This window comes from Bubalus kerabau, chromosome 16 (genome assembly GCF_029407905.1).
Source record: "Bubalus kerabau isolate K-KA32 ecotype Philippines breed swamp buffalo chromosome 16, PCC_UOA_SB_1v2, whole genome shotgun sequence".
Taxonomy (NCBI): domain Eukaryota; kingdom Metazoa; phylum Chordata; class Mammalia; order Artiodactyla; family Bovidae; genus Bubalus; species Bubalus kerabau.
The window spans coordinates 76,121,439-76,389,223 of record NC_073639.1 but is presented as its reverse complement, the minus strand read 5'-3'; the positions used below and the strand labels follow the sequence as shown (position 1 = coordinate 76,389,223).

Here is a 267,785-nt window from a genome sequence, read left to right as displayed (position 1 = left end):
CGTGAACCTATCATGAACATTCACGGAACACACCTGTGGTTGCCAAGGGGACGAGTGGGGGAGGGAGGGACTGGGGGTTTGAGGTTAGCAGAGGTAAGCTGTTACAGGATGGATAAACAACGAGGTCCTACCTTATAGCACAGGGACCTATATTCACTATCCTTATACACCATCATGGAAAAGAATATGAATAAGATTGTATATACATGTATAACAGAGTCACTTTGCTGTACGCAGAGATAAACGCAACACTGTAAATCAACTATACTTCAGTAACATTTCTCTAAAAAGTTCCTCCTCCCGCTCCTTCTTGCCTGCACAAGCCCATCCTTGAGCCGCTTTCCCAGGGTCTTATTCTTCAGGGTTCCAGGCTGTCCTTCCCCTGCCCCAGACGGAAAGCAGGACTGGTCTAAACCCACAGTGGCTTTTAGCTCCCTCGTAGGATCGCCTGGAAAATCCCATGGACGAAGGAGCCTGGCAGGCTGCAGTCCATGGGGTCGCAAAGAGTCAGACACGACTGAGCGACTTCCCTTTCTCTTTTCACTTTCATGCATTGGAGAAGGAAATGCAACCCACTCCAGTGTTCTTGCCTGGAGAATCCCAGGGACGGGGGAGCCTGGTGGGCTGCCATCTATGGGGTCGCACAGAGTCGGACACGACTAAAGCGACTTAGCAGCAGCAGGATTCTGCCAGTGAGATTCAGGGGCAGAGGTCAGCTGGATGTGGGTTTCTGGCAGGTGTGCCCCACTATTAAGGCAGAGAGGCCCTGAGGTGGGTGTTGAGATGGGGGGAACTGGGCACCACTGATGCTGCGCCCACCCAGGGTCCTGCCCCCACCGCGCCGCCTGGTCCACCGGGATGGAGCCTTGTCAGTCTGTGCTGGTGGACGTGTTGGCGTGAGCGCCCCCGAGCTCTGCACCTCAGGTTCTGCATCTGTCAGGTGGAGCTACCTCCCCCCACCCCACCCCAGGTTGCTTTTCTGCAACTTCCAAGGGTGAGCTAAAGGGCACCTTGACCCCTCCCCACCCCTGGTCTTTAGGAGGAGAGCCTCCACGGGGAAAGACTGGGGCAGACAAAGCCTCCGGGGAAATGCAAGCCACTGCCTGGGCGGTGGGGCCCGGGGGCGGCAGGAGCCATGGCAACAGACCCCCAGCCAGTGCTCCTGCCCTTTGCTCCCAGCAGACCCGAGGACAGAAACACCTGCCTGCCTTCCCACCCTGCCCGCTGGCCCGGCTCTGCCCCTCCCCCAAGGACTCAGGTTCAAGGTCCTCCTCTGGGGCCTCCCTGCCCACCCGGGGGCCCCCACCGAGGGGCACAGCCCAGGAAGCGGGTGGTGCAGGGCTCCCCACCCTGTCTTTAGGACTGAGTCCAGCAGCTGCACACTCCGTGCACCGTCAGCTGAGGACTGTGTGGGATGCCAGGGACTCAGTAAGTGTCTGATTGGAGAAAGAATTAGTGAATCAGCATAAAGCCCAGGCCTGTGGGGTTTTGTTTTTGTTGCCATATGTGAAACAGTTTTTGCCTGATGAGAGAGAAAAGGGGAATCCCCGTGGTTAGGCCTCCACGCTATCATTGCCAGGGCTCAGGTTTGACTTCTGGTCGGGAACTAAGATCCTGCAAACCTAAGTGACGCAAAAGTCCCTCAGTCGCATCCGACTCTGCGACCCCATGGGCTACACAGACCATGGAATTCTCCAGGCCAGAATACTGAAGTGGCTAGCCTTTCCCTTCTCCAGAGGATCTTCCCAGCCCAGGGATCGAATCCAGGTCTTCCACACTGCAGGCAGATTCTTTACCAGCTGAGCCACAAGGGAAGCCCCCCTGCAAAACTAGCGGCACAGCAAAATAAAAAAGAGAAAGAGGGTTTATATAAACCCTGATGTATCACACAGTGGACGACAGAGTCCCCACGACGTGGGCCCACCAGCCAGCACCCGGCGTGTCTCCCACTCCAGCCATGGGGCAGTTGCCTCAGTCCCGTAAACAGACCACGTGCTCTGAGGCCTCCGCTGTTGGCACAGGCTGTTCCCTACACGTGGGCGGCCCTGCCTGAGCGTGTGGCCTGACCAGCTCCTCACAGCCCTTCAGCCACCCGTTTACCGGGGAGCCGCCCACTTCCTGTGACTGTGAAGAAGTCTGCGTCCCCATCAGGAAGGAGCCCTCAGGGCGCGTGCGGATAGACACTGGCCTGGTCTCTGCCCAAGTCCTGGGAGGCACCCCCAGGGCCCGGAAAGGCTGCCTGTAGCATCGTAAAGATTGAAGGTTCTGGGGGCCCCAGTGCCAAACGAGTCCTGGTGCCTTGGGCTCCCGGTGGCCACGACCCAGCCCGCACCACACGCCTCTGCCGGGGCCTGTGGCCAAGACAGCAGCACAGAGTGGATGGTGATGAGACCTTCTGGAAGGACGGGGGACGCGGGAGGAGCCTCGCCAGTTCCTCGGGGGTGGGGGGCGCACTGTGGGGGGTGACGCAACCCTATCCATGCAGGGCAGTGGGGGCCTGTGCCCTGAGGCAGGAGAGCGGACACTAACCCTGTGAGTGGGGCCCACGCTGCGGGTGATGCCTACACAGACCGAGGGCTGCTTGGGCCCCTGCAGCCACACGTGGAGGCCTGTGTGCCCCTTGGGGTGAAGCGTGCCCCCCAGCATCTCAGAATGTGACTATGTCTAGAGATGGATCTCTAGGGTGGGCCCTAACCCGATCTGACCAGGGTGCTCCTTCAAAATTCCCCAGGAAAATGATGTCCAACCCACAATTCCACACCCAACCGAATGGTAATCATAAACTCCATGTCATTTAAACATTTTTAACATTTTAAGTCTCAAAAACCTACTTCCCACGTGTGGTCAGGAAGGTCCTGGAGGAAATACACGTCACCCAAGGGAGAACACCTGGGAGCCAGAAGCCAGGACCGCGGATGCCGGACAGGGAGGCAGGACCTCAGCCCAACCTGTGCGGAACAGCAGGCTCGGGAATCGTGTCCGAATCTGTGGAAAACAGGCCCGGGAGGCATTTCAGGGCGAAAAGGTGGAGAATTGAAAAAATACGATCATTATTAAGCCTCCAGAAAAATAAAAAGGGCCGATATACTCGCTGGCCCAGGAATAATCAAATGTGCGCCGTGATGGCCATCACGCATGCGCACTGCTCCACCGTGGGTGAAGGACCACGAGCATGGCCACGCCCGCTTTGGCTGCTTGTGCTCTGGCGCCTTTCTGGGGAGAGTTTGCCAAGCCCCAGATCACACTGCACATCTGGTAACTTACTCAGGGATGTGGGGAAGGGAAGAGGGTAGAGGGATGACCCACAGTGATCACCTACCCTGCGGCCAGCGTGTGGCTGTGGGTTTGGAAAGACGAGAAACCATGCTTAGTTTTAGGCCTTTTTAAGAGTCATTTGATAATTCAAACTATCTTTGAGTACCGCCTTTGATAAACCAAAAAAAATAAAAACCCTTTTTTAAACAGCTGAACGGGTACAGCAGCAATTGCCATGCCGTTCCGGGGACCGGCGACTGCGGGCCTGCAGCGCCTGCCGCCCCTGGAGTCCGGGGGCTGAGCTGGACGGACACCCTCCCAGCCCCAGGCCGTCCTTCCTCCTGGGTCTGTCTCCGCCTGGGACGCCCACCTGGGTTCAGGTGGGACAGTCCTCCAGGAAATGGGGCCTACTACATCGACCCTGGAGGCTAAGCTCACCCACTCTCCTACCAAGTGACCAAGGAGGGGTGGAGAGGAAGGAGTCAGCCCCTCCCCCAGCCTGATCCCACTGCCCCAAAGGTGGTGCTGGGCACCGGCCAGACCTCCTGGCATCCTGGCCACCAGGTCCACAGCCCGTCTACACACCCCATGCTTCCCAAACCACCTCAGCCGGCTTGAGCCAACAGTGCAGACCCTACTGCCCAGCTCACCTGCTACCAAGCGAGGACCCAGGCCCCTCTGAAACTCACTCTTAGGACTGAGGTGGGCAGATCCCGCCCAACCCTGCAACCCAGCTCCTGAAAGCACTGGACGGAGAAAGGAAAGCAGTTGGTCATTTAGCAAAAACACAGCCAGAAAGCAGAGACCTCACACGAGTTTCGAATCAAACTTTTAATGAAAAGATCATAAAATAACAGTATCTCGTCACTGTACATTAAGACTGCACGCTCTGAATGGAGACATCAGTGACCAGCTTTATGATACTGGAGGGCTGCGCACCCCCAGCTCTGACCTGAATTATCCAGACTCTGGAAGCAGGTGAGGGCAGTGTGGTGCCTGACAGTGGCAGTGGCCAGCACAGGAGTGCGATCGCGCGCCCCCTTCCTGGGAAGGGCGCCTAGCGGGACGTGAGTCCGCCTCCAGTTCCCGGTCAAGAAACAGCGAAACCCCATCCCCCCTATCCGACGAGGTATTTGTGAATGGGCCAGCGCCCAACCTGGGCTCCCCCAATGGGGGAGAGGGAAGCAAGTGGTGGGTGGGGGCAGGGGGTCCCCTCAGCACCTGGCCCCATGGGGCCCCGCCGAGCGGCGGGGAGGAGCCCCGGGGACCCTCCCTGCCCGAGTGAGGTCTGTTATGCAGCATATTTGAGGTCAATAAATTACAGCAATAAATAGCAAGGTGAGGTAGGGGGAGGGGCTCCCGGTAGAAAGTCGCAGTGGGGTGACAAGCCAGGGGTCCCGGGCAGCCTCGACTCCCATGGCGTACCCCCACCCCCTGACGTGGAATGTCAAACCGGGCTCTGGGCGGGTCTGCTCCACCCCTCCAGGCATCAGATTTGCGGGCTCGGTGACCACCGCTGCCCGGGGGAGCGGGGGCCTTGGTCCCTGCACGGGGCACCGCCAAAGGCCTGGAGCCTCTGCTTTCGTCCCCAAGCCGCAGGGAAGGGTGGGCGGCCCTGCCCTCCTGGCTGCCCAAGCCTCGCCCCGGCCCGGGATGGCTGCCGGGGTCCGCCCGCCCCACGGTCGATCGCACTCCTGTAGCGGCCAGTCCAGTGAATACTGACGGGTGGGGCTGGCGGACAGCCGGCGCCCCCGGGTGGCGGCCGCCGGGAACACACCCGGCTGCGTGAGGTTCTGGGTCGAGTGTCCGATTCACAGGCTGAGGTGTATGGCTATGCTGCGCGTCTCTGAGATTCAGATCTGCTTAACGGTCCGTCTTCTTTTTTTTGCAATCCTGGAGGAGCCTCGGCGGCAGGCTCGGTCTCGCGGGGGAGCGTGCGTGGCGTGGCGGAGCCCGGCCTGCCGCTCGCCCCAGTCTGAGAAATAAATACATTCATCACTGCACAAACATATTGATACAAAAGCAACACTGTCCCGAGTGTTCGCACCGTCTGTGTCGGTAAAGACCGGCCCAGTTAGCCTTCCCACAGCCGGACCGCCAGAGTCGCCGCGGAGCCGTGCGAAGGTCCTGGCTTTTTGGCTTGAGAGGGACCCTCACATCAACCCACCGGGGGTCTCCCGGGCAGAGCAGCGGGACGGGATGCACCTCCATCCCAGGGCCCAAGCCCAGACTCAAGTCCTGCGGCCACAGGCAAGGTCGCCCTGCCGCGCGAGCAGGCCGGGACCGCTTGGCCTGGCCAGGAGGCCCGGGGGCCGGTCGGCACCGGCCCCGGCTCTTTGGTGCCAGCTGGGCTGGGAGGAGGGCTCCGCGAAGACGGGGCCTCCAAGCCGCCCGCCCCCTCCTCCCCGCCGGTGGCCCCCCTGCCCGTGAGCCCTCCGGGCCGACTCAGGGCCTCGAGCGGAAGGTGGGGACTCACTGGGACTGGCCTTACAGCTGCTGAGGTCTGAAACTGTAAAAGTTTATGTAAACAATGAGATAAATATATTAGTATCTTTTTTTCTGAGCCCATTGAGGTTCCATATGCATTCAAAATGTGCTTTGGTTTAAAAAATAGCTTTTGTGAATTTGGGTGTGAGCTTTTTTTTTCTTTTCTTTTTTTTTAAATCCTTTCCTACATATCTGCTATTGTTTCCTGTTCTCCGAAACATTCAGGAATTAAGTGACTAAAGCAGAGAACTGTAAGCCGCCCTGGGCCTCCAGTGGCCTAATCTCCTGGTGAGGCTCTGACACGCATCCACACACACGCACGAGCACACACTCCATGTGAAACCAAGGGAAAAGGAGAGCAAGTCAAGCGTCCTGTGAACCCCACCCCGCCCCACAAACCCTTAATGTCTTAAATAAGAAACTAGTGTTTTGCTTTCTTGTTAAAATACAGAGAAGGCTCGATACAATACTCAGGTGGGTACAATACTACGTCGCACGAAGGTCGCCTGAGGGCCTCTATGCCCCGTCCCTGAAGCTCTGCCCTGAACCACCTGCTTCACCGGGCCGCGCCCACGGGCCTGTGTGCAGCTCCCGCTACAGACTTTTGTCGTGTGGCTTAAGTGCTGATGGGGGGGGGGGGGGGAGGGCGAGCAGAGAGGCTGGGGGGTCCTGCCTGACTTGCTGGAACAGGCGTCCCCAGAGGGGACGGCAGCAGGCTCAGCAAGGCCCCACGTGGCCCGAGCCCCCTCACTCCCCACGCCCTCCACCCGGGTCCCTGGTTTCAGCTGGAGGGTCTCTGGAGGGGGGAAGGGATGACTGCGGAATTTTTGGTCTGAAATTAAAGTAGAAAGAAAAGAGAAGAAATAAAACCAGGAAGCAAAATGAAGGAGATAAAGCCGCTGGTCCAGCCCTGTGGCTGCAGCTGGCTGAGGACAGTGGGCCGACCTCGTGACCTTGGCCCGGCCTTGTGAGCGAGCCTCTAGAGCCCTGGAGACGTCTGAGGTTAACAGAGCCCAGGGCAGGGGTGGGACTCAGGGTGAGCCCATGGTGGCTGCCAGTCCGCCCAGAGGTGCCAAGGTGAAGGGGGCCAGGCACCGGCCAGGTTGACTGTGCTGCTCTCCGGAGGGCAAGCCCTCCGGGGCTTGGGACCCAGGCGGGGAGGGGCCCTGCTCCTCAGGCGCGGAGCGCCCATGCCCACTGAGCCGGGTCAGAGCGGCGGCGGGCCAGACGCCCACGAGACACGCAGGCGCCCCTGCTGACAGGGCCCAGAGGAAAAAACAAGTGTCATGGCCACGACTGCCATCACCAACCACGTCCTGTTCAAGTCAAGAGGTAGCAAAGGTCAGAAGTCTCTCCACCTTGATGGGGGGGGGCATGATCCACACGCACGCTGCACACGCACACACACGGAGAAAATGGAAACGTACCGACCCCGCCCCGCGGCCAGCCCCCCCGCCCCCGCACCCCAGACCTTCCAGTTCCCACACTCACATACACGTTACACGGGGTTTTCGTGTCATCAACACAAGTACCTCTAAACAAAGAAGATTCCTGGGCAACTATGGGGAAGCACTCTCTCCTGAGGCGGCCAGGGGGGGCTCGAGCCCAGGGGAGCCTTTGGCCGAGAGGGGCTCCTGGGCCCGGAGGGTGGGCCCTGGCCGCAGCCGGCGGGGTGGGGCGGAGCCCCGTACATTCAGTCTGCAGACCCAGGTTCAGCCCCGAAGGGCCGGGAAGAAAAGAAACTCTTGTTGGTTTTGGTTTAAAAAACAAAATTCAAAACGAAGAAAAGAACAGATCAGTAGGAATAACAGCCACACTGGCCCGGAGGGCTCTCTAGCTGTGGAGAGGTAGGCGGTGGGGGCCCGCTGTCCCAGCGCCACTGAGCGGTGACCCCTGGCTCGGGGAGGGAAGGCGCGGACCCCTCCCTCCGGCACCGCCCCCCGCAGAGCCAGGCCGGCCCCGCAGCGCCGCCCCGCCCGGCGTGCAGACCCCGTGGCGGCTCCGGGGCTGCGGGCCCGGGTGGGCGGCAGGACCGTGGATTAAAGCTGTGTGTGGGGGGGAGGGGCCCGCCAGGGTCTTTGGCTTCTAGGAGGGGGAGGTGTGCATGCGCAGGTGGCTGATGAGGTTGCGCTGCTGCGTGAACTTGCCCCCGCACAGCTGGCACTCATAGGGCTTCTCGCCCGAGTGCACGCGCATGTGCTCGGTGAGGCGGTACTGGCGTGTGAAGCGCATGCCGCACTCGCCGCACGCGAAGGGCTTGAGGCCCAGGTGGCTGCGCATGTGGCGTGTCATGGTGCCGCGCTGCGTGAACATCTTCCCGCAGATGCCACACGGGAAGGGCCGCGCCAGCCAGTGCGTCTTCTCGTGCTGCCGCAGCGTGGCCGCGTCTTTGTAGGTCTTCTCGCAGGCCGAGCACTTGAAGGGCCGCGGCCCGGCCGCCAGGGCCGCGCTCGGCGCCGACAAGTCCTCCGCCTCCTCGTCAGCGCCCGCGCTGCCTGTCTCGTAGGCGCCGCCCTCCTCCTTGAGGAGCAGCTCCTCCTCCGCGTGCGTCTCCACGTGCGCGTTGAGCTGCTCCGAGCTGGGGAAGCCCTTGGCGCAAGGGATGCACACGTACAGGTTGTCGCCGTAGGGAACCGGCTCGAAGCCCTCCTGCCGGTACACGTAGGGCGCGCCGGCCGGGCCGCCCTCACTCCCGCTCTGCGCGCTGTCGTCGCTGCCGTCCTTGCCGTTCTCCTCCTCCTCCTTGCAGGCGTGAGGGGGCTCCCCGAAGGGCCTGCCAGCCGCCGCGCTGCCGGCCAGGAGCCCGTTGGGGACCCTGTCGCCCAGCCCTTCGGCCTCCTCCCCCGGGCACGGGCCCTTGGGCGCCACGTCCCTCCGCTCAAATGGGGAGGCGGCCGCGGGCTCCTTCTTGGCCCACTCCTTCTTGCGGGCCGAGTGCCGGAGGCTCTTGCGGGGCGGTGGCCCGCCCGGCCCCTCCAGCAGGCACAGCGGGTGGTCGTCTGCCCCCTCCAGATCCATGGGCTCACTGAGGGCCCCCCCCAGCTCGGTGTAAGAGGCACTGTTGGCGACGGGAGGGGCGGAGGTCGAGAGGGGCGAGCCCTCCTGGCTGTCGCTCAGCTGGGCTGGGTCGTCGGGGGTGAGGGAGGGCCCGGGGGTGGCAGGGGGCAGCGGGGGGCTCTTCTTGGACAAGTCCAGGCCCAGCTCCTGCTCGCAGCTGCCGCCGGCCCCGTTGGTACTGCAGCCGCCCAGGCCGGCCTCCCCGCTGCCGGGACAGATGGGCCGGCCCAGGCCGTGCGCGCCCTCCTGGCTCAAGCCGCCCAGGAAGAGCTCATCGTCGGAGCCTTTGGCCTGGGAGAGCTCCTGGGGGGCATGGGCCCCTTTGCGCCCGTCCACAAGGCCTGGGTAGCGGGTCTGGATGACTGAGGCCGTAGACAGCCGCTGGCTGCGGGGGTGCCGCCCCAGGCCGGCGCCGCCCCGCCCAGAGCCGAAGGGCTTGCCAGCTCTCTTGAGCTTGCGCCGGCAGAGGGCCGCCAGCTCAGGCAGCTGGAGGTAGCTGGCGGCGGTGAGCAGCGTGCTGAAGTTGGGCTCAGCCGGCGGCTCACCGGGCAGCAGGCGGCCAGTGTAGATGAAGTCCAGGATCTGCTGGAACACCGCGGAGCTGACCATGTCCGTGTCCAGGCTGATGAGGTTGTCATGCAGCACCAGGGACTTGAAGTAGACGCTGCTGGCGGCCAACACGTTCTTGTGGGCGCGGAAGACGGCGTTCTCCACCATGACGATGACGTCACACAGGAAGCCCTGCGTGCGCTGCTGGTTCAGCTGCAGCAGGAGCTGCTTGGAGTGGCTGGGCAGCTCCATGTCGGGCCCCATGTCCCCGCGCCCTGCCCACACGCACCACCTGTGGGCACGAGCAGACACACCCGTCAGCGGGGACCCTCCTGGGGCCTCCCCCCAGGCCGCCCACCTGCCGCCAGCCCATCTGTACGCTTGAAAACGCAGCGACGATGGGGGGCACATGTGCAGGGCAGACAAACCAGAGCTCTGTCCCCTAGAGGAAGGTGACCCCATGCCCAGATGGACCTGTGGGTGAGCAGCGGGGACAGAAGCCCCTGGTGGACACATAGCCCACATGGGCGTGCAAGCGGCCCAGCTTTCCGGTCCAGCCGGAAATTGGATCTGCACACGGAGTTGCCCAGTGCGCAGCGAAGCCACCTTCTCCTCGAATACCACGTGGGCAGGTCGGACCCGCAGCCTCCAGCAACGGCCAACCCATGTGACGATGCGGCCCGGCCATTCCCCCCACCCTCCCCATCCCCCTGGCCTGTGCCTCTGGGTGCCAAGCAGGAGAGGTGGCCTGGCCAAGCCTGGTACTGCAGGCCCCAGGGCCTTTCTGGACAGGGCAGGTTGTCTGAGCCTGGGAAACCCCGCAGACTGGCCAAAACGCGCCAGGAGGAATTCTCACTGGGGGAACGACCGTGCACAGAGCCCCACGGCGGCTGCGCGCGTGCCCACCCACAGGGGCCTTCATGTCCCTGCGCTCAGGGCCCGACCCGGGAGAGGAGCGCACTGCCCCAGGCCTCCCCCAGCAGGGATCCAGGGTCCCCACCCTGCCCCCTCGGGAGGGGTCGTGCCCGCCCACCTGCTGTCCCACCCTGGCCCGCACTTGCCCTTGTCTACAAAGACACAGAAGCCCCCATGCCCCTGTCCACCTGGGAAGGCTCTGCACACAGTGCCCACGTGGGCCGGCACTTGGCCCCGCGGGAGCCAGTCCCCCTCCTGGCCCTGGCCAGCCAAGGGGGACAAAGAGCCCTAGACGTGGAACACCTGGCTGGGAACGCCAGGCCCGGGAGCCACAGCCCCTCCTCCCCCACGCTGCCAACGCTGCCCGCACACAAAGGCTGGGGCCAGCACGCAGGCCAGGCGCTCAGCTGCCCGGAGTCCCCAGGAGGAGGAGCAGACCCCGCCCCCCGCCGCACCCCCAGCCCCCCCAGCCTACCGGAGTGCCAGGGGCCCAGAAACCATGTGAGCAGCAGCCAGGGGGGGTGGCCTCCTCTAGTGTGCGGCCTCCCTGGGGGTGCATCAATGCCTGGTCACCTGCGGAGGAGAAGGTGGACACAGTCAGCACGCGGGCCTCGCAAGGGGGGAGGAGCGGCTCGAGGCTGGAGCCAGGCTCCCGTCTGCGACAGGGTCGGGACGTCCGGACAGCTGGGCAGGAGGCAGCAGCCACAGTGCCTGCAGCCTGGCTGGTGGCAGGAAGGAGGCAGGTGTGGGGCGCCGCCGCACCCCCACAGGAAACAGGGTGCCCCCGGGGCCGCCTCGGGCGGGGAGTGGGGGGACAGGCGTGCAGCTCTGGGAGGACGGGCGGGGTGGCAGGAGGCCTGGGCAAGGCCCTTCTAGGCTGGCCACATTTACATAACAAAAGGTCAGAAATGGAGGCGCTGGTGCAGCGGGCTATTTATAAGATCCAGTCTCAACCGCTTCTGGCTCCCCAGCCCCCTGCCCTGCCCTGCCCTTCCCTCTGGGTCTGCGCTCGCCCCCTCCCTGCCAGAGCCCAGCCCCCTCCTGCCCAGCCTGGCCTGACCACATGGCCCTCGCAGGCTCGCCCTTTCAATACCAGCCCGCCAAGGCTGCTGGCGGCTGCTGCCAGATGCGGGTGGGCTTCCCGGCCCCCCAGAGCTTCAGGTCCCGGGAGAGGGGTCCCGAGGTCTGGCTGCTTGCCCCCCACTGCAGCAGGCCTGGGCACCCTGGGCATGGAGCCAGGCAGCGGGTGGAGGCCTGAGCCCCGGAGCCCCTCCTGGCGCGCCCCTCCCCCGCCCAGGGCCAGGGCGGCCCGGCCGGTCCTCAGGAATGTGCCCAGACCCGGGGTGCGGGGTGGCCGGGAGGCCTCGCTCCAGCCTGCCAGCTGTCTCTTGCCCCCAGCACGGCTCCCCGCTGGCAGGGGTGGCCGGTGAGGGGGCCGGCCTGGCTCGCAGGCAGCATGAGGCCCACTGGTGTGGGGCCGCTGCCCAGCCTGGCAGGAGCCGCCATGGGCTGCAACAGCCCCGGCAGCCGGCCCAGCCACCCCAAGCTCCCCCCACCGCCCTGCTCTGCTGCCTGCCTTGAGCACCCGCTCCACCATGCCCAGAGCCCGGGCAGACGGACCACTCCACCATGCCCAGAGCCCGGGCAGACGGACCACTCCACCATGCCCAGAGCCCGGGCAGACGGACAGGTCAGAGACGTGGGCTGGGAGTTGTCCCCGCTAGGCTGACCCCAACACCCACCAAGAAAGGGGTCTCTTGTGAACAGACGCCCTGGGTGACTTTCCCAGCCCTCTGCTCCCAAAACTGCTGCTTGGTGACCAACGGGTCCTGGCTGAGGCCCCGGGCACCCTTCCTCCCCCCAGCTCAGACCGCAAAAAGCCAAGGTGGCCAGTCCACCCCAATCCCCGGAAGGCCAGGCCCTACAGCTGAGCAGGGACCCCAGGCCTCATGGGGGGCCTCTCCTGGTGCCCGGGAGGGCAGGAGGTGGTGAGAGAAGGCCTCAGGTGCTTCAACCAGATTCCACAGCAGCTGGTCCAACTTGCCCTGGACCACTACGGAGCCCCAAGCCAGGGAGGCTGAGCTCTCGGACTGCCCCATCCTTCTGCCTCTAGGTGGAAACGCCGGGGAACAGGGCCTGGCGACAGGCGCCCCTCCCTCCAAGCAGAGAAGGGGGCATCCCAGCCCACCAGGGGGCCGTGGGCCCCTCAAGATGCCCACTACCTGGCCACCACGCCCCAGGGCCTTAAGCACAGCGGGTGCGTCACTGAGGCCGCAGACACTCGCTGGCCACTGCCCCGCAAACCTGGGTCCAGCCAACCTGGCGTGAGCGCCTGGCGCTCCAGGTGTGGCCCTGACAGGTGTGAGCTGGGCCCTCCCGGGCTGCGGGAGGGGCACCTCTCGGAGGCAGAGCGAGGCGGCCCCAGCTCCCGGCGCCCTAAGCCAGCCTGATAAGCATCCTGCTCACAGGGAAGCCTCCAGCGCAGATGAGACCGGGGCTCTGGGGCTTAAGCAACCTGCCCAAGGTCACAAGAGCAAGCCGGGGGCACAGCCCTGCTCCAGACTTCGCCACCCAGGACGACCCCCGTGTCTCCTCCCCCCAGGGGCAGGATGGGGGGCCAGTGCGCCCCCCTCTCCCTCCCTCCGACACCCAGTCTGGCGGCCCGCTGACCACGTCACCCCGGAGCCCGGGCTGTGCCCGCCGCTCCCTGGGGAACAGCATTGGCCTCCGCGGCCTCTCCGGCTGCCATGCAGGCGCGGCTGCTGGCGAGTGGGCCCCACGGCCCTGGTGAGCCCAGGCCTGGATGCCCGCCAGCCGCTCCTGGCTGGCCTCCCAGACCGTCCTCCTGGAAAGCAACAGGCCCTGTGAATGCCAGGAGCCCTGCCCTCCTCCTGACGGGATGCCCAGGAAACAACACTGGGGCTCGGTCAGCGTGCTGGAGACGCGTTGGGAGGGACCCGGGGCGGGCCTCCCAGCCTGAACAGTGTGGGAGGAGGCGCCCACCCCACCCACCGCCCAGAGACTGCTCTCGATGCCCACAGCCCCTCTGTCCCACATGGGCAGCCACCTGGGGGGCTCACAGCACCACGCGACGCCTCGCAGGAGGCCACAGTCGCCACGCCTGCCCTCTGGGGGAACCCTGCGCGCATGCCCCCCACCCTCCTCCAGCCGCCCATCTCTCCCACCTGCACGACACGGGACCTGCGGCCGGCTCCCCCCGCTGGCCCTGGCACAGCTGGCCAGTGGGCACCAGGCGGGCACGAGGCGGGGGTCCTGCAGGGAGGCCCCGGCCAGGCCTGCTGAGATGGGGAAGGGCAGGGGAACGCTGCCCAGGGCGAGATTACTGTTACAAAAACATCCAGACGAGGTGCCCACCTTGCCCCCCCGCTGGCCGGAGGGGCCTGAGTGCTTGGGAAGGGAGCAGCGGGCAGCAAAGAGCAGGAGCCTGGAGGCAGGGAACCCGTGGGAGGAGTCCCCATGTGGCCAAGATCCAGGGCCCCGAGGAGCCTCTGCCTGGTGGCTCCTGCGTCCGCTTCCTACTCGCCCTGCAGGGTGTCAGGCCCCGGGATGGGGAGCAGATTTGGGGGATGCAGACAATCCAGCCCCACTCTGACCCCAGACCCAGAACCTGCACACACTGGACTGTGGGAGACCAGCTTCCTCCTCCCAGAAGGCAGGAAACGCCCAGCGATGGGCATCGAGAGGAAGGAGGCGGCCCCCAAAGGGAAGACCCCTTTCCCACGTAAACACGCCCAGAGTGACTAGGAATTGGGGTTCGGCTCCCAGGGCTGTCCTGGAGGCGGGCCGGGGCTGGGCTGCCTGCTGGGAGGGACCCGCACCATCGCCCACCCGCCCGAGGCACCTCCCAGCAGTCAGTGAGGCAGTGGTCCAGCCCAGGGCCCCTCCAGGTCGCAGACTCCAACACCCAAGTATGAAACAACTCAAGAAGCTAGAAACCTCTCTCACGCCAACCCACGACTCTCAAAGACCTAAAAGACAAAACAGACTGTGTCACCTTCAATCATCGCTTTTGTGTCCGAGACGAGAAGACACTTCCCCACTAAACAACAGGAAGAACCCCCTCAGGGTGGAGGTCCTTCCCGGGCAAGGGCAGCCACCCCCGCACCCGCGTGGTGGCACAGACACCCCAGCGGCCGGCACCCAGGCCCCACAGCCTGCCCACGACAGTAATAGAAACAAAACCCAAACTGGAGGGCAGACGGCAAGGACGGGGCTCACCCCTGACTCAAGACTGAGGGCGGACTTCCGGGCGGAAAAGAGAGCGCTCAGACTTCAGAAAGACCGAGACGGGGGGCGCGCAAGCCCCAGGAGCCAGGCAGGTGCAGAGCCCCCTGGTGGCGTGCGGGCTGAACCTGGGTCAGGAAGAGCTGACCACAGGCACGTCTGCAGCCGCCAGCAAACGGGGGAGCAGGGCAGCCAGACCCTAAAGGGGCACAGGGGGCCCTGGGCAAGGTCAGAAGCAGGGGAGGACGGAAGGAGGGACCAGGGACCAGAAAGGACTCGACACACGAGAGGTTTCTGTTCCGGACGCTGGACGTGTGCCCACCTGGGAAGAGCCTGGGGCGCAGCTGCTCACAGCTGGCACGCTTCTTAGGTAGGATCAGCGCAGGGCCGGTCCCCGGGCTGACAAGCAAGCCCACCCAATCCCAGACTAATCACAACAACCCGAGGAGAGAAACAGCCCCAACGGGAAGGAAGGAACCCCCAAGCCCAGCAAGGAACATGCAGGACACCGAGGGACCACCTCCAAACCTCTGAGGGGACCTCGCCCCCAACACAGGCGGTGTCGGGAGCGAAGACCCCGCACGCCTCGTGGCCAATTAGCAAAAAGCCAAAGCGATACTGGAACAAAGCCAACCAAGACTTTAAAAATGGTCCACGTCAAAAAAAAAAAATTCTTTACAGAACACCACCACCAGAAACCTCTCATCAGGGCAGACGGGTTGGCCAGCTGAAGGCAGCAGCAACCGACGACACTCTAACCGTCCGGGGTCCAGCTGACACCTGCGGGGGACGGGGAGGGGCTCTGCAAACCCCAGTAGGCACGCCCAGGAGGCGCGGGACAAGGCCTGGGACTGGGGTCAAAGGAAGCCATGAGCAGAAGGGTCTGCCCGGCCTGGAGGGCCTCCCGCCACGGCCCAGGGGCACGCCAAAGGTAACCACCAGGTGGCTCCGGTCCACGACCGTAAACACAGGAGCAGACGTGCCTCAGGCACCCCCCAGTTTTTAAAAAGCGTTTTCAAGGATAAAACTAAGGAACTGCTAAGGAACACACTACAGCCTGTGCCCTGGGCCTGAAGTGCCCGCAGGGACACTCAGAGGAGGTCCCACCTGTCCAGCAGGCCCTGTGGCCGACCAAACAGGAGAGGCTGAGCTCGGGAAGGGAGTGAGAGAGGAGGGTCCCAGGGACTCAGCAGGAACACGCTCACAGCGTCTTCAGATGGGACTGGAAGGGCCGTCTGACGTTAAGGGGCTGCGTCCAACGACAGAGAAGTGGACAGCCCTCTGCCCCAGGAAGCGAAGCGGCCCGAGGGGGTGACCGCGGACTGCTGAGGCGGGGCAGAAAGCGGGCCTGCAGTGACCCGCGGGACGGGGCGCAGCGACTCCCAGCAGGCGGCTGAGTCTCAAAGGCACAACCAGCCCCTCACTCCACAGACTGGGCAAGCCCGCCATCCAAGGACCCAGAGAAGCGTGGGGAAGCGGCACGCGCCCACAACTCAGAGGTGGGGACCCCAGGAGGGGCCGCACGCCTCTTCTCACAGGGGCGACGTGTGCGCATGCCTCGCACCACCACCTCAGGTCCACGAGAGCCGGCGTGCTGGCTGCGGGGAGACAGAGCTTCCGGATCCAGGGAGGGGCCGCCCCCAGGGTCCCCCAAGCCACGAAGCCGGGGACGGGAGGCCCGCGAAAACTGGGGCTTCCGGGGCCTGGCCCACAGGACGCGCCCAGGAGCGCCTCCCCCAGGAGCAAGGCAGGAGCTACAAATCCAACACAGGTGTCCCTATGACCCGGAGCCGCCAGGCCCGAGTAACCTCCTCAAACCCAGGTCCATCCAGTCATGCCCCGGCTTAGGGCTCTCAATGGACTCCCTGGCCTGGATAAAGTCCATGTCGGGGCTGGTCTGTGGAGGGCTTCCAGAGGGCCGGGCCGCCCCTCCACGGCCCCCGAGCACGCCCGAGGGCCTCCACCTCTGAGAAGCACCCATCTCTCCCACCCACCGCCGGCACCCAAGGGGCTCCCAAGGTCAGGGACCCTGTGTGCCCTCCAGCTGGCAAGTGGGCCAGAGGGGACAGGCCGGGCTGAGGGGAGGCGGCCCCTGAGACGGCGGCCAGCCTTGCTCTTTCCGACACTCAGACTCAACAAGCCTCTGACGCTGCACCTGTGACTAACTCGAACCTGGAGGCACAGAAACCCGGCAGCCCACCCTGCGCTCACACCCAGCCCAAGTGTGCAACACCAAGCGCCTGTCATTCGGAAAACAGTCGCTCACGGAGCTGATCAGATCTTCCCGATGCGCTCCGACGTGGTTAAAGGACAGGGCTTCTTTCCCTCGCCGCGGCCGCGTCACACGAGACGCGGAGGCCTTTCTCAGGCCCCTCCCTGGCCTCGGCACTGTCAGCCGTCTCCCTCCGCTGGGAGGCTCCCGTTCACCCGAGAAAAGGTCCCCGGGTCTGAACCACCACCTTGCCCGTCAGCCCCTCCTTCACGGGCAGCAGCGGGCAGACGGGGTGCCGTCGCAGACACGGCCTGCCCTGCTCGCCCCAGAGAACGCGCGACGCTGTGTCCCCTGGAGTCGAGGCTCACCACTGGGCCTTTTGCACGGCCCCCGGAGCGGCAGCCTGGCCCAGGCACCCAGGGGAGCACCATGGCCGGCACCGAAGTGCGTGTCAGCCTGTGGACGGGGGCCGGTGGGGAACGTCTGAGCATTCTCAAAGTCCTGAGGACCCAGGGGTCTGCAGGCCACGCTGACAACAGCTGTTGGCCACCACCTCAAACACTCCTACCCCCTCTCCGGGCACCATAGGACACGTGGGGACACAGGCTTGATGGCAGGGCCCGCTCCTCCAGCTCACGGATGGTCACCAAAGGCTGGATACCCAGGTGAGGGCTGCTGAGAAGAGCTGTTTTTAAAGACAAGAAAGGAAACGGCACTTCAGACGGCCTGCGAGAACAGCCTCAGCAGCAGGGCTCGCCGCCTGCCAAGCGGGCAGCCCCGCGAGCCAGGCGCAGAGGGGCAGGGTGGGCTCCCGGGGCAGGGGTGCCGCCTGCCCAAGGCACCAAGCCAGCCGCCCAGCCCTCGTCAGCGTCAACACGCATGGAATGCAGGCTGCGGAGAGCGCCCCTACCCTGCCCACAGCCTCGGGGCGCAGGCTCACCCACCGCGGCTCCAGGGCACCCGGGCCTGGCCCCCACCGGCCGCCTCACGGCCAGGATTGCCCCGACCCCCCAGGCCCTCTGCCCAGAGACAACCCTGTGCACCCACGCTGCCAACACCTCGGAGGAGGACCCACCAACTCTGACCTGCCCTCATGGAGGGGCAGAGGCCCAGGCCCCAGGGGCGGAGGGGAAAGGCTGTTTCAGGAGGGGTCCTCCCGGCCCTGCAGCCCAGGGAAGCAATGCCAGTCCACACCCGGTCCCAGGCAGTCATGGCCCCCACCCGGCGGAACCCCGGCGGCCCTCCAGCGAAGCAGCTCACCGCCCATCACCCTTGAGCGCGAGCCTGTCCCAAGGGCTCACTCTACCCCCAGAGCCCCACCAGCGGACTCCAGACCACGTGTGGAGCCTGCCTGGGCGGCTTGCACAGTGGGGCTTGCCCAGGGGTGCTCACACAGGCGTGCCCATGTAGGCCAGGCCAGGAGTCCCAGAGGGAGGCCCCGTTCTCTTGTCCCGCCACCCCCAGTGCCCCGTCTGGAGCCGCGGGCACCTTCTTCCTCCCGGTGTCCAAACAGAGCTGCTGGGAAGAAACCGCCAGCCCCTCTCCACCAAAGGGAAGGGCCTCGGGTCCTGGGAGGGCGGGTGAGGAAGCCTCTACACAGCCCAGAACCGCTCTCTCTCACGGCAGAGCCCACAGGCCCCTCTGCCAGACGCATGGGCCACGAAGAGCAGACAAGGGGTGCCCGACTGCCCCGAAGACAACTCGGCCCCCGGCTGCGCTTCCTACTCCAAAGGACACCAAGCGGGCCAGTGCCGCCCTCGCCACACCCGGCAGCCCAGCGGCTCACCGCCCGCCTGCAGCCGCCCAGAGCAGGCAGGGGCTGAGTGCCGGCTGCCCTCGGACGGAACAAGCCCGGGACAGAGGGCCGGCCGGCCAGGACTCACCCGAGGTTCTGCCCCCAGCGCCCCTCCCAGCCCTCGCCCCACCTCCTGACCCCGGTCAGGGGCTCCCTCACACACCTTCCCAGGTAACAACCTCAGGGACCCTCTCTCCCAGACACCTTGAGATCCAGGCGAGAAAGGGGGCAGGACCCAATTCCGGGGGCCCCAGCGGCAGCCCCAGGCGGCTTGTTTGGGAAGCAGGAAGAGCTCCCAGGTCCCCACGCCTGGGGAGAGAGGCCAACCAGGGCCTAAGAAGGCAACCCGGAGACCAGAGCAGGCCATCTGAGACCCAAGCAGGCCCAAGAGCGGCACGAGGTTCCTGGGACCTCCTAGAAGGTGCTCCCTAGCACACACCAGCCTGGCGTCCCTCCCACAGCCACCTGGGGAAGAGGGGCCATGAAGAGCGTGAGCCCCCCACACCCGATGCTTCTCCAGGACCCTGGAGCCTACAGGAGGATCAGCCGGCTGGGCCTGCTCTGTAAGCACGACCCCACAGGCAGTCTGGGGCCACCCCTGCTTGTCCAAGGGGATTCACCACTCCCTTGACCCTGCTATCTACAAAGATCCACCTCCTGAGAAAGCAATTGTGGGATCCACTTCAAAGGCTTCAGGGAATGTGGATATGGGCTCCAGGTGACCCCCGCGGAGCGGAGCACCAGGGCCCCCACCGGGCAGCACGGACTCGGGGCCAGGTGCAGCCCCTGCCCGTCACAGGGAGAGGTGCCCAGGAGCCGGGGGTGCCGCCCCAACATCCTGGCCATAAGCTCTGCACCCTCTGCTCATCCATTCTGCAGTTACTCACCAGAGCTCACTGGTAGCTTCCGAGCAGCACAGGCAGGAGAACCGCAAGGCCAGTGGGCAATCCCACCCTTTGAAGGCCTGTGAGCAGGCTGAGGAGAAGGCAAAAGGGCAGAGACCCCAGCCTGGGCGAGAGAAACCTCCAGCCACCTGTGTGTACGTGGGGGGCGTTCCCAGGGCACGGGGGCAGCCCCTCCTCACTCTCGCGAAGAACCCACCCCCCGTGGGTTCTCCAGTCCTTCTGGGGAAGAAGCCCGAGGCCAGTGCGCACGGCGACCACTCCAGGGCCGCTAGAGGCCCGCTCCCCACCTGGAGGCCCCCTCCCCACCAAGCCCGGCCCCGCCTTCCCTTGGGAGCCTTGGAATTCCCAGGAGCGGGAGCGCCCCGGGCGCCCCCAGAGGCCGGCCACCTGCCCTTCCGGGCTCCTCCCTCCGCGCCCACACCCACGTGCTCGGGAGGCGGCCCCTCACAGGAAGCAAGCACGCACGGAGCACACTGGCGGCGCCCGGGCGGAAGGGCCCGCTCGAGCCCCCAGGCCACGCCCCCACCCCACCCGCCCGGTAGGGGGTCTCCGTCCGCTCGAGGCCTGGCCACACCCTCCCGGGCCGCGCGCCCCGGGCCCTCCCCTCCTGGACAGCGGTGGGGCCTGGAAGCGGCTCCCTCCAGGTTTAACCCCCACCCCCCGACCGAGCGCGCGCGGAGGGGGGGGCCCCCACTCGCAACCCCACCCGCCCCCACCTGCTTTTCTGGCTCGGCTGCTCCCAGGAGCCCTCCCCCAGCCTAGGTCCCTAACCCTCCGGCGAGGCCCCTCCCAGCAGGAAGCGCAGCCCCGCAGCCGGGCCGAGTCAAACTGGCCCCGCTGGCTGGCAGCCCCTAACCCAGGGGGAGCCAAGCTGGGATCCGGGAGCCCCCCCAGCCCCAGGCTGTGACTGAACCCCTGGTCCGCGAGGGCGCTGCACCCACAACACAGCCCGGGAAACCAGCAGAGCCTGCACCTCCGGGCCGAAGGCGCACCGCTCAGAGGCAAGGCTGAGCGCTAGAGGGCAGAGACCCAGGCCAGCCCCGGGCACACGAGCTGAGCACCACATCTGTTCTCAAAACACTTCGCTGAGCAGATAAAGGGCCCCTGCACGGCCTCGCGGGTGCCCGACAGCAGTGGGGGTGCCGGCTTCCCGGAACCGGGCACCTACAGGGCCACGCTCCTGTCTCCCTCCTCTTGACGGAACCCCGGCCCCGCCTTCCCAGACCGCAGGGCTCCCCGTGACCACTCTGCCACAGCCGGCCCGGCGGCCCTCAGCACCTCTTCAGGTGCCCCCGTGTCACCCGGGGGCACTCCCAGAGACAGTGTGCCCGGCGCCTTCCCCAGGCTGAGCTCTGGGGGCTGCAATACGTGCAGGTGAACTCCAGCTCTGTTCCCACTTTAGAAACACGTTGGAGACACCGAGGCCCAGAGAAGCCCATCCCGGTCCAAGGCCGCTGGAGAGTAAACAGCGCTGAGGCCAGTGCCCCTCACTGCCCCCAGAGGCCCTCCTCAGTCAGGCGCCCGGACCAGGACCGGAGGAAGCTGACCTGTGGTCTCTCTGCAGACGCAGCTGGGAACAAGAGCCCTCCCCACCCCAGTGATCTGTCCCTGGTGGGGGGGTGGGCACTGGCCCTCAGCCCCGGTGGGCAAGGCAGGCCAGCCGTGGGTGGGGCCGACTGCTGGAGGCCAACAGGCCGCGCAAAAAAGCAGGGCGGCGGGTCCCCTGGGTAAACTGGACTTTATTCCTTCCTCGCTCCTCGACGCTCCAGAACTGCCCTGCCAGCCCTTGCACGGGGGCGAGCTCCGGCTCACAGACACTGCCCCCGCCCGCCGCCAGCTCCGGGCAGACAATGAGGACTCCGGGAAGGCAGCAGGCCTGTCAGCTCAATAATGCAAAACCCTGTTGCTGAGTCCATGACAGCTGACTTCAAGTGGATCGGAGGCTGTGCTTATTAACAAAATGAGAAACCTGATCCATGGAAAGAAAACACTACGCAGGGATTAATCCAGGGCTGCAGCTTGTGGAGAAGGCCGGGCTGCTGGCCAAGACCGGGCAGGGAGCACGGGACGCGGCCTACCTGTCCCTGGCAGGTACCTGGCTGCAGGACAGGGCACATCACCTCCACCCCCCTCCTTCCAGCAACTGCAGCAATCATTTCAGTTCTGCTTTAATTAAAGGCCTGGCTCCCTCAGGCTGCTGCTTCCTCTCCCCAGAGCCAGCAACCGGAGGAAGATTTTTCTTTTCAGGAATTGCTTGTAAAAGCCGAATGACTAATCTGCAAGTCCCAACAACTGGCAGGAAAACACTGCAGAGAGAAATCCTGGGCGCAGCCCCAGCACTTGAGCCAAATGGCCGGAGGAGCTGGGCAACGGGCGCTCAGCAACACCCCACACTGGCCCGCAGGCGGCTGGGAGCCCAAGGGAAGCAGACCAACTTGGGAGCGCTGCCGCCAAGGCAGGTGGGAAGCTCCCCGCCAGCCTTCCCAGGTTACCGCCTGCCCAGAGGACCTCACAGGACTGACTCCCCTGGCAGGCAGGGCCACTTACTGCAGACTTCAAGTATCAGCCTCTCACCCCCACCCCCATGGTGCTAAGAGCCCGCTAAACCAGCGATCTCACCGCACAGCTTTGTCTCTGGAGGCCAGCCGGTGGCCAGCCCATCTGCCTTTCCCCCCCCCCCCCAGACCACTGCAGCGACCCTGCTCTCTGCTAAGCGGAAGCCCACTCCCAGAGCCAGGGCTACAGACCAGCCACATGGCCTGTGTGTGCTCTTGAAAATGTCTGCTGAAAGGCCCAGGGAGCCCAGACGCTGGCAGATGGGAACGCAGGAGAAGAGTAAAGCCAGGAGCCAGGAAGCAATAAACGCTAGCTCCAGAAAGGGCCTGGTATGTATGGGTGACCCGGCTCCATCCCTGCGGCCGGGGGTGGGGGCCTGGAGAACACCCCCAGCAGCTCTGGAAGGCCCCTCCGCTACCTGCCACCTCCCCCCTCCCCCCCGCACAGCCATGCGTCCATCAGTCAACAGTCTTCACCCACAGGATTCCTACGGGCACGGCTCGGCCCCTCCCCCCCGCACAGATGTCAGAGAGAGGGGTGGCCTCCCCGGGTGACAGTCCTGACGGGGGGAGGGGGACCGGGACCCTCGCTTATCCAGATGTGCTTGGCAACTGCTACCGGCGAAACACACCGGAGGTGGAGGGGACCCGAGAAACGCGAGATAAATAACTTCGAAACCGTCCCGGCCCGGGCGGATCCGCAGCGGGCTCACTTCCCCGGGGCCGACTCACCGCTGTTCTGGGTGGGGCCGCTCTGGAGCATTTTATCTGGGCCGCGTCCCCTCCTCGCCGTAAGTCACTAACCCCCCGCCCAGGGACAGGCATCGCCGCCTCGGCCCCCACCACTCCACCCCAGCCCCGCCTGCGTGAATATGAACCACGCTGGCAGATAAACAGCGAGTGACACGCCGGGCGCTGCGGCCCCCTCCCCCTGCCGGCCGCCCCCTCCCCCAGCCCGTCTCCCTTCCTGCCGAGCGGCCGCCCGCACCAGAGGTCTGGGGGCAGGGCCGCGCGCCCACCCGCCGCAGGGCCCGGCCCGGGAGAGCCCCTCCAGGCCGCCCCTGCCCCTGCCCGCGCGCAGCCGTGCCCTGCGGGCAGCGGGCCGGGCACAGCAAGAAGCCCCGCGAGGGGCGGCGGCGGCGGCGGGTGCATAAAGGGGGCCCGCCTGTCAGGCAGCGCGGTTCCCCGGGCCGCTCGGACCGCAGCGCGGAGGAGCAGGCACAAAGAGCCGGCGCCCGCCGCCCGCTAGCCCCGCGCGCGGGGGGCTTTGTGCCGGGCCCCGCCGCCTGCCCCGCTCTCACACACACACACACGCACACGCCGCGGCGGGCGGGCCGGCGGCCGGGGGTCCCGCCCCCCTCACACACACACACACACACACACACACACACACACACACACCCCGCGCGCGGCGACCCCTCTGCGCGCGCCCGCCCACGCCCCTCTCCCGGGGGCGCGCCCCGCGCCCCGCACCTCACCTCGTGTGCGTCGGCGGCGGCGCTCGCCCGCCGGCCGGCTGGCCCGCCCGCGGCCTCTTCTTCGGCGCCGCCCGCGCCCGCCCGCGCCGTCCGTCCGTCCGCCCGCCCCGCCGCCGGCTCGGCTCGGCTCGGCTCCCCGCCCCGCGCGCCGAGCGCCTCTCACAGCCGCCCGCCCGGCGCCATCTTGGAAGCTTGTGACGTCGCGCCGCCCGCTCACCCCTGACCCACATCTGAATGGGCGAGCGGCGCGGCGGGGGCGGGGCCTGCTGTGGGGCGGGGCCGGGGGCGGGGCCGGGGCGGCCGCTCGGCGGCGGGGGGGAGGGGCGCGCGGGTGGAGCCCGGGGACCTGGTCGCCCCCCGCCCACGGGTGCAGGGGCGGCGCCGCGACCTCAGCCCCGGAACGCGCGGACCGCACACCCTAGAAGGGGGCTCGGCCCCCCACACTCGGACCGACCCCCCCCACGCCTTGAGCCTGACCCTGACCCCAGGCACCCCAGGTCCGTGCCCCCGCCGCGGGCGGCCAGCGTGGTCCGCAGACGGCCTTGATCTGCAGAAGGAAGCCCCCGCAGCCCGCCGGCCCTACCTGCCCCGAGGGCACGGGGGTCCCCCTCGCCGAGCCCAGCTGGCCCCTTCCGGTGGCTGCAGCCCCTCGCGGGCCCCTGGGGTCAAGCGACGCGCCCAGGTTGGCAGCCGGGACTCAGGCTGTTCGGAGGGGCTGGAGCGGGCCAGGGACTGCGACGTGCTCGAGGGGGTCGCTTGCTGGACCTCTCCTTACTTTGGACACCAGGTAAATACAGGACATCGCACCTGAAGTCTGGGAGGGACCCAAGTTTGCCGACAAGACTAGAAGCGCGTTCTTCCAAATAAACTTGTACGTTTAATGAAACCCTAGTTGGACAGTTATCAGACTTAACAAAATTCTAACTTGACCTGGAGGAGTAAACAGCCCCAAACAGCTATCATTTCCCGCCTTGGGAACGAAAACACGAACGAGGGTGGACTTGCCCTAACAAATGAAAGCAAATAGTGAATGAAGCTACTGCACTCCAATCAGAGCACCTTAACCCAGAAACAGAAAGCCTGCACACAGGTCCCAACAACGGAGAGAACGTGATGCAAAAGGGAGTATGGAACGTCAGTGGCGAACCTAAGACAGCCCAGGAATAAGCTCACGGGGGACTTACTGAAGAAACTCCTGAAAAGCTGTCAACGCCCTACTAAGCCAAAGACATGCAAATTAACAGTTTTGTTTGTTTGCATTTTTAACAAATCAGAAATCAGTTTCAAATGTTAACCTTCACACATAGTCAGAGGTCTGGTGGGTAATCTTTCTCCTATACTCCTGGAAGCATATAAATTGCTTCAACATTCCTGAACATGAATTTGCCAGTGGAAGCCAAAAATAAAAATGTTTTAGAATGATCATTACTTTGACAGTAATTCTTTTTCTGGAATTTTGTGCTAAGGAAATTAATGGCGTTTGTAGATTGCATGCTTGACTGTCGTCTTTATCCAGACTGGATTTTGAACCCTGGTGCCAGGAGGCACACCTGAGACTTATAGGTAGTCCCTGGTCACTCATCTAATTTGCATTTGAAAATTAATATATGAGGAACAATCCTCCGTGTCTTTAATAACGTGTAACAGGAGAGAATGTGTATATGTTTAATTGAATCACTTTGCTGTGCTTGAAACTAAAACAACTTTATAAATCAGCTGTTTCAATAAAATATTTTAAAATTAATGTATGATTGTGTTTTTCAAGTGCCTTTTGAAAAATCATACACAAAGTAAGTGACAGAAGGCAATTGGTTAAGCTGTCCACAAGAGAGAATGGTGACGGCACTATGAATGGTGTTTACAAGGGCATTTTACAATCTAGATGCGTGCAAAGGATACGAAGCAAAAAATAAAGATGAAAGCAGACTACAAAATCGTATCTATGTGTTGCATGCAGAGTATTGATCCCTGGAAAAGCAAATGAAGAAAATACATCAAAATGTTTACAGAGGTTCTTCCTAGGGTTTGGGATTTTTTTTTTTAACACAAATTTTAATGTTTTATTATAAAAATAATATCTCTATTTGGAACAATTCTAGCTATACTGTGTTTTAAAAGTTACTGATTCTCATCCTCCCATCTGCACTCTGAAGTAACGTCACCTGAGCTGTGCATTTATGCTTCCTTCTCTGACATCAGCATGTGTCTCTTCACGTGTCAGGAAAAAAGACCTCACTTTTTTGAAACTATAAAACAATACGCTATATAAGTGGTAGGTCACTATAAAACCTACGTTTGCCCTTTGCCCCTAAGACTCATCTCAGACATCTTTCTAGTGTGTGCCCAGGTTCATTCTCTAATAGCTGAGAACATCGCAGTGTATGAAGTTTCCATAAACACTTCTCTTAAGCATGGCTACGGAGGTTTGGAATTTTAAAAAAGAATTTTTTTAAGTCCTTAGATATATATCTTACATATTCCTGCTTTTACATGTGTCGAATAGTTTTCTAGAAGCAAAACCTGTGGTTAAGGGATATGTGTGTGTTTGCAGTTTGAGTAGTTCCTGCTGAATTTACTTGCCCAAAACAGTGTAGCGATTCAGATCCTGCAGGTGAGATTTAATTTTTCCTGCTTCTTTAACTTTCCAAAACATTCCAAATTTTCCATACTTAGTACCTATTCCTTTTCAAGTCGGGGGGCGGGGGCGGGAAATCTGGGGTGAGGGTAAGATTTCTAAATCACCATGAGCAAGGCTCTCACCATGTCCCTCCTAGTTACTGGCCAGTCTCCCATGGTATTCCCACATCTGGGGTCCACCACCAAGCCCATTTCCTGCCCAGCATTTTATAAAATCCAAGTGTAATTATTCTCCCGCAATATTACTCCATAGCTACTTAGAAACCCGGTGGAAAGTATTGATGTACAGTCAAAACAGCAGATTTCAAAATTTTGTTTTCACTGACAGCAACCTTGTAAAGCTACATTTGTGTGGAAAGGATCCAGAACTAGAAAAAGCACAGGGTGGCGGGCTGGGAGAACCAGTGGGAGCCAGATATATTTTTCTTGTCTCAGCTCTCTGGATTGTATGTGTCTGTACAGAACCTAACCTCTCCGATCAACTTTCCCATCAGTCACTTGGGAATAGTCATGGCACCTGCCTGGGGGGTATCCCAGGAGGATCCAATGAGAGGAGGCTGGGCAGGTAGAGCAGAGCCAGGCTCCAGCAAGTCATGGGCGAAGGAACTCTGATTGCTGCGTCAGGGAGGGTGGCTCAGCAACAAAGGAGAGCTGATCGGCTACTTCTTTACAAAATTGAACTATCGTTGATTTACCATATTGTGTTAGTTTCAGATGTACAGTAATGTGATTCAGTTTACACACACACACACACACACACAAGACTTTCCAGATGGCTCAGTGGTAAAGAAGCTGCCTGTCAAGCAGCAGACCCGGGTTTGATCCCTGGATCGGGAAGATCCCCTGGAGAAGGAAATGGCTACCCACTGCTGTATTCTTGTTTGGAAAATCCCATGGACAGAGCAGCCTGGGGGCTACAGTTCACGAGGTTGCAAAAAGTCAGACACAACTTAGCAACTAAACCACCACCATATACACACAAACACATATATAGTTCTTTTTCAAATTCTTTTCCCACATAGGTAATTACCAAAAGCGGAGCATAGCTCCCGGTGCTACACAGTCGCTGCCTGCTGCTCATCTCTTTTCTACATAGTAGTGTGTATATACTACTTCCAAGTATCTGGGTTATCCCTGCCCGCACCCCCCCACCATCTGCTACTTCTACCGTCATCTCTTCTGATATAAAAAAAAAAAAAAAAGGAAAAAATAAAACACAAAATATCCCCGAAGGGTAAATCACTGCTTCTTCACAAGACAGCAAGATTTAAAAAATACAGATGCCCAATTAAAATTTGCATCTCAGATAAACAATAGTATTTTAGTGTAAGTATGTGCCATACAATACCACATCTCACCTGCCTCCCGTCCCCTGAACCTGTCCCAAGCCACATCAGAAAACTCCGTTTCTTGTACGTGCTGCGACTTCTCCCATCCCCGGGCACCGGCACCCCGGGCTCCTGTCACCTGAGCCACCCTTCTTCCTCCCCGCCGACACCACTGTCTGAAGAGCTCATAGCCAGCTCAGACATCACCCCCTTTAGGAAGGGCCCCCACCGCAATCCCAGGCTGCCTGCCCCGACCCAGCGCGGCTGCTGGACAGGTGCCTTAAGGGCAGGAAGACTGTCTTGTTTGTTCTTGTAGACCCAGTACCCAGCTCATGCCTGACCTCAAACAGGCACGCGATGAAAAGTCAAAGCGGTGAATGAGTCTCTCCAACCCCCTTCCCTCCACAGCAATGCACCCCATCTGTTGCTTCTCCCAAGCCACGAGGGCCTCGTTCATTCCCGTCACAAGGGGCGGCGTGGCAGGTGGTACGCACAGGGGACAGAGCGGCGCTGCAGAAACTCGGCGTCTGGGTCTTCCAGCAAGGAAGCTGAATTTCCCTTGGAAGGGCAGCAATTCCGCCTGAATTCGAGTGGCTGGTACCGGCGGCCAAGACTCTAGGGACTGGCAAAGCACGTCACACGCTTGGGCTTGCTGCTCTTTGACATCATAGGAGAGGCGTATGTTACTGCCCCGCTTTACAAATGAGGCCCAGAAACGTTGAGGTCACCCTCCCCAGGTTCCACTGCAGAGTGTAGCCCCAACTCCGACAGGCAGCCTCTCGAAACATCTGAAGAAAGGCTGTCCCCACACACCTTCTGTCCAGTGAAAGCCCTGCCTGGGGACAGGGTCTCTCCCTCACCAGCCCCACCCCTCACTTTGCAGTCCTTCGGCCCCAGGCAGAGCCAGGCACCCTGAACACCCAGAGAGGCCACAACCCCCCTAGTTGAGTGTCATTCAACTAGACGTTGACACCTGACACCCTGCCTAGGACTGTGATGAGAAACAATTTGGGGCGCGTGTGATTGAATAGATAGGTGCGACCCAAACGCCAGACTCTGGGTGGAAGGCAGGGCGAGTCCAGGCAGGGGAGCAGAGCGTACAAACTCCTGATGGGACAGAAAGCTTTGCGGGGCACCCAGAGGAGGAGGCTGGCAGGGTAGGTGTCAGGCGCAGAGGCTCACGGGGTGTGTGATGAGAGTTGGGAGGCGGGCAACATTGTCAGCCTGGGCCAGAGTCTGGGGTCTTGAAAAAGTATGTGCGGGAGGCATGCGGGGGAGCCTGGTCCACGGGTAAGCCAGAGGAGGCAAGACAGCCCTGGAGCCCAGCCAAAGACAATGGCACCGTCCCTAGACAGGTCAGGAGGGGTGGGAGGTTTATACTGTTAAGTCGGCGGAGACAGTCCGCCAAGTGGGAGAAGCAAGATCCAGAACAGTGTGGACCATGTCATCACCTTTACAGGTTTTAGAAATTATAAATGTGTTTCCATTCCCGTCATTCAGTGGCTAAGTCGTGTCCGACTCTTTGGTGACCCCATGGACTTGTAGCCCTCCAGGTTCCTCTGTCCATGGAATTCTCCAGGCAAGAACACTGGAGTGGGTTGCCTTTTCCTTCTCCAGGGGATCTTCCTGACCCAGGGATCGAACCGGCATCTCCTGCTTGGCAGGCGGATTCTTCACCCCTGAGCCACCAGGAAAGCCTGCTTCCATTCCTATATATGGTTGTAAATTCCTAAAGAAAGCCTGGGCAGGAGACCCATGGGAGTAGTGGGTGTGGGGGAGGGGTGGGGAACGAGTCTTCACATTTAACTCCAGGTGCTCCCTTATTGTTGGATTGTTAACATCATGTCTATGTATTGTTTCTGTTATTTCTTTATTTAGAAAAACAGGGAATTCCTGGGTGGTCCAGTGGTTAAGACTCTGCACTTCCACTGCAGGGGGTGTGGGTTCATTCCCTGCTTGGGGAACTACTGACATCCCACACGTGGCACAGCCAAAAAAGAAAGAAAGAAAGGGAATGAACCAGGAAGTAAAGCCAAAAATCTCAGTGAAGCCTCCCTTTCTTGGAAAGCTCTGCCGACCCCCTGCTTGCTTGCAGACTCTTGCGGGCCTGTGCCTCGCACTCCTGATCACCCCACACCTTGCTCCCCAGGTTCCTGGTAGCCTCCACCATCAGACTGGCAGGGTCTGTTGTGAGGTCTGTCTGCAGGAGACTGCAGCCTGGGTGCCTGGCCCCGGTAAGTGGACGGATGAAGGTCCCGGCTTTGAGTGGGGAAGGCTGGCAGGCCTGTTTCTGGAGAAGCCCATGGCGAGGCAGTTGGAGCAGGATCCAGATCCTGGCCGGGCCACTGACGCCCGCTGCCTTTGAGCTGACTTCCATCAGCCTCGGTTTCCCCGCCTGTGAAATGGGGTCGCGAGCGGTCTCTACTCATATGGCTCGGGTGGGCAGGCAGGAGCCTCTTGATGAGGAGTGGGGACAGGTGGGCAGAGGGAGGCAGGAGGAGAGAAGGCAGACCCTGAATCCCAGCTGGGGGGGCAGGGCCTGGGGGGCTCTGCCCGGTTGGCTGCCAATGGGATGGGGTGGACCAAGGCTGCACGGAGTGGGGAACCCTGGGAGCTTCCAAATTCCAGCGTCCCTGTTTGCTTTGCTTTGGGGAGTGGGGGGAAGAGCCTGGGGGTGGCAGGGGCTTCCTGCCTGGGGGTGGCAGGGGCTTCCTGCCTGGTGGGGGAGGGGCCAGCTCCCTCGTGGCTGCACACACCAGGAAGCCCCTGGGCTGGGGCAGCAGCCTCTGGTCGCAGTCACGAGGGAGGCTGGGCCCAGTGGCCCTTATCTGGCCTGACCTTGTGGGGCTGACCACTCCCTCCTCTGGAAAGGGTGGCCCCCTGCCCTCTGGGAGGCCTCTTTTCTCCTTAAATCCCGATGACCCCGGGCTGGGGCCCCAGCACCCAGTTCTGCCCCTTGGCCCACCACCCTGGGTGCTTCACCCGCCCCAGCCCGCACTACCTGCCTGACGCCTCCCCCCGAGCCCCTGGGGCGTCTCTGACTCAGCAGAGTCTTGCCCGTCCGCTGCCCCCTCCCCCGGAGCCCTGCACACAGAGGGCCCGGTTGCCCAAGCCCTCACTGCCGGCCACTCCCAGGCACTCCGGCCCTCCCCCACCAGTTCTACCAATTTGAATTCCTGACCATCCCTGCCTCTGGTCTCCTCCCTAGACCCAGGCCCTGCCCCCAGGCTGGGGGAAGGAATCGTCCCGTAGATAAGGGCAGGGGGCAAAGGGACGCACCTGGGCTCAGACCCCCTGCTCAGCCACCAGTTCGCGGAAAGACCTTGATGAATGACCTCCCCTCTCTGAGCCTGAGTTTCTCCATCTGTGAAAAGGGGAAATAATTACACCCCTGGGAGGGTGGCCTCCAGCGTACGTGGGCTGGGGCACTGGCTGAGGGCTCCCTGAAGGTCAGTTCTCACCGGGAAGTGTGGCCACCGAGAGCCCCGGGCCAAGCCTTTCTTAAGGCGGCGTCTGGTTTGATGTCTGCTCCACGCCAGGTCGCCAGGTCAAGATGCCTGCATGCAGGGTACGAGGAGGGGGGAAGACCCAGTCTGATAGGATAGGCAGCAGAGTTAATGAGTATCCAGGCCAGGGGACGGTGCCTGCAGGCTGTCCCTGCTCCTGGGAGGGGCAGCCGAAGGCAGTGGGGGCAGGTGGGGTGGCAGTGGGAAGGCTGGTGGTGGGCAGCTGGAAGGCCAGGCTAGGAGAAAGGGACTGAGCCGGAAGGTCCCGGCCTCCAGGTGGACGGCCTCTGACCAGCACACCCTGACGAAGGGGATGTGGCTCAGGGGGTCCCTCAGGCTGAGGTCGATGTCCTGGAGGCCCAGCCAGGTGGGCAGTCTGTGAGGTGGTCAGGCCCAGAGGACCCCAAGAGAAATGCCAGATGGCTCAGAGCACAGGGGGCACCCGAGCCCAGAGCCAGCTGTCCAAGACCAGGGCTCCTGACGGCGGTTGCTGTTCAAGTCATCTCCAACTCTCTGCGACCCCATGGACAGCAGCACGCCAGGCTCCCTGCCCATCACCATCTCCTGGAGTTTGCTCAAACTCATGTCTATTGAGTCAGCGATGCCATCCAACCATCTCATCCTCTGTTGCCCCCTTCTCCTCCCGCCTTCAATCTTTTTTTTTTTTTCCCGCCTTCAATCTTGCCCAGGACCAGGGTCTTTTCCAACGAGTTGGCTCTTTGCATTGGGTGGCCAAAGTATTGGAGTTTCAGCTTCATGACTCCTTCCAATGAACATTCAGGGTTGATTTCCTTTAGGATTGACTGGTTGGAGCGCCTTGCTGTCCAAGGAATGCTCAAGAGTCTTCTCCAACACCACAGTTCAAAAGCATCAATTCTTCGGGAACTTCCAAATACAGGGCATTTTGTCCCAGAACAGACCCATGGCCGACCCCACCAGCCACTGGGAATTTGGCAGGCTGGCTGGCCCTGTAGGATGGACTGGGATTCCCCTGGCATCAGCATGGCCCCAGGAACCCTCTGTGCCTGGGGTCTGGAGCTGGCCTCAGCTGGCACTGTGCTCAGCTTTACAAGAGCTGAGTTGGCCTGTGGGGCTCTGCCTTCCGTGGAACCCCTGACCTCACAAGCCGCCCCAACCCCACCTCCAAACCTGACCTCCAGGGGTTAAGACAGGGAGACCACGTGCCACCAAAAGGTGCTGGAATGAGTTTCAAATGGGCTTTGGGGGCATTTCCAAGCTTTTTACATCGTGACCTCCGTGCCGTATGGCTCTCGTGAACACAGATTTCACACAAGGATTCTGAAAGTGATCAGTTAGCAAATGTGTTCTGGCAGAGGGCAGAAGGGGGCCGGGCCCTGAGAGGCAGAGAGAGATGGAGGGCGGACCCTGGGGGCCGCTGGGTGACGGGGGCGGGGGTCCCGGGCCGGGAGCCTGAGGGAGGGCTAGACGAGCCTCGCAGTCACCTTCAGGCTGGCGAGCAGGCGCAGCTCTTGCCTCCTTGACGGTGACGGGGGCAAGGGAGAAACCAAGCCCTCCCCGTTGTGGGACAGCAGGCCCAGGTTGGCGAGGGGCCGAGCACAGGCCAGAGGGCCCCGGGCAGAAGTGGCCGGTGCCCAGACAGGCTCGGTGACCCCGGCTCCAGAGCCCTCCTGACCCTGCCCGCCTGCCCACTGCAAAGATTCCTCTGCCCTCTGGCCAGCGAGCCTTCCACCTCACTTCCCCCCCGGGCAGGTCTGGACAGGCCTTGGGCCTCCAGGTCGCCTGGTCCGTCAGGGAGGGGCGGGGCGCATCTCCAGCGGCTCATCTGCTCACACCTGTGCAGCCTCTCCCTGCCCCCCCCCACCCAACAAAGGCTCCAGGGCCCCAGGGGAGAGAGCTGGGCCCAGAACCATCCACCCTGCCGCGGACCCCTGCCCCCATCCCCTGCGCCCGCTCCGACTTCCTCCATCCTCTCTTGAGTCCTGAACCTGGACCACACGCTCCGGCCCCAGCCCGGCCCCATATGAGGAAACAGAGGCTCCAAGAGCCCCCACTCGGCCTCCCCTGGACGGCTGCTCCGTGGTCCTGCAGCCGCGCAGCCTGCCGGGCTGGGGCACTGACGCCTCCCGGGGCCTCGGGGAGCCTGGGCTTTGCTGGGCGGCAGAAAGTGTGTTGGAGGAGGCTTGGGTGTGCTTTCACGGAAGCCCCTGGAAGGATGGCCCCTGTGGGTTCATGGAGGGGGCTCTCCAGGGTGCCCTGGGGAGAGGGTGGGCAGAGAACAGGGCTGGGTGGGGCCCGCGGAGTCTGGGAGCCTGTTCCTGGCCGCCCTGACCCAGGTGCGAAGCTGGGCAGCAGCTGTCTGTGCTGCCATCTGGTGGTGGCGTCAGAAAGCTCCGGGCCGTCTGGAAGCCCTGGGGAGACCGGTCCTCCTCATCTAGGGGGTGGGTGGGCACCTGTCCCAGCCCCGCCCCTGCCCCGCCTGGGCTGCTGCTCCGTGTGTGCACCCCCAGATGTGCGATCACTGACTCTTCTCGGGCCGGGGCCTTCGTGGCTCCCACTGCCCAGGACGCCTGCCCCCGCCAACCCGCCTCACCTGCCTCTGCTTCCGTGATCAGAACCAGAGCCCTCCTCTGCTGCCCAGGGTCCATGCCTGGCTGTTCCGGGGGGTGGGGAGGCCCGGTGCCAGGTGTGAATCCCCCCAGAGCCCTGCATGGGAGCCACAAACAGGGATGGTCAAGCCCTGCTAGCTCCTGCCTTCCACAGGCATTTACTGAGGACCTACTAAGCGCTGGGCGATGAACGAGCCGAAGTCGTCCTTGCCTTGGTGGGGCTTCCATCCCAGTGGGCGTGGGGGCAGGGGTGGGACGTGGCCGTAGAAGCACCACAGGTGAGAGCAGGCGTGGGCAACGGAGAGAAGCAAAGTAGGGTGGGCGCTGGAGGGACACAGGCGACTCTGCCGCTCTGCAGCGCGGTGAGAGCCCCTGGCCGACGGGCAGGGGGGGCGCTGAGAGAGAGCTGATGGGACGACGGGGCTGGGATCATTCTCCTGAGGTCACCTGTGTGGTTCCCATGGAATGACAGCTCAAAGTGTTAGTCACTCACTCCTGTCTGACTCTTGGTGACCCCATGGACTGCAGCCTGCCAGGCTCCTCCGTCCATGGGATTCTCCAGGCAAGGATACTGGAGTGGGTTGCCATTCCCTTCTCCAGGGGATCTTCCCAACCCAGGGATCGAACCCGGGTCTCCTGCACTGCAGGCAGATTCTTTACCATCTGAGCCACCAGGGAAGCCCGGATTCACAGCTACTGTGTTTAACTTTGAAAGTGCTGGATTAGGTTCCTGTCCTCTCGCTAAACCGTTGTTGCTCTCCCAGCAAGTGGGGGCCATACCTGCGCCCCTCTCAGGCTGTGGGCAGCCCACCAAGCCCACAGCCTGACCCCGGGCGCCGGGAGGGGCCAGGCCAGCCTCCCGTGCTCTAGCAGCTCCCTCGCTCCCGGTGGGCCTCAGGGTCCACTCTGGGCTGTGAGCTCGCAGATGCGATAATGCGGAAGACTGTGAGAGCCAGGAGATGTCTGCACACCTGTGTCTACAGCAACGTGATTTACAAAACAGGGGGAGCAACGCTGACAGATGAACGGATGCGCAAAATGTGGTCCGTACAGTGGATGATAATTCAGCCTTAAGGAGGAACGGGACCGTGACCCCTGCTGCCACTCGGATGACACCCAACGACGTTGTGCCCGGGGAGGTAAGCCAGACACCAAAGCCCGGGCTTCTGGTCCAAGTCCACTGACACGGTGTCCATAGAGGAGTCAAAGTCGTACCGTCAGAAAGAAGATTAGAGGTTACCAAGGCCTGAGGGAGGGGACAGGGAGATGTTGTGTAACGGGGGGTAGAGTTCCAGTTTGGCAAGAAGAAGAGACGTCCTGGAGACTGGTTGCTCAACAGCGTGAACGTACTTAGCACGGCTGAGCTGTACACTTGAAAATGTTTGAGGTGGTAAAGTGTATGGTATGGATACTTCACCAGCCAAGGAGCCTCCGAGCTGGCCTTCTCATTGGAAAGCTGGTGTCTGTGTGGACAGCGGGCAGGGGGCATAGCCCTCAGCGGACAGCTTCCTCCCCGGCTGAGACGTGAAGCTTCCGCTCATGAGGGGTGAGTGTGTGTGCGCTGCGCAAGGCCCCCAGGCTGCTACCCGCATTCTCTGAGGATACGGTGGGTCACCTCGAGGCCTCTCCGGGGCCTGCCCCTCCCTGTTCCTGTCTCAGCCCCGGGCACGGCGTGACAGCACCCTCTGGACCTGAGTCACCAGCTTCCCCGAGTGCCTACCCGTGGCTCCTACCCTCCTTAAAGAGCTGCGTCCAGCTGCTCCCTTCTGCCCCTACGGAAGGTGGTGCCCTTCTGATTGCAGTGGGGACCTGGGTTGAGCTGACCCCCCCCACTAAATGGTCTTCTCCCCCCACCCTCCGCCCGGGGAAACACGTCTGCAGCCCTCCAGGGCCCCTGGACAGGCAGGGAGGGGGAGGGTTGTGCTTGCCTCCTCGGTTGCACTTTCACTCCTAAAGTTCTCTTTTCTTTGTTTCTATGAACTTTTAATGAGGATTTGAACAGAAGATAGAAAAGTAACATTCTGGTCACTTTTTTCTTTTTTTCTAAGAGGCAGGCTTTTCTTTAGACTTCCATACTAGGCAACAGCTGAGAGAAGCCAAACTCCCAGAGGAAACAGGTCTTGAGGAAGGAGCTGAGGAAGGACCAGACCGATGGCCCAGATGCCTGCGATCACCAGCCCGCCAACCTCTTGGTAGCGGCTTGTTCTTTCTAGAAACGGTTCTGTCCAGACTTAGGCCTTGCTGCCCTTGAGGCCTGGGGTGGCAGAGGGTTCAGAGCAGCAGTGTGTGGAGCAGATGCCTCAACGCCTGGCGGTGGATGCCCGCGTGGGGCACAGGTGGCCGGAGCTTCCACCTCTGCGGGGTGCTGCGCTCACTCCTGGAGGGACATGTGGTCCAGCAGGTGGGCAGGGACCAGGCCTCTGTGCCCGCCCAACTCCCCGTAGTAGAAGCCCTTGTCATCCACAGGCCCGTGGACGGTGACCACGTCCCCTGCCCTCAGTGACAGCTGGCCCTTCACCGGGCCCCGCGCCAGCCAGTCCTGGGGGTCATAGTCCAGAGCTGCCATCATGGTCTTTGGAGACCAGAGTGAGGAGGAAGGCCTTCCAGGGCTCCCCTGTGGCAGGGGAGAGGAGCCCTGAGGCCCGGTGAGCCCCTCGGAGTCATCCAGGTGTCCTGGCAAATGCCACCTGCCATGGCCATCAGTCCACTCCGTGCCCGCATCCACCTCGGCCACCAGGTGACTGGCGATGCTGCCCACCGGCCCGCTGCATTCACCGCGGCAGAAGCCGTGGGGGTCTTGAGAGCCCCCCACGCTCTGCGGCTGCCCTTTCCGGAGGGCCAGCTCCCCCCCTGCAGCCTTGGGGGTGGCGGACATGGCCAGGGGCTCGTAATTCGGGAGGGTCACAAAGATTCCAGCCGGAGGGCCCACCCTTGTCCCCGGTGTTGGGGCGGCACCCCTGGGCGTCCCGAGGGCCTTGCTGCACCGAGCAGGACACGGCGCTGAGCTGGGCCCCCGGAGCCGGCCCCCGGCCCTGGCCCCCAGAGCTTGACCTTGTGTGCTCCAGCCCCGAAGTGCCCGTCTCCGCTCTCGCCCCTCTGCACCCTGCCCGTCCTCCTGCCGAGTGCCACTGAAGTCAGACGCTGATTGCTGGCTGCTGCCCAGTTCTGGAGGGGTGGACGCAAGAGCGTCTGCCTTTTGTCTGAGGACTTTCCCAGAGGCAGCCTTCTCCTGACGCAGCTCCTCGCCAGGCACAGGCTCAGGGGACAGATGGGGGACTCCCGCAGCAGGGGTTGGGACGGTGAGCACCCACCGGTCCTGGGTCCCCTCCCTGCCAGGCTGGCCCCGCGGCAGAGGTGGCCTGTGGCTCCGGGGACGCTTTTCAAAGAGCCGGTCCTTTTTGGAGGGCTTCTGGGCCTCCGCGGGCCCCTGGGCTTGGCTGCCTGAGCCTGAACTGGGACCTCCTCCTTCTGAAATCAGTTTGGGCTCCGGGGACCACCTCCTTGGGGGTTCTTCAGGGAATGCTTCGAGACACCTGGCCCGGGGCTCCCCGCAGCTTCCGGGGGTGTGAGGGCGGGCCTTGGCACTCAGGGGTGTAGGCCCCAGCCTCCGAGGGCAGACGGGGAAACTCCCACTGATGGCAGATGGGTACCCGCAGGTGTAGCCGAAAGGCAACATCTCTGGCCAGTGGAGACACGTGAAGCAGTCGTGAGGGATCTGGGCAGGCACGGAATCCAAGGACTCGCCGCAGAGCGACGTGGTTCTCACTGAGATCTTCTGGCATGACGCGGGCCACGGGAGCTGGGAGAGTTCCAGCAGTGTGCTCCCCGCAGTGGCCTCGGCCACATCCGCCACCTTGAGCCCATCAGCATACACGGCGTACCCGGTGACCGGGACTCCGTTAGAGGACCCAGCCGCGTCGATGGTCACAGGGAGCCAGCTGACCACCAGGAGGCCCGGGGAGGGGTGGCGCTCCACCAGCACGTCCAGTGGAGGGTGGGGGGGCCCTGCCAAGGGTGTCTCAAAGGTGACAGCGGAGGATGTCTTCTCCCGGCAGGCCTGCAGCGAGTCGCCAGGTGGGCGCACCTCCACCCACACCTGGTACCTCGTGCCGGGCTGCAGGTGGCGGAAGGTATAGCTACTCACGCCTACGGGAGTCAGGGCATGCTCCCGGTTGTCCAGGTACACCGCATGGGCGTGACTGCCACCCACCCAGGCGACCTCGGCCGACGTGGCCGCGACGCTCTGCAGGTGAAGGCGCACGGGGGTCGTTCGAGGGACCCTGTTGGTCCCTGGAGGAGCGTTGGAGGACCCCTGCCTGTCCCCGCTCTCCTGGGAGCCCAACTGGCCAGCTTCCGTCTTGGTGTCTGAGACCTCTGTTGCCACTTCCAGCCTGGAGCCCACCCTCGCCACTGGGCACGGCCCTGTGTCTACTGCCGCCTGGGCTTGCCCAGGTAAGAAGCCGGGACTGGGGTCATCCTTCCAAGCTTGGCCCTGCCCAGCTGCCGGGAGCCGAGTGGGGCCTCGGTCCGGGGACTCAGTGGGCAGGCAGCCCCAGATGTCACCGTCAGGGATCTGCTCCACCAGGTTGGAAGGCACCAGCCCCTGCCGGCCGTCCGCAAGTGCCCCTTCATAGAAGCCGTCTTCATCCATGTCGCTGAAGATGTACACGTGGTCCCCAGGCGTGAGTGGCAGCTCACTCTCAGGGTGCTCACTGGGCTCCTCAAATGGGTTGTAGCTGTACCGAGCCAGGAAGATTTTGAGCTTGGGGGTGGCCACGGAGACCTCAAAGCCCCCCGCCTCCAGAGTCGAGGGCAGACTGTCCTGCTCCAGGTCCTCGGCCTCGCTGCCTGTATCGGCGTCCAGAGTAGGGCAGGAGGGCACCGTGGCCCACGCAGACTCCACCTCCGAGGAGGAATTAGACTGGGAGCCGGTCCTCTGGGGCTGGGGCCTAGAGTCCAGAGGCTGGCCGCTGGAGTCTGGAGCTTGGGGGGCCCAGGCTGGCTGCCCGAGGGCAGCTGGGCTTTCCAGCAGGAGGTCTTCCTTCCTGTCCTGTTTGTCTCTGCTGGGCACAGGGGACGCTGGGTTCGCAGGCCCCAGCTGAGGCTCGGTGCCCCGGCTGTCTTGGGGAGGGTGGGCAGGCTGACGCTGTCGCGCCCACATCTCGCCCCGCGCGGCCTGGAGATCACACAGGACCTGCTGCAGGTCGTGCTGCACCTGCTGCTGCCAGTCCTGCCTCTGCGCCGCCTGCTGCGGCAGCTGCTCAGCCAGCAAGCACGCGGAGTCACGCTGCCGGCACGCGCGGCCCAGCTGCCCGCGCACATGCTTGTTCTCCGCCACCACCTTCCGCGTCCAGTCGGCCTGGGCCTGCAGCCGCGCGTTCTCCTTGGCCAGCCAGGCGCCCTCGCGGAGCGCCATCTGCAGCTGCGCCTCAGCCTCCTGGCCCCGCCGCTGCGCCGCCGCCGCCTGCGCGCCCAGCTCCTCGCATTCCTGCCGCCGCGCGCTCAGCTCGCGCTCCAGCGCCCGCACTTGGCGCCGCGCCGCCTCGCAGGGCGCGCTCTGGCCGCCCGCCTCTGCGCGGGCGCCGCCGGCGGCCTGCTGCAGCGTCAACTGCCATTGCAGGCGCAGCACCTCCCGCTGGGACTCGCGCTGCAGCCGGTCCAGGTCGCCGATGCTGAGCCACTGGGCGCTGGCGGCGCCCTCTCCGGGGAGCGGGCCGAGGCCCGAGGCGACGCGCGCCTGCAACAGGTGGCACTCTTGCCGCAGCTCTTCGATCTGCTTGTCCTTGGCCAGTAGCGCGCTCGCCTGCTCAGACAGGTCCCGCGCGCGCTGGTGGGCCAAGGCCTGGCAAAGCTCCAGGCCCGCGCGGCTCTCTCCGGGCACCGGCGCGCTCACGGCCCTCAGGTTGGCCTCCTGCAGCTTGCGGGCCCGGTCCTCCAGGCGCCGCGCGAGACCGGTCAGCTCGGCGCGCTTCCCCTTGAGCCGCTTCGCCTTCTCGTCCGCCTCGTCCGGGAGGCCCAAGCGCCGCAGCCGTACGTTCTCCTCGCGGAGGCCGGAGCAGCGGCGCGCCAGCTCCTGCAGCGCCTCGGACAGCTCCGAGTTCCGCCTCAGCAACTCGCAGTGGTCCGGGCCCGGTGGTGGGGGGCTCAGGGCTTCGCAGGGCCGGCTCCCCGCCTCTTCCCCCTCTCGCATGTGGCTGGGTATCTGGCGCTCCGATGGTGGCGGCGACGACGGCGGCGGCAGGGGCCTCAGGGAGCCCGAGAGGGAAGCGTCTGGCGAGGAGGACTCGGGGGCCCTGGGGTGACTCGGGCTGCCGTCAAGAGAGGGGCGGGGACCCGCCGGAGCCAGGGAGTCGAGCGAGCTGGCGCGCGCGGGGAGCGGGCTGTCGGGGGAGCGGGCGCGCGCCGCGGGCACTCGGTCGAGGGAGCGGGAGCGCGCGCGGACGCCCGCGCTCCGGCCGTCCCGGGCTCCGAGTCTGCGTGCGGCCTTGGCGGCGGCCTCGCGAGTCGGCTCTCCCAATGGAAGAGGGGCGTCGGGGGCGCTGGGCAGGGCGGGGTGCCAGTGAAAGTGCTCCAGGATATACTTGAGAAACAGCCGGCGCTCCACGTCGAGCGCGGCCTCCAGGTGGCGGATGCGCGAGGCCTGCTCGCCATGCGTCTCCCAGCGCAGCTGCGACAGGACCTCCTGCAGGCGGCACCGGCACCGCGCGCCCGCGTCCTCGGGCGGCCCCGCGCGGCCGCCGCCGTAGCCGCGGCTCAGCAGCTCCTCGGCCAGCTGGCGCTGCAGCTCCCGGGCCTGGCGCGCCACGCCGTCGCGCTCCCGACGCAGCACCTGCTGCAGCTGCCGCATCTCGGCATCCTTCCAGCGCAGCAGCTGCCGGATCTCGGCCTCGCGCTCCCGCAGCACGTCCTCCCGCAGCTGCCGCAGCTCCCGGCTGCGCTGCGCCTCCCACTGGGAGCGCAGGTGGTCCGCCAGCTGCTGCCGCTCTCGCTCCGCCTCTTCTCGCAGCTGCCGCGCCCTGGCCGAGAAGCGCCGCCGCTCCGCCCGTCCGCGCGCCCGCTCCTCCTCCAACTCCGCCCGCACCTTCTCCAGCTCCCGCCGCTGTTCCTCCAGCGCCGCCGCCGCCGCCGCCGGGCCTGGAGTCGCCGGCTTCTGGGAGGCTGCGCGGCCGCCGTCCGCAGGGCTGGGCGAGTCCTTGGTCATGGTGGCCGCGGCCGGGCCAGACACCGGACCTCGTCTGGCCCGGGCAGCCTCTCGCCAACGGCCGCCGCCGCCCCGGGCTGCGGCCAACCGCCCCGCGCGCCCCTTCCGGTGCCCGACGGTCCTCGCGCGCCCCTTCCGTCACTGGGTGCGCTCTCCCACCTCCTGCGGTGGGCGCACGGGCCCTCGCTCCTCTCTCCGCTGCCTATGCAGCGCTGGGCTCCAGACCCCCGGGGCTGAACGCCGCCCATGTCCATCCGGCGAAGCCCAGGGGTCTGTCTGTCTGGTCCCAGGCCTCTGCCTGGCCCTAGCAGCACGTGCCTTACGACCCTCTTCCTGGATGATACCTTTGAGGCCAAGGAACCCTGGTGAATCGCGAGCAGCTTGTCTGGGCCTGGAGAAAGGGGGCTTGCTACGGTCCTGAAAATCACCAGTGGGTGTGAGCCCACCCTGCCTGGCCCTGCCAAGGATTTGGGTGGTGTGGGTACTGGAAGGGCTTCCCAGGTGGCCCTGGTGGTAAAGAACCCAGCTGCCAATGCAGGAGATGCAAGAGACGCAGGTTCAATCCCTGGGTTGGGAAGATCCGCTGTAGGAGGGCATGGCAACCCACTCCAGTATTCTTTCCTAGAGAATCCCATGGACAGAGGAGCCTGGTGGGCTACAGTCCATAGGGTCACAAAGAGCTGGACACAACTGAAGTGATTTAGCACGCACGTGCACGCGCGCACACACACACACACACACACACAGGGATGGGAAATCACAACAGGATATGCTTGAACTTGGGGGTGTGCCCTGGGCTCACCTAGGAGAGGGTGTGTCTGGCTCCTGCAGCCCCGCTGCTCCTACCCTTCCGAGGACTCCTCCCAGGACTGCGTGCATTATCTGTTTAAACCTCCTAAGCCCATTTTACAGAGAAGCCTCGAGCCCGTGGCCTGGGCACGGTGGCAGCCGAGACAGGGCAGAAGGGCTCCTTTGAGGCTTCCTGCCTCATTGTCACAACTGCCCTGGAGACTGCTCTGTGAGAGAGGGACCTCCTGACAGTCACAAGGCCCAGAAGCAACGGAAAGTGAAAGTCTTAGTCACCTACTTGTATCTGACTCTTTGTGAACCCACAGACTGTAGCCCGGCTCTTCTGACTCTTTGTGAACCCACAGACTGTAGCCCGGCTCTGTCCATGGGATTCTCCAGGCAAGAATACTAGAGTGGGTAGCCTTTCCCTTTTCCAGGGGACCTTCCCAACCCAGGGATCGAACTCAGGCCTCCTGCATTGCAGGCGGGTTCTTTACCATCTGAGCCATCAGGGAAGCCCAGAGAAGTAACTGAGTACGGATTCAAACCTGCAAAATTCTGCCTCCAGTTTCCACGGGCACTCTGATGCCATCTGACTGACCTCAAGGTTGCAGCTAGGAGGACCCCTTCCCAGGACTCCTCCCCGGGCTTCCTCTCCGGGAGGCTCACGTTTCACATCCACAGAAGGAGAGAGTCAAGTGGAACCCGGAGGCGGTGGAGGGGCAGGGGAGGATTTGAAGAGTGCAGCTATCATGAGGACTGGGCCTGCCCTTGGGTCTGGCTCTGGAGTGCCCAGCTTTTCCAAAAAGAAAACCCAAAGGCCCTTGTGGGCCCTGCTGCTCCCCACACCGCCGCCCTGGAGGCGGCACTGCCGGAGACCTCCCACGGCTCTCCGTGGGGCAGTGCGTCAGATGCTTAGGGCCGTGGGCCTTTGGGGTCAAACGTCCCTTCAGCTTTTGACCTACTCCCGTGTTCTCACCGCCATGCCGTGTGACCTCTCAGAGTTCCTTGACCTCTCTGAGCACTCATTCCCTCTGTTTGTAAGGTTTCAAGGAAGTGAGACTACACAGTGCCCAGAGCAAGCTCCCTGGAAGTTCACTCATTTTAGTCCTAGATCAGGAAACAGGCCTGCAAGGCAGGTATTTGGCTGAGGCTGGCAGGGTGCCAGGGTGGAGCCAGCCCAGGGCCTTCTGAGCTTCCTGGGGCTCACCCAGATGCCTCGTGGCAGGTGGGCGTCCATCCAGGCTCTGCCACTTCTTGCCTGAGGGACCATGGCTAGTTCTCTTCCAGGGTGTATTGCAGCATCGGCCTCGCAGGGTCGGGACCCTGTCGGCCCAGGACCCTGGGCTGGGTGTGTAGTGGGAGGCGCACTGAGGTCTGTGTACGCTCCAGTCTCCCCATCTAGGGCTTGGCCTGGACTTTCACAGGCTTCTTCCCGGAGTCTGAAGAGGTGGCCTGGCTCAAAGGCCTCCGGGCTGCAGCATGTTGGGGACAACACAGAAGGGACACGTGCTGTGCTCGGAGCTGATGCTTGCCATTCGTTATTTTCTGCTTCTGCTTCTTGTCTGTCTTTTGGGCCACCCCACGCAGCTCACAGAATCTTAGTTTCCCCACCAGGGATTGAACCCACGCCTTTGGCAGTGAGAGCTCCAAGTCCTAACCACTGGTCCACGAGGGTTATTTAAACCAGGCATTCGATATATGAGCGGTCTCAGTCCCATTGGATTCAGAGTTCTGCTCAAGGCAGTAGGCTGGTTAGTGGGCCCCACACAACCCCCGGTTTTGTCCACTCGCTACTAACCTTATTTAATCCTTTGGCCTCTGCTGAGCGGTTCCTCCTCCAGGAAGCCCTCCCTGACTCTCCAGGCTGGGCTTGGGCAACCCGGGACCCTGCAGCTCTGATCATACGACCCAGTGCCTCTCTTTTTGGAGCAGGAACGTATCTGGTACATGTGTCCCTGCCCAGACTGGGCTGAGAGGAGGGGCAAGTGGAAGTCCCTCCGTAGAAAGGAGGGATAGGGACCCGGGGCCAGGTAGGCAGGGGACAAAGGGCATGGCCTCCCCGGGCCACCTGTATCCTCCATTCAGTTACCACCTGGCAGCAAGGAGGACCCCAGGCTCCAGGCTGCCTGCTGGGGCCCTGGGCAGGGGCCTCAGGCTGGGCCTGGGGTGAGGCTCAGGCCACTAAAGAGGTGCTGGTGGAATCCTAAGCTGTGGAACACACACACGTACATGCATGCACACATAGGCACACGCATACACATGCAGGCACACACATGCACACACCTGCATGCACACACACACGGAGACACACACAGGCATACACATATACGCATGCACACAGTCACACATGTACACTGAGGTATACACACGTACACTCACGCACGTGCACATGCACACACGCAGGCACACACACACACCCTGCACATGCAGGCACACATACACACTCAGGCACACACATGTACATGTATGCACACACACGTACACGTAGGCACACACAAGCAGGCACACATGTACACGCAGGCACATGTACACATGCATGCACACACAGGCACACACATACACATGCAGGCACACACCCCCACACCCACCCACATGCACACACACATAGGCACACACAGGCACACATGTACACACATGCACACACGCAGGCCCATGCATACACCCACACCCACACACACACATGTACACACATGCACACACACACACGCAGGCACACACAGGCACTTGGCTGCTTCTAGCCTGGCCAACTGTGTGGCTGGAAGCTCAGGAACCTTACTTACATCTGGCTCTTCCCTGCCCTGCTTGCCCTGGCACCACGTGACTCCTGCGGGACTCAGCTGGATCTCTGGTCCTACCCGTTTGCATCCAGTCTTTAATGTTGTGACCCCATTACTGACCCCGCTGCTCCTCAGGGTGTGGCACCGGGCAGCACCCGGGGCCTTTACAACTCAGGTTCTGCTGCTTGTAGCAGGGCTGTCTAGCCACGAGCCCCTCACAGGACCCTCAAAGTGAATTTCCCCTTCCCCCCACCAGCCTCTCTTCTGTGATCAACCTTCCTGTGTTGCTCCTGGTGCAGGACAGATAGACAGGCAGCCCTGTTACTCACACAGGCTTTCCCCAGGTAGATGTGCAGACAACCTTGGCCCCATCTTGCAGGTGGGCAAACTGAGGCTCAGAGAAGCCTCCACCCTTTTTGCTGCACTCATGTTTTTCTTTCTCTTTTCTCCTGGTGTGTGCTTGTTTTTTGTTTTCTGGGCTGTGCAGTGAGGCTTGTGGAATCTTAGTCCCCCGACCAGGGATCAAGCCCAGGCTGTCAGCAGTGAAAGCCTGGAATCTCAACCATTGGACCTCCAGGGAATTCCTGATACTCTAGTTTTTCATCCTGGGTTCCCGTGAACACTAATGTACCATGGAAGATGCCACTGGGCAGTGGCGAGTACCAAGAACACAGGGAATTTTGGCTCCAGGGGTCCACTGTGAGAGGAGAGGTGGATGAGGGGGATGGAGGAGGTGAGACAGCGGGATGGTCCTGGTGGTGGTGGAGCCACAGGGAACATCTTCATGGGACCCCCCCCCCCCCAGGCACAGCTCTGTTGGACAGAGGCTGAGGCCCCGAGGCTCAGCAGAAGCAGGTGGCTTGCCTGGGTACGTGGGCAGCTGGGGCAAAGCCAGACAGTCAGCTCAGGGCTTTGGGAGGGGCTCCGCAGCCTGGCCGATCTGTCACAGCCCCCAGGAGGGTGGTCAACAGTCAGGGGAGGAGGGCAGGCTGCTGCCAAGGAGCAGGACCCCAGCTCGAGCCCCTGGGAGCCCCACAGCACCATGCCACCACTGCCCGTGCTGGTGCCACCCGAGGGGCATCAGAGGAACATGATGGATTGGCTGAGCAAGCAGGGGGCTCATCCGTCTCCTGCTATTCAAGCCGCGCAGTGATCGTCCAGCGACCTGCAGACACCCCTGCAGACTCTGAACTCGGGAGCCTGACTGCTTTCCTTGGGTCTCAGCTTTCTCGCCTAAAACACAAAAGGGATGGATCATACAGGCAGTTTTCAAAGGCGGCTCCCTCGCACCTCGGGGGTCCTGGCAAATACTGTGGGGTGGGAAGGACATGCCGGAGCTGACCACTCACGTCATTTGTCAGGCTGTAAGAAGGACTTCCCCCTGTGGCTCAACCAATAAAGAATCTGCCTGTAGTGAAGGAGATCAGGGTTCGATCCCTGGGTTGGGAAGATCCTCTGGAGAAGGGAATGGCAACCCACTCCAGTCTTCTTGCCTGGAGAATCCCATGGACAGAGGAGCCTGGTGGCTGCAGTCCATGGGGTCGCAAAGAGTCTGACACGACTGAGCGACTAACGCAGGGCAAGGAGGACGTTGGTTTACAAGTGTTTTAAAGAGGCAGACTGGGGATTCCCTGATGGTCCAGTGGCTGGGACTCTGGTGTGCTTCCGCCGCAGGGGGCACAGGTTCAATCCCGGGTCAGGGGAACTAAGATCCCACAAGCCTTGTGGTGTGGCCAAAGGAAAAAAAAAGGTGTGCTGCTGGTAAGTTTGAGAACCTCTGGGTTAGACAGCCGTCTGTCTATCAGGGGCCCCACTGCCCCACTGCCCTGGTTCCCCAATCTGGAGAGGGGTCCCGTGGCCCTTGTGTCTGGCTCCGCCCCACACCTGCAGCCCCGTGCTCCGTGTCTGTGGCCGCTGGGCTGGGTGGCCATGGGGTCTGGGGTCTTGGGCTGTTTTTGCTCATCTGCCCTCTGCCACCCACGCCCTTAGCTGCTTGGAGCGCTCGACCTTGCTGAGGGTCCCGGGCTGCATCCTGAGAGCCCACCGGTGGCTTTAGGCTTCTGATCTCTGTGGCCGCAGTCGCCCCAGCTTTCCAGCCTGCTTCTCTTATTTGTGGGTTATCAGTGTGTTTTCTGCCCATTCTCCAAAGTCTTCTCAGCATCTGAAACAGTGCCCAGGACCAAGTCCGGGCCCGGTGAACGTGTGGCTGGAGGAGACGAGGCCAGCCAATCGGGGTGGCGGGCGTCCTGGTGCAGTTCACGGTCTACGGTCAGCACGTGTGCGCGCTCAGTCATGCTAAGTCACGTCCGACTCTTCTCAACCCTCTGGACTAGGGCAGACATAGGCGTTAAACACAGATATGGCAAAGGAGCACGGTAGCAAGCTCCCAGTGTGGCCTTGGGCCGGGAGCCAGGGGTGTGGTGCTAACTGGGAGAGGAGCCCATCCCAGCTGGGCAGGAGAGCCCGGGCTGCCCAGAGCAGGGACCCCGACTCCAGATGGAAGGACCTGCCGCGCCCTCGGCCCCTTCCCTTGGGGCTTCCTGCTGCAGGTCACAGGACTGCACCCAGAACCACCCCATCCTGGGGCGGTGTATACCTTCTCCAGGTCGACTCCCGGGCCCACTGGTCCACACCCCCCCCAGTGGGCAGGGGCAGCGGGTGCCAGCCTCCAGCTCTCCGGCTGCCCCTGGCCATGCTGGGCTGGTCTCTGTCTCAGCGGTCCTTGCCCCGCTGCCCTCGCCCCCTTGTGCCCCCTGAGGGTGACTGGCCCATTCCCACCAGCACACGATAGGCCTTGTTCCTGAATCCTCACCACAGTCGGGAGGCTGGCACTGTCCTCTCCGGAGGGGGAAACCGCCCGGGTTCCATGAGGCCCCAGGCGACCCAAGCCTGGTGCCGCCAGAGCCAGCCCACGGGCTCTGACCACCTGGGCGTCACTGGGATACCCAAGCAGCTGTCTCCTGAGGACCCCGCGGCCACGAGCAGCAGCATCTTGACTCTTAGCTCCCACTGTTGCCAGGAAAGACCCATCCTCCATCTTTGGCATCTGCATCCCTCTCTGTTCTGGGCCCCTCCCAGCCACCGTCTTCTTGTGCAGCCGGAAGCCAGAGGAGGCCTGGTCCATCCCCCCACGGACACCTGGCAGAACCTGCGGTCCAGGCATTCGGCCCTGGCCCTCATCAAATGTTGGCTGAGCACCCCACCTGGTCCAGGCAGAGGATGGGGGCAGGTGCTGAGTTAGTCTCCTTATTCGCTAAGCACAGAGATCCTGCAGTGGGGTTTGCGAAAGCAGGATGGTGGATGGATGGAAGAAAGGAAGGGGGGAATGGAGGGAGGGAAAGGGGGGGCCCTTTGGCTTGACCGTGTCTCCCAGACCTCGCTTCACCCCTTGCAGTCCAGCAGCAGACTTGGACAGGACCCCTTTGGTGACTGGGGGGCTGAGGAAAGCTTGACTGACCCCTTGAGCCTCAGTTTCTCCCTCGGTCAGTGGGGCCGCAAGAGTTGTGACCTCAGAGGGTGTTTGCGGGCGTTAAAGGCAGGCTCGCGCATGGACACCGGCAGGAGCCCGCCCACTGCAGGCAGTCAGGCTCTGCAAGCAGGGCGGCATGGCTTGTGCTGTGGGCGGATGGGCACTTGCCCTGCGGATGAGGCGGTGCTGGGCCAGGGAAGGAGCGAGGCAGCATGGGTAGAGACTAGGCCCAGACCGCAGGCACCTCCGTGGTCCTCTGTCTGAGCCTGCACACCTCACCAAACCCCCCAACGCCTCTGTCATTTTCCTGGCTGCCTCCCCAGGGTGTGGTGAGGAGGGAGAAGAGGAAGGGGTCACTCTTTTTAAGAAATATTTCTGCGTTTGACTGCCCTGGGTCTTAGTCGCAGCCCACCACGGTATCTTCCGTCTTCCTTTCGGCATACAAACTCTTAGTCACCGCACGTGGGATCTTGGTTCTCCAACCAGGGATCCAACCCATCCAACCTGCAGTGGAGCGCAGAGTCTTACCCACTGGACCACAGGGAAGTCCCACGCTGGTCAAATGTGCAGGAGCGCCACGGTGCGCCAGCCCTGGGGAGGCAAAGGATCTGCTTTCTCCCTTCTCCCTCCCGGCGTGAAGCCAGGGCTCTCAGGACCCTGCCGAGATTGGCTCTACTCCAGCTGTCCACCTCCAGGGCCCTTTTCCTCTGCTCGTGAGACACCCACTGCTCTTAGCGTGGAGAAGAGCTCCTTCCCAGGCCTCCGTGATCTGCGGCGCACCCTGGGCTTGGCCTGCACTGCCGCCCGGGGTCCCAACCGCTATCACCTCTGCCTGGATGACTCCCCTCCTCCCCCGGCCCTACCGCATCCTCCGTCCTCCAGCCAGAAAACTCTCCTTACACCCAGGCATCTGATCTGACCCTGGGGTCGTCCTTCGGACCTCAGAGCCTCTCCTTTCCACCCTTCAGGTGCCTGCGTTGCTTGGCGGGGGGGTGGAGCCGGCGCCCAGCCTGGGACAGAGTCCGGCTCTGCTCCTCGCTGGCCGCACTACCTTGCGGGTAAACGCTTGGCCTCCACTTCTTTCTGTTTCCAAGAGTGTTACTTAACGCTGTTTGCTCAGCCAGGCTCCTGCCCCACCCTCCCCATCGCATAGGCGCTGAGCGGTGTCTGAAAGAATCCCGGTGCTTCTGCACACCTCCTGCGGTCAGGACCGCTGTGCACCTACTGTGTGCCAGGGCCTGATTCCAGCCGGTCTGCTAGCGCCGCCGCCCCCGGCACCGGCGGAGGGGGTGAGGGGAGGGGCGGGCAGGGTCCCCGCGCGCGCCCGCGCGCGCCCGCGCACAGTAGGCGCCGCGGCCGCGCGCGCGCCGCGGCCGCCCATCCCCCGCTCCAGGAAGTGCGGGGGCTCCGGCGCCGGCCGCCGCGATGCATTCTGGGCCAGCAGCAGCACCAGAGCCAAGATGGCGGCCAGCAGGAGGCTGATGAAGGTAAAGGCCATTCTCCGGCGCCGGCCGGCGGGCGGCCGGGCGAGCGGCGGCGGCGGCGGCGGCGGCCGGGCCTCCCGCGGCCGCCCGGGCCCCTCGGGGCGCCGCCCGCCGGCCCCCACCCCGCGTGGGGCCGCCGCCCCGGGCCGCGAGCCGAGGGGGCTAACGGGCCGCTAGGCCTCAGCCCCGGGCGGGAGCACCAGGCCGCGCCGCCCCGCCCGGCTCCGCGGGCTCTCTCTCCGCGCGGCGGCCGCGGCGGCTCCCGGGCTGAGGCGGCGGTTCCCGGGGGGCCCGAGCGGCGAGCCCGCGGGGCCGCCCCGCCCTGGGCCGCGGCGCGCCGGGCTCGGGGCCGGGGTCGAAAGTTAGGCCGGGCGGCGCGGACGCCCGGCGGGCCGGCGGGCCTGTCTCTGCGCCGGGTCTCCCCGCGCCCCCCGGCCCTCGCCTTCCGCGCCCCGGGCCCTGCTGGAGCCGAGTGTGCCGTCTTGGGGGCGGGGATGACGGAGGGAGTCGGACCCGGCCAAAGTTTACAAAAATAACCCGCGACTCTGTATCTCGAGGGCGGCGGGGCGCCCTCTCGCTCGCTGGCCGCCCGGGTGCGGAACCGCCGGCGGTGCCCCACCGGGCGGGCCTAGGCCTCTCTGGTGCGCGCCTGCCGGCCGTTCCCCGCCAACTCTCCGCGGAGCCCGAGCTCACCTCGGGTAGCCCTGCCGGTCGAGGTGCTGCACCGGGCCGGAAACGAGCAGGGCCCGGGAGCCGGCTTCCTGAGCGACCGTGGAGGGCTGGGGCTCCTCCCGGGCAGAGCCGTGCTGCGGAGAGCCAGACACGGAGCTTGGGAGTCCCAGCACCCCGCCCCGGGCCCTGGCTCCTCGGGAGCGTTTCCTTCCTTTTGTCAGCTAAGGGCTAGAGACGACGTTGAACTTCCTAAGACTCGATTGGAACCGGGCTTGAAAGGACGGTCAGCGGAATCCAGCCTTGTTTTCTCTTGTCCGCGACCCAGCCGTCCACACAGTCATCTGGATGGGAGGACCGATACTCGGTTATTTCCCTGCACTACTCTCCCCAAAGGCTAGCGCTCCTTGATGCCTTTCAGATGTTACTTTTCTGGAAAGGCGTCTTGATGTTGGTCCCTCCATCTCCGCTCTTACTGAGATGACTTTGAATCACGGCCTCACCTCCCAGGATGCCCTTCTGAGTTCTCACCTTCTCTGACTTGCCCTCTTGGTCACTGAAGTTCTTTTTCTTCCTAAAGCACATAGTTAATCCTTTCACTCCAACCCCTTCCAATCCTAACCCCTGTGATTTTATTGTCCTGGGAAGTTAATCCTGCCTTCCCCACATGCCAGACCCTGAGGCTTCTGGAAAAGCAGTCCCTTCAGCCACACCTCCTGCTTCTTGATTCCCCACCACTCTTTTTTTTTTTTTTTAAATATCGGAGTATTTTCTTGTCAATGCAGGAGATGCAGGAGACTCAGGTTTGATCCCTGGGTTGGGAAGATCCCCTGGAGGGTGAAATGGCAACCCACTCCAGTACTCTTGCCTGGAAAATTCCATGGACAGAGGAGCCTGGTAGGCTACAGTCCATGGAGTCACAAAGAGTCGGACACGACTGAGCACGCACACGTAGGTGATTAGCAGTGTTGTGATGGTTTCAGGGGGACAGCTCAGGGGCTCCGTCATATGTGTACGTGTGTCTTTTCTTCCCCACTCCCTCCCATGCAGGCTGCCCGCTTACATGGCGCCGAGTTCCCTGTGCTCCACAGCAGGACCTTGGTTTCCCCGCCACTCTTGCACCTCGTCACCGTGGCTGCCTGTCTGCTTAGCTTTGATTTTGCGCTGGTCTCTGCTTCACTCTCACGCTTGTATGTAATCCTCCTTGTTATTACCAGTTTTAAGGTGAGAGAATGGGATGCAGGGAGTCTCTGGCTTGCTCCAGTTTCCTAGCTGGGGAAGGAGTGAGCTGTGATCTTCCCAGTCTGACTCCACAGCCCCCGGCCCTTAGGCGTCCTTTGCACGTGCCGCTTGCTCTCCCCGAGAAAGGCAGCCTTCCCCTTGCCTGGCCTCCCTTCCCGGGAAGTCCTGGGTTCAGCCCCCATCCTCTCTCAGAAGGAGTAGTTTCCTCCTTTGTGTGACCACAGCACTTTCTGTGCATTTCTTTCTCTCTGAGTGCTTGTCACAGTCGGAGTTGTGTTAGACTTGCCTTTCCTGCTGGGTTCTGAGTTCCTCAAGGGCAGGGATCTTGACCTAGTTCATCCTGGTATCCCTTAGTCTAGGCTAGTTGACCCAGTTTGGGGCTCCCAGGGGTCTGAGAGGGGAGTTAAACGGTTTTTCAATTATTTTTGCATTGTAAAAAACTGGAGCTTAGGAGACAAGAAATACATAACGTTTTCAAAGTACTTACTGAGTACTAGATGGTTGATGTAAGTTTCTCCTTATTTTTTCAATAACTCGTGAAGTTAGCATGTCATTGTCATGATTTTAGTAGTGAGGTGGTTGGGAAGCTTAGCTGGCTGTCCAGGGAGAGATGCTGCGTCTCCCTGGCTCCAGATGCCAGGTTCCATGCCCCTCCCGACACAGTCTCCCGTCTTACTCCAAGGAGTGCTGAGGAGCACGTTGGATTCTTGACTAGTGGCTGGAGATTCGTTCAGTTCAGTAGCGGATGCTCCTTACGAGATGCTCATCATTGACTCTGAGAGTCAGTGTTTCGGCCTGGTTAAAAAAAAAAAAAGTGCCGAATCAGGTCAATCAATACACAGCTCGGATAATAAAAGGGATTTCCGGTGGTGAAAAGTAAACAGGTGTTGAATAGTCAAATGGATTACATCTTAAAGAGCTTCACATTTCCTCAGAGACCATTTTCTGAGACACTTGGAGTCAGAGACTGCTTTGTAACAGCGGACTGTCTGCAGATAATGTAAAATGCATTATTAAAAGTAGAGTGATTTGCATATGCCAGGCCAAGAAGTTATTTTAGGCAAAGTGAACACGATAAAGTCTTTAGTTTAAAAAGCAATTGCCGAAAGGATTAGCGTTTTTTTCAGGACCCTTTTTAGGAATTACAGTGTCAATAAAACATTAAATACATTTTAATTTGCAAGCGGCTAATTCCCTATGGATGGCAACTGCCAGATTGTAACCATGGCTTCAGTCGGGAGGGGAAATGGCTACAAAAGTGAAACCCGTAGGTGTGGCTGAGGGAAACTGGTGGCAGTCTGCCTTTATTTCAGCCTCTCAAGTGCAGCACTCGTCTCCCCCACGGGCCCTCCAGCTGGGTGTCTTCCCAGAACGGCTTTTCTCAGTGGGGAAATGTGTAGATTTGAAAGGGGGTGACGTCGCACTAGTTACTCTTACGATGTAACTCGTGATGAGGGGTTCAGAGGGATGGCAGCCTTTCCGTGCTGTTTAACTCCTGCTCACCCCCAGCTCCATGTTGGCGTGCTTTCCGCCCGTAATCACGTGGGAGCAAGTGGGGGGGCTGCTGACTGACAGTGCGGGCCCTGGAACCGTGCTGAACACTGAACTCGGGCGCCGAGGTTACGCGTCTGGGGTGGGGGGAGTGTGGGAGGGGAGTTTTCCCAGTGGTGGTGTGCCAGTGTTCGTGTTCTGAATCCCTGGGTTGCGTGGACTCGAGGAAAGAGCTTCGTGTTTTACCCTGAATTCGTGCCTAGCGGTGAGTCGGGACTGGTGCAGCCGCCCTTAATGATCTTCTCTGTGAGCGTTCCTCCACTGAGAGGCTGGGATGGGCCCATTACTGTGGCACTGGGGCCTTTTCTTGGGGTGCACATGAGCACAAAGACGCTTGTCTCGAGGCGCGCAGGCCTATTCTCATCTTGTCATGGCGCTAAATTAAGAGGCTGTTGATTTCCATTTCATTATGCCAGGCCACTGGGGAGCGTTCTCACTCTTGGAAAGGATCACTAAGTGTTCAAGAGGTACTTCTCTCTTCTTTGACACACAGTAACTTGGGAATTAAAGCTTGGAGAACCCCGATGCCATCCTCCCGGGCCTGGACTCTGTCTGTCGTCCCCCCAACCCTGTTCCTCCCCCCGCCTCGGGAGAGAGATCTCCGTGCAGGGTTTGTGGACCACCTCCTGCCTGCTCTGCACTGCGCCCCTGTGCCCTGGCCCATCTGCCCTTAGTTAATGGGCTGCTTGTCTGCCACGGTGCCAAGGGAGGACCTGAGGCTCCCGCCTCGCCCCTTCCCCCCGCGAGGAGCCCCTTGCCAGCTGCTGCTGAAGCGGGCCTTTATGTCCCTTTCCCGTCGGGCTTCTCCACTGCCCGCCGCTGTGCCCCGCGTGTGAGCGGCCCCTGGTCGTGGCGGACACCTGCTTGGGATCGCTCAGTGGGTCCTTTGTGCTCCTCCCCAGCCGCCTTGGTCCCACGCCATCCGTGAGTGGCAACGTGCAGAGACGCACTCACACCGCTCCTAGGAGCTGCGCCTGTTCCTGGCTTGTTCCTTCCAGGCTGGGCTCAGCAGCCCCCGGTCCCTGCCCGCCCGTCCTGGACTCCCTGGGGCCTGTGAACTCACGGCCAGCACAGCTGGTCTCTCTGCACCAGGGTGCCTCCTGGTCCTCAGAGGCTCAGCTCCATGAGGTCGGGAGGGTCCCCCTCTAGGCTGTGCCCTCTGAAGCTGGAGGACAGGGATGGCCCAGCCTAGAACAGAGATCCCGGATGCCCGCCCACTGAGGAGTGGGGAGCAGGGCGGGACCCCTCTGGCGGGAGGAGGCCTGAGCTTGCTCTGGCCCCGGCTCCCAGCAGGGCGCTAGCTGCTGGCGGGGCAGCTGCTGGCGGTGAGGAGCTTCCGTCCTTCAGAGCAGACGGAGGAGCCCGGCCTCATGCCGCTTACCTCGCACGGCCCCCTCCCCGGGCATGAGGGACGACCTGTGAAGCGCTTTCCGAAACGCTGGGCGCTGGCCGGGGTTACCCTTGGTTGGACCCCCGCGCTGGCTGGGCTGGTGGTGGAACCAGCTTCTGTCACAGCGCTGCGAGGGTGGGTCTCAGGAAGGGTGGCAGAGACGCTGTGCCTTTCAGCTGAGGGCCTGCCAGCCCTGGTGCCGCGTCCAGAAGCGGGCGCTTGCTGGTGAGGGCTTTGTCTGCTCGTGTGTCCTGGCCGGCCTGGTCCTCCTTGGGCTCCGGTGAGCCCAGCCCTCGGTCCTGAGAAGGGAGCAGTGGGGCTCATTCAGGACCAAGCTGCTGAGCGGAGGACACTGCAGGGCGGGCCACAGCTCGGTTCAGGAGCGTGTCCTGGGCCGCCGCGTCTCAGCTCAGGGAGCCCAGGCGAGCTGCTGGAGCCCCTGGGCGCTGGTGGCGTCCCCTGTGAAGACACAGTGAGTCACTGAACAGCGAGGCCTCAGAGGCACGCCCAGCACGTTTCTGTGTGGGTGTCAGTGCGGGCGCGAAGGCCGTGGCCTGGGGGGGGCGGTGTGTGGAGGTGGGTGCTGCCCCTGGGGTCATGGGTCGGGGCCCAGAAGACAGGCCGACCCCCTTCCTGCACACCCGCCCTCCTGTCTCTCGAAGTCACCTGTCCATTAGGGCTAGGTTAGTGAGGGGTTTCCTGAGATAGTCGTGCGATCGTCTTTGTTTGAAGATGTTTACTTTTTGCAGCAGACTTAGGCAGCTCTCGAGTTCAGAACGGGCCTCTCAGACTCACCTGGGTGTTCTCTTCCTGCCCTGAGTGCGAGGGTCAGTGAGGCTGCTGAGCTGGGCAGGCGGTCCTGGCAAGGACCCTGAGCTTCTGGTCTCCTCCCCAGCCCTGGCCACCATCTCCAGCCTCCAGAGCTGCGGGGCCCCAGCAGGTGGGAGGCCGAGGCCTGGCCAGCACCCACGGGCTGGTGCCCACGGATGGAGCCAGTCAGGCCCTCCCTGCTTTGCGGGTCTCCCGCTGCCCATGCTGTGCCGTGGGCTCTTGAGGACAGATGGGACAGAGGGGAGGTTTCGTCTGGGTCGGGGGCGGGTTGGGCGTGCTGTTGAACCGCTCTCGGCCTGTATCTGGTTGGAGTCTTCCGTGCTCCACCGTCTTGCCAGACCTTGTTGCTGCTTCTCACCAGCGAGCTCAGCAACGGCCTGAGACGCTGTGGGACGGCCCTGCCGGGTGGGTGCGCACAGCCGGAGCCATGACTGGTGTCAGAGCTGGTGCTCCTGTGGGCGGCCCTGTCGCGTGGGGGCACCCACACCCTCTCCGGCTGGCGTCCGATGGCCCCTGAGCCCGTCCTGAGACGGCTGGTAGACGTCTGCACGCCCCCCCCCGGCTGTGGCCGTTGTTGGGAAGCTCCGCACAGGAAAGCACCTTCCAGATGACCCACCGCAAGCTTCACACCCCGTCCCGTCCTGCGGTGCCAGGCCCGCCGCCGCGCAGGCGAGAGAGACGCGCGTCCTGGGGCAGCCGTGCGGGGGGCCGGGCGAGGGGGCCGCCTGAGCCTCCCGCAGCACCTCCGCCGCATCCTGTCTGCTCCCCGCTCAGCGCACGGTGGTCCAGCACCGGACCTGGTTCAGCTCTCCGTCTGCCTCCGGCTTGTCCATGTCCTGCCTGAGCTCTGGGGTCCTGATTTCTTCAGAGGGTTGGCGGAACCAGCTCCCAGAGTCTGGACCGGTGCTGAGCGTGGTGTTCGTGGCGGTAACTGAGTGTGCCGTGGCTGGCACCGAGCCGTCCGCTGGCCGGGGGGTGGTCCTGCTCCCTCGGCGAGCAGTCCCTGAAATCAGAGGCTCGCGTCCTGGGGCTCTGAAGCCTTGTGCTGGATTCCCGGTGCGCTGAGTTACATTAGGGTCTCAGTGGGGTGTCATTGCCCCCAGTCGCGTGCGAGCTGGGAAAGTGCCTTTCTGTCAGAGTCGGTCCCCCTGACACCGTCCGGCAGAGCGGGGGAGCCCTTCTGGATGATGGCCGTCCCACGAGTCGCTGGCTGGCAGTGGACAGGCCTCCTGTGCCTTTACCTCGAACATCAGGCTCTGCCTGCCGGTTTCTTTCGGCCTGGACGGCAGGGGCCTCGGAACATTGCTGGCACGGTGATCCCTCGACGGGCGCCCTCCAGTGCAGGCCTTGCGTGTCCCTGCTTTTGTCGTCTTGGAACTCGAGTCTCTTGTGAGTCCTGGAAGGTGCCGTTCCAGGGCTGCCAGCCCCCCGCGATCCTGACCGGGGCAGGGGAACCCCCGTCACCTTCACCCACAGCTCTGTGATGGGCCGTCTGCAGGCTGGCGGCTCTGGCGCAGGCTCTCGTCCAGGCCTTGTCCTGCACGAGGTCTGTCTGTGGCTGGGCCTTCCCAGCCTCTCGGTCAGTAAACCCGCCTACCTGCGTGGGGGTCTAGAGGCTCGGACGCTGCTCTTCTCAGGCGGGGCGGGAGTGAGCCCCCACACAGAGGCCTGCATCCTGCCTGGCATCCCGCCTGCTCTGCCCTCATTGGGGAGCTCGGGAGGGGAGTGCGATGTGCTGTGGGAGGCCCCCCTTCCCGTGTCGTCTTTGGAATCGGATCGGGTCACTTGTGGAAGCTCTGCGTAACAGCTGTAGATGCCTGCGTTTCTCGTTTCAGGCCCCGAGCGCTGGTTGAAGGCTCACCAGAGCTCTCCACACCAACACGCGTCACGTCCGTGTCCTGTTACATGGAAAAGTGTGTGTGGGGGGGACAGGGTTCAAGGGCAGTGCAACGCCCCCCAGCGTCTCTTGTAGCTCTCTGCAGGGCCTTCCTGTCTCCAGACATGACGGGGCAGGCACCGTGGTCCTCCGCTCTGCCTGCTGCTCGGACAGCGTGTGGAAGTGGCCACCTGCCGAGTCAGGAAAGCCCTGTTCCGTGTGCAGCAGTGTTGGGGGCGTGGCTGGGGGCTGGCATGCACCCTCCATGGGTACCCTCCATGGGCACGCTCAGGGTGCGCTCGGGGCCTGCCGTGCGGTGTGCTGCCCTCCGGGCAATGCCTCTGCTTGGGGAGCTCGCTTCCAGTGCTGTAAAGGCCTGTGGTGGTCTGGGCCTTGGGCTTTTCCCTGTGGGAAGGTGGGGTGGTCCCCAGGCAGGCTGTCCCCTGTGAGGTCGATCAGGGAGGCCATGAGCCATGTTCCTGGCCGGGCATGTCGCACACCTCTGGGGGGGGAGGGGCGGGGGCAGAGGCGGTCAGCGCAGAGACTCCGCCGGGCAATGGTCCCCTTCGGGCCCCGTGGAGTGCAGCCCTCTGCCCTCCTGCCGGGGAAGCCCCTGCCCCTGGGCTGGCATCCCTGGCTCCTTTGGGGGCCTCTCAGCAGCTGGCCCTGGCTGCTCAGCTCCCAGCAGGGCTGAGGCAGAGCTTGGTGGGCACGGCCGTCAGCCCCGTGCTCCTGCACTCCGCTCGCCCCCGGCTCTCCTTCGCGGGGCCCTCCTCCTGCGCCCGTCGGCAGCCCTGGCTCTGAGCTGCCGTGGTCTCCTGCCCGTCGCTCACTCCCCGTTCCCTGTCCTCGGTTACAGGGTGCAGCCTCTCTGGCGGGGCTGCCAGGCCTTGAGGCGACCCTGTCTCTTCTCTGGCGCCTTGAGCCAGCCTTGGCTGGTCCTGGGTGGAGGTGTGACTGGCCTTCCGGGACGGACACTTCTCGTCTGCGCTTCGGTCTTGTGCAACTCGGGGCTTTCTGCGAGTGTGCTGGCATGAGCTGTCTGTGGGTCTCAGCGGGGGGGAGGGGGGGAGGGCCTGGCGGGCGGTGTCACGGGCAGGGCGCAACCACCACCCTGTTGAGAAAGCCCTGGGCTGGCTGGTCTGTCTCCTCATCTCTCACTTCTGCCTCGTGCCCACTTCTCGTTGGTTAGAATGATGCAGAGGGGCTTGCCTCCTCGTCTTTTTTTTTTTTTTTTTTTTGCCTCCTCGTCTTTGCTGAGCCTGACTTGACAGCGCGGTGACTGGGGTTCATCTGGAAGTGTGCGCCGCCTTCCCGAGGCCCGGGCCTGCGGGCACGGCCTTGCCGTCTCCTCCTGGGCCGGGGCGGGGGGTGCCCGTCCCGCGCCCGTGTCTTGATGCCAGAGCTGGGCGCCCGCTGCCTGCTTGCCCTCCGCTCCTCGCGCAGGGCCTTGTTCATGGCCATGCGGCGGTGGGATCCCGCATTCCCCTGCTTGTGTTTATTTCCCGCACCTCACGTGGTTAGTGTGTGGGCTTCTGAAGCTGTAACGCGTACGTGTAGGTTATTTTAAAATTCATCGAATCCGTCCTCCATTATCGTTTCTTTCCGTCATCTTCTGTTTTTTGGCCATGTGGTTAGTGGAATCTTCGCTCTCTGACCAGGGATCGAACCTAGGCCCTTGGCGATGAAAGTGCAGCGTCTTAACAGCTTGGCCGCCAGGGAAGTCCCTTGTTTGGTTTAAAACTTTTGTTTAGCTCGCTAGGATGCACCCTTAAGGGACGTGGCATCTCCTGCCCCTCGCTGAGGCTCTGACTCCCTTGTCTTGAGCAGGAGCAGAAGCCGAGCGCACGGAAAGGGCTCCCCGGCACTGCTCCCCCTTGGGTCACGAGCCTGGAGCTTCGTGCGGAGAGCGGGGTGTGGGGGAGAGTCCCTGCCCCCCTGAGTCTGCCCAGGGCCTGGGCCCCAGGGAGCCTTTCCTATGAGTCGAGGACCAGCTGAGGTCGTGTGGTCCCTTGGGGTCCCCGCTGCCGCCTCTGCGTGTTCACGTGACACGCTGTCCTGCTCGTCTTGACCGTCGACCTGACCATGCTGGGCATCCCCTCCCAACCACCGGCCGAGACCCGACGCCGGCTCCTCCCCCCATCCCGCCACAGATCCCCAGGGCGCCCTGTGCACCAGCTGTGCGGTGGGCATGTGGGTGCCGAGGAGGGGGCTGGCTTGGGGGGGCTTCCAGGGCCGTGGGCCCCGCGGAGGAGACAGGCCTGGCTGCGGGCTTGCAGAGGAGGCTGCTCTGCGGTGGATGCAAGCCGGGCCGGGGCTGGCGGGGGCGCGGGTGGGTGGTGCTGGCTCGTGCAGTGATGCCTGTGGGTTGGTCGCCCGAGCCATCGGGGGCGGTGGGGCCATCGGGCCAGTGCCCTGGGGAGAACCAAGTGCTAGCCGGCTCTCAGCCAGAGATGGGACAGCGTGCGGTCACCGGGATGGGGCACGTCTGCATGAGCACAGACCCTCCCTGCCCTCGTGGGCCACCCAGGAGGCCAGGCTCAGGGAGCTGCCCCTGCTGCGCCTGGGCCCTGGCGCCCCAGCTATGTGGCCTGTGGAGAGAAGCCGCACCCCCGCTGATGGTGGAAACACCCTGGGCTCGTTGGTGCCTCATCCTGCCCCCTCACCTGAGCACGCGGGCAGCACGGCCTGGGTCTGTGCCTGCCCTGTGCCCTGCCTCTTGGGGGCAGTCCACAGGGAGGGGGTGCCCCGGGGCTGGGCTTCACCGAGGTGGGGCGTCTTGGGCTGGGGCGTGGGTTGGGGCTGCCGCTCCGGGGGTCTCTCCCAGGCCAGGGTGGTCCAGTGGCGCTCTGCAACGCCTCGAGGTGGCGTCGGCGCTCGGTCTGGTTTGAGGAAGTCGGGAGGGGCTCACCCGCAGTGCCTTCCCCCGTTTGACATCCCTCTGTGCTTTGTCAACCAACAGGAGCTTGAAGAAATCCGCAAGTGTGGGATGAAAAACTTCCGTAACATCCAGGTCGATGAAGCTAATTTGCTGACTTGGCAAGGGCTCATTGTTCCCGTGAGTACTGGACACCTCCCCTCCAGCAGCCCCAGACGGGGCCGGGCGCAAGGCCGACGGGCGCCTCCCAGGCCCGGAAAGGCCGTGTGTCCAGACCACACACCCAGTGCAGACCAGCCGCCGCCTCCTCTCGGGCGGGCCCCGTCCTCTCTGCGCTCCCGCCCGGCCGTGCGTCTGTGTCTGGTCCTCTGTGCGCCTGCGTCCTGGCTTCCTCCCGGCACACCATCCCCCCCATCCCGCCCCCGCCCCCCGCGCCTCCTGCTGCCTCAGCCCCTGCCCTGCATCCCTCCTAGTGTCCCTGGGCTCCCGCCCTGGATCTGCCCCGCGTTCAGTTCCCTGTCACCCAACCTCCTCTGCGCACTCGCAGCCTCTGCGCCATGGCCTCCTGCGGCCTCCCTGCCCTCGGGGTTCAGTGGCCCCTCTTTCTGCAGCCCTTCCTAACTCCCCCTGCAGAGGCGTGTCCCGTGAGGACTCCAGCGGGGACCCCAGCTTCCCACAGCGCCCGCCGGAGGGGTCCGGCCGCAGCTCCAGGCCCTCAGTCCTCTCCTGCGCTTGCCCTCAGCCCATCCAGCCTCTCGCCTTCCTCTTGCTCCGTTTTGTCTCTCAGGGACCCTGCTTCTGTTCCCCAGAGGCTCAGCAGTGAAGTACCAGCTTGGCAGTGCAGGCATGCGGGTGCAATCCCTGGGTCGGGAAGATCCCCTGGGGAAGGGAATGGCAACCCATTCCAGTATTCTTGCCTTGGAAATTCCACGGACAGAGGAGCCTGGTGGGCTGCAGTCCACGGGGTCGCAAGAGTCGGACACGACTGAGCCACTGAGCACGCACGCGCCGGCCCTGCCTCTTCAGCGTCGGGTTCCGGGTTCTTGCTGGACGTGGGGGTGGAGTCTCGGCCTCTGTTCAGCCTCCTTGCTGGAGGCGGCCTTGCTGGGACGTGGTGTGCCTTCCGTGTCCCATGTGGGCTCTGAACTGGGACCCTCGGACCAGTGCCCCCCACCTTCCTGTTTTTCTGCCCCCACCCCACCCCTTGCGTCTGAAATCTCTCCTTGTGGGCAGAGGGGCTGCTCTGCCAGAGCTAAGCAGGGGGCATGCTGACCAGAGACGCCGGCCCCTTGACACTGGTTGTAGGCCGTGCTTCTGTAAAGGTCCCAGGAACTTGAGCAGCTCTCTGGATGTGCAGTTTATCTTTGTCATCATTTGGAAAACTGAGGCTAGAGATGCTGGGTAGTGCCCGTGCACGCAGAAAGCAGTCACTGGCTGTGTCCAGCCTGCTTGTGCCCAGCCCCGCCCACTCTGGGGACCCATCAGGTGCCAAGTAGAAGGTGGCTGCCACCATCTGGCTCGTGGGGTTTGTCCTCTACCGATAGGGTTGGGCCTTGTGAAAAGTGCTGGGAGTGGACAGGGAGGGTTTGAGTGGCCAGGCCAGGCCTTCTATCCCAGGAGCTCAGCGGCGGCTCTGAGCGTCAGTGGCGGTCAGGCAGGCGTCCTTGGGGCCGCACTGGCAGAGCCGGGGGGCGGGGGTTGACGCCTCCTTGAGCACCGGGTGGGGTGGCTGGTGGGGTTCTGGTGGTCTGGCCTCCGCCCCCGGGGCAGCTGCGCCCAGAGACCGAGGCCACGGCCAGAGCTGCTCCCGCTGCCTTGCTGCTCATCCTGGGCTCCTCTGTCCATGGGTGTCCCGGGCTAGGATACTGGATCGGGTTGCCGTTGCCTTCTCCAGGAATCTTCCCAACCCAAGGGTTGAACCCGCGTCTGCTGCCTTGGCAGGCGAGTTCCTGATCGCCAAGCCACCAGGGAAACCCCACGTAGCCGTGGTGCGGGAGGGAGCTCAGTCGCTCTGCGGCATGTGGATCTTCCTGGGCCAGGGATTGAACCCACGTCTCCTGCACTGGCAGGCAGAATCTTAGCCACTAGACCACCAGGGAAGTGCTTAAAGTTTCTCTTTTAAAGCATTAGTAGATTTTGGTTCACCGGTGTTTTTATTGTGATAAAATCTCCGTAACGTAGTTTGTCAGTTCAGCCTGTAACTGAACAGTCGGTGACGCCGGTTACAGTTGGGCCGTTCGGCAGCTGCCGTCACTGTGTTTCCAGAAGCCATAGTGAAATGAATGCCACAGCCGTGAAGTAGTAACGCTCCACTCTTCAGCCCCAACCCTGGTACTTTCTAATCTGCTTTCTGTGTCTATGAGTTTCATAGTTTATATAAATGAGTTGTATGAAACTTGTTGTTTTATCTGGCTTATTTCACTTGGAATTTTTTGAAGGTTCATCTGCTTTGTACTGTGTATAAGAACATCACCTTTACGGATGAATCAGCTTCTGTCACATGTGTACTGAGCCTTGTGTCCATCCGTCGTCCACCCGCTGGTGGACAGGAGGGTCGTTCGCCTCTTTGGCCGTTGTGGTGATGCTGCTGTGAGCGTTGGTGTGCAGGTGTCTGCTTGAGTCCCGTCTTCAGGGCTTTGGAAATTGCGTGGAGCGGCTGGGTCACGTGATGGCTCTGGGTTTAAGTCTTTGAGGAGCTGCCACACTGATTTCCACAGTGGCTGCGCCGCCTCACGGTCCCACCACCAGAGTGCAGGGCTTCTAGTGCTTCCCCGCCCTCTCCTTATCCAGTTACCCGCCTTAGGCACAGTTATCCCCCCTTATCCACAGTGGTCCCCCACCTTACCCACAGTGATCCCGCTAACCCACAGTGATCAGCCCCCCACTTTTTTATCTTACCACCATTCAAGTAGAAGTCAGCTAGCGTCTCATGGGTGGAGAAGGCAATGGCACCCCACTCCAGTACTCTTGCCTGGCAAATCCTGTGGACGGAGGAGCCTGGAAGGCTGCAGTCCATGGGGTCGCTAAGAGTCAGACATGACTGAGCGACTTCACTTTCCCTTTTCACTTTCATGCATTGCAGAAGGAAATGGCAACCCACTCCAGTGTTCTTGCCTGGAGGATCCCAGGGACGGGGAGCCTGGTGGGCTGCTGTCTCTGGGGTCACACAGAGTCAGACACGGCTGAAGCGACTTAGCAGCAGCAGCAGCGTCTCATGGCAGTTCTGTTTTGGACGTTAGCTAGTACCTCGTTAGCTACACCCGAGGAGCATGCCTGGGCGCCACGATCACCTGAAGGGCCGTGTGGGGTCCCGCTCAGCTTCACATGCTGTGCGTGTGCCGTGTGTGGCGCCACGTGTCGGCCATGGGGCGCCGCACAGAGCAGCCTCGCTGCCCCCGCCCTTCGCCCACACCCGCGGCTCCGGCCGCCGCTGGCACTGTGCTCTGAGCTGGCCCCTCGTCCGCCCGCTTTGAGAGCCTCCTGCAGTTGGACTCGGAAAGCAGCTCCTCAGGTTGTCGTCTCTCACTGAGTGACGTGCGAGTCAGATTCCTCTGTGTGTTTGGATAGTTCGTTTCTTTTTAGTACCAAATAATATTCCATTGTCTGAATGCACACAGTTTATTTATCCATTCAGCCCTGAAGGGCATTTTGGCAATTCTGAATAAAGCTGCTATGCACATTCTGAGCTGGGCTCTGTGTCTCTTTGTCGTCCACTTGTAGTTCTTCATATTAAACCCTCATCAGACATATAATTTGCAGATATTTTCTACCATTCAGTTGGTTTTCTTTGCAGTCCCTTGATTATGTTCTTTGGTGCACAACATGTTTAATATTCATGAAGCCATTTCATCTTTTCTTTTGCTTGCCTGTGTCATATTCAAGGAACTATTGCCAAACCCAGGGTCATGCAGGTTTGACTTTTGTTCTCTTCTGAGAATTCTTACAGTCTTAACTCTCAAATTTAGGTCATTGATCCTTTTTGGTTTTAAATGGTGTAGGGATAAAGGTCCAACTTCATCCTTTCTGTCTGTGGATATCTAGTCTTTTTAGGGCTATTTGTCGAAAAGACTGCTCTTTCCCACTGAATGATCTTGGCATCCTTGTCAAAACTTAATAGAGCTGGATTACTAACAAGGACCTGCTGTATGGCACAGGGAACTGCTCAGTCCTGTGCAACGGCCTACCTGGGGAAAGAGTCGTAAGAGAAAGTCGGCGTGTGTGTGTGTGTGTGCACCCGACCCACTCTCTTGTGCGGCAGACACTAAGGCAGCACCGTGCCGATGGCGAGTCACGAGCGGACGCGCTGTGAATGAGCTGGGGCCCGGGAGGAGCAGAGGAGCGCGCGCGTGCTTGTGAGGGTTCACTTCTGGACTCAGCTCTGCTGGTCTGAGTGTCCGTCCTTACGCCAGGACCACACTCTTTTGAGTACTGTAGCTTTGTATGAGGTTTTGAAATCAGGACACGTGAGCTGTCCAGTGTTGATCTTTCTCAAGATGGTTTTGGCGGGTGCGGGCTCCTGTGTGCCTGAGCAGGACCCTGTGGGGCCTTGCCGGCAGCCCCCTCCGTGACTCTGCTCTCGCTCCTCCCTGAAGTCCCTAGCTCCGAGTGTCTGATGCACGCTTCCTGAGTTGTTTTTCAGATCCTAAAACCCCAGTGGAAGGAAGGAACTACTTGGTGGCCGTGAGCAGGCAGCCTGCTGATGCCTAACGATCGGTAGCCTTAACCCTTGGGACCACACCTGTCACCTCACCTTCGGCAGCAGAGGACCCCGCCCGAGCCGGTTGCATAGCCTGGGCCCCCCCGGGTTTGCCAGCTCTCTCCTGAGCTGTGAGCCGGCGCCGCCCTGACTGCTTGCGTGGCTCCTGTGCGTCCCTTCACGTGACCCCGTGTCAGCAGACGGGCTCTGCCGAGCGCCGGCACGCAGACCAGGTTTGGTTCAGTAACGCACCTTGAGGTCCTGTTTGATTTTCGGGAAGGGTTCTTCCATTTGCGGAAAAAAAAATTGAGGTTTTGAGAGGGATCATATTGAATTTTCAGATCACTTTACTGTTACTGTCCGTCATCACAGACGACAACAGCGTTGCCATCTAGAGGAAGCCTCGTCGTCTGTGAACCCAGGACGTCTTTCCATTTAGTTAGGTTTTCTCTTCTTTCAGCAGTGCTTTGTAATCTCCAGTGTACAGGCTTCACACCTCTGTACTTTTCAGCTCAGGATGTAAAAATAAAACCGTAGGCTGGGCCACACAAAACCCCAGATTTCAGTTTTCTCACAGCTCTGGAGGCCAGAGTCCCGGGGGGGCTGGCAGGGCCCCTTGTGTCGTCGGGCTTCCTTGTCTCAGCGCTTGCGGGCAGAGCAAGGGTGCGTGCACGCGCGCGCTCTCTCTCTCTCTCTTTTCCCTTTTGACCACGTCACCTGCAGGACCAGGGTTTGAACCTGCGGCCTCAGCAGTGAAAGCAGTCTGTCCTAACCTCTGGACCTCCAGGGAAGCCCCAGGAGCTCTCTTCGTTGAGGACATGGATGTTGTCAGCCCAGGACGCCACCCTGTGACACTGTTGAACCTTAATTACCTCTTTACTCTCTGCACGCTGTGGGTGAGGGCATCCGTGTGAGCATCTGGGCAGGGTGGGGGGCACCAGCATTGGGTCTGTAACAGCCTCCTTGCTTAAGCATACCTTGGGTATTTTCATCTTCCCAGTGGCAGCTATAAACGGGATTCTTTGCTTCATTTCCTTTTTGGGTTCCCTGTCGATCGTTGCCTGGGTACAGAAATGCGGGTGACGTTTGCGTGTTGCTTTTGTTTCTTACGGTTTGTGTGTGACTCATCTTTAGAGTTTTCCGTGTGTACGATCAGGCCAGGTCCGGACCAAGGTAGTCCATTTCTCCCTCTCCAGTGAGGGTGCTTTGGTTCCTTTTCTCGCCTGAGTGCCCTGGCCGGAGCTCCCAAGTCCTGAGTTGGGCGTCTCCAGCCTTTGTGGTGCCGGGTCTGGTGGGAGACAGGTTTTCACAGGTGGGGGTGGTTTGGGGACGATTGAAGCACTTTACGTTTATTAGGATCTGATCTGACGGGAGGTGGAGCCCAGGTGGTGACGCAGGCATTGGCAAGTGGCTGTGAATCTTCTCTGTAGAGGCAGTGTGCATAATTATTAACGGAATAGTTTGCATTCTTGTTTTGCACAATGTCTCTGAATCCCAGGTGCTATTCTGTGCTCACAGTGTATCTCCGGGAGAGTCCTGTTTCAAGTACACAGTGGTCACCGGGATGGTGGCCACTGTATTGGATGGAATGTGTGTGGACCAGTCAGGACTCAGCCCCAGTTCACGGTGAGGGAGCCGGGTGGACGGAAACAAAACGGGGCTGTTGGCAGCGTGGAGACGGGCGGCCGTGACGGGACAGCCCGCCGCGCAGCTCCTCCCAGGCTGACTTCTGCCCCATGAGTGGCGGGGTGGCGTCTCGGCGAGTCCTGGTTCAGGCGGGAGGCCTGTGTCTGTCCCTGCGTTTCCTGGCCTCGGCCTTGCGCCGCACAGTCTGAGCTGTTGAGTCTCCGGCGCTCGTGGCGCGCTGCAGACTACATCCTGGTGTGTGCAGGTGGGCTGTCTGTGTAGCGTGGTCGGTTTCTCTTGTTCACGAGATGCCAGCAGCCACCTCTGTCCATGGGACGACCTCGGGCGCTTCTCAGCCTCTCCAGGAGGGACAGCCCTGCCCTCCACCGGAGCCCTGCTCCTGAGTCAGCCGGCTTCCTCCGCCGCGGTTTCACTGAGAGGCAGAGATCACGCATCTCGCCTGTGTAAAGTGTGGGGTCCGTGGCCTCCGGCGTGCCTCCTCTGCCACAAGGGCAGAACGGGTTTCGTTATCCTCAGAGAGGTGTCCCGCCAGCGTCACCCCCGCCCCCGGGCACTGAGCTGTCTGTGCTCGTTCCTGCGTGTGCGCGCCCGTGTGCTTTGCCACGTGGCTCTCCCTGCTGGAGCCTGTGTGCAGACTCCGCTGCGCGTGCCGCGTGGCCCTGCTGCGACGGCGGTGTCGGCGCCCGCTCGCCCGTCCCCGCCTGAGAGGTGCGCGCTTGTCTGTGCTGTCCAGGCATCGCGAGCGAGGCCGCTGTGAACACGCGCGAGCAGGGTTTCCTGGGGGCACGTGCCTTCATCTCCAGGTGCTGGCCTGGGGTGGGGTTGCGGGGCCCCGTGCTGGCCGTGTCTCATGCTTTGACGGGTGCAGGCTGTTTCCACAGCGGCCGTTCCGTTGACACCCCGACAGCTGCACGTAAGCGTTCCGTTTTCTCCACCTCCTGACTACGCCTTGCTGTTGTCTGTCTCGTTTACAGCCCTCCTAGTAGATGTGAAGTGGTGTCTCATTGTGGTGTTTGGTTTGGTTTTGTGTCTTTTCTGGCCTTGCCACACAGAACGTGGGCTCTCAGCTCCCCGAGCAGGGGTCGCGCCGTCTGCATTGGGAGCCCAGTGGCAGCGTGGGGCCCGGGAGCCCCTCTTGCTGCGGTCCCCGTGGGCTGTTTCCTGAGGGGTGAGGAGTCTCTCCTTGTGCCTGTTGCCGCGTCTGTACCCGTTTTGGAGAATTATCTGTCCGTGTGCCTCGCCCACTGTGACCTGGCTGACCACCTGGTTGCAGTTTCGTTTTTGAAAGCTGTGTGGTCAGTCTCTCTACGAATGAGAAGCTGTTTTATTCCCGCGTGCTCATGGCACACGGGGCTCCGCCTGCGAGTCGCCCTGGGGTCCTCAGGCGCCCGCCTGCTTCGCCCCTCACGCTGCGGCTGGCGGCCGACGCTCTTTTCTCTTCTGTGCAGCAGACTCCAGCCTGGCTCTGGAGGCCTTGTGTTCCAGGTACGTTAAATCAGTGTTGGACGGAGGACATTTTTGGCCACGTTCAGAAGAATAACACGAAAACTGGTGTTGATGATCGCAGGGTCAAGAGAAGAAACGGACAGCTTAGCCGTTCCGTCAGCAAACACGAGGCAGGTTCTGGGGACACCTTGGGTCCCTGCGCTCAGGTATCACCCGGACTAACAGAGAAGGCTTCTCCTGCCTTGAGAACACGGCCGGTGACCTTGACCTCGACCTCACGGCTTCCCAGAGCAGTTGCTGCTCCCGGAGCAGCAGTGCCTGCTGGCCAGCAGTGAGGGCCGGGTGCCATGGCAGGGTGAGGGGTGATGCCAGCAGCAGAGTGTGTGCGTGCAGGAAGCCTGAGCCCACCCACACCCCACGTTCTCTCCCAAAGACATGTGTTTCTCTGACATTAGTAGCTGTGGAGGCTGGGTCCTAGAGAGCAGGTGTGACCCTCCGTTTGAGCGGGCATAGGCTTGCAGTCCCTTGCCCACGAGCGTGCTGACTGGTGTGCATCCAGACAATGAATAATTGTTATTCAGTCGCTAAGTTGTGTCCGACTCTTTGTGACTCCATGGACTGCAGCATGCCGGGCTTCTCTGCTCTTCTGTCTCCCAGTTTGTTCAAATCCACGTCCGTTGAGCCAGTGATGCCATCCAACCATCTCATCCTCTGTCGTCCCCGTCTCATCTTGCCTCAGTCTTGCCCAGCATCAGGGTCTTTTCAAATGAGTCAGCTCTTCGCATCAGGTGGCCAAAGCATTGGAGTTTCAGCTTCAGTATCAGTCCTTCCAATGAATATTCAGGGTTGATTTCCTTTAGGATGGACTGGTTGGATCTCCTTGCCGTCCAAGGGACTCTCAAGAGTCTCCTTCTGGGTGTCTCTTGAGTTCCTATTATTGCATTCCTATCCCCTGTGATGAAAAGGATATCTTTTTTGGTGTTGGTTCTAAAAGGTCTCATATAGAACTGTTTAATTTCAGTTTCTTCAGCCTTAGCGGTTGGAGCATAGACTTGGATTACTTTGATAATGAATGGTTTGCCTTATAAACAAACCAAGATCATTCTGTCATTTTTGAGATTGCACCCAAGTACTGTGTTTCAGACTCATGTTGACTAGGAGGGGTACTCCATTTCTTCTATGGGATTCTTACCCACAGTAGTAGATACAATGGTCATCTGAATTAAATTCGCCCATTCCATCCGCTTTAGTTCACTGATTCCTGAGATGTTAACATTCAGTCTTGCCATCTCCTGCTTTTCCACATCCAGTTTACCTTGGTTCACGGACCTGACGTCCCAAGTTCTTATGCAGTATTTGTTCTTTACGGCATCAGGGTTCACCTTCCTTCACCACCAGACACGCCCACGGCTGAGCGCCGTTCCCGCTGTGGCCCCTGCGCGTCCTTCTTTCTGGAGCTGTTAGTCACCGCCCTCCCCAGGAGCATATCGGACGCCTTGCAGCCTGGGGGGCTCATCTTCCAGTGTCGCGTCTTTCTGCCTTTTCATGCTGTCCATGGTGCTCTCCAGACAGGAACACTGGAGTAGTTTGCAGTTCCCTCCTCCGCATGGACCGCCTTCTGTCAGAACTCTCCACTGTGACCCGTCTGTCTCCTGTGGCCCTGCGTGGCATGGCTCAGCATCATTGAGTTACTTGAGCCCTTTTGCCACGACAAGGCTGTGATCCATGAAGGAGAATGGAATAAAACTGAGCATCAAAAAGAAGTGCTCTGACAAGCCATGGAAGAACCTTAAATGCTCATTATTGAAAGAAACAGTCTGAAAAGGCTCCAGGCTGTGTGATTCCAGGCAGAGGGTGTAAGGCGCCTGCAGCATCCAGCACCGTCACGAGCAGTCTGCAGGGTGTGGGCTGTGGGTGAGGGTGTGTCGGCCACTCACTCGTGACATGGGGGTGTTGGTGCTTGGGGAGGCTGTGTGTGTGTGTGTGTGGAAGAATTTTGTATCTTCCTCTCAGTTTTTCAGTAAAGCTACAGCTACTGAAAAAAAAAAGTCTATTTTTTAAAAAATGTAGAGGGACCAGGGTGTCCATCTCAGGCACTCTGCTCTAAGAATACTAATTATCATTTCCCTGGTGGTGATGAGGCTTTAGTTGATATAACCTCTTGAATCAAATGAAGCGTTTTCAAGGTGAAACCCTTGGAGCCGTCCTGTCTCAGTGGCAGGCTCACGCTGGTCTCCTTTCTCTGCAGGACAACCCTCCCTATGATAAGGGGGCCTTCAGAATCGAAATCAACTTTCCAGCAGAGTACCCCTTCAAACCACCGAAGATCACGTTCAAAACGAAGATCTATCACCCGAACATCGACGAGAAGGGGCAGGTGTGTCTGCCTGTAATTAGTGCTGAAAACTGGAAGCCAGCAACCAAAACCGACCAAGGTAAGGCGCCTGCCCCTTATGCCTCCTGGGGCCCCTCTTACGCCAGGGGGCTTGGAGCCCGGAGAGACCTGCAGCGCCAGCCCCGTGTCCCTGGAGGCTGCGCTTCCCACTGTCCCACGGGCGTGACGCAGCCCCACTCAGCTCCAGCCCACGAGGAGGCTCCTGGGTGCGCGGGCAGAACGCCCCAGCACACCCGGGGCAGGTAGGGTGCGGCCCTGTCGCTGGGAGTGTTCGTGAAGGACTGGGGGCTGCCTGGAGGGGGAGCGGCCTCCCAGCGGGTCACATGTGGGCTCAGGCTGGAAGGCGGAAGGGAGGGTGCTGGGGGCTCATGGCCTAAGGAGAGGGCGTGAGCCAGAGGCGTGAGGCAGGCCGCAGGACACTGGGGCTCGAGGGGCGTGGTGGGAGGGCTGGCCTGGCTTGAGGCGTGTGCCATGTGGAAGCTTGCGCTGGCCTCAGCAGGCCCGAGCTCTGTGCGCCTCGGGGCCAGTGTCCATGCATGCTCATGTTTCTGGGGAAGTACTTGGTTTGGGATTGTGGCCACCCCACTTTGTTCCCTGCGAGTGACGGCTCTTTACTTGGGTCCGTGTTTAGCTTCCTTCTGTCTCTTCTGTCTGTGCTGGGCCTGCGCTGCTGCGGGCAGGCTTCCTCCAGTGCGGTGGCCTCTCCTCTGCAGAGCTTGGCCTTGGAGCACACGCTCCATAGCTGAGGCGCACGGGCTTCGTGGCCCCGTGGCACGTGGGGTCTTCTTGGGCCAGCGCTCAGACCTGTGTCCCCTGCATGGGCAGGCAGGCTCTTGCCCACTGGGGTGCTGGGGAGTCCCTGGTTTTTGTTCTCAGCTCTGTGAATTTGCTTTGCAGTGCTCGCCTCCTGTTTTTGGTGGCTCTCTTAAAAGTGACTGCTTGAGCCACTTACATGGTCTTAGAGTACGGAGAGTGGATGAGTCTGGAAGTTGACAGCCTGCAGGCATGTTTATTTTTTCTGGTGACTGATATAATCATTTTCCAGTGGAACCATTAAAAGCCTTTCCCACAGCAAAACTCGCTGGATGAGGTCGCCATGAAAGGCGTCCACCAGGCTCCCACAGCCAAGCGGCAGAGCAGAGTCAAGGGAGGCGTCTCCAGGGGACTTGGCACTTGGTCTGCACACGCTGACCTCTGTACAGACGAGGTCCGTGTCCTCGTGTGAGGCCAGGCCTGGCTTTTCCTGCACAGACTCAGCTCTGTGCGGACGCCGGCAGCTGCGTTTGCTCAGGTGGCCGGACCACAAAGAGTTTCCGGTCTCCTTCCTCACCTGGCACCCAGGGTAGGTGCCTTACTGTGCACCCCGCCCAGGACAGGCCGCCCCGGTCGGCCATGGCAGCCAGGTGCCTATTTGCAGAGGAGGTCTTGGTGCGCAGACGGCACGCTCTGCTGGTCCAGGTTGTGGGCGCTTGTTTCAGACAGGCGGGTAACCGAAGAGACGTCTTGCTCTTCTGTACTTGTTGCCTTGGGGCATGAAGAGAAGACTGCCGTCCGACACAGGGTGCTGCTCTCTGCGCAGTGGCAGTGGGAGCACTGCTCTGCAGTGGGAGGCAGGGTTTCTCTCCGGACGGTCCTGGCGTGGCCTTGGCCTCCTCCTCGTCACCTCAGCAGCGTGTCCCCACGTCTCTGTTCCGTGACTGCCCTGTATCAGTGTCTGCAGAGCTCGTGGCTCAGGGCGACTGCAGTTTATCACTCCCGTGCTGTGGGCTGTCTGTGCTCAGCTGGCCACTCGAAGTCACTGTGCCGCAGCGGTCCCAGCCGCTCTGTAGCAGATAGCTGAGGGCTGCAGGCGACGAGACACAGCAGAGGGAGGGGGGCCGGAAAGGAGATCCATTGTGGGGGGTGCTGGGGGGCCAGGAGGGGATCACTGCTGAGAGGGCTGCGCTTGTGGGTGTGATGGAGGCCTTCGTGAGGTGGGCAGTGGTCTGACGTGGTTTTGTGAATATGCTGAAAGCAACTACATTGTCCGGTTTTTAGAGAGTTTAGTTTTTGGCATGGTGAACTATATCTCAGTTTTTAAAAAGAAAGTAAAGAAGTATTAAAAATGGAGCAAAAATGGGAGAAAAATCCAGAAACAAGGCAAACCTGAATCATACAGAAAGGGGGCAGCAATGGCACCAGATTAAGGGATATAAGAGCAGGTTTCCTCTGCAGAGTCTAGTTCTGGCATGTACCTGCAGCAGAGCGCAGGCTGTGCTGGGTGGTGAGTGAAATTGATTATTCCATTGGGAGCTGAGCTCTGCGTGAACGTATCGTAGCACAGCAGCAGGATGGCGGGGACAGGAGAGTCAGGTTCCCGCGTCCCTGTGCGGTTCCTCTGTGCCCCCTAGTGAGGTTCTGTCCAGGTCCTGGCTGCCCTCGGGGGAGCATTGTGGTGGCCACCCTGAACTGTTCGAGGGCCTCCACCTCAGGAGTGGACATCCAGTGCTGCTGGGGGCCGAAGCCTCCCTGTGGTCAGATAGGTGGTCAGAGGGCCCTTTCTCAGCCACTCAGGAGCTCCTAGGGCTCTTCCGGAGGGGCTTACCATTCACACGGGCAGGCCTGTCATGCATCCTCAACCAAGGACAGTGCTGGGCACAGTCTGGTCCCTGCCCTGGGGCGGCTTCACCTGTGTGAGAGAGGCGGGTGGAAGTGGCTGGGGACTGGGCTCCCCCGGCTGTCAGTACAGGAAGGCTGCCCGGAGGCGGACGGGAGGAAGCGGTATCTCGCTGTGCAGTGTGGTCAACCCTCGCCGTGGCACTGGCCGCTCTCCTTCTTCAGTCTCTCCTCAACGCAGGGGAGCGCTGGGTTGAGTGCTGGTGGTTGGAGTTCTGGCTGAGCGGATAGCCAGCCTCTTGGCCTGGGAGGCGCTCGGGTGCCGAGTGGCAGCCTCTAACCCGCGGTGCCCTGTCCTTCTCTCGGCAGTCATCCAGTCCCTCATAGCACTGGTGAACGACCCCCAGCCGGAGCACCCGCTCCGGGCTGACCTAGCCGAAGAATACTCTAAGGACCGTAAAAAATTCTGTAAGAATGCTGAAGAATTTACAAAGAAATATGGGGAAAAGCGACCTGTGGACTAAAATCTGCCGCGATGGATTCCAGCGAGTGTGAGCAGAGGCCCCGAGCAGTGCATTGAGACACCCCGCAAAGCAGGACTCTGTGGAAAATTGACACGTGCCACCGCCCGGCGTCCGCTTGTGGCAGTTACTAACTTTCTACAGTTTTCTTAATCAGAAGTGGTCTAGGTAACCTGTAAAGAAAGGATTAAAAATTTAAGATGTTCTAGTTCTGCTTTCTTTGTTTTAAAAATCACTGCTTCAACCTACTTTTAAAAAATGGTGTTTCTTTTCCTGTCCAAATTTATCCAAAATCAATTTACATTTAGGCCATAAGGTTTAAAAAAAAAGGCGGGGTAGTGGGGGAGGCCCTGGTTCCTCTCTGCCCTCGCAGCTGCCACTTACTTGCATTTCGTCTGATTCTCACTCCCCCACTCCCCCAGGCCCGGCCCCGCCTCCAGGCCCCTCTGCTCCGCCCTCAGCCTGCCTGCTGTGGGAGTTAGTGCAGACTCCTAACTGATTTATAGCCTCCTTTTGAGAACACCGAGAAACAAGCAAACCTCCACTCCAACCCCCAACCAAAAAAAAAAAAACCAACAAACAAACCCCGTTGAAAGGGGAGGTCCAGCTCTTCTGTAAAACCCTGGCTAACGTTACCCCCGTGACGCTGGCCAGCCGGGATGAACCTCCAGCCTCAGGCCTGCGGAGGGCAGCTCCCCCTGGCCCCGGGCCCGTCGGCCGGAGGACAGCGCGCCTGTGGGAGGAAGTCCTCGCCAGGGAGACGCTCCTCCCCGCATCCCTTCCGGAAGACGTCAGGTCTCCCCGCGGACAAGTGCTGGCGTGTCCACGCGCAGGTCCGTGCTCAATTGTCGCCGACGAGTTCACCGACGTGGCTTGGAGCTCCTCCTCCGCCTTCTGAGTGCAGCCGCCCTTCCTTAGCTCGTCTGACCCTCCGCCGACACCAGTGTCCCGCACCAGCCCGGGGCCGCCGCGGCGCCCACCCAGGAACAGGACGGCCTCCCTCCATCGGACTCTCCACCTTCTTGGAGTCAGGCTCCACGTGAAGCTCGCTCAATAATCTTGACATGTTTTATATTGTTTTGACCGCCTTCTTTTGTAGAAATAAAAATTGACCTTAGAATTTATCGTCAGATGGACTCGTAAGGATCTGAATGTTCGTGTCTTTTCCAAGCAAGCGGGACTGCCCCTGAAGTAGTAGAATCCTGGTCACTGACACCCAGAGGTGGCCAGGGATCCGAGCACCGGGGGTCCCCCCTCCACTCCTGCCGCCTGGGCCTTCCTCCCCCGGCACTCCGTGGGCGAGGCCCAGTGGCGAAGATGACTTAACCTTGGCTTTCTATCTTAATTTTAGCTTTGTGAGTTGAGGTCTTCGGGGCTCGCTGCCTGTGAAACAGCTCGGCTTTACCCAGCGGAGAGGGGGGCGGTGGTGGGGGCGGCCCGCGGCCTGACCACAGCTTCGGTAGCCCCAGGTACGCGCAAACAGGCCTGGGGCCCCGTGTGCCCCACACCCACCTTCTTAGCAGAAAGGCGATGAGGGACTTGATTTCACTCACATGCAGATTTGTTAATAAAATGCCAAATTCTGTCAGAAGCGCTCCAGATCAGCCGCGGTTTGTTCTCCTCGCCGCTCTGAGCCCAGAATTATTGCCAGTCCTGGAAACCCGCCCACCGCTTCGTGCTTCCACCCGAGCAGCTCTGCCGCCTGTCTCCCCTGCCCCCGTGTCTGCAGGGAGAGCGCCCGCGTGCTGCACGCGGCGGCCCCTCCCCTCGGGGGTTTACACTCTGCTTCGCTCCGCCCCTCCCAGAGTGGGCTGGCGGCCTGCCGGGCCCAGCTTCTCCGGTGGCGCGCGCCGAGCCCTCGGGCAGGCGTGGAGCAGCTCACCGGCAGCCTTGCTCCTCCGACCCGACGGCCGGTCCCCCGAGCAGGGGAGAGCTGCCAGGCCCGCCTCCGAGCGAGCGCCCTGGCCCCCCGCCCCTCCCCACCGCGGGCACGAGCCTCCCGAGCCGCTGCGATCTGCTCTGCTGCCCTGAATAAAAGTGCTGTGGGACACGGTCTGCTCGTGTGGGTTTGTCTCTTCCTTTCTGGGGGTAGGGCTGCATGGGCCTCGAGGAGAGAGGTGCAGACACGTTCTGGCCAGGCCCTGGGCAGCAGAAGGGACACCCGGGGCGTCAGGGGAGGAGGGGACATTGACCTCTGGATGTGCGTCTCCTCAGCCACACTTAACAGAGAAGCAGACCGCGGGTCTGAGTAGGGTGCCTCCTGGAAGGAGGCTGGGGAGCTGGTGAGGGTGTGCACAGGGAGGGGCCAGGCCCGTTCCCTGAATTCCAGCCCCAACCTGCCCCGCAGCCCTGGGACTGCAGCCCTCGGGTTGGCTCAGCAGCAGGCCCGCTGGGGCCCTGACAGAGTTCTCCACTGGGGCCCTGCCCTGGGGTCTGACACCAGCTGAGACCCCGACAGCTCGGCCTGCAGGTGGCAGGGGGAACTTCTGGGCCGTCGTTTCAGCAGGAGGTGAGGCGGCGGGCGCCTTCCCTTGATCATCAGTGGGGACCCCCGACTCAGGGCCACCCCGGGCCCCGTCGTCACCCTGCTTTCACTGAGGGGCCTGGCCAGGGGCCCCCACCACCAGCCACAGCCCCTCCCCAAAGCCTGAGACCCCCTCCGCTCCCTGCCCTCAGCAGCCCCCAGTCTCGTCTTCCTCACTCTCAATACACTCCACCTGCGTCTGCTCGGCCTGGCGTCTGGCCCCTCCTGCTCCCTGGACTCCTCTGCCCAGGGCCCTGGACTTGGCGGGGTCCTGTCTGCATAGGGAGGCCCGCGTCCTGCTCCCGCTGTCCTCCCCAGCAGCACGTCTGTGGCACCCTGCAGGGCATCCCTGAGCCTCATGCTCCCACCATCTGCAGCGGCTCCTCCCCGCCCGCTCCCCCACCCCACCAGGAGCGGAGCTGAGTGAAGCCCAGTCCTCACACAGCGCAGTGCCGGCGGGCCCTGTGTGGGAAACGCCGTCTTCCTGGGTGCCTGGCCGGCGGGTGCTGTGAGCCACGCCGCAGAGCTTTGTCCTCCCACTCCCACAGCAGCCCGAGTCCCACGCCTGTCCCCCTGTGTGTAGAGACCGTGGGCTCCTTGCAGGCTGTATCCCAGCCGCCCCGTGCCTGGTGGACCGTGGGTAACGGCGAATCCCTCGTCTGAGCCGTCCTGAGCACAGCAGGTTGGACACGAGCAATGCCTCCCGTGGGATCAGGAACCCACCCTCCGCCTCCTCGTCCCAGTCGCCGGGGGCCTCTGCTCCTCTCGCTCTGGCTCCCTGGTGACAGTAGCCTCTCCCGCAGACCCTCCGGCTCCCGTCACCCACACTCTCTCCTGGGCCAAGGGCCGCACGGCCAGCTCCTCTCAGAGCAGCAGACCCCCTCCCAGGGAGCACAGCTAGACATGCCTCCAGGGAGCACGGCAGACCCCCCTCCAGGGAGCCGACACAGACCCCCCCTTCCAGGGAGCAGACATAGAGCACCCCCTCCAGGGAGCAGATACAGACCCCCTCCTCCAGGGAGCAGACACAGACCCCCGTGGGTAGAGCAGGATGAGAGGGAGAAAAGGGCCCACAGCTGGAGAAGTCAAGTTCCAAGGAAGGATGGGGAGGAGCTGGAACCAGAAAGAGGGGCTGAAGCCACCAGTCGGGATAGGCCCTACCCTCACGTGGTCAGTTAGTGCAGCGGGCTCTTCTGGCCCCAGTGGCTGCCTGACCCAGACTAAGGCCCAGCGCATGTCGAGTCAGTGAGCAGGCAGCCTCACAGCTGTGCCCCCTTCTCTGGGTCTGCAAAATGGGGGCACCGGCGCTGTGACGTGACACTCCATGAGACGAGGACCACGTGGGGCTCCGCCTGCTTCCAGCACCACCCTTGACCCAGGCCCTGGGAGCCCCAACCACAGGGCATCCACGCAACATGAGGGACCCCACATGCACAGAAGACCATCCCTCCTGGGCAAACGTAAAACACTCCTTAGTCTGGGTCAGGCAGCCACTGGGGCCAGAAGAGCCCGCTGCACTAACTGACCACGTGAGGGTAGGGCCCATCCCGACTGGTGGCTTCAGCCCCTCTTTCTGGTTCCAGCTCCTCCCCATCCTTCCTTGGAACTTGACTTTCCAGCAGGCGTTCAGGACCTTCTCAGGCCCGCCCCCTGGGGCAGCAAAGGACTGCTGACTTAGGCCTCCCCCAGAACTGTAGCCTGCGAGAGATTCTTCCAACCCCCACTACCTCTCCCCAAAGAAAAGGATGAAGAGACCCGAGGCACGGGCAGAGCCGAGGTGGACCACATTGCTGACCGCTCCTGGGAGAGTGACCTCAGGGGCCCAGAGTGGCGTGCTCTTGTGTGTGGGAAGGTTCCTGGGCCTGGTTCACGGGAAACATGCTACTTTATTAACACAGCCACCTCTACTCCGAGTGCCCACACAAGGATGATGCCAGTGGTGTGACGGCCCCCACGCCTGGCAGGGCCCAGGCCCAGAGGTCACGGCTGCCCCCCACAGCCAGAGCGCTTGCAGAAGCTTGGCCCCGTGCCATGAGGACCTGGGCCCAGAGGTGACAGTGTTCAAGCCCAGAAACGCGGGCTCTGGGGCCGGGTTTCCTTCCTGCGTGCCAAGGACATTAACGCTCAGCTGTCTGCCAGGGTCACGGTGGGGAGGGCTCCACAAAGGTTTCCTGAGTGGCTCTGCTGGCGGCCCCCTCTCCGGGCCTCTTGCAGTCTAGGTCTTCCAGGGTGCAGAGCTGCACGCCGTCCCGGGCAAGCTGAGCCCGCAGTGCGGGCGCCGTGAGGACACGCAGCTCATGCAGGCGATCCAAAGAGCAGGAGAAGGCGTCAGGGCCCTCCCCGCAGCCCCCAAGAGGAGGCACGCTCGGGTAGCCAGGGTGTGCCATCAGCTCGGCCGTCACTGCCTGGCCAGTGGGCACACCTTCCAGGGCCCGAGCCAGCGCCTCCAGCACTCGGTGCGCCGACATGTTCCGGCCACAGGTGCTCAGGCCCACGAAGACGTCGGTCCACCTGTGGGTGCCAGGGCAGCGGCAGCAGGACCAAAGGGTCTTGGTGGGCAGGGCTAGGCCAGGGACCCCTGGCAACTGGGGTGAGGGCAACGCGCGAGGAGGCCTGATCCCCGTCGAGGTTAAGAAATGGGGAGGGGGGGCACAGCCAGCCAGACTCACAGGGGTGGAGGGGGTTGCGCCAGGGGACTGGGGGCCTTACCGAAGGCCATGGTGGACAAAGGGACCGATGGCGGCGCGGGCGTCTTGCTCCACGGCGCCGGCAAAGGCGCGCGCTGGGGCCTCCAGCCAGGCGCAGCCGTCCACTCCGCGCTCCAGCGGCAGCCTAGTGAAGCGCACTCCGCAGGCCTGCAGGGCCTCGGCGAACACCCGGCACACGCCTGCGGGCGGGCCGGGCGGAGTCAGGGCGAGGCACGTGCCGCACACTCCCACCCCGGCGTGGGAGCCCCGTCCCGCGCACCTGGGAGCACGTGCACGTGCTGGTGGCCGTCCACGTGAGTAGGGTCCCTGCCCAGTAACTCCCGGAAGCGGCTCAGCTGGGCCTCCAGCTCTTCTCGCACCTGGAGGGCGAAGGTGAGTTATCTAGCACAGGTCCGGGAGCAGCTCCCCAGGGGACCCCGTCCCCGCGCTCCGCTGCGATCGTCCCTGCGTCTGAACCAGGGAGGCATCCGGCGGCTCCAGTCCAGCCCGTAATGGTCCAGGGCACCCTCGCGGCGCAGCCCTGGGCGTCTTCCTGCAGCCGCACCTGCGCACCTGGGGCAAGATCACTTCTCCAGCCGCCACCGCCCGCCGGAATCCCATCTTGCCCAGGAAGAAGCCCTCGGAGCCGGTCAGCGAAGAGGCGCCGTGGCGGGCCGGGCCCACGGGGCGGCCCTCGGACAGGTTGGCGTGGAGGCCCGTGGGGATCTGGTGCCTGCGGGCGGAGCGCGAGCGGGGAGCATCGGCGGCGCGGACGGCGGTCCCCGAGCCCGCCCCGGACCGTGCAGGAGGGCCGCCACTCACCTGCGGGCCAGTTCAGCCGCGCTGTCGGCGGCCGAACCGTTGACCAGCAGGGACACGCTGGTGACAGCCCCGGCCAGGAAGCCTTCCACGATGCCCTCGTCGCGCCGCGGGCAGTAGCCAAAGTCGTCTGCCGTGACCACCAGCCGCACGCGAAGCCGGGCCATGGTGCCTCAGTCCGCTGGATGCGCGAGGGCCCGAGCGCGCGGGCGGACGGTCCAGGCCCCGCCCCAGACGTCGCCCGAGGCCCCGCCCCGACGCACGCGCCCGCGCTCGGCCTTTGTTCTCGCCGCCTGCCGGTCCCGGGGGTCCCTGCAAGCCGGGCGCCCCGCCCCACCCCGAGCGCGGGACTTGGAGTGACTGCAAAAATGTCTCATATGTAAAACGGAAAAATCAAACCTGGGGAAAAAAAAAAAAACCAACCCTCTTACCCTCCCCCAAGGTCACCACCGTTCACTTTCTGGGTCGTGTCTCCTGGTATTTTTTTCCTCTAATAAATACACCCAAGCTTTCTGCTCTTCCACCCCCAAGTTTTTTGGTTTGTTGTTTGAGGAGACAATGATCACATCAGTGGCATTCTATCGTCGTAGTTTCTTTTCTTTTTTTTGATACTATGAACTTTTTCATGTCTTTATTACATAACTATTTCTTTTACAAATTGTTTGTCTTTTGTTGATTTTTTGAAACGAGGCTTTTTCTTGACTTGTAAAAGCTCTGAACAAAGAGAAAGCCTGTACCAATGGTTTTATTTGAGAAGGCATCCGTCCCAGCTTCCATCTCTTGAGCCCTGTGTCAGGCCACAACTTTACATTTTCATGACCTCCTTTTTTTCCTCTGATCCAGAAAAACTTTCCTTACCAATGACTTTACAGTCACCATGGTTGACAGCCAGCGTTTTCATTTGGTGAGACTGGGAAGTGCAGTACCTGAGTCCAGCCTATGAGGTGGGTGACTTCATTCCTGCGTTACAGATGAGGGCACTGCGGCTCAGAGAGGGCTAGTGTGTTGGCCTGTGTGACTCTGCGGGCATCAGTGGAGCTGGGACTGCCCTCTGGAGCGCTGGCCTGCCTCTGGTCGGCTCTGGTCCTCTGCGCCCTGCTTGCCCTCGGGGCGGAAAGGGCAGAGCTGAGCTGGAGAATAATGGTTAACACCCACCTCTGTGGGGGCGCAGTAAGAACTGGAGGCCTTAAAGAGTCCTTCACCAGGCCCTCAGCATAAGGACGATTGTATTCAATTTTGTTCAGTCGCTCAGTTGTGTCCGATACTTCGTGACTCCATGGACTGCAGCACACCAGGCTTCCCTGTCCTTTACCATGTCCCAGAGTTTGCTCAAATTCATGTCCATTGAGTCGGTGATGCTTGTCTAACCAGCTCATCCTCTGCCGCCCCTTTCTTTCGCCCTCAACTATCAGGCTGTTTTTCAGTGAGTCAGCTTTTCCTATCAGGTGGCCAAAGAGTTTCAGCTTCAGCATCAGTCCTTCCAGTGAATATTCAAGGTTGATATTTCCTTTTAGGATGAACTGGTTTGACCTCCTTGCAGTCCAAGGGACTCTCAGGAGTCTTCTCTGTCACCACAATTTGAAAGCATCAATTCTTCGGTGTTCAGCCTTCTTTATGGTCCATTTCTCACATCTGTACATGACTACTGGAAAACCATACCTTTGACTAGACGGACCTTTATCAACAAAGTGTTCAATAGTGATGACTAAATTGTGGGACTTCAATCATCCTTCTCCACTGGGAAGCTGGTCCTGGAAAGTCTAGAGGCCCTGAGATACTCAATTGGAAGGATGAAATTCACATTTATTGAGCACCTACTGATATTAGAAAGATCATAGAATAGGGGTGAGAACCACAGTTCCTAACTCCAGGGAGCATGAACTGATAATCCATTAACCACATGGTATGGCAAAGTGTGGGATGGGGTTTGTGGTCATTTGGTTGGGGGGACGAGCCTTCTGCGAAGGCTTCTCCTAGGAGGTGACAGCTGGATGGATTGCATTAGGAAGAGCCTTGGGGCAGACAGGTAGGAGAGAGAGAGGAGGGCAAGATTTACAGGTTTTATAAGACTGCCAGTGTGTAGGAAGATTAACTTCATCTCCAAACCCGTGTGAAAAGTCACTCAGCTCCACTTACGGAGACGGAGCAGGCGATTAGAGGGGTTGAGTTGCCCCCGCGGGAAACCCCGGAGCTGGGAGTTGATGCTAGTCTGTGATTTAAGAGGCGGGATTCCTTCCAGTCCGCCAGGGACAGAAGCTGGGATGTCCACACTGCGCGAGTGGAGGACAGTCCGCGAGCAGGAGCCCAGGACACTCAGGGACCAGAGAGGAGCCGACGAAGTGCTTGTGTGACCTGGGGGGAGGCGGTGGCTCCGTCTGTTAGGCTCCCTCCTCCAGGCGGGACCAAGGCCATAAGCAGCAAGCCGGGCCCCCAGCGCCGACTAGGAATGTGGGCGGGCCAAAGCCGGCGCCTGAGGGAGGGGCCCCGCGGGCCCCGCCCCAACTATTGTGTCGCGGGAGCCGGCGAGCGAGCGGCGTGGCGCAGGCCAATCAGGACGCAGGATGCAAATGAACAGGCCCCCGGGCGGCCCCGAGCTGCTCGGACGCCCTGCGGAGGGCTCGGACCGCAGCGGAGCGCGAGCCCAGGGGTCACCGGCTTGGTGAGTGGGTTGCCGGGGGCCCGGGTCGGATGCCGGGGCCAGGAGGACGGAGGGCGGGCGCAACCGGGCCCAGAGATGACTCTGGACACGGACGTGGCTGAGACGCGCAGGGGCTCCGAGCAGAGGACCTGCCGGACCTGTGAAGGACGCGGGGTGCAGAAAGCCGGGGACCAGCTGTCCACGGACGGACGGGGACGCCGACCCACGGAGGGCGGGGGGCACACTCATGCCATATCCCCGCCCGGCGCAGAGAGGAATCCGCGGCTTCACCGCGCAACCGAAGAGAGAGGAGGAGGCCAGCGGGCCCGGCCGTCGGCACCATGGCCGGCTGCCGCCACCATTCGGGCTACCTGGCGGACGATGAGGCCGGCCACCCTACCTACGTGGCCCGGGTAAGTGGGGAACCCACCGTGCTCCCCAGCAGCCCACAGCCCCCCACCCCCCCCCCCCCCGTTTCTCATCCCCCACGGATGTCCTCTCTGGGCCCCATAGCGACCTCTTGTCTTCAGCACTCCGCCGCCGCCCTGCTGGGCTCTGGTCACCTCTGTCAGTCTCCTTCCCTGTGCCGACCCCCAGGGGCCTGGGAGGACCCCAGAGTGAGAACAGAGTCTCCTGAGGGCCTCCGGCTGGAGATGCAGCAGCCACTATGGGGCGCACAGGGCTCAGGACCGCAGGTGGTCTGGAGACCGGCAGTGGGGCAGTGCCGAGGGGTTTTGTGGTTGCCCAGTCATGCCCTGGGTGAGGGCACAAGCGGGCTTTCAGACTGCCCAGCCACGTCTTGTGTATGTGAAGCGTACACGTCAGGGAAGCTTCAGGGCCACCCTGAACGGACCCCCATTCTGCAAGAGAGGGACCTCAAGAGAGGGCATCGTGCCTGAAGCTGGCAGAGCCAGGGTCCAGAGCCTGAGCTGCCTGGCTCCAAAACCCCGTTCATTTTACTGCCCAGTCCCCACCCAGCTCCTGGTGCCCTAGGAGGACCCCCGGGAACACCTTCCCCCGCCATGGAACCTCCTTGCCCACCCTGACATGCCTGTCTGCTCAGGTGCAGCCACCTAGGAAGTCACTGTTCTCGGAAATGGGCCACGCCTCCAAGCCGGGCCACAGGCCACACCCGCCTTCCTCGCATGATCCCTCTGGCAGCTCAGGCCGCTGCAGAAACCCTAAGGGCCCTCGACCCTTTAGGAGCTTCCTGGATTTCCTTGTCGAGGGTCAGGTGCTGGAAAGCCTGCAGACGGTGGTGGAGGAGGCAACGGAGCGCATGGCCACCGTGAAGACCGAGGCGGGAGTGCCGCTGGTGGAGGTGCAGGACCCCGTGGAGGTGCCGAGGGGCGGGCGCCGGGCGCGGGCCCGGCCCAGCCTCAGCACCCTCCGCCGGCACCGCGCCCGGCCCGGCCTCTGCGTGGGGCGCCCCAACAATTACCCCTCCCGCTCCAGCTCCATGTCCGACTCCCGCAGCAGCTGCACAGCCGCCGACTGGCCGGGCTGCCACAGCCGGGACAGCGACCTGGGCTCCCAGGGCCTGGGCCGACTGCCACCCGTGACGGACCAAGTCCTGCTGGAGAAGAGCCTCAAACGGCTGCTGCAGCTGGAGAACCGAGGGGTGAGGTCAGGGGCTGCGGACCCGGTGGGGGGGGGGGCGGTGCGGGGCTGACCCCAGCCGGGAGCCCAGCACCAGGCCTTGCTTGGCCGCCCGCGGACGTCTCTGAGGGGCCCCCTTCTCTCTGCAGAGAGGCCTGGGGCAGGCCTCCTCCCACGGGGACTCGCTGCTGTGGGACTCGCTGGACAGCCAGAGCAGCACCCAGTGGACCGTAGAGCAGCCCCTGTCGTGGTTCTCAGGCCCGCTGGGCTCGAGCTGGGACACGCACGAATCGTCAGAGCTGGGGCCCACGGAGCGCGAGCTGGGCTTCCTCAGGCGGCAGCTGAACAAGGAGATGAGATCCCTGCTGAGCCATCCGGCGTCGTTTGAGCTGCCTGGCTACTGTGCGCTCCGCGAGCCCCATCGGACGCTGGACTTCCTGGCCGAGCACCACCTCTTCCCCGCCCTGCAGAACGTGGTCAACCGGGCCGTAGAGAAGCTCAGCGGCGCCCGCCGCCGCGACGGCGGCCCGCTCTTCCCGTCGGAATGGGAGACCGCCCGGGAGTCAGACTCCAAGATGGCCACGCCCACGGACGGGGAGGAGCTCTACGAGTCACCGCCCACCACGGCCTCCAGCCCCCGGACCGAGCAAAGGAAGAGCCAGCCCAAGGGTCGCGCCAAGGCCAAGGAAGGTGGCTCTCCCGTGCCTAGCCCTCAAGTGGCCACCAGGTTCCGGCTTGAGGTGACAGCCACTGAAGAGCCCAAGGTTTCTCCATCCCTCCCCAAGCAGGAGGGGCTGGACCGGGACCCCAGAGTACAGAAACCGTCCATTCCCGCCTCGGAGCCCCTGAGCTCCGGCCCGCGGGCCCAGCCCTGGCAGAGCCCGCACCTCACGGCGCCCGCGCCCTGGGAGGTGGCGGAGGCGCCCTTCAGGCTGATCCGCGGCGCCCCCCGGGCCTTGGTTCCGCTGGCCTCTCGCCACCCCTCGTCTTCGAACCCCTTCTCGGCGCTGTCACCCCACCCCTCTGCGCTCAGGGGCCCCTCTCCATCTCGGGCCCTGCCGGAGCGGGAGGTGACCTCCTCCAGATTGGGGCCCGGGGTCTTGGGGCCAGGGCTGCAGTGCAAGGGGTCCTCTCGCCACCGCTCCTAGCGACCACTACTGTTACTGAAAAAGGACCCAGGTTTCTTGCCAGGCCCTTGTGGGCACCACCTGAGCCGGGGGTGGGGTGGGGAGCTGTGAGCTAACGAGCCCAGAGTCTGGTCCTAGCCACTGCCACGTGTTGTCAAAGATGAATAAAGGCTATTTTTTATTCTGGGTTTTTTTTTTTTTTTTTTAACGTTTGTACGTGAGTCTCGGAGGCCCTCCCAGAACGGGGAGGGTCCTGTCCCTTGCGGACAGCGGCCTGAGCCCAGAGTAGGGCCCTGTGTCTGAGGTCTACCCCCTGTGGTCCTGCTGTCCAGGGTGGGACTCTCCAAGCGAGTCTGCACGCCGAGAGGGCGTTCCTCGGGCAGAGTGTGGAGAGAGGACATGGGTGGCCTCACCCTGGCGGCTCCTCTGCGTGGCCGCCAGCCTGCTTTCACCCCATCGGGGTTCAGGCACGCTTCCCTCCTCTGAACCCCGGCCTGGGTGAGGGTCGTGCAGACCCCCTTTTGACTACATGGGGACTGAGGTCACTGGCCTGGCCCTGGGCATGACTTACCGGGGTGGGTCGCACATGGGACCCCAGCCCAGCTCTCCAATGGGCCAGTGGAGCCGACCTGGTGAGGCTACAACCAGTGTGGAGCGGGCGCTGTGCCGTGTGGGTGCTGCGGAGGATGCTCTGGGTGGGAGGGAAGCCAGAGGGCAGGCAGGGATGGATGACCTGTCTCTCTCGCCCTCCCCCAACTCCTGCGCAGAGCCCCGGCTGCAAGTTCAGCAAGAAGAAGCCACTGCCCTCCATCCTGTCCAGGTCCAGCAGCGTGTCCCAGCTCTCCAACCCCTGGCACGAGGAACTCGTCGACTACCTGAAGGATCAGGCCGTGTCCCTGCTCGTCCACAAGTACAGCTTTGAGAAGAACCTCGCCGACCAGCTGGGCTTTATCTCCTTCCCGGTCACTGAGGCGCTCATGGACCTCTACCTGGGCTTCAAGAAGGTGAAGGGCTCACACATCCACCTGTCCTCCACGGTTGACTGGCACTGCCTGCTGCGCCGGCTGGAGGAGGCCGAGTCCAGCCGACGCTCGTCCCGGCTGGCGTTCCCGGCCCCCTCCCGACCAACCTCCCAGCACAGCACCCCCCGGCGAGGCATGGGGACCCCCGCCACGCCCTCCGAGGTCTCCGCCAGGGGCCACAGGATCCGGGATAAGCCCACGGGGCCCTCCCGCCTCGACACGAGGCCCCAGGGCTCCCGGCCACACCCCCCACAGGAGCGCTCCAGGCCCCCAGAGGCCAAGCGGTTCCTGTCCCCCACCAAGGCCGGCGTGGCCTCCCATCCGTCCGAACAGACAGTGGACATGGAGGACCGGCAGAGCATGGAGGAGGAGGATGAAGAGGAGGAAGATGAACAGGAGGAGGAGGAGGAGGAAGACTTCTTTGGAGATGAGGACTGGCCCCAGAGCTCCCAGGAGCCTCCAGGGGAGGCCACAATCAGCTCCCCCATGGCAGGCTCCGGGGCAGGCCCCAGTGACCCCTTGTGAGGCCCCGTGCGGCCTCACCAAGCACTGCATGGCCCACTCCTCCTGCCACCGCCGACCACTGCTGATGCACCTGCCCTGCCCGAGCAGAGGTCAGAATGGTTGGTAACCACGAGCAGCTTCGCTGAGCCTCTCGCGGGAGCCAACAGAAAGAATAAAGCTTGTGTTGATGCAGCAAGGTTTTCCTGTCAGAGATCTCAGATGTCCTTCCACACATCCACCCCCTGCCCCCCACCCAGACCCTCCGGTGGGCTGAGCCCAGCCTCCTGGGCAGCTGCCAGTGCCCTGAGCCCTGTGACCTCCTTGGCTCTGCTCCTGGCTCTTCTCTGCTCCAGTCTGAATCTTCCTGGCTCTTCAAACCTCTTGAAAAAGAACAAAGGTGAAAGTCGCTCAGTCCTGTCCAACTCTTTGCAGCCCCATGAACTAAACAGTCCATCAAATGCTCCAGGCCAGAATACTGGAGTGGCCAGCTGTTCTCCTCTCCAGGCAACCTTCTCAACCCAGGGATTGAACCCCGGTCTCCCGAATTGCAGGCAGATTCTTTACCAGCTGAGCCACCAGGGAAGCCTCTTAGGACTCATTGTCTCCACCCCCACAGGGCCCCTGGGATTATTGCTTCCCCTTCCAGAGAGGGGCGGCTCTGCCAGGACACACACGCCCTCTGCTGGTCGGTCAGGCTATGGACTGGCTGCCCCTTCCGTAGCGGCCCTGGGCAGGACAGGACAGCTCTCTCTCTCTCTCTCTCTCTCTCGAAGGGTCTGTGGACTGGGCTGGTGCCCTGGTTGGAGGGTCTCACGTCCAAGGCCCTCTCAGAGCTTCTGGCCATCCTGTATCCCCAGGTCAGCACCCTCCTCCCCTCTGCCTTCCTAGGGCAGCCTGCCGTCCTCACCCTGCCCCTGCCCCTGCAGCTCCAGGGACTCACGGAGAGGCACGTTGGCTTCCCTGACTCTATCCCTGGGGTCTCTGCTGCTGTTGGATCAGCAGACAGCTCTTTATTCCAAGCAGCAGTTCTGGAGTCCATGTTCTTTTTTGGGGGGGTCCGTGGGATTTTAGCTCCCTGACCAGGGATCAAAGCCACACCCCCTGCAGAAGCAGCAAGAGTCATAACCACTGCACTGCCAGGGATGGCCTGCACTGGTCTTTAGGCACTGTCTTCACCTTGCGGGGAGATTTCCTGCTGTGTCCTCACCGTCGTCTGGTCCCAACACAATGGGAAGCCGTTGGCAGCTTTCAGCAGGCACCTCGTGTGACCTGATTTATGCTTTTTAATAAAAACCACTTTCTTGGGTGGAGTGTCTTGGGAGGGGCCTGAGTATCAGGGAAATCTCAGCGGTGTGGTAGCTATCTGGAGGGGGACATGGGGTACCTTGGTTTAGGGTGCTGACGGGGACTCAGGAGATGTGCCTTCCAAGCTGTTCGGAGTCAGAGCCATCAAGATGCGTTGGGGTAGATGGGAGGGGTGTGGTGAAGAGAGGAATCAAAGATGGATCCCCAGTTTGGGGCTTGAAGAGCTTGTGAATTTGTGAACACGGGTGGCATTACTCAAAATCAGAAGTCGAGGGTTGAAGCAGTGGGAAAGAGGCTGCAAGTTCTGGTCTGGTCATACTACATTTGAGATGTTTGTTGGTGTGTCTGGATTGCACTCTAGCCCCTCTGCCTGGGTTGGAGGCCCCTCCAAGACAGGGTCTACTAAATCCAGGGCAGACAGCATTTTAGACACTGAGTTGTTGAAAAGATCAAGGCACCTTATCCTACATGGAATTCCAAATAAAGACAATGTTAAGCCTGAAAACTGGGACTTCCCTGGTGGTCCAGTGGTTACGACTTCACGCTTCCACCGCAGGGGGCATGGGTTTGATCCCTGGTCAGGCAACTAACAGCCCACATGCTGATCAGCAGCACCGAGTCAGGGGGAATATGAAAACCAAAAACTAATCCATTGCTGTAATTTAAATGAATCTATCCTGGATTTTCTGAATCCTAAATTCTGGATGATTTAATCAAACACAGACTTTTTTTTTGTTTCTCCCTGCTTTGCTGGTGCCCCAAGTGCTGAGCAGTCAGCCGTTTCCTGGGCTGGGCTGAACTGAAGGGCCTAGAAGTCAAGGTAAGAATATTCCACTAATGAATAAATAAACAGCCGTGTAAGTTTCCCGCCTTCCAGGACTGAGCAGACAGCTCTCTGAGCAGGCAGTGAGTCCCCAGCCTGGGGCACATAGTCACCCAGGCTTGGTTCGCAGTCATTTGGTCTCCCAGGGCTCCGGGTTCCCAAGGCAGCTCAGGGTCTTCTGATGACTGCTAGCCTCTACATCACAGCTCCCTGCTGCCCTCTGCTGCCCAGTGGCCTAGTGACCATGAGATTCTGCCCAGGAAGGGCCCAGGGAATTCAGAACCTCCAGGGTCCAGGGACACTAATGTGACCCAATGTCAGGGGGCAGTGGTCGAGCGACTGGAGGATTAGGTCCAGGGACTGAAGGAGCATGTGTCCACTCGTGACCACATAATCTAGTAGTCGAGCAACCTCAAGCCCCTGCAGCTGTGGACCCGGGGTCCGAGGGGGACACCATCACTGAGGGCCAGGGGATCTGGGATCAAGGTGATCGGGTGAACTGGGTTACTGAGCCCGGCGGGCGCTAGAGCGGCGCCCTAGCCGGCAGCCGCCTGGCATCCAGCACTCCCGCGGCTGGGAGCCGCCCGGGCCTCCCTTGGATCCTCATTGGTCAGCCCTCGGAGGCGTGGACCAATCAAAACATTCCTCGTGTCGCCAGGGCCCTCCCAGCCGCCTCTCGCCGAAGCTGGGGGCGGGTCTCTCCGGCGCGAACCCAATGGCAGCAGAGGCGGAGCGCCGTGCAGGGCGGCGATTGGCTGCTGTGGCGGGCCCTGTCAGAGTCCGGATTGGCCGGCGGCGGAGACGGAAGCGACCGCGGGCCGAGTCGCCGGACCCCGGCCGGGGCGATGTGGAGCGCGGGCAGCGGTCGAGCTGCGGGCCCGGCGCTGCTGGGGGTACTGCTGGCCCTCTCGCTGTCGGGGGGCCGTGCCGCCAAGACCGACGCGGGGCTCGTGACCTGCGGGTCGGTGCTGAAGCTGTTCAACACGCAGCACCGGGTGCGGCTGCACTCGCACGACATCAAATACGGATCCGGTGCGCGGGCCGGGGCCGGGGCCGCCCGACGGCGGGCTGGGCGCTGGGTCCCCGCGGGCCAGGGGGCTGGGGGTCCTCAGGGCAGGAGGCCGGAGGTTTCGAGGGCGCGGTCGGGACGCCGTTCGGAGCTGCAGACCTGGGAGTGCGACCAGAGGCGGGCGGGGGGCGGGGAGCGGCTTGGGGAGCCGTTGGGTCCCAGGGTCGAGGTCGTCGGGAAAGCGGAGGTTGTCCAGGGCGAGGGTCGGCGTTGCCACGTTGACGGCCAACCCGGGGATGGGGTGTCGTCCCCAGGCAGCGGCCAGCAGTCGGTGACCGGCGTGGAGGCGTCCGACGACGCCAACAGCTACTGGCGGATCCGCGGCGGCACGGAGGGCGAGTGTCCACGCGGGTCCCCGGTGCGCTGCGGGCAAGCGGTGAGGCTGACGCACGTGCTCACCGGCAAGAACCTGCACACGCACCACTTCCCGTCGCCGCTGACCAACAACCAGGTGAGCGCCCCTGGCTTGTGAGCGCGGGGCCTGGGCACCTGCTCAGAGCCCCAGCTTTTCTCTGTGAAATGGGAGCGTCAAGTTACAAGCGTTTGCCCGGCGCCCACTCTGGGGACAGAGAGATGACCCCCAGCGGCGCCTACCCCTGGAGCCCTCAGCTCCGCGGGGACACAGCTGGAAGAGCCGTCTGGCTGGAGAGCTCCACTCCTGGGCAGGAGGTGGACCCAGGAGGGGGATCCACACAGCTGTTGCGGTAGAGAATGGGAAACTCCGCGGCGAGGAGGCACTCAGGCCGGCCCTGGAAGGATGAGAAGGAATCCAGGGAGGAGATGGGCGTCTTCCCAGGCCTGGGCAAGAGCCTGTGTGCGAGTTCATCAGAACTGGGAGGGCAGTGGGGCTGGAACAAAGGGTGGTTGGGGGCTTATCCAAAGAAAAGGATGAGATAATAGAGCCTTGGCTGTCAGGCTGAGAGGCAGACATGATGCTGAGTGAAGGTCAGAGGGTTTAGGACAGAAGGAACTGGAGGAGGAGGGAGGCGGGGAGGTCTTGACTCCTTGGGGGCCAGTGGTCGCCACCCAGGCAGGTGAGATGGGGTGTGTACGTGTTTGAAGAACCCATGTTGGGGGGACTCGGGGTCGGGGGGGGGGTGGTCCCAGTTGGCAGCTGTGGAAGCTGAGTCTCAGGGAGACGTACGGGGAAGTGAGTGCCACTGCCAGGCAGGTGCCCACAGGGGACTCAGGGCTCCCTTCGTCGCGACCGCTGTCCTCACCCCGTCTGCCCCCACAGGAGGTGAGCGCCTTTGGGGAGGACGGCGAGGGGGACGACCTGGACCTGTGGACCGTGCGCTGCTCAGGGCAGCACTGGGAGCGGGAGGCCGCCGTGCGCTTCCAGCACGTGGGCACCTCCGTGTTCCTGTCGGTCACTGGCGAGCAGTACGGGAGCCCAATCCGGGGGCAGCATGAGGTGCATGGCATGGCCAGTGCCAGCGCCCACAATAAGTGGAAGGCCATGGAAGGCATCTTCATCAAGCCCAGCCCAGAGGCCCCTGGGGGCCATGATGAGCTCTGAGTGCTGTGGACCGGGGAGGTGGAGGCCAGCGGGGGGCGTTGTCTGCAGACGACTCTTGGGGGAGACTTTGGCTTTGTAGGGGTTCTCAAGTGCCTTTATGATTAAAGAATGTTGGTCTGTGGTCGCACTTAACCGTGAGCCTGGGGCTGACCCGAAGCTGACAGCTGGTCCCACTCAGCATCTCTTCCTCAGTGTGAAAGCTCTGTCTCCAGCACAGCTGGTAGCTGAACCCGTCCAGACCTCTCTGATGCTCTTCTGTGCACTCTCAACACTGCCCAGGGCCATCGCAGCCCCCTCCCCCCACCCTCAGATGGCCTGATATGCTCCAGCCCTCGAGCTCCATGAACCTTCCTGATAAGGGCTGGGGTCTCAGCAGATTGCAGGAGCCCTGCTCCCTACCAGTTGGGATGGGCACAAGCTGGCCAGTCCCTCGTCCCTTGAAGGGCATCCCTTCCTCCTGACACCCTTCCTCTGGCAGTTGCGACAGTCTGGACCCTTGCCTTTGACCAAGCACTGGGCCAGGACTCTGCCCATCTGGTGGAGATTCACATCGCAAGATTTGTCTCCGTGCAGATTGGCACCCCACATGCTCAGCTGGCCCCAAACCCCGGAGGCCCTAACAGAACTTCAAAAGATATTGCAAGGGAAGATAACCACAGAGGACTGCCGCTTGCAGACATCTGAGAAGGCTTCCTGGAAGAAGAGTCACATTTTGAGCTGTCAAAGGGTTGAAACTTGAAGGAACAATAAATCGGCTGGCCCTTGACAGAGGACGGTAATAGCAGTTTTGCTGGTGCGTGGGTGCCCTCTAGAGGTGATGGCAGAGATTACAAGCTGAAGGACTTGAGCTGCTGGGGTTAGAGGGTGCCACTTTCTGGCAGGAGAGGAAGAGCCCAAGGAGAGGCCAGGGGTGACAACCAGTGGGAAGGGCCTTGGAGGAGAGTGAGCACCTGACTTCTGAGAAGTCAGTTGGCCTTAGGGCGTGAGAGAAAAGCTCTAGCCAGTTGTGAAACCTGAGAGGAGGGAGGGTCATGATTACCCCCTTTACTCCCCTGTCCCTTCCCCCAGGAGGTCCTGCTCTGCTCCAACCTTTTGAGCATCGTTTACTACCCTCCACTTCTCTCCCACTGCTCACCTGACCTGAGACAGGCGTGCAGGCCGTTTGTTGGGAAGTGATCCCAGGAAACACTGGGGAAGGAGTGGGGCTGAGAGGAACCCGCAAGGCAGCCGGTAGAACATGCAAGTGGGGGGCACTTATCCAACCAGGGCACCTTCTCTCACTGGCTGAGGGCTGCGGGGCGGTGGGGGTGTCCCTCTGCAACCCTTCCCACTTGCCCTGGATTCTGCAGGCAGAACGAAGCCCTCAGGCACTGGCGTCCAGCATCCTTTCCATAGAGGTGAGTGCTAATGGGGTGTGGGCGCCTGCAGTGTGGACCACACTGAAAGTCCCAGGAGCGGTCCTCTGGTCTATCCCTGGCCCCACTGGGCTGTGAGAGCCCACTTCTGCCTCTGTTACCGCCCTGCCACCACACACACACAAGTGAGGAGTGTTAGTTAATAGCGGACTCCAACAGTGCACGGGAAGAATCCTCGGGAAATCGAGGCTGAAGCTGTGAGAGCAGGTGAGGTGGCCGCAGGCGGAATGCAGGACAAGACCAAAAATTAAAACCGCAGCAGCAGCCCATCTCTCGTTTATTGAAAACTAAGTGCCAGGCACTGGGCCAGCGATTTACACAGCGTCTCATTTGCTCCCAGCAACGAATCTATGAAGCACAGCACGTTCAATTATCGTCTTAATTTTTCAGAGGAGGTTTACCGAGGTTGCTAAAGATGCAAACCCAGCTCTATCTGCCTTCGGAAACATTTGCTCTCAGGCTCTGGACTGAGCGGATAAAAGAGGAGGGGGCCCAGATGCGCAGTAGCCTAAGTACTACCCTCTCCAACACACACACACTGCAGCTCTGTGAGGGCCGGCGGCGCCATGTCCCTCCTCCCGGGTCATCAGTCCCCCGGGAAGCACTGAATGACTGCTTATCCAAGATCACGCAGGGACCCGAGTGGCGCCCCCTTCCCTGTGCCTTCCACGGATCCGCAGGGCTCCGGGGGCGGGGGTGGTGGTGGAGGTGGGCTCCAAGACCTTGTCTCGCACACAGCCCAGGCCCGCCCGGTGGTTTCAGACAGATCTCATTCGGTTCAAGTCCGGCGATGCGGTGGGGTTGAGCGGGGAGGGGGTTACCCCAGTCACGAAGCCCACCGCAGCCGAGCACGCCACCGGGGAGGCACCGGGAGCAATCCCAGTACGCCAGACGGGGCGGCCTGCAGCCGCGCCGGCGTAGGCTTGAGCGCGCGCGCGCGCGCGGGTCGGGACATTTTCCTCCGGTAATAGCCCCCTCCGCAGCGAGTCTGGCCGCGCGCCCGGCGCCCCCCCACCGGGCTTCCAAGCACCTCGCCCGGGCGGCTACGAAAACTCGCGGAGACTGGAGCTGCGAAAAGGCGGGCAAAGTTCCCTTTGATAAGTTATGAATGGGGAGGCCGTGTTCGCAGAACTCATTGTTAAAACCGCGGAGCCGTAGCCTCGGCCCGCGCGCGACCAATCAGGGCCCGCAGGCTATTTTGAAATCGCTCCTGCCCCAGCCAACGAGCGCGCGCGGGGCGGAGCCTTCGCCGGCGCCGGCCAATGGGCGCGGCGCTATGCTAAGGAGCCGGGGGCCGGGCCGCCGCCTGTCAGCGGGTTAAAGATGGAGCCGGCGGCCGGAGGGCGCCACGAGGTGCGGGGTGGTCCTGGGGGGCGGCTCGGGCGGACGGCCGCCCGGACCTCTCGCCGCCACCTCCCGAGACCTGCCGCGGCCCGGGGGGAGGAAGGGGCGTCCGCCGCGTGAGTAGCCGGGTCCGAGGTTGGGGCGCGGGACAGGGCGGCCCTCTCCCGCTGGAGGGGTTGGTGTGGAGGGGCGCAGCCCAACACCCCGGGCGCCCCGCTCCGAGCAGGGAACCACAGAGTGCCGGGGAGCCCCCTCGTCCCTCTTTTCTCTGGGCCGCCGGGCAGGGAGTCTCCCGGGACAGAATGAGGGGCCCAAGTTGGGGGCCAGGAGCCAGGGGCCTGGGACGGGGGCCTGAGTTGGCGGGGGCGCGCCGGCCTGGAGTTGAGGGGGGGTTACCCTGCTTTTCTCCGAGGCTCGGGCTGGGCAAGGGCTCAGGGTCGTCAGGCTGTATCCACCCACCCCCGCCTCAGGCGCCAGTGGGCTTCTGACCGCACTGGAGCGCGGGCCCCTCTCCTTTGTGTGTGCGCCCTACCCACGGTCCGCTCCCGCTCAGGTGCTGGAGCCGGCCCTCTGTCTGGGGTCGCATACCCACGGCTCTCCGGAGGGTGCCGGGGAAGGTCTGGCTCCCCTGGGGGTCCTGAGAACTCCAGGGACGGCAGCCCCCCGGTGAGATCCCCTCCGCGCCCTGCTGTCTAGGAATGGGCCCCTAGCCCCACCCGCTTGTGCTTGCTTCCCGCCCTGCGTGTATGGGGGGACGGTGGGAGTCCCTCCTGCTGGCCGCAGGCGCTCTGACGAGATTGCACTACTGTGCTTTGAGGAGCAGTGCAATGATATTGTCAAAGCATCCGGGACCAGCCTTGGAGACCCTTCCCCCACACTGCCGCTTCCCTTCCCCAGGCCGGCCCCCGGACCTGCACGCCCTCCCCTCCCCCCTGCCCAGCGAGCTCCCTTCTCCATGGAAACTTGAGATCCTGGCCAGGCCTGGGCCTCTGGGGTCAGAGGGCACCCTTCCCCCAGGCAGAGGCCCCGCCCCAGTGGGCCTGCATTCCGGGTCTCAGATCCAGGCTGACGGCCGGGAGAGGCGCTGGCAGGCCTGCCTGACACTCTTTCCCTGTTGCACTACTGTGCGCCCCTGGCAAGCAGTGCAATGGTGAAAGGGCATCGGTCAGGCCCCACCCACCACCCACAGCGCCTGGGCAGGGAGTCTGGCCACCTCACTCCACTAACCAGCAAGGAGGCGCAGGTGGGGAGCTGGGCTGGCGGGCTGTCCATCGGAGGATCAGAACGGCAGAGCTGGGAGGTTCTCTCCCAACCTCTCCATCTAGGTTGTGGCTGGACAGGGGGTGGGGCAGACTCAGAAAACCTATGGTTTGAAGAGGATCTTTGCAACCAACTCACAGGTAAGACTGGGGGCTCAAGGTTTGGTCAGGACTCTGTGGACAAAGAGGCCCACTGCTTTGCCTGGAGGGTTTGCCCGGCTTCATCTGCCTTGACTTCTGGGGGTGCCCTGAGCCTGGCCGTCCTGGCACGCCTGGGGAGAATGTTCTCCTGGGTCCTCCGCAGGAGCAGTGCTAGCTGGGGTGGATGGTGGGCTCAGGAAATGGAGCCCTGTGTCCTCCACCCACGCCCACTTGTTCTCTTACAGGGATGTGTACTGCCCTGAGCCTGCAGGAGGGACGGTGAAGTGCCCAGCATCCCACCTGCACAGCTGCAATCGGGGGGACTGGAGCCGACCTGCCAAGGAGATTGGCCCCAGGCATGCCTGCAGGGCCCCCTCAGCATCAGGACCAGACACAAAGGATTTTCAAGTGCCCAGTGGCAGCCATTCAAGCCTGTCTCCTTGAGAGGGGGCCCATTCGTGTCTGAAGGGGCATTTGGGAGTACCCTTCATCAATGGCTGTGCCCAGAGGGACAGTGACTTCACCCCCTGCCCTGGGGTAGATTCCCTGGCACCCAGGGTAGGATGAGGGGCAATGACACATGCTTGTCTACCTCCTAGGCCTGACCCCTTGCTCCTGTGCAGACTCTGTACCCCATGGCCAAACATGCCATGCAGCTGTTTCCTGCCTTTGCTGGGAACTCAAGGCTCTGCTCAAATGTCCCCTCCTAAGGAAAGCCTCGGAGAAGGCAATGGCACCCCACTCCAGTACTCTTGCCTGGAAAATCCCATGGACGGAGGAGCCTGGTGGGCTGCAGTCCGTGGGGTTGCTAGAGTTGGACACGGCTGAGCGACTTCATTTTCACTTTTCACTTTCATGCATTGGAGAAGGAAATGGCAACCCACTCCAGTGTTCTTGCCTGGAGAATCCCAGGGACGGGGAAGCCTGGTGGGCTGCTGTCCATGGGGTTGCACAGAGTCGGACATGACTGAAGCGACTTAGCAGCAGCAGCAGCAAGGAAAGCCTTCCCTGGGCTCCAGGGTGCCCAGTGTTCCTCCCCCAGGGCCTGTTAGATCACATTTTCCACCTGTGGCTGAAGCCCTCTTTAGACTAGGAGCCCCTGAAAGCAGCAAACATTTCGTTTTTGGCAGTGCTTGACACGGCATACTTTAAAAAATCCAAAGAAACATACAAAGCATGAAGTATTATAAGCATAAACATGAAGGGGATGTTAACAAGTGCCTGACTGACTCTTAGAGGATGCTTGTCCTGGTTTTAAAAAAGCACATACTATGTGTTTTAGAGTCAGGTCCGTAAGTCACAGGTGGTGGCCAGGCAACAGAATGGAGATTTGGAGGCAGCAGTATCTGAGTCTGCCTGGAGCCCTAGGCAAGATACACAGGCCAGACCTCCTCCTTCCTTGCAGGAGGGAGGCCTCAAAGTGGGAGGAAGTGAAGGCCACCTCCTGGTTGGGGACAGCTGGGGCTGGTGGTTTGGTGGTAGGAGGTGAAAAAAAGTCTCAAGATCTAGGGGCTGACAGGAGGGGGTGTGGGGAGGGGCCAGGAACACACCCTCCAGGGAGCACCGCCCCCCCCCCCCACCCCCCTTAAGATAGTGGAATGGATGGTGGTTGGTCCCTGGCCAGCAGGAGAGGGAAAGTGAGAAGCAGGTTTTGGAGAGGGTGGAGGGGGAAAGAAGCTGCCAGTTTCTGCTCTGCTGAGTGTGAGACACCCAGGAAACATCCCCCCCGGGGACACATACATGTGGGTCTGGAACCCAGGGAACTTGGGGTTCAGTCAGTTCTGGGTTGGGACTAAGAAGCAGGTAAGATGTCCAAGAAGGAATGGTGAAGACCCTCAGGTGGAGAGGACAGAGGCTGGAGAGTAAGTCCAAAGAAAAGGTGGGAACTCCGGGGCTATAGGACTTGTGGGCAGAGAGACGTCTCCGGGGCATTGATGTCCCCCAGGTCCAACAGATCCTGAGGAGGGGAGCGGCCGGAATGCGAGGGGCCTGGAGACAGCCTGGGGTCCGAGGGTCTCAAAGAGATTGCGAGAGTTGGCCGCCCAGGAACGGGGTGGGCCTGGTCTGGGTGCAGCGGTGAGCTCCCCGTCGAAGCCCGAGGGCGCATGCGCGGAGCGGCGGGCATTGTCACGTGCTGCCGTCTGGCCCGCGGTCTCCCGGGAGTGGCCGGAGTGGTCTGGGCAGCGGCGCGTGCGGTGGCTGGGGGACAGCGGTGCGTCCTGGACCGAGCCCCGACGGGCACTCGAGTTCCGGCCCTCGGGCAGGGGGTGGGGCTGGGCGCGCCCGGACCCCGGGGGTCCCGCCTGGATGGTGGCGGAGCTGCGACCCTCGGGGGACTTCCCTGTCTTCCAGGGGCGGGTAGGGTGGGCGCGCCCAGACCCGGGGGACTCCGCCCCGACCGCCGCTCGGTCCCCAGGCAGCCAAGCCGCCGAAGCCCTCGAGGATGGAGGTCCTGGACGAGTTCGACAGCGAGTTCCCCCAGACTGTGACCTTCTGCCAGCTCATCTCCGAGGAGGACTTCGAGAGGCAGGCGGCGACCTACACGGAGCGCGCGCTGCGCCGCCTCTTCCGCAGTCTCGACCGCAACCCGGCGCTGGCCGAGCGCGTGGTGCGCAAGGGCAAGCAGGCCGAGTGCGAGCGGCGCGGGCTCCTCTCCTTCCTCTGGGTGCGGCCGGCCGGGCGGGGTCGGGGGGCCCGGGGTAGGGGGCGGCCGGGGGCGCCGGCGTCCCCACCCCCGCCCCGGCGTGGGCGGCGGGGTGGGGACTTCCCGGAGGCGGCGGCTCAGGCGTCTGGCTTCCTCCGCCCTGCCTTGCCCGTGGCCCTCGCAGGCCAAGGCGTCGTGTGCGGTCCAGGGGGAGCTGAACGGCTGTAACAGCATGAGCGCCCTGGAGATGCACCAGCGCCTGGAACAGCTGAAGAGACGCATCCACCGCGTGCACCTCTACTCCCAGGGTGAGCCCACTGCGCGCTGCGCTGGCCCGCCCGACTCAGACCTCCCCGCGGCGCCACAGCGCCTTTCCACGCCTGCTCTGCCAGTCAGGACCCCCGGAGGCCCGCACACTGGGTGGGAGGCAGATTTGTGTTCACATGGGGACAGGTGAGGGTGGAGCTGGACCGGGAAGGCAACCGAGGAAGAGGCCACTGTGTTGGAGTCCCCTGTGAGGTGGCGTGACCTCGCTTTCCCCCGATGCCCTGGACTGAAGAACTGTGTTGTTCTCTGGGGAACCCACTCGATTTGTGTCCCTTGTCAAGGTCCCCTGGTATGTTTGCTTGTTCTCCTCTGCCTGTGTGTCTTGGACGGTTGCTCTGAAGCTGTGATGAGGTTTGAATTCTGTCCTTGGGTGTGTCCGTGTTCAGGGTTGTACGATGGCAATGGCGGTGGATGCCTGGGTGGGGGTGGGGGTAGTCCCACGGCACCCTTTCATCCAACAGCTGACCCCCACAGCACGTGTAGCTCTCAACACAGCCTCCCGAGGCATTGGCCTGGCGTTATTTATTCCTGTTTCATAGAAGAGGAAATGGAGGCCCAGGGAGGTTGCCCAGCATGTGTGGGCCACACCGGAGTGTGATGCTGAATGGGGACTCAGGCCGGGGTGGCTCCGGGTGCAGGCCCTCAGCCTCCCATCAGCGCTCCCAGCAGTGCTCATTCTCTCCAGAGGGCCTTGTTGACCCCTACTATGTTGATGGGCTCCAGATTTGAACAGTAGAAAGACCCAAATTCATGAGGCGGGGGGAGGCCCCAGGTGTCTTCCTGAGCTCACTTCTGCAGGACTTCCTCCCTGTGGGATCTCTGCAGACCCCCAGGATGAACCGGGGCTGGGTGGCATTGGTGGACTCACTGTCAGACTGGCAGACTCCACCGTGGGTGACTCCAGGGTGGGTGGCAGGCTAACCTTGGTGGTGACGCTCCATCGCTTCCCGTGGAATTCTGTCCTGGCACACAGCCTGGTGGGGCTCTGGCCTGTGCCTTGGGTGGTTCGGACTTCCCTGTGGGGTGGCCGGGGTGCCAGGGAGATGGCGCGTGCGGGTGCCCATCAGCGGTGGCCTTAGGCGTGGTTGCCCAGTGCCCTGTGTGGGCCTGGCTCCCCTGCCCGTGGGCGTGCCTGGACAGGCCTGGGGTAGATGCTCATGGACGCCTCCTGTCCCAGATGCCAAGAGGAGGAGGAGGAAGCGGAAACGGAAGAAACCAGAGCGCATCGTCTCGGCCGCCCCAGGCCTGCTCCCAGCCCTGCTGCCGCCTGTGCCACCGCTGCTGCCCACGGCCCCCACGGCGGCCCCGCCACCCGCTGTCTACACTATGCCCAGGGTCTTTGGCCCCTTCCCTCCGCTGCCCAGCACATTGGTCAGTGGCCCGTGGAGGGCAGCCTCTGCGCCCTGCTCAGAAGCACTCCAGCGATTCCCTGGCCCCACGGTAGAGGCTCCCAGAATGTTCTCTGCAGGCAGCAGCAGATGAAGTGGATGATGAGGGCCGCTCTGCTGGCAGTGTTGGCTGGGGGACACACGGGACCCCATCCGCCTGACCTCAGGGCCCTCAGCCGGCCCCCGGGGCTCCCAGGGGATGCCCGCCGCCCACCTCTCCTCACGGGGGCATCGTACAGGCTGCCCTCGGAGCGCCTCTGCAGCACCCTTCCTCCCTGGCTGCCCCTCCTGGCTCCTGCTTACCCATCACCTACCCCCAGGCAGCGCCAGGGCCTCCTCCGCAAGCTCCCAGGCCCCGTGCCCCTAACACCAAGCCCTGGCTGGCCCCCAGCACAACCTGACCTGTTTGCTGATTGGAAGAAAGGCACAGCATCCCCCTAGTTCTCGGAGAAGGTGCTTCTCTTCCTGAGCAGAACCCCACGCTTGTCCCGTTTCGTTTCCTGCAGCTGGAGAAAGTGGAAGTTTCGAGGTCTGAACTGAAATTAAACTGGACTGGCCTGTCATCAAACCCAAAGAGGTGGGAGGATTTATTCGGGGCCCCAGGCAGACTACAGATGATAAGGCTAAGGGCTTAGGGGAGCATGCTCTTCTCTGGCCCATCCGGAATCCCGGCCTCCCTCTGATGTTCCTCCTACATCCTGAGTGCTCCCTTCCCTCCTCGTCGGCTCGTGCCCGGCTCGTGCCCCCCGCACCGAGGCTGAGCCCCCTGCCTCACCCTGTCTTGCAGCCCCATGATCGACCTGACCCCCCTGGTCCTCAATCCTGGGGGCTTCCACTTCTCGTACCTGACCAGGAACAATGCGCACGAGCTCCGCTTCCCCTGGTGAGTGTGCCCTGGAGGGATGTGTAGGGTGATGGTCCCTCCCACTTCCGGGAGGTACCCCAATGTCATCAGGGACCCTAGTGCTGGAGAGTGGCTGCCCCTTCCTACTGCTTGTAATGGTGGGAAAGCAGAACCAAACTGCCCCGGGGGCCAACGTAAAGGCGGCGATTCCGTCAGCTGGGGCAGCTCTGCGGTCTTCTATACGTGGTTCTGCAAGTCAGGTGTTTACTGACTGTGTGGTTTTCTTTAAATTACCTTCTTTTGCCAAGTATTTCCCATGTCATTGAGTGTTGAGATTGCAGCTTCATTGCATTAGGGGACTTTTTTTGTTTTCAAACAGCTTTATTGAGGTATTATTCACATGGCATATAATTCACCCATTGAAAATAATACCAGTGCTGGGAATTTCCTGGTGGTCCAGCGTCTGGTGGTACTGCAGGGCCCAGGGTCAATGCCTGGTTCAGGGAACTTAAGACCCCCACAAGCTGCACAGTGTGGCCAAAAAAAACAAACCCAAGACCCCCAAAAGCCAGTAATAAATGCAGAACACCGCCCGTTGTGTGCACGGAGCGTCGCTTACTCAGCCGCTCTCGTGTGTTGAAGGAGCCCCTTGGTGGAGACAGTTCTTGGCGTCCTGCTGCGTGCCCGCTCTGAGCGAGCTGTGCTGCCTCTTGGTGCCATCACCAAAAATGGGTTGTTTTTGTTTTTTTAAAGTTTACAAAAGCAGAACGTATTCTATGAGGAAAAGTTCACAACACAGAAATGAATACATAAAATACGAGAGTCCCAATACATCGGTTGCTTTTGTAAATCAAGGCAGGCTCACACTGCAGCTTGTTTCGTCCACTGCCATACCACTGGGCGTCTTGACTCTCTGGGCTGTAAAGACCAGCTTCCTTCCTTGAATAGCTGCTGCATAGTCCACTGCTGGGCTCTGCCGTGGTTCCTTTGGGCGTTCCCTGACGGATATTTGGACATCTCCGGGTTTACACAATCACAAACATTGCTGCAATGGACAGCTTTGAGCAAACATCCCACGCGAGGGGTTCCAGCAGCAGGAATGCAGCAAGACCATCCCACAGCCTGGGTTTCGTGGTGTGTTCCTCTGATGGCCCTGTGTGCTCTGTGCGCCTCATGAATCCAAATCCACGTCTTCTGTGTCTCCTGCACAGGACCTCAGTCTGCAGTAGCCCCGCCGCCCCCGAGGAGACGCCGTCCTCGTCTGTGAGGGCTTCCATCTTCACCCCGCCTGTCCTGCTCAAGTTCCAGCCTGTGCCCAGACCCACAGGTGACTCAGAGAATGACCCTGGCAACGCAGAGTCCGTGCCCCACCAGAGGGAGCAGTCACCCCTTCTGTACAGACCACGGCCGGAGGACGAATAAACTCCCCTGCTGGTGTCTTCTTACTGCCGTGCCCTCACTGCGCCTGACCCAGGATCTCAGCCCGGGCACTCGCAAAGAGCAGTGGGTGAGGGGGGCTGCCTGTGCTGTAGTGACTCTGTGACCCCTTTGGGCCTCACTTGATCCCACTGAGTTACAAAACTACCAGTTTTTGCTATGCCTGGCCCCCAAACACAAGCTTTAGAAACAGTGGTCTATTGCCCCCGTGGGATGACAATGAGCCAGTGAGTCGGTTTCCAACTTGGCGCCTCCCTAAAGAGTTTCAAAGACATGTGACTCTGATCACCTTGCATGCTGACCTTAAAATCAACCTGCACGTGAGATGTGAGTCCTCACCAAGTGTCGGATGATGCTGGCTGGTAGAGTAGGTGTTGCTTGAGCCCTTAGGTATGCCCTGCACCTTGCTTGGGGCCTCCCAGGTGGCGCTAGTGGTAAAGAACCTGCCTGTCCATGCAGGAGATGCAAGGGACACCGGTCCATCCCTGGATTGGGAAGATCCCTAGATGAGGGCATGGCAACCCACTCCAGTATTCTTGTGTGGAGAACCCCACAGACAGAGGAGCCTGGCGGGCTACAGTCAATAGGGTTGAAAAAGAGGCACAACTGAAGCGGCAGCACGCAGCACGCACGTACCTTGCTTGTGACTGGAGATAGCACACAAGCAGTCGGGGTCCTGGCTCTTAGGAACGTTATGTCTCACCCTGCCGAGAGAGAGTGTGTGTGTTTGTGTGCATGTGTGGTAAGCCAGCACACAGATAGGTTAGTACAGGATTACAAGTGGCGACAAGCCCTTGTGGGAGTTGAGATGGAGCTGTATGGGGTGACTGGCTGGATAGTGGTACTCTGAGGAGAGTGGACCCTAGAGCCGGAGGAGGAGAATTCTGCTTTAGCAGACATGTTGAATTCGAGTTCAGTGGGTGCCAAAGTAGAGGGCAGGAGTCAGGAGTGCTGGCCATTTAGTGTTGGGAGTCAAGGGATACAGGCGTTTAAAGCCACGAGCCCGGGCAAGATCACCCAGTGCTTGAGTGTAGAGGGAGGTCTGAGGCTTGGCCCGGGGCACCCCAACGTGGTGGTCCGGCCGAGGGAAGAGGCCGAAGGGATCACGAGGGTTTTGGACCTTCGTGCTTGATGGCCACCTGTCCCTGGGTCGCCCAGGAGAGGGGGCTGCAGGCAGTGGGGTCCGGGTGAGCGGTGAGAGGGCGGATAGCGAATGTGGGTGTCCATCTGGAGATGTCGGCCTGGGGCAGAGATGGGGTCAAGGCCGGGTGGCCTTAGGGGCTCCGAGCGGAAGACCTGGGAAGCCAGGTCAGGCCAGGGCAGGTTTGGGAGGGGATGGCGTTGAGCTGCGGCCAGGTAGGCAGGCTAGGTAGGTGGTGCACAGAGAGGCGCAGAGACAACGAGGCTTCGATGCCGAGACTGCCCAGCCTCAGAGCGCAGGAAGCGTCCGAGCCGGGCGGGCGCGCGCTCGGACTCGGGGCGGGGGCAGCCAGGGACCACAGTTCCCGGCGTGCCCAGCGCCTGCTTCCGGGGCGGTTCGGCGAGACCCGGAAGTACTTACGGAGTTCGTCCGAGGCGCCGCGGTCTGAGGTGTGTTTTTCCCCTGTTTTCTGCGCTCGTTGACCCTGCCGTCGCCATGGGGAAGCGACAGCACCAGAAGGACAAGATGTGAGTTGAGCCGCCACCGCCGGGAGCGGGCTTGTCCGCCCCGCGTCCCGCCCCCGAGCCCCTCTAGACGCCGCTTCCCGGGAAGCCTCCGCGGTCCCCGCGGGGCGCAGGCGCGGGTCTCCGGGGCCCCGTTCTCCCCGCCCCCTCGACGCCGCTTCCCCGGAAGCCTCCGCCGTCCGCGCGGGGCGCCCCCTCAGGCGCGGGTCTCCGGGCTCCAGTCCCCTCGGCTCCCCAGGCTCGCCGGCTCTTCCCTGGCGGGTCTCCTCGGGCGCGGTTGTCGTCCCTCGCCCGCCAATCCGCTCCCGAGCTCCAGCATCTTCTAGTTAAACCCACTTGGGCCCCCCAGCTGCCGTCGAAATTCTTTGGTTTTCTTAACAGCCAGACGATGTTCAGGACTGCTTTCCTTTAGGATGGACTGGTTGGATCTCCTTTCTGTCCAAGGGACTCCAAGAGTCTTTGCCAAGAGTCTTCTCCAATGGTTTTTCCAGTGGTCATGTATGGCTTTGAGAGTTGGACTATAAAGAAAGCTGAGCGCCAAAGAATTGATGCTTTTGAACTGTGATGTTGGAGAAGACTTTTGAGAGTCCCTTGGACTGCAAGGAGATCCAACCAGTCCATCCTGAAGGAGATCAGTCCTGGGTGTTCATTGGAAGGAATGATGCTGAGGCTGAAACTGCAGTACTTTTGCCACCTGATGCAAAGAGCAGACTCATCTGAAAAGACCCTGATGCTGGGAAAGATTGAGGGCAGGAAGAGAAGGGGATGACAGAGGATGAGATGGTTGGATGGCATCACCGACTCGTCGACATGGGTTTGGGTGGACTCCGGGAGTTGGTGATGGACAGGGAGGCCTGGCGTGCTGCATTCCGTGGGGTCGCAAAGAGTCGGACATGGCTGTGCAGCTGAGCTAACTGACTGAATGGCAAGATGAGGACGATCTGTGTCGACCTGTGGTTTTCTGCTTCCCCTTTGACCCCACTTCAGTCAGCATCTGCCCCCGTTGCTCCTGTCGGACTCCCTCAACTCCGGTGGGGCTCCATCCGGGGGTCAGCTCTCTGTCCTCGCTTCCTAGGGTTAACCCTAACCCTAACCCTAACCACCTCTCTCCCTCTGAAGCCCTTCCTCGGTGTCTGGGGCACCACTCCCAGTTTTCGGGTTTCTTCATAGAGGGTGCTCTCTGGGTTCCCTCTGCTGGGTCCTCCCCTTCCCAGACCTCCTAGGTCTCCTCCCCGCGCCTCCTCTGTATTTTACATCCTCCTCGGGTGATGGCTCCAGCCTGGCTTACAACACCGCCCCTGGAAGATCTGATGGGCTTGTGGAGTTCAGTGAGTGAGCCCCGCTGTGGAAGGAACTTTTTGCTTGTGGAAGGGACTTTTTTTTTTAACCTTTTTATTGAATTTGTACCAGTATTGCTTCTGTTTGATGGTTTGGTTTTTTGGCAGCAAGGCGTGTAGGATCTTAGCTCCTCCACCAGGCACAGAACCTGCACCCCCTTCATGGTGCAGAAAAGCAGAGAGGAGCTCGCTCACTGTCAGCACTTGAGCCTGCTCTTCCCCTGTTTTCCCCTCTAAGTGGTCACAGCCTGGCTTCTTCGCTGGGGTCAGAAGCCTGGGAGTTTCCCTCTGGCTCCTGTCCCTCAGTAAGTCCTGGCACGTCCAGAAGCTGACCATGGTTGCTGGTGCACCTGTCCCCTCAGGTGGAGATTTTGCCGCTCCATCTTGGCCCTTTGTAGTCGCTCTCTGATCGGTTTCTGCTGCCTCCTGCTTGACTCTCTGCACACCGCAGCCAGAGCGACGCTTTGAGGGCTCAGGGCCCTGTCAGAACCCCCCCAGTGCCTTCCCATCCCGCTTGAATCCAATCCAGAGTTCTTCCACGGCCCGCGAGGACCCTGGTGACGCGACCACCCCCCAAGTCTCTGTCCTCAGCAGCCCCTACCCCTGGGCGTGCGCAGTCCCTCTACCTGGAAAGCTCTCCCCCCAGGTCTTCATGTGACCAGCCACTTCTCACCATTAATCCTACTGTTAAATTGAGTTCGTCGGCGCAAGAAGACCGTCTGGGTTTGCTCATGGGTTTGTGTATGGCCCGTATCTGTATTCTGTTGTGGTTATCACAGTGTGTCTGACACATAGTAGGTGTTTAATAAGCATTTGCCAAGTGAGCGAAGTGACTTGGTCATCAGTTTCTTTCCAGAGACTCTGTCTTCATGAAAGGGCTTCTCTCTCTTCAGGTACATCACTTGTGCTGAATACACTCACTTCTATGGTGGCAAGAAGCCAGGTAAGGTGTGGAACCCTCCTGTTCCCTTTGGGTGTGTGGCACAGTTAAAGGGTGGTGCCTCGCTGTAGAGTGAGCCTGTGAACGCTAGCAAGAAGGCGGACGCTGCCGTGCACAGGCGGGCGGAGGACGCAGCTCACAGGAGAGGCGGCACGCTAAGCGCTGGAGGAGGTGTTTGATCTTGGTGGCGGCTTGTTTCTCTTTCTGGCTGTGATGGGCTGTGTTGCTGCGAGTGGGGGCGACTCTTCCTGTGGAGCTGGGGCTCGGTAGCTGTGGTGCGTGGGTTTAGAAGCCCCGCGGCATGTCACGTCTTCCCAGACCAGGGTGAACCTGTGTCTCCTGCATTGGCAGGTGGATTCTTAACCACTGGACCACGAGGGAGGTCCTTTTTTTTTTAATGTTGGTGATTTTTTTTCTTTTAAACATAGGTTAAAATAGTGTCAGGTCTATCAGTTAGTAATGCAGAGGACGACAGTACCCGCAGCCGTCATGGCTGCAGTCAGAAGAGCGCCCTCCCGCTCGCTGCCGGCCGGGAACTGGCAGGGCCTGCTGGGAGAGCGGAGCCAGGAGGGGCCCCGGCCGGGGTTAGCCTGCGCTGTGCCGTGGGAGGATACCCCTGTGGGGTGTGCGCTTTCCTCCAGGCTCCTTCTTGGTGTGTTTTGGTTCTGTCTGTTTTAGACCACAGCAGTTTTTGCACTACGTAATTTGCGTCAACGTTTTCTTTTCTTTCTCTTTTTTTTTAAGCAGGCTTTACTATTCCCATTGAAGTATAACGGAGCTACGGCACTATATTTCTTCCAGGTGTACAACACAGTAATCTGATGCTTCTCTACTTTGCACAGAAAACCCAAAACAGGCCCACTAGGCATCTGTCGCCACGCACAGTTACCAGGATGCTGGCTGCAGCCCGCGCTGTTAGGTTTCATTCTTACGACTTGCACGCGCTTTTAATTTTTATTTGTTTATGTATTTGTGTAAAATTTGCTTATTCATTTGGCTGTGCTGGCTCTTCGTTGTGGAACGTGGGCTCTGGCTTCCTGACCAGAGTTGGAACACGGATCCCCCCTGCATTGGGAACATGGAGTCTTAGCAGCTGCACCACCAAGTCCCAACATGCACTTTTTCTTAAAATGTAGTCGACTTGTTGGAGCACATTTGTGAAATTCTTTACGGAATAATTATTTTTCCTGACCTTTGTTTTCATCTCACACAGATGTCCCACAAACAAATTTTCGTCGTCTGCCTTTCGACCACTGCAGGTAAGAGTTGGGAGAGCTTCCCCTGTCTCGCGCGAGTATTCTGGGGTGCTCCCCTGTGTGACAGTGAATCTGATCCCCAGAGATGCCGGAGTGGCTTCTGTCTGCGTCCTCTGCTCGCCTCTTCCCTGGGGCCAGAGAAAGGACCCACCTGTGTAGAGAGCTGGGTGGCTTTCTAGCCAGGCCGTTGGCTATAGCCCGGTACTCACCTCTCAGGGCGGTGTGCTCTGTCCTCAGGGCACCCGCATAGCCCAGAGAATCCGTGCTGGGCGGGCTGAGCGCCCTGGCCTAGGCGTCCCATCCAGGAAGTGGTTTGGCTCTGAGCTCTGGGCTGTCATGCTTTCCTTTTGGTCCTGAGTCTAAGTAGTAGCAGCAGCAGCAATATTTGTGCTACGTGGGCCTCCCTGCCCCCTTTGCTGGGAATGTGGGTCCCTGGGGGGCAGGGAGGGACACTGCTACAGAGTTGATCACAGGCCTTTTCCCTCACTGGGCTGGGGGAGCGGGCAGGGCTGCTGGGCCCCTTGGGCCCGAGTTTCCCCACGTTCGAGCCGTGGTCAGCTCTGTCCTGCACAGGTGTGTCTACACCGCATGCCACCCCCGCCCCCACCGGGTTCTGAATCAGCAGGTCAGGGTGAGCCTTGAGAGCTGGCCAAACTCTCCTGATGACCCCAGCACCGCAGTGAGGCTGGTCAACCAGATGGCACGGGGAAGGGAGGGGGCAGGGAGGCCCCCCAGTGGAGAGTGAGGGCTTCACCTGTCTCACTTGCTGAGGAAGCAGGTGAGGCCTCGGCATGGGCGGCCGGGGTTCTGTCCACCGCCAGCAGCCTTGTCATCTGCCTCCTGGGAGTGTGGTCTTGTGAATGGTTTTGTGGAGATTTTTGGTTCCCGGCGCGTCCCAGAGGCTCTGTGTCTTGCCCATTCTGTAACTCCTGGGGTTCTGGGGGAAGACGTGCCCTTGAGGCCCGGTTGGGAGAAGGTGCATGTTCATGCTCTTGCTATTGGGAGCTTGCCTCATCGTTGGCTCCTGCTCTGGTCAGTCCCAAGTGGTACCCGGGGCTGGAGGAGAGCAGTGGGCCACAGGGGCAGCTCCCTGGGGTGGCATCCAGGGAGGCGAGCCTGGTGCTGCCGGGCTCTCCAGGTCCCAGGGCCTGACCCCCACCGCCTGACAGGTGGGAGACAGAGGCACAAACAAGCCAGGTCAGAAGAGCCCTCAAGGGCTCGCGATGGGAACCCCAGGCCAGATAAAAGGCAACCCCCCAGGCGCTGGGCGCCTCCACCTGCGGGCGCCGCTGCCCCTTAAGCAGGCCCTCCACAAGGCGGCAGGCGCCCTGCAACCCCCGCCTCCCTGCATCAGCGCTTCCCGGGCATCAGGCCTGGCCCGCGTCATGGGCCTGTTCTTGGGAGTATGCAGGAGCAGTCCCCGCTGTGCAGCGAGGAGTGGGCGGGGCCCTCCGACCACGGCCGCCCCGCCAGCAGCTCTGGGTCGGGAGAGGGGGGTGCTCAGGAGTGACTCTGTCGTCCCTCAGTCTCTCTCTGCAGCCCTTCGCCTACCCGGTGTGCACCCCCGAAGGTGTCGTCTTTGACTTGCTGTGAGTTTTCCCTTGACTTCTAAGCTGACGGATGTGGTGAGGTTGCTGGCGCCCGCCCGAGACGGGGCAGCGGAGGGTGTGGGCTGCAGGCAGGGCCTGGGTGGGCCTCTCGGGGACGGGAGGGGCAGCAGTGCTCTGGCCTCTGCTGGGGCCCCAGCGTTCTGGCTCGCACCCCTGGCTGCTGGAACGTTGGAGAGCGTGTAGCTTTCACGTCACGAAGGCAGAGCCGTGGCGAGGCGCCTGCCTTTCCGGTGCTGCCCTCGGAAGCCTCGTGCCCCGTCCATGTTCCGACGGAAGCAGGCTTCTGTCGTTCCCCGTGACTCAGTCTCACTTCAGAAAACGTGGAAAGTGCTGCAGAGTGAAGGGAAGACGGGCGCTGTCAGGTTGGACCCCTTCTGCCTGGGAGGTGTCTGTGGGAACCTGGTAGAGGCCACACTGCGAGGGCGGCCCCAGATCCACTCTTCACAGTCACAGCGGGAGCTCTTTGCCCCTGTCGTTCAGAATTTTGTGGAAGTGTGGTTTTTGAGGCTGGCCCAGTGCCTCCTTGTAGAGCTGTGGCCACACGTGTGTAGGTCTTGCCGTTAGTGTTGTTTATCCGCGTTTGTGCGCAACCGACGCCTGCGTAGCTAGAAACACTCTTGTTCCCGTGATGAGGCGGAGAGTGCGGGCGGAGCGGCCCCCAGCTCCCTGGGCAGCTGCTCCCCATCCCAGCCCCCAGCTCTGGCCCGTCGCCGTCTGACGCACTTCGTCTCTTCCTTCAGGAACATCGTTCCTTGGCTTAAGAAGTACGGGACCAACCCCAGCAACGGAGAGGTAGGTGGCCATGCAGGAGCTTTGGTGAGGTCGGCGAACGCTCTGGTGTCACACACACATGTGCGCAGCCCCTCTTCCCCACGCCTGTCCTCCGTGGAGTATGCCCCCCATGTGCCCATGTGTGGATCACACAGTGGCACCGTCCTGCGGGGGCACCGCGGGCTTTGGCATCCTGCTGTTAGCAATGCTGGCCAGGCGCACGTGCAGTGGCCGCCAGCCTGCTGGCCCTTGGGCTGTGTTTTCAGCCTGGTAGCTCCTGGCACGTTGCCCTGGAGGAGTCGAAGCATTCCAGGCTCCGGCTGATGGGTGTGAAGGGGATTCGGGTCCCAGACCCTCGGAGGTGCTGGGCATCCCACCCCTCTGGGTGATGCTCCTTACGGGCTCTGTGGAAGCTAGCTTCCCGCTGCTGACGTGCCATGTGTGCCATGCGGGAGAGAACGCAGGATCGGTCCCTCCCGCCGCAGCCGTGCACACCGTCACAGGCCTGGGCCCAGTTCTGCTGTGCCGGCTGCTCTCCGTTCCCTCGTGGCATGTCTGCGGTTCACTCGCAGGGGGGTGTTAGTGCTGCGGTGCGGGGCCGGCTCTGTTGCGGAGCAGGACCAGGGGCCAGGGTGCTACCCCAGAGGAGGATGGGGGCCTGGGGTTGTCGGGGAGCAGCGCCAGTACCGTGAAGACCCAGGGCGGGTGAGGCGGGGCGGACGGGCTGGGCACACCTGCCCCGAGGGGGCCTTGGCCTTCTTCTGGACGGGAGTTAAGGCGGAGAGGGCTGCTGCCTGCCGCACCGGCCTGGTGGCCTCGGCACCGCTTCATGCTAGCTGCTTGTTTATTTTTATTAATTCCGTTTCTTCCAGAAACTGGATGGGAGGTCCCTGATCAAGTTGAACTTTGCGAAGAACAGTGAAGGTGAGTAATCCTTTCCAGACGGCTGGAGGAGTGGCCCGAGGGATCCGCGGCTCCACCTCTCACCAAGTTCTCACCTTCTGAGCAGGCCGGACACTTCCTTCCCATTTCTCAAAAACGTGATGCTGTCTTCCTAGAGGCACAGGTAGTTTAAAGCTGGGAACAGATAAACTCAGACGCCCGACAGCGGCCGGAGGGAAGCTGGGGCTGGAGACGGGCGGCACACGAACTCGACTCTCGACCCTGAAATCATCAACTAAGATCAAGGCCAAGAGGGTGCTCTCTAGATGAAGTGTAGTAAAAAATTTAAAAAGGCACAGTTGAGGGGATGAGCCTCACTGTGGGGCGCCTGGGTGTGGGCTGAGCCGGGCCCTGGGGGCACAGGCCCCGCCCGGCTGTGCTGCGGTCCAGGCGCCACCGGAGGAGCTGCTCAGGCTGCGGCAGGCGGGTGGCTGGGCGTGCGGTGCGGCTCTCGGGCTCTCTGCGCTCAGCTCGGCGTTGGCTGTCCGCCCCAGCCCAGTCCCGGGTCCTGCTCTGCACCCCTGCGTGCCCTCCCCTGTTGTCGCTTGCCGGATGCTGTATTGAGGCAGCCTCCATGAGCTCTGACCTGTTCTCAGTTCGTCATGGGCCGGGACGTGCGCAGGTGCCCTGCTGGACGGCGGGGTCAGGGTTTGCAGGCGGGTGGGTTCCGGAGATGCGTGGAGGCCGGCCAGCCCCCAGGAGGTGCAGACGGCAGTGAGGAGCCAGCCGGCCTTGGCGGCCTGGACAGTCTCTGGGCGCCGGGGAGCTCCCTGCTCTGAGAGTGGCTCCTTCACAAGCATTCACTGAGTGCCTGCCTGCCGCATGCAGACAGCACAGGCCAGGCCTCTCCTGAGATGAGAGGGGGGGGCTTTGGAAATGAGGCCACTGCAGTGGGTCAGACGTGCCCTGTCATGGGGTCAGAGGTGAAGTGGGCCAAGGGAGAGGGTCTGGGGGCCGGCTGATGGGTTCGAGAGGGAGTCTGCACACAGGTGAGATGTGAGGGGGCCTGTGGGGAGAGGGCTCCAGGCAGAGGCCCAGCCAGGACAGGCCCTGTGGCGCAGGGTCCGCTGTTACTTACACTGTGTGAGTGGAGCCAGGGTGGGGGCTGTGGTCTGGGGCCAGCTGAGGCAGGGAGCCCAGCAGTGTCTCGGGCCCTGGACAGTCACCAGAGGGCTCAGAGATTCGAGCGGGAAAGATCTGACCCAACTCGTTTTTTTAATTACTTATTTGGCTGTGCCGTGTCTTAGTTGGAGCGTGTGACATCTAGTTCTCGGACCAGGGATTGAACTTGCGTTGGGAGCGCAAAGTTTTAGCCAATGGACCCCCAGGAAATCCCCCTCCACTGTGCCTTTTTAAATTTTTTACCACTCTTGATCTAGAGAGTGCCCTCTTGGCCTTGAGTCTTACCTGATGATTTCAGGGTCACGAGAGTCGAGTTTGTGTGCCGCCCGTCTCCAGCCCCAGCTTCCCTCCGGCCGCTGCCGGGCGTCTGAGTTTATCTGTGCTCCCGCTCCGCTCTGTCAGTGCCTTTGTGCCAGTTCACGCTTACATATTTGAGTGTGTCTCGAAAAGCTAAGGACGTAAGAAATGAGACCACTCTCGTCATACCTAGAAAGTTAGTATGAATTCTTCAGTGTCAAATATCCAGCCAGTGGTCCAGTTTCCAGAATGCCCTTGTAATTATTTTTTGCAGTTTTGAGGTCAGGGTTCTTAGAGTTCATGCAACTCCAGATCTCTCATCTCTGCGTGTCCCCCTTGCTGCAGCGTCCTGTGGGGACTGACCTGCACGGGCTCCCCTGGGCGGGGGGTGCAGCGGGGCAGGGAGGGGCACCGGAGGTGTCGGGACGGGGCAGGGTCTGAGAGGGGCTGTGGTGGGGTGTGCGGGGCTGACTGGTCGAAGGGGCAGCAGGCAGGTGGGGAGACAGGCTGGTCCCCGAGGCAGAGGGTGGCTGGGTGGGCTGGGGCTGACGCCAGGGCCGTCCTGCAGGGGGTGGAGTTCCTGCTCTCGGGGGAGGGGCCTGGGCGGGCCCCTGGGGGTGTCCCCCCCCCGGCCTGCTGCCACGGGGTTCCTGCTCCCTTTCTCTGACCCCACACCCCCACCCTACCCCAACCCTGCACCCTCCCTGACCCCGCCCCGCCCCTGCGCCCTCCTTGACCCCGCCCCGCCCCTGTGCCCTCTCACCAGGGAAGTACCACTGCCCGGTGCTCTTCACCGTGTTCACCAACAGCAGCCACATCGTGGCCATCAGGACCACCGGCAACGTCTATGCCCACGAGGTGGGTCGTCACAAGCCCTGGTGGGGGGACACCCAGGGGGTGGGCCTGGGTCCCCGGAGGTCACGGGCTACGAGTCACGGCTCAAGTAAGGGATGGTGGCCTGCCTGTGGCCTCCAGGCCTGGACCAGGCAGCTCTACCCGCTGAGCGGGTCCTAGTTCCTGGGCCCCGCAGGCCTGCAAAGACCCTGGAAGGAGCCCAGCTCCAGGCCCTGCCCGGGGCACACAGGGCTGGCGTTCCTGCTCTGGGCCTGCAGCCTGTGGGTTTTCACGCCCACCCCTGGAGCTTGGCCCCTTGGGGCTCTGGGGTCATGGGTTGGGATTGGGTGGAGATGGGCGGCTGGTTGGGAGCAAGATAGCAGGGACCCGCCTGGGGCCTAGGAAGGGCCCGCCCCGCTGAGGGCGCACTCTGGTCCCCTCCTTTGCCCTTCCCCGCTCCCGGGGGCTCTGGGCTGCAGGCTGCGGGAGGCACTGTGACTGTGGCCTTCCTGCTGTAGGCGGTGGAGCAGCTGAATATCAAGGCCAAGAACTTCCGAGACCTGCTGACGGACGAGCCCTTCTGCCGACAGGACATCATCACCCTGCAGGTGATCACCCTCCTGGCTCCCTGCCTGTGCTGGCTGAGCCACTCCCAGCCATGGGTCACCCCAGGCCTCTGTACAGGCCGCCGCCGCGGTCTGGGGCTCCTGGCTCCCTGTGGGGGCTGCCCCCAACTCATCTCTGCCCTCAGAGCGCCTTGAGGCAGAGATGCTGACGTGTTTCAAGCCTGAGGGCTGGGGCAGGTGCCCAGGACCCAGGGCAAGCCTAGAGCACGCCTGTAGGTGTCCCGAGAGCCCCGAGTGGGCTCATGAGAGTCACGGCCGCAGAAAATCGGGGGGCCTGGTCCTCCTGTGGCTCGTCCCGTTATGATCTGAGGCCAGTGCACGGCCCTCCCCCGGGGTGGGCTCTTTGGCTGCGGGCAAACTGTGGGGTCCGCCTGGCAGCTGACTGTAGAGGGTGGGCAGTGGGAGGGTGTCGGGAGGCACGCTGTGTCCTGTGCTGACAGCTGGGGGCGCTGCTTGGCTGTGAGCGGGGAGGTGTGCAGCTGGGGAGCGGGTTTGCAGCCCTGTCACCACCCGCCCCTGCCAACCCCCGGCCTCTCCCCAAGCCCAGGCCCCTGCCCGTCCCCCGCCTCCTCCTGCCCAGCAGCTGTGTGGCCCAGGACACACCGGATTCACTGCCACACACATTCTTTGTGCCATAGGACCCCACGAACTTGGACAAATTCAACGTTTCCAATTTCTTTCACGTTAAGAATAACATGAAAATAATTGACCCAGGTACGTACAGCCGGGCTGCCCAGGGGCGAGGGGCTTGGGGAGCAGAGCCAGCGCCCCTGGGGGATGCTCCTCACCCCTCGGCAGAGTCAGGGGGTCCCAGCCTGCTCTGCACAGGCCTTGTGTCTCTTGAGCTGCTGTGCCGTCCTGGGCTGGATCAGCAGGGCCCTGGAGCCTGGGTGTGTGGGGACCAGCTGGACCAGCCCCGCAGGGCTGCTTCCTCTCCTGGGTCCCTGGGGCCTGGGTCGCCCTCTGCACACCCTTCAAAGATGGTCCATTTGTCACTTGCAGGGCTGGGCCAGGCCGTGTGTGATGGCTGCCGGGGGGCAGGAGGGCCCCAGGAGGGGTGGGAGTGTGACGTGGGGCTGTGACCCCGGGGTCTGGCCGGGGCAGCGGCCTCGCCCCCACTCTCTCCACGGGCTTCCCCGGGGCTGTCATGACCTGGAGGCTGTGATGGACGGAGGCACTGGTTGCCCTGGCCTTGTGCCCGGCCGGGCTCTCAGTGGCTCTGGCCCGCTGTTCCCTCACGGCGTCTGGGGACGGCACTGGGCCTCGGCTGCTCAGGACCACCGTGCCGTCTCTAGATGAAGAGAAAGCCAAGCAGGACCCGTCTTACTATTTGAAAAACACAAACACGGAGACACGGGAGACGCTGCAGGAGCTCTACAAGGAGTTCAAAGGGGACGAGATGCTGGCGGCCACCATGAGGGTCCCCGAGAAGGCGAAGGTGGACAAGCTGAACGCCGTGAGTAGGGGGCCCGCTCCCCTGCCCTGGCAGCACTCCTGGAGTGCGGTGCTGGGTGGGGGGCTGCCGGCAGCCTCCGTGGTTCCTTGCCACAGAGCAGCCTGGGGTGTGGGCAGACACGGCCCTGCCGAGCTGGCCACCCAGAGCCAGAGTGACCCAGGGGTGCCGAGCTGCCGGGGGAGGGCGGCAGGTGGTCCCGGGGTGCCTGCCGCCCGGCCCTCACCTGCGTGTCCCACCCCCGTCCTTGTGCTTGGCCCTGGGTCCCCGTCGGCCGTGAGGGCACTGGGACTCATGCCCTGGCCTCTCGGGCCCTCAGCTGCCCCTGCCCCCTACCAGGGAGGGCCTGGGGACTGGGGCTGGGAGACCCCCTTTAAACAGCTGTCCAGGAAGGCAGGTGTGCTAAAGACAAGGGTGTGTTGTTCATGATTTTCTCTAACACAGCAGCTCTTAGTGTTTTGATGTGTTTTCTTCTGATGAGAAGAAATCTCTTTTTTGTGTGTTTAGAAGGAAAAAAATGTTTTATCGTGAATGACTTTTTCCTGTAGGAACTTGAAACCTTTAAAAGGGCGCTCGAGTGCCTAGTGCTCTGAACCCTAGAGGCGCCCATGCTCTGCCTGGCGCGCTTTTCCAGGTTTCACTTAACACGAGGCTTGGCAGCCAGGCCTTCGGCGCAGTTGAAGCCAAGGGTCGCAGCCAGGCTCTCCCTGGGCCCTGCAGGAGAGGCCAGCGTGGGCTGGGCGTACTGTCCGCCCAGGAGGCCCCCTGGCGCCCGGGGGTGGTGGAGGGAGGCGAAAGGCAGGCCCAGGGTAGAGGGGCGGCCCCCGTGGTGAGCGCCGGTGCGGTTTCCCCGCAGGCCCACTACTCCACCGGGAGGGTCAGCGCCTCCTTCACGTCCACCGCCATGGTTCCCGAGACCACACACGAAGCAGGTAGCGCCTGGCTCCGCTCCTTGTCTGTGGCGGCCGAGCACAGGTGTCCCCCCTGCCTGCCTCGGTTCTGTGGGCTTGCCAGCAGCTCGCTGGTGGTCAGGCGGGGATGGGCCCTTTCGAAAGTGGGCTTGTGTCTGGGTGGGGGGCAGCCCCACCCAGGCCCCAGCGCCCGCCTCTGCTGGTCTTGGCTGGTCAGGGCCCACCGTCCCCCAGCCCCCTCCTCCTCTCCCCTTGTCGGCCCCCGGTGCCCGCCTTTCCCCTGGGTCCCCAAGCCGGGACAGGCGGGCAGCTCGGGCGTCTCCTCGTAGCCGCCATCGACGAGGATGAGCTGCGCTACCAGTTCGTGAAGAAGAAGGGCTACGTGCGGCTGCACACCAGCCTGGGCGACCTCAACCTGGAGCTGCACTGCGATCTGGTGCGTGGGTGCCCCCCCGGGAGCCCAGTGCGGCCGCGGGGTGGCCAGGCTCACACGTGCAGCGGCCGAGGCCCGGCTGCGGGCCCCGGGAACCCTTGCCCCCGCCGAGGCCGCGGTGTGACTCGCCGGGGCCCTTGGCCTGTTTCAGACGCCGAAAACCTGTGAGAACTTCATCAGGCTCTGCAAGAAGCGATACTACGACGGCACCGTCTTCCACCGGTCCATCCGCAACTTCGTGGTGAGTGCCGACGCCGGCCGCCCCGCCCGGGTGTGGAGCCCTCCCCACGCGGGTGCTGAGCCCTGGTGCCTGGGGGCTTTCTCGGGCCCAGCCCAGCTGGCCACATGGAGCTTGTGGGGGAGATCTCATTGTCCCCAGCAGAAGCTGGGGGCTCATGGCGGGGCTCCTCACTGGCGTGCTCTTCCCACAGATCCAGGGAGGCGACCCAACGGGCACTGGCACAGGTGGGTGCTGGCGCTGGGCCCCTGGGGCGCCGGCTGCACCGTGGGCCGTGAGGGGAGGGCGTGGGGCCCCAGAGCCATGGCCTACGGCCTCCAGCCCCATTTCCTTGCTCTGCGCTGGTGGCGAGGCCTCCTCGGGCCCCCAGGGCCCCCCGCGTGGCAGCAGACCTAGGGGCCCAGCGATGGGGGTGAGCTCTGCCCCAGGGGCTGCTCCTCCAAAGCCCCCCAGCCTGCTGGCCACTTGGGCCAGCCCACCATGTCTCATGTGGAGTTTACCCTGAGGGCCTGCGGCTGGGGCTTCCGGGCAGCAGGGGCTCCCGGGCAGCTGGGGGTGGGGGCCCTGGGGCGGCGAGGTTTCTGGGCTACCTGGGTCGCGGTCGTCCTGCTGCCCTGGCCTCTCTTCCAGGTGGGGAGTCATGCTGGGGGAAGCCCTTCAGAGACGAGTTCCGGCCCAACCTCTCGCACACGGGCCGCGGGGTGCTCAGCATGGCCAACTCGGGGCCCAACACCAACAAGTCTCAATTGTGAGTTGATGGGGGCAGCGGGCAGGGGGCGGACTCCGCGGGCTGTCAGCCTTGCCCAAGGTCGTGCCCACCTACGTCCGTCGAGCCAGGAGGCCGCCCCACGCTCAGGCGCTGCCTGCTGAAGGCTGACCTTGTCAGCAGGAGGCGGGGCGCCCGCGGCTGCTGCAGGAGGCTGCGCCGCAGCCTCACCCGCTGCCTCCCCATGGCAGTCCCTGGGGAGGAGGAGTTTAAAAGCGCTGACTGCTTAGCTGTATCCTAGATGCTTCCCGCAGGTGTTACAGTCCGCGGGAAGGTTGGGTGTGCGCTTGGGCCTGCACTGGAGTCCGCCTCTCGTGCGGGGTCCCGGCTGTGCCTTCGTGCGTGTCTGGGAGGCCGTGGGGGCACAGGGCGTGTCTGAGTGGTCCCGGTGTCTCTGAGCCGCCCCTCCGTGGGTGAACAGGGCCTTGCTCTTGCCCGATGGTGAGGATGCCGTTGGCCTGGCGTGGCTTGTTGGCCCCTGGCCGTCTCAGGCGCCAGTGGGGCAGGCCGGGCCCCATCCAGTGGGCGGGTTTGGTTATTCTCGTCTAAAGGTAGAGAAGTGTGCGGAACTCAGGGTCTCAGGCCAGAAGGAAGGGTGGCTACCAAACCCGGGGGACTTGTTCCCAGTGGTTGTCCTGTACCTCCCTCAGCGGGGCCCCTGGGGAGCGGCCCACAGAAGAGGGACCTCCCGCCGACCACGAGGAGGGCCTTCAGGCCAGCCTCGGCGCCAGCGTCTGCGGGGCCTGCGGCGCTCCCCGAGGGCGGGCCCTGTGCTGTCTCCTGTCCGCTTTGCTGAGTTGCTTATCCTCCGACGTGGACGTGATTCCAGTCGGAGCCGTGTGGCGTGTTTTAGAGGATCAGGCAGCGTGAGAGCCTCCAGGTGGGGACGTGCCTCGGCTTTCCAAGGACGTCTTCTATCTTTTTAATGGGACTTCACAGTTCCTGCTCACGGGTGCCCTGCCTTCCTGCAGACAGCTGCGCCTGGAGGGTTTTGTGGTTTGTGACAGCTTGGAAATGGAGCTTCTCTTCCCTCATTCTGGGGCGGTGGTTGCTCACGTAGAGGAGATTATCGGGTCCATCTAGGTCGTGGGGGGCGCAGTTGCCGAGTGGCGTCTATCCGGGCCCTTACCTGAGAGACTCAAGGCTTTGTGGACACTTGTGTTCTCAGCTTGAGGGGTGGTGGACTCGGGTCCCTCCGGCTGGGCTGTGCGGGGCCGGTGAGCAGCGTGGTCACCTGATCCGGCTCCCGGGCCTGCTTTTCCAGGCAAGGTTTCGGAGTTTGTGTGTTCCTGGGACGTCTGTCCCTGGGGTCCTGTGTTTTCCTCCTGTAGGCTGTGGGTGCAACCCTGGGGGGTCAGCCTCTCTGCCGTGTCCGTGTGTCTGTCCCAGCTGAGACTGTGCACAGTGCACTGTCCCATGTGGGAGCTTGGCCTGGGGGCGCTGAGGCAGGCGGGGAGGGAGGCGTGGGCTCTCCCTGACCACCCCATCCTTCCCCAGCTTCATCACTTTCCGCTCCTGTGCGTACCTGGACAAGAAGCACACCATCTTCGGGCGGTAAGGCGCTGGGCAGGGTCTGTGTTGGGGCTGGGTGGCCGCCTCCCCCAGGCCGGGCCTGTGCCCCTTTGTCTGGTCTGTGCGCAAGTTGCGGGGGTGACCCTTAGACACAAGACCTGCCCCCCGCAGGCCCTCCCTTTGCAGTCCCGAAGCGCAAAGCTGGGCCATGTCCTGTCTCTCCACCTTTTATCCAGGACTCGGTGTTCACCCTTAGCGCCGAGCCCTCTGCAGACGTGTGTGTGGATGGGTCCGTCAGTCTGTGCTGGCAGCCGGCCCACCTGCTCACAGTCTGTGCCGCAGTCAGGGTGTGCCCCGCGTTCAGGGGTGCCCGTGCTGGGCACGTTCTCAGGTGCCCGTTGCTCTGCTGCAGGGTTGTTGGGGGCTTTGACACATTGACGGCCATGGAGAATGTGGAGAGTGACCCCAAAACTGACCGCCCTAAGGTATGTGCCTCAGAGCAGAGGGCTCTCCCCTTGGGCTTGGAGCTGGGTGCGCGGCGGGCAGGTGGGGGGCCTGCTCATGCCCCCCTCCCCCACCAGGAGGAGATCCGGATTGACTCTACCATCGTGTTCGTGGATCCCTACGAAGAGGCCGATGCTCAGGTGAGGAGGGGCCTGGGGGGACGGCTGTGCCCGCGGCCGGCCCGGTTCTGTCCCCGGAGCCCCGCCTGGGCCAGTGCTCGAGCCCGCCTCCACCCGGCCCCCACAGATCGCTGAGGAGCGCAGGAAGACACGGCTGGAGGCAGCGGCCCCCGAGAGCATGGCCAAGAGTAGCCAACCCCCGCAGGGGAGCCAGGGTCCCCAGACATACCGCCAGGGGGTGGGCAAGTACATCAGCCCGGCAGTCACGTGAGTTTCCCCGGTGCCCACGCCCCGCATCCCGGGGTCAGAGCCTGTCAGTGGGGGTCAGATGGAGGCTCCAGGACTGCGCTGTCAACTGGGAGGAGCTGGGGAGTCGGGCCTGTGCGGCCCTGTGACGTGCAGGGGCTCCTCACTGGGGGCCCACGGGCACACGGCAGCTCGTGTTTGCTGTGCCCCCCAGGAAGCGGGTAGCAGAGGAGGAGCCGTCCACCAGCGCAGCTGTCCCTGTGGCCAAGAAGAAGCCCAGCCGCGGCTTCGGGGATTTCAGCTCGTGGTAGCAGCCGGCCACTGTGCTGGATCCAGTAGGGACTTGGGGCTGGGTGTGCGAAGCTGACCATCCGCCCTTCAATAAAGCTCTGGCTGCTGCCCGAGTCCTCTCCTGGCTCCCTCCCTGGGCAGGTGGCTTGGCCCGGCCGTCTCTGCATCTCGGGCTTCCGGGGAGGAAGGGCTGTCTTCTGATCCCCATGCCCCCTACTGGTCACCTCAGGGTGGCCGGTCCACTTGGTGTGGTCCTCCAGCCAGTGGTCACCTGGGACCTCAGACCAGACCTTTTGACTCGGCGGGGTAGAGCCTCGATGTTCCGTCCAAAAGCCTTTTCTGCCTCTTGCTTGGGTTCACTGGGCCCACCCAGGCCCAGGGCTGCTCCCTCTTCTGTCAGGACAGGGGGCTCCCGCTGTCCTGTCCGGGGCTGAGCAGGGCCCTACCCTGGGGACCCGGCCTTGTGCTCACACTGACCGGTGCCCTGCGCAGGGGGTCATCTCCCAGCTGAGGAGCCGCAGAGCCCGTCCTTCCCACGTCACCCCCTGCAGCCCTCCCCCTGGACACGCCCCCTCGGCTTCCAGAAGCACCTCAGACGCTCAGGACAGCCGCCTCCCAGGACCACGTCCGCTCTCACTGGGAGGCCCACAGCCTCCCTGCAGCCCTCGCCCACTCCCAGCGCTGAGCTCCCGGGTCAGCACGGCTGCCCCCTGCCAGGCTCTGTGCCCACTTCTGTCCGGTCTCTCCTCACCCGAAGCCTCACGGCAGCGAGTGCACCTGGCTCGCTTCCAGAAGGTACTTGTGGATCTTCCCATCTCTGCTGCTGGGCCCGGGCCCACAGGTCCACACACACGGTGGCACCTCCCCCGCTAGAAGCCCACTGGGACTCCTCTGAGGCCTGCAACTGTCCGCGGGACCTGGGCTCCACAGGGACTATCCAGCCCCACGCCTGCGGCCAGGCCGCCCTCCCCCGTGTCTTCAGGACCTGGCGCCAGCTCCTCCTCAGCTGGGAACTGCTGGGCAACTCACTCAGTCCTTGGGAGCCGGGGTCATGGGTAGGAGGTGTGCAGGGCGCTCGCCTGAGGCTCCTGGAAAGGGGCACCCCGCCCGCATCAGCTCTCAAGAAGGGAGGCCGCCGCGGGCCCCTCACTGCCCTGCCAGACCCCCAGACCATCGATGCTGCTGACCAGGAGGCAGCGAACGTTGCAAGCTTTATTTTGGAAGCTCACGCAGACAGAGCATGGAGGGCCGGACACGGGCGGTCCTGCTTGGGGAGCACGCCTTTGGGCTGGCCTGGGCTTCTGTCTGTCCGTCCGTCCATCCAGCGGCCGGGGCCACCTGCCCTGACGGAAGGCCAGCCACCCCGGGCTGCGGACCCACAGCTCCACAGAGGGGGCAGGCCCGCCAGAGCCCCTGACGAGGGAGGCCTTACATCTGAGCTGCAACTGTGCTTTTCTAGATGTTAAAAACATTGTGTAAGTCCCTGCTGAGGGCATCAGGTAAAGTAAAGGCCTTACGAAACAGTTCCCATTTCTGATCTCTCCTGTTAGCTGACAGATGCCATCAAGAGTAAGCATTAAGGTATAAAAATACTATATATATATACTTATATATACACGTAGGTATAAAACAGCCAGAGCTAAACCACGTTTCTAAAGTAAACGTGCAAAGAACACTACGTGGTGGACTTAAATGCATTTATAATCCTGGCGTCACCTCCCACTCTTCCCAAGGAAAAAAATATCTTAAATAATTTAAATAAAAGTCACGGGGTAATAGCCGTGTAGGAACTTAAAGGGGATGTCCAGCACTTGACCCACACATCTGGCTGTGGCCTCAGGAGCATTCGTCCTTGAAGCCACTCACGGTCAGTTCGTTTGGTTTCAAAAGGAGCTCGGGTTTTGCAGAAGACCCACAAGGAAAGCGGCTGAGAGCCTTGGTTGGCGTCAGCTTCAAAGCCGTCCCACACCACAGGGAAGAAGACTGCCGCGCCCCCAGAGACGGCCCAGAACACACGGTCCACATGTGAGTGCAGTGGACATGGGAGCCACAGGAGGCTCCTCAGCATCCAGAAGCATCTGCTGGAGAAGCGCCTGGCCGCCGGCTGAGGCTTGGGGAGGGGCACCGGCTCAGGCTGGCTCTCGGGTTCGGACTCAGCCCTCAGGGTAGGCGCCCGCTAAACCTTCAAGGGGCTCTGCCAGGAGGCGGCCTGCTGGGCACTCTCGTGGATGACCCAGTACCCGGGGGTGGTCCAGGCTGTGGGTCAGAGGGTGCCCATGGGAAGCTCACCTGATCCTGGAGCACCAGCCGGGGCTCTGGCTCAGGGGAGAGCCCCCCCATCTCCAGTTTGTGGCCGTGGGATTGTGGAGCCAGGGTCCTGGGTGTCTCAGGGCCCAGCGAGCACACTGAAGGCCTCCGGATGCATTGAGGGGTAGGCCGGGCTCACCGGCCAGAGGGCCTTTTGGCCTCCACTCTCCGCAGGCTGGCCAGAAGCCACATGCAGCCCAGCCCTGCAAAGGCCCAGTGCGTGGGAACTCGAGCAGAAGCAGGGCAGGCTGGGGCCCCCAAACAACCAGAGTTTACACCTGTCTTGCAGCTGGAACCTTCTGTGGAAAACGTGAAAACAGTGGCAGATCTTAATTTGGAAGTTTATCCTGTTCTGGTGTCTTTCAAATATAGGAAAAATAATTCTTCTTCTTCAAGTACATCAGAGTAGAAAAGAAAGTCCGCTTTCCCTCAGTCCAGTGTGATCAGCTCAAACTGCGGGCCAGCCACTCAGGGCCTGTGCATAGGCCCGGGGCCATGTCTGCTGACCACTTGCTCACCTGCCTTCTAGATAAAGAAGCTACTGGCTTCAATGAACAGGGTGTTCCATTAGACACGTTTCTTTCTAGCTCATCTAAAGTGTTACCCATGGCGCCTTCTGCTCTTGAACAGGCTAGAGAGCATGCTGGGTGCAGAGATGCACAGCCTTCAGGGAGATTCCTGGCAGAGACCTGCCCTTGGCGGTCTGCGCGCAGAACCGCCACAGTGTGGGCCCGAGAGACGGGGAGAAGTGGCCCCCTCCTTTCACTCCAGACACGAGCAGGGCGGGCCCTCCAAAGAGGCCGCCCTGGGCTCCATGGCACTGTTTGGTTTTCCATCAAAACGACAGAACACAGCCAAATTCTACCTTAAAAGCATTGGTTAAAAAGGTATGGACTAGATGGACAAGTCATCGGTCAAGTCTTTCTCTGGATCTTGAGAAATTAGAAAGAGCTCATTGAAACATTTCAGAAACAACCATGTGCATGAAGAGGACACAGCTTGGGGGGCTGCCTCACCCAGGGGGCCGGCCAGGGGGGTCGCCTGCCCTCGGACACACCCCAGCTCCTTGACCGTCTCAGTCACGTTCAAGGGGGAACAGGAAGTCCACTTTACTCCCAGCCATTGTCTTTGATCATGTGAGCGAGCTCGATGATAAATTTTCCTTCTTTATACTTCTGACTGCTTTCAAAGGCGTGCTCCTTGAAGAGAGAGAGAGGTTTCAGAATAGAATCCGTTTCGTTTTTCAACTTCTTTCTACATGCAGCGAAGAAAGGAAGGACAGGGTCACGTCTCCCGGACATGGCCCACGCCGTGCGGCCTGGGGCTGAGGAGGGGCCGCTGTGCGGGGTCAGGCGTTGGGGGCCTCAGCTGTGCAACTGAGCGTGGGCTCAGCAGGGCAGTTCAGAAGGTATGGTGAGCAGGGGCCTCCTTCCCGGGGCTCGGGGTCACAAGTGCTGGAAAGGGCCGGGGGCGGGCAGGGCAGGGTGTATTGGTGCTGGGAGCGCGCCTTCCATGCACTTCCCCCGCCCTCCTGCGACGGGCCCAGGAGGGTCCTGGGGTGGGGGCTGAGCACGCCAGATGAATCGGCTGTGAGCGTGGCCACAGGGTCACGTCCACAGGCCTCTGCCCGCGCCCAGCCTGCCCGGCGGGCGCAGCCTCCCCGCCCCCCCTGGCCTGCGGCCCCACCTTGACAGTCGGCACCCGTCCTTTTCCGGCCCGCTATCTCCATGGTCACGCGGACCCCGGGGACTCACGTATTTCCACCCGAGCGTGGTCTTGCAGTTCTCGCAGTAGATGTCAGCCACGGCGTGCAGGCCGGTGAGCAGGACTCGCTCCTCCGCAGGGCCGCAGCCCACATTTACCCTGCGGGGAGGAGGCACTGGCACCCTCGCAGGGCCAGGCCTGCTTTTCCACCTGCTGGCTGCTCCCGGGACCCAGGGGTGTCCTCCCTGACTCCCCAGCTGTCCCTTGCCCCTCAGAAGAGAAGGCACAATTTCTGGCTCCCCCCCCCCCCCCGGGAACCCAGGATGCTGCGAGGAGGCACCCAGAGTTCGCTGTTGCCATGGAAACCAAGATGGACTCCAGTTGGGGGCAGCCCACCTCCCGGCCTCTGAGAATAGCTGGCGCTGCCCTGCCCTGGTACTCACACTGAGTTGAAGAGGTAGGCTCGCCCCTGGCTTCCCTGAAAAGACTGCAGAGAAGGAAGAGGCGTCAGAGGGCCCGCCGCAGTCAGGGCTGCGTGACGGGAGCCCTGCCCCGGGAGAGTGGAGGCACCCCGTAGACCCGGACAGATGCGGAGGGGCCACCGGGCAGAGCGCCCATGAGCCTGTGCCCGGGACAGTGTGCCAGCCTCCAGCACATGTTGGGGGCACGGAGTGGTTGCCGTGCCTTTCCATGGGAACTGTGAGAAAACCATGGCCCCAGGCGGCCCCTTTCTGGGAGGAAAGCTCATAGCACGCTCACTCATTCCAGGACGGCCAAGGAGGCAGAAGAGAGCATCTGTGTGTCTCCAACCTCCGGCCAATCCCAACTGCATGGCCACAGGACCTGGAGGGGGCACTGGACATGGACTTGTCACCCCAGGTGCCAGGCTCAAGGGACCAAGTGGGACGAAAGGCCTCAAAAATAACCAGAAGCGCAAACGGATCAGAACCTTCTTTTGGTTCTTGCCTATCACCCAGGAACAAGCTCCTGGCCCTGGAAGCCAAGCGGCCCGCGGCCCAGGCCTCGGTTTGCACAGGTGGCCGGTGTGTGTGCAAACCCAGCCACCAGCCCCCTGGACCTGCCACTGGGCGGTGCCACAGCCAAGACCACAACGCAGCTGCACACACTCACACACGACTTCCCACAGTGCCGCCCACGAGGCTGCAGACATTCAAGGTCAGCACACCTGGGAGAGTCCATATTCCTCTCCTCATAGGCCCCTGATTTCGTGAGCAGACACTTGCCTTGGAGATCAGCTCGTCGTGATTGGCCAGGTGGGCCCTGCAGTGGACACAGCTGTAGGTTCGGTGGCAGTTTGGCAGATATGCTTGGAAAGTTTTAGACTTGGTCATCTTCACCATCGCGGGGCACTCCTGGCTCAGCTCAGGGCTGGCACGGGAGGAGCTGCAGCTCTGCTGGGCTCTCCAACAGAAGAAACACTGGAACATGCACGCCAGAGCCGTTGTTGTTCACAGGGCGTGTGGCTCTGTCCACACAGCTCAGGTGAGAGAAACGCCACAACCTGTCAACACACGCGGCAGAGGGTCACGGAGAGAAAGAGCCACAGAAGGACGTGCCTGGCTTAGGACGCCTGTTGCAAAGACGCGGGAAAGTGCAGGCCTAGACGTTAGAGATCTAATTCTTTACGAGAAATTGTACCTAAAAAGAAGGTTAATACCCGACCATGGACCCTAACTCTCCATTTAGTTGGGAGTGGCTCGTGAACTACTTTCACACATAAATAATTTGAGAAAACAGTAGCTCAAATACGTCTTTTGTTCTCTGGCTTTAGGACACGTGGAAGAGACAGCAGCCAACAAACTTCCCATCTGAGAGATGCCAGGAACGCTGGGCCCATCCTGCCCCAAGTAATGGAACTCGTCAGTGGCTCCAAGCACCATGATGTCTACGCATGTGTGGTGGGTCCCGTACTGGTCTCCAGGAAATTACCTATCAATCCAGAAATACACCCTCATGCACAGTCACGTGATTTTCAACAAGGGTGCCAAGACCATTCCACGTGGAAAGGGCAGAGCCCTTCCAACAGATGTGCCGGGAAAACGAGACGGGCCTGTGAAAAGAATGATGCCATGCACAATGGCGCACTCAGTGGGCCAGGCCTGAGCGTAAACTGGAACTAGGCAACTCTTAGAAGAAAACGTAGGGAATGGTCTGCATGACGCCGGACCTGGCGGTGACTCACTGGATCTGACACCAAGAGCAAAGATGTGTCTGAGGACCCCGGAAGGAGACGCGAGAGGAGACTCGGAGTTGCCAGGACTCGAGGACACAGTGCAGGCTGATCGCCAGCAGACCCGAGGGGGGTGAAGGAGAAGGAAGCCACGCCGCATCACTCAGTACAGAGGCTGCAGAGCACTGAAAAAAAGCAGGGACGTCTGAGAAGCCTCCTGAAGGGAAGGGAAGGCCACCTTTCACCAGAGCAACTTCCCCAGTCAGTCAGCAGAGGGCAGAGGCAGAGGGGAGGCACCCCAAAGCCCTGAAGGGGAACCCCGTTCTCCCGGGACTCTGCAGCGGGAATGTCGCCACGGACCATGGGACCTGTCATTTGCAGATGAGCAGCTTGACTTCCGGAAAGCATCACTGGAGGAGATTCAGGGATGTGCTTCAGACAGAAATGAGAGAACAAAACAAAGCCCACTCGGGTCTCGACTTCAGACCACAAGGAGGCAGGATGATGAGTAAAGAAGAGGCTGAGTGCGCAGGCGGGCAGGGCAGCCCACCTCCGGACTGCTGCGCCTTGCTCGGGACAGGTGAGCAAGAGAGCAAGGCGGAGGCGCGGGCGGAGCAGCGTCCAAAAAGCAGCTTCGCATGTGGACTAAAGGGACGCTCTGCTAAATGAAGGGTAAATGTACCTTCTGATGAAACATCTGTACCAACAAAAAGAGCAGGTGTGTCACTTCCGAACGTGTAAAGGGAGGTGAGGAAGGGAGGAGCGGGCCGGGGGAAGAGCAAGAATCCTAACGAAGGAAGATTGAAACCCAGGCATTTCAGTGCGTAGGTGAAACGTAAGTGGACTCACGTTAGAGTTGAAGGTTTCAGACTAGACAGAAAACACACTTTATCTCGATGCTGCTTCCAAGACACACACCTTAAATTAAGGCTCAGAGAGGACGAAAGGAGAAGCAAGAGCCTGGGCGGCAGCAGCAAGACCTGTGGCCGTGATTACTCGCTGACACACGCGGTTCCCACAAAGAAGGTACAGTAGAGAAAAGCAAGTCAGAACTGCAGTGATAGCTCCTCACACCTGTCAGAAGGGCCATCCAAAAGACCACAGATAACAAAGGCTGCAGAGGGTGTGGAGAAGAGGGGGCTCCCGGCGCTGCTGCTGGGCATGCGCATTGGTGCAGCCACCGTGGAGAGCAGCGTGGAGGTTTCAGTTACCATACAACCAACCTAGCGAGCCCACTTATCTGGAGAAAACATTCAAGAGGATACACGCAGCCCAGCGTTCACATCAGCACCGCTCACAACAGCCAAGAATGGAAGCAGCTGAGTGTCCACTGACAGGAGTGGATAAAGGCACCCTGGGGGTGTTTGTGTACACACACACACACACACGCACGCACACGTTCCATAATAATGCCATTGGCAGCAGCGTGGACTGACCTAGAGAGCATCACATTAAGCGAAGTTAGACATCATAAGGTGCCACTTACAGGTGGGATCCAAAAACTGACACAATGAACTGATTCACGAAACAGAAACCAACTCAGGAAACAGACTCACGGTTCCCAAAGGGGAGAGGCAGGCAGGGTGAGGGATAAGCTAGGAGTTTGGGCTTAACACACACACACTACTATATGTGAAGCAGTCCACACGGACGTCGTCTGCTGTGCGGCGCAGGGAGCTCCGCCAAATGCTCCGTGACAACCCTTACGGGAGGGAGTCTGCAGGAGTGAACGCACACTGCATCACTGCTGCGCGCCGGACAGACAGGGCGCTGACACCAACCACATCGCAAGGAAAATGAACGAAGAAGTTAAAGCAGCAAATGGATAGAAAAAGTACTAAAATAATGAAAACTATTACATATGTTTGTATTTCCCTTAAATAATAACATTTAATGGAAAAACTTGATGTTCAAGCTGGTTTTAGAAAAGGAAGAAGAACCAGAGATCAAATTGCCAACATCTGCTGGATCATGGAAAAAGCAAGAGAGTTCCAGAAAAACATCTATTTCTGCTTTATTGACTATGCCAAAGCCTTTGACTGTGTGGCTCACAATCAACTGTGGAAAATTCTGAAAGAGGTGGGAATACCAGACCACCTGATCTGCCTCTTGAGAAATTTGTATGCAGGTCAGGAAGCAACAGTTAGAACTGGACATGGAACAACAGACTGGTTCCAAATAGGGAAAGGAGTACGTCAAGGCTGTATATTGTCACCCTGCTTATTTAACTTATATGCAGAGTACATCATGAGAAACGCTGGGCTGGAAGAAACACAAGCTAGAATCAAGATTGCCAGGAGAAATATCAATAACCTCAGATATGCAGATGACACCACCCTTATGGCAGAAAGTGAAGAGGAACTCAAAAGCCTCTTGATGAAAGTGAAAGAGGAGAGTGAAAATGTTGGCTTAAAGCTCAACATTCAGAAAACAAAGATCATGGCATCCGGTCCCATCACTTCATGGGAAATAGATGGGGAAACAGTGGAAACAGTGTCAGACTTTATTTTTCTGGGCTCCAAAATCACTGCAGATGGTGACTGCAGCCATGAAATTAAAGGACGCTTACTCCTTGGAAGGAAAGTTATGACCAACCTAGATAGCATATTCAAAAGCAGAGACGTTACTTTGCCAACAAAGATTCGTCTAGTCAAGGCTATGGTTTTTCCAGTGGTCATGTATGGATGTGAGAGTTGGACTGTGAAGAAGGCTGAGCGCCAAAGAATTGATGCTTTTGAACTGTGGTGTTGGAGAAGACTCTTGAGAGTCCCTTGGACTGCAAGGAGATCCAACCAGTCCATTCTGAAGGAGATCAGCCCTGGGATTTCTTTGGAGGGAATGATACTGAAGCCGAAACTCCAGTACTTTGGCCACCTCATGCGAAGAGTTGACTCACTGGAAAAGACTCTGATGCTGGGAGGGATTGGGGGCAAGAGGAGAAGGGGACGACAGAGGATGAGATGGCTGGATGGCATCACTGACTTGATGGACATGAGTCTGGGTGAACTCCGGGAGTTGGTGATGGACAGGGAGGCCTGGCGTGCTGCGATTCATGGGGTCGCAAAGAGTCGGACACAACTGAGCGACTGAACTGATCTGATCTGAATGGAAAAACTTCCATTAGATAAAACAGCAGGGAGATAAGTAGCAAGTATAAATCTTGTTACTTCATAACAGTCTCAAAATACTAAGTCAAAAGTTGGAACAACTTTGGGATAAATTTATAATGAAAATAGGAGCAGGGGTTGTATATAATGTTGGCGTGCTGGGTACAGCTACATAAGCACAGCGTGCTCCTCTGCACTCGTCACCAACCGACAGAGCAAACACAGATGAGGGCAGCACACTTCATTTTGATGAAGAAACTGGAGCTGAAACACACGTAGAACCAGAGACTCCAGCTCATTACTTCACGTGCACATCTACCGAGCACACGGTGCGCCTCAGCACTCAGGGCGGGACTCGCGGCGTGCCCTCAGACCTCGGCACAAACCACAAGTCAATGTGTCACTAGAAAACTTCTCATATGCTTGTAACTTAGGAAATATGCTTTTATATACCCATGTGACTAAGAATAATGGAAATCAGAAAATATTTTGAACAATAAAACGGGCTTCCCTGATAGCTCAGCTGGTAAAGAATCCACCTGCAATGCGAGAGACCTGGATTCGATCCCTGGGTAGGGAAGATCCCCTGGAGAAGGGAAAGGCTACTCCAGTATTTTGGCCTGGAGAATTCCATGGACTGTGTAGTCCAAGAGGTCACAAAGAGTCAGGCAGGACTAAGTGACTTTCAAACAATAAAATAATTACCAGAACTTAAGGGGAATGTAGGTTCTTACAGGATGGATATTAGAAGACAGGTGGGATTACTGAGCTAAACACCCATCTTGAAAAACGTCCAGAAGTCACAGGAAAGCAACCCTAAGAAAATATAAGAAAGTAAACAAATAGGGGGAAAAAAATAAGAGAAAAGGGAAGCTGGACCCCCTGGAGAGGATCCACAGGCAGAGGCCTGCCTGTCGGCTCAGCCAGCCCCCGAGACGCCAACGGGCGCGAGACTCGGGCACAGTTGCTGCGGTCGGCTGAAGTCAACATAGGTGAAGGCCTGAACCACACGATGATTCCTGGAAAAAAGCTTAAAAATATGACTCAAGAAGAACTAGAAAAGCTGAATAATCCTGTCAACACAAATCAAGTCACTGGTAAAAATTCTCCTCCTCCAATACACACCCTGGTAGCAAAGAACTTCCCCGGAGAAGCCGACTGCAGCTCCAGAGAGGGCTCGTTGCAGCTGAGACCGCTTCCCGGGAAGAGAAAGAGGAAGCGCCTGCCCGCCATTTCACGTGGCTACCTGACCTCAAGCCCCTGTCTGGGGGTCAGCACTTTCACTGCTGGGGCTCAGGTTCCGTCCGTGGTTGGGGAACAGACCTTGCAAGTCCTGCGGCAGAGCCAGAAAAGAAAAACAAGAATGGAATTCACTAAGTTTCTTCAAAGAAACCAAGATGCAAACATCCTATGTAATACTGACCGGACGGGGTCCAGCACTGTGTTACAGGGTTGTACAACTGGGGGGATCTTATCACAAGAACGCAAGATGACTGAACATTGGAAACATTTACCACCAGTTGTTCCATTTATCTGAATGGATGGGAAAAAAAGTTTGGAAAAATTTAACATCCATTCACAATTTAAAAAACATTCCATGCAAACTAAGATTGTAGAGACTGTTTTGAGGCATGTACCAGAACATCATACACCATGTTACAAGTTGGAAAGTACCCTTTGAGATGGGGACTAAACCAGGACGCCTCTACACCCTCATTCAGCCTCCCGGGAGCCCCAGCCAGCTCCACAAGGCGAGGAGAAAAGCCTCCTAAGTGAAACCATGCTGGCACACAGCAGTGTAACAACAGAGTATCTGTGAGCAGACTCAAGACCCGAAACACCTTGTACACAATTCTGAGGGGTAAAAACACAGCCCTACATCCATAAAGAAGGCTGAGCGCCAAAGAATTGATGCTTTTGAACTGTGGTTTTGGAGAAGACTCTTGAGAGAGTCCGTTGGACTGCAAGGAGATCCAACCAGTCCATTCTGAAGGAGATTAGTCCTGAATATTCATTGGACTGATGCTGAAGCTGAAACTGCAATACTTTGGCCACCCGACGCGAACAGCTGACTCATTTGAAAAGACTCTGATGCTGGGAAAGATTGAAGGCGGGAGAAGGGGACGCCAGAGGATGAGATGGCTGGATGGCATCACCGACTTGATGGGCATGAGTTTGAGTGAACTCTGGGAATTGGTGATGGACAGGGAGGCCTGGCGTGCTGCAGTCCATGGAGTCGCAGTCAGACACGACTGAGCCACTGAACTGAACATCCATGGGGAGCTACACCATGACCAGGACTGGAGATACCGTGAATATGAATCTTCCTCAAAGTCACTGTTGAATACAATTCAAGTCGCAGCATAGGAAGCACTGTCCACACGGTATAGGAAACGTGTGTGTCCACCTGCGAGTGCAAATGAGCCAGGGAGCCGGCGGGACAGAGAGATTGGGTCCGGAGGTGTCTGCGGGGGACGGAGGCTTCCTTGACCCTCTCAGGGTCCCTGGCGGGGTCTGAAAAGGAAGCAGTAACCGGAGTGGGAAGCATTTACACCTTTCAGACCAGGACTCGGTCGGTTTGAGAAGAACTAACAGGGCGGGAAGGATTTGGGCAGGGGTGGTCCAGGAGGAGGAGGACCCCCAGCGGTCTCCCTGCTCAGGCTCGCCACGCCTCCTGCTCTCTCTCAGACTCCTCCAGCTCACGGTGCCCAGGAAGCTGCGGGCTACACCAGGCGGTGTGTCCTGGGGGTGGGGGGCCGGGCATACCAGTCTCAACCAGGAAGGAAAGCGTTCCCTGCCTGCAGGCCCCGAGTCCGTCTCCATGTCTTCACCTGCGTCTTCTCTGTATTTAAAGGAGCCTTAAATGTGGTACCTTCTCTTTTAGCCCTGGTGGCTCAACTTCAGAGCCCTGGGCCCCTTTCGAGGCAGAAGCACCGGTGACCTGGGCAGAGACCACTGGATGGCCTTCACCAAGCCCCGCCTTTAAACAGGTGACTGCACGGCAGCCCACCCCAGCCTTCTTGCCTGGAGAATCCCAAGGACAGAGGTGCCTGGCCGGCTGCAGTCCATGGAGTCGCACAGAGTCGGACACGACTGAGCGACTTTTACTTTTCACTCTTAGAACGGGGACATCCCTCATTTCTAACTCCGAGTGACCTCTAACAGAGCAGGGCTGTTTAAGTGGCATCTTGGGGACTTCCCTGGTGTCCCAAGGGTTAGGACTCGGTGCCTCCACTGCAGGGGCGAGGGTTCAGTCCCTGATGGGGTAACGAAGACCCTGTCCCCGGTACAGCCAAGCAGACAGGGTGACTGCTTGCCAAGGCTTTTCTGTTTCTTTGAATTTCTCCGGGTGTAGATCGCCTCTCGCATACTGCCAGCCCGCCCCCCCGGAGGCCCCTTCCCCCGGAGCACCAGGCCCCGTCCATCCTCGGTGCCCACGGTCACCCTTCAAAGGCCGGCGTGCCTCCAGCCCGCATGTTCTGCCATCTGTTCTGCCCTCCCCCCTCGCTGACCCCTGGGGGCCCGGCGGAGCTGGGGCCCAGCCTGGATCTTGGTCACAGAGAAGCGTGTTGTGATTTAACTGGGATTTCAGGCTGGGCGTCCCCGAGGCCACCTTCTCCAGCCACCAGTACAGCGTGCTCTTCCAGGAGACCTGCTGACAGGTCAGGGCCCATCTTGGCACCTGAAGGGCAAACACGCCGCCGGCCTCACTGCTGCGGCCCTGGGTTTGGGGAGCAGCCACCATCCTCCCAAGATGCTAGCGTGGGGTAAGTTTTTAGAGCAAAAATAACATTCTGGATTCCAGAAGTTTTCCTCCTAAAATAAGCATGGATATTTATTTTGAGAACATGAATCAGGCCCGTGTCCACATGGTGCTTCACCATTCGGAAGACAAACCTGAGAACCAGAACCCCAAGCGAGCAGCTGACTCCCGGGAGGGTGTAGGCTCCGGCCCCTCTGGCCCAACGTGGGTTTGTGAGTACTCCCAGCCCGGCCCTGCCCCACCTGCCTGCTGAGCAGTGTGCTGGCACTGAGCCTTTCTTTTCTAAGAGCCTCTGATATACTGTTTTAATTTCTCCCCCTAATAACTAAGAGTCCTTGAGTGCCTCCTAGCAGAAGTCGCCCACTTCCTGCTCAGAAGGGAAGACACAGGCAGGGATGCCTCTCTTCAGCTCCAAGAGGGAGAGGAGGAAAGATGCTGGGACCCTTGGCCATTTTAGGAACCTCATACTCATTGAAACACCAAGTACCCCTTTTGTCGAGGAAGGGATGGGAAAATCAGAGATGCAGAGAGGAGCCAGAACGGGGCTGGTGCTCAGCAGAGGCTGTGCAGCTGAGGGGTGGGGACGGGGGGGACTCAGATGGACCAAGACTGAACAAAGCCACATGAGGGGAGGCTGGGGGGCCTCAAGCCAAATTGCTACCCGACCTGTAAAATGGGCCCAGGCGCCCCGAGAATTGCTCCGGGCGTCAGGTAGGCTGCGCGGTGGCCAAGGGCTGTGTCCATGCCTAACAGCGCCCACGGGGTCCCTGGTCCTGAGGCCGCCTGGGCGTGGACACGGCCCGACTCCACGGCCAGCAGCCCGCCCAGTGTTGCAGTCACCGCAGGGGTGTCACCCAGCGCCCAACTGGACCAGACCCTCCCCACCGTCCTCCCTGGAGCCTCAGCCTCCAGGGACCTGGCGTCCAGCGCTTGCCCCATTCTCCCCTCTCCCCACGCTCTCCCCACTCCTGCAGGTTTTGCTGATCAGCCGATCTAACCCCTTTCTAAAAAGTTAAAGCCAAACGACTCTGGATAAAGTGTTAGAGACGAGGAGGAGAACTTCCACTGCTTCTTCGTATTTGAAACTACCTTCCCTCATCAGTTTTTCAGGGAGGAAGAGACACTCCCGTGCAGCAAGTCCTCGTGGGCATCCACCTCGCCCCCCGCCCCCCGCCCCCCGGATCCTGGCGGGCCCTGACAAGGCAGGGAGGGATCAAAGGCTCTCGACATAAAGAGCTTTATAAAGGCATGTACTTTTACCGGTTTTTAACTTTGGCAAGCACACCAGGCCCACGCTGGGTGACACTGGGCACACAGGTAGAGCGCAGGTTGGGCCGGGCTGGACTACCTTTGCAACTCTTGTGTAAACATAAAAGTTGTTCCAAAATAAGCTGATTTCAACTCAAAAAGACTCAAACAAATAGGTAATCAAGATCACTCAGTGTCCAGTGCTAGGTGGTTACAGCCCTGCTAAGACGGGGCTGCCCCTGGGCCTGGCCAAGGCTCCCCCCACGGAGAAGACACCTGGCCCCTAAGATACAAGGGGGAGGCGGCGGGAGGGGCCCAAGCTGGCCTACGTCAGACCAGAGGCCGAAGCAGGGTCGCGAAGCTCAACACCGGGAATGGGCCAGCTGCTGCCGGCGTGTCCACCTCCGGAGAGCAGAGGCCGCGGGGACGGTGAGCGGAGGGGCCGCCTGCTCAGGGCCGCACCTGAGAGCCATCCCCGGAGGCGGAAAGAACATTCTCCGCGCAGAACAACAGGTTGAGGTGTGTGTACGCTTCCACATAAAGGCGGCACGCAGCGGCTCAGAAAAAGCCGGGGGTGGGGCCGTGGTCCACCTACCGGGCCCAGTCCCACCCAGAACGGGCCAGACCTGGACTCGGCGCCGCCCGGGGCTCGGGGCTCGGATAGTGAGCCCCGAAGCCCGACGGGCGCGAGTCGTTTCGGCCTCGCTCTGCACAAGGGCCCTTCGGTGCAAACGCGGGGGCCTCTTTTGTCCCCACCGCCCCCCGCCCCAGCGGCGACCCTGCCTCCGGGGAAGAAGCCTGTTTACCCCCGGGCGGGCGGCTGCGCCCGCACCTTCTCCGCGGCGGGGCGGGGTCGGAGGCGGCGCGCCCGCCCCGAGTCCCGGGCCGCGCCGAGCCCGCGGCCCCCGCCCGCGGCCGACACCGCTGGTCCCCGGGGCCCGCCCTACTCACGGCCGCCCACCGCTCCGCGCCCCGGCCCGCAGCGCCCATCGGCCCGGCCTCACTCAGCGCGGGCGCGGGTCTCCGGCGGCCCCGGCGCGACCCGGGACGCGCTGCGGCCGTTGGCGCCCCGGCCGCCCGCGAGGCATCCCCGCCGCCGCCGCCCGCGGGCCGCCTGCCCTTTGTTTTGGAGCCACGGCCCCGCCGCGCCGCCGTTAACGGCCTCGGAGCGGGGCGCCCGCCAATCAGCGCGCGCCCCCGCCCCGCGCCCCGCCCGGAGCACCGCCCGCTCCCCATCAGTCGGGCAGGGCGGGGCGCACGTGTCGCGGCGCGCGCCGCACGCCCATTGGCCGGCCCTGCCAGCTCGGCCTCGGAGCCAGCCAGTGAGGGCCGAGGAGCGCGGGGGCGGGGCCGGCGAGGAGCGCGGGGGCGGGGCCGGAGGGGCGGGGCGGGGGACGGCGAGGAGCGCGGGGGCGGGGCCAGCGAGGCGGGGCGGGGCCGGCGAGGAGCGCCGGGGCGGGGGGCGGGGCCGGCTCCAGGAGGTGCGCAGCGCGCAGGCGCGGGTTCTCCGGGACTGGGCGCTGGGCTTGCAGGGGTCTCCGCCGGTCGGAGCCGGGCGCTGGGCGCACTGCGTCCTCCCTTTCTCCTCGGGATGCACGCTCAGGTCGGCCCAGGGCACGTCGGCTCACAGGGCCGGGGGCCGGCGGACAGGGCGCGAGCCGGGCGACCTGGCCCGACCCCCTCGGAGACCTCGTCCACCGGTGGGTCCTCAGCGTCGCCTTCCTGCCCCACTCCAGGCATCCTGGGAACTGCTGACCTGAGCGCCTCGGATGCAGACGTGACCCGACGGGGAGCCCCGCACAGCCCGCCGCCGACCCGCGGCCGCACTCCGTCCTACAGTCTTGCCCAGAGGTCACTGTGTGGATCCCAGGGCCCTTCTTCCTAGACTGGTGTTGAAATCCCATCAGCACCACCCGCATGGTTGAGGTCACAGCATAGAATCCCTTTCTATACAAAGTATTGTAAAATCAACTGGGCCTTAGAAAGCATCACTACGAACAAAGCTAGTGGAGGAATTCCAGTGGAGCTATTTCAAATCCTAAAAGATGATGCTGTGAAAGTGCTGCACTCAATATGCCAGCAAACTTGGAAAACTCAGCTGTGGCCACAGGACTGGAAAAGGTCAGTTTTCATTCCAATCCCAAAGAAAGGCAATGCCAAAGAATGTTCAAACTCCCGCACAATTGCACTAATCTCACATGCTAGTAAGGTAATGCTCAAAAGCCCTCAAGCCAGGCTTCAGCAGTAGGTGAACCAAGAACTTCCAGATGTTTAAGCTGGATTTAGAAGAGGCAGAGGAACCCGAGATCAAATTGCCAACATCTGCTGGATCATCAAAAAAGTAAGAGAGTTCCAGAAAAACATCTATTTCTGCTTTATTGACTATGCCAAAGCCTTTGACTGTGTGGATCACAACAAACTGTGGAAAATTCTGAAAGAGATGGGAATACCAGACCACCTGACCTGCCTCCTGAGAAATCTATATGCAGGTCAGGAAACAACAGTTAGAAGTGGACATGGAACAACAGACTGGTTCCAAATAGGGAAAGGAGTACGTCAAGGCTGTATATTGTCACCCTGCTTATTTAACTTATATGCAGAGTACATCATGTGAAATGCCAGGCTGGATGAAGCACAAGCTGGAATCAAGATTGCCAGAAGAGATATCAATAACCTCAGATATGCAGATGACACCACCCTTATGGCAGAAAGTGAAGAGGAACTCAAAAGCCTCTTGATGAAAGTGAAAGAGGAGAGTGAATAAGCTGACTTTAAATGCAACGTTAAAAAAACAAAGATCATGGCATCTGGTCCCATCACTTCATAGCAAATAGATGAGGAAACAGTGGAAACAGTGACAGACTATTTTCTTGGGCTCCCAAATTGCTGCAGATGGTAGCTGCAGCCCTGAAATTAAAAGATGCTTGCTTTTTGGAAGAAAAACTATGACAAACCTAAACAGCGTATTAAAAAGCACAGATAGTACTTTGCCGACAAAGGTCCGTATAGTCAAAGCTCTGGTCTTTCCAGTAGTCGTGTACGGATGTGAGAGCTGGACCTTAAAGAGGGCTGAGCACCGAAGAATTGTGCTTTCCAGTGGTTCTGAAGAAGGCTCTTGAGAGCCCCTTGGACAGCAAAGAGATCAAACAGTCCATCCTAAAGGAAATCAACCCTGAATATCCATTGGAAGGATAGATGCTGAAGCTGAAGCTCCAATACTTTGTGAAGAGCTTGATCAAAGGAATCTTGAAAATTCACAAGAAACCCTGTTGGAAATGGAAGGAGACCTGAAAAGCTTACTAGCTCACAAAACGATGCAAGAACTGTCTTCAGGACACTTTGCACTGGGGTCTGTGAAAAGCAGGGGGCAGGGCTTCCTGATGGGAAGAGCCGACTCCTTGGAAAAGACCCTGATGCGGGAGGGATTGGGGGCGGGAGGAGAAGGGGATGGCAGAGGAGGAGATGGCTGGATGCATCACCGACTCGATGGACCTGAGTGTAAACTCTGGGAGAGGACGACAGGGAGGCCTGGCGTGCTGCAGTCCAGGGGGTCGCACAGTCGGACACGGAGTGACTAAGGGCAGCATAGCGCGCCTGGCTGTACAGCTGGTGGCCGCCTGGCTCTGGTTTCCTCCCTGAGATACGATGTGTCCAGCAAGGCTCCCGCCCGGAGGTGGAGCGCATTGGCCCGCCACTGCCCTGCTCCCTGCTCCCACAGACCCCAGTGCAGGAGTGTCCTGAAGACAGTTCTCGCATCTTTTCATGAGCTACTAGATGTTTCAGGTCTCCTTCCATTTGGAAGGAGTTTCTTGTGAATTCTCAAGCTTCTGCGTCTTAAATAGCAGGCTGTGGGCCTTTTCACTGTTGCCAGTCCTCTGTTGAAAAAGAACCCTGCTTTGATGTGAGCCAAAGGTGATATAATTTTGTAGCCTTTTTTTCTTTAGGTCACTGCAGTTGTTTGTTTTTTCCCATTGCGGGTTTTTTTTTAATAGATATTTTTACTGGCTTCTCAATATTAAACTGAACAAATATCCGCCCATGAGTGCTGCTTGGGCCCCTTGAGTTTTTCTGCACTGTTTCTTCAGACCTTTTCATTCCTTGAAAAATTTAGCACCAGATCTGCGGTTTGTCTCTTCACTTTACTTCCTGGCTTCCTCCTTGAGACACAGCTTTTCCTTAGAATTGAAGTGAGAGCTGCGGGCAGGTCCACGGCGCCCCGGCATACCAGCTCACTGACCCTTCTCCTGCAGGGCCTTGTCCTCTGTGTAACCCGAGACACGGGCCCCGCGCTGCCACCGACCCAGCGCCCTTCACGTTTTACCTAGGACCACACTACAGCTTACACTTTATGGGCACAGAGTTTCCGCTTGGGATGAAAAACCGAGGGGACAGTTGCACAAGACTCTGAGTGCACTTAACACCCCAGAATTGCAACACTGAAGGGTCTTGAAATGGCAAATGTTACGTTACTGCGCTTTACAGTAAAAAACATCGTAGAAAACACACTTCACACGGCGGCCCCGCGCCCACACGCCAGGGCGGCTCGGGGTGCAGTCCGTGCTCTTGTGCAAGGCCCGGCTATTTTCCATCCGTATTTTTCTTAACCACAGCGCCCACGTGACTACGTGGTTTCCCGAGCCTGCCATCCGCCACGGCCCGCGGGCCGCACCCCTGCCTGGACGGCGGGCAGCCAGCCCTGCCCCCAGCCCCTTGTCTTGTCCCCACCACGGCCTCTGTCACAGCCCGTGGTCCCCGCACCTACCCGCCCTCAGCCGCCTCCTCACGCTGCACCCGTGGGTGGATGGGGTGCTGGGCTCCGGGGCGGTGGGCCTCCTGGTGCCCTGCCCCCGCCGCCCCGCCGCCTGTGCCCGCCCAGGCCCCCTTCCCGACGGTGCTCCTCCTCGTCCCTGGCCCGTCCTGCTCTCAACCCGCTCCCTGTCTGCCCCCACCACCGGCCACGTGCGTCTGCCTATGCGCATGTCCTGTCTGCTGCGTTGTCTTCGCCTCGTCGCTGGGTGGGCCCACGGTTATCCCCCCATTACTATCGGCGCGCGTCCCCCCAACCCTGCAGAGTGGGCAGCCCCTCCCATTCCTAGGTTCCCATCATCCCACCCCTCTCACCAAACCTGGCTCGGGGCTCAGCCTTGTCTGAATGGACGGTCACCTTCCTGAACATGTTCTCACTCGGTCCCAGGCTCCAGCCCCCCCGTCTCTGGCCCAGTGTCCCCGGCTCCCCCACCCTCCTGAGGCTGAGACGACTTCCGGCCCCTCAGCCTCACGGTCCAGGCTCACGTCCAGCTGCTCCCCTTACCACGTGTCCCGCCCCCCAGGAAGTTCATGAGACCTCCAGCTCCGCAGACCCTCCATCAAGCAGCCGCCTCTCCACCCCTCAGCAGAAGGTGCCGTCTGTCCCAGCGCCACCCCGGGCCCCTGAGCCCCACACCTCCTCACTCCCCGTCACACGGGCCCAGGGCTCCCCTCTCTCGCCTGCATCACTGCCCTGGCCCCCGTGGCCTCGGGCTCAGGCTCTGCCTCCTCGATTCTGTTTTCTGCAGACCGATGCTTTGAGAACCTTCCCCAGATCAGCCGCCTCTGGAAGCCGCCAGGAGCATTCTGCCTCACGCTGACCGAAAGCCAGAGTCCCTGCAGCAGCTGACCCCTGGCTCCCCAAACTTCCTGCTTCCGCCCCCAAGAGCTCAGAACCAGCTGGGCCTCGGGACGGGATTCCTGACGCCAACTGCAGGCTTGGGGTCTGCAGAACGGATGACCCTCAGGTTTGCCCGTCTCCTGGGAGTGGCCACAGTGCAAGCAAAGGCTCAGTCAGGTGGGTGTTTACAGGCAGAGCTCTGTCCCAAAAGTGGGTGCGTGGAGGGGGGTCCTTAGCAGAGAGTAGGTTAAAAGGGGACTTTAGGGGGTGGTTCTCACACAGGCTGACTGGCGTCCTTCATAAGGACATGAAGACACAGAGGTGATCACAGGGACCTGGAGGACGGTGGCCACCCACAAGCCAAGGAGAGGCCTCAGGAGCAACCGAACCAGCTGACACCTTGACCTTGCACTCCCAGCCTCCAGACTGTGAGGCTGGCCTCTGCGCCTCTGCACAGGAGCCTACTGCTGAAGCTGCCTGGTCTGCAGGGCTTTGTTTGGCAAGCAAACAGCCTGGGCTTTAGGGACAGAGACCGAGAGCTGTCCTCCAAAAGGCCCCCCTGGTGCCTAAGACCCCCGGCTGGCCTGACAGCAGCCTGCAGGGGTCTTGGAGGCTGGAGCCCTTGGCCAAGCAAGGGATGAAGCTGTGGTGCCTTGAGGTCTACAATCTGAGCGGCTGATGGCTTCCTGGGTGACAGTCAAGCCCGTTAGAAGTAGCTGCTGTTGGCATAGCAACCAGGAGCCATCTTGCATACTTTCCAGATTAAAAAAGCTCCCTGCTTCAGGACTGAGGGGACAAAGATGTAAAAGCGGAGATGAAATTGAGTTACTGACGGGAGCGGTTGCCATGGCGCCCTGCTGGCCTTGGAGCGGGCCAGCTGCCGCAGGGGTCCCTCCCTTCTCAGGGCAGATGAGGGTTTGAGAGGGTGAAGACCAGCTCCCCACAGTGCGGGAGGGAAAGAGAAGGTGTGCTTTAACTGGAGAGGGGAGTGAATAATGGGAACTCATATTTTGAGAATAACTATACGGCCAATATACAGAGCTGCTCAAAATCTAAAGTCTTTGGCTGAGAATTTGTTTAAAATGTTTGCTGACATGCAGTGTGTCTGAGGTGGGGTCTGAAGTCCCACATCTGAATGTTGGACTGTGGGGAAAGACACTTCCACCCTGTCTGCCATGTTACCCCAGAGATGCTGCATTTGAACCGGCTCCGGGGGACTGCGGTGCGGCTGTTCCAGGGTCTGTATGTTGTGCATCGGGCCTTATCAGAGCCTTTCTTTGTGCCAGAGTCTGAGGGAGGAGGCAGCTGGACCTGAATGAGCAAGGCATGCAGCTGCCATGCGGGAACATCCTGGCAAGGGGACGAGAGAAGAGGTAGCATGGCCCCAGGGCACTGGACAGGGCGCCCTGGAGTCCCAAGTGCAGCTGGGCTTTGCCTGTCACGGGGGGTGGGGGCCTGGGGGCGGGCAGGGTGCTCAGAGCATGGGGGAGGTGGGTGAGGACACACTGCCGCCACTTACTGAGTTCCTGAGGTTGTTCCCTACTGACCGTCTGTTCTTACACATCGTGCCGACAGGGGACGTCCCTGGCGGTCCTGTGGTTAACAGTCTGCGCTGCACCTGGGCCGGCTGGACCCACCTAAGATCCCACGCGCCACGCACTGCGTGCGGCCAGAAGTTAAAAAAGTTAAACGAACCAGCAAACCATAATGCTGGGCAAACACCTCTGTCCATGCGGCTCTTCTCCCTGGAATTACTGTCTGGAGTGAGAAAACCCAGTCACGGAATTCCGGAGTTAGAACACATCCTCTAACTGGCTCTGTCAGGCTGCAGGGGGTGTTCACCGACAGCCCACGAGCATGGCCTCACAGCTTCGCACATTTGGCTTTTATCGCTTCGCTTTTGCTAACACGAACCAAACTCGAACACCAAAGCCCCTAGAAGCAGGGCTTGCAGCCTTCCACCTTCGTTTGAATTCGCATCTCCCTACTTGCTAACAGCACGGGGTACTCCCCCACTCAGCAGACAAGGTTCTTCGACCGCCTGTCAGTCGCGAGTGCGGCAAGCTGTCTGTCTCTGAGGGTCTTTGATGTGCTGGAGTTTTCTTCCTGGGCCTTTGTTGCAGGTGTGCCCAGCTCCTGTGGGGTCACCTGCACGGTGGTCCTTACAAGTCGGTGTACCCGTCGGGTGTGGAGATGTTTCTCTCTAACCCACCAGTTTCTCCAAAATACTGGACTGAATAGTTTTTTGCAGCCATTTTTCCAGTAGTCACGTACGGATGTGAGGGTTGGACCATAAAGATGGCTGAGCGCTGAAGAATTGAGGCTTTTGAACTGTGGTGTTGGAGGAGACTCTTTCGAGTCCCTTGGACTGCAAGGAGATCCAACCAGTCCATCCTAAAGGAGATCAACCCTGGGTGTTCATTGGAAGGACTGATGCTGAAGCAGAAACGCCAATCCTTTAGCCACCTGATGCGAAGAACTGACTCATTGGAAAAAAACCTGATGCAGGGGGAGAAGGGGACGACAGAGGGTGAGGTGGCTGGATGGCATCACCGACTCGATGGATGAGTCTGAGTGAACTCCGGGAGTTGGTGATGGACAGGGAGGCCTGGCGTGCTGCGGTCCATGGGGTCGCACAGGGTCAGACACGACTGAGCGACTGCTAAGCCAGGACCCTGCACTTCCCGACTCTTGGTTTTAGCGTCAACATGTAAAGAACTTGGAAGCTGTCATCTGCTCTCACAATAAGAAAAAAGCTGAATGTACTGAAACTCAGTGACTTCTCCCAGATCCACTGGAGAGTGGAGGTCACAGCAGAGTCCCAAGCCCACAAAGTACAAGAGAGAATCATTGCCCACCAGCAGGAGCTGGGACTGGCAGGACACTCAAGTGACCCCATCACTGATAACACCAGAGGAACGTTGCAGGCTGAGTAGACTTGAGTTAAAAACTCAGGGGGACCCTGTCTAGGCGGGCCCCACACTTGCATGAGCTTTCCCTCCAAGAAGCCCACCAGGTTCTCACAGTGAAGACGGGAGCAGAAGCCCTTGTGTGTGACTAGGCAGGGGGCGCACCCTCCGTGACACAAGCTCGGATGGTCCTCCACAAGCAGAGCCGGCGAGGGAGGGAGAGGACTTCCTCCGAGCTCTGTCCCACACACAGGACGGGCAGACCGGACGGCGGTCCCCCAGCCTTGTGGCCTCACTGACGGGGCCAAGCAGCCCCGAGGAGCACCAGTGAGGTCACGGGCCCCCAAGGAGACGGAGGCCTGGCCGTCTGATCAGGAAACTCGTCTCTCCTCCGCGTCTTCTGCCCCATCAATGGGGTCCTGCGTCTGCAGACGATCACTGCTGAAAGAGCAGCAAGGCTCAGCTGCGCCCGAGGAAGTCTCCAGGGGAACCCAGGGGCGGCGGGGGGACAAGGCTGGGGCCCCGGAGGGCGGCTCAGCCTCTGACACCGACAGCTGAGCAGGCGGTAAGCGGAGCCTCACTTCTAGGCTGCAAAACGTAAAACCTCACTAAAGGTCAGTCCACCCCTGTTCTACTCCCAGCAGATCTACTACGCTGGCTCTCAGTAAAAGGTTACCTGTGTGCTGGAGAAAAGGAAACACAGTCTGAAGAGCAAAGGAAGCCTCAGAACCAGCCCGAGACGTGGAGAGGTTCTGGCCCTGAGGGACTGGGAGCTCAGCACAACGGTGGTCAGGATGCTACGGTCTCTAATGGGAAACGTGGACGACGTGCAGGAACAGGTGAGTGTCAGAAGCAGAGACGGAAACACTAAGCAAGAATCGAAGGAAAATTCTAGGGGAGAAAAGCCCATGAGAGACGGAGAGCGACCCCGAGGGGCTCACCTGTAGAATGGACATCACCAAGGGAAGAGTCACTGAACTTGAAGATACGCCTCTAGAAACTTCTCAAAGTAAAACTTTAACAGAGAAAAAAAGAGTGGGGGTGGGGAAGCAGCAGAATGTTCAAGAACTGTGGGACGATTGTAAAAAAGTGCAACGTGTTCACAGGATCCCAGAGGAGAAGGGAGCAGAGAAAAGGGTCCAAGTTATCATGGCTGAGAGTGTTCCAAAATTCACGGCGGGAAACAAACCGTAACTGCAGCATCTCGGACGGCACGGGGCGGGTCAGCACCCCAGACCGCCCGCACAGGCGTACGCCACACTCAGAGAAGCAAAGGCAGAGAGGAAGCCTTGAAAGAAGCCAGAGCGAAACAGACAACAAAGTCTCTTACCGGAAGAGAAACAAGGATAGGAATTACAGACGACTTTAATAAATTAAAAAAAAAAATTATTTGGCTGTGCCAGGTCTTAGCTCGGAGAAGGCGATGGCACCCCACTTCAGTACTCTTGCCTGGAAAACCCCATGGATGGAGGAGCCTGGTGGGCTGCAGTCCATGGGGTCGTGAAGAGTTGGACACGACTGAGCGACTTCACTTTCCCTTTTCACTCTCATGCGTTGGAGAAGGAAATGGCAACCCACTCCAGTGTTCTTGCCTGGAGAATCCCAGGGACGGGGGAGCCTGGTGGGCTGCCGTCTATGGGGTCGCACAGAGTCGGACACGACTGAAGGGACTTAGCAGCAGCAGCAGTAGCAGCAGGTCTTAGCCGGGGCATGCAGGACCTTTCGGTTGAGCGTGAGGGGTCTGTTCACTGACCAGGGGTCTAACTGCCCCGTGCTGGGACAGCAGCCTCCGCCTCTGGACCCCAGGAGGGCCCCCAGCCCCACTTTCTGGTTGAGCAATTCTGTGGCCACAGTACAGAGCAGGACCCGTCCTGACGGCCTGTCGAGTGCACTCTGGGGGGGCGCCCCAAGCACTGGAGGGCTGCCTGCCTCTAGGGGGACACTGGACAGTACCCCCAGGCCAACCCGCGGGCAGGGCTGCCCCGAAGGGGGGCCTGAGCCCCCTGCAGCCAGGCCCACAGGAGGTCGTAGGCTTGTGGGGCTGGAGCAGGGTGGGCAGCAAGGCCGTCTCCTCGCTTGGGAGGCCCCCGGAACCAGGCACGTGGGCACACTTGTTACCTCGGGGCGGAGCTGAGCAGCAGGGCAGGGATGACATGGCAGGGGGCCGTGTGCGTTCCCAAGGGCCTGGGAGCCTCTGCCCCGCGGATGGGGCTCAGACCTCATCTCCTCTCTCTCCCCCACCTCACTGCCCACAGACCCTGCTCGCTGGCTCCGGGCGGGCGGGCAGGCAGGTGGGCTCCCACCCTCAAGGCAGCAGTTCTTAAACCAGGCCGGGCTGGGGGTGGGCAGCAGAAACCCTCCTGCACAGCCAGCGGGGGAAGGTGGGGAACCCACGCGCCACCACCCGCAGGCCGCCCTGAGGGACAGGGCCCCCGACATCACCCAGCAGGTGTCTCCGCCCCATGAGGGTCTGCTCGACTCCCCCCAGGCCCCGGGGCTGTTCCAGGACCTCACCTCCCTTTGGAGCAGCTGAGCGGCCCCCAGCAAGCAGGGAGTCCTGGGGGGGGGGGCCCGGCTCCATTTGGGGGGGCAGACAGGCAGGGCCCTCACGGCATCAGCCGCCTTGTCGTCCTCCTCAATTCACCCCCACGTGCCGTGTGAGCCGGTCAGCGGCTGCTTGTTGCAGGGAATGACCTGGTGGCAGGGCCCCCCTGGACCCATCTGGAGTCCCCTGTGCCTCCTGGCCAGGGTGGGCCAGCATGATGGGTCACTCGCTCCCCTGACACCTGCCTGGTCCAGCGCGTAACTGCAGACACGTCCACGGACGAGGCAGCTGCCCCCACAGACCCTTGCCAGCCGGCACCAAGGCTGGGCGCTCCGTTCTCCATCCTGACGAGCTCTTCCCAACCGCCCCCACCCACTCCCGGACCTCCCCGAGGTCTCAACGACATTCCTGCGACAGGAGGGTGACCCCAACCAACCCACCCGGGGGCCCCGGGTGTCCTCGGGCCATTTCTTCGCTCTTTCTGCGGCATCTGCTCTCCCCTCGGCCCCAAGGACCATCTGGGTTCCTCTGGGGAAGGAGCGGCAGGCTCTGCAGGAGGGAGACGGGTGGCATCCCAGGCTGCCCACCCGCTTCCTCTGCAGGTGAGCCGAGCTCAGTGCACAGGAGGAAGAGTGCAGGTGACAGACGCTTGCAAACTCTGGCAGTGTGGACGCGTGAGTGTAGCAGAGCCTTTCACAAGTGACCCAGACCCCCAGTTCTTCAGCGGAGGTCAGCACGGCCTCCCTGGCCTGCGCCCAGGGGTCCCCATAGCAGGTGCCCCCTGTGGTTGTCACCTGAGTCCTCCTGCTCCCTGGGGACACCCCGTGCCCCGGCCCCCAGAGTCAGCCAGCCCCCAACGCTCATGGTCCGGGAACACTCCAGCAGGGAGGTGGTGTTCTCTGCTCTGAGAAAGTAACGAACCTCGCTGAGGGTGGGCTTGCATGCACCTGAGCAGCCGGTCTGCAGACTGCCCCCACCTGCCCCCAGCACCTGGGCCTGAGAGCTGTGCCCTGGGCCAAGCCCCAGCCCAGAGTGTGCCCTCTGTGGTCCCCGAGCGTTCCCATGGCTGATACCCGGCTGGCTACCCTCGGGGCTCAGTGCAAAGAGGGTGCTGGCTCCCCTTACCCTGACCCCCAACACCTCTTTCCAAGCCAGCGGCCACAGCAGGGAAGGGTGGGAAGCCGTCCTCAGACGCAGCCCAGCCCCAGCTGGGTCGGGACAAAGCCCCGCTTCCGGCTGGTCCATGGGAAAGCGCCTCGACGCTGGCCGTGTGCACACGCAGCGGTGTGCTCAGAACTCGTCAGGCTTGCACGTTAAAAGAAATTAGGAAACGAAATGGAGGAGGAGGAGAAAACAGAAAATCACTCACCCGGACGTCAGTGATTAAAGACGCTTTAATTTTTAAAAACTATTTTATTTGGCTACGCTGGGTTTTCGTTGCGGCACGTGGGATCCAGTTTCCTGACCGGGGATTGAACCTGGGCCCCTGCACTGGGAGCGCAGTCTCAGCTGCTGGACCACAGGGACGTCCCCCGACGGCTTCAATCCTGCAGTGAGGGCTCCTGCCTTTATTCCGCACCCACAGCAAGGGGTGGCTCTCGAGGCCCTTGTGAAGCGAGTGAGGGCCACCCACAGGGTCTCCCCACCCACCGGGAAACAGAGCTGCCTTCAGGTGAGATGACAATTTTCTCACCGGGCAGCGCTCACATCCGGGCAGCGCTCACATCCGGGCAGCGCTCACATCCGGGCAGCGCTCACATCCGTGTGCTTGTGGCGCCACGCAGACTTGGAAAGCGCCGCGGAGCTGCCGGACACAGGTCCTCTTGGCTTTTTCCGCCTGGAAGCCCCCTCCCTCTGCAGCCAGCAGGGTCTGGCTCCGACCAGGCCCCAGGCCTCTGCGAGCAGACACGCCCATCAGCTTCAGGGCTGGGAGCCAGAGGGCCGCTGGCCCGGACTCCTCCAGGGCAGTCTGCGCTCAGGGGAAGGGGCCGCCCCCCCACCGCAGGTGAGCCAGCCGGGCGCCGGACCCCGCCTGCCTCCCCGCACCCCCGACCCTGCTGGCTCGGCCGCCCCTCCGGGCTCTGACCTGCCCGGCTCAGGGGCGCCCGCTGATGGCCTGGCCCTGCAGGCTGGCTCCGGAGCAGGCCCCCGGGACTGACCCTCCTCACCAGGCAGGCGCCTCATTGGGACAGACGTCGCGGGAGCCACCACCCCGTCCAGAACACGACGGGGTCCTTAGCTGCCCTTGGCGCTGAGCTCCGCCCCCATGGCCCCGGTCTGGACATGGCCTCCCTGACCGGCCCTGGCTGCCCCTCTGTCCCAGCGCCCCTCCAAGGTCACAGTCAGCCCTGGACGCTCCAGTTCTGACTCAACAGAGGGGCCCAGGCCGGCCGAGCAGCTGCCCACACTGCTGGCCAGACGGGCTGTGCGCTGCTGACATGGGGGCTCGTCGGGACTCCAGTGGAGGTTGGGGTCGTCAGGCTCCCGTGTCCACTCAGAGCAGGGCCACCTGACCACCTTCTGAAGGATGAGGACGACAGCGAAGCGTGTCCACCTCTGCAGGCACAGCCTGTGCAACACGGTGCCTCACACACCCGCCAGACATGCCCTGCCGAGGCGGGGTCCGCTCACTTCCACAGAGGACGTGGTTTCCTCCCAGATGGACGAAAGGCAGGTCTGCTCAGCAGACACCACGGTGAGGTTCACAGCACAGAGGAAGGCCTGCCTCTTGCTCGGAGGCCCCCTTGAGCGGGCGAGGCGCCATCCCAGGCCCCCTGGCCCGCCGCTGTCCACAGGCTGCTGCGCGACGCCCTGCAGACCCCGGAGCCGCATGGCCCAGCGTCCCGCCCGGGCTTTGCTCTGGTCTGGAGAGAGGCGGCCGCTGACGCTGAAGCAGACGTGGGGAGAGGCCGGGCCTGGGCGTCGTCCCCCACGGCCAGAGGTCCGCGGGTCCTCTGGACGCTGAGCCCCGGGGCTTTCGGGGCTCCGGCCGGGACTCCACCGCCGCCACCAGGAGCAGTCAGATGGGCAAGGGCCGGACGGCACCCCATCTTCACGTGGGGATTCCAGGTAACGAGACACGCGCGCTGCTACTTCTGGTGACATGGACACAATTTAATGATTCTAATTCTTTTGTTTTTTTTTAAAGTCAGGTGCCATAAACATTCAAATAATCCATCTTTTAGAAAGTACGTTTACAGCATCAAAAGAATTAAGATGAAATATAAACCTTTCTACTTACAACTTTTATACAGATTAACCAAATCACAAACACCACAAATAAAGGTTAAGTTGTAACAATATAATGAATAAACATTCAGATTCTTAATAAAATCTTCCTTTAACATTTGTTTTTAACTTACCATTATACTAAGTAATCTATGCAGGATTTTGGGGTACAATACCAAGAAGGCACCAACAGTACAAAGCAGACAGGAAGCAGCTCTGAACTTTTCTCAACTGCTCTGCGCGGAGAGCGCGCGCAGGGGCGGCCACGCGCTCCAGGGGAGCCGCGCAGGCCCGGGCTTCCCGCCTCTGACCCGCGACGCCACGCGGAGGCCCTGGGCTCCCTCTGCTGGACACGCCTCTCGTCTGCGCTAAGAGGGTCACTTCAGACACCAGCACAATTTTAAAGCACAGATGCTTTAAAACGTGTAAGCAGAAGGACTGCTCAGATTTTCAAAACCACCACATTTACAAAAATATTTCCCTTAAAAACTTGGGATTGTCCAAAACATTGACTTACAAATATAAAAGTATCGTGGAAGGGCCTAAAGCATGTGTGCATACGTACGTGTGTTACACACCATCATGTACTGTAGAAAAGTTACCAATTTAAAACCGTATTGACACGTAAGCAACCGAAGGCCAGTCTCCTCGGCACCGTCTGCACGTCACTGGCACACGCGTGTCGCACGTCACTGGCACACTCATGTCGCACGTCACTGGCACAGGCGTGTCGCAGGCTGTGCCCCCACCTGACGCAGGGACAGACCGACCCCGGGCCCCCCACACGCGGCCGCAGCAGCAGGGGTCACGTCGCCAGACGCGAGGGCCTTGCGCCCCCGCCCGCAGTCTGCGCGGCCGTCTGGAGCCCTCGCAGGCCCGCCTGCTGCTTCGTGAGGGGTCTTGTCTCATACTCACTGAAGGGACTGGAATGTTTCAAGAGGAATTTTTTGCTTACATTTTAGACACCAAGAAAGCCATCGGCCCCAAGCTGATGTGCAGGAAGCAGTCACAGGGGTGGTTGGGGTCACCAGCATGAATTCATGTGACCTAATGTGCACGTTTCGAGAGACACAGGCAGACCCAAAGGGTGAGCCTCACACACCACAGGCGCCTTGTTCAGACAGCTCCCTGACCCGCTGAACCAAGCTTGGCGTGCTTAGTGAAAGGCTACAGGGACTCCCACACAGGGTTAGTGGTTCCTGCCCACCACACCCGTGGACAGCGACGGGCGGGGAAGCCCCCAGCCCCCAGGGGTTAGTAACCAAGGCTGTGGCTGGCTGTCTGGTTAGCGAACCGCAGGTTAACCTCCTAACACTACTCTGGAATGTTAGTAGTAAGCACAGAGAAATAAGAGCAATAATCAGCCAGCGCTCCTTTTAAAATGTACCCGGGACAGCAACGCTCGTCTCTCGCTGCCCCACGGGCCTCCACTGGACAGCTCCGTGCATGGAGGCGAAGCCACGGCTCTCAGGGCCGACAGTCAGGTGCGGTTCTGGTCTGAGGGGGGAGTCCAGCACCCGCTCCGGCCCGAGGGTGCGAGCCCTTCCTGGCGCTTGACTGGGACACAGGCCATCCTCCAGAAGAACCAAAGAACCCAACTTGCAACTTCTGGGCTGCATCATCAGAGTCTGACAGAACACCGCAGACCTGTGATCTGAGGAGCATGTCAGAACTGATGCTCTGCCGTGTGGAGGAAAAAACCCCTCCACAACGCTGTCTACATGGCCTTACACAAACCCAGGTGTTTGGGCAGCGCCCAGCAGGGAGCGGGCCCGCCGGGCTTCCTGGTCTAAGCACAGCCTGAACCTGACTGTTGGTTCGGACCCCACGATCCAGAGGAAATCGACACTGAATCTTAACGGAGCACGGAGATAGAGGACGCCCGTTTATTTTCAGGAACGACAAGCGCATTTCCGTTCATGTTAGCAGGCAGTCTTTATATAACCCACTCTCCACTGTTGTCAAAATCCAAACAAGAAAGAAAGGACAGCTGAGAAATGAAAAGCTGAGAACCGAGAACTAAGTGATCTGCTGGAGAGCATTTTCCGTGGAACACAACTCAGAGGTAACAACAGAGCTTCGTTTCAACCTCAGGTGCGTGGCACCGGGACTCATCTCCGCACAGAAGCTGCAACAGTCGTGCGAGGGGACAGTGACGGCTGGACAGGCAGAGCGCTGTGTGCAGAGCTCGGGGGCAGGGGGCCGCGCCACGCGGCGGGGCAGCCGGCGCCAGGGCCGGGGGCAGGCGGGCTTCTGCAGGCGCCCCACGCGTGAGTGGGCCCTGGCGCAGGGCGGCGCTCGGCCAAGGCTCACCAGGCTTTAGCACACACTGTCACAGCGGGGGTGGAGGATGAACTTGAGATGCTGACATGCTGCAGGAGGAAAGGAAGTGTACAACAGGTGCTCCCGGAGGACGCAGCGTGCCCCGCCTGGCCCTCAGGCGTCGGGCGGGCGCCCCGCGGCCTGCGCCCCTTACCCAATCCCGGAGAGCCGCCTCTGCTGGCGGGAGTTCCGCAAGCAGGCAGGGCCGCGTGGGACGCATCCTGCAAGTGCTGCGCCCCCGACGGGGCAGGTGAGCTGCCCGACACGGGCCTCCTCCCATTTAGAGAAGAGACAGTGCTACAGAAGCCACACCCGGTGCCCGTGAGGGATCAGCGTGACGTGAGGCGGCAGGAGTGCAAAGGGGGCCGTCGCTGCCGTAAAGCGCCCAGGGGACGCGATCGGCAGGGCACCAGGGCAGGACTCAGGAGGGGAGGGGCCACTGCATCTCTCAGAGCAGAAGGCGGCTAGTGACTGAAGCAAGGTGGGCGGGAGGAGCCCTGAGGGACGCACAGCCGCAGGCCACCGGAGGCGACGCACACGGGGCCAGAACAGCGCTCTGGCCGGAGGGAGTTCTTTGAAAGCACAGAAGCCACAACTACCAGGAGCCGCCCCTCCGACGGCTCAGAGGAGTCAGGTGGACACGCAGACGGGCTGGGGGCAGGCGGGTCAGGGGCTGCAGGAGAGCCGCGGGGTCTGCGTGCCGTCCTCGGGCCCGTGTCCTGTGGGGAGACAGACAGACCCTCCGTGAGCCACGGACGCGCCGCGGGGAAACGGCAGCGGCGGGAGGACAGAAAAGCATGAAAGCAGAGAACACCGCTGCAGCAAAGGCCGCCTTCCCAGAACCGTCCCGTGGGACGGGGCTCGCCCCCGCCCGAAGACGCCCCCCACCCCACGGCCGGGCCGGCACCGCGCTCCTGGACGCCCTTCGTTGGCCACAACTGACGGCACGTGGTTGGATCTGCTTCCCAACCCGTGGTCGAGGCGGCGCCCACATCCGAGGCGTGGCCCACGGGGAAGCCTCCCAGAGGCCGCCGCTCCCTTTCCCCGTTGGTCTGTGTCTTTTTGGCTGTGGCAGGCAGGCTTCTCCAGCTGCGGGGTGTGGGCGGGGTGCCGTTTACTGACCGGTGGCCCACCCTGGGACACACACGTCTTGTAAACGCCCAGTAAGTGGACGCTGCTGCCCCTCTTCTCAGCACGCGCGCCCCCGCGCTGGACAGGCAGGTGGGCCGGAACCACACGGCCCAGCCAGTGCTGCCTTGACTGCCCCGGCTTTCTCTGGCCAAGTGTGACCGGCACAGCCACGGGCTGGCCGGAAGCTAAGGCCGGCCGGCTGGACTGGGAAGGGCAGGAAGGGCCCCCCTGTCACCCCGAGCCCTGAGAGGCAGCCCCGAGGGCTCAGCAGGCCTCCTGGAGGCCCCAGCACCCCTCTAACATCCTGTCTCACTTGAGGAAATCATACTCCAGGTCAAACCCATGCCCCCTGCCAACAGACGCACAGTTTCACTGGGAGCAGAAGGACTTGGGGTTCACCGCCCCCCTAGGACAGGGGAGGGGCACGAAGAAACCGTGCGGAAGCCCCTGCCCGGCCCTCCGACATCCAAGCCAGACTGTCCCAAGCATTTCCCAGCAGAGGCCTCAACCCTGTCCTAACTCTTTGTGACACACTCGCTCCTAGAGTTCTGACACAAGCCGCACTCTCCCCTCTTCCGTCGATTCTCTAAAATTGAGATCAGTGTTTCCTCTTTTGAGCACTTTAAAAAAACCCAACCATCACGGCTGTATGGTTCCCCACACCTCAGGTTGCAAAGCTTCCATACTAAAACCCCTCTTTAATGACATTTACACCACCCTGTCTCCTTGGCCAGGACTTATTCTATGGTTAAAGCTCCAGGTACCTGACAAATTTAAGATCGGTATCCCGGCTGGAATCTAGCAGTCTCTTCAAAAATGAGTTCTTTGAGCTTTTCCTTGGGCAAGTCATCCAATTCCATGTCAAACTTGAAGGGTGCTTCGGCGACGGGCTTGAAGAGAAAGCAGAACTTTGACACGAGGGGCCATGGTGGAGGCTGCAGCCCAGGCCCTGGGCTCCCGCCGGCAGCACCCACCCCCCGAGGTGTGTGGTGTGCCCCATGTGCCCGGGCCCGACAGCGGGCAGCGCCCCCGCACGGCGCTGGGGTGTGGCCAGGCGCTGCGCTGGCGGGGAGGGCTGCGGCTGGCTGCCCCACGCTCACACGCGCGTCCGGTTACACACGCCAGCGCTTTCCTACGAAGAAGCCTCGCAGTGAAACACGAAGCCTCAGGGGGGACGAAAATTGTGGCAAACGGCCGCGTGTGTTAAACAGAATAAGCCCTGCTTTTATTTATTACAAAAATCTAAGAATGAGATGGAAATACTCCGAAATTTCAATAACGGTGTCTGTGTAACCAGACTACAAAGCGATGTTTGTTGTATTTTCTGGTACTTTTTTTTTTTTTAAGTATCCCCTCTCTATATAAATAACCAGAAAGTTAACACTGTCTATGTACATCAAAGATTCTCCTCACACACTCAGTGCTGTTACCAGGCACCCCAGACCTTATCCCTGCCATCCTCACACTAGGTCTTAAGGGTAGGAAAACACACACCCCAAACTTGGCTCTGGCCTCCAATAGGGGGGAAAGGAGGAAACTCGCAGCTGCTCTCCCTGCGGGGGGCGCGCCGTGTGGGGCCCTAGCGTGCCACCCTTCTGCTGCGCGGGCGCCCAGGGCAGTGGGAGCCCGGGTCGCTGGTTCTCCGCTGCTGCCCTATTACCACAGGGAGGCGGCCTCCACTGCTCCTGTGGGAGCTGGCGGATCCGTGCGCGCTCCCCCTCCGCCCAGGCAGGCAGCCCCTGCCAGACTCTCACCTCATCGCTCGGGTCGTAGTACTGCTCCAGGTAAGGATGGGCCAGAGCCTGCTCCACCTCAATCCTCTTGTGAGGGTTGAACGTCAACATTTTGTCCAGTAGATCCAGAGCTACAGAGAGAAAGGTTTTGCAGAGGTGAGAAGCCAAAGGAGCAGTCACCGAACAGACTGCGCACTTCCTGTTTAAGTCAAGACACACTAGACGGGGGAGCTGAGGGAGCCGCGGGCTCAGGGGAGCCTGCTCCACCTCTGAGTGTCTGACAGCAGAGACCAGACTCAGGAAGGCGGCGCACTCTGCAGAGGCTGCACAGGGAGCCAGGATTCAGGCCCAAGTCTGCCCATAAAACCCGGCCTGGTCCGAAAGCATGGCCCTACTCTGCAGGGTCAAGAGCAGAGGCCCCACTCTGCAGGGTCAGGAGCAGAGGAGATGCGTATTACCGCTCTTAGGTCAGCTCCAAGGTCGCTGTGGCTGCGGTTACTTCCTGCCCTGTGGCTTCAGCCCCCTCCTTCCAGGTTCCGGCTGACAGGTGTGTGTGAAGCGCAGGGCCCTGGAAACATGTTCCCTGCTGGGCTCTGCCCCTGCTCCCCACCTTCAACGAGGAGTCCATCCAAGCAGTAAACCGCGTTGGACGTGATGAGAAACTCCACACAACGAAGGGCGTTTTTCACGTCCATAAAGTGAAGGGTGAAAAGCAGCAGGATCTTTTTAAAGTCCTAACCCTAACCCTAATTTCTACCAACAGCACATTTTCCCGAATAGCGACAGGGGAGCATGGGCTACCTGCTGGGCCCCAGCAGCCCCAGGGCCTGCCCCCGCCCCTCCCTCGAGTGGCCGTCTGCCTCAGGACTCGGCGACCTCTGTCTGCAGCACTGAGAGCCCCCAGCACTGTCTTTAACCTCCACCTCCTGCTGCTGCTAAGAGGGACGCACCCCCAGGCGACGGGCATTCCTAAATCAGACCTCACGCTCCTTCAAGTTCAATCCTAGGCAACAACTTCAAAGGAAAAGAGCTTTTCTTTTCTCTTTGCTACTGGAGAAAGGCCTGGCCTCCAGCCCGTGTGCAGGGACAGGAGGCTGGGGGAGGCGCGCTGCAGGCAGGGGCAGGCCGGGTGCTACGCCCGCACTGAGTCACGCTGCCTGCGCACACGCGTCCCTGGGTGCAGAGGCCACCGGCCCTCCAAGACTGACGTCCCTCTGAGGCCGGACGGCGTCCCGCCGGGACCCTGCCTCTCCAGGACCCCACGGGGCCCCTAACTCTGGGGGAGCACAGCTCTGTGACCCCACCGTCTGCCGCATGGGTCACTCCCCTGCCAGGCCCCAGGGCAGCTCGCGTGGCTGGCGCCCGCTCTGAGCCTCCTCACCCACCAGGAGGGACTCTGACCCAGAACAAGACTGCGGCCTGTCCCGTCCACCCTCAGCTCCAAGTCCCGAGTGGAGCCAGAGGAGGAGGCCACCTGTGCAGGCCACGCCACCACAGCCGCGCTTCCCGGACTCTGGGCTCAGAGCCCTGCCGCTGAGGCCCCGGGCGGACGGCAGCAGAGCACGGCGGGCTTCACCCCACGGGCGCCGGGAAGGGCCGCGGGGCCTCAGGGCTGAGGAGCACATGGCCAAGAACCGCGGGGCCCCGGGCGGTCCTGCTCCGCCCCGAGCACGCCGCCTCCTGCTCACGAGGGCGGGTCAGGCCCTCCCCGCGGCCAGCACACACGCCTCAGCACATCCTACCCGGAAACCAGGCTCCCCAGGGTGGCCTCCCTGGGCATCCCTCCAGTGGGTCCACACGCATCCTTCTGGGAAAAGGGGACCCTCTCCCCTTCCCAGGCTGACCCTGCCTGCTGTGTCCTAGTCCCCACTCCCCGGGGTCCTTTCTGGGTCCTTCAGACCCCCGCCTTGTGCCCTCACCCCGCTGAGTGGCCACCAGGACCTGAAATGGAGGCCTCCTCCTCTACAGGCTCCAAGGCCCTGCCCCCTGGCGCTGCCCAGGGAGGACTCCAGTCCACCCTGCGAGAGTCCCCATCTTCACCCCCGGCCTCCTCCAGGACCTCAGCTGCCATCTGCTAAACTCTCCTGACCCTGGAGTCAGCTCAGCACCCACTGCGCAAGAGACTCTGTGGGTAGACAGGACGCTGCTTACGGTCCCACTGAGAACGCACAGGCACGCGTGTTCACAGGGCAGTAAGGAAGTCTGCCTACTGTTCAAACAGCGGGCGATCCGACAAACGGAGACAGATTTCTCACAAGAACTGCGGTTTTTTAAAGTTCAAAAAACAGGGGACTTCCCTGCTGGTGAAGACTTCGAGCTTCCATGGCAGCAGCGTGAGTTTGACTCCCGGCTGGGGAACAAAGATCCCATGGGCAGCTCTTGCCCAGGGAAACAGGGACAGAGGCCTAGGCCACAGTGACCGCCAGGGGCAGGAGCTCTCAGGACACAGGCCAGTGTGAGCCTGGAGCTGCTGGAGGCCACCGTGTCACGACGAGAAGTGAGGCTGGCCAGCAGGAGAGGCGGGCGGAGAAGGCCCTGCTGCATCGCGAGGCCAGACTTGGTCACTGCGGCCGTGCCCGGAGTCCAGGGCCTGCTGGTCCCCAGGCTGGTGAAGCCCTCTGGGCTGAGGCCAGTCAGGGCTCCCATGAAGGGCAGAGAAGGCCTCAGAGCCGGCCCTCCTGTCTGAGGACTGCCCGCACCACAGCCCGTCACGCCGCTCGCCCCGGCGCGTCTGCAGCCACGCTACGCGCGACAAGCGCCGCACCACCTGCTCAGTGCACACGGCTGGCTCGTAGCTCCCCTTGCCACAAACTCGTTGTAAAAATCACGCTTAGGGGCTGTATTCCCAACTCTCCTGTGAGGTGGGTGAAACGTGCCCCATTCTGAGTTAAGGAAAATGCACAATGGTGAGGTCAGTGACTGCCCCAAGTCCCAGGCCTGGGCGCCCAGCCTGCCCCCGGAGCACAGGGCCGAGCGGGAGCGTGCGGCATCAGCGCAGCAGCACCGGGACGCTCGAGCTGCTGTGCAGCCTGGAGCGGTTACACGCCGTCCACGCCGGGTCTCATCGCTCTACACTCTCCTGTGATCAAACCTACCGGCCTTTCACTCACATCTGTCTTCTTGGTGTGTTTGTTTTCAAAGCTCAGGAAGATATTTCTCCCCCATGCAGAGATCAGAAAAATAATGAGTACTCTAAATACTGTTAATTTCTAACAGTATGATTTTTAGAAAAGTATTTGATCATCGATTGTTTTACAGTTCACTCTGATGTGTGAACAGTGATTTAATCTGACTTTCTTTCCGACAGCTGTTTGGCGGGCCCTGTACCACCTGCTGAAGCACCGTCTCTCCCCCTTCACCACAGTAACTCTGGAGAGAGCCCCAAGCTAGGCTCCTCTGAAGGAAAATCTATATTACTACTGGTTCAAGGCACTCAGCAGCCTCCACACGTGAAAAAAAATTCAACCTCACTCTTAATTAAAGAAAAACAAATTAAAATGTCATTTTCCCATTTGGTTGGCGAACCCACAAGTTCAACATCCAGAGCTGCAGGAACAAACCTGACAAAGCTGCCGACCTGCCCCTCAGTCTCGAGTGTCCCCTGCACCGGCTGTGTGGAGAGGATGCCCCGCCCACGGCCGTGACCACACACGCATCACCAAACTGTGAGGAGCTTTCAAGGCCCACACCTCATGTAAGAAGTCGTATCAAGGCCGCTGTCCTGTACTTAAGAGACTCCACATTCCCTTCTCTGTGAACCACTATTAACAAGACAAATCCAGACACTGAGCTACCTGCAAGCAGGCTGTTCCTGTGTCTTACTGCTGCTGCGTGTCCAGGGCCTTAGAACAGACACTCGTCTGTTTCCTAAGCGGACACACTTATCTCCGCATGCTGCAGGAGGAGAGCAGACGCGAGCTGCCGGCAGGCAAACCGGCCCCCAGCACTCTGCAGCTTCTGAGTGCGGGGAGCAGGGCTGGCCGTGAGACGTGCTCTGACCAGCAGGCTGTGGCAGAGGCGCCTTGCTCTCAGACCCTGCAGCCCCTGCTCTGGTGCTCTCAGGGCACTGCTATGGGCACGGAATGCCCCATCTGGCCCACTGCAGGACGAGGGCCAGCAGACCCGCCCAGCCTGTGGGCTCAGCAGCCCCCAGCTGTCAGGCCTGGGCGAGGGGGGCGACTGACCACAAACAGGCACAACGCAGCTTTGGGGAACAACGGAAATGCTGTGTCCCGACGGGGGTGAAGTTACAGGACCGCGTACGTCTGTTGAAGTTCAAAGGCTTCACAACCGAAAAGGCTGAGTCTTATTCTATGTAAATTATTCTACGATAAACCTGACTTTAAAAATTATCCAATGACACGATGATTCTAAAGACATGAACTTAATCCAAGCTAAGTACCAAAGAAACCAACACGTGGAAAGCTACACATCACCCCCAGACCCCTCAGCCCACGGCCGCGGCAGCTCCATAAGAGGGGAGGGCAGTGAAGACCGAGCACCCAGCGGGGCCGTGTTACGACGTAGCAGCCACGGCCACGAGGCCCAGAGACTCGGATGCAGACGAAGCACACCCACCTTTGGAGTCCGCGTTCGGGAACAGCCTGTTCCATGGCACCTTATTTTTGTGTGGAAGAGAGAGCAGGTAGTTTCTAGCTTTTAAATTTATTATACAATTCAGGTCTTCCTGCGACGGGGATCCAAGAATACCTATCAGATAAAATAATCTGCTGTCAGTTATTAAGACCACAGTGAACCAGCCGTGCGCCGCCGGCAGTGGGGAATGGGCCCCGGCGCTCAGCGTCTTCTCACCACCTCCCAGCGCTGGCCCTTCTCACCGAGTGTTCAGTCAAGGACGAACAGCAACAGCTCATGCCCAGGACAGGTCCCAGAGCTGCAGGATCGTCTCCAGCCCACCTCATGAAGGGCTCTGATGTGAGCGTGGGCCCCGGACACTGAGGACCTTACCCAGAATGTGGTTCAGCTGGTCGAGGTAATGCTTCCCGGGGAAGATGGGCCTGTTGGAGAGCATCTCGGCGAGGATGCAGCCGACGGACCAGATGTCGATGGACTTGGTGTAGCCCTGCAGCGGGAGAGGGACCGTGACCCTGCCGCCCCTGCTATGTAGCCCTGCAGCGGGAGAGGGACCGTGACCCCACCACCCCGTGCCGCCGAGCGCGGCCTGCCCTGCGATTCAGACATCATGGGACAGTGTGCAGAGACAGACGCAACCAGCTTTCTTGTAAGACGCTAAAAACCAAGGCTGCTGGATTTCAGTCCTCTCTTCAGAGCAGATTCACTTATCAAGTTAGAATTTCTGTAGCAGACCTCATTTCTTTTATCAAATGATTTGAGAGCAAGAACTAGAATCCCGACAAGCTGAAGCTGGGAAACGAGAGAGCAGTGAACAGCCTGACTACCCTCGGACACCTGTGCACCTCGGGTTTGAAACTCGGAGGTCACTCAGAAGGGGCATTGCTCCATTTCCAGAATATCTCTCTTCATTCTGAAAATCATTAAAAACAAAACAATAACCACCCATGATTTCTGGGTTCATGAGGGCGTGCTGGCTCCATCCTACTCAACTAAATTCCTATCTCTCATCTTCTTTTTCTATTCATTTTTCAGGTATAGTTTTTCTTTTAAAGGATTCGGTGAAAAGACATGGAAGAATTACCATACAACAGTGACAAAAAGATGTTACTGTATAAGAAGAGTTCTGTGGAGAATGCGTTAGTGATAAGTAAAAGAAGAAATGTGGAGACCAGCTACAGGGGAAAAAATTCAGTCAAATATTAAAGGCTACAGAAATATAGCAAAGTATTTTTTGAAAATCAAAGATTCAATGATCACATCTATACCTCTGATAAAGTGGGCTGAGTTTCACACTACTTCTTTCCAATCGGCACTGGGGGTTTGGGGGTGTCTCCCTAGGATGTCCCAGTAGCTGTTAACATGCCGCCTGCCGACACTGCTGCTGTATTAACAGCAGCCAGAACCAACCGTCCATCCTGGAGGAGAGCGGCCCTGGGAGTTCTCGGGAAGGAACGATGCGGAAGCTCAAGCTCCAGGACTTTGGCCACCTCATGCGAAGAGTTGACTCATTGGAAAAGACTCTGATGCTGGGAGGGATTGGGGGCAGGAGGAGAAGGGGACGCCAGAGGATGAGATGGCTGGATGGCATCACGGACTCGATGGATGTGAGTCTGAGTGAACTCTGGGAGTTGGTGATGGACGGGGAGGCCTGGCGTGCTGCGATTCATGGGGTCGCAAAGAGTCGGACACGACTGAGCGACTGATCTGAACTGAACTGATAACCATGATTAGGTGGAGACCAACTGTCCTCAGGCAGCACTTGAACCGCTGCTAAGGACACGCAGACTGAAACAGTCAGTGGCAGTTCATTCTCAAGGGACTCACACAGAAACTCGCACACGGACAGAGAATGAGAAAGCAGAGGGCAAAGGGCAAAGAGCTGGCGAGGGGGCGCCGGGGGGGGGGTGCTACGCTGGGGGCAGCACCCCTGCGCCCCATGGGCTGCCCCCACACAACCGCGGCGTCTGTGTCCTCCTCGTCACTCACTCTCTCACACGCGCGGGATGCTCTTCCGGGACGCCACACGTGAAATGAGACAAAAGCGAACCCTGCTCTCCTGATGCTGGGCGTTACAGGACCTCACACGGGTGTGGGTCTCAACAAGAGCCACCAGGCCGTGGTTTCACGTCCACAGGGCAGTCCCCCGTCCCCCACCAGGTTCCTAGCTTCAGGCCAAGACTCTTCTTCACTAACTCAAACCTAAACCGCAGAGTTGAGACTGAAGGCAGCGCCAGGTGAGAAGCCAGCATGCCCAAATCAAGCCAAATGCTGGAGAGACCGGCAAAAATGAGACCACCACTCTCCTCACTAAAATGCTTTTCTTGTGGAAGACAGCAGTTAAAAAACGAGAAATGCCTAATTCACGTTAACTTTTCATTTGAAAATCAACGCGTTAAAATTTCTCAGTTTTCACTTTCATATAGTAAATATCGATAGATAAAACCCACATAAACAAGCCCGCTTTAGGGTCCTGGATAAGCGGCTAGACGCTGCGGGGTGTGGAGCACAGGGTGTCTGTGCCCCTCGCCTCTCCCATCCCTGCCCTGCTCCGCGAGTTACAAATGCTGTCAAGTGCCACGTTACACATGCACAGAGCGCTCCAGCCAGCACTGGGACAGTGAGTGCTTAAAAAAAAAAAAAAAGAGGAAGATAACGGACAGCAAACAAACAAAAGCCCAGAGCCACCGAGTCCAGTAATGTTTCAGAACAAAGACGGGGTCAGAGGAGGAGAAAGAGAAAAACGGGCGGTCGCTCCTTCACGGACGGGTGCCAGCTCGTTATGTCATTTAGAGAAGCGGGCTCTGCAACCCCAGCAGGAGCGCTGACAGACACAGCGGTGCTCACGGGCACCGCGGGGAGAGGCTTCCGGGAAGACGAGCCCCAGACACGGCCTCTGAGACCCTGCGGGGCCTGTGCAGCCAAGACTGACTCGGGCCCCTCAGGAGGAGCCCGCCCTGAGAAGCAGGGAGAGCTCAGGCAGGCGTGAGGCCACCTCTGCGCTCCCCAAGCGATCCGGGCCGTGGAGGAGCGGGGGGCGACCCCACATGGGCACAGCACAGGAGCCGCAACACGCCGCTGTGGGGACACAACGGGGCCAGCGCCGGACGAGGCCGCCGTCACGGGCGCACGGAGGGCATGCCGCCTGCCCAGGAGTGTTCGCCAGCTCCTCAAGTCAGTCCGGTAGGCGTCACAGAGCTCGACGCAGGGGAAGTGAGGAGAGCGGGGAGACAGGCAGGTAGGAGACGTCAGCGCTGGTGAGGCTAGGGGTACACAGGTGTTCCGCGACCCAGTCCTCCTGCAGGTGCGCTGAAAAGAAACGCTGGACATGCTGACAGGGGCCTCTCGGGCTAGAGGAGCCGTGAGTCAGAGGACGCAAACCACGCGTGAGCGCGGAGGCCACCACCCAGGGGTCCCCCGGAGACGGCGGGAGGGCCCGCCGCACACGAGGGCGCCCCGGCACGGAGCGACTCTCACGTGGCCATCCACCGCAGGAGCCTGCCCTGTGGCGCTGTCTGCTGTTGGGAATTATGAGAGAATCAGCACAGCGTTTTCTTCTGCGAAACATCTGTTACGCCAAATTCTCCTTTACGATGGAATCTATCCTAATGGATTTCTACTTCTACAGCTGACTCAACGCATGTATGACACCAAGAGTAGCTACCTGCCGTAAACAGACTCCATTTCCTCACAGAAGCAGCCCTACGCGTGGGCCTGGTCCTTCACGTGTCAGGGCCGGAGAGAGAGAGCCCAGCCCGCGGGCCGTGCACTTCATTCGCTGCCATAGAGCCTCTCAGGACGACGTCTGGTTCCGACACCTGGACGTGGGTCCAGCATCTACTCTCATGGCCTTCCTCACACTGTTACGGTGGACGGGACCGAGTTCTGGACTCTCGACCTTGCAACACAAGGCTCAGGATGACTGAGAGATGTCGGGCGCGCTGACCGCAAGCCAGACGCTGCCTGCGCGCGGCGGGCCAAGGCTCACGAGGCCCCACGGCCGCCCTCGCGCCGGCCACTCGACTCTGCCCTGCTCCACAGACTCTCTGGTCGTTTCCTGTGAGCAAAGGCCCTGCCGGCAGTGCGCTTTCGACCTGGATGCAGGACCACCGTGTCATTTTAAAAGAGTTACAGCGGCTCTTATTTTTTCTACACCAATGTTTTCTTCCAATTTTATTGCAATTTTGCTGAAAAGGCTTCTTCATTATCAGGTAGGTCTGACTTTTACAGGAGAGCCCTGGTCCGCATTCACAGACCACAGTCCGCGCACAGAGCCCAGTTGACAGGAGGAAGCTGCCCGGGTGGAGGAGGGCTGCCCGGGGGCGGGACGCAGGCGGCCCATGACGGGAGCACGCCCCGCGGCTCTGTAAGCCAGCGCTCGCCCAGCCCGGACGTCAGTGCTGAAGGGAGACAAGACGGTATCTTGGGGCTGGCCAGACAGGCCCAGCCTCAGCCCCGGCTGAGTGCAACTCACGGCCTAAGTCCTCTGGTCTCCTGGATTTCTTCCGATGCAAACCTGGTCCTTACCTTGGAATTCAACATGATTTCTGGAGCCCGGTACCAGCGAGTGGCCACGTACTCTGTCAGGAACCCTGTGTGGTCGTGGTCCGGATCTGCAACACGGGCCAAGCCAAAGTCACAGATCTAGGGGAGAACAAGACAGGACAGCTTCTGAGAGAGTCAGGTTGCCAGCAGCAGAGCCGCACAGACGCTGGCAGGACGCCAGCCGTGACGCGACAGCAAGCGCCACTGCTCTCGGGCGGCAGAGCCCCGAGGCAACGACACACGCCCACTCTTACCTGCTCCTCAGGACAAAGGGATGGCAGCCACCTCGTGTCAGAAAGGAACAGGCTGCAGAGTTTTGCCCAGAACACATTTTCAGCGGTTTGCAGCCTCTACTTATCTGCTTACCCACAGCAATCCTGCTTAGACCACTTGATAAACAGTTCTGCACGGAGAGTAAGGTCACTCAAACCAGCCCCCAGCGAGCGCTGGAACGGTCACTGCTGGGACCAACCTCTCCAGCATGGCCTCTCTCCACACACGTGACCGCCTCCTCTGTTCTGCCCACCTCCTTCCCCTCCTGTAGTCAAACCCACTCCCAAAGCTGTACACGACGTTCCACACACTGAAGACGGATCCTTACCAAAAAAAAAAATCCAGCTTCTAATTTCTCCTGACTCATGCAAGCTGGCCTTGACCATGCAACAGTTGGGGCTACTCCAGATTACAATGTGTAAGGAGAGTAACTGGAACATATTTGGTCCCAAACAACTGCAGGACCTTTTAATTCCTAGCTCCTGGGGAACTAATCCAAAAGATAGGGAGAGAAAGAGAGACAGACAGACAGAGATGCTATGCTAACACAGACCGGAATCTAGCAGAAGGCAGCCTGGAAGACAGAGATCACTTTGGAGGCTGACTGCTCTAATTTGGTTGAAAAGTGACAAGGGTCTGAGCTCAGTCCATAAAAATAGAGATACGGAGGCAGGGACACGGCTCAGGGATATTCAGAAGACTTAATGGACACCAGCCTCTGCAGAGACCCCACAGCTGAAGGTCTCGACAACTTAAAAAGACTCTGCAGGCTCCGCCCACCTCCTCAGGGCTCGTGGCTGTGGAGGCTGGCACCCGCCGCGGCACCTCTGACCCCAAGCCCTGCCGCTTCCTCGATGCAGCCCTCAGAAGTTCTGCATCCATGCCGCCCAGTTCCCGTCCTCTGAGCCCGCCAGTGCGTCTTCAGGAGGAGCAAACACCACGCCTGCTCCGTGGCTCTTCCAGGGCCGTGCTCTGGGCACTCCGGACAGGGCCACACAGTCGCTGTGGCGTCTTGAGGCTCCCTTGGCCTCCAGCACCAGCCTCACCTCCACAGCCAGACGGCTTGCTGAGGCCATCACACCCTGAACAGCCGCGGGCTGACGGACTGTCTGAATCTCTGCAACGCGCCCGCGCCGGGCACCACTCCTTGGGCACCCTCGGCTCATGCGGCGTGGCCGGGTCCAGACACGAGTCACAGGTCTCTGTGGTCAGGAGAACCCCAGGTGAAAAGCCTGCATCCAGACCCCCAGATCAGTGGGCTCAGTCCTGGGGCTGACGTCTCCACCCTCGTCTGGGAGCAGAAACAGAAGCAGGAGCCGCACTCGGGGAGGCAGACAGGACCTCACACCTCTACAGAGACAGGTCCACGTGGTGTGAGCAACCTAAAGACAGCTGTGGAGAGGGCTCCTCTGAAGAAAGCCACGCCAACGTAACCCTGACCCCCTCCGCGGGTCACAAGCTCTGGCGCTGAGCTCGTATCAAGAGGGCAGGATTGATCTTCCCTCCTCTGGAAGCCGGGCAAGCCTTTCCAGCTGCCTGAACCAAGAGAACACTGGAAGTGACGCCGTGTGACTTCCGAGGTGAGACCATAAAAGGCACTGTGGCTTCCACCTGGGGAACTGGGGGCCTCTGGCCGTGTCGTGGGGACACCAGGTCACGTGGGCGACACGTGGCCATGCCGTGGCACCAACCACCAGGCCTGTGGGCGATGATCTGAGCCTCCAGGGCCACGTCTCTCAGCTGCGGTCCAGAGGCTGAGCGGAGAGCAGTCACCGCGCCCCCTGCTCCCTTGACCAAAGTCCTGACCTCAGAAACTTCGCATTCAAACATGACTACTGCTGTTTCAGGCCATGACATCTTGCAGGGCTTGAGAGAGGCTCCAGCCTGGGTGGAGGCAGGAGGTAAACAGGCGTCCACGTGGGGAGGCAGCAAGAGCCCCCAAGGGGACTGGAGTCTTGAGTCAAGGGCCCAGGAACGCACTGTACCAACCAGCTACATCGCTGGGAGCTGCAAAACGGTGACTTCTCTAACTTTATTATCCCTTGTGCGTTTATGCTAAGTCACCTCAGTCGTGTCCGACTCTGTGCGACCCCAAAGACGGCAGCCCACCAGGCTCCCCCGTCCCTGGGATTCTCCAGGCAAGAACACTAGAGTGGGTTGCCATTTCCTTCTCCAACGCATGAAAGTGAAAAGTGAAAGTGAAGTCGCTCAGTTGTGTCCGACTCCTGGAGACCCCATGGACTGCAGCCCATCAGGCTCCTCCATCCATGGGATTTTCCAGGCAAGAGTACGTTTTGCGTACTCTTGTGCGTTTATCAGCTGGCATTTACTTTAAGGGAGCACCGTACTTCATCAACCGGGGCTTCGTGCCTACCCTGAAGCCTGGACCCCACTGGGAAGACAGGGGAAACGTTTCCTCTGTCCCTGTGAGTTACAGTTCTCAGAAGAGTGAGCTGGCTTAAGGAGGACCATGTTTTTTTTACTGGTATCCTGCACTCGTAGTAAATGAAAATTACTGGCTGCAATTTAACAAATCAAGAGGTACATGTAGGGAAACCCTGTTCATGGTCATCCACGGGAAGCTCATGTCACGCTCTTAAAGTTCTTTTAACACTGCAACACTGAAAGCTAATACAGCATTAACCAAAAAACTGCCAAGGCTACAAAAAAAATTTACTACAGTTCTATATAGAGGAAGGTAGACAACCAGGGTATGGTACAAGAAATAGAAGACGACTTAGTCACACGCCCTACCACTCCCACATGGCCACCTTTGGGGCTGAGTAAATTCAGATTCTCCTAGAACAAAAGCCCCAAAGACATTCCATTTTGTATCTTTTGAACCCTCCTTTCTAGGCCCACCCAGAAGCATACATGCTGCGACCCACGCAGCCTGGGGCTCTCCCTGGGGCTGTGGATGGAGGCCCAGTGAGCAAACATAGGGACAAACACCGCTGGAGACCACACACCCCTGCAAGTTTCCCCAAAAATACGTTGCAAGCACAACCTCCAAACAGGGCCCACAACTCTTGCTTTCCTGTGGCCCTGAGAGATAAACGAGGCCTGCGGGAGAGGGCTCCAGGAGGGCCTGAGAAATAAACAGGAGGCCTGCGGGAGAGGGCTCCAGGAGGGCCGGGAGAGGCCAGTGTGTACGGGGTCTCAAGGCTGGGTACCAAGCACGAAGCATGTTTATGGAAGCCAAAAAAGGAAGCTGACTGCTGTTGGCCTTGACTGTACCAGAGTCAAAAGCTAAAGGTCTAAGACACTTAAAAGAGCTGACATCCTGAGGGCTCAAGAGTAAAAAATACTAACACAGAAGTCAATGGAAAAAGGAAGAAGTGACCTAATTACCTGCTTGAAAATTCAAAAAAGAACCTAAATAACGACATCAGTAAGGCCGCCGGTTACAGACTTTCTAGGCCGGGGGCTGTGGGCCGGCATCAGGACCGCCCCGAGGTCTGAGGAGGGGGCGGGCGTCCCATGAGCTCAGAGCCCGGCCCCTCCCCGGGTCCCTGCCCTGCCTGTGGGACCGGCTCCCACGGCAAGCCCGAGGCTGGGCGCCACGCGCCACGCTCCTGTCTGGAGCGAGACTCTCTGGGTACGTATGCCCCCGTGGATGGTGCGTACCCCACACGGACGTTTCTCACCGTGGGTCAGCTGAACTGCTCCAAGTTTCTAAAACATCCTATTGTGTTTCTGAGCGTGTGTTAAATTGGGTTTTGAAAACAATGCCTGGACTGTGCAGACTGCTGATAACACAGAATCAGTGTGGCACACGTCCCAGTGAGCAGGGAACGAGATGGCCCCAGGCAGAGACAAGCCCACCAGCAGTGACGAGACAGCAAAGCAGTATGCTTCTGTGTTTCCTCTTCTTAAAGATGAACATTTTCAAGCAAAAGTCAACTTCTCCCAGAAATATTACATACCTAAAATATTAAGAATAGCTCTCCAAAACCAAACAAAAGCAATCTGCCATAGAAAAGCAGTAGGAGACATCACAATAATCACTATAATATTTCAAGAAAACCACCAAGAGCTGACCAGGTCTGGCTGTTCCTAAGAGCACCCTCACCCTTCAGGCCACCCTGACTCATGTGCCCAGACCCATGGACAGCGATCTGGTGGCTACACCCCACGTGGGGAGGGCATGAGTCTAACTCAGAAGGATATAAGAGGTGACAGAGTCCATCCCAGCCGTGTCTGATGCAGGAAGCTGCCGCCACCACGTCTCACAGGCTGTCTGCTACACAGCTGTAAACACGGGAGCCGGTGGACCAGCTAACCATCTGAAGACAGGGCCACTGACAGTTCCAGAAGACCCTCCAGCAGAGCAGGCCTCGGCGCTGGTGCCCTGGCCCCCCACTCCTTCGTCTGCTTTCTGCTCCTTCTGTCTGCAGTCCCCTGCGCCCGGCACGGCCACTCACCTACTGCAGGGCTGGCATGCTGTGAGGGACAGCACGATGCCACCTCCTTCCTGACACGTCATGGCCCCGGCCCGAGCCGGCGGCCTCCTCCTCTGGGTCTGGAAGTGCTCCTTTCAGAGCCTCCGTCACCACAGACGGTGCCACAAGCACACACTCTACCTCTGATGTGCAAGCGCCATGCCACTCCTGCCAGGACCACCCGTCTTGACGAGCACAGCTCGGCAGTAGGCCTGGAAACCGGGAAGAGTGAGGCCTCTAGAGCAGCTCCTTCTTAACACCGTTCTGGGTCTCCTGAATTTCTACACGCATTTCAGGATCAGCCTGTCTGTTTCTGCAAAAGCAGGCACCTGCGGCTTTGACAGGGACTGCATGAAGCCTGTGGGTCACACTGGGGAACACCGAGTCTTCCGACCCATGAACACGAGGGTCCTCTCACGCGTCCAGGCCCTCTCAGACTCACACGCGTTTCCACTGGACTCTGCACTCCCTTCACCATGTCTGAGCGTCTGCAGACCTCACTCCTTGTTTACTTCTGCCACGTATTAAAAGACTAGCACTCTTTACTTGCATTTCTTTTTGCCATAAAAATGCTTCTGAGTATTTCTGGTGTTAATACGAATAGCAATAAATACAATCATGCCCCAGTAAAACGAGTTTCTCAACTCCTACACCCTAAGTGAGAGCAAATGCGGCTGACCTTGAGATCGCAGGTGGTGTTGAGCAGCAGGTTGGAAGGTTTGAGGTCACGGTGCAGCACGTTGGCTGAATGAATATACTTTAACCCTCTGAGGATCTGGTAAAGAAAATAGCAGATATGGTCGTTGCTGAGGTGTTGCGTCTTCAAGAGCTTGTAGAGATCTGTTTCCATGAGGTCCTGTACTATATACCTGTTTGTAAACGTTAAGGTACCAAAAGAGCTGGTTACACTCAGCAAAGCACTGAAGACAAAAGGAATGCCAACAACCAGGAGGGGCACGAGAAGCTGATGGAAGGCTGGCGCCCCTCAGCGGAGCGGGCCTGAAGCTGTGGCCTCCTCCTCAGCTCCTGTGAGACGGCAGGTCACACACCCGCCTGGCGCGCACGCTGACGCCCCAGCGGAGACCTGGCTCACGCAGGACATGGGCATGAGTCCTGCTCCCTGAGTGGCCTACCACCAACAGGAGCCTCTGGCATCTCTGAGGAGCAGACTGCATCGGGCACTCTCTCCTCTGGCCCAGCATCAACTCCTAATTTCATTAGTCTTTGATCTGCCTTCCTGTCCCCCTCCTTTCCCCACAAAAACCAACCACAAAACTTTTGGAAACACGGGCTGAGAACCCATTCGCTACTAAATTCAGCCCTCAGTCTACCTGTCTGGCTCTGCAGTTCAGGCTGAGACTCAATGAATCAGACAGGCGAAGCGGGCTATGAAGGGGCCCGCGGGCTGCGCCCTCCGGCTGTCCGGACTACCCGCCTCCCTCAGCGTCTAGAATCTCAGGTGCAGCTGACTTCGTTCCCAAGGAAAATAAACCATAGAAGCTGCCCACGTCTAACCTCACCACAGCGTGCTTTCATTAGTGTTCGGGGTTTTTTAAAACTCATGTCTCTGCACATATTATTCACCTCCTACAGATTCACACTAGCGGGGACACAGTTTGGGATGTGAAGGAAACACGACTGGAAAACGTGTCATCTGAGAGCAGGACAGCAGGCAGCAGGGGAGGTGCTGCACTGAGAGATCAGCAGAGGTCAGAGCAGGGCTGGCGACAGCGGAGGCCCCGGAGACCCGCCTCCCAGGGGCGTGGTGCCCGACGGCAAGGGCGGGGCGGGGCGGGGCGAGGGGCACCTAGGCAGGGGCAGGGCGGGCCGCGCTTCCAGTCCTGGGGCCTAGTCCAGAGTTCTAAACCGGCCACCTTAACCACGCAGTCACCACACTGCCTCGGAGCTCAGCTGGCCCTGAAGATCAGAAGGGCTAGCCGCTCAGTTTTAAAGATGACATAACTGGACCCAGATGTAAAATGCTGCTCAGATCAGGACAGTCTGGACCTGAGCAGTGCCGTGCAGGGCCCCCTCTTCCACAGTCCATGGCTCTTTCCTTTTCACCATCATAACCAACCATACCTTAAGTGGGAAAAACATGACTGGAAAAGGTGTTGATCAGAATTTTCCACAACTGCACTTACTGAAAGGAAATCTTTACTGAAACTGACAGAGAAAAACTGGATTTGCCAAAGATACTGAGAATAGCTGCCGACAACTGGAAAGTTGGAGAAAAACCGTCAATGATGCAAGTGACCCAGTGACGGGCGAGCAGAGCACAGCGTCCCCGTCCACAAGCGGCGCTCCTCCCTCCCCACAAGCAGGGCGCGCCCAGGTGCGGGACTCCAGCAGGTGGCGGAGCAGCTGCCTGGAAAGGATACACATCTTTCATCTGCTCGATGGTGGGTGCTCGAATAATGTCATTGATTCCGATGATGTTCTCATGTCTGAAGCGCAGTAAGATCTTTATCTCTCTCAGCGTTCTCTGGCAGTACGTCTGGTGCTCAAAAGGGCTGATTTTCTTGATGGCGACTCGGACTTTGTTGACATTGTCATAAGCAGAGCTAAAAAAAGAAAGGGGGGTGAGGGGAGACAGCATTAACAACAGGCCCCAGGACACTCTGGCAGCAAGCGTGAGGCGGTGGAGCAGGAAAGCGCCGTCACCCCGGGCAGAGGCCTGCTCCGTGCGCAGGAAGGCAGTGTGCTGCCCACAGAGAGGCCCTCTCGGGGGCAAGCGCGCGCGAGGCCTCGGGACGAGCAGAGGGCCCGGCCTGCCAACCGTGCGGGCGCCAATGTCCACGACCCAGGAGCACGGGTGTGTGGCACAGGCACGCCTGACCCCGCCGTTCCTAACAGCAACTGCATCTGGGGAGAGCCACCATGTCTGCCTCCGAAACAGCTTCCCACAGTTGCACCAGACTCCATGACTCAGCAGAAACGCTCCAATGACCCTCACCCATGTCTTCATCCCAAGCAAAATGGACCCAAGAGGGCAACACGGACACACTGCAGAGCACAGGGGACTGCGGTCACGCTCTTGCAGTAGCGTGTACTGGAGTATAATCTGAACAAACACCGAGTCACCCTCCTGTACACCCCAAACTGCAACTGTACTTCAGTGGGGGGCGGGGGCAGGAGGGTGCGGTGACTGGGAGCCACAACAATGTCTTACTTGCAAAATGACACAGTTTCCTTCTCCCCACGCCCAGGAAACCTGGTCAAGACGCTTGGCTGTGCTGAGCTTAGTCGTGTCTGACTCTCTGCGACCCCATGGACTGTAGCCCGCCAGGGTCCGCTGTCCATGGGACTTTCCAGGGAGGAAGACTGGAGTGGGTCGCCATGCCCTCCTCCAGGGGATCTTCCTGACCCAGGGGTCAAACCCAGATCTCCCATGTCACAGACAGATTCCATACCGTTTGGGTCAACTTATAACAAAACCTAAAAAGTATTGTTCAAAAAATACTCTCACACACACACACAAAGAGGCAAAAAGAGAAAAAGAAAAACACCTCTCACAGTCTTAACATGGGGCCCAGTTCTTGCCAAGGTGTCCTGAAGGTCTGGCTCGACAGAACCCCACGCAGCAGCAGTAATGAACACGCCACCAAGCCCCTCGCGGCACGCGTTTCACACTGTTTTGATTGAAGAACCATGTGAGACTTTTCAAAATATATTTCAGAAATTATTAAGTGGGAAAAAAATTACAGGAGAAATCCTAGAAAACTGCATGCAGGCATATCCTTTAAAGAAGAAAGCACAATTATTTTGGAATTCCTCACCAATACAAAAATATTTGAGAAATAAAGAGTACTTCTTAGAAAGAGGTGCAAAAATACCTTTAACCTCATGCCCACTTGAGAGAACAATCTCTAAAATTGGAACTAGGTAACGGAGAAGGCAATGGCACCCCACTCCAGTATTCTTGCCTGGAAAATCTCATGGACAGAGGAGCCTGGTGGGCTGCAGTCCAAGGGGTAACGCGACTGAGCGACTTCACTTTCACTTTTCACTTTCATGCATTGGAGAAGGAAATGGCAACCCACTCCAGTGTTCTTGCCTGGAGAATCCCAGGGACGGGGGAGCCTGGTGGGCTGCCGTCTATGGGGTCGCACAGAGTCCGCCACAACTGAAGCGACTTAGCAGCAGCAGCATACTACTTAAAACAGACACCCCCCCTCCTCCGCCCCCAAATAAAGGAGGACGCTTTTCTCCAGCATTCGTTACACTAACGGGACAAGCAGAGATCACAGCTATTCCTGTGCCCCGAGGAGCTCAAGCCCCTGCGAGCACCCAGTCATCTTACAGGAACTCGTCCTCAAGCCTCAGATGAATTCTCTCCTGAGATCCAAAGCGGTGGGGAGGGGGAGGTCACGGCCAGAAGTGAGCACACTCAATTCTTAAAACGGTAGATTCCTACTGCTAAGTCGCTTCAGTTGTGTCCGACTCTGTGCGACCCCATAGATGGCAGCCCACCATGCTCCCCTGTCCCCGGGATTCTCCAGGCAAGAACACTGGAGTGGGTTGCCATTGCCTCCTCCAATGCATCAAAGTGAAAAGTGAAAGTGAAGTCGCTCAGTCACGCCCCACTCTTAGCGACCCCATGGACTGCAGCCCACCAGGCTCCCCCGTCCATGGGATTTTCCAGGCAAGAGTACTGGAGAAGGTTGCCACTGCCTTCTCCGAAAAAGGAAACTACTGGTAATATAATGCAGATGAAGCACAAAATAATTATGTTGAGTGAAGCCAGACCAAAAGAAAAATGCCCCCCTCACATAAAATACAACCTCGTCTGAGGACAGAATGCGGGGCTGCTGGAGGAGGAGGGATGACACAATGGACATGGAAGCCAGGTAACTCTCAGAGGTCATCAATATTCATTATCAAAATGTCCTGATAGCTTAAAGAGTGTATAGTATGTCAAAAATTAAAGTGTACACTTTTAAACTATACACTGACATACTGAGTACCAATGACTTCTTAAAGAAACTAATTTAAAAAAAGTGCCAGGGGTCCTCGAATGCATGATCAGTTCCAGGGCCAGGGTACAATTCCAGAACTGTATCTGGCAGTAAATGCAGAAGCAGAAGCCCGCAGGACTCTGAAGGAGGTTATTTAACAGGCGGGAGGAACGGGAAGCAGCGTGAGCCGCGGACGCACGAGTCACGCCGCAGCAGCCTCACCTCCTGCTGTGACAGGGGCACCACAACGGGGGCCCAGAGCGCGGCGGGGCCCAGCCACACTTGCCAAGCGCTCCCCACTCCCGAGACTCCGTGTCAGAACCAGGGGCAGAACCAAACGGTGGTCCTCCTCTTGAGACGGTGGCAGTTCAGGGACGGAAGGAGACAGGGACAGACAGCACGCACGGCCTCCACCACAGTGCGGCACTCCTTAAACCCGAGAGGGAGCTGAGCAGATTAGGTCCAAAATGAGAGTATTAAAGAGAGAGCTAAAAATGAGGCCTGAAGAAACCATATTCTGAAGGATGAGCAGGCATTCAAAGGGGAGCAAGGGCCCAGAGAAGGCAAGAGACACCACATGGAGGGGAAACAAGCAGGCTGCCTGCGGGAAGGCCGGCCCTCACCCCCTCCCCGGCCCCTCTGCCGGCGGTGCGCACAAGGTCCAGGGAACACGCCACCAGGAGCCCCCAGAACCCCCCAGGGTCCCCTGAAGCAGCGAGCGGACGCCCTCTGGGGCGTTCACAAGGGCGGGCCGCAGCAGCAGCTCAGGGCAGGGGGTGGGCGCACAGCACTGGCTGGGAGAGAAGAGGGCTCTGCTGGGGGCCCGTTCTCAGGGACTGCTAACACCCAACTCGGAAAAGGCCACGAGTCTACAATTTGAATCTGATCTTCTAGGTCTTCCTGAGAGTCTATCTGTCTCAGGAAGAAGGGAGAGTACATTTCATGTTTCTTGCGTGCTAAGTCGTGTCCGACTCTTTGCGACCCTGTGGACCAAAGCCCGCCAGGCTTCTCCAGGCAAGAATACTGGAATGGGCTGCCATGCTCCATTTGTTTTCTTGACCCAGGCCTTGCTTGGAAAGAAAACAAGAAAATGGGTGGGGGAGACAGTGGTCTTGTACTTTCTGGCGTAAAGGTCTGAGGAGGCCTGCAGGGGATTCGGATGGAGGAAAGAGAGGCTCTGCTCACAGCAGCAGTGAGGAGGTGGAGGCTGGGAGTAAGATACGGGAGCGTTTAACAAGCCACTGAGGGGAGCACTACTGAAGAGAAGCGAGGTCTGAGGACAGCGCTCAAGAGCAGACAGAGGAGCAGGAACTGGCCAGACCATGAGGAAGCACCTGTAATCACCAGGAGAGAGTGCCATTTCAGAAGCCAGGAGTCCCAAACAGAAGTGCGTGAGAAAGACAAGAACTGGAAGCCATCTGCCGAATCTGCCATCAGTGGATGGGTGGGCCCTGGGTGGTGGCTGGTGAACGGGAGTGGGGACGGCGTGCAAACACGCAGGTGACTATCTTTAAAGAAGGCGAGGAGGAGAAGAGTGGCCGGCAAATCCAAGGCAACAACCAGAAGGCTCAAGCTGTCAGGAAGCAGTGGAGGGGTCAGAGGCTGGGAGACCAGGCAGGGTGGAGAGGAGGCTCCCCGAACTAGGCAGGGGTGAGGAGGCAGCGTGCATTCAGGCAAAGCTGCAGGGCCCTCCCTGCAGGGACCTGGGGCTACAGAGCGGGGTACGTGTGTGACTTCCACCGCAGGAAGTCACAGGGATTTTAAGGGAGGCAACATTGGTGTCTGCTGTGAAGCTCCCTCAGGAGGCGGACTGATGAAAGAACAGAATGTGTGGGCAGTGCAGCGGGCAGGAGCCCTCTCTGCCAACCTGGACCGCGATGAGGCCACCGCTCTGCAGAAAGCAGTGCCTATGCCACCAACCTCACGTCTCCTAGCTTGGTGGAGAGAGTCAGCCGCACCTGACTCTGAGGCCCTGTGGCTGTGGCCTGCCAGGCTCCTCTGTCCACGGGATTCTCCAGGGAGAACCTGGGTGGCCACTGCCTCCTCCAGGGGATCTTCCCGACCCAGGGATCTAACCGGGGGCTCCTCCACTCAGGTGGGCCTGTACTCTGAGTCCCTGGGAAGCCCTAGCTTGGTTCTGGTTCAAGTGCTCTCCACTTAAGCAGACCCAGCTCCTCCAGGGCAGAAGCACACACCCTGCATTGCTCATGCCGTCTTCCGGGGAGCCATAACCAAATTCTCGGGGAGAAACCAGCAGGGGAGGAGCAGAGACAGAGCTCCCCAACGCGAGAACCTGGAGCATATGTCCACATCCTCTCCCGCCCCCTCACCTGCGGGTGGGCAGGCTGCACCTAGTGACTTGCTCCAAAGCACAGATGGTGGCACGGGAGGGGCAGTCGCTCTGCAGCGGGGCAGCCTGGCAGATCCCACCCGCACCGAGCAGTCAGTTACCACCACCACTGACACCCCGTGGATGCCTCTGGTAGGATGAGAAAGGCGGCTCATCTTTGTGGTGCTCTTTCCCAAGCCTGTCACCCCAGTCTAACAGTGAGAAGAACGTCCGCAAACCCAACGTGAGGGCTAGTCCACAAAATGACTTGAAGAGTTCTCCCAAGTCATGGGAAAAAAAAAAACAAAAACGAAAATAGTCACAGAGACACGAGGCAGACACACAACCAAATGCATGTCGTATCCTGGACTGCATCTTGGAACAGAACAAGGAAATCAGTGGAAGAGTAAACTCCAAATAAAACCCAGAATTCCATCATACCAACGTTGGCTTTGATAAGCATATTACAGTCATATACGATGTTGACATGAGGGGAGACAGAAACTGGGTGGGGCTTTCGGGAGTCCCCAGCACCATCTGCGACTTTTCTGTAAATCTAAAATTATTCCAACATAAAAGTTTGTCTGAAGAAGGTCTTCTGCTTAATAATACTTCCAAAATTGATGAAATAATTTGCATATGGAAAATATGGACTTAATTTAATAAGTAGAAGGAAACAGTCATTTCACAGTTAGCTACTTTAACCTCCCATAAAAGAGAATGCCCAATGGAACAAAAATATTCCTAAAAAGGTAACTGAAAATTTTACTTAATTGAACTTTAAGTTATATTCTACTTCAATCACTGGACAAACATTTACTAAATACCCCAAGTAGCCTAATTATTCATGCAGGTTGAAATAACAGAACATCATCCCTCCTGCCTTCCTCCCTTTGAGCATCCTTAAGAACAGGGATGACATTTGAAGATATTTACTGCAAAACTGCCTAAAAGACCAAAACGTATAGGCCAACATAAGGTTTGATACATTGTGGAATATTGATAGGCCCCTGGGCAGGCATTAAACTAAGTGTGAAGACTGTACTAACTAAAAGAGAGATTCAACATAAAACCGCAGACTGCAGCTGAAAAATACTTATCTAGAAAAGCCAATCTGCAAAACAAGATGGGCTGATGGAGCCATAAGTGACTTAAGACGTAATTTAAATTGTGTTTTGTCTTACTATCTCTGTTCCACTGGGAGGAAAAGCACAACCAGTGTGGTGAAGGTTATGTGAGATAAGGCAGCTTGAAGGGAGAGACCTGAGCTTAGTGAAATGAGTTTCTAACGTTCTACACACCGTCACAGGGTTCGCTTCTAGCCGCGATGAAAGAACAGAGGCTCATCTACTCTCTTAATTAAAAGGGAAAAAAGACAGGGTTTATGGAACGACGGTCTTCAGACACCCAACAGCAGGCAGCACAGGGCAGCGAGGCGAGTGCTGTGACGGCCCCTCTTTACAGCCTGGAGCGTCCAGCCCACAAGGCAGAGAAGCGCAGCTTCCTCAAGATGAAACAGAATTCGAGATCTGGAGCGCCCACGTCGGCCAGAATTTGTGAAGCAGCGCACAGGAGAGGAGCACGTCGGAAGGCTGAGGAGGCCCCTGAGCGTCCGGCTCGGGACCGATCAGAGCTCACGCACGCTCCAATTCCAAGGCCAGGGAAGGAGCCACCAGAGAGGAGCAAATGGACTAAGCCGTGTGGAACGAGTGGGAACAGCTCCTGTCCGACCGCAGCACAGCAAGCCCAGTCCTCACAGAGGCGGTGACTCAGTCCAGGGGCTAAATGAGCCTTTGACTGAGGGCTATTCTGGACCTGCCGTTAAAGACACTGAGAAGAGAGCTCTGGAAGGAACAAACTGTTCAAGGAACTTAACTGCATCCCAGGGAAAAAACTCCCAAATATTCAAAGGAATACCAAAAAAAAAAAAAAAAAAATCTAGCACTCAATGTAAAATCCACAATGTCACGCACCCAGTCAACATTACTAAAGACCAAACCACGGGACTTCCCTGGTGGTTAGGAATCCACCTTCCAAGGCAGGGCACGTGTGTGCGATCCCTGGTCCGGGAACTAAGATCCCACATGCCGGGGGCAACTGAGTCCATCCACTTCAACAAAGGCCCAGCACAGCCTACAACTGCCCCCAAACCCAAACCAACGAAAAAAGAAACCAGGAAATATATTCAGTATCTTGTAATAACCTATAATAGAAAAGAATTTGAAAATACATATATTGAATATACTGAATCACTTCACTGTACATCTGAAATATTACAAATCAATAAAAACAACAAAAAAGCAAGAAAATACCATAATGAAGAGAAAAGCAAAAAAAAAAAAAAAAAAAAAAGACCCAGAAAATAGAGATGATAGAATTAGTAGACAAGAATACTCCATACACTCATGAAGGAGGGCATGATATTAAGGAGAAAAGTGGAAGGTATAAGAAATACTCAAAATGAACTTGTAGAGACGCAAAAAACACAATGCTTGAAGTCAGCAACAGAGCACATCCTGAAGACAAAGCTGGTGGCCTGGAGGCCAGGAGCGGGCACCAGCCAGAACGCCACGCGACGGGGGAGGTCTGGGCGCGGGGGAGCGCAACTTCAGGGAGCTGTGGGACAAGGCCAAGGAGCTTAACATATACTTAACTGGAACCTAACAACTTCACAGGTACAAAATCCGAGGGAAAGTAAGTATTTCTAGAAATGCGTTAAATGCCAAGGAAAGACACATACAGAGGCTCTTGCTACACTGGTTTCCAACTTAGCAGCAGGCACCACTTAGCCGCGACTGTCCTACTCAGGGGCAAAACGTCTTCTGATGCCCACGCACTAGCTGAGAGATGCTGCAGTAAGATGCTTCTGGTATCAAGCGCTGAGATTATAGAATTATTTCTGGATTCCCACTTGGACATATAAGGATAATCTGATATATTCTGGATTCTGAGTCATTTCAGATCTCCTGTGTTTGCCAGCTAGGACTGACAGCAGCAGTCTTGCTTGGGGAAAAAGTATGTGAAGGAAAAAACAGCCTGCTTCAAATTGCTCCATGAAAACTGTACCCTCATTCTTCAAACATAAGAACAAAATAAACATAATGCTTTAAAAAAGCATTATTTCAAAATTTCAGTATTTCTCTCTTGTGGAGGCGAAGAAGGCAACCCCCTCCAGTACTCTTGCCTGGAAAATCCCATGGACGGAGGAGCCTGGTGGGCTGCAGTCCATGGGGTCGCTGACGGTTGGACACGACTGCGAGACTTCACTTTCACTTTTCACTTTCACGCATTGGAGAAGGAAATGGCAACCCAGTCCAGTGTTCTTGCCTGGAGAATCCCGGGGACAGGGGAGCCTGGTGGGCTGCCGTCTGTGGGGTTGTACAGAGTCGGACACGACTGAAGCGCCTCAGCAGCAGCAGCTCTTGGGGTGGAGTTCCTCTCACTGCTAGTGTTCCTTTGATCACGTCTCATGACACGGATCTCCCTGAGCTTTCCTGCCTTTTCCAGGTACATCTGGGTCTGTCTGGGGCCCTGAGGCAGAGCGCTCAGCACAGTCACTGCTCTCCTGGAAGTACCCACACCAGCTCCACTTTCAACGTGGACACTGCCTTCTCACACGCACTCTAGGGCTGCAGCCGTGAGGAGCTGCCCACAGGGCTGGCTTGCCAGCTCTCCACACTCCAGAGCCTCCTCCTCTCAAGGTCATACCTACTACAGGGCAAAAGGGGCTCAGCGAACGCTCTTCCACGTTGAGGCAGTGGCCTTTAAAATAGACACCTGAGGACAGGCTGGAGTAGCCAGGGGAGGGGTAGCTGACAAGGCAAGTCTTGTACTGAGCAGGGATGGGGTAGACCAGTGAGTCAGCAGATCCCAAAGATCGCCACAGGGGGCTGGACCACACCACACCAGGAACTCCACCATTTCAGATGGGCAGAAGGTAAGGACAGATTCTCAGTGTGACAACACACACATAGAGAAATGCCTGACGAGTCACACTGCTGCTGCTGCTGCTGAGTCGCTTCAGCCGTGTCCGACTCTGTGCGACCCCACAGACGGCAGCTCACCAGGCTCCCCCGTCCCTGGGACTCTCCAGGCAAGAACACTGGAGTGGGTTGCCGTTGCCTTCTCCAATGCATGAAAGTGAAAAGTGAAAGTGAAGTCGCTCAGTCGTGTCCGACCCTCAGCGACCCCATGGACTGCAGCCCACCAGGCTCCTCTGTCCATGAGATTTTCCAGGCAAGAATACTGGAGTGGGGTGCCATTGCCTTCTCCGGATGAGGCATAAGGGAAATGCAAATTAAAACCACAGAGCATACCCATTAGAATGGCTAAAATGAAAATCATGACCATACCAAGTGTTGATGAGGATGTGGAAAAAAGCCAGGACTCTCACACCCTGCAGGTGGAACTACAAAATCGTACAACTGCTATGATAAGGCTCGGTGGTTTCTGAAAAAATTAAATGCACATTTAGCATACAACGCAGAAGTTCCATTCCTTGTTATTTACTCAAGAGAAATGAAGTCAGATGTCTATGACAACCGCCAGGATACAGACACAACCTGAGTGTCCACTGGTGGATGAGTGGGTAAGGAAGAGGTAGTCTGTAGCACGCAGCGGAGCCCCAGTCGGCCACAAGGGAAAAAGGAACCGTGTTCTCTGCCACAGAACAGATGGGCCGAGAGGGCGCTCTGCGAAGTGAGGCAGGCCAGACAGAGAAAGACAAAGCTCTCAAGATGCCTCTTACACGTGGAGTCTCAAACACAAACATGAAACAATCCAGGCTCACAGATACGGAAAACAGCCCGCGGCTGGCGGAGGGCAGCTGGGAGGAACCAGGTGACGGCGGCCCCGAGGCGCAAACGTACAGGGTGACATAAAGCAGCCCGGGTGTGACACGCAGCACAGGGACAACGGCCAGCAGCACCGCCTGACCCCGCTCAGCGCCAGACGCGCACCCGCCCTGCTGGCCACGCTGCGACACGACACACCCAGGTCAGACCACTGTGTGCACACAAGGCACAAAGCACTGTGAGCAGAATATACTTCAACTAAAAAAGGAAGAAAGCATATGCCTGCGGAGACGTGTATACAGCTGCCTGTAGGAGCTTTATTCATAACACTCACAAACTCGGAGGAACCCAGCGAGTCCTCAACAAGGAAAGGTTAAACGGTGTGTTACCCGGGCAACGGAAGAGTGCTGAGCAGCAAAAAGGCAAAGACAAGGACGGACCGGAGAATCCACGCCCGCGGCTCGAGGTAGGCGGAGGCTGGCACAGGGCGACAGACAGCTGGGCCGTGGCTGCCCGAGCGCGACGCTGACGGCACAGGCAGGGGCCTTTCACGGGGCACAACCTTCTCTACGTCCTCTGCGGGCGGGGGTTACACAAGTGCGTGTCCCTGCCAAGGCTCACTCAACTACGCACAAAGGAAAGGTGCATTTTACTGTATATAAGTTATTCCCCCAAAGGTGATTTTTAAAAATTGAGCTATGCTACAAAATGGTGGGGCTAATTTTCTTTCATGGTTCATACTGAAGACAATTTCAAGACAAATGTTCAAGACAGGCTCTGAGCAACGGCAGCATCCTTAGAATAAACACCCAGGCTTCCACCGTCATTTCCAAGGCTCTGACAGAAATACAACATTTCTGGGACATTCAGGTTCTCCCCCCTTCCTTCCTGGCCCCCTGCCATTACAGTTACTTCATAGCAGAGGTTCAGTAATATTTGTGGATAATAAAGTTTGTCTAATAAGGGAGGTAACTCATCATGCATTAGGCTCACATACTGTACACGTTGTTACGCAACTAAAATGCTACCTATCAGCAGCTGTGAATGGGCTATTTTTAGAGAAAGCTATTAAGCTGTTCTCTAAGCTACCCATTTTGGTGAACTTTAATTATCTGAACACAAAACTACAGTACTTTGTTTCACAGATAAAAATTAACTTGTCTTCAGATGCTAAGTTAGACTGATCCAAATTAATGTTCCAAAAATAAGTAGGTAGATAATACAAATGGCTGCTTTGAAAGAAAACGCATTACTTTAGCCTGATTATCTCACAATTTACTAACCAAGAATGCCAGTGCAAAGGTTTCTCTGGAGGGTGCGAACCATTAAGTAAAAGCTAAAGTCATTTTAGGTGTAAAACCACCATAATTTTACATATGACTCAGTGCTCCATAAACTACAGATACGGCAGCTTAAAATCTGATGTCATGAACACGTGTGCAATCTCTTTAGGAAAGGTGCTCTAGACAGCCCAGAGCTTGAACAAACTTGGTTTTCTACATACACACTTTTAAATCTCTCCAGCAATAGTCAGATGAGTCCCAAGTCTGCCTTTTCCCTTACTAGCCCAGACGTCACCGAACTACTCAACACCTCTGAACTCAAAAATGAAGAAGAAAGTCTCCCTGAAGAAGGCAATGGCACCCACTGCAGTGCTCTCGCCCAGAAAACCCCACGGACGGACCAGCCTGCAAGTCCATCAGATCGCAAAAAGAAAAGAAGAAAGTCTAAGGGCTACAAAGATTGCAAAAGCAGCAGATGAAAAGCCCTAAATTGGTCGACCCCTCCCCAAAGTGGAACGGGGAAGCCTGGCGTGCTGCAGTCCATGGGGTCACAAAGAGTCAGACACGACTGAGCGACTGAACTGAACTGATGCTCTATACATCTGCCCTGATGGTGCTGACCAAGTTACAAAAAGAAGATTTCATTAATCTGTGTTTAGGCTTCTTCCAAATGTAACTATAAAATTTCTTTTAAAATATTTTATTTGTATACAAGACAATGGAAAAAACCCCACACCCAGTTACGTGGCTGAATGAATGAATGCATACATACATAGGCACACACAGATACAACCACAGAGAGATGCAGAGCTGTAGTGACTTACACTTAGAAAGGTTCCACAACGTTTGGTGAACTCAGCCAAGTACACAAATTACTGAAGAAAAAAGTATGAAGAACATTTCTCTCCACAGGAATAGCTAACCTAAGAAACCCCACCAGGATTCAGCACGATCATCGTCCTAAAAACCCACGGCCATAAGCTGTTACATGAAGCACGCTCACACTTCAGTACTGCAGTCAATACTCTCTGTACCAGATCCGCTGCACACTCGAACCAAAGCAGTGCTCTGGAGCAATGCCCTTTGGAGCTCACCGATGCTCTGAACTTGTCATGAGGCCTTGAGGAAGCAGAGGGGCTGCTCACGTGTGGAGCATCCCCTACACGCCCTTCCCCCTCAGCGCTCCCCTCCCACCTTCACTGGGCAAGAATCCCAGGATGGTCCAGGTGGGCTGGCTCACAGGTGAGCTCTGAACAGCCAGGAGTGGTGAACCAAGGCCATCAGGTCTACCCCAGATCTCCGCACTCTGGGTAGCCACTCGGGCAGACTGAGCAGAACTGGGACTCAAACCAAGGGACCTCCAAAACCCATGTTCTCAGCCACGACACCACACGAGGGCCAGCAGCCCCCACTGGCCATGCCCTCTTGCTGGTGATGAACCAAAGTGTGGTTCTTAACTGGACCAGAGTCTCACAGGTCAACTGAAAAGAAGCTGAAGACAAAAATTTAAACCATCATACTGGCCACGAGACAGAAAGCATTCTGCTTCCCAAAGTAGCCTATGAGCTTTGAAGGTTTTGGCTATTTACATCATCTTCCTCAGGATGCGCCAAAATCCTCCAAAACAAGCGGCAAGTAAGTACCCTAGGTGAGGACAGCTGAGGCCAGAGACGTGAAGGCACACCAAACAGAGGAGGAGGGGCGTGGAGGAGAGAGGAGGGGTCCGCAGACTGACCCAGGCCCAGGCCAGACAGGCCCAGAAACCCATACAGCTGAGGCTCTTCAGTGGGGGCTCAGGGGAGAAGGAGCAGGACAGGGAGCTGACCTCCAGAGAGAGGACGCTTTACTCCCTGCTCGCCATCTAAAATGTGCCCCGGGGAGTCATCAGGGACAAACAGAGGCCTGGAGGACCATCCCCAGCACAGCAACTCCAGTTTAGATGAGAAACCCAAGTTTCTCATGAACTGAACAATGTCAGAAATATTAACACCCACCCAGACATGTGGAGAAGGACTAACACAGAAAAATGTTGAAGCTGGAAGCACAGCATTATTATCTGAACTGAAAAGAGCCGCCTGCACACTGAAGCAGGTGGTGAGATGTTATATAACAGACGCTAAACTAGGTAAAGAAGAAAACTGCAACATATAATTATAACTCTAAAATGCCAGTAAGGAACCCTCCAGTCAGAGCTGGAGAACTAATTTTACTTCTTTCCATTAAAAAAGTTTCTGCAGTTGAAGTTGTTGTTTTTTCTTTCCCCAACCCATTACAACAGAACAAGTAGACAAGGAAAGGAAGACCCTGAACAAAATCTGCAATCATTCACGTTTGTGTTACAAAATATAAGCAAATTAACTCTCATACACTCCTGGAGGGAAGGTAAGTTATAAACCCTCCTGAACAGGCTGGTACGACAATCCCTACCAAAATCATACATCTGCACCCAAAATGGAACACCAATAGTAACAAATGAACCTAACTGTATTTCAAATGAATAACTTAACTCAGACTTAACTCAGAATAAAAATAACTCAGACATGACTGAGCGACTTCTCTTTCAAGTTTAATTTTAAAATGACAATATTGGGTTATAACCCACAAAATAAGACAAATACCCATGAGTTTATACTGACACAAATAAATAGCTGAATGGGGAGAAGGAACGGCTCTTTCTCACAGAGGCAATCCTGTGTGGAGTGCCTAGAAGGAACAGGAGCAACAAAAAAACCATCATTAGGTAAATACCACAATAATTTTTCAGACAGGATCCAGGGATGGATCTTAATCTAGTGAGCAGAAATCTGAGAAGAAACAGGGTATCTATCTGCTTAGTCTCAAAGTACATCGTCTAAGATATTTATTAATTACAAAGGGGTAAATAGACGGACATTACCTTAACCAGGTGATTAAAGTTAACATCTCTAGGGATAAAATATTTCGACAACACAAACCCTCTGATACTGTGTAGTGAGAAAGGCACATTGTCATTTCTGTTAAAACTGCATAATCTCATTCCATCCATGAGAAAACAGGTAGACACACTGAGGGGCCGTCTACAAACACAGTCCAGTACTGGCCACAAGCGCCATCACCCTAGAAGTCAGGAGAAAACAAGAAACGTCACAGCCGGAAGAGACTGCGGAGACACCACAGCCTGGCAGGAAGGCAACACCAGCGGGAGCCAGGGAGGTGGGGATCAGGCCTGCGTCTAGTGCTGCACCAGCTGTAACTTCCTGCTTCTGGAGGCATTACTACAGACATACACAGTGTTAACACCGAGGGTTCCGGAGAACCCTCTGGATTCTCTCTGTACCTTTTCTCGAAAATTACCTCAAACCAAAAAGTTAAAAAAATAATATCCTCTTGTTAAAGCTGTATGCATATATAAATATTTGTGTCTGCATAGGTGTAACAGATTTTTTAGAAGAGCAGAGAATGAGAAGAACGTGAAAAGAGGGAGACAGACTAAGCCTAAAAGCCACGGTCACTGGTGTGATAAAAGGTGAGGGAATACGGAAGAATACATCAAATAAGGAGCATACTAAGACACTCAGAAGAGTTGCTGACATACACGTTCCATAAATTCATACACCAAAATGGTAAAAGAACGTACAAGGGAATGGTTAAAGCTATGATGCTGCTGTGATCCTGGCTGCTCCCGCCCAGCGCCTCTCCAGTGTGGCCACACGCTGGAACAACCCATGGAGCTTTAAAAGCCACCATGTCTCACAGTCAGAAATCAGCTGAACTGGTCTTAGGGTGCAGTCTGGGCAATGCTGGGGACTGTTTTTCCAAAAGCCCCAGGTGGTGCTAATGGATAACTGAGACTGAGCTTCACGGCTTCAGCCCTCTCCTCCTCTGTCCACCCTGGCCTGGACTGGGACCTCCCGGTTTCAGGTCTGCTGTGGACAAGGCCTCCCTGCAGAGTCAGATGGAAGGTGAGAGAACACTTCCCTTCAGGGTCCTCTGCTTTTCCTCCTCCACCTGGGGGAACACCTAGGAGATCATACTGATGAGGAAAACTGAACCACATTTAAATGAATAATACCAAAACCTGGAATTACTTTGGAGACAGAAAATCTGACACAGAAACAGGATGACTTCTTCTGGTCCCCAATATCTTCAATCGTTTAAAATGAAATTTGGGGGCTTCTTGTTTTCGGTTTAGGCTACAGCTTTTCTTTCAATTTTAAGTGGGTTGAAAGTTAAAAAAGAGAGGAAGAATGACGTCTTGTTCCCAACACTGTCTTATCCACCCTCACCCCATAGGCATTCCATTAGTCTCTTCTTCATCCTTCCGTTACTTCCTTATCAAACACATACTGACTTTATTTATATGTTTTGGAGTGGAATGATTTCCAAATCTAAGTAGGCATCAGAATCATCTGGGAGCCTTAAAAACTGTGGGTACGAGGCTTCCCTGGTGGCTCAGTGGTTAAGAGTCCGCCTACCAATGTAGGAGACACGGGTTCCATCCCTGACCCAGGCAGATCCCACATGCCATGGAGGAACAAAGCCTGCGGGCCACAACTGCTGAGCCTGTGCTCCGGGGCCTGGGCACCGCAACCACTCAAGCCCGAGGGCTCCGGAGCCTGTGCTCAGGACAAGAGAAGCGCTGAAATGGGGAGCCTGAGTCCCCAACCAGACATGAGCCCCCGCTCACTGCGCCTGGAGCAAAGCCTGGGCTGCAGTGAAGACGCAGCAGCTAAAATACAGAAACGAGTTTTTAAAAAAAGTGTGGGTACCACTTTCTGTTCATCCCTACCGACTTGCGTCGAGCAGAGTCTGAAACTCTTTTTACAAAGTTCCCTCAGGTGATTTCCTGTGACAGACACCTCTGAATGCCCCTCCACAGTGCTCATCCACAGAGATCTGCCCCTCCACCTTGCCTGGGTCCCCGGGGGTATGGCTCCTTCCTGGCCATGGCAGACCAGGTAACACCTAGCATAGGGAGAACCCATCCATCCACAGGCTGAGCTGGGACAGCTAACGTCTCTTCTCAGAGCAGCGGGGACTGCCACACAGAGACTTCAGGACACCCCAGGGCCAGGCTGGTTCAGAAATGTCCGTCTGGGGGGCAACGCACCCCCAGGCCTCATCCTGCAGCCTGCTGCCCCAGGCAGAGCGATGGAGCCACTGCCCTGACCCTTGACCCTTCCCGATTCCTGCCCTCAGGCCCTAGTCCAAACGCCCGTGCTTCAATCATCAGAGAGCACACACAAAGGGTCCCCAAGACTTCAGAGACCGACAAGAATTCCGTAGGACACTGGTCAGCACACCAAGAATTTCTCTGAAATTACTCCAATGTTTCATTGCTCAAGTTACTGTGGAAGTTTTCTTTCTGAAATCAGTTTCTTTTCTTTTCTCCCCATATTATCTCTTCACTTTCACCTTCAAGCAATAAATACATCTGCCATCAAACACCAAAACCCAGACAGAGAGAAACACAGCCAGAGACAGCGGCTGCCCCCAGATAACTCCCAACACTGATCCTCCACACATTCAGAGGAACAGCTGATCTCCAGGACAACTGTTGGAAGTCAGGCCTTTACTCCAGAAAATCTGCCCAAGGGACAGACTGGCATGGGTCTCTGAAGAAACGACCTTAAACCCACTCAAGTTTTATTTTGGGTTAAGTTACAAAGCCCTGGTCTTGGAAGTCCTGAATGTGCATTCAAGTTCCTGCGCCAGCACAATTCTGTGCTTGAACCATGGGCAATTCTAACCACGCTGAACCTCAGTATCTTCCCCATAAAATGGAAAGAATACTTCTCTCTCACATGCAGGGTCATTCAGAAGAATAAGTATCTGCAAAGTCACGTCATACATTCAATACAAATGCAAACAATACCACTGCCACCTATATAACAACAATTTTATCAGTTTCAGTCCAACAATCTCATTTTTTATTTTATTATCTTTAAAAAAAATATTACTTAATAATTACATCAATTCCCTGCTGCTCACTGTATACTCTATTATTTTAGTTTTCCTTATATTACCATTAGATATGAAAACTACGCTCATGTTTAAGAATACAACAACTATATACAATTTCAAAAGCACTAAGTCCTCCCATAGAGGCTAAGGGTCTCAGTCAAAGCCACCCAATGGGAGGGCTAGTATTCACACTTGGTTCTTCCTCTGAATTCTGTGTTCTTTCCATTATATAAGAACGTGCCCAGAAAGTCTTACACAACAGAACTTTGGGAAGCATTAACTGAGAAACGGTACGTAATTCCTCCTCCTCTAAAACCCAAGAACAAAGATAAGACTCAACTGAAGCAACACAGCAAGCAAATTTTAAAGGGCAATGCAGGAGTTGGGAGTGACCCCTCAGTACAAACCATGAAGGCCCAGGAGACAAGGAGCAGGCCTGGGAGAGGCAGGTCTCTAAAGAGAGAGATGAATCCGGACAGAATGGGATTCATTAACAACATTTAAAGTGTCACATAGGAGAATGCTAAACAAAGAGAGACTAGAATATATTCTGCAAAACCTGACATATTACAACAGAATTTTAAACAAAAAAGAAGTCTGCAAATTGCAGAAACAAGATCTAAGAAGAATGTTAAGCAGCATGTAAATTTTAAAATAATAACTTATAAGATAGCAACAACAGAAATCAGTTAAATAGGGAAGACAGTGCAGGTGAAAACATCACAGCTGGAAAAGATTAAAAGAGAACTAAGGACTTTGCTGACAGCCCAGTGGTTAGGACCTCACGTCCACCACAGAGGGCACAGGTCCCATCCCTGGTCAGAGAACTAAGATCCTGCACGTCTCATGGTCCAGCCAAAAAATAAAAATAAGAAATAAAGGAATTAAGTTACAGTAACAGAGGCCCACAAAGATTTAAGATTAACTGTTTAAATCAGAGACTACAATAAAATTTAAAAATTAAAATTTGAGAAAATAATCAAGTAATATTTTTTGAATTGAAAATAAAAAGGGTATCATTGGCAAGAAAAAAATGAACACAGCGTGCCTACCAATCAGGGTTAAATCCAAGTGGAAGAGGTTCAAAAAAGGAGCAGTAACAAAGTAGCAAGAAGGAAAAAACAAAGATCTAAGAATATAGAAACAGATGAGAAAGTAACACCACCTGGTCATCAGTACACAGGAATGTTGATGACGTCACTCAGAGTCCAACGAGGAACACGAAAAATTAGTAAAGATAACTATTTGTCAGATTGGTTTTACGGAGTCAATGCCAAACAGTAACTAAAGCCTCCGAAAAGTAAATTCTGACAACACTACAGTAAGATAGTGAAATGCATGTGAAGAGAAGCCAGAACGCAAAGGGCAGCGCACCCCCAGCTCCGCACAGCGGCTGGCGACTGCTGGGGGAGGGGAGGAGTGACTGGCAGGTAAAGATTTCTTTTTAGGGTGATAAAAACGTTCTGAAATTAAGTATCCATCCCATCTCAAAAGCATGGGCTCATTTTTAAAAAAATTTTTTCAGATCTCTTATCAGCTGTTAACACTTAAAGAGTTCACCTGGAGGGAATTCGCTGGTGGTCCAGGGGTTCTCTGCCAAGGGTGTGGGTTCATCCCTATCGCGCAAGGCTCATGGTTAAGAGTTCAACCTGAGAGGCATCCTCACTCTGGAGAGCTACCAGAACCAAGGCCAGGCACAAGAGCCTGGAGCAGGAAGCCAGACAGGCTCTGAGTCCTGAGAGTGGGGACAAGGGAAGAAAAGGCATCCTGATGATACACAAGTTTTAGCTTGGCCAACCCACTCCACCAGAGCAGGAAAACGGACAGGGATTCAAGGAGGGCCCTGTAAAGAAGTTAAAAGCAAATATCTGGGCACAACAAGAGTAAAAAGCCTTATGATACTATGTTATAGTTAAAAATAATAAAGTAAATCAATAAAACAAGTAGATTCCAGAAAGACACAGATAAACACCTCTAAATTTAATATGAAAACTCATGTGAAATTAGACAAACTGGAAAGCAACAAATGCTGATAAAACCTGTACTATTAATATGGGATAAAATACATAAAACATAGAAACCTAGCATTCTTCTCCACAGTAATTTCCACATAGTTTAAAAGACTAAATTAAAGTGTTACAGGGCTTTGTGTATTTCACCAACTCTGAAGCAATATGAGAACACAAAGAATTAGTTGATGAATTTGACTACATAAATATTTTTAAAGCTTTCAGAAAAAATTAAAAGGCTTTCAGAACATTAATACTCATTAATACTCAGCTTCTAGTGTATAAATGGTCTTATAATTTGAATACAGTTTCCCCAATAGCTCAGTTGGTAAAGAATCTGCCTGCAATGCAGGAGACCCTGGTTCAATCCCTGGGTTGGGAAGATCCCCTGGGGAAGGGAAAGGCTACCCACTCCAGTATTCTGGCCTGGAGAATTCCATGGACTGTACAGGACACGGGGTCATAAAGAGTCAGACACGAATGAGCGACTTTCACTTTCAAACACCAGCTAAGTGAATAAAACTTAGAACAAACTTTGGCCTCACAAATATCCAAAAACAAGGCACCTATAAGGCTTCTCTCACTTCTGTTCAATTACATATAAATTAAAGAATACCACCACGTTGTCAGAGCAAGAGGGAACTGGGGCTGGGATGGGGCACACAGAGCAAGGGCTTTTAAAGATTAACAAGGACAGGTGGGGGAACGGGTGTGGGTGGGAAAAAAGATCCACAGAGACAGCATAAATTCAAAGGCCGTTTCTGGAGAGCTAACTACGAAAGTCTCATTTTTGACCTGGTCATCTGTTTTTGAGAAATAGATTCTAAGAAAGTTACTCTGAGAGGGTGGGGTCCTGTTTGTGCTAAAAATGTTTACAGCTCCATCAGTTTAAAATACTGAAAAACTGAAGCAATTAAATGTCCAACAAACAAAGAACAGTTACACAAACTATCTGTTTTTAATAAAATTAAATGCTGACAATCCATGTTAGAGTCGCAGGTACAGGAAAGGCTGGTGGGAAACAGGACCCACGAGAGTACAGTATAAGCGCTGAGCAGGTTAGACGGCACCCTTGCTGAGGACAGGCCCAGCAGAGCAGAGGGGAGTGAGGCCCATCGTGGGGGAGAGGGCAGAGCCAGGGGCAGGCCCCGGCGGAGCCTGAAGCGTGACAGCGCCTGGAAGGGACTGAGGGTTCGGCCCTCCTTCCTTCTGAGGGAGTCATCAATACACAGGAATGCGGGTGAGGTCACTCAGACAGTGTGCACCCAAGAGCACAGTCCACAGGCTCGGAACAAAGGCCAGAGACTGGAAACCCAGGTGTGCTTCAGCAAAGCGGGGTTAACTTGTGAAAGAGGAGATGGTTTATAACATCAAATCTTCAGAAAGGCCAAAGTCTCCGGGGCACAATCGCAGGGACAGGGCAGAAGCTCAGGCTACAATCCGGAAGGACTGAAACTGAGAAAGCCTGAGCAGCCTGAGTCCTGCGTGACACTCAAGAGCCCAGCCCGGGAGGACGAGAGCGCAGAGGGAGCAGCACAGACCACAGAAAGTCTCACTAGAAAGGCAGGGGTGAAAGGCTCTCTCTCCATCCCTCGGATGCTGGGGGACAGTGCAAGAAAGCTCAAGGGGACTTGCTCCAGACTAGCGAACAACGGAGCAGTATGGGCCACATTAGCAAAAGCTGATGTTTTCAATTAAGAGACTTAAACCCAGCTTGTTTTGTTGAGTTTTAAAAATCTTTCACCATAAGGACTTCCCTAGTGGTCCAGTGGGTAACAAATCTGCCTTTCGATACAGAGGACTCAGGGTAGATCCTTGGTCTGGGAACGCCCCAGGACAACTAAGCCTGCCCGCAGCAGCCGGAGCCCGTGAGTGACCCAATTGAGACCTGACGCGGCAGGAAAAATTTATTTATTTATTTATTTTTTTTTCCCCAAAAAGTTAGGCAGTGTGTATACATAAAAAATATCTTTCACCATAGAACTGGCTAATACACCTTGAGAAAACGAAGAATTTGACTTTTAAATAATGATTATTATTTTAAATACAAAAGAAACATTGTACAAATCCCTATTCACTTAGTAGGGCTCTAATATCAGGAACAAAACAAGAGTCTCTGGTCTCACCACTTCTCTTCCACATTGTATCTGAGGTTCCCGCTGGAGAAATAAGGCAAGAAAATTAAATAAAAGGCACACAGCAGAAAAGAAGTAAAGTTCTCTCTGCAGACGACACGATCTTACATACAGAAAATCCTAAGGAATCCAATTTAAAAAACCACCAGAATTAATTAACAAGGTCAGAAAGTAGAAGAATACAAGATTAAAAATATACAATAAATAAAACCAATTGTATGTATTTCCAATGACCATTCCAAAGAAGAAATTACGAAACCATCTCCAGGGCTTCCCCGGCGGTGCAGTGGTTAAGGAACCCACCTGCCAACGCAGGAGACAGGAGTTCGATCCCTGTTCCGGGAAGATCCCACACGCCACAGGACGACTAAGTCACAACTGCTGAGCCTGTGCTTTAGAGCCCAGGATCCGAAACTACCGAAGTCTGAGCGTCACAAGTTCTGAAGCCCACGGGCCAGCAAGCCCACGCTCGGCAACGAGAGGCCGCTGCAGTGAGAAGCCTGCACCACAACCAGGGAGCAGCCCCCACTCGCCGCAACCCCAGAAAAGCCCTCGCAGCAATGGAGACTCAGCACGGCCAAAACAAAGATAAAAATGGAAAAAAACAACACTTCCATTCACAATATCATCAAAATAAAATACTTAGGAATAAACTTAACAAAAGAGGGGTAAAACTTACACTCTAAAAATTAACCTCACTGAAAGTTTTTTTTTTTTAATTCAAGCAGACGGGAAAATATCACATGTTCATGGGATCAGGAGACAAGATACTGTTAAGATGGCAATACATCCAGAGTTGATGTAAAGATTCAACACCATCTCTGTCAGAAATCCAGTCTTTTCTTTGTAGGAATTAACAAGCCAATCCTAAAATTCATATGGAAATGCAAGGGAATCAGAAAAACCAAAAAAATCTTGCAAAAGAAGGACAAAGTGACAGGAACCAGCGTGCCCATGTAAAAAATGTATTGCAAAGCAAGTAAATCAAGTCGGTGCAGGGTGTGGTACTGGCACAAAAAGATATGGATCAATGAAACAGAACAGAGGGGAGTCTGGAAACAACCCCATTTCTATGGCAAACTGATGCTCCCGAAGAGTGACAAGACCACTTAGCGGGGAAAGGACAGTCTTTTCAAGGAATGCTACTGGGAAAACCGGACAGCCACATGCAGCAGAATGAAGCGGACCCTTACCTCACACCATACACAAAAATCAACTCTAAATGGAGTAAAGACCTAAATATAAGAGGTAAAACTAGAAAAACCTTCAAAGAAAGCATAGCCATTGTCTTATATTTGGGCTGCTAAAACAAACAAACAAAAACTACTTCACAGACCGGGTAGCTCATTAACTACAGACGTTTGCTTCTCACAGTTCTGGAGGCTGAAGTCTGAGATTAGGTGCCAGCATGGCTGAGTGAGGACTGTGCTCTTGATCTGCAGAGTTCTCACCATACTCTCACACTGTATTAGGCTGACCAAAAAGTTTTCTGTGTTTTCAATATGATGTTAAGGAAAAACTCAAATGAACCCAACTGAAGGGGCCGGGAAGCTCTGTGCAGTCTCCTTTACAAACAGCACTAATCCCACCCGTAAGTGGGCTGTGGGCCTGCACATGTGCGTCTGAGGAGTGAGTTCCAACCCTCAGAACCAATTCCAATGGCCACGGCCCCTCCCTTCAGGCTCTGCTGAATAAAGAGCTCAGGGGCTGTGGGCGTGAGGAGTACAGGCTGTTATTTAGAGAAGGGACAGCAAAGACAGAAGGCACAAAGAAAACCCATGCAGCAAAGGACAAAGCAGAGCTCTCCTGCCAGAGGGGGCGCTCAGGTCATCAGGCAGCCCTCTGAGGATCACCGTACTTAACTCAGCCCATCAAGTTCGCACTGCTGATAATTTACTTGAGTTGTGTCATTTTATAGCTCTGCTGAGCCTTGGAGAGCTAGTCAGAAGGCATTAAAATGTGGTATGCTTTACATAAAATGTACTATAGCTTTAAAGCTTAGCTGTATAAATTCACATATGGAAGAGTCAAAACCCTAAGAATCATTAGCACATTTTAAGACAAGTGACGACGACAGAGGATGAGATGGTTGGATGGCACCACCAACTCGATGCCCATGAGTCTGGCAAGCTGTGGGAGCTGGTGATGAACAGGGAGGCCTGGCGTGCCACAGTCCATGGGGTCGCAAAGAGTCGGACACGACTGAGTGGCTGAACTGAAGACAAGCGATATTATGTTAAACAGAAACTGCAATAAAATTGTTACAGAAGATAGGAACACTGAACATTCAGTTCAGTTCAGTTCAGTCGCTCAGTCGTGTCCGACTCCTTGCGACCCCATGAATCGCAGCACGCCAGGCCTCCCTGTCCATCACCAACTTCTGGAGTTCACCCAGACTCACGTCCATCGAGTCAGTGATGCCATCCAGCCATCTCATCCTCTGGTGTCCCCTTCTTCTCCTGCCCCCAATCCCTCCCAGCATCAGAGTCTTTTCCAATGAGTCAACTCTTCGCATGAGGCGGCCAAAGTACTGGAGTTTCAGCTTCAGCATCATTCCCTCCAAAGAAATCCCAGGGCTGATCTCCTTCAGAATGGACTGCTTGGATCTCCTTGCAGTCCAAGGGACTCTCTAGAGTCTTCTCCAACACCACAGTTCAAAAGCATCAATTCTTCGGCGCTCAGCCTTCTTCACAGTCCAACTCTCACATCCATACACGACCACAGGAAAAACCATAGCCTTGACTAGACGGACCTTTGTTGGCAAAGTAATGTCTCTGCTTTTTAATATGCTGTCTAGGTTGGTCATAACTTTCCTTCCAAGGAGTAAGCGTCTTTTAATTTCATGGCTGCAGTCACCATCTGCAATGATTTTGGAGCCCAAAAAAATAAAGTTTGACACTGTTTCCACCGTTTCCCCATCTATTTGCCATGAAGTGATGGGACCGGATGCCATGATCTTAGTTTTCTGAATGTTGAGCTTTAAGCCAACTTTTTCTCTCTCCACTTTAACTTTCATTAAGGGGCTTTTTAGTTCCTCTTCACTTTCTACCATAAGGGTGGTGTCATCTGCATATCTGAGATTATTGATATTTCTCCCGACAATCTTGATTCCAGCTTGTGCTTCTTCCAGCCCAGCGTTTCTCATGATGTACTCTGCACATAAGTTAAATAAGCATGGTGACAATATACAGCCTTGACGTACTCCTTTTCCTATTTGGAACCAGTCTGTTGTTCCATGTCCAGTTCTAACTGTTGCTTCCTGACCTGCATATAGATGATGCTGTGAAAGTGCTGCACTCAATATGCCAGCAAATTTGGAAAACTCAGCAGTGGCCACAGGACTGGAAAAGGTCAGTTTTCATTCCAATCCCAAAGAAAGGCAATGCCAAAGAATGCTCAAACTACCGCGCAATTGCACTCTTCTCACACGCTAGTAAAGTAATGCTCAAAATTCTCCAAGCCAGGCTTCAGCAATATGTGAACTGTGAACTTCCTGATGTTCAAGCTGGTTTTAGAAAAGGCAGAGGGACCAGACATCAAATTGCCAACATCCGCTGGATCATGGAAAAAGCAAGAGAGTTCCAGAAAAACATCTATTTCTGCTTTATTGACGATGCCAAAGCCTTTGACTGTGTGCATCACACTGAACATTACGTTCCATCAGATTAATCCACACTGTCAGTATTTATAAATTTATTATAAATATAGCAAAAGTCGCTCAGTCGTGTTCAACTCTTTGTTCAACTATACAGTCCATGGAATTCTCCAGGCCAGAATACTGGCATGGGTAGCCTTTCCTTTCTCCAGGGGATCGTCCCAACCCAGGGATCGAAACCAGGTCTCCTGCATTGCAGGCGGATTCTTTACCAGCTGAGCCACAAGGGAAGACCATGTGGTATCCACTCAAGGCAGCAGATATTACGTTTCCAGCTATCTCATTGAAATCTCTGTTCTATTTTAGAGAGTTTAAAAAGTCAAATATAGCTGTGTTAGCTACAATTCCATTAGATGAGTCCATGTAAGAGATGACTTCCCTAACCTCCAAGTGACTAACTCTCCTCCCGTGGAATACAGAGACTTGCTTCTCAAGTGAAATAGGGTGGAAGTGGTGCTGAATGTCTTCCGAGCAGAGATCATGAAAAGGTGCTCCCTGGGAGAGCTGACCAGCTGTACTGTGGGAGGACAGAGAGGCCTCCACAGGGAACTGAGCCCGCGCCCCTCAGCTCTGCCAGCACACACAGCAGCACCAACGTGTGTCAGCTGGGTGTGGCTGGAAGCAGATACCCCAGCCCAACTGAAATCCTGGCTGCAACCCTGGGAGGCCTGGAGCCAGAACTGCCCACCAGGCCCACTCCTCCATTCCTAACTCACAGGAAGTGTAAGATAAATATTTACTGATTTACTGACAGAAAGCGAAGACACACTAAAGAGCCTCTTGATGAGGGTGAGAAAGCAGGGTGAAAAACTGGCTTAAAATCCAACATTCAAAAATGGAGACCATGGCATCCAGTCCCATCACTTCATGGCAAACAGATGGGGAAACAGTGGAAACAGCGACAGATTTTATTTTTATGCGCTCCAAAATCATTATGGATGGTGACTGCAGCCATGAAATTAAAAAACACTTGCTCCTTGAAAGGAGAGCTATGACAAACCTAGAGAGTATTAAAAACCAGAGACATCACCTTGTTGACAAAGGTCCATATAGCCAAAGCTATGGTTTTTCTAGTAGTCATGTACAGATGTGAGAGTTGGACCATAAAGAAGGGTGAGGGCTGAAGAACTGATGCTTTCAAACTGTGGTGTTGGAGAAGACCCTTGAGGGTCCCTTGGACTGCAAGGAGATCAAACCAGTCCATCCTAAAGGAAATCAATCCTGAGTGTTCATTGGAAGGACTGATGCTGAACATTTTGGCCACCTGATGTGAAGAGCCGACTCGCTGGAAAAGACCCTGATGCTGGGAAAGATTGAGAGCAGGAGGAGAAGAGGGCAGCAAAGGATGAGATGGTTGGATGGCACCGCCAACTGAATAAATATGAATCTGAGCAAACTCTAGGAGATAGTAAAGGACAGAGAAGCCTGGCGTGCTGCAGTCCATGGGGTCGCAGAATCAGACATGACTTAGTGACTGAATAACAATCAGTGTTTTAAGTCACAAAGTTGTAGGGCATTTATTACACAGCAATAGATTACTACCACAGCAACAGAATGAAGAAAAACAAGGTAACAGAAAACTCTGTAGGGGTCGTTTAGTCTAGGAAAGGATTGAAGGGAATGTGAAGACCACCTAAGAACATCTTCCTTCCAGAACTGGAGCACTGAGAGCATAGCCAAGCCACAGGGCAAGTCCTTACCTGGGCTGTTAGTGGGACACGTTAACAATCAACTGTGAACCACAGACACACACAATATGATTCTCACAGCTGTTAAGTAAAACAAACCAAAGTAGAAAACCAGGCAAACGTGTTAGAAGTCATGGGCGTGAAGGGTTAAGTAGGGGCTGAAAGGAAGAAAGCAGCAGGCTTCTGGAGGGCCATCACTCAGTTTCTGATCTGGGTACTAATTACCCAGTTAGTGAAAACTCACTGGACTGAACAGGTAGACATGTGCACCTGGCTAAACGTATATTTCAATAAGACATTTTTAGAGATAAAATACTATTTATTATTGCTATTAGGAATAATAACCCATAATTAGTGCTTTTCTTCAACTACAGGCCTCTCATAAAAAAAATCTGACCACCGTAAAACAATTAGGCAGTTTCACTATATGCATTAAAACAACTAAAAAAACATCCAGGGCTTCCCAGGCGGCTCAGTGGTAAAGAACCGCCTGCCAATGCAGGAGACACAGGTTCAATCCCTGGTCCAGGAAGATCCCACATGCTGCAGAGCAGCAAAGCCCACGCGCCCAGAGCGCGTGCTGTGCAAGGAGAGATGCTGCCGCAGTAAGGACTCAGTGCACCAGAAATAGAGAAAAGCCTGAGCAGCAACAAAGACCCAGCACAGCCAAAAATAATTAAAAAGAAAAAAAAAAATCCAGTTCATACTAACTCCAGAAGCAAAGAGAAGAATGCTTTCCAGGCAGACAATCCTAAAACCCCTCGGGGGAGGAAGTGCCGGTGTCCCCACCCCCACTCGTCACAGAGGAGGGCTGGCCGCTCCCACCCTCTCGGCACACGCTTTCCTCTGGCCACTCACTCTCTGCTCCTCTAAGTGGCAGTGGGACCTGAGGGCAATGCCCACCTCCTCCCTTCAGGGAGGCCGTGAGCCTCACCTGCAAGGCCACCCCAGGTAAGTGCAACTCAGAGGCAAAGGCTGGAGGCCCCGCTGCGGAGTGGAGGGGAACAGAAGCCTCCTGAAGCTGCCTGCTGGACCAGGAGGACCACAGTGCATACGAACGCTTGTCGTTGCTTTAGTTGCTAAGTCGAGTGCGACTCTTTGTGACCCCATGACTGCAGCCCACCAGGCTCCTCTGTCTATGGGATTTCCCAGGCCAGAATACTGGAGTGGGTTGCCATTCCCTTCTCCAGGAGATCTTTCCAACCAGGAATGGAACCCCCATCTCCTGCACTGGCAAGTGGATGCTTTACCACTGATCCACCAGGGAAGCCCAGCTTCTATACTGACCCTTAAAAAAAAAAAAGATCTATGGAAGACGTTAAACCACATCTCCCTGTGTCATCCCACGTGGACCACACCCTGGCAGTATATGAACTCCAGTCTAACTAGAAAGTTCATCGTGAAGGCTGCGAAGATCCCACTAAAGCTGAGAGAATAAAAGCAAAGCGCCCCTGCGCCAGTAGCACCGCAGGCCGGCTTGAGTCTGACAGTGAGAAGGCCCTACGCTCGGTGCTTGATGCCCTGCCTGACCGCGGCGACCAGGTGCCACTTAACAAGTACTGCTGCTACTGCCTTTGCCCAAGGGAACACACACACACACGTGCATACACACGGACCGCTAACTGTAAGCTCCCCACAGTACTCATGAAGGTTCCTCTGAGTTAACGGTTTTGTTTTATTCATATTTTCATCCCAGCAACTGCTGAAGACACTCTTTATTGAGTCGCATCCATTTCAGCCCCCAAATATTTAGAGCTGACGGATAGCACACCAAACACAAGAGCACAAAACTCAAGGAAACAAGCTCTCCACTTCACGCAGGTTAGACTGCAACGATCAAAAAACCAGAAAATCAGTACTGACAAGGATGTGGAGAAACTGGAACCCCTGTGTGCTGCTGGTAGGAATGTATAATAGTGCAGCTGCTTTAAAAAAACAAAACGGCAGGCGGACTGCCCTGGCGGTTCAGTGGGTAAGACTCCTGCTCCCGGCACAGGGGGCCCAGGTTCAATCCTCATCCCAGATGCCACAACTAAGGGGTAACTAGACCCCATGCCACAGCTAAGAGCTCACACGCCGTGCCACTGCAGACTCTGCACAGCCAAATAAGCAAACGCTCAAGAAGGAAAAAGCACCTACGGCCGGCCCCGCAGCTGAGCATGGAGAAACGCCTCAGAGAATGTCTATCCTACTGGCTTTCCGACGATGAGACCTCCAAGAAGTGAACGAGGAAAGAGAGGCAAGAGGGGAGAAAGGGCATCTCAGCGTTAGGCAGGCAAGGCGGCGGAGCAGGCTGCATGCCTGGGAGGCGGTTCTAGACGTCTGCCGGCTCGGCGGCTTCTGACCTAGCAGGAGTGTTACTGTAAGAGGAGGAATGCAGGACAGGTGGTTCCTTGGAAAACGCAGCCTGGATGCTCTACATGAGAAGCTTTTTATAAATACTTGAGAACTGACAGCATACACATAAATTCATGGGAATGGCTTCTCAGCTATGGCGAACCACCAGCAGCACATCATCAGGGACATTATTAATATCAAACTTTGTTTGCAGTCTGCGCACTGAAAACCGTTCAGAAACTGTGGCTTTTCTGTTGCTCATCTAAGCTGGTCTCGCATCTCTGAGCTTCAAAAAGCATAAAAGAGACATCTTCACGAGAAGTTAAATTGCCAGTTGAGGAAAGCTAGGAATCTGAATCCAGATGCGCTTCAGGTCTCGTGTCTCTACAGCTGATACATACTCCTGCTGGCCCTGCCTTTCCAAAAGGTGGCACCCATGCCAGCAAGTTCCAGGGAGGGCAGGAGGAGCGCGCCAGCAGAGGTAACCAGTGCAGGTGTGTGGAGGAGATGCGCCTGAGAGGAAGGCGGACTTGAGCAGGGCCCAGGGCTTCTCGGGGAGACACGGCCGGGGTCTCACCAGGACGGTCCTCGGGCGCAGCCGTTCAGCACTCCTGCCTGCACCACATACACACCGATGGTCAGTAACGCCCCCAACCCACCCAACAGCCAAATCAAAACAAAACCCACGTGCAATTTAAAATGCTGTTGGAGAAGCAGTAAAAACCACAGGCTCTGAATACCCTGACGTAAGCAGAAAGACAAGAGGAAAAGCACAGCGGGCAGAGAAAGCACGAGAGACAAGGGAGCACAAAATGTGATGAGGGACTGCCAGGAAAGGGCATCCTCTAATGACTTTCACCTGCAGAATCAAGTCTGAGCTCAGGAAACAACATCCTTCAGAGTCTGTCTCAACTCCAAGCTTTCTCCCAATGGCGCCCAACCGCCATGCCGCCTTCCTAGACAACGGCAGGCTTTCCTGAGCTGCTGTGCTGGTCTCATCCCTCTGTGTCTTTGCATGTGCAGCACCTCGACTTAGAATGCGCTCCTCAAAGCAAACTCCCAGCCAGCCATCAACACCCAGTTGAGCTTGTGAAGCCATACCAAGCCCCTCATCACTCGGGCCTTCTTTCCTCCCCAGAGCGCTGCACGCATGCGTTCTGCACAGCACTGGTACATTCTCTGTATTATGCCCAGCTCCACCCACTATCTGAACTAAGAGCTACTCCAGGGCTGGGATCATGTGAATCTTGGCGTATAACAGTGCTCAGAAGTTTCCTAGTGAACGACCTTGCAAGAAAGGTTTTTTGAAAGGTTAAAACATGACACAAGCAAAGAGCAGACAACAGATATTTCCTGTTACTGTCAACTTTGGTCGAGTATTACTTAGGAACAGACAGACAGGGATGCCCTATCACCTGCAAGCTGGGTGTCCATGGTCGCGCTCACTAACCTCTGCCTCAATTTTCACTTATTCACAGTGACCACCACTGTGGTTGTGAGGACTTATCAGTGTATGCAAAACAAACCAACAAACCCAAAATGCAACACAGTGTCGGCTAAACGGGAGATCTACTAGTCTGCCTTCATCACAAAAACCACAAGACAGGGTCTACACCATCAGGAGTGTGAGCACAATGAGACTTTGACGGAACCACCTGGGGGTTTTTGTTTGTCAAGGTCTCACATTTTTATGACTAAGCCAAAGCACTAGCACAGAAAGACACAAAGAAAATCAGTTTCCAGTGAAACAGGTCCAGCTGTTCAGAATGACATGGTGATGAAGCGACCTTGACACAGCATAAACAGGCGTGCCACCTCATGTGCGAGGCTCCTTACAGACCCAGCTTGGTGGTTCTCCAGTGTCTTCTCTTGGAGTTGTACCTGATTTTACCATCAGTTTTCACTCAAATTCGTTGGGGAATGGGACAACTCTGCTTTTGTTTCTTGGCCTGGAATCACTTGATTCTGAAAGTCTTATGAGAAGACATAGCAAAGAGCAAACTCAACCACACACAGGATGGCGGGGAGGAGGAGTGAGCCCATCTATCGGGGAGCTGAAAGTCAACAAATCCAACAGTGTCTCTTCCAGCTGCACGGCATCCTCTACCATGTTCAAAGCAGTCCCCAGTGACCCCGGCCTCCGCGGGCTCCTCTGAGAGTGCACACTGCGGTCCTCTGGCCTCTGACCACGCTTCCTCTGTCCTTTTCTGAAACTCACCCTCTAAAGACACCTAAAGTCAGGCATTCCTTTGGCTCAGCTCTCATTTTGTTCTCATCTTGTCCACTCGCGAGGCTTCAATTCGTATCTCTATGGAGATGATTCCATGATCTCTCAGTCACATTCAGCAAGTGTTTCAAATTGAACTTACCCGAAACACTTATCTTACTTAGACGATTAAGCAAAGAGCTTCAATGCTCCTCTTTCACACCATGTTTTTCCTTTTTTCCTGATTCTTATACCTCTCACCACTCCTCAACTCCCTCTTCTGCTCATCTCTTAAAAGGACTCTTTTGTTACCTTGTTGGTATTTCTATCTCACTGCTTCTTAACCTTTCTGGGATAACGGAGCTTTTGAAAATCTAATGAATGTTCTGCGTTGTTTACTAAAAAGATAAAAATACAGAACACATGCATGCCACCTCACCCATGACCACCAACGAGAATCTGTCATCCACTCAAGACTGTCACTGACCCAAATCTTCACCCTCATATTCTCCTTCCCTCTTATTTTCAAGATGCCTTCTGGATACAGCTTATATGGCCTGCTGCATCACAAACTTAACAATTCCAAAGCAGAAATCACTGTTTCTCCTTAACAAACCTCTGCTGATGGCATTCCTTCTCTCGTAAGGGCACCGCCATCCTCCCAGGCTCCCACCTAGAAGACTTGACATTAACAACTAAATGCTGCATCGCCAAGTCTGCTCTCAGAAACCGCTCTCAAATCCAGCCCCACCTCTCTCAGCCTCTTGCCCTTCAAGACCTCGTAATCCTTTGCTTCATCCCACACCTGCCATGATCAGAAGTCCACCACTCTTCTGACAAGAGTCCCATTGCTGACTCCGTCTTTGTAAAGGCTCTCATCTGCATCTGCTGTAGTCCTCGCCTGCTGTATTACTTTACCTCTAGAAGGTCACGACAGCCTCGTTGATCCCCACCCATGTTTCCCCCGTAATTTCCACCAGTGTTGACCTATCCCCTTCCAAGCTCCAAAACTGACCATGCGCCTGCCTCTTTTTAAAAACACTGATGCATCTTCAATGTGCAAATACACAACCAAACTCAGGTCTGCCTTTAGCGTCTTCTACAGTCTGCCACCTAAATACTTTGCCAGGATTAGATTCCACAGCTTAGACTGTCAGTGTCAGCTATTATCTTTCTTTTTTTTTAAGTACGGAACACTTCATGAATTTGCGTGTCATCCTTGAGCAGGAGCCATGCTAATCTCTGTATCATTCCAATTTTAGTATATGTGCTGCTGAGGCAAGCACTCAGCTATTATCTTTCTATCAAAATCACACTCACTCTTAAAGGCCCAATTCAAACTCCACTCTTCATCTTTATACCTTCTACATGAGAATTAGGAAAAGGACTCTGCACAGAAAAGGCAAATTCCTAAGGAACTGATTCAGGAAATGAAAGGAAAAAAAAAACTTTTCCCTGAAAATCCTTAAATCTTTCTGGAAGCTGTTTTTTTTAAAAAATATTACTATTCAAATACTAACATTTCAATCAAGAAACCCTCCTTAAACCCAGCATTGTTAACCAACATTAAAGACTAACAATGTACAATGTAGATTAAATTATTAAGTAAATATCAACCTCAAAATAAAAAGGTATAATCTAGACCCAGGATTCTAATTCCAGTAGTATCTGTACTCTGATCTTAAGAAAGGAACATCACAGTAAGAAGACTTAATGCTTCACCTGATAAGAAACTGAGAAGGTCAAGTAAATCTACAGCAGCAATAGAAAGCCACCAGACCTAAATCAGCTTCAGATTAGTAAAAATTCTTATCAGATTAAAAAAACTTCCAACTGAAATGTCATAAAACTATTTTTAGTCGTTATTTTAAACGGCTGGAAGGTGTCTGAACCTCTCACAGAGGGACGTATTCAGCTGCATACTTCCCAACAAGTGAAACAGCAAAGAGATGTACCACAGAAGCAATGCTGCGGGCAGTATATTCTGCTATGTTCTAGGACCTTATTTCTTTTAAGCCTGACCTAATTCAAATTTTCTCTTCACTCCTAAGCCTTGTGAGTTCGTGTTAATTTCAGTTGGACATAGTGAAGCATTTTGCTTCCGAAAAGAATGAACATACTCAAGATTAATTGGAAGACTTTAATTGAAAATCTTTTTTGAAAAAATGTTAACTAATACTTAGCAAAAATTGCCCTCTATGGTATTTATAAAACTATGATCATTCAAATTTGAATACATTTTTGAAATAGAAATGTTTATAACAGTAGAACAAGCTAAAATCCTAAAATTAGTCATTACATTAAGGAAAGCAAGGGCTCAGACGGTAAAGAATCCACCTGCAATGCAGGAGACCCAGGTTCGATCCCTGGGCCGGGCAGATCCCCTGCAGAAGGGAATGGCAACCCACTCCACTGTTCTTGCCTGGAGAATTCCGTGGACAGAGGAGCCTGGCGGGCTACAGCCCATGGACTCACAGAGAGTCGGACACGACTAAGCAACTCACACACACACAAGGTAAGCAGGGTGTAATGAAAAGAACTGTAGCAACTGAAGTAGGATCTCAGTCTAGAATCTCAAGTCTGACTCTGGTTGCACGACTTTAGAACTGGCTTCACCGGGAAATGCTTTCTCATTTGAAGGGTATCATCACCTTTCCCTCCCTCCAGATGGCTGTTCAAATAAAATGAGATAATGGACCTGGCACAGTACCTACCACGAAGCGCTCAACAAATACTAGCTTCCTTCGTTCAACAAAAAAAGACACGCTCCCAAGAAGATTTAGGCGTGAGGGTGTCTACACTCGCACAAGTCTTCACCAGCACAAAACACGGCAGCTGGTTGGTTCTAAAGAAAAGCCAGACCCCCATTTCACGAACGTTTCTGAGGACACACTGGATGAGGACGAGAGCCTGCATGTGACTCTGGAGGACGCCATCAGAACAGGGCTGCACACACACACACGAAGACCACTAAAATGCCCAGGAATTGGGGTTCAAACGTCTGCAGCCTTTAAGGCTGGTAGGAGAGCTCACGCCGCGCGAAGAAAAAGCAAGTCAGACTGGGCCCAGCTCCGGACGACTACTCTGCTGAACCAGGAGAGCGACGCGGGCTCATCCTCCTGAGGCGCGCGCAGCGCGGCACTAAAACCCGTTTCGAGCCTGCAAAGAACCCACCACGAACGCCCGCTCGCAAGCCTGCGCACGAGAGCCCCCGGCGTCGCGGAGGGCACCTCACGAAGGCCGCAGGCGACGGCAGGAAAAGACCACGGGCTAAGGTCGGGGCTGTGCGCACCCGCCGCGGCGAGCGTCCGAAGGAATTCGCGGACGCGCTGCGCGCCGCCGGGCGGAGGGGGCGCCTCGGGGGCCCGGCCCCAGGCCCCCCCGCGCCCAGCGACGCCCAGGCCCGAGGCCTCCGCCCCGCGCCCGAGGCCCCCTCGGCGCGCAGACGGCAGCGCAGCCCGGGGGGCCGGGGCCGGCGTCCGGCCGCGGCGCGGGCGAGGCCGCGGCGGCTCCCCCGCCAGGCTCGGGCGGGCGCTGCGGGCTGCGGGTCGCGGGTCGCGGACACTCACCACACCATGCCGTAGGCGCCCTCGCCGATGTACGAGAGATTGGTGTAGCGCGGCCCCACGTCGAACACCTGCCCGCGGACCATCTCCGGGCCCGCGCCCGCCGCCGCCGCCGCCGCCATGTTGGCTGCCGGGCCGCCGCCGCCGCCGCGCTGCGCTCGACGCTCCGCGGCCGCCGCTCGGCCCACGCCGCGCCTCCCGGGGGACCGGGCCGCCGCAGCTGCCTCCGCTGGCCGGAAAGGAGCGGGGAGGCCGCCGCTCGGGAGAGCCGGGGAGGCACCCGCCGCTCGGACCGACTGCCTGACTGACTGACGGGCGGGCCGGCGGGCGGGCGGGCGGAGGGAGGGGCGCGCGCCTAGGAGGGCGTCGGGGCGGGCCCGGGCGGCGTGCGCGCGGATTGGCTCTCCGCGCGCTGGGGGCGGGGCATGCGACCGGCGGAAGAGGCGCGCTGGGGCGGGGCATGGCGGCCGGCGCGGCGGGGCGCGGCCACAGGCGCTCGAGGAGTTGGGGGCGGGGCGCTCCCCCACCAGCCAGGCGCTGGGGACCCGGGCGTTAGACCCGAAGGCCGCGCCGACCCGGGAAGACGGGCCCCGCCATATCCAGCCGTGCGCCCGGACCTGGCTTTCGCGCGTGCGCGGTCCACACGAACTTGAGGCCTCGACGCCCGGATAGAAACCGGAAGAGGGACCGAGACCGAGAAAGACATTTGCATCCTGAGACTGTGAAAACCCAGAGGTGGAGGCCGAGGGGAGAGTCCGGGACGGGCGGAGCCCGCTGGTCGGACAGAGGCTCATTCAACGGGTGTTCCTTACCGTGATGCTGCCGGTCCAGGCTCCCCAGAGTTACCTTCCAGCGGAGAGAGACGTGGATGCACAGCGTGGATGGACAGAAGAAGCGATGAGTCGCAAGGAAGACTGGGCGGCAGACGCCAGTGGTGATGGTCTTATGAAAAAATACGAAGCAGAGTAAGAGGTTCCGGCAACCTGCTGCTGCTGCTGCTGCTGCTAAGTCGCTTCAGTCGTGTCCAACTCTGTGCGACCCCATAGACGGCAGCCCACCAGGCTCCCCCGTCCCTGGGATTCTCCAGGCAAGAACACTGAAGTGGGTTGCCATTTCCTTCTCCAATGCATGAAAGTGAAAAGTAAAGTGAAGTCGCTCGCAACCTAGACAGCATATTAAAAAGCAGAGACATCACTTTGTCAACAAAGGTCCGTCTAGTCAAAGCTACAGTTTTTCCAGTAGTCTTGTATGGATATGAGAGTTGGACTAAAAAGAAAGCTGAGCGCAGAAGAATTGATGTTTTTGAACTGTGCTGTTGGAGAAGACTCTTGAGAGTCCCTTGGACTGCAAGGAGATCCAACCAGTGTTCTTTGGAAGGACTGATGCTGAAGCTGAAACTCCAGTACTTTGGCCACATGATGCGAAGAACTGAGTCATTTGAAAAATCCCTGATGCTGGGAACGATTGAGGGCAGGAGGAGAAGGGGATGACGGAGGATGAGATGGTTGGATGGCCTCACGGACTCAATGGACATGAGTTTGAGTAGACTGCGGGAGTTGGTGATGGACAGGGAGGCCTGGCGTGCTGCAATTCATGAGGTCGCAAAGAGTCGGACACGACTGAGTAACTGAACTGAAAGAGGTTGGGAGTAGGGCGTTGAAACACTGAGAATGACATTAAGATTCAGAGACTTGAGATGGGTAGACATGGAAAGAACCTCAGACATAGGACATGCTGAAATAAAAATGCAAAGGTAGAATCACTGAAAACCAGAGCAGCAAGATCTAGAGAGGAGACAAACACACTGAGGCTCAGAAATAGTCACAGACACCACAGGTTTAAAAATAAGAGTCGGGCTCTTGAAGCAAGTGAATGCTGAGAATAGCTAAGACGAAGAGAGAAAACCCATCTCCCTGCTACTTCTGTACCTCCACCCGTGCCCTCTTTGGAGGGGAGTCAGAGTGGGAGACCCTGCATCCTGATTGTCCAGCACTGTGGTCTTGAAAGCCTAGACTTCCAGGCATCAACAAAGATCAACTAGACAATCTCCAAGCAAAAAAATAAATGAACCCTCTAGGGAAAAAATGTGTGGCACATGAGAAAAGAGAGTGCTGGAGCCAAAAATCACTCCTTTGCAATAAATATATTTAGCCCATGAAGCAGAACCCAGTTTTAGAAAGCACCTAATTCTTATTCTCGATTAAAAAGAGGACATTGGTTTTAAAGAACAGGCCGAGATAAATGGAGAGTATCCTGAAATTAAAATCACGATAGCAAAAAGCGGTGGTCAGAGCAGTAAAAAGCAGATGGAATGACGCAGAAGGGCCGATCAGCAACACAAAAGACAACTATGAGGAAAAGTAAGTGATGAAGCTCCTGGAGAAGAAAACACACAGGAGAACGCCACGGAGAGTCGAGGACTAGGCACCCCTGAAGAAGACAGCAAATCCATTAGACGTGATAAATTATACCAAAAGAAATTTTGCCTTCGGTTTAAAAAGATCTGGGGTGGAGGTGGGGAATTGAGTGAGTTCTCTGAATCCAGAAAAATAAGCAGAAACCAACTTCAAGAAATAATCTGGAGGGGCTTCCCTGGTGGCTCAGTAGTTAAAAAAAAAAAAAACAATGCCCAATGCAGAAGACACTCCTTCTGTCCCAGGTCCGGGAAGATCCCACACGCTGTGGAGCAACTGAGCCTACACGCGGCAACTGCTGAAGCCCGTAGAGCCTGCTCCGAAACAAGAGAAGCTGCTGCAATGAGAAGCCTGCACGCGGCAAGGAAGAGTAACTCTCACTCTCAGCACCTAGAGAAAAACCCACACAGCAGGAAGACCCAGCACAACCACAAATTAATTAATTAATTAAAAAAATAATAATCTGGGAAAGTCCTGAAATTTCAGGGATAGAAAAACACAGTATTTGATCATTAAAAAAAAAAAAAAAAGGACTATTTGGAAAAACTGAAAGCTGGGCCTTCCCTAGCGGTCCAGTGGTTAAGAATCCACCGTCTAATGCAGGGGACACAGGTTTGATCCCTGGCTGGGAAACTAAGATCCTATATGTTTCAAAGCTCAGCCGAAAAATAAAAAGCTGAAAGCTGGTTTTCTGCAGATGCCTCCTCTGTAATAATAAAATGCCAAAGGAAAATGGGAACAAGTTGGCAGCAGTCTGAGAGGGTGGGTTATCCATGTGACACCCTACAGGTGCTTCAGCTCCATGCTTTCCAAACTGCCGACGGTTACCTGCAGGAGCCCTGCACTCAGATGGCAAGAAAGAGCTTGAACCTTTGCTTTTCTGCTTACTACCTGTACGACTTTGGCCTCAGTTTCCCCACTCTTAAAACAGAGATCACAACAGCACTTACCTCCCTATTGTACAGAATAAGACAACAGATGTAAAGCTCCTGGCTCCTAGTACGTACTCAGTAAATGTTATCTCCAATTACTATCGACCCCACCCAGACCTGTTCCTCATCTCAGGCTTCTGGATCCTATCACCACCCAGATCCTCCAGCTGAGGTCTGGGGATGATCCTGACAATTCATTTTACCTTACTCCCAACCCCTCCCGGCATCTGACCCATCGCAAACTCCTATACGTTCTATTTTTTCAGTATTTTGGAAGTCACTGCTACTCAAAGTGTGGCCTCCAGACCAGCAACAGCAGCATCAGGTGGGGGTCTATTCAGAACACAACATCCTGGGCCCCACCCCAGACCTGCTGACTCGGGATCTGCGTTTTCACAAGGTCCCTGGTGGTTTCATATGCATCTGAAACTTCTGGAAAGCACTGTTTTCTTTGTAGTTGAGATATAAGTGACATATCACAGCACCTGCCCTCCGCCCCGCTTTTGCCTGCTCCCCATGCTCCAGACAGACCAGATAGCTCTCAGCTCTTTTCTGCCCTCCAACCTTGCCACGTACCTCTCTCTCTGCGGGTAACGTGTCGTCTCTTCACTCTTCTAGCATCTGTGGGCGTTTTAAAGTCACTGACTCTCCGGAGAACTTCTCTTGCCTGGTTCTGTGGTCGCTAAGCAACGCTGTGATAAGAGTCTGGCTTCCCTTGTGGTCTTCGACAGGGAAAGCGCACTGACCAGGAGACAGCCCTGCTCAGGTCCTTTGGCAATTGCTGTTCCCTCCAAGATGGGGTTTAGATACACACCAGCCTCTGCTGAGTCAGGCTGGCATGAGCCAGGCCCGGCAGGAAGAATCATCTAGCTAGACTGACAACAACAAATTTCCAGAAGCACGGAGCTGAGACCCTGAACATGGCTCTGTAGCACCAGGAGACCACGGAAGCCGCTATCCAAGCCCAAGTGAGAGTTGCTCAGTCACGTCCGACTCTTTGTGACCCCATGGACTATACATACAGTCCATGGACTTCTCCAGGCCAGAATGCTTGAGTGGATAGCTGTTCCCTTCTTCTGGAGATCTTCCCCACCCAGGGATCAAACCCAGGTCTCCCACATTGCAGGCGGATTCTTTACCAGCTGAGCCACCAGGGAAGCCCAAGACCTAAGACCCTGCTTAGACGGCTAGCTGGCCACCTTGACGTCTTCCTGAGTGTCCCTCTAGAGTGGTGACAGTGTGCAGATCTGTGGAATCTTAGAAGACCCGTGGCCATCTGTTGTTTTCTGCCTGCCCAACGTTGACCCCTTCTCCTTCTGGTAGCAACAATCCAGTTTTCTTTTTGCGGGGGTGAACTCTCCCTTCTGCACACTTAGAGCATTTGGCCCCACCACCCCCTCCAAGTCAGGAATAAGCCTGTGACCCAGGGCTCCCCAATCAGAGTCACAGATGTTGGTTCAAAAGATGAACAGGAGACCCGACAGGAAACACCCTGGCCTGAGTGTCCAGGCCAATGACACTCAGCCCAGACTTCTGCAGAAACAACTGAGAAAGGGGTGCTTCCCTCCTGCCAAGGTTGGCAGAGCAGGAGCTGTGGGAGTGGGGCCAAACATGCCACAGCGTGAGAACTGCCCTCTAGGGTAAAGCTGAGACGGGGAAGCAGGGCCCAGGGACGGAGACGACTCCCTGATGACACAGTCTGACGATTCAGCCGAGGCTGGACTTCACAAGTGCGTGAGACAATATGTATTCTCTTTTTTAACTGAAGTCAGTTTGAGGTACGGTTTTGTCACTTGAAACTAACCCTTTTCTGCAAAAATTGCTCAGAATCATACAATAAATCACTGGGACATGAATCAGAAACTCATGAATGATGAAATGAGAGAAAAGAACTGGCAGTGAGCCTTGAAACCAGCTAAAGATGGAGAGATAACTGAATAAAAACACCGCTCAGTAGAGACTGAGGCTGATGAGCTGAAGCAATTGTTGTTGCTATGGTAACAAACAAACTGCAAAAGGGAAAAATTGAGAAAGAGGATTTTTTTTTAAACCGGGGTTTTAACCTCAGATTAACGCAATGAAAACCAGAGAGGAAGAAAGAGGGTAGGAAAAGCAAGGTACTAAGCCTTTGTTTTACAGAAAATGAAGAAAAGAGTTATTGTAAAAAATTGTATAATTTCTTTTTTTCCAGTGTAAAAAATTTTATGTCTACCTCATACATTATTTTGTCGTTTTTGTTGTTGTTCAGTCACTGAGTCCTGACTCCTCTGTCCTCTACTATCTCCCAGAGTTTGCTCAAGCTCCTGTTTATTGAGTCAGCGATGTTATCTAACCATCTCATTTTCTGCCACCCCCTTCTCCTTTTGCCCTCAATCTTCCCCAGCATCAGGGTCTTTTTCAATGAGATAGCTCTTCGTATCACGTTACAAGAGATAAAGGGAAGAAGGTAATTCATACAACAAAAATCGAGACCTGTGACCAGAAGTGTACTAGACACTTTCCTCACATTGTAATCAGAAAAGAAATGGCAAGGAATCATTAAAAAAAAAGTCAAAATACTAGAAAATTAGATGACAGAAAGTTAAGGTAGGTCTAACAAATAAGGGAAATGTAAATAAATAAGAAACTCCTAAATAGCTAAAATCCCTGGATAAAAATATGAAAATCTCAGCTCCAAGGACAAACTCTGAGTATTCACCGTTGTTAGCAAAGACTTGCCAAAAGAGAAGACAGATATTGTATATTGACGCATGCATTTGGAATCTAGAAAGACTGCTAAACCTGTTTGCAGGGCAGCGATGGCAACCCGGAACAGACTGCGGACACAGTGGGAGAAGCGGGGGACGAAGAGAGGCAGAGGCGAGAGCCTGGAAACATTAGTTACCATGTGCAAACCAGGCAGCAAATGGGGATCGGCCGTGGGGCACAGAGGCGCAGCTCAGTGCTCTGTGACGCCCTGGATGGGCGGGCTGGGGAGGGACGGGGGCGGCTCATGTGGGAGGGACATATGTCTACCTGCGGCTGATTCACGCTGAGGTATGGCAGAAACCAACGCAATATTGTAAAGCGATTATCCCCCAATAAAAGAAAAGACGTGCCAAAACATACACACAGAATAAAAAGTCATTGCGAAACCAAATTCACCATACTACACAGCGGCGCAAAACAGGAGACAAATAATCTTTGGAAATACAACTAACAGAAACACAGCTACAGTAAAATATATCACAGAGAAATACATAAACACAGCTAGAGTAAAGTACATGACACAGAGTGCGATATGGAACAAGGATAAAGATGAGGGAGACAGCAGCATAACAAGGCGTGAAAGTGTACGCCGAGGCCTGCACCTATGTGAAATAGAAAAGATATTTTGCCACAAAAAGATCTTTTGTTTGATTGATGACTTTTGGGCCATGAGGCATGTGGGATCCCAGTTCCCAGATCAGGGCCCTCACTGGTAGCCCCTGCAGAAGAAGCCCAGAGTCTCAACCCCTGAACCACGAGGGAAGTCCTGACGGGCAAGATTTATGTTACATATATTTTACCACCAAAAACTCAATTGGCTACATTTCCAACAGCTGATTTCTGGAGTCTCCCTAGTTCCATCCATCCATGTGTTCACCCTTGTGGCAGTATCAGGGTATTAATTCAAAATTTGTTTTTCGGCCGTGCCAATCAGGGGATCAGACTCGCTCCCCCTGCAGTGGAAGCTTGGAGTGTCAACCCCTGGACCACTGAGGGAGTCCCCCAGACTGGAGTGGGTTGCCATTGCCTTCTCCAATGCATGAAAGTGAAAAGTGAAAGTGAAGTCGCTCAGTCGTGTCTGACTCTCAGAGACCCCATGGACTGCAGCCTACCAGGCTCCTCCATCCATGGGATTTTCCAGGCAAGAGTACTGGAGTGGGGTGCCATTGCCTTCTCCGGACTGTCTTAATTACTGAAGCTATAAAGGAAGTCTTAAAATCAGATACTGGGACTCCTCTAACTTTATTCACGTTTTTCTAAACTGTTTGAAATACTACATTTATTTTGACTCCCAATATCAATTTTGGTCATGGCTTTTCTTCCAAGGAGCAAGGGTCTTTTAATTTCATGGCTGCAGTCACCATCTGCAGTGATTCTGGAGCTATGACCAACCTAGGCAGCATCTTAAAAAGCAGAGACATTGCTTTGCCAACAAAGGTCCATCTAGCCAAAGCTATATGGTTTTTCCAGTGGTCATGTATGGATGTGAGTTGGACTATAAAGAAAGCTGAGCGCCAAAGAATTAATGCTTTTGATCTGCGGTGTTGGAGAAGACTCTTGGAGTCCCTTGGACTGCAAGGAGATCCAACCAGTCCATCCTAAAGGAAATAAGTCCTGAGTGTTCACTGGAAGGACTGGTGCTGAAGCTGAAACTCCAATACTTTGACCAACTGATGCGAAGAACTGACTGATTGGAAAAGAGCCTGATGCTGGGAAAGATTGAGGGTGGGAGGAGAGGGGACGACAGAGGATGAGATGGCTGGATGGCATCAGCGCCTCAATGGACACGAGTTTGAGTAAGCTCTGGGAATTGGTGATGGATAGGGGGGTCTGGCATGATGCAGTCCATGGGGTCGCAAAGAGTGGGACACGACTGAGCGACTGAACTGAACTGGTCAATTTCAGACTGTGGCGCTGGAGAAGACTCTTGAGGGTCCCTCGACTGCAAGGAGATCAAACCAGTCCATCCTAAAGGAAATCAGTCCTGAATATTCATTGGAGTGCTGAAGCTTCCAAATGATTTCTTTCTATTTTTTTTTTTTTTTTTTAGCCTTGCCATGTAGCCTGATCCCTGAGCAGAAGGGGTTATGATCAGACGGCAGAACTTCCAAATAGGAGGGGAGTGACCGCCCACATGGTCATTTAGGGCCAAGAACAGGAGTCCAACTCTTTTTCCTTCAGAAAAAGTCACTCAGTGGTCCATATACACATCATCTGCTCATTCTCTCTGGTAACCAAGGAAACGCAAATGAAAACTACAGGTGCCAAATGCAGGAGACCTAAGAGATTCGAGTTCAGTCCCTGGGTTGGGAAGGTCCCCTGGAGGAGGGCACGGCAACCCACTACAGCATTCTTGCCTGGAGGATCCCATGCACAGAGGAACCTGGTGGGCTACACGTAGTCCATGGGGGTTGCTAAGAGTCGGACACGACTGCAGTGACTTAGCACACACGCAACCAAGGAAATGCAACAAAACCACGAAGAGACGCTGTTACACACGTCATGCTGTGCTGTGCTCAGCCGTGTCCCACTCTCTGTGGCCCCATGGACTGTAGCCCGCCACGTTCCCCTGTCCATGGGATTTCCCAGGCAAGAAGACTGGGGTGGGTAGCCATCGCCTACACCAGGGGTTTCTACTCATTACACTGATGGGATTAGAGTCTGATGGAACCAAGTGCAGGTGAGGACGGGGGACGTGGACACGCCCTGTGTGCCAGGCGCCGCCGCACGGCACAGGCCCTTTGCATAGCCCTTGGTGGGGGTGAAGATGCGTCCTGCACACAAGTGGTCGCCCAGCCCAGCCCCAGTACAGGGCTCTGCAACTGCTGTGTTGAAACTCCTAATGATTTATCCCAGGGCCCCATGTTTTGCTCTGTATCAGGTCCTGCAAATTCTGTGGCCAGTCCCAGCTGGAGGTTCCACTCCTCGGTACGTGGGCACCAGGACCCTGACCGAGGATGTTCATAGCAGCTCTGTTTCTGCAAGAAGCCAGAGCCCCCCCTGCACGGATGAATCCCAGAAGGAGGCCGTGAATAACAAGGACACGGAGCAGAAGAATGCAGCCAGCAGGGGCCCCGTCAGAATGACAAGCAGGATGAACTGACGGTGTCAGGAGACGCACAGGCGGGCAAGTCCACACAGAAATCCTTTACAGCGCGAGGCAGAGGCTGGGCAGGGTGCTCCCAGGCTGGCTAATGGGCCCACAGTTACGATCAATTATGTCTGATCCATGACTTTGCTACTCCGTGCGTTTATGTCAAACGCTTGATGGAAGAACCGGCCCAGGCTGGAAGAGGGGGCTGCGACAGGCGGCCAGCCTCGGCAGGGACACACAGGCTGGACTCGAGAGGCAGCTGCCTAGAACCAGCTTCACACGTGAGGCCCCGGCACACAGAAGACCGAACTACACCATGGACCTCGAGAGGACCAGACCGCGGCCCGTTTCTGTAAGATGTGTCCACGCAGTTCCGACTCTAAATCTGTAACTGGTACATGTAATCTGTTTCACTTCGGCAACTTTCTGTTGCTCGCCTTTCTGGGCAAAAAGGTGACTTTCATTTCCAGAGGTGTTTTTTTTTTTTTTTTTGGTTTCATTTCTAAACATCTACCTTGGTTGTTCTGTCGCACACCCAAACCCAAAGTCTTGTTTCCTCTCTTCTCTTTTCCAAGTTCTGTCCTGCCCGTCATTCTACTTTCATAATTTAGGAGGGGAGGGGGATGGGGAGGGGCGTGCGAGGGGAGGAGGGGAGAGGGAGGAGGGGAAGGAGGCAGGTGCTCCAGTCGAGCTGTGAGGAGTGGTGGGGAAGTGGTCAGGAGCGGCCTCCTGGGCCCCGGCCTGGCACCTGGCGGGACCCCCACCAGGGCTGGGTTGGCCCCCAGGAGTCTGCATGCACCCCTTGGCCCTGGGCACCGATATCCAGGCCTGAGTGCCCCAGAAGCAGAGCTGGGATGAAGCGCAGCTTCATGGGTGGGGCTGGCTGAAGGTCTGTCCTGACTGGTCCAGAACCAGGGCAGGCAGCTGGGGCTCCCGAACCCTCTGAAGGGAGCTGGGGCGCCGGCTATCACCGGCTTTCCCCACTGGCTTCCTGCCCGTCTCCCCGGCTCTGGAGGTTGTCAGCAGCTCCCCCAGGCTGGAACCCTGACCTGGTGGGTACAAGACCCAGTGTCTGCTCCCCGCCGGCTCCCAGCTCTTTGAGTGTGTGTGTGTCTCTGCGTGCGTGTGTGCACGCGTCCCCCATCTGCCCGCAGCCCAGCTTCAGACACGTGAGGCCGCTCATGAGGGAACCGTCAAGACAGCCTATGCTTAAGGAGGAGGCTGCCAGCACTTTCTGCCGGGAGCCAGGAGGCGGAGGGGGCGGGCAGGGCGAGACAGATGGCTGAGTGGGTGGGCTGCTTGGGAGCCCCAGCCTCCCTTGGTGGCGGAGGGTGGGGGGATTGAGACAGATCAAGCTGCCTCCCTTGCTGGGGGGGTTTGGTTTGGAAGGTGGGAGACCACTGCCCTGGGCCGTGGAGCCGGGGGCGGGCACTGAGAGCTCAGGGCTGACCCGGGAGTGCCCGGCAAGGCCCATGGTGAGGGCTGGCAAAGGTGTGGTGTGGGGGCGGCTGGGCTCCCCGCAAAGCACCAGCACCACCTCCTGCCCCATCTTGAGATGCTCAGGTGGCACTGGGGGCCCTGGCTCCGAGCACCCCACATGTGGGCAACCTGGATGCCTCCCACGTTCCTGAGAGCTGAGCTCAGCCAGAGCACAGGGGACCTCCCGTCTGAGTGCAAGGGTGGAGGGTCTCCAGCCTTGGCCTCCCCAGGGGCCTGCCCCCGCCCCCTTCCAGGATCCAGGGAACAGGCCCCCAGTGAACGGCTCTCCTGCTGCTGGGGCCCGCGGGCTCAGGGACAGGAACCAGGCTGGCTGGTGGCCACTAGGGTTCTCCCGAGTGGCCTGCTCACTTTGCAGGATCGCTAGATGGCCCCTTGCACGTATGTGCTCAGTCATGCCCGACTCTTTGTGGCCCCGTGTGGTCCGCCAGGCTCCCCCGTCCATGGGATTCTCCAGGCAAGAATATTGGGGTGGGTTGCCATTTTCTCCTCCAGGGGATCTTCCCGACCCAGGGATGGAACCCGCATCCATCAGCAGCTTCCAAAACCACATCCTGATGGCCGGGGGACAAGGAGGTGAGGAAGCTGAAGAAGGTAGGACTCCGGACTCAGTGGAGGGGTTCATAGCTTGTGGTTTATTGACATGAGCATGGGGGCCCCTGGACTTGTCCCTCGGATGGGGAAACCGCCACCCCATCTGGTAACAAACCCCTTCACATGGAACACCACTTCCAGGAAGCCCACCAAGATGCACACAAACCCCTGGCAAGGCTGCAGGCGTATTTGGAGAAGCTGTGGAGCCTTGGGGGAAGAGGGCAGGCCTCCGGGGGTGCCCACAGGGCTGCAGCTGGAAGCAAAGCCAAGAGCTCATCACACCCAGGCCCACCTGATCCATTTGGCTCGGGGCCGGCCGGGCCCGGGAGCAGTGGGGCTGTCCACCCTCCCTGGGAATACTGTGGAAGTGGCCAGGACACCCGAGTCCATGGTGGAGCTCCAGCTGTGGGGCAAGGGTGACGGGGAGGGGGAGCCTGAGCGCTGGCCTAGGGAGGGCAGGGGTCACCGGTAGCCAACTCAGGGCCCCAGACTGACAACCTGTGCCTCTCCCTTGAGGCCTGGCCCCTGCGGCTCTCCCAAGCCTGGACGCTGAGGCTGGGCTGCGTCAGGGGGCCCGCCTGCCCACCCCTGCTGCCTGTGGAGTGGCCCCACTTGTCAAAGCAGGGCTCAAGGGTCCGGCTGCCGTCTTCCACACAAGGAAGGTGCCGGCATCAGTAGCTTGCCTCCTCCCCAACCCACTTAATGTTAAGAATAGACACTAATAATACTTAATCACCCCTCCCTGCGGGCGGGGAGGGTTGCTAGTCCTGGCACCATCGCCCCCGAAGCCCCGTGCCCTACCGAGGGGACACGGAGGCCCAGGGCCGCACAGTGACCAAGGGACAGAGCTGGGCTTGGGGGGGGACTGTGGTCCTAGACCGGCACCCCCGGCTGGGGGGCCTCTTAAGACCGTGGCCTTAAGGGGCAGTGGGTCAGGACTCGAGGAGGCCGACGGTGCCCAGTCCAGGTTGAGGGGGGACGGCCCTGCGATGAGGCGCTGCAGGAGGCCAGCCCCTCTCGGGGGGAGAACAGGGGGCATTCCCTCGATGCCCCCCTCCCCAACCTGAGGGCCAGCTGACCAACCCGTGTGCCGAGAGGGCCCAACGAGGGGGCTTCTGGCTCCCGGAAGGCGGGACCTTCGGGTTAGACGGAGCAAGACCTGCTCACTTGGCCACCAAAGCTCTGAGCTGCGGTGATTAGCTTAAGAGGCTTCTATGGCAAGCCCAGGACCCCGCTCAGCCACTTCATTCCTGCTGCTAGGGCTGGGGGCTGGGGTGGGCAACGCTGAGTCTGGGAGCCGGCCTCACAAGGGGCTCTCAGCCCCTCCCTGGGTGAGGAGGGCCTGGGCTCCCTTAGTGCAGCCTGTCCTGGGCCCTGCTGCTGGGGGGACTCTGACCGCCTCCTCCACGCCACCCCGCAGCCTGGGGACCCCGGCACTAAACCCCTCCCACAGCCCAGTCCCCAGTGACCTTCTCTGAAGCCTCATCCAAGTCACCCGCCACACTTCCCCACCCATTATGAAGATCCTACGTCCTCTTGCCAGAGGATCCCCCACCCTGCCCCGCTTCCAACTCCACACCAACTCGGGGGGAGCCAACCTGTCATGCACTTCCTGCAGCCTTAGGGCTGCAGGGGCCAGCGGGTGACGGGCAGAGGAGGGCAGTGGAGGCTGGGACCGGAGCACAGACGCCCCTCTGCTCTCCCGCTGCCTCCAAACGTGGCCAGGGCCCCTCGGGCATGCATCCCGATGAAACCAACTCAACCATTGACATGCCAGGCCCTCTGGAACATCCCAGACAGCGGCACGGACCTGCCGTCGGGTGGAGCTCGGTCCCTTGGCCTGGGGTCCGATCAGAGATGGGGGGACGGGACCAGGAGGGTGGGGAGGCAGGTGGGGCCACGGTCACCCCAACTCTGGAGCCCTGAGGTCTGGTCCAGGCCGTGCAAAGGCAGAAAGAACTCTGCTGGGGAGAATTCTGCTCAAAATCACGCCGCTCTGACAAAACAAATCCTGCTTCTGTTAAAAAAAACAAAAAACTGCAGCGTGCTCCGGGCATCCATCCCAGCCCAGCGGCCCCAGCCTTGCCCACAGCTGTTTAAGGCACTTGAATGGCTTATTTACACCACCTGGAAAAGGATGTGTTTCAATCCTGATTGAGGGGAAAAAAATTTCAGTAATACTGCAAAAGGAGTGTCTCACAAAAAAAAAAAAAAAAAAATCAATACTTAAAAGTTCCCTAGAGAATAAAATAAAAGTGGAGCTCTGCTTAAGTTACATGACCCACGGATCCTCTTGGCACTGACAGAACATGGACCAAACCTGAAATACTGCTTCTGAAGGAAACGCTTCCCTGGGAGAAGAACACAGACTGGACACACGTGTCTCTGTCTGGGCGTCCCCTCCTTGGGGCACAAGCCACGTGCGGGCACCAGGGAGGGCCAAAGGTGGGCGCCCCGTCTCTTTCCCACGAGGCCCACCCTTCACACTCGGGCACCGGGAGCCCCGGGCACCCCCCAGAGCCTCGGTCATGGGCAGTCGGGGGGAATAAGAAACCTCTGCGCGGCGCCCAGGGCACTCTGGACAACATCTGCAGCTCCCAGCCTTGCCCGAGGCCCCCAGCGCCCAGCCACCTGGCGTGCATGCCCAGTGTCTTTGGTGTGGCTGCAGCCGCCACCTGCAGCCTGGGTCCCGCCCCCCCGGCCCCTCCGGAGCCGCTTTCCTCCATGAGGGTGCTCTCCCGAGGCCGTGGGGGGCATCGCCTGCCCACCTCCCGCTGGGTCCTAAGGCATCTGTGGGGGAGGATCACGGGGTAGGGGGGCGGGAGTCCGCGCCTCCTAGCTTCGTGGAGCGTCAGGCTCTGGCTCCAGCAGGTCCTGGGGGTCCCGCAGGAAGACCACCACGACCGTGATGTTGTCGTGCGAGCCCCGCTCGCGGGCGGCGGCCACCAGCTCCTCGGCCACGCGCAGCCCGCTGCCCTGCGGCCCTGCCAGCTGGCTGCGCACGAGGCTGGCCACCTCCTGGTGGGGGACCACATCGAAGAAGCCGTCACAGGCCAGCAGCAGGTAGTCCTCAGAGCCCGTCAGCTCCCACGAGGCCGCGTCTGCCTCCCCAGACACGTAGGGCTTCTGGAAGACATCCCCTGGGCCGGAGGAGGGTGGTGGGGAGGGTGGTGAGGGCCTGGTGCCCTGACCGCAGGCCCTGGCCCCTGACTGCAGGCCCTGGCCGGCCTGTGGCTATCCCACCTCCAAGGCGTGGCGGCTCACAGGGCACACGCTGCCAAAAGGTAGCTTCATGAGGTGCCAAGTGCTCTGGGCGGCAGACAGAGCAGGGCAGTGAGAGGAGGGGGCTGGGAGGGGCTGGGTCCCTGGGGGGTGGGTGGGGAGAGAGCCGGGAGGCATTTCTTCAGCCCTGGGGGGAGACGGAAGCTCTGCAGTCGCTGGAGGCCGAGGGGAGGAGAGGGACTGCTACTTTGTCTTTAAGCTAGAGAACGCCTCACCGGCAGGAAAGCACAGCAAGCTGGGCCAGCCTCCTTTACGGACTGCCCAAGGATCAACTTCAGCCCTCAAGGGGCAGCCAAGGGCTTCCCCCGGACCCTCCCGAGAGACTGTCTTAAGACGGTGACTTAAACTGCTGTTATCTAACTGGAAGGCAAGCTTCTAAGGCGTCTGCACCTGCTGTGCCGGGCCCCCTCCCACCCCCTGGCCTCCTTACCGATGGCTCTGGACACAGCCAGGGTCCCGTTGACCCTCCAGCAGTCCATGTGCGACACGAAGCCACCCAGTGCCTCAATGCGGTCCTTCTCGTCCTGTGGAGACAGCCAGGGTGGGCCGGGGGGGCTGGCAGGCGGTGGGGGGGTGTGCCCATGCCGCCCGAGGGGAGGCCAGCTGACATCCAAAGCAGCACTGGGAACCATGTGGCGGGGAGACACGCCAAACCATCCGAACCACCCCACTGACGCAGGCGCAGCTAACGGTGCCGCTGCCGAGGCGGACGCGCGCCCCATGCCCCACAGCTTTTAGGGCTTGGGGAACATACTCGCAGCAGCCGAGAGCCAGGGCCCGGGTCGCTGCAGGGCCCTCCGCTGCCGTCTCTCAGGGACGCTGTGCCTCCCTGTCACGGGCCCCTGGGCAGGGCTGGGTGACGCTGAACAGGCCCTGGATGAGCTCTGGGCAACCCCCCCGCCCCGGTCTGGCTCCCTCGAGCTCCACCGCGGGGCTCCAGGCCTGAGAGGGCCGCACAGGCCCGGCCCAGCCTTGGGTCCTGAAACTGTCTCTGGCCTCCAGAAGCTCCCAGAGCAGAGGCGTCTCCAACGCGGCTACAGCCACCCTCATGCCCGCCCCGCGGCTCCCGTCTCTGCCCCCGCCTGGTCCAGGCGGGGTATCCTGGGGCACGGGCCCCCCACCAGCTCGGCCGCCCTCCCACCCTAGCCTCCCCAAGGCCAAGCCCAGAGCTGCTGGCCAGGGGTGGGTTCCTGCAGCCCCACTCATCCAGGGCCCTGTCTACCGCGTCCTCCCATGGGCCCCACCCTCCCAGCCCATTCACCTGTGCCCCCCACTTCTCAGGAGGTTCACCCATTGCCTGCCACCTCCCCCGTGCAGAGCCTGGAGCTCCATGACCCCAGCCTTGCCCAACTCAAGGGTGGGTGTGTGTGTCTTGCAGCCCCTCCAGGCCCCACACCCTCAGGGAGCACCCCACCGCCAGCTCTGGGGCCTCAGGCCAAAGCCATGGCCGCCCTCCTGGGTGCCAAGGCCTCCCGGACTCCGCATCCCTGAAGCCCAGACCTTTCCTTTTCGCCCCCCTTGCCTTCACGGGCAGGCCCTCCCCAGAACTGCCCGATAGCTTCCCTGCGACCCGGCCCCCAGCTAGCCCTCTGCTGGCCCCACTGTTCCGGAGGCTGCCAGGCTCCCTGCCAAGCGTGTCTGGAGTCTCAGCGGCGGCTCCTGCTCCCCCGCCCTCCGTGTCCTCCGGCCGCCTGCTGGGCCGCACCTGCCACAGGGTCTGCATGTGTTCGCATCCCCAGCACCTCCTCCTGGCCCGCTGCCCCAGGCCTGGCCCCTCCCAGCTCCGACCTGGCGCCACCACTGCCTGAGGCCTCCCCCACAGCCCGATGCTCCCCGCCTGTGCAGGAGAGGACTGCGCGTTAACCCTGCCTCCTGGGCCGCCTGCCAGCAGATACCCAGCTCCGTCCTGCAGCTCTGGGCTCCATGTCGCCGAGACAGGAAGGGCTCTGTGAGATTCCTGGCGGCCAGCGCACCCAGCTTTAGGGGACCTGCTGGAGCGAAGCGGGGCGCCCTCCCTCTGGAGGAGCGCCTGGAGCCCCCCGGGAGGATGGGGCCCCCTTACCTGCCGCTCGGGTCTGTGTGGCTCCATCAGCTTCACTGCCTGGCCTTGCCGCACCAGGAGAACCTGGGAGTCCCCGAGCCAGGCCACGTGCAGGGTGTTGCCTGCGATGAGCGCGCACACGCCCGTGGTGCCACTCTGTAGCCGCTGCAGGGAGAGAGCGACGCGGGTGAGGGAGGGGGAGAGGGCGATGCGGGTGAGGGAGGCGAGGAGGCCGCGGGCACGCACCCATACCGGCCAGATGCCCACCCTGGAACGGCGCTCAGCGGCAAACAGGAACGGACCCACACACGCGGGGACCCATGCACGTGGGGACCCCGCGGCGTGAAAGGGGCGTTGACATCGAATCAGCACGCACAGACACTGCCGTCTGCGATGTCGGAAAGCAGACAGCTGGGGGGTCTGGGGAGCGGACCACAAAGGCTGGAAGGAACTTCGGGGGTGATGGGGACGTCTGTTACTGCGGTGAGAGGCACACGGGCACAGAAACACGTGCCAACACCCCCCAGCCAGTACTCTGGACACGTGGAGCCTGTCACGTGTCAATTACACCTCAGCAAAGGTGAGTCTGGGTCATCATAGCCTGAGCTAAGCACCTGCTGCAGGGAACCCTTTCTCACTCCTGGGTGCCTGGGCGCCCACGCCGGGGTCTCGGATCTGGAAGCTTTTCTGTTCCGATGCAAAGTCCAGCCCTGTTGAGGGTCTGTGCTTAGACTGTGTCCCCTTCCCCACACCCCCTCTGGAGCCACCTGGCTGTTTCCAGGTCTCTAAAACCATCTTAGCATCCACCCTGTGGGCCTGGAGGACCCTGAGGTGTGAGGGGACGGGAGGTGGGCAGTCAGGTCAGGAGCCAGATGCACCCCGTTTTCTTTCAGAAACAAACGGTGGGTCCGTGTAGCTGCCAACACCCGCAGTCCGGGCCGGCCTGCCTGGGGGGCCGGGGGAGGTGGTTCTAATGCTGGAACAGTAACACCTTGTTACTCTCTGTCTCAGCGATCTGCGGTCAGTCACCTCTCATGTCACCACGGCAGAAAGATCACACGCTGCGATGGAGGCTCCGATGACAGAGTTTTTGGCAACAAGGTGTTGTTTAAGGTGCCTGCTGTGTTCAGACATGACGCTGCTGCCTGCTTGCAGACAAGGGCAGAGTGCAAACCCAGCCTTTATCTGCACCGGGAGCCTGACAGTCACGTGACTTGCTTCATACGCGCACATCGCGGAGGTGGTCTGGAACCAAACCCTCGAGGCCTCTGAGGTCTGCCTGCCCTGATCCTGTGCTTCGTTTTCTGCATTTTACGATGCGGAGACGAACGGAGGGCCTTCTGAACCTTGAAGCGGGCCCTCGCTCCCAGAGCTTACTCCAAGAGAGTGCTACTGTCTCCCCTGACGTGCTCCGGCTGCTGGAGCCAGCCGGTCTGAGCCCAGGTCCTCAGCCACTTCCATGGTCCCTGGCCCAGGCCATCTTCCCCGCCCTGATGGCTAGGGACCGCCCCGTGGCCCAGAGCCCCTAGGTCTAGTCAAACCATCCGATTCTCAGCTTGCCGCGGTGCCTGCCCACGGGAGCCACGCCGTCCTCTGTCCACTGGCCGACCCTGGGGGCTTCTCGAGTGGCCCTGGCATGGCGTGGCGTCTCCTCTTGGGAACCATGAAAGAGCCCCGCGCCTGTCATCCCGCCGCCCCTGATTACGAGACACGTCTCGCTGCCCGCCCTGTGAGGCCCGCACACCCTCTGCTGGAGAGAGCCCCACGCGGGATCCGGCCACAGGCCCGTCGAGGTAGGAGGAAGCGGACGCGCTGGCCAGCGGGCTTCGGCGGGGGCCCTTCCAACGCCTTCCTCGCAGAGGCCTGTCCCGGCGGCCCCACTCTGCACTCACCTCTCGCCGGGCCTTCCAGAGGAACATTTCGTCGGTGCGGCGGAAGGCCGCGCGGAGGGCCTCCGCGGGGTCCGTGGCCAGCTCCGGCTGGCGGGCGGCGACCGCGTGCACGTGCACGGACGCGTACCTCGCAGCGTCCGCTCCTCCGTGCCCGTCGAACACAGCGAAGTAGGCGCGGTCCACCGAGTCCTGGCGGGGAGTGCGGGGCGGGGTCACGGCCTGGGCGGAGCCGGGCGCTGGGGGACCGCACGGCCTCCCCACCAGACAGGCTGAGCTGGGGGCGGGTTGGGGCGTGGGCTTGGGGAGAACGACCCTCAGGAGCCTCAGTTTCTGCTCCGGCCCGGTTACGGGGGCGTGTGGACAACGGCAGAGGCCCCAGGCGGCTCTGGGGGGTGGGGCGGGGTGCAGCTCAGCAAGCAGGGGGCCGGGTGGGCGGGGCCCGGGCCTCCCCAGCCCAGCGGGGCGGGGACGATGAGCGCGGCTGCCCAGACCCGGGCAGGTGCTTACGGCAGCCGTGGGCGTCCCACTTGCCTGGGCTCCGGCCGGTGGCCCCGCTGGGCACCAGGGTCCACTCCCACCCCGGGCCCCCACTCACCTCCAGGCCGAAGAGCAGGTTGAAGGCGGGGAGGCACACATGCCGGTCCTCCATCCTGCGGCGCGCGTTGCGGATGGCGTGCGCGGAGACCAGCCACTGCCGCTGCGGGGCCCGGGCCGCTGCCGGGACCTGTTGCCACTGGCTGCACGCCTGCCAGAGGCGGTCGAAGAGGCTCCGTGCCAGGCCCGCGGCGTCCAGCACTGAGGGGCAGGACCGGGGGCTGTTAAGGAGGCAACCCCGCGAACCCCTGGGGGGCTCCCTGATCCCACCCCCCTGCTTCCCAAGACCCCTGGAGTCCATCAGCCTGACTGCCCGGCCCCCTGGGCACAGCAGCCTAAGGACCCCCGCTCACAGCCTGTGTCGCCAGTTACAACATGCCTGGTTTGGAAACAAGCACACAGGGAGCCCCTGCCGGACTGCACGGCTGCACCCCCAAGGAAAGAGCCAGAAACACAAAGATAATTTAAGAACAAGTGCAGGACCGCTAACTGTGCATTAATGAAAAACAATATACATCCAAAGACAGAGTAAAATATGGTCTGTTTTCCCAATAAAGAATTAAGAATTAAGCTGTTATTCTCGTACACAGCACCCCGGACAGCGGTCAGTGGAAGGAAGGAAGGAATGAAGGAGCTCCTGACGCACACAGACCTGGTGACTCTCCGGGGAACCCCGCTCAGTGGAAAAAGCCAATCGTGCGTGACATCACTTATCTGCATCCTCGAATGATAAGAACATAGGGATGGGGTGCTGTCGGGGCTTAGCGTGGGGGCAGGCGGGTGTCAGGGCGGCCACAGCAGTAACATGACATCCGTGTGGTTTGAAACTACGTCCAGACCCTCTCGTGCTATTTTATCTGTTTCCACTGCGGGACAGAGACGCGGGGGTCCTCACTGGCAGGTCTCACGACCAAGGCCACGGCTACCCGAGGGTCAAGTTCAATTTTAAAAAGTTCAAGGATGGAACGGAAATCGACTTTGCAAGCATATGAAGTGCTTCCGTCACAATCTTTTAAAAAAATCAACACTAAGGGAAAAAAATGTGAAAATGAGAGACAGAGGGGAAATTCCACATTTGATCATGAGAACGTGGACACCTCCGACCCACGTGGGCCCAGAGGATTTCAGAGGCAGGAAAGTCACAGACCCCACAAGCTCAGCAGCGGATGTCTGCAGGGCGGGGTCCCGAGCCAGGCTTTTCCTTAAGGACACTATTTGGTGCTTTCCCCATTTCCCACTGCAACCAGAGGCTGGTTTTGTTTTTTTGGCTGTGTTGGGTCTCAGTTACTGCACGTGGGATCTAGTTCCCCGACCAGGAAATCGACCCAGGCCCCGTGCATGGGGACCGTGGGGGTCTCAGCCACCACCAGGAATCCCAGAGTGGGGCCCAGCTCTCTGGGACGGGGCAGGCAGAGGCTCCCCCCCGCCCTGCCACACCTCTGCCCCCGGCAGGGGTTCTTAGAACTCCCGAGCAATGCCAGTTTTGCAAGAATGGCTTCGAGGGACAGACTTGCCTGCGCTCCACTCCCATGACGGGGGTGAGCTGATGAGCGTGGCAGGCCCAGGCCTGCTTGGAGGGCAGGGCCGGCTGAGCTGGTCCCCCCTGCCCCGGCCCTCGGAGCCCCCAGGCCTGGCTCCGGGCTGTGAGCCGCACCAGCTCCTTTCCGCCAGCAGGTGGCGCTGGCTTCCCGCCGAGGGGCCAGGGGCATTTGTGGGCTGGCTGGCAGGCTTGGCAGAGGACAAAGGCGGTCTATCATCGCCCGCCTGCCAGCCTTGGGGCAGGAATGCGTGGCGGGGCTGGGCTGGAATGCAGCTGGGCGGGGAGCCAGGGAAAAGGCCGTGTGTGTGTGTGTGTGTGTGTGTGTGTGTGTGTGTGTGTGTCCCTGGGCCCTGCATTTAGCACTGATGCTGGGGGTAGTGATCATGTCAGGCGGTGGGGGTGCCAGGCAACCCCCTGTAACGTGTAACGGAGCAAACCGACGCGCCGTGCGTTCACCTTACACGTCACAGGTCAGTTGTGTCTCAAAACTAAGGACAAAGCAGCAGTGGGTCAGGAAGGGGCACGAATGGAGAGGCCTGTGGAGGCTCTCGCCGCCTGCTCCCGGGGCCGGACCCCGGGACCCACCCTGTCTCCCGGCAGGCATCCCACCTGACCCCCGCACCCTCGCCAGCCTGGTGAGCACGCAGGAGCCCAGGCCCTGCTCAGGGCGGGCCCACCAGGCGCGCCCCACGGCCTGGCCCAAGGCTGCAGTCCTGGTGCAACCTGAGCTGACCTCCACCCCGGGGGAAAAAACTACCAGGAAAGCAACTGAAGAGCCTGCAAAACAGGGCCTGCCCGGTGGGAGGCTCACTCCTGGCTGGGCTCCTCCGGGTGTGGACTGCAGGCTCGGAAGCAGGGCACGGGCTCTCAGGGATCCCCGAGTCACCATCCGGCCGGGTTCCCAAAAGTTCACAGCTGAGACACAGCCTGGACTCTGAATTTTCTACCCCTGGACCCTGCAGCTGCCCCTGAAGCCTGCTCCCACGTCACCACCGTGGTGCGCAGAGGTGGGAGGGCAGGCCCACGAGGGCTGCAGGCACCCCAGGCTCCTCCGGACAAGGCTGTCCACCGCCCAGGCTGCGGGGCTTGTCCTGCACGCTGGGGAGGCCTCTCCTGGGGCTCGGACTCTGCCACCCTGTCATGAGCCTGGCACTGCCCACCAGCGAAATCGGAAAGCAAAGGGGGCCAGGTGACCTGACACTCCCCTGCGGCCTGTCTCCCGCTAAGCCCCTGGGGCCCCGGAGGGGGGAACTCACGTGTCACAGGGGCCTTCTCCTCCGCTCTGTCCCCTCTGTCCTTGTCTTCCTCCTCCTGCTCCGGCAGCTTCCTGAACTCAGAGAGGTCAGACTGCAGCAGCTGGGAAACCGCCTCGTGGGCCAGGCAGGCGGCGACGGATGGCGGTGCGCTCCTGGGGATGGGGGCCTGGAGTGAGGGGCCCGTTCCTCGCAGGAGTTGGGACCCCGGGGTCTGCCCCGCACTCCAGGGACAACCCTGGCCCCCTTCCCCTCAGGGAGGTCCTTTGGGAGCCGGATGGCCGTCCCGGCAACGCCATTTATGGGGTGGTGCCTCGCTGGGGCTGGTGGGAGGGGGACCCATGGACGTGTGAGCTGAGTCTACTGGACAAAAGGCCTGACATCCGGCCTCAAGACAGCTCCTGGTCCCCAATACCAGCCGGGGATCTCTAGGGGTCGGGGAGCCCTACGAATCGAGTCGTGTGTGTTAGAGTCTAAGCCCAGCACCTCGGTACATGACCAGGCGTGGAAGCTGGGCTGTTGTAGAAGCTACCAGTTATGACAAGGTCCCCCGGGAGAGGGGGGCACGGATGCAGTCATGCTGGCATCTTTACTGAAGGGGGAAACGGGGGCAGAGACCCCAGGGAGACACCCTACGAAGACTGGTGAGCAGATCTCCAGCTGAGGACCGCCAGCAACGGCCAGAGGGACCGGCCCTGCAGACACACAGCTCCGGGACCCCGACCTCTGGAATCTTGGGAAAACATGGCTGTCGTTGAGGCTGCCCAGCCCACAGGGCTTTTTCGCCCCCGCCCCAGGAAAGGAATCCGGGCAGTGCCACACCCACGGGCTGCGAGCCCCCATCACACGGGGCCCCGGGGGAAGCAGGCCGTCCAGGCAGCTGGGGAAGGGGGCTCTGGGGAGGCAGCTGCCAGGGTGACAGGGTCATGTCCTTGGTGTGGCCGGAGAAGGGATGTGACACCATCTGACCGGGCTTTTTCAGGCTGGCCTGGCCTCGCCGCGGAGGGCGGGCCTGGCAATGGACCGGAAGGGACGGGGCTGGTGTGTGGGGCAGGGGACCGGGTGGATCCGCAGTACGTCTCAGGCTCCCAGGAGGCCAAGCGGCCTGGGGCATGTGGGCACGCGGTCTGGGTGGGAAAATGGGGTGGGGCAGAATGGCTGAAGGGGGCTGGGGAAGTGGGGTGATGCCAGGGGTGCCACCTGGAGCCAAGTCTGGGAAGCGAGACCTGGCTGGCTGCTTCCCAGGGCAGACAGGCTGTGCAGAGCTGAGGGTCAGCGCAGGCTTGGGTGGGGAGCAGGAGGGGCCAGGAGGCCTCCCGGCAGGAGAAGAGGGTTGTGCGAGGGCTCCGGGAGGTCTAGGGTGGAGAGCGAGGCCAGCGGGAAGCAGTATGGGGAACTCTCACCATGGGCTCCGGGGCGTGCGGGCACAGCCCCCAGACTCAGGGACCGGATCCCACCATGGAAGGCCCCAGCTCTCTGGGTCCCAGGGCTGGCATCCTGGCCTGTCCCCGAGGCCAGGCACACCCAAGGGCAGCTGGGCACTATGCCGGGCGGAACCAGGCCCTCCCGATGGCTGGGCGGGTGTGTCCCTCTGGGCAATCCCTGGTGAGTCTGCAGAGGGCCTGAGGGAGCTGCTGGGATGAGTCTGTCGTCTTTTTTCAAAAATGAGAAGCTGACTCAGGGGCGCAGCCCCTGGAACCCGCCTTTGAAAAACAGCCAGCAGAGACCTGAGGAGCACGCTCCTTGGCCCCACGGGGATCTCCTGCCTGGAGCTGGGCCCCCTTTCCCGGTGGGGAGAACTGTGCTTCTGCTCCCAGGTCCCAGTGTGGGGCGAGGCCGCAGCGGCTTCCTGCGACCCGGAGCCCTAGTGGGGGGGGTCAGGGAGGTGGCTTCCGGCCTTGGGGACAGGACAATGCCTGGCCGTGGGCCCCGCCTGGCGCCCCGAGGCCACCAAAGACTCCAGTGAGGATGCCTCACGACAGGCACCAGGTACCCAAGAAACGAGAACCGCTCCGGTCCACCGCCTGCCAGGTTCCCAGGGAGCCCGCAGGCACGCAGCAGAGATGGAACTGCCTCTCAGTGACTGCGGGGTCCGGCCCGCCCCGGGGCCTGGGACGTGACCCCTGACGATGAGGAGGAGGAGGCTCTCACGCAGGATCCATTCACAACCGGCACGCTCGGGCCTGGATGCCCAAGCGCCTGCACACGGGCTTCTGGGTGTGCGGGTGGGCGCTGACCGCCAGACGGGAGACACACGGAACAGCCGTGTCCACACAGGAAAGAAAGGCTGGGGACGGACGAGAGCAACGGAAAGCAAGTCCAGTCAAACGGCTGGAGGGCCTTCCCCGCTGGGGGCCTGGGTGCTGTCCCTGGTCGGGGACCTGAGATCCCACAGGCCGCGTGATGCAGCCCAAAAAAAAAAAGCTGGAAAATAGGACTTTTAAAATAACGCGTTTTAAGGTCCTTCGAAGGGCGTCCCTGGCTGCTCAGTGGTAAAGGATCCACCTGCCCATGCGGGAGACGCGGGTTTGGTCCCTGGCGTGTGAGCTCGTGTGCGCCGGTAGGGGTGGGTAACGAAGGCCCCGTCAGCACTACTGGGCCTGTGCTCTAGAGCAACTACCGAAACCTGCATGCCTTGGAGCCCCTGCTCCACAGCAGGAGAAGCCTGTGACCCAGACCAAGAGCAGCCCCCGCTCGCCGCACCTGGAGAAAAGCCTGTGCAGCTTCCCAACACAGCCGGAAACAACAGAAACAATGTTGAAACAATCATTCAAGGTGGAGAATTCCCTGGCGGTCTGGCGGTTAGGACTCTGCGGTCTCACTGCAGAGGGTGAAGGTTCAATCCCTGGTCGGGAACTGAGATACCGCCGGCTCTGGGGCTGTGACCCCTGACCTCTCACCTGTCACCAGCTGCAGGCCTGCACTATCTGCCCGCATAGACCCCTCGGGCCGACCCCCGTCTCTGGCTCAGGCCCCTCCCTGGGCAGGAGGGTCCTCTCGCCCTGTTCAGGTCCGGCAGGGACAGCGGCCCAAGGGGCTGCTGCAGGCTCGGGGCCCTTGAACATCCCTTCTGCCCCCCAAGTGCCACAGTGGTGCCCTCGTCTCACCCCCCGTCCAGCCCCCCAAGCCCCACTGTGGCCTCAGCCAGCCCCAGGCCCGCTCGACTCCCCTGGTGTACCTCTGAACTAGTTCCCCAAAGTAAGAGCAGCCAGCCTTACCCTCTGCATGCACCACGTGAACAGACAGGCCACCCGCGCTTTTGGACCCACGGCCGTCAGGCCCCTGCGGCCGACTGGACAGGCCTCGGGCCCCTCCCAGCAGTCGCCGGGGGTGCAGGGCAGGAGCTGGCCTGCCTCCAAGGATGCCGAACGCCAGCACTGGGGGTGAACAGTGACGGGCGAGGCCTCCGGGAGGGATGAGGCTCTGAGGCTGCCTTGTCCCCCAGCCCCACCCACGACCCTCTCCCTTGGGTGGCCCGTGGCTCTCGGTTTCCCTGACTCCCGCTAAGCTGCTCACGTCCCTCTGACCTCATCTTCGTGGCCTGGGCAACGGGGACACGGCCACCACCACTCGGGTCTGGGTGGCTGGGGGACAGCGTGGCCTCGGGCCAGCCTCTGAGCCTCTGCCGCCCCGTCTGTGAGGGGACAGAAAGGCAACTTGGCGCCAGTACCCACGAGGGGATGGACTGAATCCCCCGGGAAGACCTGCCGAGGCCCCCGGTCAGAGGGGAGCCTGCCGGGGAGCAAGGCCTCGGCGGGTGGGGGACGGGGCACACGGGGGCAGGGCCCCCAGCCCCACGGGACGGGCGCCTTCACAGGGAGGGAGGCACAGATGAGGGCCCCAGCGCATTCAAGGCCAGGCTGGGCATGTGCCGACGGGCCAGGTCGCACACGGGGCCGGGCTGCACCCGCAGCTGAGACCAAGGTCGGGGCGGCCCTGACTGCTGGCCGCCTGGGTGCACAGATGGGGCCCTCGCGTTGATCAAAGACCCCCACCCCGCAGGCTGCAGCCCCGGGAAACCGAGGTAGCTGGTGGCGGGGGGATTCCCATGTGGAACGTGATCGGCAGGAGTGGAAGGTGCGAGTGAAGCTGACAGGGTGGGAGTCACGGTCCTGGGCCCCCCTGCCCGCCCCTGGGTCCCTGTCGGGGTCACGGTCCTGGGCCCCCTTCCCCGCCCCTGGGCCCCTCTCCCCGCCCCTGGGTCCCTGTTGGGGTCACGGTCCTGAGTCCCCCTCCCCGCCCCTGGGTCCCTGTCGGGGTCGCGGTCCCATGCCCCTGCCCCACCCCTGGGTCCCCATCCCGCACCCACACCGCTCACCGGCTGCTCAGGAAGCCCAGCGCCAGCTCGGCCAGCTCGCCCTCCACCTCCTCGAGGGTCAGCACCGGCCCCGGCACCTTCCATGGCAAGGGGCTCTCTGGGCTCAGCGGAGCCGGGAAGTCGCGGAGGAGCGCGTCCAGGAAGCCGGGGGTCTCCTCTGCCGTCTGGCTGTTCTCTTGTGGGGCCCCCGAGGCCATACCCAGGGCATTGGGGGGGCAGGGGAGCTGCTGCTAGGGTCCTTGGTCTTCTCTCTGCGGGGAGACGTGAGGGTCAGCGCCCAGGGCTGGGGGTGACCGTGCCCATGCCCTGCAGCACTGAGTGCCCACTTTTCCCTGCTTCCGCTTGGAAGCCGGGACCACACCAAGACCGGGGCTCCAGGCGGAAGGGCAGGGCCACCCCTCACACGCAGTTAGTTCTGAGGCCCATGTGGGAGGGACAAACCCTGATGGGGGACCTGGGGGGTCCAGAGGGGTGACTTCTGGAGACAGAGCCGGGGGGGAGGTGGTGGTGCAGAGGGATCCCGGCTGGAAGCAGAAGGCATGCTCCTGGCAGAGAACAGCCTGAGCAGGCAGAGGCAGGCAGGAGCGGGGCTGGGGCCAGGGCCCGGAGGCAGGCAGATGCGGCCTGTGGCCTGTGCAGGGGGTCCATGTGCCCCGGGAGGCCACCGGAGGCAGCCCCGTGGTGCAGCAGAAGGCTCCCCCAGGACACGCGGGGCCTGGGAGAGGTGGTCAGACCTTCCGTCCTCCCAGGAGTCCCAGGCCTCCTGAGGCTTAAAGGGCTTGACCACGGGGTAAGTGTCCCCAAACATCCCGACTGTCCTGGGCTTTGAATGGCTGGAGGATGGGGGACCCGGGGGCCCCCGACCCTCTGAGGATCAGAGTTCCTAACTCGGCATGAGTCTCTGGGAAGGACGGGTGGGTGTGGGCTTGGGGGAAGGGAAGCAAGATGGGTGATGAGCGGAGGGTCTTGGGGGCAAAGGGAGGTAAATTAAGAAACACATGGAGCAGGAAATGGCAACCCACTCCAGCGGTCTTGCCTGGAGAACTCCATGGACAGAGGCTACAGTCCATGGGGTCACAGAGAATCGGACACGACTGAGCAACTGACACGCACATCCGTTCTATGGCGCCGTCTCTGTCCTTGCGTAGAGACATGTGTCTTTAGGAGAAACACGAAGGCGTGACTTACGATGCCCTTTCGTATTTAAGGAGAGAAGGTTCTGGGGACAGGCTCACATTCACAGTCAGCCCTCCCATTTGCTGACAATGAGGGACCACAACACAGCCCCTGGTCCAGAGAGCAAACGGGGCAGAAACGTGAGCACCATGGAGTGGATGCCGGCCCGGCCCCCCTGCAATTCCAAGCCCTGAAATCGCTCGTGAGATGTGTGATCGGGGTCAAACGGGCAGACAGCCACTCGCAAACCTCCCAGGATTGGAGGGCGGCACACAGCGGTGATCCAGAACCTTCACCTTCCACCTCGCTGCCAGGGCGGCCTTGGGGGTGTTTGGGGGCCTGGCCTGGAGACGCTGTTCCCTGGGCCTGGAGCCCACTCCCCTCTGCAGCAGCTGAGCCCGGGCTCTGCTCTGTGCCCAGCGCCCCTTCCCCTGCGGGGTGCTGGCTGGCGACTCTCCTCAGAGGGGCAGGTGGGCATCACCAGCACCCCAGCTTTGCTTTCACAGCACCCGGCAGGACAAAGGGCAGGAAATGAGCGGGACGCGGCACAGCCTTCCCCGGGACGCCCGGGGTAAGGGACGGGACGGTCTCCTTCCTGCCCATGCTCTTCTCGACCGGCTCCGGGATCCAGGGCGCGTCCCACGCCAACAGGAGCCTGGGCCGAGAGACGGCAGGAGGGAGGCAGCCCTGGAGGGTGGGCCGGGGCCCTGGGCTCTCCCGGGACCACCCAAGGAACTGGTCGGTGAGGACAGAGCCTGGTCACCGGTCAGCAGGCCGGCAGGACGCGGCGGGGCCAGGTCGGGTGTGAGCACCGGTGGGAGGGGGCTGGTGAGAGGCCGGGGCGGGACCCGGGCGTGAGGACCTGCGGGGGGCGAGGGAGGGACCCTGGGCCGCCAGCCCCCGCTGCCACCTGCTCGACCCGTCTGGCCCAGCGTGGCCCGTGGCCAGGCCCTCCCGCTCTTGGCATGAGGCCCCCCAAGGCTCTGCTTGCAGTGGAAATAACTGTACTGCCGCCTAATACCCGCAGGGGACCAGCACGGTGCAGGCCACTCAGGGGCCTCTGGCCCCTCCTCTCACCCACCAGACGCAGGGCGGCAAAGAAAGGGCCAAGCCAGCTACCCAGGGTCCCCGTCACGGGCCTGGCTCCCAGCCCACTCCTTGGGGGCTGCTGACCTCGGGGGGCTGGCCACTCCCAGACCCCTCCCTCATCTCTGCGCCCGAGACCCTGAGACGCGCGTGCTCTGCCCCACCTTGGCCGAGAGCCCCACAAAGTCTTCAGGGTTCTACAGACCTTCTGCTCACACCTGACTTGTCAAAGTCCATTTTTCTTTTTCTTTTTCCATTTAAAATATCTACTTTCCTCTAGTTTAGCCATCTTGACTTAGAAGCTCAACTCGCATATTTGTAAGCCTGGGTTTTGATCCACCACATAGACAAGGCAGCTACTTGTGGACTCCTGCTTGACTTCCCAACAGGAGGGAAAAGAGAAAGAGAGCCTTAGGAAGGGAAAACTGCATCTCTGTTACAAAAGCATCGTCTTCGTTGCTGCAAACTGTTCTGTTAGTGGAGAGTCTTATTTCTTCATTCGTAAAGAGCCAGTGGGAAGAGTACGGTGGAAACCTTTCCAGATCTTTTCCTATGTGTATGTTTTCTTCTTTTTAATACATTTAAGGTAAAGCAATGTGTATGCTCCGTCAAGTCTGACTCTGTGGCCCCGTGGACTGTAGCCCGCCAGGCTCTTCTGTCTATGGAACTTTCCGGGCAAGAATCCTGGGGTGGGTTGCCACTTCCTGCTCCAGAGGATCTTCCTGATGCAGGGGTCGAACCCGCATCTCGTGCCTCCTGCGTTGGCACGTGGGTTCCTTGCCACTAGTGCCGCCTGGGAAGCCCAAGGTAAAGTATACACTACACATCATTTATCATTTTATTCATTTTAAGTGTGGGTTTCCCTGATGGCTCAGTGGTAAAGAACCCACCTGTCAATGCAGGGGACGAGGATTCGATCCCTGGGTTGGGAAGATCCCTTGGAAAAGGAAATAGCAATACCAGTGCAGGAGACACAAGAGATGCAGGTTCGACCCCTGCATCAGGAAGATCCTCTGGAGCAGGAAGTGGCAACCCACTCCAGGATTCTTGCCCGAAAAGTTCCATAGACAGAAGAGCCTGGCGGGCTACAGTCCACGGGGCCACAGAGTCAGACTTGACGGAGCATACACATTGCTTTACCTTAAATGTATTAAAAAGAAGAAAATATACACATAGGAAAAGATCTGGAAAGGTTTCCACCGTACTCTTCCCACTGGCTCTTTACGAATGAAGAAATAAGACTCTCCACTTACAGAACAGTTTGCAGCAACGAAGACGATGCTTTTGTAACAGAGGTGCAGTTTTCCCTTCCCTTTCTGCTGCAGTATTCTTGCCTGGAGAATCCCCCTGGACAGAGGAGCCTGGCGAGCTACAGTCCACGGGGTCACAGAGAGCGAGACACGACTGAGCGACTAAACAGCAACACACGACTGCAGCTCATCCTCTACTCGTTTCAAGCGCACGGTTCTGCCGCACGAAGCGCGGTCACGCTGTGCAAACACCGCTTTCACAGGACTGACTTCTCATGAGACTGTAGCCTGTCCCCCACCACCCCCACCGGGTCTCTGGGTGTAGCAGCACCCTCTATGCGAGGCCCCTTTAAACACAGCTGCTGGCAACATGAGGGTGGAGAGGCGGGTGTCAGCTTCCTCCCAACACCCTCCGCAGGTGCGGCCTGAGGCTTGGCCCCTTAAAAGAGGAAGCTAAGATACTCGGTGGAACACGGTGGGCAGCAGACAGGTCCTACAGACAGAGCTGGCTTCGGGCCACATTAGAAAGGAATTCTAGGAATGAACCTGCGGAGGTTGGCCTAGCGGTCTGCGTCCTGTTTACCTCTCAGGACTGTGCTGACTACAAGCCTGGACTCAGCTACTCTGCAGTGAAGAAACAGGCTCCGGGAGGGTCAGCAAACCCCCACGGAGGCCGCACAGGCAGGAAACGGCCAAGCCGGGATCAGGTGGGGTCATCCCGGCCTTTGTTATTCCTAGCTCGGTGGCAGGAGAAAAAGACTTGAAATGTGACCATCGGCCGGATATGGCAGGAAAGGCAGAAATGAGCCTCCAGTTCTACATCCGGCGGCCCCGGGGGGCACAGCTCGCCCTCGGAGCCTGCCCCAGCGTATGTCAAGAGGACGTGTGTCACCCAGCACGTGTCACTAAGGGCACGGTCCCCGCTGGGTGCCAGGCTGCAGGGCGGGTCCCAGCACCGTCGGGAGGGCCTGGCGCTGTTAGGCCTGGCACGAAGACCCCTACTACGGCCACCTGCCACTCCTCTGCTGCACAGAGAGGCTGAGGGGGCCGCCTGAAGCCGCACAGCTGCAGCGCGGGGCCTGCGCCTGGGGTTCCATCGCACACGCGTCTGGCTAACGCCACTGCACGCAGCCCGAGCGCTGGCTGGAAACGGAAACACTCGGATACACTCGGGGCCGGGCCGGGATCGGGGGGGCGCCGGGGCGGCAGCTGCGGCCCGGCAAAGGTGCGGGGGGCTTGCTGGGGTAGGGGTCTGGGCCAGGGGTGCGGAGGGGAGCGCGGGACCCCGGGCAAGCGGGCGCGTTGCGCCTCGGCCCTTCACCGCGCGCCCCGGCTCGGCTCGGAGCTCCCCGCCGCACCCCCGGGCGCGCAGCCCCCAGGCCCGCCCCGGGCCCCCGACCCCGAGGTCCCCGCCCTGCAGCCCCCAGCCCCTCGCGGCCCCCCAGCCTGCCCTTCTGCCCCCGCCGGCGCACCCCTGCCGTCAGCCCCCCGCCCCGCGCCCCGCGCCCCCCAGATCCCTGCCGGCCTCACCCTCCGCCGCTCGGCCGCCCGGCGCCCGCCTGGCCGCCGCTCCGGCCGGCCCCGCCCACTTCCCGTCCGTCTGGCCCCGCCCACTCCGCCTCCGGCCGGCCCCGCCCACTTCCCGTGCGGCCGCGGCGCAGACGCAGTCAGGCCCGGGCGGGCGGGGCCGGCCTCTGCTGCCCCCTGGCGGCCGCCGCTGCAGGGCGCGGGTCTCCTCCGCCCGCGGCGGCCGGGTAGGTGGACGAAGTAACCCCTTCCTCGGGGACGCCCAGACACTCGGCAGCTTGCACAGTCGAGAACAGGTCAGCGGCTGGTGGAGCGGGGGTGCCACCCGGCACTGCCCGGGGCTCACGACCCTTTTAGGGACCCTTAATTTCGTATTGCCACAAACTGACACACAGTATCTGCAGGCCTGGAGGTCGGAAGTCTGCAGGGTCTCAATGGCCTACGTTTAAGGGTCATCAGGGTGCCCTTCCTTTCTGGGGGCTCTAGAGGAGAATCTGTTTTCCCTCCTTTTTTAGCTTCTAACTGCCCCGCCTCTTTTAGCTCATGGTCCCCCACCTTCGGAGCCAAAAAGACCCTCGTGATGACTTTGGGCCACCCAGATGGCCCAGGGTTATCTGTTCTAAAGTCATGTGAGCAGCCCTCATTCAGCTTGCAGCCCTGATTCCTCTGCACCACGTCATCTAAGAGCAAAACAGTTCCAGGGCCCAGGACCCGTATATCTCCGGGGGGCCGCTTCTCTGCCACCCTAGAGGACAAGGGAAAAACTGGGGGCCATGCTACACAGCTTGTGGGATACTACTTCCCCCACCAGGGATCCACCATGTCCCCGGCCATGGAAGTGGGGAGTCCTAACCAATGGACCACCATGGAATTCCCTGGAAGTATTTTAACACCAAAAGATAAACAACATTTAGGTCAAAGAAAATGTTTTAATATATAATATTAATATGTTCATCTTTGTATCAATGCAGTTGTAAAGCATAATATAAACTTTTTTGGAAGAGCCCTCAAAAGCCCCACTGGGGCCCTGCCCACCTGACCTCCAGGTGGGCACACGGCCTGTGTCTGGCCCAGGAACTAAGATTCACCAACAGGAGTCTGGAGAACTAAGTCGGTCGGTTTGGAAGGACAGAGACTGGGTAGGGGGTGGATCTAGAAGGCAGTGGGCATCTGGGCAGAGAAGGCAGGGTGGGGCCCCTTCTCCTCAGGCCTTCCTAGATCCTGCAACCCGACCCCGCCTGAAAGTCAGCATGGTGACCCCAGCGAGGCCTGTGGTTAAGTGCTTATGACGTGTGACCTTCAAGTTGTTCCTTAGCTGTCCCATATCCAGATTCCGTATCAGGAAAAAGGGGATCAATAGGTGCCAACCTACCCTCCAGGGCTATTGTGAGACCCTGCCTCAGGGTTTCTCAAAGTGTACCCAGAACAAGTGTGAACTGAAGTTTGAGGACCGCTGTATGGGTGAGGGGCTCCTGGGACAGCTGACATCCCACGGGCCCTCCCGGGCGGGCCTCCACGAGACCCCTCAGAGCACTGATGCCCCGAGGCCAGCACCAGGAGGTGGCAGGGAAGCAAGGCATGCCGCCTGGCCAGGAATGTGCCTCCCCCAGTGGGAACCGGGCCAACGCCACGCCCAGGAGCTGACCGGCCCTGTGGCTAGTGTCAGCTCCTCCTGCCCGGCTCCCGCCCACCTCAGCTCCAGCCCCGGCTCTACCCTCGGGAAAGGAGCCTCCCATGTGGCCTGGCCCACCCAGCTGGAGCTGCAGCCTCCCGGGCGAGCCTGCGACCCAGGTAGCAGTCCGTGTCTGGGCACCACAGCTCCGACCTGCCCCGCCTGCGGGCCTGCGGAGGCGTTTCACGGGGGCCTCTCAGGCAGAGGCCTGGCGGGGGGCAAAATCCCAAGGTGGGCATGTGGTGGGCTGAGGGGGGGGGCGCCCTCAGGTGGAGTGGGCACGGGAAGCGGGCAGGTGACCTGCGTCCTGCAGGTGGTGTGGCCCCCCGACCCTGCCATCTGCTGCCGCCCGCCTCTGCCTGAGGGGACACCTGTTTGAGAACTGGAAGGCGAACAGGCCTGGGGGTGCCAGGGTCACATGCGGGCCCCCACACGCAGACCCACGCAGTGGGCAGTGGGTGGAGTGAGGGCCAACACCCAGGGAGGCGTCCCCCCAGCCTAGGACAGCTGGGCGCGGGCGGAAGGAGCTTCTTGCTTCCCCGGCGCCCAGGCACCCTGACATGTGCGCACCGTGCCCCATCTCACATGCGCTGCAGCGTGGCGGGTGCCCTGAACTGGGTCTGCTCCCGGTTCTGTGCGCAGTGGCCCCCTGCAGGACTCAGGGAGGATGTGCGGGACAGGGGAGAGGCGAGGAGATGGGCACAGCCCTCCGACAGCAGGCGACTGTGCGGAGCCGCTAGCACTGCAGAAGACACCGCGTTTAATGATCCCCGGGGCTCGGAGGCTGCGGCACGGAGCCTGCTGGCCATCACACGAAGTAGGCGGCCAGGGCTGACATCTTGTCCTTGGGCCGGCGGGGACCCGGCTTCCCCGCCGGCCTCCGGCCCCGGCCCCGGCCCCGGCCCTGCCTCCGCCCGGGCCCGCGGTGCATGGGGTGGCAGGAGGCTGCGTGCTTCAGCTCCACCAGCTCCTGGAAAATGGGGTCGCAGAAGACGCAGCCCGTGTGCTGCGTGCCGTCGCCCGGCAGCGGGGACTTGGCCTTGTTGAAGTCCACGTCCAGCAGGGCGGCCTCGCAGGCGGCGCACGTCTCGGCGGACACGCGCACGCGGTGGGCGTTCTCGAAGCAATGGGCCACCACGTTGCACCTGTTGCAGGCCACGCGCCACTTGGGGCCGGAGGTGGGGTCGAGCACCAGCACGCCGCTCTCGCACTCCACGCACTGGCCGATGCCCAGCATGCTGAGCGAGTGCTGGCAGCTGGGGTGCGTGCACTCGTTGCAGCCCGTGCCTGCGGGGAGGGCCGCATGAGGCGCACACACCGACCCCACCCCGGCGGAGCCCCGCCTCTCACCCCGCGCACGCGCCCTGGGCTCTGCTTCTCTAGGGCTTCCTCGACCCTCACGTCTCCGCCCCCCACCCCCACCCCCCAACCCCAGGCAGACCCCGGTCGGGTCCACCCTCCTTTATCTCGTTTCCTGGGGCCCAGGTGGGGGCCACTGGCCGCCCTGGAAGCCGCTGGAGGCAGGGACAGATCTCCCTGAGAAGGGTGGGGACTAGGGGCTCCCCTTCCGGGTGGGGGGCCCCCGCCGGAGTCCAGGGTGGCGCGGGCGGGCGGGGCTCACCCTTTTTCATGTCCCGGAAGGGCGGGTGGTTGGAGCAGTAGGGGCACAGCGGGTAGCTCTTGCCCCTGGAGCCCGACGACCACAGGACCAGCTCGAAGTCGTCCAGCGGGCAGCGCAGCTCCTTGTAGAGCTTGATGGTGCCGTTCTGGGGCAGCGTGTAGGTCTCGTCGCAGTGCGAGCAGTGCAGGCGGCTCGGCTTGGCCTGGGCAGCGTCGGGGGCAGGGGTCACGGGGCTGCTGGGGCCTCCTGACCCGCCCGCCCACCTCTGCCTCCCCGGGACAGTCGCGGGTGGTAGGCAGTGTGGAGTGCCCCCAGGACCGCTCAGGACCCCGGATGAGTAGTCTCAGCGCTCCCTGCTCCACACGTGCACAAAGGCGCTGCGATCCCAGTGCGGGAGTTCCCGACAGTGAAGAATGCGGGTCAGGAGAGCGTGGACGGCACGCGGGTCAGGGACCCCACGGCTCACGCACTGCTGGGTCTGAGGGCAGTGCTGGGTGTCTGCTGGAGAAGCTGCCCGGGCCTCGCAGTCACTCCACGTGAAGGCTGCTGGTGCGAGGCCGCGGGGAGGCGAGACTGCCCGTCGTGCACGCGCGCCCTCCTACCTGGATGTACTTCATGAACCGGTGGCACTTCCCGCAGCGGGAGAGGGGCTTGCCCGTGGCCGCCAGGGGCGAGAAGGACACCTCCATCAGTTCATCCATGCCTGCAAGCCAGCGGGGCGGGAGTCACAGCCCAGCCCCGGCCGCCGCCTCCCCACAGCTGGTTTACTGGGCAGGCAGCCCCTGACGGCGGGTGACGGCAGCCCCATCTGTGAGACGAGCCGTGTGCACCTAGGGCTGTCACCACGCTCGCCTCGGGGTCCCGACAGCCCCCTGGAGCCAGGGCCTGGGAGCGGGTCTCCCCGAGGGGGATGACAGCCCTGAGCCGGGTCCCTCGGCTGAGGAGCAGGGAAGGGGCACACTCACCCGCAATGGAGTCCACGAAGTAGTGGAACTTCCTCTTGAAGACGTCCAGGGTGTGGCCCAGGACCTGGCGAAAGTCGGCTCTGCCCTGCGCGATCAGGTTCAGCTGCTTCTCCACGGCGCTGCGGATGGTGGGCAGCACCAGCTCGGCGTCTGCGGGCGGGCGGGGGCGCTGTGAGTCCTCGCGCCGCGCACAGAAGTAGGGCTCCCACCTGTGATCTCCCCAGGAGCCCTGCGAGGGGGACCAGGGCACCCCGTCACAGGATGCTGTCACCGGACGGGCTGTCCGGCTGAGCTCCCTGCTGTCTCCCACGGCTCCTGAGGACCTCTCAGGGCAGATACACGGTCCAGCAGTAAGGACCCCAGGGCCGGCCAGGAGCCAGTCTGCAGGAATCCATGCCCCTGCTCTCAGACCCCAACACTTCCAGGAGACCATCAGCCCGGCCGGGGCGGGCCCTGGGATGGAAGGCGTGGCCGGGGCGGGCCCTGCAGTGGAGGCGTGGCCTTCAGTGGGCGGTAACTGAGGCGGGCCCTGCAGTTGGGCGTGGCATGCAGTGAGGCGTGGCCTGCAGTGGGAGGCATGATTGGCGGGCAGACTCTGGATGGGAGGCGTGGCTGGGGCGGGCCCTGCAGTGGAGGCATAGCCTTCAGTGGGCGGTAACTGAGGCGGGCCCTGCAGTGGGGCGTGGCCTGCAGTGGGAAGCATGATTGGGGGCAGACTCGGGGGTGGGAGGCGTGGCTGGTGCATGGCCCCGGGATGGCAGGCGTGGCCAAGGCGGGCCCTTGCAGTGAAGGCGTGGCCTTCAGTGGGTGGTAACTGAGGCGGGCCCTGCAGTGGGGCGTGGCCTGCAGTGCGAGGCATGATTGAGGGGCAGACTCTGGATGGGAGGCGTGGCTGGGGCAGACCCTGCAGTGGGGGTGTGGCCTTCAGTGGGCGGTGACTGAGGCGGGCCCTGTGGTGAGGCATGGCCAGGGTGGGCCCTGCAGTGGAGCGTGGCCTGCAGTGGAAAGCATGATTGGGGGCAGACTCGGGGTGGGAGGCATGGCTGGTGCATGGCCCCGGGATGGCAGGCGTGGCCGGGGCGGGCCCTTGCAGTAAAGGCGTGGCCTTCAGTGGGCGGTGATTGGGGCGGGCCCTGCTATGAGAGGCGTGACCAGAGCGGGCCCTGCAGTGGAGCGTGGCCTGAAGTGGGAGGCATGATTGAGGGGCAGACTCTGGGTGGCAGGCGTGGCTGGGGCGGACCCTGCAGTGGAGGAGTGGCCTTCAGTGGGCGGTGACTGAGGCGGGCCCTGTGGTGAGAAGCATGGCCAGGGCGGGCCCTGCAGTGAGGCGTGGCCTGCAGTGAGGCGTGGCCTGCAGTGAGGCGTGGCCTGCAGTGGGAGGCATGATTGGGGGCAGACTCGGGATGGGAGGCGTGGCCGGGGCATGCCCTGAGGTGGGGGCGGGGCCAGGGCTCACCGATCTTGTAGTAGCCATGCACCAGGACAATGCCGAGGTTGGTGGGCTTGAGTCGGCGCCCGCTCTCCACGACCACGTAGTTGCGCTGGCAGATGTTGTTGATGTGCACGGGGATGCTGGCGTCCGTCCCTGGGCACAGCACGGACTCAGCTCTCCCTCCACCCGCGCTATGAAGCCGGCTTCTCAGCCCCGTCCCCCAGGGCCGCTCGCAGGCCTGCCCCGGACTGTCCCGCGAACCCGACGCGGAGGCTCCGAGGTGAAGAAGCTCGGCCGCCCGCCCCTCACCTCTGACGAATGTGACCTCCCGAGCCTCTCTACGCCTCGCCCCACAGCACACGCACCGTTCCAGAAGCAGGGCCCAGACCCACGCACGCAGAGCTCCACTGCCAAGTGGGTGACCAGCACCTGGCAGACCCGCCAGCTACGTGGCCTGGGGGGCCCTCCTGATCGGCTCCAGGGACACTTTTAACTGCGGAATGGCCTGGCTGTCCCACAACCGTCCAGAGCCTATCAGCCTCTAGGGGCCTGGTTCACCAGAGTCAAGCCTCAGGGAAAGGCAGGGCCCCTGCTGGGGCACGGGGCTGGCTGCAGGGGTGTGAGGACTTGAGTCACAGCCCCGGGCCTGGGGTCTGGGCGGGAGCCCTCACCCGTGCAGCAGTGGCCACACAAGCTCCTGAGGACACGGCCCCCATGGGGAGCTTCCAGCCCCAGGCAAAGTGCTGTGGGGCCTTGGCCTTCCTGTTGTCCGTGGACTTGACCTGAGCTTTATGTCCTCCCTGCGGGTGAGTCAGTGGCCCCCTTGGCCAACGCGCAGCCCTGGGGGTGGAGGTACTGCCAAGTTCACATCTCTAGCCCCAAGGCCAGGTCCGGCGGTGGAGGCCTCAGCCAGGATCCCCAGCTGCTCTGCCCTGCCCTGCTCGGCAGACCACAGTGGGCCCTAGGCGGGGTGGGGGCCCCGGGCGGGACCCACCGATGCCGTGCTTCTCCATGAGGGTGATGAGCTCAGCCTCGGTCAGGTAGTCCGGCGGGCTCGTCTGCTTCTCCAGCAGCTTGACCTCAGCCACGGCCAGGGTGTCGCCCTTCTGGAGGGTGGGCAGGCTCTCCTCCAGGGGCACGCTCTGCCAGGGCATGATCTCTGTGAAGCCTGAAGAGACACCGGCCCTCAGGACACTCACCACGCATCTGCGGAGGGGGAGCTGCCCACCCGCCGCCCCTACCTGGGGAGATGACGGTCTTGCCCGTGCAGGTGAAGCGCTCGGGCCCGATCCGGAAGGAGATGCTGCTCTGCAGGTACCTGCAGTCGTGGCTGACGGTGGCGATGAAGTGCCGGGTGATGTATTCATAGAGCCGCCAGGCCTCGCCCCCTGCCACGGGCGCAGCTGCTCAGCGCCAGGCTCCAGCTCCAGGCAGCCCCGTGCTCCTGCTACGGCACTGGGGCCCCTGCGCCCAGCCCCCGGGGGTGGGGGACTCCAGGCCTCCCCATGGTTGAGCCCGTCGCCCTGCCCCGCCTGGCCTTCTGCCCCAGGGCCTCCCGAGGCAGCGCCTGCCCCGTCACACCCCCGCCACCATCTCACTCCTGTCATGGCCCAGCCATGGAGTACAGCTTTCAGATGGCCGCACGCTGCCATGGCGCCTGAGCCTCCAGAGATCGGGTCACCAGCGCGCCTCACCCCGCTCTCTTGTGAAGCTTGATGCACGTGTGCGTGCGTGTGTGCCAAGGGGTGTGACCATCTGGGGGCGCCCCATACCTAACTCGGCTTCCGTGGCAGACTTCATGGGGGTGATGGGGGGATGGTCGCCAGCGTCATGGCCTTTCCGTGGGCGGTTGATACCTTCTGCTAAGAGCTGCTTCACCTGTGGGGGCAGCCGGGATGGAGCAGGGTGTCAGCCCGGCACGGCCCCCAGCCCTTGCAGGGAGCGCGGCTGCCCACCCTGGCCTAGCGTGGCTCACCGTGTCAGCCCAGTAGGGGTGGTTGGCCTGCTGCCGCAGAGGCCCCTTCAGGTCAAAGCTCTCGGGGTAGTGGGTGGTCTCGGTGCGCGGGTAGCTGATGTAGCCCTGCGTGTAGAGCCGCTCGGCGATCTGCATGGCGTGCTGCGGGCCCATTCCTGCCAGAGACGCAGGCTCAGCGCCCAGACACCGGGTGCCCCAGGCTAGACTCTCAGGCTCCTGGGAGGCCGGTGCCCTTGTCCACAGGCCTAGCCCAAGGCTGAGCTTCCCCAGCAGGGAGGGCGCAGATGACCAGCATGGCTCTCGAGACACGGTCGGCCCCTTGCCTGCTGGCAACCATCCCTTCCTACCCGCCAGGCAGCCTGTGCTTCCAAGTCACAAGACCCTGAGAGAGGACCAGCGCCTGCACTTACCCAGGGCAGAGCTGGCCACACGCAGCATCTCCACGGTGTTCAGGGCCAGTGGCCGCTGCTTGGCCTTCTCCTTCCTGCTTGTGGCCTCCACCTGGGGACGGGCCGGGGTCAGGGCAAGGCGGGCAAGAGCCGGGGCAGGCGCAAAAGGAGTCGCTGAGGATCTGACTCTCATTTGTCCTCCGGGCTTCTCTAACTCCCTTTACAGCGGCCTCACGACTCAAATGAACGTTTGTTCAGGCCCAAGAAAGGAAACGAACAGGAATTCTAGAGACTTATTTTTTAGGAGAGAAACCCTGGAGGAGGGGAGGCGTCAGGGGAAGGGGCTGCATGTTGGCGGCCCGACGGGAGCCAGCATCTCCGTCTGCGGGGAGGCGGGGCCCTGGGGTGAGGGCCCATCGCCAGCATCTCCGTCTGCGGGGAGGCGGGGCCCTGGGGTGAGGGCCCATCGCCAGCATCTCCGTCTGCGGGGAGGCGGGGCCCTGGGGTGAGGGCCCATCGCAGGGGCAGCTCCTCATGGTGCCCACGAGTGTAGCTACACTTTCCGATTTGTCAGGAAAAGCGAGAAGTCGGAACTTTTTCTGTGAAACCTCCTAACTTTTAACTGTGGGTCACCAGGAGGAACTTCAGTGAACAGCTCCCACTTGCGGAAACGCAAGGTGAGCAACCAGCTCAGCCTCTGGGCTGAACGGCTGTTGAAGAGGTGACTGTCCTGCCTACGGCAGAAGCGATCCAGGCTTCTCAGCCGCCACGCTCACCCCTGCCAACCCGATGTGAACCTAGCCAGGGCCACAGCCCGAGCTCTGGACAGACAGACGCAGCAGTGGAGGCTGCGGTCACAATGGGGAGGCCCAGACGTGGTGGCCGCCACAGGCAGAAGCGCGGGGCAGCTTAGGAGCAGCTCCGGTGCCTGAATCGACTGCACTGGGCAAGAAGGACCCATGAAGGCACGACTGCAGGGCACGAGCCACCATGGTCGCAGACCCGCCAGTCCCGCGTGGCCAGCCCCCTGCCACATGGCATCAACCTCTTCCTACCAGCCACGTGGCCATGCTTCCAATTCCCGAGACCCGAGTGAGAAACGTGGCAGGTGAGGCCAGGAGAGCCGACGGCCCGGAGCGGCCGTGCTAGCTGTGGGCGCTGGGCGGGCTCTAGACAGGCACAGAGGCCTCTGGCTGGATATGCCACCGAGGGCGGACATCAGGGTGGAAGCCCCTGAGCAAGCAGGCGCCCGCAGGGCACGCTCACCCGTCAGGCCAGGCAGCTGTGTGGCGGCCACGGCCTGGGGGGGCGTGTGTGGGAGCAACTAGCCTTCTCTCTAAAAGGTGTCTGTGTTCCAGAGAGACAGAGGGAGCCCTGCACCCTGGTCAGCAGAGGCCTCCGCGGCCCCAAGCAGCCCACCTGGGCCTCCTTCTCGAGCTTGGTCATGTTCAGGAACATCTGTGCGATCTCCCGGTCGAACACGCGCACACGGTCCCAGCCCAGGAGGAGGGAGCGGTCCTTATCAACATCCACCTGCAGGAGGGGGACAGGAGCAGAGGCAGGCTGAGCCACCGCCCGCGGGGTGGTCCCTGCCCGAGCCTGGCTGGAAGGGCTCATGGCCAGAGCTGTGCAGGGGCGCAGCCCAGCCCCTCCCCAAGCACAGGCTGCTCTGGCAGAGGCCTCCCGCTGAGACGAGGGAGGCAGTCTCAGGACAGGAGCCCAGCGCCAAGGCTGAGCTGTCCGCAGGGGCGCCGCAGCCCGCCCCCCCAGGGGACCCCAGCCCCGCGTGGACTGCAGTGGCCCCGTGTCATACTCAGAGCCTTACGAGAACCTTCCGTCTATCTTACTAGGAAAACGTGTTCCAAGGCTTTTTAGGAGCTGGAAGGCCAGTGACCCATGGCCCTCAGTCCAGTCCCTGGACCCTACTGCCCCAGCCGCGGACCTGACCCTGTGTTAGACGGCCCTCTCCTGGGCCCACGGTGCGACAGCGGCCCACGTCCGTGCCCTGGGCCTGGGGACCACGATGGCAGTGGAGGTGCTCAGATGCTACACCCAAGCCCAGCAAGTCCCAGCGTGAGCGGGAAAAGGCCGCGGACCTTGGCCTGCAGCACCCAGTAGGTCTCCGGCTTGAAGGACTGGATCTTGTCATGCCTCTCCACACAGAACCCCAGCGTGGGGGTCTGGCACGGCCCGAAGGAGATGAGCGAGCTGTCCAGGTTGCCATATTTCCCCTGGAAGTATTTAGTCTGGAACCTGTGAAGGGGGTCAGGGAGATGAGGACACTTTGGTCAGGCACCCACTCGCGCTTCGGCGAGACAACTGTCTCAGGGGCTGAGAAGGCGGACGGTCTCCTGTCTCTGGTCGGGCCTGGGGGGGCCAGGGGGCACCTCGTGAAGGCGCAGCCGATGCGGAGGTCCAGCTCCTGCCGCGCGTCCACCGAGAGTGCCTCGTTGTGGTCGGGCTCACCCAGGCGGGCCATGGCAGTGCAGATGTCCGTGTCCGTGATGGAGCTGAAGCGGGCCCGGAACACTGTCTGCTCGCCGCTGTGGGCCTGGTTCATGACGGGCAGCACCGCGTCCAGCACCTGGCGGGGGCCCGGCGGTGACGCCCATGGCTAGCCCAGGCGCCCGCCCCACACGCTCCCGCCGGCCGGCCACCTCCCTGCCTTCTGCAGCCTTGGTGTCCGCAGGCCTCCGGCCACCGCGCTCCCTTGCCCTCCGTGCTCACACCCCTCTCCTTACAGCGGCTTCCACCCTCAATCAGGAGGTGCTACTGCCAAGGACGCAAGAGATCCCGGCCACTACGCCCACCTTCTCGAGGAGAGCGTGGGGAGCAGGGCAGCATCTGGGATGCCCTCCAGCAACAGGAGGAAAGAGAGACGGGAGAGAAGGCAAGGCAGCAGGCGGGTAGCAGCAGGAGCTCCAGACCACAGCCTGGCGGGCCTAGGGTCCTGGCGCCCAGACTTGCTCAGAGTCTGCAGGCCACGCAGCTTCCTCACAGGGGACGACAGTGTCCACCCCACACGGAGGGCCCAGGGGAGGCGCAGGGGCAGGGCCGGGAGAGGGCCCCGAGCACCAGCGGGGTCACAGCCCGAGGGGCTCCTGTGGAGGCAGGCCTGGGAGTGGCACCCACCCTGGGGGTGGCAGAGGTGGGGTGGGCATCGTGGTGGAGCACAGAGCTGGTGGGGGTGGGGAGAGGGGCGAAGGGGTGTGACAGGGCACCCAGACGCAAGGCAGAGGTCCCAGCACGGGCCCAGGCCCGACGCTCAGAACCCACGCTCCCCTCCGGGCAGCCCTCCGCCGGGGAAATCCTGCCCCAGCACTTCCTCACAAGCTGCCCGCCCGGAGATGGGACGCTCCTGCCCCAGGCAGAGCCCCTGCACCATCAGCGTCCACAGGATCTCCAGAGCTGGGGCCCTGGCCCCCAGCGCGGCAGTCCGCGGGATGCAGGCCGGCCGGCCGCGTGGGCCCCAGCCCCTCACCTCGAAGCAGATGTTCTCGCCCTCCTTGTCGCAGTCCAGCCACAGCACGATGCAGTCGCAGCCCCTGCCCTCCACCTGTGCAGAGACACGGGGTGTGCACTGCCCGGCCCACCCATCGCTGCCTGGCGCAAGTGTGCAGCCCCAAGCCCCCCAGACCGCCCTCAGGAGGCCTGGAGCCCAGGGCAGTAGTCACCAAGTGGAGTCACTGGCCGGCTTGGCCTCTCAGCAAAGAGTGTAATTCAGAACTGCTAGTTTTTAGACCAAAAAACATAATAAATGCCACGAGATCTTAATCCCCAAAATTGAATCAAAAAAAAAAAAAAAATACTGAACTGGAACGACTAAACACAGAGGCCGTTGTCTCAGATGGTGAGGTTACAGAGGCGTTTCTTTCTTCCTCCTTACTCGTCTTTTCTAACTTTTATCATGGCTTTGAGTTATTTTTATCGTTCTTTATTTCTTGGTTTTGTCTTTTTATTTTTGCTCCTGGCTGCACTGGGGCCTCGCTGCTGTGCGTGGCTTTCTCTCATTGTGGCAAGGGGGCCACTCTCTCGTCACGGCATGGTACGAAGCCCCGGCTCTGGAGAGCTGGCGTAGCACTCAGGGAGCTTGGGCTCAGTTGTACCGCAGCACGTGGGATCCTCCCGGATCAGGGATCGAACCCGCGTCCCCCGCACTGACAGGCAGATTCTCAACCCCGGACTCCCAGGGAAGTCCCCGTGTTTACGTCTGTTTTAGAATCCGCCACACCAAACCATTTTAAAAGCAGGAGGCTGGTCTGGGGGCTGGGTGACCAGGGTGCCCAGGCCGTGACAGGGAGGCGCGGGCCCCAGGGAGCCCCGGACGCACCTGCAGGAACTTCACCATGTTCAGCTTGGGGTTGGCCTCCTTCTTCTCCGTCGGGGCCTGGCTGAACAGCTCGGCGGGGTCCACCTTGTCCCACTTGTTGTACTTCCCTGCAGCACACCGGGACGTCAGGGTCACACGTCACACCTACAGGGCCTGCGACCCCCGGATCGGGAGGCTCGGAGCAGGGCCTCCCTTGCTCAGGAGCTGGCCAGCTCTGGGCAGGCCAGCGCCGGGGGCACCACTCCTGGCAGGCTGACCGCACAGGCAAAAGTCACACCGCTCACCCCGTCTCCTCCTCCGGCCACTGTCTGTACCCTCTCCCCACCCAGCGCTTGGCCGGCCCTGACAAGTGCTCAGCGGATCCCGGGGGACCTCAGTGTCCTCAGGCCCCCTGTCCCGTGCACTGCCCCCCGCTTCTCTATTTGGGGCTCGGGATGCAGGGGGCCTGGATGATCCTGGCAGGCGACGGCTCTGTCCTCAGACCCTCCACAGTGAGGAGCAGACAAGCAGCAAGGCCCAGAGTCCCAGACAGACCCACGGCAACAGCGGCCCTGGAGCCAGCCCACGGGTCACTGGCACTGGACTTCCGATGCCAACCAAGTGACCGCAGACAATGGGCACCCCCAGCAGGCGGTCGCCTGCGCCAGAACACCCGCACGGGCCAGGCTTCCGCTCAGATGCGGGCCACCGCTTCCACGAGGGCCACTGCTGGGGCAGGGACTGCAGGGCAGCCCCCCATAGCCTGCTGGCCTCGGACTCACCGGTTCTGGACAAACCTCTCTGCCCCGAGCCCACCCCAGGCTTCCTCCGGGCCACGGCAGCGCGGGGCGGGGTTCCTCAGTGGAATGGGGGTGGGCGGGGGCGGCGCTCACCCAGGAAGTCCAGCGTCATCACGTGGCCGCAGACAGACGTCATCTTGAAGCGGGCCGGCTGGCCCGCGAAGGACCCGCTATATTCGTGCACCGAGCAGGTCCCGTTCAGCCCTTTGCGCGAGGACATGCTGCCTGCGGGGGGCACAGGCAGGCCAGGCCTGACACAGCTTCCCTGAGGCCGGGCCGCCCCACAGTGATCGGAGACCGCTTGAGGGCTGGTCTCCACACTTCTGTATTCACTCCAGAATTTGATTCCTGCCTCTTTCAGACCCTCCCCAGAAATGCCCCAGACACTCCCTGACTGTCGACCCCAGGGTGACCTCCTGACACCCACGGAGGGTCCCTGGTCTCTCTCGGCCTCTGGGGACCAGGCATGTCTGAGTCTCCCCTCCCCTCCAGACCACAACTTCTCAGCCTGCTGCTCCGGGGTCTCCTCTTCCCTCAGCCGCTGGACCAACGGGAGGTCAAGGCAGACGCCTGCCATCTCTGGGTCCACAGCACCCGAGTGCCCAGGGCCAGGCTGGGGCGAGGGCAGGTGTTATCGCTTCCCGGTGCCCTGAGGCTACGGCTCAGCCTCGTGGCGCTCTCAAGGGGCATGAGGGGCATGCGTGTGGCTGGGTATCCGTGGGGCAGTGGTGCTGATGCCCGGGCACGGCCTTGGCAGACCAGGCTGGGGCCGGGGGCCTCCCAGTGGGCTTCCTGCCCAAGTCAGCAGGGCTGGCTTCTGCTGCTCAAGAGCAGCCACGCTGCCTGCTTGTCGCTCCCACAGCAGCCTGCCTGCTGCAGGCCCTGAATCGTGCCTGGGGGAGACCCGGCTCACACTGAGTGCGGAGGAAACTGCACCCCACAGGGACCAAGTGACTCGGGGGCTGAGGGCTCCATCCATGCCCGCTGTTCCTGAACAGACTCGACTCCAGGGGCCTGGGGCCGCTTCGCAAGAAGGCAGGCCCGACTGGCGGGGCAGGAAGGCCCACGCTCCCAGACCAAAGCCGCCGGATGCCGGAGCAGCCCTCCCACCTCGAGAGAGGATCCTGGCGATGGACTGGGCCAAGGACGGCTTCTCGGCCACCATGAGCACGGTCTTCATCTTGCCTCGGGCTGCCAGCGCCCCGCCTCACTCCGCTCTCGGGAAACGACTCAGACACCGCGTGGGAGCAGCGTCACCCCAACTCCTGAGACAAAAGACACGCAAACTACAGCAAGGCTTCCGGCACAACCTGCCACTCTGAGCGGTCAAACACAACAGAGGTGAGAAAGAGGAGCCTGGGGAGACCTGAGGGCATCTCAGACAACCGCCCGCAGCAACTGAACCAGCCGCGGCGAGGGTTTCCTGTCAGAGAAGCTGAGGTGGCCCCACGACCCCAGGCTGATTTTGGCCCCAAATTTGCGCTAGGAAGCCTGAGGGGGGCAGAGGGGGGTTTTGGGCCTGACCCCCTCCAGTGGAACTGTCTTTTACCCCCAGGGCCAAGAGCAGCATCTCCACCTTGGCTGAACTTCAGGGTGCCCTGAGCAGCTTAGCCAGGGGATCCAGCCCCCAGCAGAGCTCACCTGGCCCTTCCCAACAGGCTCTGATCGACCTCCCCTCCTGCCCTGCCCCACCTCTGCAGGCCAGGCCTGAGCCAATTAACTGGAACACTGTGGTCTAAAGCAGGAACTACACAGCCCCGAGGCTTTCCCACCTTGGTGATTGAATCAAACATGCAGGGGGTCAGGGAAAGGAGCCTTTCTAAGCTCCTACTCTGTAGGCGCTGCTATGGCTGTAAACACCACCTCATTGAATCTTTAATGAGCAATTCTACAAGGCCTTCCCTGGTGGCTCAGCTGGTAAAAAATCCGCCCACAATGCGGGAGACCTAGGTTCGATCCCTGGGTTGGGAAGATCCCCTGGAGAAGGAAAAGGCTACCTACTCCAGTATTCTGGCCTGGAGAATTCCATAGATTGTCTAGTCCAGGAGGTCTCAAAGAGTTGGACACGACAGAGCGACTTTCACTTTTCACGTTCACTACGAGACCTTCGTTGGAACTCTTTAAACTACGAGTAGACTGAGGTTGCACTCATCACACACACTAGTAAAGTAATGCTCAAAATTCTCCAGGCCAGGCTTCAGCAATACGTGAACTGTGAACTTCCAGATGTTCAAGCTGGTTTTAGGAAAGGCAGAGGAACCAGAGAGCAAATTGCCAACATCCATTGGATCATTGGGAAAGCAAGAGAGTTCCAGAGAAACATCTACTTCTGCTTTATTGACTATGCCAAAGCCTTTGACTGTGTGGATCACAATAAACTGGAAAATTCTGACAGAGATGGGAATACCAGAGCACCTGACCTGCCTCTTGAGAAACCTGTATGCAGGTCAGGAAGCAACAGTTAGAACTGGACATGGAACGACAGACTGGTTCCAAATAGGAAAAGGAGTACGTCAAGGCTGCATACTGTCACCCTGCTTATTTAACTTCTATGCAGAGTCCATCAGGAGAAACGCCGGGCTGGAAGAAGCACAAGCTGAAATCAAGATTGCTGGGAGAAATATCAATAACCTCAGATATGCAGATACCACCACCTTTATGGCAGAAAGTGAAGAACTAAAGAGCCTCTTGATGAAAGTGAAAGAGGAGAGTGAAAAAGTTGGCTTAAAGCTATTCAGAAAACTAAGATCATGGCATCCGGTCCCATCACTTCATGGCAAATAGATGGGGAAATAGTGGAAACATTAGCTGACTTTATTTTTGGGGGCCCCAAAATCACTGCAGATGGTGATTGCAGCCATGAAATTAAAAGACGCTTACTCCTTGGAAGGAAAGTTATGACTAACCTAGACAGCATATAAAAAGCAGAGACGTTACTTTGCCAACAAAGGTCCATCTCATCAAGGCTATGGTTTTTCCAGTAGTCATGTATGGATGTGAGAATTGGGACTATAAAGAAAGCTGACCACCAAAGAATTGATGCTTTTGAACTGTGGTGTTGAAGAAGACTCTTCAGAGTCCCTTGGACTGCAAGGAGATCCAACCAGTCCATCCTAAAGGGGATCAGTCCTGAGTGTTCATTGGAAGGACTAACGTTGAAGCTGAAACTCCAATACTTTGGCCACCTGATGCAAAGAGCTGACTCATTGGAAAAGACCCTGATGCTGGGAAAGACTGAAGGCAGGAGGAGAAGGGGACGACAAAGGAGGAGATGGTTGGATGGCATCACCGACTCAATGGAGATGAGTTTGAGTGAACTCCGGGAGTTGGTGATGGACAGGGAGGCCTGGCGTGCTGCGGTTCATGGGGTCGCAAAGTCGGACACGACTGAGCGACCGATCTGAACTGAGACTGAGGTTCAGAACAGCTGAGACTAGTGTCAGACCTTTACCAAGGCTCTCAGGACCCCCGGCTCGCTGACCACCAAGCCCACGCTGGGCTGACTCCTCACGTCCCCTTCTGAGCGGTAGCGAAGCCAGACGAGGCTGCCGGGAGAAAGCAGCGCTCAAGATTCCAGTGAATCTGCTCAGACAAGTGCCTTTCGCCGCCCCCGCCCTCTCGTACACCCCAGGCGCCCTCCGGATGGGACCAGGCCAGGCCGGGCCTGGCTGGGCCGGGGCGGAGCCTGGACCCCAACCCCGCCCGGCGCCGCCTCAGTCCCCACCCGCCACGCAGACCCCGCTCGGTGCAGAGGGGCCCCGGCCGCAGCGTCGGCTCCCTCCGAACACTCCCCGAACCCGCCCGCCTGGGAGGAGGCGCCGAGACTGCCGAGCCGGCCCGGGACCGGCGCCCAGCCGCGGGGCTGGACCCGCGCCCCAAACCGCCCAGCCCCCCGCCGCTCACCTGCGTTCCGCCTCCCGCTCCTGGAGGCTCGCCGCCATGTGCTTCCGGGTCCGTCCGCGGACAGCGTTCCCCTCCCCTGTGCCCTCCGGCGCCTCACGCCCGCACTTGTGCGTTCCGAGGCTCGAGAGTTCCGGGGCGGATCCTCCAGTCGGCCCTAGCACGTGGGGTCACAGGGTTTCCCCCCAAAACCTTCCATCTCATTCTTCCCCCGCCGCGGGGAGGCAATAATGACAATTACCTACAGAGAGGAAAACTGGATGATAAGCATGAAGACGTATCTGCGGTTAATAAACTAAAAGCTACCGATGTGTGTATAGCAGGCTTCTTTGAAGGCTATAAACGTTGTGGAATGCGTGGATGAGCTAATGTAAAACCTATCTGGAAAATAGATTGGAAAAATAAAAATAACCTTTTGTGTCAGAGTAATGGGTTTATAGGAGATTTAAAATAATTTCCGTGGCTTTATTTTAGTATCTTTCTTTAAGGAGAATGTTTAAAATTTATTTATTTTTGGTTGTGCTGTCTTTGCTGTGCAGGGGCTTTCTCTGGTTGCTGGGGGAGAGGGGGTGCTCCTCTTCACTGCCTTGCGCAGGCTGCTCGTTGCAGTGGCCTGTGCAGAGCGCGGGCTCTGGTCGCCGCGCAGCAGCCGTGGTGCACCGGCTTTAGTTGCCCTGAAGGAGGAAACAGAACAGGCTCTATCTTGAAAGCAGAACTCCATCTTGGGCCAGACTGTGGACTTTCTAGATGCCCAGTATCTATGGAAACGACAGACCAACTGGGAAACCAGGCCCCCCGAAGGAAGAGTCCCAGAGCTCTCCATGTCTAAAAGAATACCCTACTTATCTGTGTAATGGAATAGAATCATACATTCTATTCTGCTTATTGGGGTATGGCCCCAGGCCCATTGATAATTGTCCACTGTTAACTACCTAGGCTTAAGGCACATGCTGCTGCTGCTGCTAAGTCGCTTCAGTCATGTCCGACTCTGTGCGACCCCATAGACGGCAGCCCACCAGGCTCCCCCGTCCCTGGGATTCTCCAGGCAAGAACACTGGGGTGGGTTGCCATTTCCTTCTCCATAAGGCGCATGATCACGGGTTAACTTTGTATCTTTCTTTTTCCTTTGATCAGACTAGTTTCAGGGAACCTTATACACTTAGGGTATATAAGGTTTTCACAAAAACTGGTCGGGGTCCTTGGCTAAGACGAGAGTCTGCCTTGGGCCCGCCGGTGTAATAAACTGCACTCCACTATTTGCATTGTCCTTCTGAGTGAGTTTGTTTCCCATGGCTACAACAGCCCCAGGGCGTGTGGAACCTTCACACACCAGGGACCGAACCCATGTCCCCTGTACTGGCAGGCGAGTTCTTAACCACTGGACCACCAAAGAAGTCCTGCAATGTGATTCTGACCCCGGCTACATGGAGTTAGGGGAACTTGCACAAATTAAGGACACAACCCCACCCCAAAAAAACCCATCCCTCATTTCAGACACCAGCTGCAAACTCAGCTATCTGCAGACCACCTATACTTCTGACCAAATGGCCACAAGTTTGGGGGGGGTGTTCCCCAAACCCCCTCAGGCTGAATGACTTGGTAGAAAGCCTCACAGAACTGAAGAAAGCTCCATCCTCACGATTCCAGGTTTGTTGTAAAGGCTACAGACCAGGAGCAGTCAACGGAGAGCTGCACCAGGGCGTGGGGGTCCCAGAGGTGGGCTGCTGTGTCCTCAGGCTGCCTCTCCATCCTGCATGTCCACAGTCCAGCAATCTGGGAGGCTCCCCTGAGCCTCGGTGTCCACTGGGGTTTCATTACTCAGGACAGTTCCAGGGACCACTGGCTGTGATTGGACTCTGTCTCTAGCCCCCCTCCCCGTCCTGGGAGCTCAGCTCAAAGCTCCCATCTTCCCATTGCTGGGTGGGGCTTTCCTCACGGCCAGCATCCTTCACAAATCACCCATTAGTATAAACTCAGGGGCCCCCCGAAAAACAAGCGCTGTATTTAGAGGTTGCCTCCCAGGAACCAGGGACAAGGAGCAGCTGATTCTTTACTGTACATACCGTGGTCCACGCACAGCATCTCATTTATGGACCTAAGGACCCAGGGGCAGGACTGGACCCCCAGGACCACCAAGCTCACAGATGCCTCCTCCCCTGCTCCCTGGGGAGACCCCCGTGAGGACGAGGGGCAGAGGCCTGGGGCAGGGCTGAAGGAGGTAAGGCTACCTCTGCCCCCTCCTGAAAGCCCGCCCAGATGGTTCCTTTTCAGGAGCTGCTAGTCACTCCGGGTTCACTCCAGGGGGGACAGGGGCTGGGTCTGGAGGGGGCATTAGGGGCATGTTAGGGGCATGCGAGGGGACAGAGCGGACCCTCACCCAGGGCCCCTACACCTTCTGCAGCACCCAGCAGGTGTTTCCCACCATGAGGACCTGTCCTCTCTTCCCGGTTCACCACACACAGAAGTGTGCACAAGAACCTCAGTCTGTGGGGCTCAGCTTCCTTTGGGGGATGCGGAGGTCACCCCCTTGGGGACTCCATCCTGGCCTCCTGGGCACTGGGCTGTGAGCCCTGGGCAGGTGCTTCCTCCCTAAACACTTCCCCTGGGTTAAGGCAGGAGCCACAAAAGCCAGCACGCGGCCATTCCCCCCAACCGGCATTGCAAACCCAGGGAAGTTTGGCATGGCCACCGGGAGCCAGGGGTGCCAAGGCCCCACCCCTGGGAGGTGGCGAGGAGGGCGGAGGAGGGGACTGGCCCTGGTCCACGAGGACCCTGGTGGCAGAACTCTGCTCCGCCGCACCATGTCCTGGGCCCCCGTCCTCCTGGGGCTCCTGCTCCACTGCACAGGTGAGAAGCCCCGGAGCTGGCGGCTCCCGCCCCCTTCCCGCACCCTGCTCTGCCCCGGTGCCCACACACCTCTGTGTCCCCAGGATGTAGCCCTCAGCCCTTGCTGAGTCAGCCGCCTTCCGTGGCCTCGTTGCTGGGAGCCACCGTCCGCCTGGCCTGCACCCTGCGCAGCGACCACAACGTCGGCCTTCACAGCATCTACTGGTACCAGCAGAGGCCCGGCCACCCCCCGAGATTCCTGCTGAGATATTTCTCCCCCTCCGACAAGAAGCAGGGCCACAAGGTCCCGCCTCGCTTCTCCGGCTCCAAAGACCTGGCCAAGAACACGGGGTATTTGAGCATCGCTGAGCTGCAAGCCGAGGATGAGGCTGTCTATTTCTGTGCTGTGGGGACCCCGGTCATGGGGCGGAGGCGGAAGATACAGAGAGAGAGGGAAGAAAGGGAGCTGGCCACCCCGGGCTCCCCGGGCCCCCGGGACACACTCCCCTTGCATTAAAGGCCAGAGGCCGCATCCCTCTGGGGTGGGGTGGGGGTGTGGACGAGGAGGCTGGGAGGTGGGCTGCCCAGGGCCAGAAGACACTCCTGTGAACCCCCTTGGAGGCTGGATTTGGGGATTAAAACTGCTTGCGTCTTGGGAAGTTGTTCTGCCGAGTGGTCTGAATTGGTTCGGAGGAGGCCCAGGATGCTTTGTGAACAGTCAGAATGAGTGGAACGCACCTGAGAACCAGCCAGGGTGAAGGTCCCAGGAGACTGGCCGGCCATGGTCTGCTTGGCCGGAGCCCCTGGGCTGTGGGTCTTCCGGGGCAGGGGGCTGACATGGCTACTCGGGGGTGCCCCTGCCAAGGACAGGACCCACTGTTGTACCTGATTGTGGGCCTGGAGTAAGCAGTTTAGAAAACACCTTTGCTGGCCCTCTGGGGAGGAGAGTGATGCCCAGGGATGGGTGTGGACTCGATACCCCGCTGGGCCAGACGGTTCTGTGCTATGGGGGGCTGGCCTGTGCACTCCAGGGGGTCCAGCAGCATCCCTGGCCTCCACCCCCTCCAAAACGGCCTCCCGCCCGTAGTTATGACAACCACAGACGTCCCCAGACATCGCCAAAGGTCCCCAAGGTGGCAAAATCGCCCCAACTGAGACACCCTGAGCCAGGTGAGAGGAAGTGTTCTTTGTAAAAGGCACAGATAGTAACTAGTTTTGGTTTTCTGGGCCATACGATCTTTGTGGCAACTACTTAATTCTGTCCTGAGCGCTCAGAAGCAGCCACAGACCCTCTGAATGCACGGGTGTGACTGCTTCCTGTTAAATTTTTACAGAAGCAAGACAGGGCCGGCTGGCGGTGGCGCTTGGGCCATGCTCTGCTGACCCTGCTCTGGAGAAACACCCGTTCCTGCCTCCAGTTTGCAGCCTGACCACACTCGGTGGGGTGAGCAAGGCCGCCCGAGGCTCCCTGTGCCTGTGGACTCCGGGGTACGAACCCCTCAGGACCCCAGAAGACTGCACGTGCAAGGATGTGGCCTCACCAGTGGGCTTGTTGGGTGAAGGGGAAACGGTGGGGTCCTGCTACTCTGGCCCATACCTGCAACCCGAGCCCCGAGGTGCGGGGTCCGAGTGTGCCCTGCAGAGAGGGCCCCTGTACATCCACGTCCACACCACATGTGGACATGTCTCCCATTCAGAGAGGTGCCAGGTGAACCATCTCCCCGTGACTCCAAACTGGGCTGAGAATGTCCATTTCTCAAGACTGAAAAGACCCTCAGGGGCAGCCCTTCCCTCTGTGTGTGTGTGTGTGTGTGTGTGTATGTGTGTGTGTGTCCTGAGTCTCCTGTAAAACCATTTATCTCAGCTCAGGCCTCTTTCCAGCCTCCTCTGGGCTTCCACTGTCTGAAATGCACCGAGTTCTTCCCACGTCAGACCTTTGCCCCTGAGTGCTTTGCTTCCTGCATCAGACCTTTGAACTGTGGAGTTGGAGAAGACTCTTGAGAGTCCCTTGGACTGCAAGGAGATCCAACCAGTCCATCCTAAAGGAAATCATACCTGAATATTCATGGGAAGGACTGATGCTGAAGCTGAAGCTCCAATACTTTGGCCGGGAAAGATTGAAGGTGGGAGGAGAAGGGGACGACAGAGGATGAGATGGCTGGATGGCCTCACTGACTGGATGGACATGAGTTTGAACAAGCTTCGGGAGTTGGTGATGGACAGGGAAGCCTGGTGTGCTGCAGTCCATGGGGTCACAAGAGTCGGACATGACTGAGCGACTGAACTGACTAGGCTTCCGCTGTCTGAAACGCACTGAGTTCTTCCTGCATCCGACCTCTGCCTCTGGTCACGGACCTCCAGGCCCCGGTTTCCAGAGGCCAGAGAGGTGGTCCGTGAAGAGCTCTGTCTGTTGCTTGTAACCAGCCCTTCTCTTGCTTCCATCCTCTGTGATTCTGGGATTCAGAGTCACAGTAAGAAACCCAGAGAGCAGGGAGTCCTGTCGGCTCCTCCATCATCCTGCCCCCAAGTCTGACCCAGAAATGCAGAACCCAGCCGGCTGGGACACGTCAGCAGTGGTACTGAAGGCCAGGGCCCAGACATTCTGGCCCGAGTTAGACATCGAGGCGCCGGGGAGGGGATCTGAGGAGGACCCAGGGGTCTGGTGGGAAGGAGCCTACCTATCAGACGCAGTGAAGTGGAAGGGCTCTGCGTGCACACCGAGGCCCGTGTGGTTGTGATGCAGGTTTGGCAAGTGGAGCTGGGGCAGGTGACCCCACTCAAAGACGCCGGGGCGGGGTTAACATTCAGAGGCCCTCGGGCGCATGGAGGGGCCTGGCTGGCGTCTCATTCTACACTGCCTTTTTGTGATGTGCACACAGTTCACGACAGGATGTGAAATGAGGACATTTTCATTCCAGCAAAACTAGGAGGGACACGTCCCCTCATCCATGATTGAGGCGCCCCGGGGACTTTCCTATAGTAAAGGCAGGGTAAGTGTCTGATCTGCCCCCGTGCTTGCCAGCCATCGAAAACCCCAAGTCAGCGTAGCAGCGTCCGCCACCTTGTCAGCACCATCACCACTTCACGGGTATGAGATACTGAGGTGTTAAATCCACTGCGACTGTGGGAAGTTTTTCTGTCTTCGGGCAGCAGAAGGCCCTTCAAGTCGGTGCCTAACCAGAGACGCGGTGGTGCGTTGTAAACAGCTCGTTCAGTTTTGTCTTTAAAACATTTGGGCCAAGTCACCTTCACTTCAGCTGGCTCTCTAAAAGATGATGGATCTTCACTATTGTTGTTTTTCCCTTATTTTTAGTTTTGCCATTCACCTCTTTTATTATTAATTTAATTTTTACTTTATTTTGGAGTGTAACTGACTCGCAGTGTTGGGTCAGCTTCGGGTGTACAGCCGAAACCTTCAGTCACACACGTGTCCATTCTTCTCCGAGTTCCTGTCCCAGTTAGGTTCTTACAGAATACTGAGCGGAGTTCTCTGTGCTACGTATACAGTAGGTCCCATTAATCATCTGCATACAACCATATGCGTGTGTCAACACCAAACTCTCAACTTCTCCCCCGTCGCATTTCCCCTGTGGTAGCCATGGATCTGCTCTCAGGTCTGTGAGTCTGTTTTTGTTATGTGTACAAACACATCTGTACACTTTTTTTCGATTCCACGTAGAAGTGATGGAGTATGATATTTGTCTTTGTCTGAGTTACTTCAGTGTGATGGTCCATCTGCGTTGCTGCAAATGCCATTAGTTGATTCTTTTTCATGGCGGAGTAATATTCCATTATATATGCATATATATATATATATGCGTACTATATATATATAGCGGCTCAGATGGTAAAGAATCTTCCTACAATGCAAGGGACCCGGGTTCAATCCCTAGCTTGATAAGATCCCCTGGAGAAGGAAATGGCAACCCGCTCCAGTGTTTGTGCCTGGAGAATCCCACGGACACAGGAGCCTGTTAGGCTACAGTCCCTGGGGCCGCAGAGTTGGACACAACTTCGGGCAGCAGAAGAAAAATTAAGGAGAAATTCAGGAAAGCACAACCCACCTTACACCACTCACTCAAAAGTGAAAAAGAAAGAAAGCCACTAAAAAACAAAGTTAAAGCTCTGTTTGCCACCCTCAAGGCACGGTGGTGCCCGGGCTGGAAGTCATGACAGGTTCTCCTCCGCTGGTCTCTGCGTGGACCGCAGAGAGGCAAGTGGGGCTGGGAGGGTGGTGGTCTTTACGGGCCGACCTTGACCCCTCCACTCCCAGTGACTGCCGTCCAACTGGGGGCGGTCTGGAATAGTCCCTCAAATCAGACACCTCCTGTCCTTCCCGGCGTCACATCAGCACGTCTTCGACCCAGAGGCCCAGAGACGCAGCAGCTTTGAGTTCAGCATCATCTCCACGGACCTCAGAGCTGTCCTTGGGAACCACCACCAGGAAACAGTGCAGGGCACCCACAGTCTGGCAGCACCCAGCGTCACCTGGGGGCTTGTGAAAAATGCCACGTGTCCAGGCCACCGTAGACCTGCTGAGCCTGAACCCCCATCTTCACAGGTTCCCTGGCAGCTCCACGCACGAGGAGGAGCATTTCCGGCATCCTTGTCATCTGCTTCAGCCTCCCTTGTTAGGACACTTCGGCTTAAGCTACATGTGTGGTCCAGCAGCTGATGCTCTGAAGATGCTTCTCAGTCACTCACCCCTCCAGGGTCCCTGGGGTCCAGCTAGATGCGGACTTCTGACCATGGCCATGGCAGCAGCAGCCAGGCACAGGCCACGGGGCGGGTGGGGTGTAGCTGGGGGTCCCTGAATTGATGGACAGCCCCTTCTTGTCCCCAAGACCTACTGCTGTCCCGGGGGAACCACCACTTCCCTGGGCAGTGGGGGAGTGTCACACCTGCCTGGGGGGCTGGGAGGGACCAGCTTCCGCCTGGGACCCCAGGGGAGACCCAGCCCCCAAAGTGCAAGGAGCTTAGGTTCCAGGCTGGAGTGAGCCAGGCACCACAGTGGGGAGAAGCTGGACTGAGTCGGGGCCCCCAGGAGCTCCCCCACACTTTGCATGGCGGCTGTTAGGGTGACCCCACCCCATTACTGTTCAGGGCCTGGCCCATCTACCCAAGAACTCTGAGGTCTCACGATTCAGTATCAGGCCCTCGCAGATGCCTGGTCAGTGCGTGTGGAACATGGGGATCCAAGCGAAGTCACGTGGTCCGTGGCCCTGACCTCCCCTTCATGAATCCCCGGTCACCTGGGGGAGTCAGTCTATCTGCCACAGCGTCCCGTGACTGCACTGGGCAGGTGCCCACAGAACGTCTGGGAGGCCTGACCATGAGGGCATGTGGCTTTCACGAAATTCACTTTGGCGGCCCCTGGGGAGAGCATCAGGGCGATGGACAAACCATCGGGACCTGAAGCAGAGAGTAGTTTCAAACACGAACTTGATGCGCAAGCGTGGATGGGACAACGAGCTTCGTCTCCTACAAACACTGGATCAGAACCACATTCTCCAAAGGTTTTCCTATCAAAACCTCCTGTAAGAAATCCATTTCCCGTCACCATCCAGAGCGTACTGATGCATTAGGCTGACCGAGGCAGGACCCCACGACCCTGCCGCCCGCCCTGAGCGCAGGCGCTCCCTGGCCCCGCCTGCCCCGCATGGCCTCGCTGTTGCAGGGTGCTAGCTGCTCCCGAGTGCGTTGGTTCTACAACCTCCATGATGCAAACTTTGAAAAGTGGCAGTTGATGGCATCAAGGATTCATTCATCTCTTGATGGCTGATGGTTTTCCCCAAGGCACACCCGATGGGCCAGCTGCAGTAATGAGAATAATACATGTAATAATAGCAGTCATCTATATGTGCTGTGGGTGGAGCACTTCTCAGCTTACACAGCGCTTTAAAAGGATGGATTCCGTCTGATTCCACTTATACAAGGTCCTGTGTGTGTGTGTGTGTGTCTGCGTGTCTGTCTGTTTCTGTGTGTGTGTATCTGTGTGTCTCTGTGTGTGTGTGTGTCTGTGTGTGTCTGTGTCTGTGTGTCTGTGTGTGTGTGTGTCTGTGTCTGTGTGTGTGTCTGTATGTCTCTGTGTGTGTGTGTGTGTCTGTGTGTATGTCTGTGTCTGTGTGTGTCTGTGCGTGTGTGTGTGCGTGTGTGTGCGCATGTGCGCCCTGTTGTGTCCAACTCTTTGGCACACCCTGGACTGTAGCCCGCCAGGCTCCTCTGTCCATGGAATTTCCCAGGCAGGAATACCTGGTCCCTAGAGGAGTCAAAATCATAGACCCTGAAAGCCGAAGAAGGTTGGTTCACAGAGCCTGGGGAGGGGATGGGGAGCTTGTGTTTAAGGGAGACAGAGCGTCGGTGTGGGAAGAGGAGGACGTTCTGGGGGAGGCTGGAGGTGACGGCTGCTCTTATTGTGTTTACTATGAGGGTGTGTGTGAGAGACGCACGGATGCGTGTGTGTGTGCGTGTGTGTGTGCGAGACCCATGGATGTATGTGTGTGTGAGACCCATGGATGTGTGTGTGTTAGACACACGCATGGATGTGTGTGTGTGTGAGAGATGCATGGATGTGTGTGTGTGTGTGTGTGTGTGTGTGTGTGCGAGCCCCATGGATGTGTATGTGTGTGTGAGAGAGAGACGCACGGATGTGTGTGTGTGTGTGTGTGTGTGTGTGTGTGCAAGCCCCATGGATGTGTATGTGTGTGTGAGAGACGCACGGATGTGTGTGTGCGTGTGTGCGAGCCCCATGGATGTGTATGTGTGTGTGAGAGATGCACGGATGTGTGTGTGTGTGTGTGTGTGCGCGAGACCCATGGATGTGTATGTGTGTGTGAGAGACGCACGGATGCGTGTGTGTGCGTGTGTGTGTGTGTGAGACCCATGGATGTATGTGTGTGTGAGACCCATGGATGTGTGTGTGTTAGAGAGACACGCATGGATGTGTGTGTGTGAGAGAGATGCACGAATGTGTGTGTGTGTGTGAGACCCATAGACGTGTGTGTATATGTGTCTGTGTTTCTGTGTTTGTGTGTGTGTGTTTCTGTTTGTGTGTGAGACCCATGTGTGTGTATGCGTGTGTGTGTGAGACCCGTGTGTGTATGTGTGACCCATAGGGGAGAGGGGTGTCACCCAGGAGGTGCCCAGTTTTGGGATGAAACCGCGGTTCCCTGCCCTGCAGCCAGCCTGTAACCTGAGCCCTCCCCCCACCCCCACCTCAGCCCCGGCCTCGCCGCCCTCCCGACCCCACCGCCCTCCCGACCCCGCCAGGAGACGCCCAGGGCGCCCTTGGGAACGAGGGTGGGAGCAGCTGTGTCCCCCGGGTCCCTGGGGCGGGGCTGGCAGAGACTGTGGCGTGAGGCGGTTGAGCCCTGGATTCCGACCAAGCAGGGCAGCTGGCAGAGGGCCCCCAGGAGAGCCCCCCCAGAGTACCGGCCCTGGGCCCTGGGGGAGGGGGCGGTGCTGGAGCAGGGACAGAAGGCCCAGGCAGAGGACGGGCCCCGCGGGACGGGGCGCACCCGGACGGCCTCTGCCAGCAAGGGGAAGCAGGGCACTTTCAACCCTTCCAAGGAGGAGCCCACACCAGCGCGTCTGCCCAAGGTGCCCTTGGCCCTGGGGGCACATGAGGCCCAGGCCAGGCCAGGGGGCCCGTGAGGCCCCCAGGGGTCAGCGCGGTGTCCCCAGGCAGCCCTGGCCTCTCATCCTGCTGGGCCTGGCAGTGGGAGCCCATGGCCTGCTGCCCCCAACGGCGGTGCCTCAGAGCACAGCCCCCCGCATGGAAGCCCCGTCAGGAAAGAGCCCGTGGAGCCTGCGGGACAGGTAAGGGCCGGGGGAGTCGTGGGGGTGCGCGGGGGTCCCTGCTGCCGACGCTGGGGGTGAGGACTGAGCCGCTGTGAGGGCAGACGGGGGAGGCTCAGCCGGAGGGTGGGTCCTGGAGATGTTGGCTTCGTCAGAAGCATCGGCATTTCATCTGGGGTGGACTTGTTTGCACTAATTGTTTTTCTTGGATTAAAACATCATTTTTCTGGATTGCTGAGTTTTTTGGCCCCGCTTACCTTTTGCACCCAAGACTAGTGTCTCCCCCGCCCGGCGCTGGTCCTCCAAGTGGAACAGCACGGGGAGGCGGGGGCAGGAGGTCTCGGCGGTGACTGCCCTCATCCTGGGGTCCCCGGGGCTCCCCTAGGCTGGTGAACCACCTTCTTGCCCCTGTGCGCACCCCTCTCCCCAATGCTGGCTGGGCTGACAAGTCCACTTCTCCGGGCCTCACTTTCCCCCCTGCAAAGTGAGGGGTGCAAGCTGGATGAGAGCCTCGCAGCCTGACGCCTGCCCCGTAGAGGCCGCAGCGAAAGGCTGGGGAGAAGGGGTGGCCTGCAGGTGGCTGGTCTCCCCTGAGGGTGTCCATTCAGCCATTGGACCACTCAGGGTCACCGAGAGGGACGGTCTGAACCGAGGGGTCACGTCCAGGGTGGAGCAGCCCTGCGGCCAGTTTAGGGGCAGTAGGTGGGAGGGCCGCTGCCTGAGCTGGTCTCACGGGTCCAGGGCATGGATCTGGGATGGGGGTGCTCCGGGCAAAGGGAGCGGGGGCCCTGAGGCAGACAGCGAGGGGCGCAGGCCTGCAGGGGGCTTCCAGAGCCGGGCAGAGCGGGCTGCACACCACCCTGTCCATCACCCTGGAACCAGGGGGAGGGGCTGAGGGGTTCAAGGGCGGGGCTCTCAGAGTCAGGTTGGCGTTTGGGGAAAACAGTTCCGGATAAAAACCGGTGTGAGGCCAGATTAGAGGCTGGAGAAGAGGCAGTGGAAAGGCGACCGGAGGAGGGCCCGGTCCACGCGGACCTGTGGAATCGGCAGGTGGATCTACAATGACATCGCCAGAGGGCTGACGGGGAGCAGCACAGCCTGTCAGGGACCGTCGGGGGAGACTGAATTTCCGGAACAAACAACACCACGTACCAAGAGTCATAAAAACGTACATTCTATTTAATCAAGCAATTCAACCTCTACACATGTATCTTGGGACTTCTCAGGGGTTAAGACTCTGAACTTCCACCGCAGGGGGCCTGGGTGCCACCCCTGGTCAGGGAACTAAGATCCCACATGCCACGTGGTACGGCCAGAAAATAAAAATAAAGGTAAAAAGTAAAAGAAATTTATCTTGATGATACATCAGAACTTTGGCTGAATACTGTATGTTCTTGGGGGAAGAAGTAGAGACAACCTAGACGTCCAAAGAGAAGGGAGGGTAAGATGCGAAAATCAAAGTTGCTCAGGCGTGTCTGACTCTTTGCGACCCCATGAACCGTAGCACGCCAGGCCTCCCTGTCCATCATCAACTGCCGGAGTCCACCCAAACCCATGTCCATCGAGTCAATGATGCTATCTAACCATCTCATCCTCTGTCATCCCCTTCTCCTGCCCTCAATCTTTCCCAGCATCAGGGTCTTTTCAGATGAGTCAGCCCTTTGAATCAGGTGGCCAAAGTATCGGAGTTTCAGCTTCAACATCAGTCCTTCCAATGAACCCGTGCTAATAAAATCATAGAGTTGTGTAACCCCCACCCCAATCAAGATACAGAACATTTCTACCACTCTCCCCAAATTTTTCTGGGTTCTTGTGTAGTCAAGTCCTCTTTCTATTTTAACCATGAAAAACCACTGATTTCTTTCTTTGATTTGCCATGCAGAGCGGCATGTGGTATCTCTAGTTCCCCAACAGGGACTGAACCCATGGCCCCTGCAGTGGAAGCTTGGCGTCTTAGCCACTGGACAGCCAGGGAAGCCCTATCTCTTTCTAACCCTATGGTTTTGCCTTTTCCAGATATTGATGTCATCACGCTGTATGTAATCTCTTTTTCAATCAAACATTTTATTTGGGGATATTTGTAGATTCACATGCAGCCTTAAGACATAATACAGGGGGTCCCATGTGCCCTTCATCCGGTTTCCCCCAACGCTGATGTCTTGTAATATAAAAAATCACGGCCAGGGAACGACCGGGATGCAGTCAAGCACAGAATATTCCCAGAGCCCTTCCTGGCCAGGCCCACTTCCTTCCCTCCCAAGCCAGGACAGACGAGCTGGCAACTACTAACTCGGTCTTCTTTTCTAGTTTTGTCCCCTCAAGATAGTTCTATAAATGGAATTGTACTGTTAGCAACCTTTTGGGGACCAATTTTCTTTTGAAAATTTTTTTTATTGGAGTATAGTCGAGTTGCTCGTTTCTGCTGTACAGCATGGAGAAGGCAATGGCAACCCACTCCAGTGTTCTTGCCTGGAGAATCCCAGGGACGGGGGAGCCTGGTGGGCTGCCGTCTATGGGGTCGCACAGAGTCGGACACGACTGAAGCGACTCAGCAGCAGCAGCAGCGGCAGCTGTACAGCAAAGTGAATCAGTTACACGCAGACATATACCTACACTTTTTTAGATTCTTTTCCCACATGAACCATTCCCTGCCATGCTTAGTCACGTCCGACTGTTTGCGACCCCGTGGACCGCAGCCCTCCAGGCTCCTCTGCTCATGGGATTTTCCAGGCAAGAATACTGGGTTGCCATTTCCTTCTCCAGGGCATCTTCCCGACCCAGGAATCGAACCTGTGTTTTGTAAGCCATTGCAGAGTATTGACTAGGGCTCGCTGTGCTATACAGCGGGTGCTTATTAGTTGTCTGTCTTACATATTGTAGTGTGTATATGCCAGTCCAATTTTCCAATTGATCTCTCCCCTTTCCCACCCTTGGTAACCATAACCATAGGAGAAGGAGGCGGCAGAGGGCGAGATGGTTAGGTAGCCTCACCCAGGGGTGCCCTGGGTGCTGGAGGGCTGGCTACCCACACCCACTCGCACAGGACACAGCCCGGTGTCCATCACGCCCAGCAGGTTACCGCTCCGGCCGAGCCCCCGGGGGACAGGTCCCAGGTGCTGGCCTGGCGTCTGGTCTGGCGCTCCGTCATCATGGTTCACCTTTGGCAGCGGGACCAAGGTCACCATCCCAGGTAAGCGGCTCTCACCCATTCCGCAGCCTGTCCCACCCTCTTCTCTCTCAGGAAAGTCACTTTTCTCTGTCTCCCGAGGTCAGGGGCTCCACCAGGGACACTGCCATGATGACCTTCCGTCTCTCTACCACCCACAGATCGGCCCAAGTCCCCACCTTCCGTCACCCTGTTCCTGCCCTCCACGGAGGAGCTCAGCACCAACATGGCCACCCTGGTGTGTCTCATCAGCGACTTCTACCCGGGTAGCATGACCGTGGCCTGGAAGGCAGACGGCACCCCCGTCACCCGGGGCGTGGTGACCAGCCAGGCCTCCAAACAGAGCAACAGCAAGTACGCAGCCAGCAGCTACCTGACCCTGATGGGCAGCGAGTGGAAACCTAAAAGCAGCTACAGCTGTGAGGTCACGCACGAGGGGAGCACCGTGACGAAGACAGTGAAGCCCTCAGCGTGTTCTTAGGGCCCTGGGCCCCCACCCTCCTGGAGCCCCGGGGCCCCGGGAGCGTCTCCCTTCCCACCATGGTCCCCTATGTCCCTTCTTCCCGCACCCAATCTGCTTGCAACAAAACGTCCTCATCGTCATTCAGAAATCCTGCTCACTGCTCGTTTTTTCCTTGTCTCCTATTTAATCAGCAACCTCTCCAGGATTCTGGAGATTCAGGAATCCCAGGCACCAAGGAGAGAATACCCCAAGGGGAGAGGCTCACAGTGTCGGGGTGGGGGGCAGGTGTCGCCCAGAGACGGGTTGGGACCCATTCCCCACCAACCTCTCCTCCTCCAGCACAGGGCCGTGCCCAGCCCTGCCAACTGGCTGGATGCTGGGAGCCGGCATATTGCATATTGAGTGCAGCACTTTCCACAGCATCATCTTTCAGGATCTGGAATAGCTCAACTGGAATTCTATCACTGCCGGGAGCCAGCGTGAGGAACTCCGCCCGTGGCAAAGGTCATGAGGAAGGAGGCTTGGCATACGCAAAGGCGGGATCGAGCCTCTGGAGTCCCCCTGGAAATTCTCGAGCATCTACCCCCCAAACCAGAGTCTGCCTACTTTCTGCTTTGTGCTCTCACCTACACCTCTGTCTTTACGGGTCGGGGGAGGCTGTCCCCAACTACCTCTCTCTGAAAAAAGAGTTAGCTTACAGCTCCAGTTAATAATTTCTGGGTGTGACAGTGTTTCAACCTACAAACTCCTTTGGAAATCCTCTAGCCTGCCTGAATAGGTTTTTCCGGCCACATGTGATTGTTCAGAGCCTCCCAACTGTGAGAGGCAGGAGATGTTCTAAACTGTCTAAACACAGATTCCTTTGAGTAGTTAAAAGATTGATTAGAAATTGTATTGGTGAAGGGTTTTTCACTTGTTGGGCCAATGTTTGCTGCTAAGTCTCCATACCCCTTACCTACTGTGTCCTTGGCAGTGTATTGATTGATATAATGGGTGTATAGAAATGTAAGTAGTAGCCTCAATGTTTGTAACCTTGGACCTTTGAGTTAATTCTTTTCTTGATTGAGCCCACCTCACCTTTGCCCTATAGGAATGCAGCTTTGTCCAATGCTTTTTTGGAGGCTGGCGCCTGACTTTAGAATAATCACCTTTAGAGAAAAATAAGTTTCTTAAAATGTTAACAGGCCTCCGGGCCAGAAGATGATGCAAATCACCTAAACTTTTGCATATGATAAGTTTGCAGGAAGAAAGCCTGGCTTGCTGCATGACTCTACCCCTTCCCCCATTATCCTCTATGCATAACTTAAGGTATAAAAACTACTTTGGAAAATAAAGTGCGGGCCTTGTTCACTGAAACTTGGT

At 59.0% G+C, this 267,785-nt stretch overlaps 13 protein-coding genes, 2 long non-coding RNA genes, 1 other non-coding gene and 1 pseudogene across 21 annotated transcripts; 8 read left to right on the top strand and 9 right to left on the bottom strand.

Moving 5' to 3' along the window:
- Window positions 1-4,071: 4,071 nt before the first annotated feature.
- HIC2 (HIC ZBTB transcriptional repressor 2) lies at window positions 4,072-9,759 on the bottom strand. The gene is made up of 2 exons (XM_055549971.1): window positions 9,728-9,759; window positions 4,072-9,640 (listed from the first exon to the last, which is right to left on the bottom strand). Exons 1-2 carry the CDS (start codon window positions 9,757-9,759, stop codon window positions 7,828-7,830), a joined length of 1,845 nt encoding a protein of 614 aa, XP_055405946.1. The 3' UTR covers window positions 4,072-7,827.
- Window positions 9,760-35,787: 26,028 nt separating this feature from the next.
- Window positions 35,788-40,713, bottom strand: LOC129629806 (RIMS-binding protein 3A-like). The gene has a single exon (XM_055549970.1). It carries the CDS (start codon window positions 40,711-40,713, stop codon window positions 35,884-35,886), a length of 4,830 nt encoding a protein of 1,609 aa, XP_055405945.1. The 3' UTR covers window positions 35,788-35,883.
- An 8,377-nt stretch (window positions 40,714-49,090) lies between these two features.
- Window positions 49,091-73,180, top strand: UBE2L3 (ubiquitin conjugating enzyme E2 L3). 2 transcript variants are annotated; one of them, XM_055549779.1, is made up of 4 exons: window positions 49,091-49,238; window positions 59,757-59,852; window positions 69,710-69,896; window positions 72,821-73,180. In XM_055549779.1, exons 1-4 carry the CDS (start codon window positions 49,212-49,214, stop codon window positions 72,973-72,975), a joined length of 465 nt encoding a protein of 154 aa, XP_055405754.1. In that variant the 5' UTR covers window positions 49,091-49,211; the 3' UTR covers window positions 72,976-73,180. The 2 variants fall into 2 exon arrangements, with proteins under 2 accessions (XP_055405754.1, XP_055405755.1); XM_055549780.1 differs by lacking the exon at window positions 59,757-59,852 and having other exon boundaries at window positions 49,127-49,238.
- On the top strand, window positions 49,503-50,988 carry LOC129629655 (uncharacterized). Its single transcript, XR_008703303.1, has 2 exons — window positions 49,503-50,855; window positions 50,955-50,988. It is a non-coding gene; the product is annotated as an uncharacterized LOC129629655 (long non-coding RNA).
- A 4,237-nt stretch (window positions 73,181-77,417) lies between the features above and the next one.
- YDJC (YdjC chitooligosaccharide deacetylase homolog) lies at window positions 77,418-79,242 on the bottom strand. The gene is made up of 5 exons (XM_055549703.1): window positions 79,006-79,242; window positions 78,757-78,916; window positions 78,464-78,563; window positions 78,206-78,383; window positions 77,418-78,007 (listed from the first exon to the last, which is right to left on the bottom strand). Exons 1-5 carry the CDS (start codon window positions 79,167-79,169, stop codon window positions 77,638-77,640), a joined length of 972 nt encoding a protein of 323 aa, XP_055405678.1. The 5' UTR covers window positions 79,170-79,242; the 3' UTR covers window positions 77,418-77,637.
- A 2,358-nt stretch (window positions 79,243-81,600) lies between these two features.
- On the top strand, window positions 81,601-86,287 carry CCDC116 (coiled-coil domain containing 116). Its single transcript, XM_055550009.1, has 5 exons — window positions 81,601-81,661; window positions 81,912-82,053; window positions 82,704-83,261; window positions 83,389-83,979; window positions 85,134-86,287. Exons 2-5 carry the CDS (start codon window positions 81,982-81,984, stop codon window positions 85,911-85,913), a joined length of 2,001 nt encoding a protein of 666 aa, XP_055405984.1. The 5' UTR covers window positions 81,601-81,661; window positions 81,912-81,981; the 3' UTR covers window positions 85,914-86,287.
- A 2,517-nt stretch (window positions 86,288-88,804) lies between these two features.
- SDF2L1 (stromal cell derived factor 2 like 1) lies at window positions 88,805-90,735 on the top strand. The gene is made up of 3 exons (XM_055549621.1): window positions 88,805-89,052; window positions 89,344-89,540; window positions 90,327-90,735. Exons 1-3 carry the CDS (start codon window positions 88,866-88,868, stop codon window positions 90,606-90,608), a joined length of 666 nt encoding a protein of 221 aa, XP_055405596.1. The 5' UTR covers window positions 88,805-88,865; the 3' UTR covers window positions 90,609-90,735.
- A 2,651-nt stretch (window positions 90,736-93,386) lies between these two features.
- LOC129630045 (uncharacterized) lies at window positions 93,387-95,653 on the top strand. Its single transcript, XR_008703478.1, has 2 exons — window positions 93,387-93,483; window positions 95,013-95,653. It is a non-coding gene; the product is annotated as an uncharacterized LOC129630045 (long non-coding RNA).
- A 1,301-nt stretch (window positions 95,654-96,954) lies between these two features.
- LOC129629872 (uncharacterized) lies at window positions 96,955-101,516 on the top strand. Its single transcript, XM_055550074.1, has 6 exons — window positions 96,955-97,375; window positions 97,596-97,719; window positions 98,916-99,109; window positions 99,633-99,703; window positions 99,914-100,009; window positions 101,182-101,516. The coding sequence occupies exons 1-6, from the start codon at window positions 97,211-97,213 to the stop codon at window positions 101,390-101,392; spliced, it is 861 nt and encodes a 286-aa protein (XP_055406049.1). The 5' UTR covers window positions 96,955-97,210; the 3' UTR covers window positions 101,393-101,516.
- A 1,420-nt stretch (window positions 101,517-102,936) lies between these two features.
- Window positions 102,937-119,392, top strand: PPIL2 (peptidylprolyl isomerase like 2). Of its 2 annotated transcripts, XM_055549770.1 has the most exons (20): window positions 102,937-103,075; window positions 105,303-105,352; window positions 106,563-106,608; window positions 108,132-108,194; window positions 108,956-109,007; window positions 109,859-109,910; window positions 112,114-112,205; window positions 112,700-112,789; window positions 113,446-113,521; window positions 114,103-114,263; window positions 115,117-115,192; window positions 115,501-115,607; window positions 115,756-115,845; window positions 116,036-116,069; window positions 116,473-116,590; window positions 118,106-118,162; window positions 118,533-118,605; window positions 118,702-118,764; window positions 118,871-119,010; window positions 119,204-119,392. In XM_055549770.1, exons 1-20 carry the CDS (start codon window positions 103,044-103,046, stop codon window positions 119,298-119,300), a joined length of 1,569 nt encoding a protein of 522 aa, XP_055405745.1. In that variant the 5' UTR covers window positions 102,937-103,043; the 3' UTR covers window positions 119,301-119,392. The 2 variants fall into 2 exon arrangements, with proteins under 2 accessions (XP_055405745.1, XP_055405746.1); XM_055549771.1 differs by lacking the exons at window positions 102,937-103,075; window positions 105,303-105,352; window positions 106,563-106,608 and having other exon boundaries at window positions 108,132-108,230.
- A 3,054-nt stretch (window positions 119,393-122,446) lies between these two features.
- Window positions 122,447-134,723, bottom strand: YPEL1 (yippee like 1). 3 transcript variants are annotated; one of them, XM_055549772.1, is made up of 5 exons: window positions 134,552-134,723; window positions 124,536-124,813; window positions 123,735-123,778; window positions 123,342-123,450; window positions 122,447-122,786 (listed from the first exon to the last, which is right to left on the bottom strand). In XM_055549772.1, the coding sequence occupies exons 2-5, from the start codon at window positions 124,737-124,739 to the stop codon at window positions 122,697-122,699; spliced, it is 447 nt and encodes a 148-aa protein (XP_055405747.1). In that variant the 5' UTR covers window positions 124,740-124,813; window positions 134,552-134,723; the 3' UTR covers window positions 122,447-122,696. The 3 variants fall into 3 exon arrangements, with proteins under 3 accessions (XP_055405747.1, XP_055405748.1, XP_055405749.1); XM_055549773.1 differs by lacking the exon at window positions 134,552-134,723 and adding an exon at window positions 125,495-125,654; XM_055549774.1 differs by having other exon boundaries at window positions 122,707-122,841.
- A 13,071-nt stretch (window positions 134,724-147,794) lies between these two features.
- MAPK1 (mitogen-activated protein kinase 1) lies at window positions 147,795-204,197 on the bottom strand. 2 transcript variants are annotated; one of them, XM_055549757.1, is made up of 9 exons: window positions 203,874-204,197; window positions 169,350-169,532; window positions 167,648-167,837; window positions 162,236-162,352; window positions 158,084-158,198; window positions 157,694-157,825; window positions 153,137-153,246; window positions 152,147-152,272; window positions 147,795-150,970 (listed from the first exon to the last, which is right to left on the bottom strand). In XM_055549757.1, exons 1-8 carry the CDS (start codon window positions 203,990-203,992, stop codon window positions 152,156-152,158), a joined length of 1,083 nt encoding a protein of 360 aa, XP_055405732.1. In that variant the 5' UTR covers window positions 203,993-204,197; the 3' UTR covers window positions 147,795-150,970; window positions 152,147-152,155. The 2 variants fall into 2 exon arrangements, with proteins under 2 accessions (XP_055405732.1, XP_055405733.1); XM_055549758.1 differs by lacking the exon at window positions 203,874-204,197 and adding an exon at window positions 200,317-200,461.
- On the bottom strand, window positions 187,817-200,279 carry LOC129629642 (60S ribosomal protein L39-like; annotated as a pseudogene).
- Window positions 201,487-201,590, bottom strand: LOC129630475 (U6 spliceosomal RNA). The gene has a single exon (XR_008703729.1). It is a non-coding gene; the product is annotated as a U6 spliceosomal RNA (small nuclear RNA).
- Window positions 204,198-215,076: 10,879 nt separating the features above from the next.
- On the bottom strand, window positions 215,077-235,179 carry PPM1F (protein phosphatase, Mg2+/Mn2+ dependent 1F). Its single transcript, XM_055550237.1, has 8 exons — window positions 235,112-235,179; window positions 230,070-230,320; window positions 225,755-225,906; window positions 222,960-223,159; window positions 222,365-222,553; window positions 220,494-220,637; window positions 218,862-218,955; window positions 215,077-218,289 (listed from the first exon to the last, which is right to left on the bottom strand). The coding sequence occupies exons 2-8, from the start codon at window positions 230,264-230,266 to the stop codon at window positions 217,985-217,987; spliced, it is 1,281 nt and encodes a 426-aa protein (XP_055406212.1). The 5' UTR covers window positions 230,267-230,320; window positions 235,112-235,179; the 3' UTR covers window positions 215,077-217,984.
- An 838-nt stretch (window positions 235,180-236,017) lies between these two features.
- Window positions 236,018-252,267, bottom strand: TOP3B (DNA topoisomerase III beta). The gene is made up of 18 exons (XM_055550218.1): window positions 252,175-252,267; window positions 249,382-249,536; window positions 248,365-248,496; window positions 247,493-247,599; window positions 246,644-246,718; window positions 245,550-245,746; window positions 245,259-245,415; window positions 244,582-244,695; window positions 243,184-243,274; window positions 242,774-242,928; window positions 242,571-242,676; window positions 242,040-242,186; window positions 241,793-241,966; window positions 240,823-240,951; window positions 239,367-239,516; window positions 239,004-239,104; window positions 238,402-238,603; window positions 236,018-238,067 (listed from the first exon to the last, which is right to left on the bottom strand). The coding sequence occupies exons 2-18, from the start codon at window positions 249,449-249,451 to the stop codon at window positions 237,589-237,591; spliced, it is 2,586 nt and encodes an 861-aa protein (XP_055406193.1). The 5' UTR covers window positions 249,452-249,536; window positions 252,175-252,267; the 3' UTR covers window positions 236,018-237,588.
- A 2,705-nt stretch (window positions 252,268-254,972) lies between these two features.
- Window positions 254,973-266,441, top strand: LOC129629887 (immunoglobulin iota chain-like). Its single transcript, XM_055550099.1, has 5 exons — window positions 254,973-255,018; window positions 255,102-255,403; window positions 257,741-257,748; window positions 265,935-265,984; window positions 266,122-266,441. The coding sequence occupies exons 1-5, from the start codon at window positions 254,973-254,975 to the stop codon at window positions 266,439-266,441; spliced, it is 726 nt and encodes a 241-aa protein (XP_055406074.1).
- Window positions 266,442-267,785: the final 1,344 nt, after the last annotated feature.

Bases quoted from the DNA above. Each gene is read 5' to 3' on its own strand.
- HIC2 (XM_055549971.1), bottom strand. From the start codon at position 9,759: ATGTGCCCCCCATCGTCGCTGCGTTTTCAAGC. The intron at 9,641-9,727 runs GTACAGATGGGC...TCGTGCCCACAG, and splicing joins TCGTCGCTGCGTTTTCAAGC to GTGGTGCGTGTGGGCAGGGC.
- CCDC116 (XM_055550009.1), top strand. From the start codon at position 81,982: ATGGCCGGCTGCCGCCACCATTCGGGCTACCTGGCGGACGATGAGGCC. The intron at 82,054-82,703 runs GTAAGTGGGGAA...CTGTCTGCTCAG, and splicing joins ACCCTACCTACGTGGCCCGG to GTGCAGCCACCTAGGAAGTC. The intron at 83,980-85,133 runs GTGACAGCCACT...ACTCCTGCGCAG, and splicing joins CCACCAGGTTCCGGCTTGAG to AGCCCCGGCTGCAAGTTCAG.
- YDJC (XM_055549703.1), bottom strand. From the start codon at position 79,169: ATGGCCCGGCTTCGCGTGCGGCTGGTGGTCACGGCAGACGACTTTGGC. The intron at 78,917-79,005 runs GTGAGTGGCGGC...CTCCGCCCGCAG, and splicing joins GCGGCTGAACTGGCCCGCAG to GCACCAGATCCCCACGGGCC. The intron at 78,384-78,463 runs GTGCGCGGGACG...GCCCGCCCGCAG, and splicing joins GCACGTGCACGTGCTCCCAG to GCGTGTGCCGGGTGTTCGCC.
- UBE2L3 (XM_055549779.1), top strand. From the start codon at position 49,212: ATGGCGGCCAGCAGGAGGCTGATGAAG. The intron at 59,853-69,709 runs GTGAGTACTGGA...CTTTCTCTGCAG, and splicing joins GGCAAGGGCTCATTGTTCCC to GACAACCCTCCCTATGATAA. The intron at 69,897-72,820 runs GTAAGGCGCCTG...TTCTCTCGGCAG, and splicing joins AGCAACCAAAACCGACCAAG to TCATCCAGTCCCTCATAGCA.
- YPEL1 (XM_055549772.1), bottom strand. From the start codon at position 124,739: ATGTTCCAGTGTTTCTTCTGTTGGAGAGCCCAGCAGAGCTGCAGCTCC. The intron at 123,779-124,535 runs GCAAGTGTCTGC...CCTTCTCTGCAG, and splicing joins ACGACGAGCTGATCTCCAAG to TCTTTTCAGGGAAGCCAGGG. The intron at 123,451-123,734 runs GTGAGTACCAGG...TCCTCCCCGCAG, and splicing joins GCCTACCTCTTCAACTCAGT to GGTAAATGTGGGCTGCGGCC.
- TOP3B (XM_055550218.1), bottom strand. From the start codon at position 249,451: ATGAAGACCGTGCTCATGGTGGCCGAGAAGCCGTCCTTGGCCCAGTCC. The intron at 245,416-245,549 runs GTGCCCCCTGGC...CCCCCTTCACAG, and splicing joins ATCGGCTGCGCCTTCACGAG to GTTCCAGACTAAATACTTCC. The intron at 244,696-245,258 runs GTCCGCGGCCTT...CCCCTCCTGCAG, and splicing joins ACTGGGTGCTGCAGGCCAAG to GTGGATGTTGATAAGGACCG.
- MAPK1 (XM_055549757.1), bottom strand. From the start codon at position 203,992: ATGGCGGCGGCGGCGGCGGCGGGCGCGGGCCCGGAGATGGTCCGCGGG. The intron at 162,353-167,647 runs GTCAGCCGCATT...GTTCTCCCCTAG, and splicing joins ACACCACCTGCGATCTCAAG to ATCTGTGACTTTGGCTTGGC. The intron at 158,199-162,235 runs GTAAGGACCAGG...CTCCCGCTGCAG, and splicing joins AAATCATGTTGAATTCCAAG to GGCTACACCAAGTCCATCGA.
- LOC129629806 (XM_055549970.1), bottom strand. From the start codon at position 40,713: ATGACCAAGGACTCGCCCAGCCCTGCGGACGGCGGCCGCGCAGCCTCC.
- LOC129629872 (XM_055550074.1), top strand. From the start codon at position 97,211: ATGGAGGTCCTGGACGAGTTCGACAGCGAGTTCCCCCAGACTGTGACC. The intron at 97,720-98,915 runs GTGAGCCCACTG...CTCCTGTCCCAG, and splicing joins CGTGCACCTCTACTCCCAGG to ATGCCAAGAGGAGGAGGAGG. The intron at 100,010-101,181 runs GTGAGTGTGCCC...TCTCCTGCACAG, and splicing joins CACGAGCTCCGCTTCCCCTG to GACCTCAGTCTGCAGTAGCC.
- SDF2L1 (XM_055549621.1), top strand. From the start codon at position 88,866: ATGTGGAGCGCGGGCAGCGGTCGAGCTGCGGGCCCGGCGCTGCTGGGG. The intron at 89,053-89,343 runs GTGCGCGGGCCG...TGTCGTCCCCAG, and splicing joins CGACATCAAATACGGATCCG to GCAGCGGCCAGCAGTCGGTG. The intron at 89,541-90,326 runs GTGAGCGCCCCT...CTGCCCCCACAG, and splicing joins CGCCGCTGACCAACAACCAG to GAGGTGAGCGCCTTTGGGGA.
- LOC129629887 (XM_055550099.1), top strand. From the start codon at position 254,973: ATGTCCTGGGCCCCCGTCCTCCTGGGGCTCCTGCTCCACTGCACAG. The intron at 255,019-255,101 runs GTGAGAAGCCCC...CTGTGTCCCCAG, and splicing joins GCTCCTGCTCCACTGCACAG to GATGTAGCCCTCAGCCCTTG. The intron at 265,985-266,121 runs GTAAGCGGCTCT...TACCACCCACAG, and splicing joins GACCAAGGTCACCATCCCAG to ATCGGCCCAAGTCCCCACCT.
- PPIL2 (XM_055549770.1), top strand. From the start codon at position 103,044: ATGGGGAAGCGACAGCACCAGAAGGACAAGAT. The intron at 109,911-112,113 runs GTGAGTAATCCT...CCCTCTCACCAG, and splicing joins CTTTGCGAAGAACAGTGAAG to GGAAGTACCACTGCCCGGTG. The intron at 118,606-118,701 runs GTATGTGCCTCA...CTCCCCCACCAG, and splicing joins CCAAAACTGACCGCCCTAAG to GAGGAGATCCGGATTGACTC.
- PPM1F (XM_055550237.1), bottom strand. From the start codon at position 230,266: ATGGCCTCGGGGGCCCCACAAGAGAACAGCCAGACGGCAGAGGAGACC. The intron at 220,638-222,364 runs GTGAGTGCAGAG...CTCTCCCTGCAG, and splicing joins TCTGGAAGGCCCGGCGAGAG to CGGCTACAGAGTGGCACCAC. The intron at 218,956-220,493 runs GTAAGGGGGCCC...CTGTCTCCACAG, and splicing joins CACACAGACCCGAGCGGCAG to GACGAGAAGGACCGCATTGA.